At 58.8% G+C, this 277,421-nt stretch overlaps 6 protein-coding genes and 2 long non-coding RNA genes across 29 annotated transcripts in view; 4 read left to right on the top strand and 4 right to left on the bottom strand.

The window, feature by feature from the left end:
• The first annotated feature begins 29,639 nt into the window (after positions 1-29,639).
• LFNG (LFNG O-fucosylpeptide 3-beta-N-acetylglucosaminyltransferase) lies at positions 29,640-38,125 on the top strand. Of its 2 annotated transcripts, none has more exons than XM_042971775.1 (8): positions 29,640-30,151; positions 34,757-34,805; positions 35,292-35,391; positions 35,489-35,642; positions 35,761-35,846; positions 36,314-36,476; positions 36,916-37,001; positions 37,214-38,125. In XM_042971775.1, the coding sequence occupies exons 1-8, from the start codon at positions 29,711-29,713 to the stop codon at positions 37,278-37,280; spliced, it is 1,146 nt and encodes a 381-aa protein (XP_042827709.1). In that variant the 5' UTR covers positions 29,640-29,710; the 3' UTR covers positions 37,281-38,125. The 2 variants fall into 2 exon arrangements, with proteins under 2 accessions (XP_042827709.1, XP_042827708.1); XM_042971774.1 differs by having other exon boundaries at positions 29,643-30,151; positions 36,311-36,476.
• A 9,629-nt stretch (positions 38,126-47,754) lies between these two features.
• TTYH3 (tweety family member 3) lies at positions 47,755-76,809 on the bottom strand. 2 transcript variants are annotated; one of them, XM_042971622.1, is made up of 14 exons: positions 76,554-76,809; positions 62,457-62,626; positions 62,209-62,320; positions 61,849-62,069; positions 61,484-61,579; positions 60,266-60,338; positions 59,905-59,980; positions 57,759-57,814; positions 57,018-57,110; positions 54,863-54,955; positions 52,681-52,817; positions 50,767-50,940; positions 50,175-50,250; positions 47,755-47,985 (listed from the first exon to the last, which is right to left on the bottom strand). In XM_042971622.1, the coding sequence occupies exons 1-14, from the start codon at positions 76,674-76,676 to the stop codon at positions 47,911-47,913; spliced, it is 1,575 nt and encodes a 524-aa protein (XP_042827556.1). In that variant the 5' UTR covers positions 76,677-76,809; the 3' UTR covers positions 47,755-47,910. The 2 variants fall into 2 exon arrangements, with proteins under 2 accessions (XP_042827556.1, XP_042827554.1); XM_042971620.1 differs by lacking the exon at positions 47,755-47,985 and adding an exon at positions 48,010-49,504.
• Positions 76,810-79,378: 2,569 nt separating this feature from the next.
• On the top strand, positions 79,379-111,749 carry LOC107180818. Its single transcript, XR_006212722.1, has 3 exons — positions 79,379-80,575; positions 99,417-99,560; positions 111,590-111,749. It is a non-coding gene; the product is annotated as an uncharacterized LOC107180818 (long non-coding RNA).
• Positions 94,130-136,001, bottom strand: IQCE (IQ motif containing E). Of its 12 annotated transcripts, none has more exons than XR_006212720.1 (24): positions 135,745-136,001; positions 130,201-130,248; positions 128,813-128,858; positions 125,584-125,712; positions 124,664-124,798; positions 123,738-123,808; positions 119,881-119,994; positions 119,706-119,756; positions 116,432-116,502; positions 115,419-115,491; positions 115,166-115,215; positions 113,566-113,729; positions 112,171-112,226; positions 110,823-111,022; positions 108,798-108,902; positions 107,388-107,478; positions 105,892-106,062; positions 102,345-102,368; positions 99,671-99,772; positions 99,129-99,250; positions 98,125-98,228; positions 97,113-97,211; positions 95,220-95,987; positions 94,130-94,881 (listed from the first exon to the last, which is right to left on the bottom strand). XR_006212720.1 is itself a non-coding variant. In XM_042972562.1 (24 exons), the coding sequence occupies exons 5-24, from the start codon at positions 125,645-125,647 to the stop codon at positions 95,875-95,877; spliced, it is 1,980 nt and encodes a 659-aa protein (XP_042828496.1). In that variant the 5' UTR covers positions 125,648-125,712; positions 128,813-128,858; positions 130,201-130,248; positions 135,419-135,618; positions 135,745-136,001; the 3' UTR covers positions 94,130-95,874. The 12 variants fall into 12 exon arrangements, 11 of the variants coding, with proteins under 11 accessions (XP_042828496.1, XP_042828490.1, XP_042828489.1 ...); XM_042972562.1 differs by adding an exon at positions 135,419-135,618 and having other exon boundaries at positions 94,130-95,987; XM_042972556.1 differs by having other exon boundaries at positions 94,130-95,987; positions 119,881-119,979.
• On the top strand, positions 135,847-158,678 carry BRAT1 (BRCA1 associated ATM activator 1). 9 transcript variants are annotated; one of them, XR_006212717.1, is made up of 15 exons: positions 138,917-139,229; positions 139,688-139,831; positions 147,240-147,394; positions 149,705-149,852; positions 150,322-150,694; positions 150,958-151,077; positions 152,136-152,227; positions 152,918-153,036; positions 153,110-153,296; positions 153,503-153,576; positions 154,208-154,310; positions 154,417-154,515; positions 154,706-154,881; positions 155,194-156,011; positions 157,294-158,678. XR_006212717.1 is itself a non-coding variant. In XM_042972552.1 (14 exons), the coding sequence occupies exons 2-14, from the start codon at positions 139,705-139,707 to the stop codon at positions 155,890-155,892; spliced, it is 2,472 nt and encodes an 823-aa protein (XP_042828486.1). In that variant the 5' UTR covers positions 135,847-135,913; positions 139,688-139,704; the 3' UTR covers positions 155,893-156,102. The 9 variants fall into 9 exon arrangements, 8 of the variants coding, with proteins under 8 accessions (XP_042828486.1, XP_042828485.1, XP_042828488.1 ...); XM_042972552.1 differs by lacking the exons at positions 138,917-139,229; positions 157,294-158,678 and adding an exon at positions 135,847-135,913 and having other exon boundaries at positions 155,194-156,102; XM_042972551.1 differs by lacking the exons at positions 138,917-139,229; positions 157,294-158,678 and adding an exon at positions 138,611-138,910 and having other exon boundaries at positions 155,194-156,102.
• Positions 158,679-178,286: 19,608 nt separating this feature from the next.
• On the top strand, positions 178,287-185,160 carry AMZ1 (archaelysin family metallopeptidase 1). The gene is made up of 6 exons (XM_042972068.1): positions 178,287-178,590; positions 179,702-179,869; positions 181,739-181,867; positions 182,136-182,305; positions 182,716-182,892; positions 184,433-185,160. The coding sequence occupies exons 1-6, from the start codon at positions 178,287-178,289 to the stop codon at positions 184,964-184,966; spliced, it is 1,482 nt and encodes a 493-aa protein (XP_042828002.1). The 3' UTR covers positions 184,967-185,160.
• On the bottom strand, positions 184,675-186,068 carry LOC122234696. Its single transcript, XR_006212603.1, has 3 exons — positions 185,985-186,068; positions 185,147-185,400; positions 184,675-184,944 (listed from the first exon to the last, which is right to left on the bottom strand). It is a non-coding gene; the product is annotated as an uncharacterized LOC122234696 (long non-coding RNA).
• Positions 186,069-195,298: 9,230 nt separating this feature from the next.
• GNA12 (G protein subunit alpha 12) overlaps positions 195,299-277,421 on the bottom strand; it is a 108,341-nt gene continuing 26,218 nt past the window's right edge. The window contains exons 2-4 of the mRNA XM_042971082.1: positions 259,437-259,652; positions 198,643-198,693; positions 195,299-197,355 (exon numbers count right to left, since the gene is read on the bottom strand). Coding sequence (XP_042827016.1) covers positions 196,786-197,355; positions 198,643-198,693; positions 259,437-259,652 — 837 coding nt within the window. The 3' untranslated portion in view covers positions 195,299-196,785. The remainder of the gene's footprint in view (positions 197,356-198,642; positions 198,694-259,436; positions 259,653-277,421) is intronic.

Genomic DNA, 277,421 nt, shown 5'->3' on the forward strand with positions numbered 1-277,421 from the left:
GCCGGGCAGGGGCTGGGGGCCGGCCGTGCGGGGCGGCGCGGGGGGGGGGGGGCATCTGGCCCGGAGGGGGTGCTGTGATGATTTCTCCAGATGGGCGCTGGGCCCCGCCGCCCCGCAGCCCGGAATCGAGGGAGGGAGAGCCAGGAATCCGATTAGATGAGAAAGCGGCCGCGTGGGGTGACAGGGCTGGGCCGCAGGTAGCCTCAAGGTGGGGGGTGCAGGAGCCGCCAGGGCCCCGCGGCCCTCGCCCAGCAGAGTCGGGGACAACCAGGGGAGCACGGGACACCGGGTGTGGGTTCAAGCCCCCGCTTTGCACAGAGGGGGCCTGGTCATGCTGCCGTGTGGCCTGGAGTCGTGGTCCCCCGTGGGTGGGGATGATGCTGGGGGAGGGGCCCAGACCCCACAGCTCTCCCCTTCCCTCATCCCCAGACGTTGACAGAGCATCCGCTTCGTGGCCTTGTGGGCGGCAAGACAGTCACGTATTGCAGCGGGAGAGACGGGTAATAAATAGCTCAGCAAGTACATGGAACCTTCTAGGTGATGGTATGTGCTAGGACGCAAACAATAGGACAGTGGCACAGAGCTGGCCGGGCCTGTTTGGTAGCACTGACCACCAGCTGAAATGGGTTTGCAAGATTCAGGGCATAAAAGAAAATCTCAATAATTTTTATACCGGTCGCTTTTTTTTTTTTAATGTTTATTTATTTTTGAGAGACAGTGCGAGCGGGGGAGGGGCAGAGAGAGAGGGAGACAGAATCCGAAGCAGCTCCAGGCCCCGAGCTGTCGGCACAGAGCCCGACGCGGGGCTCGAACTCACGGACCACGGGATCATGACCTGAGCCGAAGTCGGACGCTCAACCGACTGAGCCCCCCAGGTGCCCCTATACTGATCACTTGTTGAAGGAAAATGTTTTTGGATACAGTGGGTTAAATAAAATATATTAAAATTAGAGGTTTCTGGCCGGCTCAGTCAGTTGGGCATCCGACTTCGGCTCAGGTCATGATCTCACGGTTCGTGGGTTCGAGCCCCACCTTGGGCTCTGCGCTGACAGTGCGGAGCCTGCTCGGGAGTCTCTCTCTCCCTCTCTCCCTGCCCCTCCCCTGCTTGTGCTGTCTCTCTCAAAATAAATAAATAAACTTTTAAAAAATATTAAATTTCCACCTGTCTTAAAAACTGTGTTTTCAACTGGCCACTAGAAAACATCAAGTTACGTTTGTGGCTGGCGTTCTGTTTCTACAGAACAGTAAAGAACGGAGGTGGTAGGAGGGGAGTCGTGGGGACACTGGGGCCATGGCTGGGAGGGGGCTCTCAGGGGAGGTGACCGCTGCCCTGAGACCTCATGTTGAAAAAGACCTGGCCCAGGAGACCGAGGAGGAATGAGCCAGGCAGAAGGAAGTGTCTGCAAATGTCCTGAGGTAGCAAGCAGCTAGGAGGCCGGCGGGGCCGGAGCGTGGGAGGGCAGGGCAGGGGCGTTGTGAGGCGAGATTGTGGAGGTGACTGAGGCCACATCTGTGGGAGGGACAGACGTGTGAAGATCCTTCGGTGTCCCCCCAGGGCAGGACCAGCTGGTAGGGAATGAGTTGCTCCGGGTCTGCCCCCACCCTGGGACCCTCTCAGGTGGGCCCCTGCCACCCTCTCCCCCAGACACCAGGCTGGGTCCCCACAACCGCTACACGCCCCCTCCCGCTCAGGCTGACCCCTGCTGGCTTCCAGCGCTCCCGCCAAGACTCGGGAAAGGCCCAGGGGAGCCGCCAGCTCCCGAAATAACCTCACACCAGTTCCAGGACATCTGCGGAGGGGCGGAGTGCTGGAACCCAGGGCTGGGAGAGCCCTCGCGGGGTGAGGGCTGGGAGCAGGGACAGGGAGAGGGGGACAGGGACGCCCAGGGACACCCCCAGGCCAGGCGGGTCTCCCGGGGGGGGGGGGATGCACCCCTGAGTGGAGGTCTGGAAGGTGGGGCCCGGGTGGAGGATCGGGGCCGACACGGACCCCCTCTGGGGCCCTCCGAGGTCTGCACGGCCTGTCTCCTCGCCCCCCACCTTCCCAGACGGGAAACGGGTGCACAGAGGCCGAGCACTTGTCTGAGGGCCCCGGCACACGAGTGGCAGGCCAGGCGCCTTTCCCTCTGTGTTCTTCGCACACTCGGTCACTCCCTCCCAGCTGGCCAGCAGGCTGACAGAATGTTCTCCCCCTGCCCTGGGTCCCCAGAGGGCCGGGACTGTCCTCTGATCCATGTGGCTAGCGGTGGCCGAGCCTGTGGAATTTCCCCAGCCTGAGGAGCGGTGGGGGCCGGGGAGAGCCATGCGGGGGTGGGGTGGGGAGACTGAGGCAGAGAGGGGCTGCCTGGGGAGCCCGGCCCTCCCCGACCCGGGGCCCAGCCTGGGATTCTGGGAAGAGGCACTGAGGGGTGGTCCTTGGAGATTAAACGGTCTCTCCTACAAGACCCCCCGCCCCGGGTCCACGTGACCACCCTTCCATCCGACACACATCTGGACGCTGGCTGTGTGCTGGTGGCCAGACGGCCACAGTGGGCCAGGGAACAATCTAGAGGGAAGACCAAGGCCATCTGAGCAGAGGGGAGGTGGGCAGCCACGGACTGGCCAGAGTCGGCGTGGTCAGGGCCAGGACTGTCCCCACGGGGGCTGGGGAGCCGCCAGCCCACGACCCCTTCCCAGAGAAGAGAGGTCCCCCCTACTGGGAACCTCGGCGGGCGTTCAGTGACCCACGGCAGCTGTCCCCCACCCCACCCCCCCACGAGGGCTGTTTGTCTTGTGATGGTGGAAATTTTCTATCATGTTTCTCAGGATAGAAAATAAAAGCAAAGAAAAAAAGGGCCTTCCTCAAGGAAGTGAGGGTCAAGGTCAAGAAGGGGTCGGCCTAAGGTGCCCAAGGCAGCCGTGGCACATGGGAGGGCAGGCTGGGCTCACATCAGGCACCCCGCTGTGCCCCGGGGGGATGGGGGAGCTGTCCCGGCAGAGGCTGGGTGGCAGAAGAGAGCCCGCGGGACCTCGGGGGGCAGGAGGTGGCCCAGTGGAGCGGAAGGTGGGGGTGCCGGCAGGGAGCGGGCAGGAGCTTTCAGGGGAACTGGTCTCCCCGGTGAAAGGCTGCAGGAGACCCCCGAGGAGGCCCAGGCTCAGCCTTGGGGGGGCCCCAGGGCAAGCAGGGGGCAAAGAGTGGGCGGGAGGAAGTAGAGACCCTCTTCCTACCAAGCCCTGGACCCCCCCATCCCCGCCCCCTCCCCACCCCGGACGGGCTAGGGCCAGCTCGCCAGCTCACTGCAGCCACCAGGGCCACCAGGGCCACCGTGGCCACTCTCACCCCTGAGCCCTCACTGCTGCGGCCACTTCCCCGGGGCTGGGACGGACACGAGATTCTTTCAAAAACATTTCCTTTGCAAAATAATCCTTCGAAATATGTTTTTGGAAACAGACTCCTGATCTGAACAGGAAGAAGTTAATTACAGTCCCTCCCCAGAGGGGCGCGGGGGAGGAAGCCTCGTGGTCAGAAACATGAGCGAGGGCCAGGGCGGACGCCCCCTCACACCCGGCCAGGCTCCCCCTTCCCCGCGATGACCCGTTGTCCCCGCCCCCACCCCACCTCCAAAGGCCCGAGCTCCTCAGCCCACAGAGGGGGAAACAAAGCCCCGGGTGGGGGGGGGGGGTAGGGACCTGGCTGAGGTCGGCAGTTCGAGGCCGGCCCAGCCGGGTGGAGCCCCTCGTCCGCGTGGTGTGGGTAAGCACGTGCATGCAGGCGTGCGCGAGCCGTGTGCTGCCGTCGAGGTGGGCGGAAGGAGGCTCGCAGGGCCTGTGGTGTTGGCTCGGCTGCCGGGGTCTCTGACTTCCCCACCTGCCAGGACGCCTTCCCAGGTGCAGAGGCCCTGGTTGGACTAGGACCACGGGAGGCAGAAGATGGGGTTCCCTTCGGCACACTGCCCTGAACCCCGCCCCCGGGGCACCCTCCAAACAAGGCTCACCTGGGTCCCCGTGGGCCTAGACTGTCTCTGGGTGTCTCTGGATGTCTCTGTCCCTCCCAGTTAGTTGTGACGCTCGGGTTCTGGGCTGTGCGTCTTACGGGTACTAAGTGGTTATCTTGGAAGCCGGGGTGTCTAAACTCCCGTCCAGCCTGGGGCGTCTGGTCTTCCCGCCCGGCCTACAGCCCCAGGGTTCGTCCGAGTGTAAATCTGCGGAACGCGCCCTAGGCCCCTCCTCACCGTCTGTCCGTCCCACGTCCCTCCGTCCATCTGTGCTGTGTCCTATCGCCGTCGTACTAAATCACCTTGGACTTAGTGGCTTCAAACAGCACAACGTACCGTCTTACGGCCCTGTGGGTCAGAGATGGGTCTCACGGGCTAAACTCAAGGCGTGACCAGGGTTCCTCGTGGAGGTTCTGGGGGAGAAACGGTTTCCTTGCTTTTTCCAGCTTCTAGAAGCCTCCGGCATCCTCAGCTGGAGGTCAGCTGCCCGGCGCAGGGTCGCAAGAGCTCTCCCCCGATCTGGTGGCCTGCCGGCTTCACTTCCCCCCTCACGCCTGTGACGGCATCGTGGGGGGGGGGCGCAGGGGGGGCAGCCACAGGACCCCGGTAATCTCTCCCTCTCTGGCTTCACTTATCCACTTCTTCAGTGTCCCTTTGACCACGGAAGGTGGCAGTCACAGGTTCCAGGGATGAGCCCCTGGACATCTCTGGGGGGCTCCGTCCTGCCTGCCGCATCCCCCTTCCGTGCGTCTGTCCGTGTCCTCGTGCATTTCTCTGGCCGTCGGCGCACCTGCGCGTTATTTCCCCATCTGTCCGGTCAGCGGCCGGCCAGGGAGCAGCCCTCTCTCTGTCCATCTTCCCATCCGCCGGCCTGGCTTCCCTCTTTCCTTTCCATCCGCAGCCATCCTTCCAAGTCGTCCGTCCGTCCACTCACACGCCCGTCTTCCGTCTGTCTGTCCGTAAGGGGCAGGACGCTAAGTGGGGAAGATCGGAGAGTCGTGGCAGGTGTGGGGGGCACAGGCCGGGGCCCGGCTCGGTCTTCGTCTCCCTCACGACTCCTTCCTGAGACCTCTAGCTGTCCCCGCCCCCGAGACCGGTGGCTTCCCGGGTCCCGAGCGGGGCTCTCCGAGTTCAGGGGGGCGCAGCCCACCCTCCGGGTCTCTGGCCCTGACCCCGTGGAGCCTGGAGGTGTTTGTTCAGTGGGATCAGACCCGGCGTCGGCCCCAGGGGCCGCGGACGGAGCCACACTGCCCAACGGACAGACGGATGCAGGGATGCAGGGGTGGGGGGTGGGGGGTGGGGGCCACCCCCACCCGCGTTCCCTCCTTGCCCCTCCTGAGCTCAGCGCCCGGGGCGAGCCCTGGATTCCAGGAGAGGCTGTGGGAAAGGCCCCTCGCGGACCCCTCGCCGGCTTCAGGGCATCTTGTGGGGGAGCGTTGGTCGCTCAGAGCTTGGGGAGAGGGCCCTGGACCGAGCCCAGGATGATTCGATGAGGAAAAAATGCCCCCACGAGGACTATCTCGCCGCAGCTGCTGAGACAAGCCTGCTTATCCCAGCCTCACCCCCCGTGCCCCCCCAGCGGGGCGAGCACGGGGACTCCAGGCTCTTCCGCCCTCGCGGGGGCCCCAGACTAGAGGCCGGGACCCTTGGGGCACTCACACCCCCTCTCTGTGAGTCTCACTGTCTCTCACTGTCTCCTACCCTCACTGTCTCTGTCCCTCTCTGTCTCTGTGTCTCCCTATCTCTGTGTCTCACTGTGTCTCACTGCCTCTGTCCCTCTCTTTCTCTGTCCCTCACTGTCTCTGTCCCTCTCTGTCTCTGTCCCTCACTGTCTCTGTCCCTCACTGTCTCTGTCTCTGTCCCTCTCTGTCTCTGTCCCTCACTGTCTCTGTCCCTCACTGTCTCTGTCTCTGTCTTTGTCCCTCATTATCTCCATCCCTCACTGTCTCTGTGTCTCACTGTCTCTGTGTCTCACTATGTCTGTCCCTCACTGTCTCTGTCCCTCTCTCTCTCTGTGTCTCACTGTCTCTGTGTCTGTCTCTGTGTCTCACTATGTCTGTCTCTCACTGCCTCTGTGCCTCTCTGTCTCTGTCTCTCACTATCTCTGTCCCTCTCTGTGTCCCTCACTGTCTCTGTGTCTGTCTCTGTGTCTCACTGTCTCTGTGCCTCTCTGTCTCTGTCCCTCACTGTCTCTGTCCCTCACTATCTCTGTCCCTCACTATCTCTGTCCCTCACTGTCTCTGTCTCTGTCTCTGTCCCTCTCTGTCCCTCATTATCTCCATCCCTCACTGTCTCTGTCTCTCACTGTCTCTGTCCTTCTCTTTCTCTGTCTCTCACTATCTCTGTCCCTCACTGTCTCTGTCTCTCACTGTCTCTGTCCCTCACTATCTCTGTCCCTCACTATCTCTGTCCCTCACTGTCTATGTCTCTGTCCCTCTCTGTCCCTCATTATCTCCATCCCTCACTGTCTCTGTCCCTCACTGTCTCTGTGTCTCACTATGTCTGTCTCTCACTGTCTCTGTGCCTTTCTGTCTCTGTCTCTCACTGTCTCTGTCCCTCTCTGTGTCCCTCACTGTCTCTGTGTCTGTCTCTGTGCCTCTCTGTCTCTGTCCCTCACTGTCTCTGTCCCTCTCTGTCCCTCATTATCTCCATCCCTCACTGTCTCTGTCCCTCACTGTCTCTGTGTCTCACTATGTCTGTCTCTCACTGTCTCTGTGCCTTTCTGTCTCTGTCTCTCACTGTCTCTGTCCCTCTCTGTGTCCCTCACTGTCTCTGTGTCTGTCTCTGTGCCTCTCTGTCTCTGTCCCTCACTGTCTCTGTCCCTCTCTGTCCCTCATTATCTCCATCCCTCACTGTCTCTGTCCCTCACTGTCTCTGTCCCTCTCTGTGTCTCACTGTCTGTCCCTCACTGTCTTCATCACTCACTGCCTCTATGTCTGTATCTTTATCTCTGCTCCCTACACTCACTCTCTGACCACATCTCACCTCTCGGGGCCTCACGGGCACAGAGGCCCCGCCCCGTAGTCCGACAACCCAGGATTCTACCCTCGTGCCCCCCCACCCCACCGCCTGTCCTCAGGGACCTCTTCTCCAGGATGGCATCCTAGTGGCCGCTGGGAGTGACCTCAGTGCAGGCAGTGACCCCTGCGGGTGCCCCCCAGGACCTGCATTTCCCCCTCCGCCTGCCTGGGTGTTGAGGTGTGGCCAGCCTGGGGTCTTAGAACAGGATGCCATGTGGTCAGGGCCTGTGACTCAGCATTGCTCAGAGTTCACGGCCAGCACTCAGTGTGTGTGTGTGTGTGTGTGTGCGTGTGTGCGTGTGGACAGGTGGGGGTGTGTGTGTCTGTGGACAGGCCGGGTGTGCGTGGATGGGGGCGGGTGTGGGTGAGTGGGTGTGTGGACATGTGCACGGGGGGATGGGTGTACGCTCAGCTGGGCTGAGACAGATGCTTCGTGTCCCCTGGCCCCAGCAGAGCAGTGGCGGTCACCTGTGCCCAAAACCCGCCCCCACCCACCGGCGGGCCCAGTGCCCCACAGGCTGCCCACGTGGCCTCCCGCGGCACAGGCCAGAGAGGCCGCCGCGGGCCCCTGGCGCGTGGCCTCTGGGAGGTGGGCAGGAAGGGGTGCGGCTGCCTCGTGGGCCAGGGCCGCTGGGGGGGCAGGAAGGGAGGCGGGCTGTGCCGCGGGCGTCCCGGAGGTCACCGGGAGCCGGGCGGGCAGGGTGGACGGCCGCTCGAGAGCCCTGCCCCCTGCCACCCGCCCCCGACCCGCCTCTGGCGACTCTCGGGGCCGAGGTGACGCCCGCTCCCCCGGCCTTCCCTGTGGCCTCCTCCAGACCCGTCCGCCCCTGCGTCTGAGACCTCGCCGGGCCTACGCTGGTCACGTCGCTGAGGTGTCCTGCTCCCCTGCTCCAGCAGAACCCCCGCCGGCATGATCGGACCCCCGACTCCGGGGCCCTGTGTGCGCGAGCCTGGGCCTCAGCCCGAAGCCCTTCGCCAGGGACGGGCTCTCCCATCTCCTCCCCTGCCGGGCCTCCCGCAGCCCTGGGCCCAGATGCCAGGCTTCTTTCCACGTGCTGACGAGCCAGAGAGTCGCAGCGTGCGCCTGGACCCCCCTCCCCGCCCCTGGTGCAGGGCCCGGGGTCCCTCACCTGCCGGCTGCTGCTCACCCGTGGGACGCACGCACCGTGCAGTCAGCAGGGGCCCCGGGAGCAGTTGTTTGGTGAGGAAGGGGAGTGGCACACAGCCCCGTGTCCAGGCTGGCCCCCTGGGGCTCCCAGGAGAGCAGCGTGGCCCCTCCCCACTCGCCCCCGCACCTGTGAGGCCGGTGGGGCCCCGGGGCTAGTGGACGGGGTGGCGGCGGGTCTCCTCTGCCCATTTGGGGCGCTTTCCAGGTGGGGGCTGTGGACGGGGGTTGGGGTCCGGAAAAGCAGGGAGGCTGATGGGTGGGGGCAGGGAGCGTGGCAGGCCCGCTCTGTCCCCAAGCCGTTCCCTCTCAGCCCCCTGCCCGCCATACGCACACACGCACGCGTGTGCACACGCCGGGCACACACCTCCCACTGTAAATAGTGGGGCTGGGCTGGGAGTAAGCCACCCCGGGGCAGTGATGGGCCCTCACCGGCTTCTTCCCCCCCAACACCCGCCCGCTCAGCCACCAGCACCGGGTTGCCCTGCGGGTGGCCCGCAGCGTGGGCCCACCGGGACCTGGGCCTTTCAGTCCAGGCGGTGGGTTGGATCCTGGATTTCCAAGGCCGCCCCCACTTCCGCTGTCTGGTTTATGCTCAGATAGACCCGCCCCAGTCCCAATTCTGTTTTGTGGTAGGGGGCGCCAAGGCCCAAAGAGCCACGCTAGCTCCGGGGGGGAGGGGGTGGGGGGGTTGTGGCTGGCAGGCAGGACCAGGGCACAGGCCAAGCTTCCCTCCCGTCCGCTCAGGCTCTGTCCAGGGTGGGGGCTGCGTCCTTCTGTCCATTGTTCCTAGCCACAGCGGAGGGGAGGGGCTGAGGGAGGGGGGAGGGAGGAGCAGGGGTGGGGAGGGGAGCGCCGGACCTGTTCACAAGCGTCTTCCCAGCCTCCACCCCTCCTTACCTCCCCAGGCCCTTCCCAGGCGGAAAATTCAATTAGTTTCGAGCAACTGCTTTGCTGAAGAGCCAGAGAGAGGGGTGATGAGGGGACGGGACGGGGGTCCGCCTGGCGGCCGGGGTGCGCGCTGGGGGGAGGGGAGGCCAACAGCCCGCTTGTCTCTGCGGGTGTCTGCCGAGCCCCTGTGCCTGTGTGACTTAGTGTGTGATTTTGGGTCCCAGGGTCCTTGCGTGCCCGCGTCTGCCCCCTGCACACAGACGGCCCTCATAGCCCTCAGCACCCCCACGTGCGCACTGGCATTCGCCGTAACTGCCAGCCAGGCCCTGGGCTCTGGCGAGTGGATGCCCGGTTGTGGGACGGGGGTGCACACGGGGCGGGGCGGGGGGGGTGGCAACCTCCTTGCAAATTGCACACACAGGGTGTGCTGTGGCGCTTAGCTTCCCGGACTGGGTGCCACCCCCTTGGTTCCACACTGGCTCCTTGTCTGGTCCCCATACACTCTAGCCTTCTGGCCACAGGGCCTTTGCCCATGCCATCCCCCCAGGCCTGCAAGCTTCCCCTCAAAGAACCTCATCCCAGCGTGCGTCTGCCCTTGTTTTTCATTCTCCTTTCATCCCTGGGCTTCGAGGCATGCAGCCAAAAGTCTCCCGCTGTGAGGAAATGGGGTAGCCCTGTCTGGACCAGTCTCTGTCCCTGTGCCCGGAGTGGTGCTCAATAAGTAGATATTGGTCGAGTGAATGAAGTGCCAGGCCCACACAGAAGTTTAGAAAACGGGTCCTGCGGTAGACACACACTTCTTTTCCTAGCAGACTCCTATGCACCCTGCCGTGGCCCGGCTTCCGGCACCCCCTCCTCCAGGACGTCCAGAGTGCTCTGAGGATCATTGGGAACAAAGGCCCTGAGCCTGGGGTATCTGTGCTTTCTTCTGGGACCCAATGTGCCCTGTCTCCGGCCCGTGGTCTGCCATCATCCCCCCCAGTTAGCCTGACCCGGTGAGTGCAAGACCCCTCCTTCCTGCTGTCATCACTCAGGACCCGCTCAGGGCCCGTGGGAGAAGATCCGATCATCTGCTTCTTCGTGGAGGGCTCCCATGGCCCATGCCACCCAGGGTGCAGGCTGGGGCAGGGGTGCCCATCTGACCCAGTCCTTTGTCCTGGCACCCCGGCTCCACACTGCCCAGCTGGCCTTCCCCCACCTCCCCGGGGTCTCCCTCTCACTTCACTCCCCAATTCCAGGGGCTCTCTGAGGTCATGAGGAGTTGAGGGGCACCCCCCTGAGCCCACACACAGTGGGCACCCGGGACACAGACCCACAGGGCGGCCGGGTTGGGGGGAAAGGAGGCCGCTGCCTGAGTGTGTCCCCAGTTTATCCAAGTCCCCAGACGCCAGCAGGGACGGCCCCTGCTTTCCTGAGGGGCCCCTCCCAGCAGGTAGAGGGTGGGGAGGGGGCTCCCAGGGCCCGCTAGGGAAGGAAGGAGGTTTGAGAAGGCCAGATGCGGGGAGGGGCCCCTGTGCAGAGGAATGTGGGCCAGCCCCTCCTCCTTCCCCAGGAGGGACAGAGGCAGATGGCAGCTGGGGGGTTGAGGACAAGGGGGAGGCCCAGCCGGCCCAGCCTGAGGCTCCGAAGGGCGCCTGTGGCCCCTCCTCGGTAGCCGTGGGGGCACATCCTTCTCAAGTTCCTGGCCCCCCGGCCCGCACCAGCTGTGTGCAGCTGGGGCCTCACCCTGAGGAAACCCAACACTGGCAGAGGGGGTGGGGGTGGGGGCCAGGGCGCCAGCCTGCTCCCCGACCACTGTGCGTGGGCTCCCCCCACCGCCACTTGTGGCCTGCCGGGCGGCTCATCAGTAAGGAGGCTGGAGTGTGAGCACCGCGCCTGGGGCCTGGCGGGTGACATCATCCCGGAGAAGGCTGGAGGACGCGGTGTCAAGGGGTGGGTGCCCGTGAGGGGCCGCTTTTCCCTGGGTCACCCTCCACTGGCCAGGCTCTGGCAGCTCCCTTCTCCCGTGGGAGCCTCCCGCTCCTCCCAGAAGGGACAGGGCTGAGCCCAGGGACCTGTGCTCAGGACGAGGGACTGAGCTTTGGAGATGCAGCCACGTGGCCGATGCCTTGCGGAGCAGGCCGGATGCCCACCTCGGGGTCCGCCTTCCCCCCAGCATCCCCCCCCACCCGAGGCCCTCCACGCCCTCCAGTGCCCAGGCCGCCGGCTGCCTCCACCCCCTGGGTTCTGCCCAGAGGAGCCCAGAGGGTAGAGCCATGCGGGGAGGGGGCTTCCAGATGGCTGGAATCCCGCGTCATCAGGGCTTAGACACCTGCCCAGCCTCTTCCCGCCCTCCCCTCTGCCTGCCCAGGCGCTTCTGCACATCTCAGCTTTCCAGGGGCCTTGCTTCCCTGGCCAGAGTCTGAGCCTCCTGCTCTGGGGTGGGGAGGGGCGCCGTGTCCTCACCCCGTCCCTGGCAGGCGTTCCCCACCCCCAAGCACACACAGGCCCCAAAGGCCAGGCCCCTTGCTGGCCCTGCGTCCAGCCGAGGGCTAACCTGACAGATGACCGTGGCATATCTTCTGGGCACATCTTCTAGGCCGGAGCACTGTGGAAGGAGCCGGGCAGGCACGGCACCCCAGGGGGAGGGCCAGGGAGATCGGAGGCGAGGCCTCGGCGTGGCCCCGGGCCCCGCCTCAGGTGGTCACGCAGCCAGGGGACAGGTCACTTCTGGGGCTCGGAGTGGAAGGCCCAGGCAGAGCCGGCAGGAGGGGTCAGCACGGCAGTGGGGGTGGCCCCCGGCGCTAGGCCCAGGCTCCCGTCCCCCACCATGCGGGACAGAGGCGGCCACTCTGGCCCACCGCCCCACGCTGTGGCCCTCGAGCCTGGCTTGGACCAGCACGGCCACGTGGACCCTGTGGCCTCGAGCACCTACAGCTCTCCCCTCGACCCCGGGGCCCCAATATCTCCCCGTCCAGTGGGTGTCTGGCTGGGCAACTCTCAGCCCCTCTCAGGCAGTGGGGGAATGCAGGGAGGAAGGTGGGGGCTCATTCCTGTCCCGGTGGCACCTGCCCGCCCGCCTGCCCGCCGGTCCCGCCCGCCCATTGGGCCCCTCCTCCTCCGCTGCGTCTTTTCAGGGTCCGACAGGCCTTTTCAGGGCTGACGGATGGCAGGTCTGGATTTCCATGTCAATGGGCCGGGCGCTGCCTGGTAAGCTGGTTAACAAGCCCCCAGCCCCACTGGGGAGGCTGTGCCGGTGTTAACACAGGCCCCTTTCTCCCAAGGCTCCGCGGCCTCGCGGTTGCCATGGCGCCCTGCGTGGCCTTTCGGGCCACGGCTAATCCTTTCTCTGGCGCTGTCATCCTGGCTGTCCCACCCCCAGGCTGGTCGCCGGTACTCAGCCTTGCCCAACAAGGCTGGTTTCTCCACCGGGGTCAGGGGAGGCCGTAAATCCAGCCCCCTGCCCCGGCCCTTTGTCCCTGGCATTGTCCCCAAGTCCCCAGCCCCCCCCCCCCCTCCGGGGACTCCGGTGGCGGGAAGGGAGCCTCTGCCAAGTGGTCAGCTCCTGTCCTCTGGAGGAGGGGGTCCTGTCCTCGGCTTGTCTGTCCACCCTCGAACCCGAGGTCCTCGGCCCCCTTCTTTCCCTGCTCCTTGACCTCCGGCCTTGGCCTCTGAGCCATTCCAGGGATGTGCCTGTTCCTGCCTCAGTGCCTTTGCTCTAGCTGTTTGCGCTCTTGTCTGGAACGTTCTTCCCCAGACATCACCCCAGCTGACTCCCTTCAAATCTCCACTAGAACGTCACCTTCCCCATGAGGCCACAGGCCCCACATGTCCCACTCCTGTCCCGGCTCTGTTTTCCCCGTAGCCTAGTGCCTTCTAGCCCACCTCGAGGACCCCGTGTGCGGCCCTCCTTCCGTGCAGGCGGCCGGCTCTTCCGGGGGTGCCTCCGGCCTGGGGCAGGCGGTGGGCACTCTGCTTGAGAGGAGGGCAGCTCTCAGCTCAGAGCAGGGGCAGCTGAGCCCCAAGGACACACGGCATCGAGAGGTGGAGGAGGCCCCAAGTCTGGGCTGGTCTGACTTCACGCTCGAGGTTGTCACGGAGCCCGGAATCCCACCACAGAGACCGCCTTTCCTCTGTCCTCGGGAGCCAGGATGTCAGTGTTCAGGAATCCCAGGATTCAGTTAGCCCGGCCTCCAGTCCCAGGTGTGGCTCCTGCCCACTTGCATACATCCAGCTATGGGGAGCTCACCACCTGGGGGGTGCCGAGTGGGAGGAAGAGCCCAGTCCTGGGCTCCGGCTCAGACGGCAGGGAAGCTTGGCTCGAACGGACCTTGTCTGGGGCTCCTGGCCTTGGGGCGAGCATGCCTTGAAACGGGCACATGGGGGGGCCTGGCCTGTCTCTCCTCCCCGTTCGTGCAGAGATGCCGGTGTTTCCTTGCTCTTTGGGGTCGTGAATCCCATGAGGCAGGAAGGCCGGGCACCGTCTCCATTTTACAGCTGAGAAAACTCTTAGGAGCACCGGCTGGAGCCCCCTAGGGGGAGGCAGGGCCTCACTTCTGACCCTGAGACCTCCCCCAGGTCGTCCGGCAAAGCGGCCTCTCACCGAGGGACCGACAGCTTCCTGAGCCTCAGCGCACCCACTGGGGTGGACATGGAGGGTGTCTGCGGGCCGGTGACCCAGCCCTGGCCTGCCTGCTCCCACCACCGGGCTCTCGGCCCCCGAGGGCCGTGGGGGCTGCCTGGGGGCTGGCCACCCAGCTTCCGGCCCCACGCGGGCCCCCGGCAGCCCCGAAGGTGGGAGCCGCCCCGAGCAGGCCTGAGCCATGCCAGAGGTGAGGGTGCCGGCCGGGCAAGGCCCCCGTAAAGGCAGGCCAAAGCTCCGAGGGTATGCAGATCACGAGGGCTGCAGGGGGAGAGGCCGGCCGGGGAGGGGGGTGCTGACAGCCTCCAGGCGGGGGGGGGAGCGGGGGGCGGAGAACCCGTCAGCCTCGGTGTCCTCATCTGTCACAGGGACTGAGGAGGGGAGCCCTGCCTCACAGGGCTGCGGGGGCCCCACAGCGCAGGGAGGGATGTTGGGGGCCCTGGACAAGGAGGGGAAGAGGCGGGGGGTGGGGGGAGGACCTCTCCGCCATGCGCGTGGGCGAGAGCGGGATTCCAGAGCTCCCTGGGGAGGCCCGGGAAGCTCCAACCTTGCAGCTGCCATTGGTCAGGGACCGTGGCCGCCCCCACCCTGCGCATGCTGCCCCCACTCCTCCCGGGGGCCCTCCGCGGACACGTCGTGAGGGTCGGGCACCTCTTGCCATACGGGAGGCATCACGGCCCAGAGGGGACAAGAGACTTGCTCACCGCCATGTGGCGAGAACCCGCGACCGCGGGAATGAATGAGGGCCCGGGGGGGGGGGGGCGCGGGGGGGGCGCCGTGTGAGCGGCCTGTGGCTCGGGCCGCCTCCTCTGAGCAGGACGGCACCGACGGAGGGCAAGGCCCGGGCGGGGGCAGGCCTTGCCGCTGACCCGGCCGCCGCGCTGGGGGACAGAGGCCGGCTGCAGCGCCCCCCACGCTCAAGTCCGGGCTCGGTGGAGGCTGGCACGGGCCCCTCGGGGGGCACGCGGGTCTGCAGCTGTGTGGGCGCCCAGGCCCCGAGCGGTGCCGGTCGGCGCGAGTCAGGGCAGGCCTGCCCACCCGGGAGCAGGCTCAGCTCCGCGCCTGCAGGAGCCGGAGGCCCCCCGCCCGCCACCCTGCCTTCCTGTGTCTCCTGACCCCCAGCCTCGGCCCCCACCCCGGCAGCTCCTTGGCACCCAATGGATCTGGCGAGCCTTCGTTCTGAGGTCTTGCCCTCTCTGGCCTCAGTTTCCCAAGCGGCATCCTGCAGGTCCGGGCAACCCCCTCAGGGCGTGGCTCGCGGGCCCGGAGAGACACCCCATCAGGAGTGCGGGCGTGGTGGTCTCGCGAGAGAATCAGGGTCGGGGAGCCACGTCTCCGGAATGAGGCGGATCTGGGCTCAAGCTTCGGCTCATGGTCCGAAAACATTTCCTGAACGTAAGTCCCTGCCTGGGCCCAGCGGTCCGGTGCTGAACCAGACAAGGTCGGGGCGCCGAGGTGCACGGTGCAGCAGGAAGGGGCGGCGGTGACGGTGACCGTGGCAACAGCAGCCACCTGTTCCCGCAGTCCCGCTCTGCTCCAGGCCGTGTGCGGCAGCTCCTGTGGTGCTCACGACACCTGCTGAGCGGCCCTTCTTCTTCTTCTTCTTTTTTGAAGTGTATTTATTTTTGAGAGACAGCATGGCCACGAGTGGGAGAGGGAGACAGAGGATCCCAAGCAGGTGCCACACTGTCATGGAGGGAGTCCACTGTGGACTGAAACCCACACGCCGTGAGATCGTGACCCGAGCCGAAATCGAGAATCGGCTGCTGAACCGACTGAGCCACCCGGGAACCCCAGAGCGGGCCTTCTAATTATTCCGTTTCACAGTTGAACAAACTGAGGCACAGACAGGTCATGTGACTCACGTGAGGTCAGCCAGCTAATAATCAGCAGAGCCGAGCGTTAAACCCCTTGTGGCTGGCTCCAATAGACAGATAAAGAAGCTAAGTCACCTTGAGCAGAGCACGTAGCCCCTCCCAGCCTCAGTTTCCCCAACTACCTGGCCTGAGGCAAACCGAGGGCAGGTCTGACACAGCTGGCAGTGGGATGCGGCGGGCAGAGCATCCGAGCGTGCGCTGTGGGGCCGCCACTGCGTCCAGCCTCGCTTTTCGTTCCCGCAAAGCGGGGTCTCGATCCCGACCCCCCGCGAAAAACCCGGCAGCTGAGGGGGGCAGGCCCTTCACTGGGGGAGTGTTTCCAGCACTCATCTGGTCAGCTGCAGTCTACCCGCTCGCCTGAGCCAGCGGACTCCAGGCGGGCCCCGCACCCTTTAACCAGAGCAGGATATGAGCTGCGGAGCTGGCCTGGGGGGCGGGCCCGGGGGTCCTGGGAAGGGGCTGAGGGGAGGTCACCGCGGACACACCCAGGCGGCCCAGCCCCCTGAGCGATGCACGCGATGGCGTCAGAGTCGGCCGGGCCCGGCCACAGCCAGACAGCCAACCCCACCTGCCCGCCGTCCTCGCCGGTGGCCCCTGGGGAGCGACCCTCCCTCCGGCTCCACAGCGGCGAGGACGGGAGGAGGCAGAGGAACCGGCTGTGCGGGACACCTGAGCCCGATGACCAGGCCTCCCAGGGGGCGGCCGCCCGGGGGGCTGGGAGGCAGAGACGTGGCCCGTTCCCACCGCCTACCCCCCTGAGGGCCCGGGAGGAAGCAGGTCAGCAGGTGGTTGGCCAGCTGGGGCCTGGGTCTGCCCCAGCCCGCTTTTGCTGGGCAGGGGAGACCAGGCCAGGCGCCTTCTGGCCTCAGTTTCTGAATCTGTGACCAGGGATGCTGCCCCTCCCCCCGGGGGCCCCTGGGAGTAGGGCGGATGTGCGGGACCGTCACTCCACTTCACACACAGGCAGCTGAGACCCGGGGCAGGGCTCACCGGAGGCAGCCGTGCTCCCAGCTCCGCTGCTGTGGGGCCGGTGCTCTGGGTCTGCCAGCCCCCCTCCCCGGCTGAGGTCACAGCCAGGCTTCCATATAGCATAAAAGATGCGATGGGGGGCACCTGGGCGGCTCAGTCGATCGAGCATCCGACTTCGGCTCAGGTCACGATCTCGCGGTTCGTGGGTTCGAGCCCCGCGTCGGGCTCTGTGCTGACAGCTCGCAGCCTGGAGCCCGCTTGGGATTCTGTGTCTCCCCCTCTATCTGCCCCTTCCCTGCTCACACTCTGTGTCTGTCTCTTAATAATAAATAAACGTTTTAAAAAAAAAAGATGCGTTGGAAGGTGAGTTGAGCCTGTGTCTTGGCACAGGTGATTGCCAGGTGGAAAGCGCCTTCCGGTCCTTGGGGCAATCGCAGGGGGGCAAGTACTGGGCCTTGCTGGCCCAGGGCCTGGTGGCCACCTGCCCGATGCTCATGCCCAGACCTGAGGGCTGAGACAGAAATGCGCTACTCGTGAGAAGGCCCAGCAGAGCCCTGGGTGTTGAGGGGTTCCTCGACCCCCATCCTTGTGCCGGGCACGTGGCCAGGGGCACGGAGACAGGCCGCCTGGCTGTCTGTGCGTCCCGTGTGGAGGTGGGGACCGCAGGCTGCACTCTGGTGGGCAGGCCCCGTGGCGCCCACTCTCAAAGCGGCCCCCCCGCCCCCACCATCAACAGGCTCTCTGCCCCTGCTCACTCACACGTGTCAGGCGTGCCCCCCACGGCCCGAGGCTGCTCCCATCGAGGCAGAGGTGCCGGCCTGGCAGTGAGGGAAGGTGCAGCCTCCCGGACCCCTGGCATCACTGGGGTGAATGGTGCCCCCCCAAAAAGGTTCAAGTCCTACCCCCCAGAAGGTGCTAAGGGGCCTTAATTGGAGAAAGGGTCTTTGCAGGTGTAATTAAGTGAAGGGTCCTGACGTGGGTCGTCCTGGGTTTAGGGTGGGCCCTAAATCCAATGGCGGGTGCCCTTCTAAGGAGAGAGGAGGACACAGAGGCACCGAGGGAAGGCAGCCTCGGGAAGGTGAAGGTGGAGGTCAGCGCGGTGCAGCCGCGAGCCGGGGACGGCCTGTGGCAGCCGGCAACCGCCAGAAGCTGGGAGAGGGGCCTGGGGCAGGCTCGGGGGCTCCGGCGGGGACACCCTGCCCGCACCTGCATTCGGACTTCGGGCCCCCAGAAGTGGAAGACGGTAAGTGTCTGTTTTCAGGCAAGTGTGCGGTAATTTGTGACAGCACCCCAGGACACCAATGTGAGCGCGGGGAGGGGGGTCTGAAAAGGCTCGTCTCCCAAACCTGGGTGGGTGGGAGAGGAGCAGGGGGCCTGGGACAGGGGCCCAGTCGGGGGACCGCGTGTGCAAGTCCCCCCCCCCCCCAGCAACCTGCACGGATGTGAGTCCCACAGACCCCTGCCGGACTCGGGTCCACAGCCCATTGGTCCAGGCGGAGACCAGCTTCCTGGCCCCACAGGACTGGCCGGGAGCACCTCCTGCAGCCCAGTCACAGACGCCTCCCGTGGCCACCTTCCCAGCCCCCGATCCCTCCCACGCCACTTTCCTGCAGACCGGTCCCCTTGATAGGGAACCTTCTTCCTTCTCCTCTCTCTGCAAGTTTCAGCTCCTCCAGGAAGGATAGCCCACAGTGGCCGGCCCAGCCCTCAGCCATCCACCCCAGGCAGGCCCTGCCTAATGTGACTTCCCTCTGAGATCTGATCCAACCCCATGCAGCTCTGGCCCATGGGACGAGCCGCAGACGAATGTCCCATGAGGGACGAGCTAGTGGGCAGGGAGCCTCCGTCGACCCCAGTGCCTTTGCACCTGCTGTTTCCTTTGGCTGTCGGCCCACACGTTGCCTCCTCCATCCCCTCCTTGACTGTCGGGCCCAGGCATGTTCTGTTGTCAGCTCAATTTCCACCCCCTTCCTTTATTTTACCGTGCTGATCCTGACGGGAGCTACGTGTGTTTGCTTTCCCTCTCTGCTGGTCCCCAGAATACCAGGAGCTCAGAGGGTAAGCCTGGGCCTGTCTTGCTCCCGTTCTGTCTCTAACGTAGGGCCGGGAGTGTCCATACGCTGCCAGCTACGTGAACGGGAGGGTTTGGTGGCCGCCCAGAGCGACTCTGAAGCCAGGGTGACCTGGGGACTCGTCCCCAGCGTGAGCCCTCCAGCTGTCTACCCAATACCCGCCTCTTACAACCTCAGTGTGGGCTGCTCCTGGGCCGCTAACCTCTCTCTTTGTATCTGAAGGGGTCGCCAGGCCTGGCCCAACCTGGAGGATGCACTGGCCTCAATTCCCCCCCACGCCCAGAGTCGCTGCCCAGACAGAAGGATGTTCCGGAGTCAGTGGTCCGGGAAGGGTTTGTGGCTGCCGCGGTCACAAGGGCCCTGAATGAGGAGGGGGCTTCCCCAGCGTCCCGCCACACGTCTCCAGGGCCAGCTGTGTGCCCCGAAGCACACCCGGCCCTCTCGGGAGCCCCGGCCACTCCGTAGGGCAGTGGGGAGAACGCAGGGAGTACGTCTCTCGGGGAATCGGCGGGTCAGCCCGGGGGTGTCGGATCACACCACCAAGGGAGCCTCGTCTCAGCACCCCTGGGTGCCTCGCTCAGGCCCAGCTAGGGCAGCGGCAGAGGTCAGGGAAGGCCCTGGGGGAACAGCCGGGGGAGGGTCGGGAGGGACGCTGGGGGAAGCTGACTCAGCCTCCACAGACCCCGCTTCTCCGGCAGCGCCTTCCTGGTGGGGCCAACCTTCCGTCCGAAGTTGCCGCCGCCGGCCAGCGGGACAGGAAGCTCGTGGCGGGGCCGCACCCTGGCCCGCTGGCCCCCGCCCGGCGCTCCGGCCTGGCCTCGGCCTCCCACCTTGGCCCGGCTGCCTCCCTGGGGAACGAGGCTGAGGCCAGCCCCGCTGCACCCCCCTCCCCCCCAGGTCTGCAGCTGTGCCGGACGGAAGGAGCCTGCTCGGGCCGCGGGCGCCTGCTCTGGGCGTGTGTGCACGCGGTCACACGCGTCCTCTGCTCGCACGTGCAGCACCTCACCCCCACACGCGGGCTCACCTGCACGTGTGGAGATGTGCACACGTCCGCACGCGCGAGGACTTGTGTCTGGGGCACCGAGAGAGAGCGCAGAGCCGGGCACGACGGCCCCGCCAAGCAGGTGCTCGGGGCCGCAGCCGGGGAAGGTGAGGGTGATGGAGAGGGGGCGCGCTCAGGCCCCGGGGTGCGGGCCTCCCAGCCTCCCACAGTCCTCCTCACTCCTGCACTGGCGTCTCCAGGGAGGGAACGCGAGAGCTTACAGCCAGCACCTGGACTTGGTGGCCCCCCACTTCAGATCACATCAGCAGGGACCGGCCTGTGGCTTTGTCAGCGGAGGACAGCCTTGCAATCCGAGCTGGGGGGGCGCCGGGGGAGGACTTTGCCGAAGGGAGCAGAAGAGGCTGAAGAGAGCCTCAAGAGGGGTGGGGAGGGGCCCGGGGCATGTGCCCGTGTGCAGATGGTGCACTGACCAAGGATGGACGCCTGAAATTCGGCCCACGCTCTGCTCGCCGGACTCCAAAAAAGGAGCACCTTCCCTCAGGCGGCGCACGGGGGTCCGGCAGGGTTCAGAGGACCCAGCGTGGACACGTCGCAGGCTGCCCGGCCGGAGTCCAGGCTTCCCCGAGACCCCAGGTGGACAGCTAGCTGCGCGTGCTCCTTCCCGCGGGATGCCCGGTCGGCCCCCAGGCCCGAGGTGCGTCCCTGTCTGGCCCAGAACGCCTCGGTTCCCACGCCGTCACAATGGCCACACAACGGGGCCCCCAGGGACGGAACTTAATCTCGGGCTATTGAAGACCTGCAAGCCATGGCCCCTGTCCCCAGCCCGCAGACGCCGCGCCCGGGACATCTGATCCACCGCCACCCTCTCCTCAAAGGGGGACACTGTCTCCCCAGGGCCCCCCGCCCCCCCCCGGCATGGACAGGAGGGAAACTGGGTCACCGGGATAGAGTGACAGCAGTGGCCGGCCGGGATGGGACTGGAGGATGCTCCTGGCCCGCAGACCTGCCCCAGGGCACCCAGCCCTGGGGGGGGGGGGGGGGGGCGGGACCGGCCTGAGAGCCGCACCCTCGAGGGCCTGGAGTTTGGGCCGAGAGCTGAGGCGACAAACTGCCTGCCTAAGACCTGCTCGTTGTGTAGGGACAGAGCTGAGACTGGGGACCCTCCCTTCCCCCACCCAGAGAGGGGCCCATAGGCCACCCTGCACCCCCCTCCACCCCCGGAGCAGGCCAGCCGGCCACCCGCTCCTCCACCCGAGAACGCCCGGCTGCCGCTTGGTTTCCTGGCCCTCGAAGAGCTTTCTGGAGCAGCCAGGAAGAGTCAGGCCTGGCCAGGAGCTACTTCTGGGAGCAGAGACCCAGGTCTTCTGTGTGTGAGGTGCGCTCACCGTCTGCAGCCGGCCTCTGAGCGGAGCACCGCACCCGCCCTAGACTCCGAGTGGGGGCCATGGGGGCCGTGAGCTCAGCCCCGCAGGACTGCGGGAGCCCCACAGGAGGCTGGAGCCCACAGATTCTTGCTCTCAGGGGAAGCTGGAGACACGGGCTCACCGCTGCGTGGCCTTGGGCAGGACCCTGTCTTCCCATCTGTCCAATGGCCCTAGCTCCTTCTTGCCCCTTTGTACGTCTAGCAAATTCTTAGCTCTTTGTGGTTGCCACCGTCCCAGAGCACTCTCTGGGTGCCAGAATGTGTGCCGGGGGCTGGAAGGGACCCAGGAATGGAAAAGAGGGGAGGGACCCAGGAAAACTTCTCCAAGGAGGTGGCCGCTGACTGGGGAGGCGGGCATGGAGGGACTGAGCCCAGCGGGTAAGCCGGGAGCAGCAGAGGAAGTCGGAGGCCTGCAGGGGCAGGGCCGGCCCTCCAGAGTGGGGAGCAGGGAGACAGGGATCCCGTTTCTAGGATTTGGGGGCCAGCCCTCAGGTCCACGCAAGACCACAGTGCCCGCTTCTCACTCGGAGCCGGCAGCTCTGGGCAAGGAACTGCCCGGGAATAATGTCCACCTCCCACCTCGGGCGGCCGGGGAGTCTGTGGCCAGGAGAGGGGCGTGGGCTTCAAGAGGGTCCAGAGGGCAGGCTGGCGTCAGCCTGTGAACCTTGGTGCCACGCAGAGTCAGCTGCCTGGAAAGAGAAAGGGGCCGCCGGGCCCGGACCAGGCCTGCCGTCAGGAAGCGGCCGTCCCGAAGGACCCGGCTTGCCCGGGGTACACCTGCCCTGCCCGCTCCCGCGGCTTCCGCTGGCAGTGGGGGCATCTGTGGCCTCGGCCGCATTTGCCGCCGTGGCGAGCCCGGAGCCAGGTCTTCCCGGAAGGGCACTTGGGGGTCCGCTGGGCCCCGCCTCTTGGCTCATCAGCACCCGCCCGCGCGTGTTTCAGAACCGGGGTGCGGGCACCGGGGCAGACAACCACCACCCCACCCCTGTGTGACCCAGGCCAGCTCACTTCCCTCCCTGAGCCTCGGCTTCCTCAATTGCAAAATGAGAGCTGAGACACGCCCTGCTAAGCCTGTCGCCCCGGGGCCCCCCTTCCCTCCACTTTCCTGCCCCCCCCCACCCCTCCCCGCAGTGGGCAGAGCAGGCCGAGGTACCCTCTCGCCGGGGCCCGGATGGCACCGAGGGGCACAGCTTCGGGGCTGTGGGAGGGGGCTGGCAGCGTTTGTCCCGCAGGGCAGGATCTGTGGAGGGGTGGGGGGGCCAGCCCGGGGCCGGGAGGAGGGGGGCCAGGGAGCCTAACCTGGCAGGCCCTCCGGCAATTCTGTCTGCTGCTTCTGTCAATACGAGCCTTCCTGTTTTGGAGATTAAACCTTGGCTGAGCAAACAGCCTTCAGGGGGGCCCCTCCCCGCCACCTTCCCAAACCCAGCCCGGCCGGAGGCTGCAAGCACCTGGAGGCCGTTGGGGGCCACGGGGTCCGGGGCCCCGCTCTGCCGCCCCTGCCCTCGCCGAGCCTTGGCCCGTGGCCCAGGCGGCCCGGCCCGGCCCCAGCCCCCCACTGACCTCCGTGGAGGCCACCCGCAGGAGCCCCCTGTGTCATCCTTCCGCTGCCGGGCTGGCGCACTGTCCCGGCAGCCCTGCCCGCCGCATCCTCTGCCCTCACATGACCTTGGCAGGAAGTGGGGAGCAAACTGCTTGCCGGGGCCTCCCCGCCAGGCTCACGCATACCTGTCAGGGACCCCAGGGGTGGCCGGGAGCCACCCTGAGTGCCCCACGGAGGCTCCTGCCTGGGGAGAGGCCGGCCATGCGGATGGCGATTCCTCCAGTTGGACCATTCTTTGCCGGGGGCCCGGCTTGCACATCGTAGGGCATTCAGCAGCACCTCCGGCTTTTACCGACTGGATGCACCGGCCGTGCATTACCCCCGGGCGTGGCATCCAAAAATGTCTCCGGGCATTGCCAAACGCCCCAAATGTCCCCTGGGCTGGTCCCTGCGGACCGTGTGTATACAAAGCAGCCAGGGCTGCAGAGAGAGGCCTGGCCTTCCCTCTGATGCGGGCCTCAGCCCTGTCCCATCCTCCTTGCCTCTCCCACCCCCTTGCACCAGGGCCCACCTACCTCTGAGGAGCTGGCCCTGCTCTCCTGAAAAAATCCTCCTGTTGCCAGAGCCTCTCAGGACAGGGAGCAGGGAGGGCAAAGGCCTGGCCGCAAGGGCATGAGGCCTGGAGGGACAGACGGCCTGGGGCTGACTCCTCTTGCCCGGGCTCCCCCTCCTCCTGCAATGCAACTCGAACCACATCCCTTTTGCTGGCAGACCTTCTGTGGTTCCCCATTGCCTCCCAGGCCTGACCCTGACCCTGACCCCTGACCCAGGACCGGCCGGCTCCTGCTCAGCTCTCCAGCTTCACGTCCCTCTGCTCATCGACTCAGACCCCCGCTGAGCTGTGTGACCCCCCCCCACCTCTAGGCAGCACCCCTTCCCGCCTCCCCCCCCACCTCTGGGCAGCACCCCTTCCCGCCTCCCCCCCCACCTCTGGGCAGCACCCCTTCCTGCCTTCCCACCCTCCCCCCCACCCAAACCTTCGCCAGTCACCACCTTCTCCTAGAAGCCTTGCCTGATGCTCACTACCCCCGGCCCTGGCACACAGTGGATTATCCCTCGCCTGGGCTCCGGGCACACTTGGGCTTGACCCGTCTCCCGGCCCTGACCGCCATCTCTCTGCTGGGAGGACGTCTGAGAGCCTGGCAGATCCGCCCACGAGAGTGTGAGCTCCCTGAGGCCAGGAGCTGCGTCTGACTCACCTCCTAAACCACCCGGAGCCACGCAGAGCCAGGGGTGGAGAGAGTGCCGGGGATCCCGTCGAATGGTTGGGTGAGTGGACAGATGGACGGTCAGACGGGTGGACGAATGGGTGCCGTGGTGGTGGCTTGTCTTTTTGTGGGTGTGGTTGCCGCTCCTGGGCACATAACCTCCCCCTCCCGTCACTTCCAGGGCCGCCTAAAATAGTGATCAATGCCATATCCTTCTCCACCCCTGGGAGTGAGGGGCTCACTCAACTCGACTCCTGTCGCAGAGGAGGAACCTGAGGTCAGGGAGTTACAGAGATAAGGTCGGGGTCATGAAGTGGGGGCGGGGGCGCCCTTTGAGGCAAGACTCCGATCCCTACCGCCTCCATCCGGCCAGGAGCCCCTCCTTCCACTGCCCCCAGGGTCTGGTCCCATTGACGTGGGCACCAGGTCATGACTGGGGCGAGGGGTCATGCCTGGGGCCTGGCAGGCACGGGGACAACCACTCCCCACCCCGTGGCCACAGCACAAGCTAGCCATTCTTGGCAAGACAAAGGCTGGCTGGGGCAAAGTGGTTCTGGTGTCTCCCTGGTGGGTGTCTGGCCGCTGTAGGACGTCAGTAATGTGTCCTCACGGCCGGGGCTCTGCTCCTGGGGGCTGCAAATCAGATTAGCCCAGTCTGGCCCCAGCGCAGAGCCACCAGGGAGAGGTGCAGCTGCCAGGCCTGGGCCCGTCTCCCTTCTGGTGTTCGAAGCCCTGCCCCACGGCGGAGAGACTCGTCCCCGACTGGCTGTGGGGTCGGAGGCGTGCCTCTTCTCCTCTCTGCACCGCCCATGTCCAATCTGCAAGACCAACCGCTTGAGTGAGACCCTCCCAGCGTAGGTGGGCACACGGTGTATGGTCACCGAGAACTACGGGCATCAGCCCCTGCCAGCCCCCTGCCACCCTCCACAGCTCTGCCCTCAGGCCCCGGTGCCAGCTCACAGTTCAGTGGGCAGCCACGCCGGGCCTCCCTCCTTCCCCTGAAACCCACATTCCCCGGGGCTGGGTGCTTGGGGGACAGGAGCAGGGGCCCTCCCTTGAGCCTCTGCATGTCCGTATATCTACATGTATCCATCCCTCCACCCAGTCAGTCCACCCATGCATGCGTCCGTCTATCCATCTGCCCATCCATCCATGTATCATCCAATGGATGTTTCTAAGGTACCTAAGATGCACCACGTACCCTTCTAAGCACTGAGGACGACAGCTACGAATGACACAGTGTTTCTGCCCTCTGGTAGCCCACATCCGGCACCTTCCCAGTCATCCCCACGACCTCTCTCTGCCTTTTTGCCTTTCCGTCCATCTGTCTCTCCTTTCCCTTCCTCATCTGTCCAGCCAGTGTTTGTTTACTGAGCACCCGCTTTGTGGCAGGCACTGCTGAGGAACTCAGCATGGCCCCTGACCTCCCAGGCTAGCTGGGGAGGCAGGCAGGGAAACGGGCAGTTATTATCTCATGGAGTCAGGACCAGGACGGGGCAGGTGCCACAGGGGCTGAGGGAGGACTACCTGGGAGAGGTGGCACCCGGCTGGCCTTGAAGGGTGTCCCCTGAAGCCTTACTCAGCCACCTAGGCCAAGTCACCGGGCCACTGTGACCACTCCAGGCCCCAGAGTTCAGGCCAGTGGGCCATGTCGCCAGGGCTCATTGTTTCTCTACGCCTGCAGAGTACCAGCCAAGGGTGGGCGGGGAAGGGAAGGCACCGGCCATATCCCTATTACAAAGTCAAGTGAAATCCCGAGATCTGCAGAGGGAGGGAACTGGCCCAAGACCACACAAAGCGAGGCCTGGGGGTGAGGGGTTCCGGGCAGGGCGGGCGTGCGGGCGGGCCGGGCCAGGCTGGTCTGGGGGCTCTATTCACAGCTGTAGACTGTTCATTCTTCCCGTGGGGGCAGCGCCCACCCCAGCTGCAGTAATGGGAATCAGCTGCTGCTGCCCGCTGTGCCCCCTCCCTCCTGCCGTGGAGCCGGCTGCACCGGGCTCCGGAGCCAACCCTCCCCTCCTGCCAGCGGGACTCCCTGTCCAGAAGCTTCTGGGCTGGGGCTTCTGTGACCGTGCCACTCATTGCCTGCTAGGGGCACCTTGGCATCCAGAAGGTTCCCTTCTTGCCAGTTATCCTCTGATGCCCTCACGGCAGCGCGGGGGCAGCGTCCTCACGTCTGCCCGTCCAGGAGCCCCAACTCCATCTTCCTGCCACCAGCTCACGGTGGGGTTGGGACAGGGCCTTCCCTGTTGCAGTGACACGCAGCCTGCCTGCCTCGGATGACTTCCTGCGAGCTAACGGGGCCACCCGCTATGTCTCCTGGATCTTCCCAGGAAAGAAACAATCCAGGGGAAGCCGGCCCCAAGGACCCCGGGAGCCTGTGGAGAAGGGGTTTCCAGTAGCTGGTGGGACAGACCCCCATCCACGGGAGGCCCCGGGCTGAGCCCCAGCAGAGAAAGGAGGCTGAGTTCAGGTGGGGACACAATACTGCCTCTGAGCCTGATGTGGGGGCAGAGTAGAGCCCCGCGGGGCTCTGTGGTCAGGTGGGCCCGCTTTCCGAGGCCACCGCTCTAAATTTCAGGGGCGGCTCTGAGGTCATTCAGCCACGTGGCTGCCCGGGGCCCCAGGCTGGCGGAGACACCACGCTGAGTGGAGGTCTGCTGCCCAGGAGGCACACAGACCCAACGTCCCCAGGCAAGAGAGCCAGGCTGCTTGCTTGTCTGACCTTCCGCCCGGAAGCACCTTATAAAACGGAGGGTAGCGTTATCCTCATGTTATGGGTGGGGAAACTGAGGTTCAGAGAAGGAACATCCCGGGTCCAGGTCTAAAGCTGAGAAGGGGCCCCTGTGGGTTTGCAAGGCCAGCAGTCTGGCTCCAGAAGGCAACCCCCACCCCCGGGGTGAGTTTGTGCCTGTGCCCAGAGCAGAGCCCTGGTCCAGCCTCCACTCCCAGGCCCCTCCCCCCGGGACCTTAACGCCCCAAGGGGCTTCCCGGCAACCTGGTCAGCACCCCCATCCCTTCTCAAGCTCCCCATTTCCTGCCCTCAGCCCAGCACCCCCACTTCCCCTGCGGCTGTTTGGCTCAGTGGGTCCCTGGTAGGAGCCCGTGGGCCTAGGTCAGGGGCAGGGAGGGGCGCACCTCAGGCTGGGGAAGGGGCGGGGGCAGCTGAGCGGGCCACCCCCCTACAGTTTTTAGACCTCAAGGAGTCACCACGAAATTCCATTCTCCTGACAGCAAAGAAACTGAATCACTCTTGCCAAAGCCCACGGCCCCCACAAGAATGCTATAAGGCTTTGTCCTGCTGTTCCCAGACGGCAGCCGCACCCGGGGGCCCCCCACGCCCCAGCCTGGCTGCGGAGAGGCGCAGGAAACTCCCTCTAGCCCCTGCCAGGCTGGACCAGCTCCTCTCAGTAACCGCGTCTCCTGCCCACCCCCCCGCGTCCTTGCCTTCTGTACAATGGGTACACTGCTCCTGCTGTCTGGTGTGTCCCAGGGCACCAGTCGGAGAAAGCAGGGGTGCTCTGGGGTGCGGGCAGGCAGTGCTATCTCCTCGGCGGGGGGCCACAGGACCTTGTCTGGTGGGAGTATGGGCTGACGTGGCCGTGTGCTGTTCTCTCTCTTCTCTTGCAGAACACTCAGCATCTAGTGGGTATCGCTAAGTATAGAAGCCACTGACCTGAATCCCGGGCACGGCTCACGCAAAGATGTGAGGGCTCAGTGGTGCTTGGGCTGTTGGGGAATGGGGAGGATTGCAGGGTGCGGCAAGAAACGGGGCTGGGAATGAGTTCCCAGGGGAGTAGACAGCAGACCAGGATTTGAACTCAGAGGCAATGGGGAGCCGTGGAAGATTCTGATCCATTTGGGGGGGCGGGGAGGGGGAGGGCTAGATCTGTCTGGTCACTGAGTAGAGAATACATAGAGCAGGTAGGGAAGGGAGACCAGGGTGGAGACTGCCCAAGACTTCCTGAGGAGAGATGAGGGGAGTGGAGGGGGCTCCTTCTGAAAATAGCCCAGATATGGGGTCCGTGGGAGTTGGTGGTGAGGCAAGGGCACAGGCACTTCAGACCTGAGGCTGGGCTGGGCTGCGGCTCAGCTGACTGTTTGGGGGCAGCCCATGCAGCCATAGGGCCTTTTCCTCCCCTGCCCACCCGGCCTCTCGGCTGCCTAGAGGCTCCGAGGCTGGGCTCCGGCTGATGGGGGCGGGGTTTATGGCAGGAGGTGACACCACGGGAGACTTGTCACTTGGGCACAGCCAGCACCATCTGCTCAGGCAACTGTCTGCCTGAGGTGGCGCCTGCTAATTACCTGGGGGGGGCGGGGGCAGGAAGAGGCCTGGGAACCACTATCTCACTATCTCCCATCACACGCCATGACACGGGGGCTAGGGCTAGGGCCCCAGAGCTCTGGGAGCAAATGGGCCACAGCCCCCCGGGGGCATTTACCCAGCAAATCCTTAGCGAGCACCCACTGCGCTCCAGGCCTCTTGGCGACACTCAGGCGGAGGAAGAGGCACGGGCACCCACAGCGCCACCGCAGGCAGGGGGCTAAGCTCTGCGGAAGTAACTGGCCAGCGGGCAGAGTGAGCTGTGACCCGAGCGGGCAGGGGCTGTGGCCCCGGTGGTCGCAGAGGGCCTCCTGAGGAGGGGGTGCCAGAGCCGAGGAGGGACGGGACGGGAAGGAGGCGCAGCCAAGCGGAGAGCCGCCCCCAGCTGAGCTTCCGGAAGATGCTGAGGGCAGAGAACTCGGACCCAGCTCCCGCGCCAGGGGGCCCCTCGGCCACTTCCGGGCCCCTCGCCCCTCGCCGTCAGCCCGGGCTGCTGGCGCGCATTCCTGCCGCCCCTGCTCGCGCGGTGGGCCGGCCCGACCCGTGGGAAGGCCTGGGGGCGGGGGCCGCCGTGTGCCGGGGGAGGCGGGGCGGGGGCACAGCTGGGCCACATCTGGCCGGATCGGAGAGGGACCAAATGGGACAAAAAGCAGCCTTTCATCCCGCGAGGGGAGGGGCGACCTCAGTTCCTTCTCGCCACAGGGCGCCTGGAGGATTTGGGGAACATCCCCACCACCCCCGCCGTCGGGCTGGGACTTGAGGAAATTACCTCGGGTTGGGGGGGGGGGGCGCGGTGGAGCTGAAGGTGGAATTTGATACAGGTGCTTTCTCGCTGCAACCTCGTGGCCCTACCTGCGGCTCGGGCGGCTAAGCCCCTCCTCGGTACTAATAACCGCTGCCCGGGGCAGAGAGGACTTAGACCTTAGTCCGCCCGCACGCCGCCCCACGTTCTCGGCACGCAGCACCCCAAGCGCAGGACGCCGGGCTCGGGGAGGGGCAGCGCCCAGCGAGGAAGTCCGGACGGCTCCGGCGGGACTACCGAGCCCGAAGCCCCCGTGCCAGAACCCCGGTCACCGCGCTGAGGGCGCGCCCTTCCGCGTGCCAGACGCCCCGTGCAGCCCCCGCCGGCGCTGGCCAGCCTGCTTTCCCCTTCGGGGCCACCGGGGCGGGCCCGGCCCCAAGCCCCACGCCCCTCGGCTGCCCGCGGGGGACGACCCGGGCGGGGCGGGGCGTGCACGTGCTCACAAGGGGCGGGGGCGGCGGCGCCCGGCGGGCCTTTCCCAGACCCCCGCCGCGGCCCCACGTGGGCGCTGAGCGTCTCGGGGGGCGACCGGCGCGAGGTCCCGCCCCGGGGCCCGGGAGCCAGTGAGCGCGCGGCGGGGGGCGGGGCCTCGGGGGCCACGCCCCCCGGAGGGCGGAGTCCGGCGGGGAGGTTTAAGAGCGTGGGGCGCGGGCAGTGGACAGCCCAACGCGCCGCGGGACCCGGGATCCTGCGCGTCGGTCCGCGGGGCGGGGCAGGGCAGGGCGCACCGGGCAGGGCGCGCCGGGGGCCGCCACCCCACCATGCTCAAGCGCTGCGGCCGACGCCTGCTGCTGGCGCTGGCGGGCGCGCTGCTCGCCTGCCTGCTGGTGCTCACGGCGGACCCGCCCCCGCCCCCGGTGCCCGCCGAGCGCGGCCGGCGAGCGCTGCGCAGCCTGGCGGGCCCCGCGGGGGCGGCCCCGGCTCGCGGGCTGGAGGCGGCGGCGGCGGCGGCGGCGGCTCCCGCTGCGCTCGCCCGCGAGGTGCACAGTCTGTCCGAGTACTTCAGCCTGCTGACCCGCGCGCGCAGAGACGCGGGCCCGCCGCCCGGGGGCGCCCCCCGCCCCGCCGACGGCCACCCGCCGCCCCCAGCGGAGCCGCTGGCGCCCCACGACGTCTTCATCGCGGTCAAGACCACCAGAAAGTTTCACCGCGCGCGCCTCGACCTGCTGCTGGAGACCTGGATCTCGCGCCACAAGCAGATGGTGAGCCCCCCACGCCTGGGAGGGGTAGGGGTGCCGTCTTGCGCAGCTGGTGGCAGTATCCGAAGGGCGCCAGGCTGCACTCTGTCCAGCCACCTGGAGTATCTGGGGTGGTGACACCAACCCGTCCCTTTCCAGACCAGTCTCCTTGATGGGGTCACTCTCCCCATAGAGTTGTGGAAGCGTCAGATGGGGACGCTACTCCATCCGACTTCCAGAGTCTTGGATGGTATGCGTTGACCCTACACCAGCTGCCAGTGCTTGGGGTTTGGTGCCCTGCGATGCTTCTTACGCCCTTCTCCTCCCCAAACTTTGGAGCGCATTAGTAAGGTGCTGTTGTCTCCACACCACCCCAAGGCAGATTCTGAGTGGGGCATCCGCCCTGGGCTCAGACCCTTCCCTGGAGAGGACGACGCTTTCGTTAGTGATGGGGTCAGGGTTAGAACCACCCCTGGCGCCCCGCATAGGGCTGGGAGAGTCTTTGCTGTGGAATGAAGACAAGTCTTTGCTAAAGATGATCTGCGTTTGGGGTGGGTGTGAGTGAGTCCTGGAGAATGTATCTGGAAAGAGAGCACCGGGTTTTGGGGGCCTGTGCGGAGACCCTCTCCCCACAGCGTAGGAATCTTTGGAGCCCGGAACCTTGTGCTTTACTGCACCCTAGTTGAGCACCAGCTTCCTCCACACATAATAAAGACACACCCCACTTTGAAAATCTCCCTCGGGGCTGCAGCAGGACGGTTGGGTTGGGGCGGGACGGGGCAGTGCGGGCCCTGCCGGAGGGCGGGAGGGGCAGCGGGGGAACGCCCCTGGGCTGGGAGATTCAAGGGACTAAGTGGGCATTTGGGGTAAAGTTGAGGGACCCTTGCCTGGGACGAGGGCTCAGAGAAGACCCCACACCTGTTCCTCCCTGTTGGAACCTCAAGGCCTGGGATCTTCTGGGGTGGCTGAGCCCTGTTCGGGGACAGGGTTCTGGTGAGGTCGTGATGGGGGCCGGGGTGGGGGGAAGGGTCCTCTCTGGTCCCAGCGTGGCGAGGGGGGCCCTGGGAGTCCCGTGGCAGCCTCCTGGGAAAGCAGCATCCCCTTTCCCAGGGGCTCAGCGGGCCGGCGGGAGGGGGCGGCGGGGGCCGCGGGTTTTGTTTGGCCGCCGGGCCGTTAGGATTCCCAGCGCCCGGCGGCTCTCACGCCGGCCGCTTGGGCAAGGTAACAAAGCCCCTTTCTCCAGCGGAGAAAGGCACCCGGCCTCTTGTGTGCAGCTATGCGCTCCATGGGAACCGCCACTGGCGCGCTGGCCACTCAGGTTGCCTGGCGATGAGGGGGCCTGCGGGCCCCCCCATCCCTGACTGACAGCCCTTGTGGGACACCATCCCTGAGCCAGGCACCCTACCCCCAGGACTCGGCCTTCCTGCCGTGTGACCTTTGGCAGCATTCGGCCCCCTCTGGCCCGCCCCCGGGTTCTGAGCTCTGCTCGTCTTGGACTTTGGGGGCTTTCTCCAGCAGAGGGGATGTGGTCAGGGGGGTCTCAGGTACCAGTCCCAGCGGGGGTGATCTTGGGCAAGGCCCAGGGCCTTTGTGACCCTCAGTCTCCTCATCTCTGAAATGGGGCAACCATCGTCCTTCCAGTATGGTGTTGTGAAAGAGGGCGGCCAAACCTGGAGGCGGAGGGAATGAGCCCAGCAGGTCCTCAGGAATCGGGGCGGGGGGCGGCATCACTGCCCTGGGCCCTGACGTCCCTCTTTAAGGGCCGCTCAGTTTCCTCTTTGACGGCTGACCCCAACCAGGAGAGGCTGAATCTGCCCCCTCCCACCCCCCGCCCCGGCATCAGTTCTTGTGGCACAGCGAGCGAGAGTTCCTCACCTCCCCCTGTGGGGGAGGGGGGTCCTCGAAACCGTCACAGCTGAGGGTCCTCCTCTCCCAGTCCTGTGCATGGTGATTCAGACCCACTTTGATGTGGAACACCCGAAGAAGTCAGGGCTTTGGTGGCGGAAACCCCGAAAGGCTGTGCAAGCTGAGAGTGGGCATCTGACTCACATGGAGGGTTGGGAGACTTCCTGGAGGAGGTGCCATTTGAGCTAGACTGAGAGCACAAGCATGGGGTATGTGTAAAACACTTCCCGCAATTGGAGTGATAGTGGGGGGTTGGGGGGGGATGGCGGTCAGCAGGGACCACACTACCACAGTCCCTGAAGTCCAGGACGAGGGGCTGGACCTTTGGCCCCCACGTTCCTCCCCCACCCCTCCGAGGAGTGGGCCAGGCTGCCGCGGCTGCCACCACAGCGGCCACAATTGCTGGGGGAGAGCTTGGCATCCTGTGTTTCTTTGAATCGCAGCTCCAGGAACAATGCCGCTTCCTGTGGGTGTCCCCCCCGCCCGCGCTGGGCCAGCCCTGCCGCCCCTGCTGCCCCCCTCTTCCTCCTTCAGCCCCATCGTAGGGAAGTGGGGAGGTGGCCCGGAGGGGGGTGGTCTCAGTCCCTGGGAGGCACTTTGGGCTAGATTAGCACCACCTCTGCCCCCTGGGTGTGACCACAGGCTGGAGGCTGCCCCTCTCTGGTCCTCAGTTTCCCCACTGTCCACCCAGGTAGTACAGTGTCTACCTCTCAGGGCCGTTATGGAGACCAAAGAAAGGAGTCAGTCTCCGTGCTTTGCTCTGGGTACATACGTGTGAGCTCTCGTTATGCCCATTTGACAGAGGGGGAAACTGAGGCTCTGAGCCACCAGGCAGCCTGTCCGTGGCTTTCTCTGCTGGTTGCTCTGATGCTGGGAGACCGGAGGCCTGGCACCCTCACACCCCCCACAGCCCCACCCTTCCCCGAACTCCTCTTCAGGCCGCCCGCCTTGCTCTCCCCGAAGCTGAACAAAGGTGACTTTAATCTCCGTAGCCTTGGGCTGGGTTTTTAGGGCACCACCAAAGCGCGGGAGAACAGGCCTCGCTTGATCTCATTAAGAAAGCATTTTCCTTTTAATCCAGCGACGGCAGTGCGCGTCTGCACTGGCCGGCCTGGGCCTCCCACAGCATTCCTGGGCTGAGATGCTGGGGAGTGGGTGGGGGGCTGGGTGCGAGTCTGTGCGTGCGGGCCGCCTTGGGGTGCCTGCAGGGCCCTGGAAGGAGGGGGTGCGTGCGTGGAGAGGACATACCTGGGGCCTGCCCCTTCTCCAGCTCTAAGCCGGTGCTCAGCAGCTCATGGCCTCACCTGAGTGTGTGCCCGGGTCTGGGGTCAGGCTGGGCAAGGGGCTGGAGCCATCCAAAAGAGGGTGGGGACCCCAGGTGGGACCCCCGGTTCCTGGGTGTCTGCTGTGCTCCGAGCCTCCGCATGCCAGAGCCTCCCTAGGACCCATAAAAGGAAACTGAGGTCTGGTGGGCACGGAGGTGGGGGGTCTCCCGCCGCCTGTGCTCAGAGCCCACCCCCCCACCCCCCCCCACTTCGGCCACGGGCCCCAGGCTTTGCACTCAGCCATGCCCGGGTGCGCTGGGCGGCACGCGCTGGGCGGGCCAGGCAGAGGAAGGAACATTCCTCCCCGTGTGCTGACGGGCCCAGGCGGGTGCCGGCAGCTCCTGGCCCCGCCCCGCTGCCCGCCCCCTTCCTCGGAGCGCTCCTGGCAGGGGTGGCCCAGTGCTGGCACAGGTGGAGCCTTGATGTGGCCTTGGGCAAGGCCCGTCTGCCAGCCTGGATTTCCTTGCCGGGGCTGCGGCGGGGGGGGGGGGGGGGGGGCACATAGTGGGGAGGAGGGGAGCTGCTGGGGGTACTGCTCTGTGGGCTGGGGCACAGGCGGTTTCCTGCCTCAACCCTGCTGACCGTCGGAGTCTCCAGAGAACAGCGGTGGCTTCTTTGGCTCAGAGAAGGTGACCTGCCCGGCCAGTCACACCGCTCGGGGCGAGAGGGGCCAGGCTTCAAGGCCCGGCCCAGAGGACCGCAGTGCTGTGGCCGCACCCCTGCCCGTCGGACCTCTCGCCCAGCCCGGCCCAGTTAAACAGGCCAGCTGTATGGTAATGGGCAGCACGGCCACTCCCGCTTAACGCGGCCGAGTTAAGGCCAGCCCGGCGCCCCTCGCCGCGCGGCCCAGGACAAAGCTGGCGGACAATGCCTGGTGATTCATCCTCCCTCCGGGCCCTTTGTCCGCCAGGGCTTGGCGGCCGTCCAGCAGAGGCCTTTGTCCCTGACTGATTGAGACTTGGCTTCCCGAAGCCGACCTCCTCCGCCTGTCCCCCCACCACGGCCCTCTACCCCCTCCCACAGGCTAGGCACTGTGTCAATAAGGGTGTGTGCCCCGCCAGGTGTGTGGGGTGGGCGGGGAGCCGGTTACCTGGTGGGTGGGCGGGGCGCCCCACCTGGCTCGTGCCGGCACAGCCGCTGGGTGACCTTGGGCCCAGCTGTCGACGGGGATGGGGGGTGTGTGTGCACGAGTCCCAGCCCTCCTTCTACTTAGGATGGGCACTTGAGACCCACTCCGTGCACCTGGGGAAACTGAGGCCCACAGAAGGGCGGAGAGTGGGTGTGGCTGAGCTCTAGCTGCTGAAGCCCCACGGTGCCCAGCCCTGGACGCCCCCCACAGTGGCCCCGGGGGCGGAGGAGACACAGAACTGCCTATTCAAGACCACGTTTCTCCTTCCAGACGTTTATTTTCACCGACGGGGAGGATGAAGCCCTGGCCAGGCGCACCGGTGAGCCCCGGGCTTGGGGGGGAGGCGTGGGGGGCTCCACGCCTGGGAGGAACGCTTCCCTCCCCTCCGGAGAGGTCACCGAGGCCACGGGCCAGGGAGGGCAGTTTACTCAACTGGTTTGCTCAAGGCTCCGCCCTGCCACTCGGGGGGCCCCCCCCCACCCAATTCTCATGCAAATGAGGCCCTTTCAGCTCCCGGGGCCCTTTGAGCTGATGTGGCGGCAACAGGTGGCCGGTGCTGGGAAAAAGCCGCCTGAATGGGCAGGGGCGGGATCGGGTTGTCCCGGAGGGGGTGGGGCTGGGGGGGGGGGCGGGCGTGATCTCCAGGCCTTGAGCCTTGTGCGGGGCGGAGGGAGGGGGCCGCTGCAAGGTACAGCTTGAACCCGGGGCGCCCTGGGACAGTCACCCACTCTGTCCCTCTCTGCTGTGGCCGCCATCCTCCCCGAGCCAGCTCGGACCCGCTTACAGCCCCCTGCCTTGTTCACAGGCAACGTGGTGAACACCAACTGCTCGGCTGCCCACAGCCGCCAGGCCCTGTCCTGCAAGATGGCCGTGGAGTTTGACCACTTCATGGAATCCGGGAGGAAGTGAGTGTTGGCCCCGGTCCCTCAGGTGCCTGCTCCGGAGGTCCTCCCCCCGGCGATGCTCTCTCTTCCTCTCTCTACCGGCCCTGCTTCTCTCCAGGTGGTTTTGTCACGTGGATGATGACAACTACGTCAACGTCAGGGCTTTGCTGCGGCTGCTGGCCAGCTACCCGCACACCCAGGACGTTTACATTGGCAAGCCCAGTCTGGACAGGCCCATCCAGGCCACCGAGAGGGTCAGCGAGAACACGATGGTGAGCGTTCCCCACCCCCCTGCCCCCCACGCACGCCTGAGCGGAGTGGGGAGGAGGCCAGAGGTGTCCCTGTGGCCTGGGGTGAGGGTCTCACGGTCCCCTGCGTTCCCTCCTGCAGCGTCCCGTCCACTTCTGGTTTGCCACCGGTGGGGCTGGCTTCTGCATCAGCCGGGGGCTGGCCCTGAAGATGAGCCCGTGGGCCAGGTGGGTGCCCTGGGACACAGGTGAGGCCGCCCTCGGTCCCAAAGACCCCCCCCTGGCTTGGTTTGGTTCACCTTCCCAGCTGCGGGTGCCCCAACCTGACGGGCGCAGGCAGGCCGCGTCACGTGCCCCACCACCGGTCCCCTCCCGCCTGCCAGGCACGAGGGCCGGTGTGAGCACCGGCCCCAGGCACCGTCGGGCGGGACTCCTTTCCGCACCCAGTCGCCCCCGGACTCAGAATTGTCAGGCTGGCGCAGAGGAGGGTGCCGGGCTGGCACGCGAGCCTGTGAGCAACGCAGACGGGGTCTGTACCCTGCTCCACAGGGGCGTGTCCCCCTCCCCTTGGGGCTGGCTCCTTCCTTCTGTGCTGGGTGCTGCCCCGCAGGATCCTGCCGGGCTCCCGGTGGGCGGCTGGCTCCCGCCTCGCCTCAGCTCGTCCCCTCTCGTCCTCTCCTCCCTTTCTGCAGCAGGGGCCACTTCATGAACACGGCCGAGCGCATCCGCTTGCCGGACGACTGCACCATCGGCTACATCGTGGAGGCCCTCCTGGGGGTGCCCCTCATCCGCAGCGGGCTCTTCCACTCCCACCTGGAGAACCTGCAGCAGGTGCCGGCCTCGGAGCTCCACGAGCAGGTGCGCCGCCCGCCGCCCGGCCACGAGCGAAGGGGCAAGCGGGCAGGGGACGGAAGCGGGGGGAGGAGGGAGCGCCGGGTGGAGGAGCCATGGTACATAGGGAAGCCGGGGAGGGCCGCCGCTGGGATACCCAGACCCCCCACCGGCGGGACCCCGCTCACATCCCGTGCGACACCCCCACTCTGTGCCGTCTGGGGCTTTTCCTGCACCAGCAGACGACTCTGCTGGCTCTCGCCGAAGCCCCCGCCCTGGACCTCACTCCCGGCTTGTGCAGAGCAGGTGGGGTGGTTGCAGCCTGACTCACAGACCTTCCTTCTTGGTCCGGGGGAGGCCGGAAGGCGAGGCTGTCCTGGCGCTCCGAACCGAAACGGCCCCGGCTGTGGACAAAGCCGGGGGCGCGGGGGCCGCTCCCGGCTTCACTCTGCCCCTCCCCCCACAGGTGACCCTCAGCTACGGCATGTTTGAAAATAAGCGGAACGCCATCCACGTGAAGGGGCCCTTCTCCGTGGAGGCCGACCCGTCCAGGTGAGGAAACTGAGGCCCAGAGAGAGAGCTGGTGACCGACGTAGGGTCCCCTAGGGGTCTGCCAGCGCGGGTGTGGTTGAGCGGCTTGACTCCCAAGAGGGCGCCCCGACGCCCTGCTCATGCCGCGGGGCCCCTCCTGGTGCCGCGGCTCGGAAGATGGGCGCTCGGCACGCCCTCCCCGCACGGACCGGCCCCCTGCTCTGTCCCCACAGGTTCCGCTCCATCCACTGCCACCTGTACCCAGACACGCCCTGGTGTCCTCACACCAGCATCTTCTAGCCACCACGGCTGAGACCCCGTCCTCGGGCGCCCCTGGTATCCAAAGGGCCCGGGGACCCGTGTTGTGCCGCCCTGGCCTTGGCGTTCAAGGCTCCCCGGGGCTGTGCCTACGTCTGTGTGTGTGCCGTGCGCCGGTCCGTGGAGCAGACTGCTGGGCGGTCCTGTTCTGCCAGGGAGCGGGCAAAAGGGCCACTTGTCTGCGTTCCCACGCGCCTCGGGTCAGCGGGCTCGAGCCCCATCCCGGAAGCACGTGCCTGCATCGGAGGTGGCTCCGAGGGCAGTTTTCTTACCATCTCGGAGTCTTAGGGCAACACGGGGATTGGGGGCTGCTCTGCGTGGACGTGCAGGCTCTGTGCTGGGGCACCTGCGCCCTGAGATCCTGGCCCCTCCTCGGAGCCCCCGGGACAACTGCGTGTTGCTCAGTGCAGGGAAGCCGGGTTCTGTAGGGGGCGTCCCGAGCCCCCTTCTCCCACTGAGCTCTGGCCCGGGCACCGGGAAGCAGAGAAACGGCACCTGCCTCCAGCCACTCCCATTAAGCCCCTAGTGGCCGTGTGGCTAGGGGAACAGTGGCTCCCCTCCCGGCCGTCCTGGGTGGGGAGTCTCTCCAGCCCTCTCTGGTGTCTTCTCTTTGTCTCTTCCCACGATGGGGAGACAGAGCTGAGCATTTTATCTCCTCTTTGAAGCAGAGAGAAAGTCGCCCATAGTGGGTGTGTCTGTAAATATTGTGACAGTATTTTTTTACTGTGCTTGTTCCTCATAAGGGGGTGGGTAAAAAGTAGGGTGTTTTGTCATTTTTTTTTGGGGGGGGGCAGGTGTTATTTTATCTTTTCTGTGGATCAGAAAAACCAGAAGCCAAACGTGAGATATCTTTGTCGTTAAAGCTGATGGAAATGTCTAACACTGCACGTATTTATATGTCCCGGGCTCTGGACTCTCCTCCCCCACCTCGTGCATAGTACCTGTCTCCCGCAGGCCCAGCTTGGTGCACCTGGCCCGTGGGATGGGTTTTGTCTTCTGTTTTTCCTTCTGCAAAGACATAGGTAGGAAAGCGACAGATAATGGGAAAGTTCTCAGGGAATTGAAGGGTGGTTGCTATGGTGACGTCCTTTGCTGTGAATAAAAGTGCTCTTTGGGGCAACCCCAGGGGCTCCTGGTTTTCCTGGAAGTTGGGCCTGAGGTGCAGGTCTGTCTGAGGTGGCTCCAGGGGACTGGGGGCTCAGGTACTCATGTGGGGGAGGTGGAAAGAAGGGAATCTGAACAGCTCCTTGCAGGTGCCTGAGAGGCGTGGCCAGCCCTGGGCCCCGTGGATGTGGTGGTGGGGGCGGTGGGGGGGTGGTGGCTGGGTCCACAGGTCTCATCCAGAGGAGCAGCCCTAAGGCTTTGCAACTGCAGCCTGTGTTGGCCGGGCTCTAGGGGCTGCAGGGAGCCCAGCCCTCCCTGCACGAGGGCTGGGGGCTTGTTGTGGCCCAGCTCAGACCTCCTTATCTGGCTTCATCCCCATCACAAACCCAGAGGCCACGTCCTTGTCCCATTTTGCAGATGGGCGAACTAAGGCTCAGAGCCAGTGACAGCCAAGGTTAGGTAACTGAACTGGGCCGGCAGGGTGGTAGAGACCTCAAACTCAGAGGCCTGGTGGGCCTTGGATCCCGGCCTCCCCTTGTGCCGGGCACCCCACACTCGATAATCTGGGAGCTGGGCCCCCGTGCCACCCGGACAGGCTGCAGGAGGCTGGGCCAGGATGTCCCCGGACCTTGTTTCCTACAACGACCAGCTCCCCGATGACCACTGCCCTTTCTTCCTCAAATCCAGTGGAGGGGGGCAGGAGTGGGCAGGGGCTGGTCCAGCCTCAGCTGCAGCTTCCCTCCCCAGTCCCCAGCAGCCTGGGGACGCCCTTGCGCCCTGTTCCTCTTGCTGAGCCCCAGCTGCCTCCGCCCCTCGACTCCAGGTTCCCAGACTTCCATGCTCCCCACTCTGCTCCAAGCTTCGCCTTCTCAACATATCAGAATAAAAAGCGTTTGCAAAGTGCTTCCTTTCCCCACCCCTGACCTCCCGGGGGCGGATGCCAGTCCTGTCCCCCCTGGACACATGCCCACATACACAGCACCCCCAAATGGAGGGGGTGGCCAGGGATGTCCCCGTTTCTCACAACCCCCTTGCTGGTGGCTACTCTGGCCTGGAGGCGACTGGCCGGGGCCTGACCCCACCTTGCCCTGGCATTGGGGATCAGCCTCCCCTGAGCTGGTGGGGCCCTCGGGCATGGGTGTGTCCGTGCAGCCGCTGCGGGGGCAGGCGGAGCCTGCCACAGAGCTGGTCCAGGCCCTCCCTGAGCCTTGGCCTTCATCTGAGACCGGGGAGCCCCCGTGCTCTGGGTCTGGGAGGTGGCGCAGAGGGCACGGCCCGGGCCTTCCCTCTTCTCGGGGAGAAGCTGAGGGAGGAGGAAGTTCTTGCTCCCCAGAAGGGGAAGCGGGTCTGGGAGGGGGCCTTACAGGAACCGGCAGCCTGATTTCTTCCACGTGCTGCCCTCCTGGGTGTGGGGAAGGGGCCTTCCCCCAAGGAAGGAGTCAGGGAGCGGAGGATAACCTGAGCAGGGTGGCCTGCCTGGCCGGGCTAGTTACCCCCCCTCCCCCGCACCTCCCCCGCACCTCCTGAAGTGCCCGTCATTTGTGGGCTTTCAGAATCCGAAGTAAAACTGCCACCCCCGTGCTCCCCACCCCCACCCCCTCCGGCTTCCGCGCTTCTGCGCTGCCAGGCGGCAAGCCCTGAGCCGGGTCTGGGAGGAGCCGAGAGGGGTGCGGGTGGGGCCCCTCCCTGCTCAGTTTAAACAAACTTCCCTTCACCTGGGGCCATCACGGCCAACTTCCCAAAGAGACGCGTGAGAGCTGTGGTCAGGTGCTGGAGACGGAAGGCCTTGCAGAGGTGCGGTGGGGAGAGCAGGCAGGCAGGCGGTCTGGGTCTCGCACGGCCTGGGCAGAGGTGCGGAGGCAGGACTGATCAGGATGCCTGGAACCTGGGAGGGAGGATGGCAGGGGGCTGGGTCTCCACGGCCCTTCCCCATGCCCTTCCCCACGCCCCTGCAGGCCACCGGGGCTCGCCCTGAGGCTCCCTTCCTTGCTGGCAGCTTCGGCCAGTCCCGCCCTCTCTGGGCCTGGGGTGGGTGGGGGGCAGGTGGGGGGCAGAGGGGAATGACCAGAGCCAGCCCCGTTCTTTGTCAGACCTGCCAGTCTTGCCGCTGCCTCAGGCCCATCCGCCCACCCCCAGCCCCGGCCTTGCCAAGCCCTTTCTGAGCCCAGGGCAGGACACAGACACTTGGTACATCACTAGGAGGGACCCAGGGACCTGGGGCAGCTCCTGTCTCACCCCTGGAGGTGGTCCAGTTTACGTGAGGGTACTGAGTGGGGAGTGCAGAGCTGTGGCTGCCCCCCACCCCCGGGGCACATGCCCCTTAGCAGCCCTGCCCAGGCTTCTGGGACCCCCCCCCCCCAAATCTGTGTGCAACCCACCTCAGTCCCTGGGTGCCAGCTGGTGGTGAGCGCTGGGGGTTTCTCTCCCTGCCCAAATTGACCTTTCCCAGGACCCACCAGCATCCCGGTGCACAGCCCCGTTCTGGCCCTTAGAGGCTCACAGCACGAACCTGACCGTTGTTACTGATATCTGGTTCACGTAATGGTGTAAGGTCAAGAAGCAAGCTTAAGCAGCTGCTGCAGGTCACTCCTGCTGCCGTCCTGTCCCCTGGGTCCGACACGGGGCTGGCCACCGCATGTCCTCGTGGCTCGTCCCGGTGGGACCTGTGGGCCCTCCACTCAGCAGGGCCCCAGGGAGCCCCAGACAAGCAGCGGGCCGTGAGGGGAAATTGCTGGGAACGCAGAATGTCCCGGCTCCCGCCCTACGGCTCGGGTCCCCCGAGGGCCCGGCGCCCCCTGCTGGGCGTCTGCCTCACTCCTGGAGATGCTCTCCCCACTTAGACCCTTCTGCATCACGGGATCAGGACCCCTGCTGTCCCCGCCCTCTGTGGGTGTCTCCTCGTTCCTGGAAATGTGGGCTCCTGGCTCACAGGCTAGCTCTCCTGTCCTGGCTCCTGCGTCCACTCCTGGTTACTTCCGTGTCCGTGATCCTTCCCACGCCCTTGGCCTCCCCTCCCCCTGCGTCCCCACTGCATGGTCACTCACTCCCCAGACCGTGCCTGCCCCACGACCGCACTCTGCCTCCACCTGCTGCCTGTCCCTCTGCTCAGTCCCTCCGGCCCTCCCGAACCCCCCAGCCCCCTCACACCTCACAGGCTTGTCCCCTCCTGGCTGGACCCTGTGAACTCACCTTCACCTCCCTTGGCTTCTTGTTTTCACACCCTCTCCCAGCCAGGCCTCCAGCGGCCACCCTCCTGCAGCCTGTCCCCCCGCACCTGGGCAGCTCCCCGAACTCTGGGGAGTCTCACCCTGAGTTCCAGATGGAGCCTTGGCTCCCTGGGAAGCCCCCTGCCCCGACTTCGCCCCTGCCTGCTCTCCGGCTCTCCTACTTCTCCCCCTCCCCGGCCCCCAACCACTTCCTCCAGCCTCCCTCCTTCATGAGACCCACCCCACCCGGCCCCCAACACTGCCCACACCGCCACTCTGACCTCGGGGCCAGCAGGGGGCTCCACTGTGACCTAGGCCCCACCCTTCTTGGGGACTCAGGAACACCACTCCACCGATGCACACCGGCCCCTCTTCCCCCACTGCAGCCAAGCCCCGTGCCAGGCTTCCAACGCGCTCTTACCTTAAAACATCCTAATCTTCAAACACGCGCACTCCTCCGGGCCACGCCCCCCACGCGTGCGCCTCTGGGCCACGCCCCCTCCAGCCGGGGCACCGTTTCCTGCTTTGCAGCTAAACTCCAGGAGTCGCTTCTTGCTGTCCCGAGTCCTCTCCCATGCTCTCCCGAGCCAGCTGTCAGGCTTCATCGCACTGGTTCTTGTCCAAGACTCCAGTGGTGTCCAGCTTCCTGAGTCCACCGGACTCAGTCACCTTCCAGTGCCCACGGACCCCGTCATCGGCAGCGTGTGACGTGGTCCCTCATCTCTCCTTGACACTGTCTTCGTGTGGCTCCCACGACACTCTCTGTCCCGGGCTCCTCCTGCCCGGCTGGTTGTTCCTCCCCGCTCCCAGACCCCGAACAGGGGTCCTGCTGTCTCCTCTTCCGCACCCACTCCCTGGGGGATGTCATCCAGACTCCTGGCTTTAAACACAGTATCCAAGCCAAAGACTCCAACTGGTCATCGCCGCCCAGTGCTCTCTCCCGATTCCCAGACTCACTGTTCCACCACCTCCCCCCACCTCCCCGGGTGCCTGCTCCCTCCCCGGCCCCCCCACCTCAGTGTGTGATAACACATCCCCGGGGACCCACCGCAGCTCAACCCAAGCCCCACACCCACACACAGGGTGCCAGGAAGTGCTGCTTGTGCTCCTTCCAGAACCGAGTCCTGTCTCACCCCTCCTCAGCTGGACATCCTCCCACCCCCACCCCCACCCCGGCCTGCCCTCGGCTCTGGCCTGCAATGTTGCCACAGCCTCCTAGCTGCTCTCCTGCTTCTGCCCTAGGCCCCATCCTGACTCAGCAGCCAGGGCCATCCCGTTAAGACAAATGTTCCGTGGCGTCAGTCTGCTCAGGTTCTCCGTGGCTTCCCCCCCCCCCCCCAGAGTCCACCTCCAAGTCCTTATGAGACCCACAGGCCCTCTGCCATCTTCCCAGCTTTGCTTCGTATCAGACCACTCTCCTTTGCCGCTCCACTGCAGTCACCCTCACCTCCTTGCGTGAACACACCAGGCATGTATCTGCCTCAGGACCTTTGCACTGGCTATTCACCCGCCCAGAGCCCTCTTTCCCCAGATATCCTCAACACTGGCTTCCCCTGGTCGGCGGAATGGTAGACCCCAAAGATGTCACATCTCAATCTCCGTAACCTATGAATATGCTACCTTCACGGCAAAGGGGACTTCGTAGATGTGAGTAAATTAAGAACCTCGAGACAGAGAGATGATTATCCTGGATTATCCAGGTGGCTCCAGTGCAATCACAGGTCCTTCTTTTTAAGAGGGAGGCAAGGAGGGTCAGGGTCAGACCGGGATCGGAAGCATCCTACACTGCTGGCTTTGAAGATGGAGGGGCCATGACCCAAGGAAGGTGGCCGCTTCTAGAACTAGGCTACCACTTTGCCCTCCCTGACATGCAGACAGGGAAAGTGAGGTCCAAGTAGGGCAGGAAGTGCCTGGACGCTTTCCCTCATGGGACTCTCTTGCCTTTTGGGTTCCTTGCCCCCACGTCCCCAGTTCTCCCTCCTTACCACACGGCACCCTGGAGGCCTCAGCTGTCTCCTCCACTGCCCTGGGTGCTCTGCGTCCCCTCTTCAGAGCTGACCAGTTCCGGGTGCCCTTCCCTAGGAGCCAGTCAAATCGGAGGCTGCCGGACCAGCCCCGCCCCCCAGGTGCTCCCAGCAATGCCAGGAGAGCCTGGTGTGTTCCACTGGGCCTTTGCAGGTCCCTCGCCCACCTGTGCCCCAAGCACGGGAGACATGCTTTCCTGGCCAAGAGGTGCGTCCCCCAGTTCCACGGGACACTGAGGCCCCCTGTGAGGTGGGTGCTATTACCTTTAGGGGAGGAAAGTGAGCTCACCAGCAGCCCTCCCACGTTCCCTGCCGGATTATGTGGCACCTTCCAGTGTCCATTTCTCAGCCGAGAACAAGAATGATGGTAACTTTAAATACAAAGCAGCCAGTCCTCTTCCCAGCAAAACGAGCTTGTTTGGGAGGCGGAGGAACCAAGCTCAACACCACACACCTGAACCACAGACCCGGCTGAGAACAAGCTGCGTCGCGGGCTTATATATAGGGAAGGGGGACCGTGCGCGTTGTGGGGGGAGGCTGTTCGGGACAGGAGCCAATTGGAGGAGAGCGGGATGGCGGCCTCTCATTGGCTGAGAAGTATGGCTTCTCATTGGCTGGGCTGTTGCTGGACGAGGAGAAACCACCTCTGCGTGTCTCGTTCGTTTGGTTGGGTTGGTCGGCAGCAGTGGCCAGGGGGGCAGGGGCAGGGGCAGGGTCAGGGGCACACACCAGGGCTCCTTTCCTCCTTTTCCCACCACCATCCCACCCACCTGAGAGGAAGGACTCGGGCGAGGCCCGTGGCTGGAGATGCCCCCAGGGGAAGTGCCCTGAGCCCCATCTCCGTGGGGCTCAGGAAATGCTCCTCCAAGGGGACCCACCGTTGCTCCCACCTGGCCCCCCTCCAACACCCCTGCCCTGGGCCAGGCCTGTCACCTCTCCAGGTGGCCGGAGGGGCCTCCACACAGGCGTCCCGTCCCCCTGGGCTGCTCCAGTGCACGTCCAGACTGCAGAGTGTGGCTTTTAAGGTGTCAAGACCACCGTTTGTGCCCATCTCATGAAGCCCCACCTGGGTGGGCTCCCCGGCCACGACTGGGCCTCCCCCACCCCCTGGGGGTCTTTTGGCTCCCAGCATGTGACCACACTGCCCACAAACTCCGGCAGGAGCCCAATCAACTCAGGAAGAGAGGCTTGTTTTTTAAAACGTGTTTATTTTAAAACATGAAACCCAAGCTGAATAGAAACCACAGAAATTACATTGACGAGATTTTTAGTTATTTGCCAAGAAAAATAAAGCCCCCAAAGAAATAAAAATCAAACCCCAAACCCAGTTAAAAAAACCAAAACCAAAAATAAAAATAAAAAACACAGCGACAGCACATACAGCCTTGGCCCTATGGAGGTCGGAGGAAGATTCTGGAGGAAGATGCCGAATGGTTCAGGCCTCAGTTCCCCCTTCCCGCTCAGGGCACTAATCACACTGGGGAGAGGGTGCAGGGCCAGGAGAGGGGCCGGGAGGGTCGGAGTCTTAACAAAATCGTATCGAATGACAGGTTATATGTAACAAAGTGGCACAGACGCAACCATCACAGCTAAATAGAACGTCCCTGCCCACCCCCTGCCTGCCCCCCAGCTGCGCCCCAGGGAGGCCCCCCACCCGCCTGGGGCTGGGCAGGGGTCCCGGGTAGGGAGGGGATGGTACCTGGGCTGGAATTGCATAGTGAGATGGGGTGGGTGACGTGGCAGGGGACCCAGGGGCAGTGGATGCTGGCACGGGGAGTCCCATCAGCCAGGTGTCCCGGTCGGACCCTGCCTCCCACTTGCCCAGCCTGTCCGGGGCCTGGGAGCCAGCTGGACCCTGCTGGGGGGGGGGGGGGGAAGGGGCGCTTCAAGGCCCCGGGGGAACCCTCCCTCCCACCTACTACCCACTTTGTCAAGGGCCTGTGGGAAGCGAGGCCCAGTGGTGCAGGGTTGGGAAGGGATGTGGAGAAGTCACTGGGATGGGGGTGAGGAAGGGGACCCTGAACACTTGGAACGAAAGGAACCCGATGGTAGGACTTGCTCCCCTCCAGAGACTGAGGCTTGGGTGTGAGCCCCTCGGGATCACTCCTTTTCCTTTCTCCAACTCGGCGAGTAGAAGAACGTGAGGACGTCACAGACGGGGCAGGCACTCACGCACACGACGCACGGAGGGTACTCCCAGGACAGCCGCGGTCCACAGCCTGTCCGGGCAGCACCCGCCTCTCATGCTATGTACATTCACATTGCGGGCGGCCTCCCAGGGCCGCGGTCAGCCGACTGTGCTTCTGAGCAGCGGTGGAGAGCGGCGGCACCCGGGTGGGGCCGCCGGGGACTCCTCCCGACCCCGGGCCCGGAACGCTCTCGGCACCGGTGGAGCCCGGAGGAAAAGCTGGGCGGGTGTGCGGCGGGCGCCCAGAACAACGGCTGGGCCGGGCCCGGGGCACACCGTGCCCTGCGGTGAGGTTTGCCCATGCCCACGGGCTCAGACGCCAGGACCACCTGGGGCACCCCAGTGTCTGCCTGCTCACTTCCCTCCCTCCCCGGGTCAGGGGTTTGCCCCAGGGGCGGGGCAGATGTGGCCTGGCCTCCAGCCCACCTGCCCTTTTGGTCCCGGACACCAGCACAGAGAGAGGATGGTGGAGGAAGGGCAGGCAGCCCGTCCCCGGGCCTGTCCCGGGGCAGGGCATCGTCCCCGCTCTGGAAGGAAGAGCCCACATGTCTGTAAGCTGCTTGGCCAGCTGCCCACCTCCCACCGCAGGCCCCTGGCCCGGGCCCTCACACGTGCCTGTCGGTGGTACTCTGCTGCCCCTGGCTTGACACGCAGGCCAGAGCCTCTCCGTTTCAGGCTGGCTAGGCCAAGACCGGGACTGGCGGGGGACTTCCCATCCTGATTTGGGGGTGGCCTACCCTCCACGGCAGGAAACACGGCAAACATTGTACACTAAAGCCAAAGCACCTTAGGGAAGCCTTGTTCCCACTTCACAGGTAGGGAGACTGAGGCCGCAGGGACCTCGGTCCTACAGCCTAAGGGTTCGTTCCCTAGGACACAGTCATCCTGGGGCAGCACCTGCCCAGGGACGGCTCTCGAGGCTCCTGGGCTGCCCGTCAGTCTACAGCCCTTTCCCCAGCAGCACCCCGAGAAGAAACGGCTACTCCAGCTTGACTCCCAGCCGGCCGGCTTAGGCCTCATCTCTGGCCCGGACTCAGGGTGACACTTGCTGGCTCTGGATCGGCCAGGGGTGCCCGCGGAGGCTGGGTGAGGTTAGTGGTTAGTCCCAAGAGGGGCAGCAGGGGCCGAGGGCACGTTCACAGCCAGCTCGGGTCCAGCCCCACGGCCCGGCACGGGACACCGCGCCTGTCCTAGACAGAGAGGGAACCGAGAAGGGAGGGCTGCCCGGCCCGCGGTCCGCCTGCCCTAGGGTGACAAAGGTGGTTAGTGCAAAAACGAACCAGACAAGCTGCCAAGTCTTGGGGTGGGGGAGGGGGTTTGGCACCAAGAAGGTGGCCGGCACTGAGTGTGCGGCCGGGGCTCAGCGCGGCACCTGCCGTCCTCCCGCCGCCGTGGGGGGCTGGGCCCTGCGGGCAGGGTGGGCGCTGTGGGAGAGAGCAGTGCTGGGCCGGAGGCAGAGGAGGCTTCTGGCAGCGACAAGAGGGGCCTGTGTTCAGGTGGAGAGAAAAGGAAGAGCCACGGGGGCGCCCCGGGGGCTCTCCGCACAGGAGCCCGGCGGGCAGGTGCGAGCCTAGGCCCCTCCAGGTGCCAGGCACGGTGGGGGCGCCGCGCAGCCTGTGGACAGAAGCCTCGGGAGCACAGAGCTGCGGGAGGGGAGGGGCAGGCTGGGGTGTGAGCCGGAGAACGCGGCGTCCACAGGGTCGGCGTGCTGCAGGGCAGGTGGCAGGGACACAGCACCGGGGCCGGCCCAGGGAAGGGCTCTGCAAACGCAGGTCCTCAGAGGCGGACAGGCGTGGGGGGCGAGGGCCCCGCGTTGGTGGCATCGCTCACAGGCATCCAGGCGCGTGGCCCGAGGAGAGGGCGCGGGCCCGGAGTTCCTCATCTCCATGCCCCTGCGAGGAGGGGAGGGGAGGGGAGGGGAGAGGGGGGGAGGGGAGGGGAGGGAAGGGGGGCCGCAAAGGGGCCGGCAGCGGGCCTGGCGTGCGTGCGGAGGGTCCGGCGAGTGGTCGCGGGTGGAAGCGGCAGTGCTGGCACGGGGAGGGCGGGGCGATTGGCACGCGGGTGGGCGGGCGGGTGGCCGGCCGGGCGGTCTAGAGGCCGCTGCCGCTGGAGTCGGGGCGAGGCTGGCTGGTGGCGAGGTATTTGGCTCTCATGCTGGAGGTGTACTGGAGGGAGACAAGGGGAAGAGGGGGTCAGCAGGGCAGCGGACGCAGCCACGCGAGGGCCTTGGCGAGGTGAGCCAGTAGCAACCCGAGGGCGGGACAGGAGGGCGGTGGCCCGGCTGACGGAGCCCCGGTGGAGGGGCTCGGGAGGGGCTCGGGAGTGGCCGGCGGGCTCCACGAGCGGAGGCCAGCCCCCACGCCCCAGGCTCCCCTCCCGGGCACGGGAGCGCACTCAGTCGAGGTTGCCTTCCAGGGCTGGGCTGAGGGGACACGTGGAGACTCCTGCCCCAGCGGGAGACCATCATGCAAGGGTGGAGTCAGGCTTTGAGAGCGGGTCAGGCCCTGGGAAGGAGGAGGCCCCACGGCCACTCTGCCCCATCGCCCCAGGAAAGGAGGCCCCGAATGTCACATGGGCTGTGGGGCTGCGGGCTCCTCCCAGCTCCTAGACGCAGGGACAGAGGCGCCTGGAGGGAGGGCACGGACGGCGTGTCTTGGCCGCCGCTCGTCCAACCTGAAGCGTGTGTGTGTGTGTGTGTGTGTGTGTGTGTGTGCGTGCACGTGCGTGGGGGTCGCTCACGATGAGCACACACACAGGAGGCGTGTACTGCGGCCAGGCAGGGTGCAAAGGGCCACAAGCCCAAGGGGACGCGGACGAAGGCCAGGCCAAGTGCCAAGGGTTGCCGGGGTCAGGGAGCCTGCGCAGGCTGACCCCACGGCCCTGCGCTGACCCCTCCCGAGTCCCCAGATGGGGAGGGACGATGCTCCCTGGTCCCTAGAGCCCTCCTGGCACTCCAGGTGGGGAAGAAGGCGAGAGTGCCGGGCGGCTGGCCAGGACACAGCATCAGGGGGAGGAGCAGTGGGCACCAGGGAGCCGTGTCATCCCCCGGGCAAGCGGCAGGGGAGGGGGACGGCACCCCAGAGCCCTGAAGGTGCCCAAGCAGGCCCGCGCAGACGTGTGGGCACGGCCGGGGACAGCTTGCGCGCTTGCCTGCATGCGCCTGTGTGCACTTCTGAACATGCACAGCGGCACCCCAAGGGCACCCCGGGGTGCCACCTCACCCGTGTTCTGCCTCCCTGAGCCCAGGCGCCAGGCGCAGGCACACCCAGGTGCCTGGTAGATGGTCTCCTTGCTGGGAGGTGACAAGAGGGGCCGGGGCCATCTGCAGCTGGGCCGGGGGCAGGGAGGGGGCTCACTGCCCCTGAGGTGAGGGTCACGGGCCGGAGGCCGGCACGAGGTCTCTGGTTGGGCTGGGGGCTCACGAGCTCACAGGCTTGTAAGGACCCGGAGCTGGCCCGGCAGCTGCTGAGCTGCGACGGCCCTGGGGCACGTCACGTGGGCCCAGGGTCCGCGCTGGTGAGGGGGTAGCAGTGAGCCGACAGCATGAGGCGGAGAGAGGCGCAGTGGGCAGGCGGTGCAGGGCAGGGCACCTGGGGCGGGTCAGTACCTGTCACTCTGAGGGCACGGCCACCACAGCGTTCGGGCACTATCCGTGGGCTTAAACTGCCAGCCTGCCAGATAGCGCTAGGAGGGCCCGGGGCGGGAGGGGTGCAGGAGAGAGAGAGAGAGAGGGCGGCCTCAACGCCGGGGTGTAGGCCCTGCCCGCAGCAGGCTGTGGGGGGCCAGAGCACGGTGCCGATGACGAGGGCTACCTGGCCCGCGAGCCCACACGGCCCCGGTCCGGGTCGAGGGCGCCCCGGCGGCTGCAGGGCAGGACGGGGCCACCGCACACGTGCCCACCTCTGAAGGCGGGTGGCCTTCGGCCTCTCTGGCCCTGTCCTCTGCAGCCCACCTCGTCCAACAAGGCCACCGGGGCCCGTCAGTCTGCAACTTCCTTCTCTTAGGTGCCAAACCACCCTGTCCCCTCTTTTCTGTCTCAGCGAGGCCAGAGGGGACAGCGGCTGGAAGCGCCAGAGGCTGAGTCTCGGGCCGAGCTCAGGGAGTCAACGGAGGAAATGAAAGGAAGCGGGCCCGCGTGAGAAAGGAGAAGCCAGGGCCCCTCAGGGTCGAGCTGGCCCGCCAGGCGGCTGGGGCTCAGGGTACCTTCAAGGCCAGCTTGTGGGCCCACCCGGCCCGCCTCCTCCAGCCCCGGCACTGGAGGCTCCTCGCCACCCCGCCGGGCCCGCACTGCCCGCGAGAGCGACATGACCGCCAAGGCAGCCGCGCAGCACCCCCGCCCCGGCCTGAGACTTACTGAGGGCGGCGGGGACTCGCGTCCGATGAGGGGCGTGTTCTCACAGCGGGGGTTCTGGAAGTTGGCATTCTGGCTCCTGCGGTGGTGAGGGGAGAGGGGCTGTGAGCGGCCGCCGGCCGAGCAGAGACCCTTCTAGAGCCAGGCAGACTCTGTGCCCACCTACCTGTGCCCGGCCCTCTCCAGCCCTGTGCGTTCTCGCCACCCTGCACGCGGCCCCCGGCAAGGGCCTGAGGCGCCCGTGACCCTGGCACAGTAACCCAGGGCTCGACCCAAGGCTGCCTCGGCCCGGCCAGAGCCCACCCGGATGCCCGCCCACCACGCGGCCGGCCCCGGGCTGTCGGCCACGGCATCCCCGCACCCTTCGCACACAGCCTCCACCTAACCGAGTAGCCTCATCGTGGCCGCGAGCCTGGTGTGCCTGGGCGACCCCGCCCAGAGCCCGGGCAGCGCCCAGGGAGGCCCCTTCTGACTGCCCGGCCGGCCCCTGCTCCGGCCCTCCCAGCTTCTCCCGCAGCGGGGCACACGGAGCTCCGCACGGCCTGCGCCCCCGTCCCCGCCTACCCACCCCCGTCCGGCTCCCGGCGCAACTCACATGTACTCGGTGACCGGGGCGTTGCTGACGGTGTGGGCCGCAGCTGGGATGCTGGTCTCGCTGCCGTAGCTGCTCCCGCAGCTGTACAGGCTGGGCATGTGCACGCGGTAGAGGCTGTCGTGTGCCTGCCTGGGCCCCGGGGCCGCCTCCTCCTCCCCATCTTCGTCGGGGCCTCTGCAGGGAAGGACACCCGGCGCGGGTTCAGACCCGGACCCGAGGTGGCCAGCCGCCAGGCCCGTGTGGGGTCGGCTCGGATGCAGACACACCTCGTTCCGACCCCGGCTTGGTCAGGTATGGACTACGGGACCGTGGGCAGGTCACCCTGGCTTCATCCTCTGAGACGGGGGCGCCGAGGGCCCCGCGCCTCAGCCCGTACACCCGGATGCGGTCTGCCTATGAGCACGAGGGGCCACGGTCCCTCCCGCGGGGCAGAGAGTGGGGTGCCCGGAAGTGGGGGTGGCCTCTCTTGGCCCTGCAGGTCTCTGCCCGCATCTCTGGGTGGCCTGAGCCCACGGGGACTGTGCGTCCCCGGGAGGCCTGAGCCCAGCCCTCTTGCTCTGCTGCATGTTTCCTACCCACTGTGCCCAGGGAGCTGTAAGGCGAGGCGGGGCGAGGCGGGGCGAGGCGGGGCGGGGCGAGGTGAGGCAAGGCGGGCGGCCGGGGCCAGGCCTCTGGCGCACCCGCAGGCCCAGCGCGTCCTGTAGGCTCCCAGACTGGACTCGAGCCGGGGCTGCCTGGTGGTGTTGGCCTAGGTCAGCCAGGCCTGCGCTCCTGTCCCGCCTCCTGCCCACCAGCCGGGTGACCGCGAGCGTACGGCGTCCTCTCTGACCCCTTGCAGCCAGAGGAGCAGGACAGTGGTAGCAGCTGGCGAATGTGTCCATTCCCAGCCGTGCCCGGGGCTAAGCCCTTACACGTAGCGGTTCCTCTAGTGCCTACCCGACCCCGAGAGGCGGGCTCTTTACAACCCGCGTTTACAGTCAGGGCGCTGGGGGCCCAGAGTGCTCAAGTGACTTGCCCGGGGTCATCCTATAAGCAAAGGCAGAACCGGGATTTGGATCCACGGAATGTGATTCCAGGTCTGTCTCTCAGCCACTTCCCTACAGCTGCCACCTCTGTCACCACTGCCACCGCCACCACCACCACCACCATCACCACCCCCGTTGTCCCCACCACCACCATCGTCACCAACACCACTACTGGCAGGATCACCACAGAAAACAACAGAGTAGAAATCCAGACAGAGGGAAGAGATCTGAGCTAAGCTGCCTGTCCTCTGAGCCAGGCCACCAAGAAGCAGCCACGGCCCAAGTAAGTGGGAAGGGAGGCGGGGAGGCTGGGCGATGAAGTGTGGGGCCCAGGCAAGGCGATGGGCCCGGTTCCTCCGGAGACCACTCAAGCTACTACTGATCAGGGAGACTAAGGCAGGGGCTCCCGGGAACCCCACTTCAAAGACAAGAGCGTCACGGCCCCGTGGGGAGCAGCGGCCATCCCGGTCGCCCGGCTAAACGGGCCACGGAGGCCGTGGCCACCTGGGGCCTTCCCTCGTAGAAGCTCCGAGTCCCCACGGCCAACCAGCTGCTCTTTCCACACGCGAGCCCCGCACATCTACGCCCCGGGGCGGGGAGACGGACAAGACGCCCCGAGGCCAGCCGGTCAGAGGCGGGGAAGGGTGCAGGGCACGGAGCCAGCAGCGGCAGCAAGGACGCCCCGGCTCTCCCCGCCTGCTCTGGACTCGCACGTCTCCCGGGCCGGGAGCTCCTCTCTACTCTCAGAGCACCGCGGAGGCTTGCAGAGTGTCCGCAGCAGAGGGGGCGTTTGCTCCTGTCTCCGGGCGCCAGAACACGGGTGTCCAGAGGCGCGTCCCTAAAACACCCTGCACGCGGGATGGCCTGAGGCCAGCTCTGAGCCCCTCACCTTTTCTGCTGCCAGGTGTGTGGCACACTGCAGACAATGGAGCTGAACATGAGGGCTGTGACGAAGGAGAAGAGGGCCAGGTAGATGAGGCCCTCGACGCCGTCATAGCAGAAGCCCGTCAGGGCCTGCACGTAGTCCTGAGGCCAGACGGCCCGGCAACAGCAAGGCCACACGGACCGGGAGGGAGACAGGGAGGGCGGGCTGAGCCGGGACGCGCCAGAGCCTCGGCCCGGCACGCGGCAGCCCGGACCGCCCTGGACTTCACCACCCTCCGGTGAGCTCCCGTTCTCCTGAGGCCCCACACCCCCGGCTGCTCCCGTCTGTTCCCCTGACCCGCAAGCTACTACCCGCTGTTCCCGCTGCCCTTCCAGGTGCTCCCTCCTGCCCCCAGATGCTCCCTCCTGCTTCATACCCCCAGCTGCTCCCTCCTGCCCCCCAGCTGCTCCCTCCTGCCCCCAGCTGCTCCCTCCTGACCCCAGCTGCTCCCTAACCCCAGCTGCTCCCTCCTGCCCCCAGCTGCTCCCTCCTGCCCCCAGCTGCTCCTTCCTGCTCCATATCCCCAGCTGCTCCCTCCTGCCCCCAGCTGCTCCTTCCTGCCCCCAGCTGCTTCTTCCTGCTTCATAACCCCAGCTGCTCCCTCCTGCCCCCCAGCTGCTCCCTCCTGCCCCCCAGCTGCTCCCTCCTGCCCCCAGATGCTCCCTCCTGCCCCCCAGCTGCTCCCTCCTGCCCCCAGCTGCTCCCTCCTGCACCCAGCTGCTCCCTCCTGCTCCATAACCCCAGCTGCTCCCTCCTGCCCCCAGCTGCTCCCTCCTGCCCCCAACTGCTCCCTAACCCCAGCTGCTCCCTCCTGCCCCCAGCTGCTCCCTCCTGCTCCATAACCCCAGCTGCTCCCTCCTGCCCCCAGCTGCTCCCTCCTGCCCCCAACTGCTCCCTAACCCCAGCTGCTCCCTCCTGCACCCAGCTGCTCCCTCCTGCTCCATAACCCCAGCTGCTCCCTCCTGCCCCCAGCTGCTCCCTCCTGCCCCCAACTGCTCCCTAACCCCAGCTGCTCCCTCCTGCCCCCAGCTGCTCCCTCCTGCCCCCAGCTGCTCCCTCCTGCCCCCAGCTGCTCCCTCCTGCCCCCAACTGCTCCCTAACCCCAGCTGCTCCCTCCTGCCCCCAGCTGCTCCCTCCTGCCCCCAGCTGCTCCCTCCTGCCCCCCAGCTGCTCCCTCCTGCCCCGCTGCTCCCTTCTGCCCCCAGCTGCTCCCTAACCCCAGCTGCTCCCTCCTGCCCCCAGCTGCTCCCTCCTGCCCCCAGCTGCTCCCTCCTGCCCCCCAGCTGCTCCCTCCTGCCCCCCAGCTGCTCCCTCCTGCCCCCAGCTGCTCCCTCCTGCCCCCAGCTGCTCCCTCCTGCCCCCAGCTGCTCCCTCCTGCCCCCCCAGCTGCTCCCTCCTGCCCCCAGCTGCTCCCTCCTGCCCCCAGCTGCTCCCTCCTGCCCCCAGCTGCTCCCTCCTGCCCCCAGCTGCTCCCTCCTGCCCCCAGCTGCTCCCTCCTGACCCCCAGCTGCTCCCTCCTGACCCCAGCTGCTCCCTCCTGCCCCCAGCTGCTCCCTAACCCCAGCTGCTCCCTCCTGCCCCCAGCTGCTCCCTCCTGCCCCCAGCTGCTCCCTCCTGCCCCCCAGCTGCTCCTTCCTGCTCCATATCCCCAGCTGCTCCCTCCTGCCCCCAGCTGCTCCTTCCTGCCCCCAGCTGCTTCTTCCTGCTTCATAACCCCAGCTGCTCCCTCCTGCCCCCCAGCTGCTCCCTGCTGCTCCATAACCCCAGCTGCTCCCTTCTGCCCCCCAGCTGCTCCCTCCTGCCCCCAGCTGCTCCCTCCTGCCCCCCAGCTGCTCCCTCCTGCCCCCCAGCTGCTCCCTGCTGCTCCATAACCCCAGCTGCTCCCTCCTGCCCCCCAGCTGCTCCCTCCTGCTCCATAACCCCAGCTGCTCCCTCCTGCCCCCAGCTGCTCCCTCCTGCCCCCAGCTGCTCCCTCCTGCCCCCAGCTGCTCCCTAACCCCAGCTGCTCCCTCCTGCCCCCAGCTGCTCCCTCCTGCCCCCAGCTGCTCCTTCCTGCTCCCTAACCCCAGCTGCTCCCTCCTATCCCCCCATCCCCCCCACCCCCGTTGTGGCCCCCGGGGGGCCTGCCCCCCAGGCCGGCCCTCACCAGGTGCAGGCTGCGACAGTCCACCAGGGCGGTGAGGTGCTGCAGATTCCCCTCTGTGCCGTTCAGCACCTCCTGGACACGGAGCAGGGGGTCCTGGGGGGACACGTGCCACACAAGGTCAGCACCAGTCAGGAGGACAGGCCCTTGGGAGCCCCCATGTATCTGTCCACCCACACCCGTGGTCTTGGAACAGGCGCTGAGGACCCCGGGCTTCTAGAAACAATGACCCGAGTCTGTGCCCTGGCCTCAGGGGGACTGTTGAGGATTCGAGTGGAGTGGGGAAAGTAGGACCCACCGATGCCTGTCAAAACAGGAGAGGCGGCAAACACCCACGTGTCTTCTGACGGGGGTCTGGTTCTTTTACAAATCTCAGTTTACAGAACGGCGAAACGGAAAGTGTTCATGGCATTTTAAACGACAAAACGTCATCCGAACCCTCTGTACAGAACGAGCCGGATCCTGTAGCGTGTGTGTGCATGTCTGTGCGTGCACGCGTGTGTCTGTGTGTTACGCGGGCACCTCCAGCCACATCTCCGTGGAGAGATGACCTCACAGACACATTTCAGGGTCGACAGCAACTCCTCTAGATCGACCACTGGACCTGGCACTGCCTTTTTCTTTTTTAATGTTTATTTATTTTTGAGCCAGAGACAGAGCGCGAGCAGGGGAGGGGCAGAGAGAGGGACATAGAATCTGAAACAGGCTCCGGGCTCCCAGCTGTCAGCACAGAGCCCGACACGGGGCTTGAACTCACAATCTGCGAGATCATGACCTGAGCCAAAGTCAGACGCTCAACCGACTGAGCCACCCTGGCGCCCCCCAGCACTGCCTTTTATAACACATGCGAGGAACGCTCTGTGAGTCGGAAACGGATTTCAGGATGACAAAACTCACTATTTATTAGGGGCTGAATTGTGTCCCCGCTCCCCAAATTCACGTTGCATATGTGTTACTAACCCTCAATACCTCAAAACGCGTATTTGGAGACGGAGCCTTTAAGGAGGTAGTTAGGGTAAGCAGAGGTCACGAGGGTGGGCCCCAATCCACTAAGACTGACGTCTTTGTAAGAGGTCGGGGCACAGACACGCGCAGAGGGACGCGGGCGTGAGGACGCGAGAACGTGGTGTCGATACGCCATGGAGAGAGGCCTCAGGAGGTCGCAGCCCTGCCCGTGCCCTGGCCCGTGCCCCTGACCTCCAGCCTCCAGAAGTGTCGGGAAATCCGTCTCTGCTGCCTAAGCCCCCGGCGTGCGGTCTGTTCTGGCGGCCCCGGCACAAGGACGTACCTACCTATCGGCTCAATTGCGAAACACCCAGGGGACGCCCCGGCTATACCAGAAATAGGAAGTAACTTTAAAATGCGTGCGCTCTTTTAACTTAAATTTCGTGAGTTTACTACAGAAGATCCAGCTGGTCACACAAAAAAGGCTGAGAGCCGAGCCGTGCCCACTCTGCAGTGGTGCGCACGGGCCGGGCAGGGTTCCCACGGGCTGACCGGCACCTTCGGGGAGCCTGGGATTTGCCAGGAGCTTGGTAGCAAAGGTGTGGGGTGAAGTGCTCAGGCCCCAGAACATCAGCCCTCCAATTCCCGGAACACCCCTACGGGCTGGGGGGTGGACCTTCCTTTGTTCCCACATCTGTCCCTATTTTCCTTACTATTCCTTATTTCTTTTAACTCAAACAGCATGTATTACTTTAAAAATAAAAAAACAGAGGGGCGCCTGGGGGGCTCAGTCAGTCGAGCGTCCGACTTCGGCTCAGGTCATGATCTCACGGCTCGTGGGTTGGAGCCCCGCGTCGGGCTCTGTGCTGACGGCTCGGAGCCTGGAGTCCGCCTCGGATTCTGTGACTCCCTCTCTCTCTCTCTGCCCCTCCCCTGCGCGCGCGCGCTCTTTCTCTCTTTCTCAAAAATAAACAAACGTCGAGAAATACGTATACACGTACATACGTTAAAAAGAAGTAAGAAACAGACCTGTTTTTAAAAGCCTCCCACAATTGTCCAGGGAGATGAAGGGTAGACGCAGGGAAGAAGGGAGGGCACCGCCGGGAAGGGTGTGGAAGAGGCAGGGACCTCCGCAGGAGCCCGGCAGGGGGCACTGCCCCTCGCGGCATCTAGCCCTCTAGCTGGCCAGCTGGCCCGCCGCCCACCCACTCACCTTGGTGGCCGGGTACTCCCGGGGGACGGTCTTCAGTAGCTCGGCCACGACGCCCTGCATCTCCACCAGCGCCTTGTGGCTGCCAGACAGCTTCTGCTCCACAGATAGGCAGCTGACGGGCAGGGGCAGGGGCAGCCCGTCTCTCCCACCCCAGGGCCGCCCCCCCCGACACGGGTCTGCCAGGCCCGCTGCCCCGGGCCTGCGCCAGCCCGTGGGCACTCTGCTCCGTGGGCCCGCGGGACACCCCTCCCTGGCTCCCCGCGAGCCTGCCCACGTACGCAGAGATGAGACAGATCACCAAAAACATGGTGTCTCTGAAACAGGTGGTTTTCGGGACCCCAGAGGGCCAGGCAGTCACGTGGAGTGCCAGGCAGGGGGCCGAAGGGTTCCCCTCCAAACTCCACCCTGACGACACCTGTCCCGTCATTCCAGAGGTGGGCACGGGACCCCTCCCGCAGGGCGACGCTTGCCTTCGCTCTGCAGGGCCACCCAGGGGAACCCAAGAAACGAAAGGAATCCCAGGTATTTCGGGGCGGTAGGCCGTCCACCCCAAAAGGCTTGCGCCGAGGGCATCAGGGCGCTGACCCCAGGGGCAGTTAGTGATGTCAGCGTGGCCTTCATCCGGCTGCTCCTCGGGTCCCAGGGTCCACTCACGTCTGGGAGGGGTTGGGGGCCGTGGGGCTCAGGGCCCGTGTGGCCCCCTCCCGCCCGCACCGGGGCAGGAGCACGCCCGGCACTCACCTGCTGGAAGGGGTTGGAGGCACGGGGCGAGCAGGCCAAGTAGTATTGCAAGATGTCTGCGGAGAGAGGTCGGGTGGCCGAGTGAGGCCGGCCGCCTGCGTGTGCCTTGTGTGCCTACGTGCGCGCGCCCGTGCGTGCGTGTGTCTGCGCGGGGTGCCTGGGTGCGTTCGAGCACACGTGAGAGGGGATGTGGCCTCCGAGAGCCCGGGGCCGGTGCCCAGACCCTCCGCCCCGGGCAGTGTCCCTGCAGCACGCACAGCGGTCTCTTGGGTGCAGCCCTTGTCCCTCCCCTCCCTCTGGAGCAGCAGACAGGGCACCGGAGGTAGGCAAGGGGTCAGAAGACGCCCGGGGATGCATCTGCTCGGGGGTCACTTGGGCAGAGTAATAGTTCTTAGGCCAGAGCATCGCCCGAAAGAGGAGGTGACACAGCCCATACGTTGCAGCCTGGAGCACCCAGGACTCGGGGGGCCTGGCTGTCTCATCGCCCTTCAAACAGGTGTCGATTCAGCGTCCGATGTCCGAAGGTGGGGATTCACTTACGGTTCGGATGCAAAAAACCCTAGGAGACCTGAGCCTGGCTGCGGCTGAGGGAGGAGCCCTGGACTCTGCCTGCCCCCGCGCCCCCCACAACGCTCTCTGGCCCCTCAGGACCCTTCCCTGAAGCAGTGGACACTGGCTTTGGAGTTCCAGGTGCCTCCCTTCTGGGGTCCCTCCGGGGCCCAGTGCAAGATGGGGAGGGACCAGGAGCACGGGCTTAGGCGCAGGGCTGGCCGCAGTCTGGGGCAGCTTCCCACGGGGCTCCTACGCTTGACTCCTCGGGCCTGGGCTCCCACCAAGCTTAAGTGAAAACCCGCTTCACGTGGGCCACCTGGCTCTGCCTGGCCCGCGAGGGGCGGCCTGTGGCTCGCAGGCAGGAGCCTGTACTCATGTGAGGCCGGGGGCTGCTCGCACTTGCCAATGGCCCCAGAGCCCTGAGCAGCGAGGACCCGAAAGGCTGATGGCACCGGGGCCAGGGACAGCGGTGGTAACAGCTGTCACCAGTCCTGCCAGCTCTCAGCTGGGCACATCCACCCTCCCCCGCTGCGGGGCTCCTCTGGCTTAGATGGAAACGGTCCCTTCAACCAAATAAGCTAAAAACCTGACCACAGGCTCCTCTCTGTGGCTTTCTCGGGCAAGAAGGAAAAGACAGTCCCGTGAGGGCCAGTGTTTCAAGGCCACGCAGAACTCCTATCCCTGGGGGGACGGTCCCTCGACTCTTCTCCCAAGGAGCACACGGCATTCACAGCAAGGGCAAACAAGGAGCTTAGCACCGTCCAGCTCTGGCCGTGCCCGAGCCCAGTCCCACATGCACCTGCCTCCTGAGATGGGTCAACACGCACCCAGCCCCAGACACGCTCTCTGCCCCCAGCTCAGTCCGTGGCTCCTGTGAGGACAGCTGCTCAGGCAGAGAACAGGGCATCAGTTCCTCCCTCCCTACATCCTGCTTCTTCAGAAGCCCCATCACGCTCCCTCACGGCACGTCCCCATTCACCTCTCGCCCCGCTGGCTCAAGGCACCTGCCCCCTGCCTGGAGAACTTCAACAACCTCCCTGCCTTCCGTGTTGCTCCCACAGCCCAAAGAAACTTTGAAAAAGAAACTGAATCATGGGCCATGTCTTTCCCAGGCTTCCCACCTCCAACGGACTCCCGAGAATTAAGCCCAAGTTCCTTTCCTCGACCTGTCCCTGCTGGCCTCCCCACCCTCTCCTCTCACAGTGGATCTATTTTCTGCCTTACAAACACATTGGGTTTGTCTCTGCCCCGGTGCCTTTGCACGAGACACACAGCCTTCCCTGGCTCAATTTAAATGCTACCTCTTTGGTAGGCCACACTGTCTGCTCTGAAGTAGCCTGTCGTCACTTGCTGCACCCTTGTCACCCACCTCCACCGTCACCCCTCCCGTCATCTGGCCTCACACAGCACCTGTCCTCATTCTCAGAGCCCCCCACCCCCCGCCACTCACAGGTGTTCCTGTTCACTCACTAGCTTCCCGATGTGTGTGGGTCCTGCCTCCCCTAGACCAAGGACCCATGAGGGAGACGATGCCTTGTCCTCGCTCAGTTGGGTCTCCCCAGCCTGGCCGCTGGGGTGCCAGCTTCAGACTCACCCCCACTCAGCACGGAGTGTTCCTCCACCATCCTGGTCACGTAGGTGTCGGGGTCCACACAGAAGTCGCTGGAGCCCTGGGACGGGTGCAGGCAAGGCAGATGGGGTGACCAGGCTAAGCCCCCCCAGCCTTCAGCTCTCAGGGATACAGCCTGACTCCCAGGTTCACTTTTAGCTCCAGAAGGTAAAATAGGGATGTGGGGAGGCACTGACTTGCTGTGTGCCCATGGGAAGGTCCCCACTCCTCGCGGAACCTCGATACCCCAGGGTAGGGCGGGAAGGGAGAAGAGTATGACTTTCCCCAGCCCCCCCTCATGCTGAGGCCCAGCACAGAGGGATCACGCTTCCCCTCCGCCACTCACCACGGACACGGCCAGCTCCAAACCCAGTGCGCCCCAGCTGATGACCAGGGCCAGGACCCCCAGCAGGCAGACCCTTGGGGCAAAGGACGCCAATCAGCGACCCCCAGGCTGCTGGGGTGGCTGCAGGCCAGAGGGCCGGGTCCCCAGGGAACATCTGGGGGGGGGTCTGCCCTCACGGGGGCTGTGGCTGCTCCGTGGTCTGGCCTTAGCCAGAGCCACCTGAAGACTGGGCACAGATGCGTCTCCCTCCCACCTGGGGCGGGCTGGGGTGGGGCTCAGGGGAGGGCCAGGAAGGAAGGTCTCCCTGCTTCCCCTCCCGCCAGCAGGCGACGCGTCCCAGCCCTCACCCTGCTCTCCACAGCGTGGCCGGAGGGGCCCGTTAGCCTGGGCCAGACCCACGGGGCTCACACCTGCCTCGCCCAAGGCCCAGCCTCACCTGCCTCCCCGGTCCCTGCGGTCCATGCACTCAGGCCTCCCTGCTGCTGCTCACACCCCTCGCCGCAGGCCCACGTGCTGGTGGTCGGACGTCCAGTCCCCTCCCTGCCAGGGCTCCTCGCGGAGCACGCGTGCCACAGACTGGCCTGCCCGCCTGCACGTCCCCCCACCCCCACCTGCTCTCCTCTCCTCCACAGCAGCGCCCCCCCCCCGCCCCCGCCGCCCCGGACACAAGGCGCTACAGGGGCCCGCCTGTTCACTGGTCTCTCCCCGTGCCCGGCCCGGGGAGGGCGCAGGACACGGCTGTTCAACTGTTCAGTGAGGAAGCGACAGCTGTTACCCGCAGACAGCTAGCACTGTCGCGTCCTTCGGAGGACAAGACAGAGTTATCAGTGCCAAAAAGCCACCGGCCCAAGGTGGCCAGGTGAGTGGGCGGCACAGCAGGGCGACGAGCCCAGACTGCCTCCAGGCCGGGGACGTGGCCAGCTTGACTTTCCGGTGTCCCCGTGACTTGGTGACCTGACAGGTCTTCAGGTGTCTGGGTTACGATACGCAGGCTCAGTGGGGAGGGAGCCCAGCAGGAACCAAGGACGGACAGGGCAAATGTGCCCACCACAGGGGCACGGGTCAAGGGCCCCAGGAGAACTGCCGGAGCGGGCTTCCGTGGTGGGAAACCCGTGGCCAGACCCACAGATGGGGGTGGGGAGGGAAGGGCCGCCTCAGGGAAGAAGGTGCTGCGGGCGCCTCACCCCTGCCCTCCGCCCCTCCACCCCACAGACTCACCCGACGAGAATGCCCTTGGAGCTGCGGATGAGGCCGACCAGCGCCAGCAGGCAGATGGCCACGTCGAGCAGCAGTAAGCCCAAGTAGCCCAGCCACCTGTGGGCACACGGTGGGTGTGGGTGCGCGTGGGGCGCAGGGACGGGGGCGTTGCTCGGGGGGCCTGGCAGAGCTGAGGGAACGGCCTGGGGCCCAGAGGGGCATCCGCAGGCAGCTCCGGGATATGGGGCTGGCATCAGTTCTGGTAAAAAGTCCCGGGGAACACGGCGGCCCCACCCGTAACAACTCAGACACCGGGCCGTGGAGGGTGACTAGCACCCAGGCACTAGGGGCCAGGCGGGGCGGACAGAAAAGAGGGCCAGCCGCACCTGTACCAGTCGTAGAGATCCACCTGCTCGGCCAGCACCTCCAGGGACACAGCCGGGTTCCTCCAGAAGGGGATGGCCGCGGTGTGGCCCAGCAGCGTCTCGAGAAGGCCCTGCAGCCGCTGGACTGCGCGCAGGGGCTCTGGGCGCGCGGCCAGCTGCCGCTCCAGGCTCTGCAGGCTGGGCTCTGCCGTGCGGTTCAACGCGGCCGCGGTGTCCCACACCTGCGCCGGGCCGGGGGGCCGGTGAGCCCGGGCGCAGACCCGCTCCCGGCGCGCTCCGCGCACACGCCCACCCCTCGGGCACGCACGCAGACACGGGGCGCAGGCACAGAGCCCCCCTCCCCGTCGGACGGCCACTCACGCGGTCCTGGACCCCTGCCACCGTGCGGTTGGCGTGGCGGAGCGAGTAGGTGGCCCGATGGATGCCGTCGCTGGTCTCCCCGTTGCCGTAGAACCCCACGGCGATGCCGGCGCTGGGACGGGGCGGGGCTCTTGAGGGCGCGGCCGGGCCCCTCGCTGGCCCGCCCCGGCCCCGCCCCTCCCGGTCAGGCCCCGCCTCCATCGGGCCGCCCCCCCCCCCCCCCCAGCCCGGCCCCGCCCCGCGCTCACCTGCAGACCAGCGTGGCGATGATGACGCACCAGGCGGTGCAGCAGCAGTCGGCGTCCAGGTGCTCCTCGCTCTTGCGCCGCCGGCAGCACAGCCAGAAAGAGTAGAAGAGCAGGAAGAGGAGGTCCAGGGCGAGGCAGGCCAGCGCGGCGGCCCCCAGCAGCAGCAGCGCCTGGGGGAGGCCGGGAGGCGGCGCTGGAGGTGCGGACGCCGGCACCCGGGCTCGCTCCCACCCGCCCGTCCTCCAGCTCGGGGGACGGAGGCTCCCAACACTCGAGTGACCCCCGTCCTTAGCCCTGTCCGGGACCCAAGCCACATTCGGAGAAGCCAGACGGGCACGGCCATGGGGTCCTCCCAGGCCCTGTGCCCCTCCCTGCGGGGGCCCCTCACCTCCTGGGCCCCAGGGCCCAAGGCAGGACATAGGACAGGTCCAAACAGGGGTCCCTGACCAAGTCCAGTAAGGAGGTGCTGGGTGGGCAGGGGCCCCTGGGAAGGGCCAGCACAGCTGCTGATGGCCATGTCGCCGAGGAAGGCCCCTCATCTCCCAGAGCCTCGGTCTTCTCTTTCGTAAAAGGGGGCAGTGCTCTCCCCAGAAGAGGCTGGCGGAGGGTCTCGGTGAAGGCCCGCAAGAGACTGAGTCGGACCTGGCCACCTTTGCAAGCCCCTGGGGCCGGGGCAGCCTGAGGGGCCCAGAATTATCCAGCCATGTCCGGGAGTCACCAGGGGAGGAGGAAGTGCCCCCTCGGGCCCTCTCCCGGCACCGAGGTCAGCATCCCCCACGGGAAGCAGGGACACATGCCGTAGGCCCAGCGCTGTCTCCCCTGGGTGCCACACTCGTCATTCTACCTGGCCCAGCGCCCCCCCTCCCATTTTACTGGTAAAGAAACCGGCTTCAGAGAAGATACGGAGGAAGGACCGGCGTCATGGCACCTCTGGGGCCTCAGCACACGTCCCTTGTTGGGGTGGGAGTCGTGGCCTGTTAGCGCTGTAGGCCGGGCCTGACCACGTGCACCTCATGGGGGGGGGGGGGACAAGTAAGTCCCACACAGAAGGTTCACTGCACACTGGCTCTCAGTCCACACTGGAAGTGCCATAGAGACGCTGGGCCCCGGGGGGGCCTGGAAACACCCTCCCTCCCCAGGCCTGAACGCTGGGGTGCTGCTGGGGGAGAATGCCCACCTGCCCCCGTCAGGGCCCCCTTGGGAAGAGAGGCTGAGCCGCAGACGCCCTGGCGCCCAGCGGCTGTCTCCCTGCCCTCGCAGGAGCCCGCTGGCCCCGAAGGTCTCCCACCAGGCTCACCATCCCTGGCCACCCCCACACCTGGGGGGGGCCCCTCCCGCCTGACCAGGGAGGCACCGAGCAGCCACACTTCAGAGCAACACCGGGGCCCAGGGAGCCAGGAGCTGTTTGGAGGCTGGGCCTCGGGCCTCCCCCACGAGGCACAGGAGGGAGGCACCATCCAGGGGCAGACCGGGGTGACGCCATGAAGCTGGAGTCACAGGCCGCGGCCTTGCCCTACCGGGGCGCCACGGGCGTTGGGGGCTGGCACCCTCCGGTGCTCCTCCAGGCTGAGGGTGCCTACCATCTCTGCCCTGGCAGGACGGCCCGTTGGGTCCCAACCGCTCCTGCTCACAAGCTGCGGGTGGGAGGGAAGCAGGCCCTCGGGGGGCCGGTACCAGGGCCACCTCGTCAGCCGCGCTCAAGTCACAGAGGGTGTTCCCAAGACCCGGGCTGCGGCCAGGGGCGTCCGGGCAGGAATCAGGGCATGTCGCAGGCCGGGGGCCGCCACGGAGGGGGCTCACCTTAAGGGTCCTGGAACCCGGCACCGCCCTCGACCCGCCCCACCCCGCCCTGCGTGTCAATACACATCCCAGTGCTTGCAACAGCACTCTTCCGGGCTCCCCGGGTCTGCCCTCACAGGCACAGGCCGGACATTGGCCCCGGTGCCACAGGCCCTGCCCATCCTCTCCTCACAGGCAAAGGGCAGAACACAGCACCACCCCGGGACCTCTGTGCTTCCATAACAAAGGCCACCCTCCAGCCCCTGTCACCGGTCCTGCCTGCAGGTTCCTCCCCTCCCCCAAACCCCCAGAGGCCCACCACACCCCCACCTGGAAGCCTTCACCCAGAATGAGCCCCTGCCCATCCCCATCCTGTGCAGATGGTCCCCCTGGAGGCCACCCTCTGCTCTGACTGACCTCCCTTGGCCTTGGCTGGAGTAGCCCCACCCATCCCACGGTGCCACCTCCTCTCCTGCCTGATTCCCCCCTTCCCCAATTGGACACAATCTAGGAAAGCCCAGGACATGGATGGCTCGGTGCTGGTGTTTAAATACATGCACCAACACACATTCTCTTGAGGAACCCCTGCCCCGAGGCAGGGCAGTTGGGACCAGGGCGGGCAGAACCCAAACAGGCCCCCAGCTAGGGGCCCTGAGCCCACCCAGCCTGGCCAAGGGGACATCACGACTCATCAAAGTGCTCACAGGCCCAGATCGCTGCCTCAGTGGTGCAGGGACCACCCACTCCCGTTTGCCAGATGAGAAACCCAAGGTAAGATCCGCACTGCCGGCCAATCGGGGGGGGGGGGGGGGGGGGGGGGGGAGGGAGGGGGGAGGGGGAGGGGGCCCTAGCGCCTGGGGGGAGCCTGGGGGCAGGGGGAGGCATGCCAGGGCCCCAGGGTGCCTGGAGCTGCTGGACCCCAGCTGGGCCACGGAGGCCAGAAAGAGCTGGACAGGTGGGAGCACCCGGGCCGCCTCCCTGGCGGGGGCCGTCCTTGTCCAGAAGGTCAGGGAAGAGCAGCATGGGCAGAGGCCACCACAGGCTGAGTCTGGAAGGTGCTGTGCCCCTGTGGGCGGGAGTCACGCTGTACCTTTCTTGGGTGTCCTCCTACGGCTTTGATTTGGTTTGTTTTGTTTGTTGTTGTGTGTCTTTTTTGGGTTTTTTTTTTTTTTTTTTTAAAAACCACCAAGTTGTACCAACGTTGTAATTAAAACAGAACCAGAATCCTGTTAGTCGCTCCTTTCAGCTGAGCGTGGGAGGCCCCTGGTCTGAGCCCGGCTCTGCCACCACGTAAGAGGCCCCGTGCGGTCTCCGGTCAGGCCCTGCTGCTCTCCGCACCCCATTTCTGCCTTTGTGCAGTGTGTGAGCCTTCCCCAACCCCCCTGTGGGAGCGGGGTCCCCGGCAGCCGTGCCAGACCCCTCTCAGTTGATGACTGGGTCACATGGGCCCCGGGAGGCCGAGAACCTGGACCGAGGTGCGAGGGAGGCGTGTTCTGCCCTTCCCCCACAGCCACCCTGAAACCGCTGCCCAAGCGGGACAGCCCAGGGAGCCAAAGCAGCAAGGTTCAAATGCTGCCCAGCCTGGCTCAGAGATGTGACCTTGAGTCAGGGACCACACCCCCATGCCTCAGTTTCCCCACCTATAAAGTGGAGATGGGTGCGTCGCTGTCCTGACCGGGTGACTGAGGACTACACAAGCGAATCCCTGTAAACGCTCAGAAGAGCATCCCCGTGGGGGTCCCCCAGGAAAGGTGAGGGTCCCCAGGGGTTGCTACCCCCAGGGCTCTCTCTGTCACCACACAGCCTGGTGGGCTGGGGGCAGAGAGTGGGCACCTTGGCTGCTGGGGGGGGGGGGCGGTGTTCCAGGGCTGCTCACGCACAAGGTGAGCACGTACACGTCTGTGCCCCTACGCGCACACGCACAAGCACGTCCTCGTGCACACCCACGCCTACACCCGTATATTCACACACATGCTCGCCCACGTGCACATGAAGGTGTCACCCTGTGATCACAGCAGCCCGTGGCTGGAAGCTCCCAGGGGCCGTGGGCAGGGGAGGGCGTCCCAAGCACCTGGCTGCTTGAGCAGACTGGGAAGCAGGGAAGGCAGCCAGCCAGCCAGGGGCAGCCTCGCACACAGGTAGGGCCGCCTGCCTGGGGGCGGAGGATGCTCCCGTCCCATCCCTGCCTCTCGCAGGGCAGGGGCTAGGGGAGGACCACTCACTGCCCCAGGAACCCCAGGGCCAGGCTTGATGGTGATCGTGTGTCCTGGGTACCAAAGGGGTGAGTTACTTTCCAGAAGCTTCTCTGGAGGCAATGGCAGACAGAAGCACGGGTGCCCACCTCACTCCCACCTCACCCCTGTAACCCTACATGCTGGGAGCCAGGCATCCAAGGTTCCACCTCATCCCTCCTGGTCTGTCTGCCCGGCTCCAGGAAGCCTCCTTCCTATGAGGAAGGGACCCTATTTCTACCATCTCTGTGCTGGGTCTGTCTGCCCACACCTCCCCCAGGAAGGCAAGGCCTTGCTGAGCTCATCGATTTAGCTGGGGCAGTGCCCCCTCTGGCACTGAGGCCTGGCACACAGTGGGTGTGCAGAAACGTGGCCCCCCGGCTCCCCACCCCAAGGTCTGAGAAGCTGGGGAGCTCTCTCTCTGGCAGGACATCAGGCTACGGGGCCTGTACCACAGCAGCTTCCCACAGCCCCCATGGAAGGTGCCAGCACCCTCCCGGTTCACACAGGAGGGCACCGGAGCTGGGCAGGGCGCAGCCCATCACGGTGAACATGCAGAGCCCGTCGCCATCTGGGTGCACGAGCCAGGCATGGGGGTGCCTGGCGTGCCCTCTGCCCCCGCCTCCCGATGCCAGATTCCAGGGGACAGCCCCGCCCCCCCCCCCCCCCCCCCCCCGCGCCCGCTGCGTGGGCTGCCGTCCCCTTCACCGCCCCGGGGTCCATTCTCCATTCAGAAAGAGAATGGGAAATGCCTGATCAGCATCTGGGCTCCGACCAAATGGAATTTTCCGTCTGTGATGGAAGTGATGTCAGCAGTCGGTCAGGCGAGGCGAGATGCTTGGGCCCGTGTCCTGACCGTTGGCCACAGTGCTGGCTGCCAGCCACCTGAGGCGCTAAGAACGCACCGGGCTCCGTGCGGGCGCCCGCAGTGAGGCCTCGGCGGGGCCCACCCCCCGCTCCTGGCCCCACGGCTCACCTCATCTCTCGGCCCCGGACCACCCCCTCCTTCTCGAGGCCCCTGCAGCCCTGGCCTGTGCCCACACACTCTCTTCCATGCCTCATGGTCCCCCAAAGCCCCTATCCGCTCTGGAAATACCCGATGAGCCAGAGCTTGGAGTCTAAAGCTTTTCCCTGTCCCCGTTCAGGCCCCGGCCCAGGGAGGAGGCCTGCTGAGGGACCCAGGACCCCAGCCGTCCTCCATGTGAGCCCAAGCTCCCTGCACAGGGCGGGGCGGGGGCGGGGGTCCCTGGCTCAGCCCCAGGCTTGCCGGCAGTCGGAGTACAGGGGGCCCCAAGCCAGCCCCGTAAGGGGAGGGCCCACAGCGTGCCACGAAGCCTTACGGAAGAGCTTTGCAGCAGGAGGCTTGGCCCCGTCCAGAGACAGAGACCACGGTGTGAGGGCTCGAGGCTCCAGCGTCCCACCACGGCCAGTCAGCGCACGGGCACGTGCACCCCACCCCTGCGCGACGCCGGGCTCAGTTTCAGCACAGGCCACGCTGATGCGCCCGAGGCCACCCGGCCAGGGTGGCCACACGGGACCCTGGGACGGCCCATCCGTGCACCCGCTGCACCCAGGAGCACACCGCACGTGCAGCACAGGTCAGAACCCCCGACGGACCGTCTCCTCGGAGACGCGGCCCCACAGGGGGGCCTCCGTGCCCTCAGCAACTGCCCCTGAGCGCCGCCTACACGCTCAACCCCTCTGTGGGCCACCACAGCCTTCAGCCAGGCTGGGGAGCCCCTGCCCCGCCGGAGTCCCTCACGGGGGCTCCGAAGCTGCCCACCCCAACCCCAGCCCCAAAGGCCACAGCGGCACACCCCCTGGGCCAGCCTCCTGGCAGAAGTCACGGACACCCAGGCCCCGGCGCTCACGGGCGAGGAGGACGTGGGGGCCAGACGTCCAGGGCCGACGCCGCTATTCTCGGGGCATCGGGGACTTCCGCCCGGTCACACGGCAGGAGGTGCGGGGCCAGGCCCCCAGGCCCAGCTGCCGTAACTGAGGTCCCGCCACTGCCCGTGGCGTGAGGCCCACGGCCTGCGGAGGTGGGCGTCCCTGGAGAAGGCCATCCCATCCCTGGCAGGCCTGTCCCTTCAGCTCGTCCTCACCCCTCCCTGCACCAGCCGTCCCTTCGAGGCAGCTCCACCAGCTTTCAAGGGCGAGGCTCCAAACAGAAGGCGAGTCCAAATTCCTCCAGGGGCCTGGGCCCTCCCTGCCCTGCACCCCACCATCCTTGAGGTGGTCACACCTGCCTCACTGGAGCGGGGAGGCCCGAGTCACTACACGAAGGGCCCCTCGGCCCAGGGCCAGCCCGAGACGGAGGCACATCAGCACCAGGCCTGACACGGGGGCCACGGGGCACGCGTCTCCGGGACCCCAGCAGCGCACACCCGGAGCCTCGGAAGACTGGGGGGCGTGACGACAGGTGTCAGAGGGCGCCAGCAGGGCACCGTGAGAGGAGGGCACGTTCCCAGAGAGGGATGGCCCGGGGGGAAGGCCCGGCACGAGGTCCAGGCTGCACACCCGTGTCCCGAGGGGCTCTGGAGGGTGGGGTGGGGGCAGGCAGGACCCTCCACCGCTTCCCAATGGGGAAGTCCCACCCCAGCCCCAGAACTGCCGAGGGTCTTTCTCCACAGGAAGAGACCAGGTCGGGTCTTCCAGGAGGCTGGCGGGATCCCAACCCCCAAAGCACCATCTGGGAACCCACATGCGTCTCGGCCGGAGCCCTGGGCCTGGACTGAGGGCTGGGCCGCTGTCGAAGCTCCTGTGCCCGGGGCCCCTCACTGGGAAGGGCTCACGCCGCACGGCGCTGCCCGCTCCCCTGGGGCTGGCTCTTGGCCTCGGCACCCACCCAGCCTCACACTGGGCTTCGCGGGTCCCCAGACCACCTGGGAAAGGGGTGGCACCCACCTTCCAGGCCGGGGGCCTGAGGCCAGAAGGGACGCTGGAGCCCCACACACTTAAGTACAGAGGAAGCGGGGGTCTGAGCCCACACGGGCCTCCTGAGGAAAGCTCCGGAAAAGGCCCCCTCACCCCCCGGGCCAGGCTGAGCGGGTGCCGAGGGCCCTGGCCGTGGAGCAGAGTTGGGCGCCTGGCTGGCTGTTCGGCCCACAGCCCCCCACCCCTCTAACACACTTGGCTGCGGCTCCCACATGCCGACCAGAAATTAAAAACAGATTTTCCACTGAGCTGGGCTTGGGTTTCACGAATTCCATGACGGTGAGCTCGTGGCCATCCTGGAGAAAGCACAGCCAGCGGCCGGCCGAGCAGGAGCCCAGGAGGGGCCCGGCTGTCAGTCCAAGTCCTCCCACCGGAGGTCTGAGACCCAGAGCACCAGGCCGCACATGGACACACACCGGCTGCAGGCTGATGCCCTCACGGCGTGTGCACCCTACTCGCCCTTGCCCTCCAGGAACCAGCGGGACGGAGGCCTGGCGAGGCTGGACTTGGGCTCAAGGCCCCGGGACGAGCTCTGGTGGCTCACCCCCCAAGGCAGCCCCCACCCCGCCGCCCTCCGGGTCTGGGGGCCAGCCCGCTGTCCTGCTGCCCACGCCACACCCGCTCGCGGAGGGAACGGACCCCGGAGGACACGGCACAGGAGCTGCCCTCCCCGCGGCGAGGGTGTCTATCCGGCCCCAGTGCCCTAACGCATTTCCCAGCACGGCGCCCAGAACAGCCCTCCGCTCTTCCCCAGGCTTGACCGCACACACCTCTCCACTGGCCACCCCTAGGGACCCAGGCCACAGGCCTCGGATGCAGCCAGGAGCCAGCCGACGGGCCCGGTCACATCATCGGGCCAGCCGGAGCCCTGTCCCAGGACTCAAGGCGGGATGTGGCCCGGGGAGGGCAGCCTAACCAGCCTCCAGGACCGGGCTGGACGAGACACCACAACTTCTGCGGTGACCCTCACGACAGTCGGGAGCCCAGCTGGAGTGCACGCGGCCGGAGCGGGCGGCACCCCAGGCCGGGACCCTCCTCGGAGCGAGAAGGAAGCGGTCGCTCAGGTTTTGGGCAGGCCGGCCTCGCCCCACGCCCTCAGCCAATACAGGAGAGGCCAGACCACAGTGGGTGCCTGTGGTACAAAACAGAGCCCTCTCTGAGACCCCTACGTCTCGTAGCCCACCCGCCCCTCCTGTGGGGACCCAGGCCTCAGCCAGGCTCCTCTGGGGAGCAGAAGCAGCACGCCGACTGAGGCCCGCGGGAGGGCCACACGTGCAGGCCGGTGGGTGTGCGTGAGCCCGACCCAGGCCTCGGGCAGGGGGCAGGGGACAGGGAGGCTCCGGAGGGGCCCCGCACATCCCCCCTCCCACAGCCCACCCGGCCACAGCCTGGGTCCTCCGCCCGGTTCTGCGGGCACACCCCACACCCGGGCCCCTCCTCTGCAGCCCCCATCCTGCGCCTGCTATTGGCCTGGAGGCCTGGCCTTGACCGAGGCCCGCCAGAGCCCTCACAGCCCCCTCCACGGCCCGAAGCATCCTCGCTGCCTCAGCACGTCTGCTGTGTGGCCCCCAGGGGTCCTGCTGGACAGGCAGCAGACCCCATTCTGGGCACGTGCCGTCCCACCTCGGGCAGGGACCCCAGCTCAGGGGTACCCTCTGGAAAGCAGCCCCCTGTTCTGGGCAACGGTGCCCAGTGTGTGCCCATCAGACCCTCCCCAAGAGCACGAGGAGCCCCTCAGAGCCATGGGAGAGCCATGTGTGTGTCCTGGCCCAGCGCCAAGCTGAGGGCAGACCCCAGGAGGCAGGCACGGGCACAGCCAGGTCCTGCCACACCCACCACCAGCCCTGTCACATGCCCCAATTCCTGTGGGGCCACAGGGGGCCACTTCCCATATCTGTGACCCGGTCCCTGGGCTGCAGATTCCGTTCCTCCCGTGCAGCCAAAGCAGAACTGCCCGTGGGGGGGAGAGGACCCGGTCCCCACACCCGCTGAGCTTCCCTGAACCAGGCCCCGCTAGGGGACCAGGGAGCCTCTGCACGGGGACTGTGTCCACCGAAGGGGAGTACCGCGCTGGAGCAGGAGCCTGCCCACATTTCCAGCCCACCGATGCTGGCCGGCCAGTGGCCTCAAATTCTGCTTCTAGAGCAGTGACAATGCCCACCCCCGAGGGCCACTGTGTGGCTGCCCGGGGAAATGTTTATGAGCCTCTCTGGTACAGCGGCTGTGGCCTGGGGTGAGAGCCACAGCACACCCTGCCCAGAGCCTGACCAAGACCCCCTGGCCAGGGCCGGAAAGGCCGATGTCCCTTCCTGCATATCCTCTGGGCAGAGGAGTAGAGTGTCGGGGACACGGCTCGTCACCACATCCACAGACCCTTGAAAACCAGGGGCCGCCGAAAGGCAGAACAATGGGGCCTGGTGACAGAGACCCCACACCAATGCCAAGCAGGGGATGTGCCAGGTTTCCCATTAACCACCCCCATGACCGCCGCAGTGTAGACCTCGTGGCCGAGGCAACCAGAGGCTTCACCCTGCCCCCCGTCGGAAAGGAAAGAGCCGGTCGATCCGTCCCAGCAGGCACTTCCCTGTTCACCCACCACCACGTCCCCCAAATGCAGCTCATCGGCTCTTTCCGTGCAGGGGGTACTCTAGAAGCTCCCGCCCACTCCTCAGTGATCTTTGTCACGTTCGGTACGTTTCTGTCACTTGCACCCCAGCATCCCGACTGTTACCATGGGACGCTGGCCACACATCAAGAACCCAGGGCCAACAACATTGTCCAAAAGTCGGTGACAATAAGGGCGTGCGGCGTGATTCTGGTTCCGAGTGACGCGCACCCCGCGGGTCTGCGTGCGGGGATGAAATCCAGCCAGAGGCGCTTTTTGGTTTTTTCTTCATGCTTTTTCCTATTTTCCAAATGTTCCGCCAACATCTGTTATTTTTGTAGATGAGAAGCCAGGCGATCACCCCAGGTTTTAATCTGCCGATCAGTGATGGAAGGAAGATGACAACGGGGCCCGGGGGCTCGGCCGGGGGCCCACAAGACCCGGGGGCTCGGCCAACACCAGCCTGCAGTCAGGTACTCGGCAGACCTTTCTTGAGTCATAGCTTTTAGCCAAGGCGCTGCGGTCTTAGCTAGGAGACCCCTGGGCCCTGACAGTCATACAACCTAGACCTCAAACGCCCTCTAAGGGGCCACCCAGTCAGGGTTCACACATCTCCGAGCACAGAGGCAGCACATTCAGACCAGAAGGACTCCCTTATTTTGGGCTGAGGCTCGGGCTTCTCTCTGTCTCAGGGCCTTTGCATGTGCCGTTCCAGCGGCCAGGAACCGTCTCCGCCAAGGTCTGTGCATGGCTACCTCTGTCCTATCTTTAGGGTCTCGAATGAACCATCCCAGCACTCAGGGTTCAAACAAGAAACAGGCCTCACAGGCTACGCAAGCCTGAGCCAAATGCTACCATCTGACCGGAAGAGAAGCCAGTGTGCCCGCTTAATGCCAGGTTCCAGGCAAGTCCCAGCCCTCCGGGAGTTCGCAGCCTGGCTGGCGCCCTTCGTGGCAGGCCGGGAAGCACCTCTTCCAGGAAGACTTCCCTGACCACTGCGCTCCTGCAGGCCCCGTCCGGACACCTCACAGCTTCCCGCCGCCCTGAACTAGCAGAGATAATGAACAAAGAGAGTGAATTCGGCCTCGGCCTCCGGGCACGGCGGTGTGAAAAGGCTTGGCAGGGGAGTCATTAGGGTGGGTAGGGATGGATGGGGCACACTCCCCAAGGGGCAGCCCAGAGAGGGAGATGATCCCCCCCAAAGTCACACAGATAGGAAGCAACAGAGCTGGGGCCCAGGCCCCTATTCTCCAGCCTGAAAAGGCTGTGGGACCCCTGCCCGAAGCCAGGGCAGGCCCTACCATCACCCCAGAGCACGTCAGGCCCCCAGACATTGGGCCCAGCCCGCCAGCTCAGCAGTGCGACCCCCAGAGTCTCCTCCTTTCTCTGGGCCTGCGATCCTCCGGGCAGCTCCCCTAAAATGACAGTCCCCACCCATCCAGCTGCCCCTTGTGTGGGGAACTCTGGGCCCAGCCCCAGGGGAGTCAGACCAGCAGCCCCTCCTGGCAGGCAGGTGTGGGGTGGAGTAGCACAGAGCAAACTCCAGAAGCTTCTCTGCCTCCTTCCAGTCCCCGTCCACCCACAGACCCCATCTGTCCCCACAGACCCCACTGGCACCCTCCCTATGATCTGTCCATCCGGCAAACAGCCCGGGCCCCCAAGAGATGCATCAATGGCCAGGGAGCCCCTCCCCTCAGAATGGAGGCCTCGGGAACATGGAAACCCGAGACCTTCCGCCCCAAGAGAAATGCCAGCCCTGCTCCTGCAGGGGCTCCAAAGCCCCAGGTAGGGCTGGCCAGGGCTCTGGCAGCCCTCGGAAGTGCCCCGCATCTGCTCCTGACCCCTGCAGGGGGCCAGCAGACGGGGGCCCAGGAGGCTGACTCTGGCTCCCACCACCTCGTCATCATGTGACTCTGAGCCACTTCCCTCTCTGAGCCTCGGTTTGCTAATCTGTACAAGGGAGGCAATCATCCTCATTTCCCGGTCTGTGAGAGAAAGGACCAGTGACGGACAGCCCTGCACAGTGCCCCAAAACAGGGCCGGGCCATGGGGGTTTCCAGCGGGTTTCACCAGGGCACCCGGCAGTGGAAGGCGGGGGCCGGAAACGGCAAAGGACAAAGCCTGGTCTCCTCACACCATACATGTCCCCTACTCCCCCGACCCAGGCCCCACTCGTCCCCTGGACAGTCCAGGAGGCAGAAGCCCTCCTCCCACGCTGGGCCCAGGCCACATGGGGGTGGGGGCATCGCCAGACCCTGCAGCTCAGGCAGAAGCCGGCCAAGAGGGGGCGCCTGGGGCAAGAGGACGAGGGGACCCCCGCCCGCTAGCTGCCCCCTCCACAGCCAGGAATACTAAACCAGGGGAGGCAGGAAGGGGCCCTAGGCCACGGGGTCCACGCTGACCCACTGCCCAGCCACCCAGGAAGGGAGCTCTGTCTGCTGCCACCGAGCACGAAGCAAAAGCACGGGGCCTCTGCATCCCCCACTGTGGCCCCGCAGAAGTGCGCCAGCCCGGATTTCAGGATGTGGCACTGAAGGATCAGAGAGGTCCAGTGTTCACCCAAAAGCACCAACCCCGGGAGGGCAGGGGCAGGACGCATGTCCGGGTCTGGCTCATTCTACTAGCCCCCAGCCAGGAGCGGAGGTGGCAGGGGATGGAGACAGGCTGGTTTCCACGCCGTGAATTATTCAGTGGCTAATTCTGCTCTGCAGAGAGGAGGCAGGAGAGTGAGTCAGAGCCCTCCCACAGCGGAGGAGGGGGCAGTGCTCACAGAAGCTGGGGGCACACACCCGCAGGGGCACAGGGCCCCGCAGGAGGTCGGGCTGAGCCAGGGGGGCCGGCCCCCGCTCTGGAGACCTCCACAGGCTGCAGACGTCGGGCCCTCACTCACACCCCACGATGTGTCCCGAGAGCCCCAGGGGGCAAGGGGCCACAGCCAGTCCAACCGAGGGTGGTGGGATGGCAGGTGCAGCCTGCAGGCAAGCTCTGCGCGGGTCCAGCTGCCCCAGGCGCCCCAGGGGCAGTCCAGGAGCTTCCGAACCGATAACTGGCAGAGAACTTCCTAAAGTAAAGCACGGTTCCTGGCCGGGGACAGCCAGGGGCCTGATGTGACGGAGCCGTGACACGTGGAAGCCCCTGGGGAGCAGAGAAGGGTGCTGCTCCCACACCGGTCGGCACCCCACGGCTGGGCTTCTGAAACGTGGGCGTTGAGTTTTATAAAAACCTTGCTGTCTCTGGGCATGCCTGGACCAATCCCCGGCCCCCTTTCTAATCTGCTTAGAAGCAGATCAGCAGGCCCAAGGTGACCACTGAGGCCGGGAGTGGTGGGCTGCCCCGCAGAGCTGAGAGGCCTGCGGTGCCCTCGCTCTCTGCTTCTGGTCTCATTCTCTAGCTGAGGGTGCCCACAGGAGACAGTTCTACACAGGCCAGGTGCGATAATATCCACGGAATACCGGACTCCCAGGCCATCTTGACAAGGAACGCTGTTCCACTCCACCCGGGGCTCTGCAATGACCACTGGAGAGAACCCCAGAGGAGTTCCGGGTGACCAGGCATCCGGGTCATGGGGCTTCTGGAATCCGGATCCCCAAGCAGGAAGGAAATGCCCACGGCCCAGTCCCCTGCCCTGCACTCAAATGACAGTGGATCAGTACTGGGGGTGGTGCTTGGGCTTGGCATGACCCGAGGACTAGGGTTCTACCGGGAGAGGCTGATCCCTTGGGGCTGCAGACCTCCACTGCCCCCCATTCTGCCCAGGCTCAGCCCCTTTCCAGCCTCCCAGACTGAGGCCCACCTTGAGTGTCTGTGGCCAGGCCTCCCTCCCTCAGGGGCAGCCGGGTCTCCAGGCAGTCCAGGTGTCACCACAGCACACACCGCACTGTGTGCATCCCACAGCCTGGCCACCCGACAGGGAGTCACTGCCGGCCAGAGAGGGCTGGCATCTGCCCAGCTCACTCACCTACCAAAATCTTGGCAGTGAGTGGGATTCCCCAGCTGGGGGTGAGGGGGCGAGGAATCCCGCCCTCCTGGCTGGACCCAGAGCTCTCAGGTATGGGCTTGGGATCCTCTGGGTAGGGGGCTCTGCAGGGCCACAGTTCAGGGCTGCCCCAGGAGATGGACAAGGGCCTGGGTTGGAGCTGACAGCTGGCAGAGGGGGCTCCAGGGAGAAACGCGTGAAGGCTCCACATGACCCTAAAAAGGTGGGCCTAAGCGACACCAGGGGAAAAAGCTAGAATCTGCAGGAGGGCCGCGGACCCTCCATGCAGGATGGGGGTCTTTAGACGCTCAAGGAGGGGAGCCCCCAGGACGCAGAGGGGAGACCCTAGAGAAGAAAGGGGCTGTGACTCACGAAAAGGTGGAGGCCGTGACCCTCGAGGAGGACGGGGGCAGCGACCCTCGGGGAGGGAGACATCCCCCCCCCCCAAGCCAGACCCTCGATGGGCGGTTCGGGAATCTTCAGATCTTCGAAAGGACGGGACCCTGACCCTCGGCATGGAGGGGCCGTGACCCAGGGCCCTGACCCTCGACCCAGGGGGGCCGCCTCACCTGCTGGTAGTCGGTATCCTCGGGCCGGAACTGGCTGCTGGTGGTCTCCCAGCTCAGGTCGAAGTGGGGCAGCCGGTGCAGGAGGTTCACCCACCAGGGCGCCGCGTAGCTGACCCCGGCCATGGCGGGCCGGCTGCCTCGGGCGCGCCGCCGCGGGGCTCCCTCGTTGGCCCGTGGGGCGCGGGGTTCAGGGGCCGGCTAACCCCCGCCCGGCCGCCCGCATCGCCCGCTCGCTCCTGGGCCCGGCCCGGCCCGGCTCGGCCCGGCTCGGCTGCGCTCGGCTCTGCTCGGCCGCCCGCGCCCGCCGCCTCTTTGTTCGCCGCCGCCGCCGCCGCCGCCTCCGCGCGCCCCCCGCCCGCGGCCCGACGCCCCGCCCCCGCGCCGCCATTGGCCCACAGCCCGCCGCCCCCGCCCCGGTAGCCGGCCCCGCCCCCTGCCGCCATTGGTCCGTAGCTCGCCGGCCCCGCCCCCACCCGCCCGTCCGCCGTCCTTGGCCCTCTGGCCCCGCCCATCCGCGCGCTCCCGCCCGCCGGCCCCGCCCCCGCGCCGCCATTGGCACGCGGGACGAGGCTCCGCCCAGCAGGGCCCCCTTCCCGCGCCGAAGGGCGCCGGGCGGTGGTGTCTCCACCAGCGGGTCGTGGCGGGGGCCAAAACCCTGTCCTCACGTCCACACGTCTGGCCGCCCTTCCCCCGGGCGCTCGCTCGTGGGCTCGACCGTTGCACGTTCCTTGAGCTTCTGTGGCGGTCGGCCTGGAGGAGCTGGGCTGGCCTCCCCTGCACGCAGCCCGAGTCTGTCTGTGAAATGAAGATGATGTGGACTCAGAGCCTGGTGTGGTCACCCACAGCTGTGTGATCTTGGACAAGTTACTCACCCTCTCTGTTCATCAGTGTCCTCGTCCGTGAAAGGGAAGTAGAGTGAATTGAAAGTGCTAAGGACAGCAAAGTGCAACCCAGTATGTGCTTGTGAGGGGATGGGCAGGTAGATCCCGTCCCTGCCTGGCCACTCCTTTGGGGAAGCTTGTGTCTTTTATGACAAAGACAGTGCTCCGTCCTGGCCTCCTTGAGCCTGGAAATTAAGGCAACTGCCACGGAGGGCCCAGCGTGGACTTTGGAGTCTCCTAGCCACATTTCCTAATAGGCATTATCATGCTGTATTAAAGTGGAGGTGGGAACCCCAAGAACAGAGGAGGCTGGAAATGCTGTAAGTGCATGGCAGACTCGCCCCTCTCTGCACCCTAGGGCACAAGGTGCATCCTCTTGGCTCCGGCTTGTCAGCACCCTGGGGCGTTATTTCTGGACTCCTTGCGTTCTGAGAGAGAGGTTCCTACGCCTGGGATTCTGCCGTCTGCTATGCTCTGTGGGCAGACAGGCCCCTTCTGGCAGGCTGGGCTGGGCTTTTGTGGACAGGGACAGCTCTGGGCAGTGGCTTCCCAAGAGGCCTGTCCATCTGTTCACCTGATTGCCCTGACTCGTCTGTTTTCTTGTAATAAGGCTGGGTGGCTCACTCAGCCTCCTGCAAAGGCCTGTGGGCACAGGAGAGGCCTTTTGGAAACTGGTTTCCACCCTTGGGATAATTTACATACCACCCAGTTGGAGAATAATGGTGGGGCAGGAAGAGAGAGGTCACATTCTCCATCCCTAAAGGGCATAGTTTTCTGGTTCCTGTCACTGGCAGTGGGACACACAGTCACAGATGCCCTGCTTCCCCCCGACTCCCATGCCCCGGCACCGGGGTGGCAGGCCCACCAGGGTCCCATGTAGATGCATGGGGACTATCAGCTCTTTTCCAGGTTTCCAGAAGCCTCGAAATATTGTGCATTTTCCTCCAATAAGGCCAGAAAGCCTGACTCAAACATAAAATGACAACTCAGCTGTACTGAGTTGACTTGTGTCCCCCTCAAAAGATATGTCCGTGTTCTAACTCCTGGTGCTTGTATGATTTTATCTGGAAACAGGGTCATTGCAAATGTGATCAGGTGAAGAGGAAGTCATCCTAGATTATGGAGGGGCCCCAATCCAATGATAGTGTATCTTCATAAGAAGAGAGAATTTGGATACGTCGACTAGGAGACAGACACAGGGGAAAACAACATATGAAGACGGATGCATAGATGGAGGTGATGTGTCTACAGCCAAGGAACCTGAGGGTCACCAGAGCCACCAGCAGCCGGGAGAGAGAGGTGGATTAGAGTCTCCCTCAGACCCTCAGAAGGGATCGACCCTGCGGACCGCTTGAGCTGAGACTTGGATTTCCAGAACTGAGAGATGGTAACTGCCTGTTGTTCAGGCTGCCTGGTTTGTGGTGCTGTGTTACAGCAGCCGCAAGAAACCTATACATCAGGCCGTTCAGAGCTTCTGGTGGGCAGGCGTTCTCGGCCTCTGATTGGCATGCAACGGCAAGGGAGGTCATCACTGATTAATGCTTGCAACACAGTGTGGTCTGTGAAACCTTTTCCTAAGGTGGTGGGGGCGGTCCCTGGAGAAAGAATACTAAAGGGGTCCAGGGTGGAGAAAAGGAGGGACCCATAACATATGGTCCTGGAAAAGCACTGCCAGAGCCCCAAACTTACTGCTCCTGGGGGCCTGGGTATTGGAGAGAAAATCCCCCTGGTACTGAAGGGCATCCAGGAAACAACACTTTCTTGTGGCCTGGGGGGGGAGGGTGCACAGGAAGGATCCAGGGGCTCTGGAGTCTGACACTTGCTCCTGTCCCTGATACGTAAACTGGGGTTCCTGCTGCCCAGTCCCTAGAAAGGCAAGGGGTAAAGGGAGAACACTGGGTAGAGGGGGAGGGGCACAAGGAAGCCCTGTCCCCACCCCACCCTCCGGGTGACTGGTGGCACTGGCTGGACCTATGGTGGTTTTTCCTGTCCTGAATGACTGTGGCCAGACTCTGGCCCCACTCTACAGATGCAGAAACTGAGGCCGAGCTCTCACCATTGCTCTGGAGGCATGGGAATCACCACAGAACCAGGGAACCAAGATTCAGTCTTGTACTGTTGGCCACCGACCGAATGGCCTGAAATAGGGCACTAGTGGTCCAAGAAGTCAAAGAGGTCTCAGTCGGCCGTGCTGGCCCCTGACCAGGGCGCCCAGGAACACACTCCAGTGACTCAGCGGTGACTCAGGAGGAGGCAGCAGATGCGGAAACCGCTAGTCCTCTGCCAGCTAGGGAAGCAGCCCCGGGCGGTGATAAGCAGCTGGGGCATCCGAGCCCCTCTATCCGGGAGGACCCAGAGTCGGGAACCCAGAAGGCCTCCGCACAGCCGTTCTGTGAAGGCAGGAAGGACAGCCTGGCGGTCCCCAGCTGGGCAGCCCTGAGCCACGAGCCCCCGGAGCAACCCGCCCCACCAGGTGCCCACATCACAGAGGGGGTGGGAGGGGGTGCTTCGAGGCTCAGAAATGAGGACACTTGTTCCTAATCCACACAGTCAGACGGCAGACATATGGGCCTCGGTTTCCTGTATGTGAAATGGGGCTAAAACCAGCCCCACCACCTGGGGAGGTTGCGTGGTGGAGGCCACGCGTGGAAAGCGCAGCGTGAGTCCATCTTCCGGGCGCGCTCCATTCACGCTCCGCCCCCGCTCCACGCTCCGCCCCCGCTCCACGCTCCGCCCCCCGCGCCGGGCGCGCTCCGTTCACGTTGTGTGCGTGGAAGCCATTGTCGGGCTTACCCACGACTGCTCCGCCTCGAAGGCCGGATTTTTTTCTATCCTGTGTTTCTGAGTCAGGTTTTGCACGCGGTCTCCGATGCTCTGTGAGCCTCAGCCTCTCACGGTGAGAAGTCTATGAAATGACGGGACGCAGTCGCACCGACAGCCAGGAGGCGGGAACCGCCCGAGGGTCCTTCAGTGGCTGAACGACAGGTGGTACGGCCACGCCAGGGGCGTTAGCCAGCCGCGGAAAGGAACGCAGCCCCGGCTCACGCTGCCACGTGGATGGACGTCGAAAACGTGACACCGAGTGACGGAAGCCAGACACAAAGGGCCACACCTCATGTGCTACCGTTTATTAGACCCACAGTAAGTAAACCCATCGGAACAGAAAGTGGATTAGTGGTTGCCAGGGGCTGGGGTTGGGGGCGGGGTAGGAGGAAGAATGGGGAGTGACTGATGAATGGGTCTGGGGTTTCTGATCAGGGTGGTGGAAATATTTCGGAAATGATAGAGGTGATGGTCGCACAACATCGTGAGTGTACCACATGCCTCTGAATCGTTCGCTTAAAAACGGTCAGAATAGTTACGTGTATCTTACCACACACACCAACACACGCACACACACAAAATAGGATTACAATTCTCTCTCCACCCTCCCTCCCTCCCTCCCTCCCTCCCTTCCTTCCTTCCTTCCTTCCTTCTTTCCTTCCTTCCGGTGAAGTACAGTTTGTGAGTGGAGGACAAGGACAAGAAACCTGCTTGGAAGCATCTGGAACGGAGTGGGAGGGCAAGCCAGGCCAGGAACTCCCCAGGATCTGTGTCCCAGGCCAGGAAGGTGGCTGGGTTGAGCCTCCTGAAAGGCCGTCCCAAGACCTGTGGGCGCCAGGAGAAAGGCCAGGCAGGGCCAGCCTCCCAGATGCTGGGGCGGAAGCCAGAACAATGGCATCCCCTGCGTTTGGACCCCTTCCAAAGAGGTTCACGTTTTCCACGGAGAGAGCACTCACCACAACTGGAAGGGAGAAGAGAAAGCCAGAGGCCGGGTTTCCCAGCTGTGATGTGTGCTGTGCCGCCAGCCCACCGCCCGCTCCCCACAGACACCTGGCTCGTGGGTCCTGGCCGCGGGAAAGCCTCAGGAGCCCTGCTTTCAGGTTGGCCCGGTGGCGTTGGCCGTGTGGCTTGGAGGCTGGGAGAGATGCCATCCAGCAAGCTCCCCGAGAGGTCCACAGGGCGAGCCAAACACTGACCCAGCCAGACTGACCACGTGAGCACCCCTCGCTTGTCTGGAACCACCTCGCTGGCAGCCTTGCCTGTCCAGAGAGCCCCTGGAACCAATAAGTCAGCAGGGATGGGCCGTGGCAGCCGGGGATCCCGCCCCAAGTCCCAGCCTGCAAGCCTCGTCTCGCTCAGAGCCTCCTTACTCCTTGCCTGACACGCGGCACTGACAGGGCTGGTGTCCGGGCCCCAGGGCTCACATGAGAGGAGCCTGGAAAGCAATCACGGACACTCTCCTCCCCGGGCGGGGCCCCTCAGCCCTGCCCGTCTGCCCAGCGATGTGTCACCTGGCGAGCGTTGTGCAGAGAGAGTGTCGCGGGACCCAGGGCTCATGCCAGGCTTCTCCCGCCAACTACGAGCCCTTGGGAAAGTCGTGTCACCTACGGGGGCTTTATGCTCGCCAAGCCCTGCTTCCCCATTTTACAGCTGGGAAAACTGAGGCTCCGTGCCACAACCCCGGCACATCAGAAAGCGGGAAGCTGTGTCCGGTAGCTCTCCTCGTGGCAGGAAAGAGACTGTGCACAAGCACAAGTGTTAGCACGAACACACCCGACCTGAGCCAGACGGCCGATCTTCGCAGCTCACGAGAGAACTGTGGCTCCTTCATTTCACAGACAAGGAATCTAAAACCCAGAAGATGAAACCGCTCGCCCTGAGTCCCGAGCCAGGGAGCTGGAGACAGTGTCGCCCTCGTGGCAGGCACCACGGGGCCACTGTGTGGTGAACAAGTCATCCTGGCCGAAATTGAGGTCCAGCCTTTGCCTTCGGCTTCGGGGAGATCTGCATCATGTCCGATAGACGTGTCTTTGTTTAGTGCGGGGACCAGTCACATCAGAAAGTCCAGCCACGTGATTTAGGTTGGGGGCTTTGGACCACGCCGCATCAGTCCACCTGGTAACCATGTCGGCAATGGACCGACCAATCAAGCCTACATCGTGGAACCGAAAAAAACTGGGCACCGGGGCTGGGGTGGGTGCCCCTGCTTGGCAACACTCTGTGCATTTTGTCACACGTCAGTGCCGGAGGGCCACGCGTCCTGAGCGCAACAGAAACTTTCCCCGTGGACCACCCCCATCCCCACCCCGGGCTGCCGTCTCCTGTGACGTATCTGCTTTCGTGACTTCCGTGAGTTCTCCTAGCCGGTTTTGGAATCTCCGCGTGGTTTGCGGAACTCTCCCACCTTGCAACTGGTGAAGTGAGGCGTGAGACCGTCTCGGGGCCGATGCCGACTCCCCTTTCACACTTGGGTCTTGCTAATCCCCACACGAGACAGATGACCACCATCCCCGCGTCAGGAGGGAAAAAGGCTCAGAGGGTTAGGTATAGACGCAAGGTGTAAACCCCTGTCTCTCAAAATTTCTGGTTTGATTCTCTCTGCCGTGCAACCCCCCCAAATAACGTATTTTTAAAAGACCAACGGGTGACGCATTTGTTGCTGAATAGTTAACCTCCCCCAAAACTCAGTGGCTTAAGACCACCTATGCCGTATCTGTTCGTGGCTCTGGGGCTGAGCAGCGTGGGCTCAGCTGGGTGGTCCTTTGGTGGCTGGCAGGGTTGTACATGTACCTGCGGTCACACGGCAGACCCACTGGGCCATCTGGACAGTCTCAGATGGCTGGTGCTCGGTGCTGAGCCGGGGCCACACTCAGCTGAGTTGGGTCGGCTTCTTCCCCAGTGGGAAAGAGAGCTTTTAAGCCCTGAAGCGTGAACACTTGCCTGCTCGTGTCCCATTTAATAATGGGTCCCATTGGCCAAAGCCAGTCATGGCCAAGCACAGAGACAATGGGCAGGACTGAACAAGGCACGGACACAGGGGAGTGTAGGCACGGGCTGGGGCTACGTCAGTCAAGATTGAGCGGACTTCCAAAAGGGGAAGAGATTCTTAAAGTCCTGTGCAGTCCCTTCCTCCCTGACAGGCGCAGAGGAGGAAATGGATGTGAGCAGCTGGGATGAGAGGGTCTGAGAGGGTTCTTCCCCACAGCTCGGGAACCTCGCCTCTGTCTCCAGGAGCAGCGGGAAGGGGACTCTGGCTTGGTCTCTGGCTTCAAGCTGGTGACGAAGGCTGGCCGGGCAGCTGTTGGAAGGATGGACTGTCAATCACACTGTCCCTGTGCTTGGGGAGAGAAGGCTCCTTTCTCGGACCTTGGACCTTCGGAAGCAGGCCAGCAAGTGTGGGGAGGGATCACGGCCTCTCGCCGGGGGCTGTGGGAGAGGCAGGCTCTCCCTGCCCCCTCCTGAGCCCTGCCAGCTGCTCCCAGGCTTGGGCTGTCTGGTGACACCGTTCCCCTTCCAAGAGCTGAGACCCTTCAGCCGGGCAGCCTTCCAAGCCTCAGTCTCCCCGTCTGCAAACAGAGGACGATCTTGCTTCCCTCCCTGGGCGGGTGCCAGGGTTACGCTAGAAAGGGGATGTTCACAGCTGAAACCCAGCTTCCTTCCCTCACTGTAAGCTGTTTCCCCATGCGATGTGCCCAAGTGCCTTTGGGGGCCTGTCACTCACCCCCCAGCCACTCCGACTGTGCTTTGCCTGAGTAGAGGCCAGCCACTGCATCCCCACGTGGGAGTCCTAGGGGCCCAGGTTCAAAGTGGGGTCAGACAGTTCTCATTCCCTCACACACTGTTTCCCTGGCCGGGGTGGGGCCCAGGGAGTCAGGGTCTCCCTCCCCAGGGTGGGCCGCCTCTTCTGGGAAGCCCTGGAAGGAAATGTTAGCCCCACAGGGCTGGTGGAAGGAAATGTCTCCAGCAGGCTGCCAGGAACGTGGGGCAGACAGGGAGGGCTGTGCTCATGGCCTGAGCTTCTCCTCCCCGCCCCCGTCTGTGTGAAGGACGCTGACCGTGCCAACCCCCCACTGTCCCTGTCCTCCTCATCTCTCCCGGAGGCTCAGGGAGGCAGGGGTCGGGGCAGGAGCAAGGTGGAGGCTTCTGGAACTGTGGCCAAGATGATGGCATTATCAGGGTTGGGCCCTTGACGGGTGCTCTGTGCATGTTTCTGGAACAGACGTCATCATGCTCTCCAGGAGCTGCCCAGGCTGGCACAGGCCTGCTCCGGCCACGTGCTCACAGTCACCCAGAGACATGGCTCCGGTCACTCCCAAACTGAGGGTCAGTTCACCCCGGGTCACTGGCCAGGATGGTCTGGCTAGATCCCTCGGCCTGGATTTTGTTGCCTGCGGGCCCAGGAACCCTTTCCTCCCCAGATATCCCAGCTGCTCAGCAGCACGGACAGGGGGCGGTGGGTGGGTGGGCAGCCCCACTGGGCTCACCTCCCTGCCTGGCCTCACTTTCTGCTCTCGGATTCTGTGTCTCCCTCCCTCTGCCCTTCCCCCACTCACCGAGATCAGTAAGGAGGGAATGTGCTGGAAATGTGTCCCAGTCTGAGGCCGCTCCCCGCCTGGCACACGTGGGATGCCCAGCCCTCTCCTGTCTTTGGGGGTGGCTAAGAGGGACTGGCTTTATCTGGTGGGCACTGAGGGGGACAGCCTTCACAGAGTTCCTCACCAGCCCCTGAATCATCGGCAGCCCTCCCAGCTGCCAGGGATCCTTCACCTTCTGAAAGGCAAATTGGACCTGGCATCCTGCTGCCAGCAGCCCTTCCCTGCTCCCACGGTTCCCAGGGTTCCCGGGGTGAGGGCCAAACTCCTCCGCAGAACGTGCAGTTCCCCCCTCCCTGCCCCCTGCCCCAGCCACAGCCCCTGCTTCCGCCCCAACCTGCCGGCCCCAGCCACGCTGGACCACTTCTGGCTCCAGGGGGAGGGCCAAGGGTTCCCTAGGCAGGAAGCCCCCCGTTCCCTCCTCCGGAGGCGAGGGCCGCGTGTTCCTGCTCCCCCCCGACCCCGCCCACTGCCTGGTCTGCACTTTGTGCTGCTGGGCCTCTCGCCTGGACCCTCGCCAGCCTGATAGGGAGGTCTGCCCGCCTGGGTCCTGGCACCCTGGCGGGTGGGTGTTTGGTGGGTGAAGGAGTTTACTCCAGTCTGCGTGGCGCCCGGCCTAGCCGACAGACTTGCAAACAGATCAAATAAACCTTGATCCTTGAAGGTCCACGGTGCCTTCCTCTCTCAGTGCCTGGCACACAGCAGACGTGCAGCAAATACTAAAGCAGGCGGGATGAACTCAGTTCGTGAGAGCACAGAGAAAGGAGGGGCTGACCCCAGGGAGCGTCTCAGCAGGGCCAGGCGGGCAGGCCTGGGGGACGGGACACTGCTGGCGGGAAACGGCTTGTGTAAGGCGGTCAGCTGGATGGGGGGAAGGGCATGCTCTGGGCAGGCTGTGCGCGTGCGTCTAGAGGGGAGGGCAGGGGTCAGGGCCAGAGGTGGGGGGGGGGTGTGCCAAGCTGGGGCATGGAGGGAATCCAAGTGAGTCTCTTGGGGAGAGAAGGTGTGTGTTTACACTGGCTTTTAACCGAGGATCACAGGGCAGCATGGGGAGGACGGGCCACGGTGCCTGACGTTGGATTCATAGAGCCGGGATGGAGACGAGGAACAGGACGGATGAGTGCTGGCCTCCCCTGGATCTGTCCTTCTCTTCCCCCCTTAGCAACGGAACTTGCCGTTTTTATTGCGTCTAAGACCACCGAGAATAGATTAATGTTTCCCAAGCTCCTTGGCAGCTGGGTAGGCTAGTGAACACCTTCTGACCAATGGAATACCAGTGGAAGTGTCCTCAAGTGAGGGGACACCCCCTTCCTCCTTCCTTCCCGTGGCTCGAGTTTGTGTTACGGCCGGAGCCCGAGCAGCCTTTTTGGGCCGTGAAGCCTTGTGTTTGGGAGTGTGAAGCAGTGAGAAGAGTGTGGGTCTTTGAAAATCATGCAGCCGCCATCTCTCACCTGCCCTGTTTCCCTGGGGGCTTTGGAAACTTCGAAAGTGTTTGGGTTACTGATATTTTGGGTGTTCTCAGTCTCCAGCCGGATCTAAAGCCAATGAATGGAAGGATGGAGGGGAGGTCTCAGGTTCTGAGGACTCTCCTGAGTCTTAGCGGGGACAGGGCAGTGAGAAGAGAGAGCCAAGGCCGCCTCCGAGGTCCTGTGGGAAGCGGCGGAATACTTCACTCTGCATGCGTTGGGCCCCTTCCGTGTCTGCTGCGAGGATGTACAGGTGAATGGCCTGCTCTGTGCGGGCGGCTCACGGTCCGGCGGGACAGACGCGCGCCAGAAGGGCTCTGCTGGAGGAAGGGAAGCCCCTCGCCCAGGAGTTGCTAAGCGCTTCTCGTGTTCATTCCGCACAGTTATTGAGCACCTCCTGTGCACCAGATGCCGTGTTAGGTCTTGGGAGCGGCAGTGAGCCTTGCGAACACAGTCTGGAACCAAGGGAGTCTGACAGGGGAGTCACACGGCCATCAAATGATCTCAGCGTTGAGTGACAGGGCAGTGGAAGTGGCCGAGTGCCACAGTGCCACACAGGGTGAATCCTGTGCCGTGAGGGTATCATGCCAGGGGCCAAAGGAGGACCGAGGGCTCTCTCGGAGCAAAGCCACTTCCCCAGCGAATCTCCCGCTTGTTCCTGGCTGCCCCTGACCTTGGCCGTGGCTGACGGCGGGTACCCCTGGCCGAATCGAGTCTGGGCCCACAGGACAAGGGGGCAAGGCCACGCAGGTCCAACTGAGATGGTGGCTTGAGCTGTCACGGGCAGGGACGGACATGGGGAGGAGAGGACAGACGTGGGCCATCTTTAGGAGGTGAAAGCCTCAGGGGGTTTTGTTGATACTTTGGAGATGGTGATAGGGGAGAGGGAGAGGCTCAGAGGGCACCCCCTCCAGGCTTCTGGCCTGTGTGTGGACGGAAGGGGGGGGTCCCCAAGGGTGTGCCTGCATGGGAGGAGAGATCTGTGTTCTTTACAAAGATTTTTTTAAACTTTTTTAGCCTTGATTTATTTTTGAAAGAGAGCACGAGTGGGGGAGGAACAGAGAGAGAGGGAGACATAGAATCCGAAGCAGGCTTCAGGCTCCTCCCAGAGCCCCACGTGGGGCTGGAACTCATGAGCCACAAGTTCGTGACCTGAGCTGAAGTCAGACGCTGAACTGACCGAGCCACCCAGGTGCCCCGCTTTTACAAAGATTTTTGAATTGGGGTAGACTATATATAACAAAGAATTTATCATCTTAACCATTTTCAAACGCCCGGTTCGGGGACATCAAGCACATTCACCCTGTTGTGCGGTCACCACCACCGCCGTCTGGTTCCAGAACATTCCATCTCCCCACAGGAGACTCTCTCCCCATCGCACGCTAACCCTCATCCCCTCCCAGCCGGGGCACCGCCCCCCAGCCGTGTTTGTGTTCCCGTCCCTGCCTCGTTTCGGTGAGCACGATGTCCTCCAGAGGCGCCCGTGTGCTAGCGTGTGTCAGGGCTCCCCTCCTCCGTCAGGTTGGAGAGGAGCCCGCTGTGTGCGTAGACCGCGACTCCTTTACCTGACAACAGACACCTGGCTCCTTCCGCCTTCTGCGTTGCGGGCGCTGCTGCTGTGGATGTGAGTGTGCAGACACCTCGTGCCCTGTGTCCCTGGGTTGAATTCTTTGCTGGATCCCGTGGTGGTTCTGTTTACCTACTTGAGGCGCCGCCAGACCGCTCTCCAGAGCAGCGAAACCACCTTACGTTCCCACCGGCCGTGCACACGGGCTCCCGTCCCTCCACGTCCTCACCTGTCACCTGTGGCTTTGATTTCTTTTTGTAGTGGCCATCCCAGTGGGGGCGGGGTTGATGAGCGTCATTTTGGGCAAGCTGAGGTGGATGTCTTGGGGACGTCCCCAGGGCGCCAAGGAGGGGGTGACTGGGTGGCCGGGGAGGTACGGGTGCTGTCATCCACGCAGTAGGAAAGATGAAGGCTGTGGTGTGTGTGGGCTTGTGGGAGCAGAGGACAGGGTTTCCCAGAGGTCTGCAGAGCAGGGATGTGGGGTTTCAGGGCAGCCGAGGAAGGGGAGGGGGTCAGCAGTGTCACCTGCTGTAGAAACACCCGTGGGGTGAAGACAGGGACTGAGGCTGGAGCAGAGAGCCTCCTCTCAGTACCCAACAGGGGGAGGGAAGGTCAGACCCATGACAGAGAAGTCAAAATTCCACCAGCAGTAACCAAATAAGGACAGGGGTGCAATCGTTGGCCACAAACTAAAGCGCGGAAGATTCTGGAAGCATACACGCAGAGCTTACCCCTACCCCAGGCCTCCGGAAGCAAAGAAGGAAGTCCACAGAATTCTGCGAGACTTTGTCGGGGCCTCTCCCGATTTGTAAAGAACTCACTATGGGGGTAAATGGAGAGGGGGCAGTGAGAGAAATATTCCAGAATGTTCCGGGGGGCCCTGAGACCTGTCCCCCCCCCCCCCGCCCCCGCCACAGCTACAGGATGCACTTTCCTGGAGCCCTGAGTGCCCTGCTGGGGGACAGTCAGAAAACCTCCAAGTGGCTCTGGGCAGAGGAACGGCGTCAGATGCGGGATGAGCCCGAGAGCGGCCTCAACCCTACACTGCAGCTCGAGGACACCCACCCATGATATTTACCGAGTACCGACAGCGGCTGTTTCTAGGGAGAAGGTCTGTGGACGATGTGTCGTGTTTGATGTGAAGGGAGTGGCCAGAGAGCCGGCGGGAGGCAGAGGTGGGCAGGACCCGGGCGGGGCGGCGGGGGCCGGACAGCTCCCGTGTAAGAGGAGGATTTCCCCCAGACGCACCCTAGGGGAGAGAGGACTCTGCCCTCCACCTCAGCGCTCACAGGGTGTCCCATCCCACTGCGCTCTCGGTGACGACAGCCTGGTGCGAAAGCAGCTTGAACGCCAGCGGCTGAGGCCGCCGGACCCGGCCAGGTGAAAGGATCCCTCCATTTATCTGATGTCACTCCTGCTTGGGCACCGCTGCAGGAGGAGAGCCTCCCACCGCGAACACCGGGGGGGTCCCTGTGAACCGGCCTTCAGAAAATCACTTCGCACACATAGCCGTGGCCACGCCGTGCGGAGAGGGACCCCCGCGGCCGGGCAGAGGCCGGCACCCCTGGAGACCGGCGTGTTCATGTGAGTCCTCGGCGCTCGGGAACAAAGACCGCATATCCCATTCGGATCTTGACACGGCCAAGGACTCTCAAACAGCTGGGGCCCAAGTGAGGAGGATGTGCGTTGGAGAAGTGCGTCAAGCGGCTCACACGGAGTGGTGTAGACGCCGGTGGGAGCTCGTGGAACCCGCGAGCGGCATACGTGACCCTAATTACGTGTGTATGGTCCACTAACGAACCACTTACCGAGGAGCCGAGATCGGACGATCCCATCCACCCCTGTCAGAAGTCCCTATTTTCACATTGGTCACACGTTTTCCATTTTGGGGTCTTCTCCATGGAAACCACATAGCTTAGCATGGCTTGAGTTTACGGTGTGCGTGTACGTGTGCGTGAGCTTTTGTGTCTTTGGGTGTGTGTTCGTATGTGCAAGTACGTATTTCACGTGAGCGTGCGTTTGTGCGTTTGCCTGCGTTCGTATGAGAGCATGTTTGTGCGTGTGTGTGCACGCACGTGCATGTCTGTCCGCGTGTGTCTGCCTGTGGGTACACAGCACGTCCGGGGTGGGGGGACGGCTGGCTGGGGGTTCTGCACAGTAGCCCCGGGCCTGGTGGCTGACTGTGGGGTGAGGACGATGAAGAGAGACGGGCCCAGGCCCAGGTTTCTGGCTCGGAAAACCGAGACGGCATTGCTGGATCGCTGGACGGGGGGCAGGTTAGGGGGCAAAGGTCACTGAAAGCCGGGCCAAGCTGAGCTTGAGGCCTCTGAGACACGTAGGTACAGACGTCCGTGTCGGTATTTGGGGAGTGTGGGCATTGGGGACGGAGCCCTGGGGATGCCCGCGTCTAACAGACAGACAAACAGGGGTGGTGCCCAGCCTGGTTACAGGCTGGGGGGGGGGGGCGGGCAGGAGAAATACCGTGTGAGGGAGGGACCAGATGCGGGGGTAGGGCCATCGCACCAGTGCTGCCAAGGGGGAGAGCCCTTGGCGCTGAACTGGGCCTAGACGGAGGGCGGGGACGAGGCCACCATCAGCAGGGGCGGCCGCGCCGGGGCCCCGACCCCAGCCACCCCCCTTCCGGGCTTTTATTCTTTCTGAGCCGCCGGCCGGGAAGGGGAGGGCTGAGGAAGCAAGCGGCCAGGCTGGGAGCCTGAATGGCAGCCCCGGGGGCCTTGGCACAGATCGCACCCTCTCCTTTGAATCCCAGGCTGTTCTGGGGCTTAATTAACGGTGAGCTCCGGGGCACCCCGCTCCCTATTCAGAAAGGACTCCATGGAAACTCCAGAGGCTCTTCAGGCAGGCTCTGGCTAATGGGGCCGCCCCTCTGCGCTGTCCGCAGCCCGGCTGGGTTCCCAGGATGTGAGTGGAAGGCGCTGGCCAAAGGCCATTGGCTGGTACCCGAGCCCGGAACGTGGAGCGGTTCCTCCTCGTCGTTCGTGCCCTCAGCCCAGTAGCAGGTGCTAAAAGGAACCGGGGATTCGGATTCTGACATTTTTTTCCATATTCCCTGGTGACTTTTGAAGAATCTCGTCAAGAAAATCATCTTGGCAAGGGCCTGCGGGTAACTCTCAGTTAAGAGTCTATAAGGAGGCCCACGTGCTCCTTGCGGGCCAGGCTGGGCACTACTTTCAAATTCCCGAGGGTCACAAACCAACCAGTGGCAGAACAGGGAGCGGGGCGTGTGCACGTGTGTATCTCTGTGCCTGCTCACGGATTCACATGTCTGTCTACCCCTGCTGGCCGGGGCCCGAGGCCGGGCCGTACTCCGTTCCCTTGCCAGCTCCAGCTAAGGAACTCCCCGGGAGGGTCTCCCCCGGAGGCTGCTCTCTGCGGGTGGACCCCAGCCTCTCCGAGGACACGCAGGGGCAGGCGTGTGGCCGGGGAAGGTGTCTGATGCGCTCTGCTCTCTGCCGTCACAGACTCCTTAAGGCCCAAGCGGCTCCTGCACAAAGCGTGAAGCCTTCCAGACAAGCCGTTTGCCCAGACACGTGGTGATGGGGCACGAGGTGGGCTCGGGCAAGGCCAGAGCCGGCCAACGAGCCCCTGGAGGGGCTCCGGGCAGATTCCAGCAGGATCTAAGGGCCTGGCAAGCAGCCGCACGCAAGCAAAATCTTGGGGAAGATTTATTCCCCAGACATCAGCTGTCTTCTGCCGCCGGGTTCGTGGATTCCTGTCAAAGATTCCTTCCCTGCTCCTAAAGCAAAAGCCGAGTAGAATTTGGGGAAACACCCCCAGATGAAAACACATTTTCAGTTCCTTTTTAATTTTTAATGTTTTTATTTTTGAGAGCGAGTGCAAGCACAGGAGCAGGGGAAGAGCAGCTAGAGAATCTCAAGCAGGCTCCTCGATCCCAGTGGGACCGTGACCTGCACCAAAATCCAGAGTCGGACGCTCAAGCGACCGAGCCACCCAGGCGCCCCTCACGTCTTCGTTTCTTGACGCTCGAGTCCTCTTGGGCCAGCAAGGAGAAGGGAGGAGGGGAGGCGGGAGAGGAGGGAGCCGCGGGCGGGCGGCAGGGCCTCTTCCCTCCGGCTGGCCCTCTGCACCCCAGCCGGTGCGAAGCAGAGGCCCAGCGGCCCCGGAAAGTGAGGTTTCTGAAGCACACAGCCTGGGCTACAGCGTCGCACCCCTGGGGGCAATTCAAAGTGACAGGATTTACTCGGCAAACAAGACAAATACCCTGCGAGACAGCTGTTCTTTGCAGCGCAGGGTGAAAACCTCATCCCTTCCGAAGACTCCTGTATAAACGACGCATAAAGTTACAACCATCTAAATACACGTGCCGAAGGCCAGTGGGTCCACCGCTTCCTCCCCTGAGCCACCTGCTGGTTTCACGTTTTAACTCCCAGGTGGGACTTCTCGTTTTTAAGGACGCTTAGCCGGCGGGGAAGTGGGGCTAGCGGGCCCTTGGGAACGTGGCAAGGTGGGACCCTGGAGGGGCAGCCCGCCGGACCTCCGGTCCTCAGAGAATCTCTGAGCCACGTGACAGCAGGTGCTCCTGCCGGAGCCACAGCAGGGCTGTCATTTAAGCTCAGTTTAAATTGTGTTCGGATCTCGAAGGGTAGCGGGCTTTCTGCAGAGGGTATTTATTTCTCGAAATCAGAGACAAAGGCGTGCTGTGCTCACCCTGGCAGACGAGCTAGGCCGGTCTCCCTTTTCCTAACGCTGTGGGTATTTTTGCCAGGACGGAGGTTTCTGGTCTGTCTGAAGGGCCAAGAGCACTTGTCAGGACGACAGTGGACGTTCATGGGACAGGGCACAGCCAGCACGTGCCGTCGGGGCCATGGGTCTGTCTCTCAGAGTCCCTCCCTCACACAGAGAGGAGCGAGCAAACAAAACCCCCTAAAAACCCCATCGAGGGGCGCCCGGGTGTCTCAGACAGTGAAGCTCCCGACTCTTGGTTTTGGCTCCGGTCGTGATCTCCTGGTTCGTGGGATCGAGCCCCGCATCAGGCTCTGTGCCGATGGTGTGGAAGCTGCTTGGGATTCTCTCTCCCCCCTCCTCTCTGCTCCTCCCCCACCTGTGCCCTCTCTGCCTCTCTCAAAATAAACTTAAAAAAAGCCATTGAGCTGCCCAGTCAGCGACCTCCCCACTGGGAGGCCTGCGGGGCTCCTGGTCTTGGCGGTCTCCCTCTCCGGACCCTCGCCTGTCCACCCTGGCGGGGACCTCCCGGCCCGCACTCCTCCTGGGCCCCTGGGCACGGAGACCCGCAGCTGAGCTCCCTGGAAGCCGCCTGCCACTCGGCTCGCCCCTCGGCACAGCCCTCACGCGTCTGTCTGGGCAGCCGCCCGGTCCCGCCCCGTGCTGTTCCCACTAGCACTGCCCTCCCTGCCCTCTTTCTCCCCGGAGCGTGCCTGCTGGGTGGGTGCGAACCGAGGGCCGCCGGGGGCCGTGACACTGCCCGGACTCCTCTGTCGTCATCACCCGGCACCTTCAGGAATGCCACAGGACAGCCTGTCCCCGGCTCCCGGGCTGGGGTCTCTCCGGCATCCCGGGCGGCAGGAGCAGCATCTCCGTGGCCAGGCCGGGTCAGCCCCCGTGCGTCCCGGTGGGGGACGGCGCCGCTTCGGGAGGGAGGGGCCGGGGGGGGGGGGTGGCGGCAGCCCGGAAGCCTCGCCTCCCCGCGGTCAGGAGGCCCGGCTGTGGCAGCACCGGGTCAGCTGGGTCAGGGCCGGGAGATGCGGCTTCCGCTTCTGCACTGTGAGGGTGGCCGGGGTGGGGGCAGGGCACATTTCTCTGTCAGCCCCCAGCCGGTGTGCGGGTGCTGTGGTGACAACCAGGGCGCGGCGAGCCGCACGTGCCCCGGACTCCCCACGGGAGGGCACGGACCTGTGCCTTTGGGGCGCTTGATGCCTGAGGTCGCAGTGCCTGTCTCCTTTCTGCTGGATCCCTTTCCCCTCCCCTGCCTCCCTGGAGTGGGCCCCGAGGCCCCATGTGGGCAGCGGCCCCCAGCTGAGCAGGCACCGGGAGTCGGCGCTCCAGGCCCTTCTGGCTCTGCAGGCGGGGAAACCCAGCCCCACGGCCAGGCCCCACAAGCAGGCTGCTGCCTGGGGTTCTCCTCGGCGCCTGCAGGGCCACAGGGCCACAGGGCCACAGGGCAGGCCATCCGCCAGAGGGCGTGCACACTGGACTCTGGCTGAACTCACGGTGGCCTAGAGGTGCATCAGTGACCGAGGCGGCTTCGAGAATGTTTGCTTTTAATCAACAATGCTGCCCCGAAGGCACACAGGCGGACGCGTGTACATATTTACGGTTCTTGGGGTCGTCTCCTTGGAAAACACAAGCACACAGACCGATCTTGCCTTCGTGGCCCTGCCCGCTGGCCAGGCCCCTCCGGTCACGGCACACAGGCCAGCCCGGACGCCACGCGGGGCCTTGTTCTCCAGGGCCCGAATGACGAGTGGGTGGAAATGCCCGTTGTTTGAGTGATGGGTGGGAGGAGCCTCGCCCCAGGAGCGGGCAGGCCCCCAGCGCTCGCCCAGCCCCTACAGACCCTTGGCTCCGAGCCTGGGACCCAGGGGAGGGTGGTCGGGTCACTGGGGAACAGACCCCACGCGTGAAACAAGCCAGGGGCGGCAACAGATTCGGTCCAGTTACCAGTCGGTCCAGTGGGAAAGACGAGAAACAAGAAAATGGACTTCGCAGCCCACAGACCAAACCAACAAAAGACTAGCTTTCTGGCTGGGCTTTTTTTTCTCAAGCTGTTGTGTGGACGGAGCCTGACCGGGTGGTCCCGGCGGCTCGGGGTGGACGACCACGGACGGGCTCTAGCTGGTTGTGGCGCCAGAAGCTTCCTGGCCACGGTGAGGAGGGCCGAGGGTTTCCCCAAAGAAGAATACATCCTACTCCCCAAGGTTTGACCTCAGAAGGGCTCCAGCCGGCACACTCCGTCCAGGCAAGAGTGAGCTTCCTCACGCAGCTGTGTGGCCTGTGGACCTGTGGAGAGTTGGACGCCTGGCCTGGGGACACGGGGCTCTTAAGACGCCCTTGACGTCCCCCCGCACCACAAGCCTGAGGCTCTTCTCGTTCCCATCAACAAAGGCTGACCTTGCAGACAAAGGGGGGGCTCTTTGTTTGTGTGGCGCAGGCTGGGCGGGAGCCGGGGCCCGCACGCAGCAAGGGCCCGGGGCACCCCCGTCACCTGCGGCCCGCGGGTGAGCCCAGCACCCCTGCCCTGCCCGGGGCCTGGGGACAGCTGAGCCGCTGCACTTCTCAAAGGCAAACCTGATGGTACTTCCTGGTTAGGGTTTGGTGCCTCTTAAGGCTTGGCCTACCCAGTGACAGGGTCTCGCCAGACTCCTTCCTGGGCACAGCACCTCTTGGGCACAGGGCCCCGGCGGTGGGGACGGTGGTGGGGGAAGGTCTGCGTGGAGAGGGGCAGGAGGAGGAGCCTGAGGAACACGAGCCCCTCTCGGGGCCCCGATGTCCTCGTGTCTCACGAGGCTTGGAGACGCCGTATCCTGCCACAGGGGTTCCAGAAAGTACTTCGCCTCCTGGCCGGGTGGAGATCAGAGCACGTGGCGCCAGAGAAGGCGGTGGCGGGAGAGGAACAGGGTGCCGTCAGCGCGGCTCCAGACGAGGCGGGCGCTCCCAGCTCACGGCCGGAGGCCAGGAAGCGGCTGCCGAGACCGCGTCTTTGCAGGGCCCCCGGCTGGCCCGTCCCGGGCAGAAGCGTCTGTCCGTCTGACACCGAAAACTGCGCCGCCGGCCCTTCCCGGAGACGAGATCAACCCAACAGGCGACCAGACCAACGGAAGAGGAGCACCGACCAGGCTGCTGAGGTGCGTGCGGAGCACGGAGCTCTTTGCCAACGAGGTAAAATACTCTGCGGTCGTAACTGTGGTCCCCACGTCCTCTAGGACACGCTTCGTCCTCCAAACCCCGAGCTTCCCTGCAGGGCCGTCGCCGCGTGAGGGGCAGGCCCGGAGCCTAGGGCGGGGAGGCGGCCTTCCTCGGGGCCACAGCCGGGGCCACCACGATCTCGTCGGAGTCGTCAGAGCTGCCGTCATCCGCGGGTCCCGGTCCCGAGGGAGAGGACGGCCCTGCAAGGAACCGGAGCGGGGTTGTCACCGCAGCTGCTCGGGGCCGGGGCGCGCCCCGGCCGCCAGTCTGGGACACTTGGCACAGCGCCTGCTCCCTGCCGGGCGGGAACGACCTTCGGCGTCCAGCGTCACACGGCCACAAACCACCTCAGCCTCCGAGCTCAGCTCTGGACACCCCGGCCGTTGCCAAAAGGCAGACACCCGCAAAAGGTGAGGCTGGCCGACAGCGAGCAAGCTGGAGCACGACTGGGGGGCCTCTGAGGGCCGCCCCCACCGTGGCGCCCCCAGCCCGCGGCCTGGGCGGGAGCTGCGACCCAGCGCTGGCGAGGCTGGCGGCCAGCTGCGTGCGTAAGAGCCCGCTTCCTGGTGGCACGTCCACCTGGGGAGACGGGCACGTGGCGCCCGGTGGCCCCTCCCCCACACTCTTCACTCACAGCAGCCTTCCAGAATCCCGTTTGTGCTGGAAGGGGGCGCCAGCTGCAGACAGCCTGCGCCCGAGGGGCCTGAGGAGGGGCCTGACGCGGGCGAGGGATGGGAGGGAGGCCCGCACTCTGCCCGGTGAGGGGCAAGGGGACGGCCGGTCGCTGGTCGCCGGTGGCCGGTCGGGGAGAAAGCGGGAAGGAAGCCAGGCTCGGCCGCACCGAGGCGTGTGACTGCACAGCTGGCCTCTGGCGCTTTCCAGAGAACATCTGAGAGGAGAGCCTCAGGACGCTCAAACATCCGTTTCCAAGGTTATCTTCAAAAACACGGTCACGATCGGACCAAACAGGGCCGCACGGCCCTGCCGGGAACTGAGGGCCGCGTGTGCGGTAACGCCCCTCGGCGGGAGACGACACCGTCCGCAGGAGGAGGGGCTTCAGGGGGCCGGGGGTTCTCAACGGCCCGCCCGGCTCCGCGTCTTCCAGGGCATCCCGGTGCTGCTGCCCTTGGCTCTTGACACGCGGGGCCTGTGGGGCACCAGCGTTCGACGTCCGCGAGCCCCGACAGCCCGGGCTGAGCGACTGCAAGGGACGCAGCCCGCTCTCCCATGTGGTGACTTCCCGGGCGGACACGGTGGGAAGCCCTTGGCTCCTCAGGACATTCTCCGAGACCCAGCCCCCCAAAGGCCGCGTCGCCCCCACTCACCGCAGCGGGGCTGCAGGGCTGCTGGATGCCCCGGAGCCTCGTCCTCGGCCGCCGGCCCCTCCGCGGTCTCCCCGCCGCTCCCCTCGCTGTCCTCTTGACCTGAAACGACACGCAGACCAGAAGTGCCGGCCCTGCACGCGGCCGGCGTGGGACACGGGCAGGACTCGTCCCCTCCCCCCGTCTTTCCACCCCAACACCCGGGTTTTGTTCTCCTTTGCTGAGGTTTCCTGACACGAAGCCCCGCTCCCTGCCTGTCCTCAGACTCCATCTTTGTGACCTACGAGCTCAGGACAGAAAAGTCGCTGGAAACGTTCCCACGTGAGTGCCACGTGGTGACCACGTACGGCCCTCACTAACAGGACCTCAAGACTGCGTTTCTTGCTCCGGTGACCGTCCCAAACCTCCCAGCACCGCCGCTTTGCTCATCAGCAGCATCATAGTACGAGTGCGAGCAAGTCACAGCAGAGGAAGGGGGAGGGGAGGCCGGAATCGCGGGGCCTGAAAGCAACGTCCAGGCTCTCGCCGGGCGTCCGCCTCACATGCGAGGAGACGGGCCCTGCCCGGGACCCCACGTCCGCCGCCGGGCAGAGCTGACCGGGCCTCACTGCTGGGGTGCGGCGCCCCTGTCAGTCCCAGGGATCTCTGCACTGTCTGGGGGCCTTGATGAGGCCGAAAAGCAGATACACGCAAAGCTTAACTTAAAACCAACAAACAGGAAAAGCATGGGTCCAAAGGAGGGAAACCACCAGCTCCGGTTAGAGCCAAGGATAAAAACCAAAGACACACGAGCCATGAAGCTCCAACTCTGTAGCCCGCAGGTGCCCGGAAGCCACCGTCCCTGACCCCGGGGCCGCCTCCAGATCCAGGATCTCCCCGATGCAGCCTCCCTGCTGGTAGGCGGTCACAGTGGACAAGCCCCCACACGGGCCCACACACCCCATGCTTCCGGGCAGTGGCAGCTCTTTGCTGGAAGCTCAGAGGGCCGGGGAAATTGAAACTGAAGTGATGTTACCAGGAGAAGGGGCCGGGCAGGGTGGCGAGGAGAGCTGGCTGTGTGTGGCCGGAGCGGGCTGCCTCCTTCTGGGGGCTGCGGTGACGGCTCTCTGACTGGCGGCGCTGCAAGAGAGAGGCCAGCCGCGTGGACTTCACGGAACGCCCCCGTGGGCTGAGGCCCACGGCGGGGCTCACGGATGTGCGGGAGGCCGGCAGGGCTGGTGCACGGCCAGGGTCAGGGCCAGACGCCTTCCTTTCCCACCGTCTCCCGTGCCTTTCCGTCCCAGCGGACACGGTCACCGGCCGTGGTGGCCGTGCCGCGATGGACCCTGACCCGCGTGGAGCCCCCGGCCGTCTCCGTTCACGGGGAACCAGAACCATGAGATTCGGGCTCCACCTGGCTCTCCTGTGGCAGAGAGGAACCAAAACCAACACCGGAGAGGAAGGGCAGAGTGAGGAGGGGCAGAGAGCCTGAGCCCTGCAGCAGAACAGCCCCAGCCCCCTCCTGAGGGACACTCCCCCGCCTCGGTGCAGAACCCCCCCCTCGCCCCACAACAGCTAGGAGGGGCTGTGACTTTCTGCAGCCGGTGCCCCCGCGGGTCTGGCGCCACAGTGCCACTGAGAAGGAGAGAAGGAGCGCTGCCCTGGGGGGGTTCTGACGACGCCCGCGCCTTCCTGAATGCTGGGGTTACGTCACATTTTCTTCTAACAAGGACGATGCGTTAGGATGAGCCGACCAGCCTACAAAGTGGCGGGTACCAGAACCCCACGGTGTCTGGCCCCTTCTCCCGGTTTCCCCCACCCGGGGGGGCCGTTCCGGGAAGGCCAGAACTCACGGGTTACCCCAACTGCACAGGCAGGAGGAACTCCTCACGGGGTGTTTCTGTTCGGGTGACAAACCAAGGTCCCAGCTCCTACTCCCCGTGCCCGGGCACCACCTGGACGGGCAGCTCCCCGCACCGTGTCTGTGGCCGGCGTTTCCCAGGGATACAGAACAGAGTTGGGCCCGCCGGTTGGACTTACCTGCGCCTGACCCGTGCCAGGTGCGCCCGGAGGACGGACTGGATGGCGGTGATGGCCTCCTCCTGTCCCGGGCTGCCCTGGGCCTGGGCGGTGGGGCTTGGAACACGTGGTGACGGAGGGTCCTGCGGCAAAATGACAGTGAGCGTGGCAGGGGCCCCCGCCTGGCCCTCAGAGAGCCAGGTGCGAGCATGGCCCCGTTCGGGGTGGCTCGTCTGGGTACTGTGTGCTTAGCACTTCCTGACTCTCAGACTCTGGAGATTCTTAAAACGGATGTCTTTGTTTTCACAGAGTAGGACGACGCATATCTTTACTGCGTTAAGATTATACCTTAATCGTGAGATGGACGTGTACCTAGTACGTAGGCACCAGACGTTACATCCACCTGGAGCCTGCCTGGCCCGATGCGCCCCGCGACGGACAGTAAGGTGCAAGGTAGGACACCGCGACCAGAAGATGCCGTGCTGCCTCGGTGGGTGAGGCACCAGACGCGGAGACGGGGAGAGGGCGGCTAGCGGGCCGCTGTGTCCGGCCCCGGGGCTTACCTGTCTGGGCGGGCTGGGGGGTTCTGAAGCACACGCCTGGCTTGACAACAGCTTCACCCGCGCTAGATGTCCCCTGAACGCTGCCTGAAGCACCATAGCCGCCTGGCAGGGAACGGGGAGAGAGGGAAGTAGACGTTAATTCCCCTGCAAGGTGGCAGCTGCGGAGGAAGGGGGATCCAGAGGGAGAAGCCCTAGCAGCAGAGAAGTGACTTCTCTCGCTATTGCGTAACCACGGCCTCTCCGTCACTCACCTAGCGTCTCCCCCAGGGAGAAACAGACCCATCGTCTGGGCAGAGAGAGGCACAGTCGCCCGATCTCGCGGGAAATCACATCATCTGTTAGATGCTAATAAACTTAGCTGCCAGTGTGTGTCCATATTTTACAGTAGTTAGGTTTCCACGTTGGGTAGTCTGTGCCACACCACATGCTTTCCGTACACATCTTCCAAAAGCGGGCAGGGCAGGGGCGCCTGGGTGGCTCTGTCGGTTGAGCGTCCGACTTCAGCTCAGCTCATGACACGGTGTGTGAGTTTGAGCCCCACGTCGGGCTCACTGCTGTCAGCACAGAGCCTGCTTGGGATCCTCTGTCTCCTTCTCTCTACCCCTCCCCCACCCGTGTTTTCGTTCTCTCTCAAAAACAAGCAAGCATGAAGAAAACACAAAATCAAGCAGGGTAGAGCACGATCTCATACTGCTGCAAAGGAATTATTTATCCTTTGAACTTAAATAATTTCTTCAGACGCACATGTGGACGCTCTGCTGAGTTCTGCAGTCAGGGTCGTGGGTCTTGGGGGCAGCAGCCACCAGCCCTGGGTGAAAACGTCACAGCGTGACAAAGGATTTCGGCTATCACGGCATTTTAGGGGAACAACACGCTTAGTACGTTGAGTCCTGACACATCGTGTGTTTAGATACCTAGAGGCTTCCAGAATCAGTCACACACACAAAAAAACCCTAACACCTTTGCTCTGTCCCTATGGAGGGCAAGGTAAAGCAGACGTCCTGAACTAGGGTTAAGAAACAGGCCCCACAAAGGGCACCTGGGGGGGCTCAGTGGGTTAAGCGTCCGACTTCGACTCAGGTCATGATCTCGAGGTTCGTGAGTTTGAGCCCCGCAACGGGCTCTGTGCTGCCAGCTGGGAGCCTGGAACCTGCTTCGGATTGTGTTTCCCTCTCTCTCTGCCCCTCCCCCACTTGCAATGACACTCTCTCAAAAGTAAACAAGCATTAAAAAAAAAAAAACAGGTCCAACAAAGTGCGGTAAGGGGACCTTCATTAAGGCAAAATCAAACAGGCAAACGCACATGTAGACCGACCCAGGGGGCTCGCTACACGCGGACAACAGGGACCTAGGGCTCCTTACGGGCGACACGGGCTGAGGGTGCTGGCTGCTGACTTACACCAACCACAGCTTGGCCGCACCGCACCTGCCTGGAGAGGCGAGGACGCTCGGGCCTGGGGCGGCACCGAAGACCTCAGTGGAGCACGACGGCACGGGCCGGCCGGCCGGTAGACGCGCTCCAGGGTCCCTGGAGGAGTCCCAAGCTCACCCATTCACCCACTCATTGCACAGATTTGCCGAATGCCTACCATATGGCAGGCTGCGTCCTGGGAACTATGGACATAGTGGCCCAAAGGCAGAGTCAGCCTTTGCCTCCGCGGAACCTCCACTGCAGTGTGAGACAAGCAGTTTACGAAGAAGTAAGCTACCAAAATATCAAACAGGGATAAGAGCCACAAGGAGAAATAAAGCAGGACACGAGGCCGGAGTGATGGCTGGCACGGGGTATTCAGAGAGGGTGTCATTGAGGAGGTAATGTTTCGATACGGACCTGTGTCAAGCGAGGGGGCAAAATGTGCAAGTATCTGGAGGAAGAGCCTTCTAGGCAGAGGGGCAGCAAGTGCAAAGGCCCTGTGGCAGGAATATGCTGGTGTTTTCGAGGAGTGTTAAGCCTCCAGACTGGCTAAAGAAGAATCAGCAGGGCTGGAGGGGTCGCCAGGGCATGTGGCATGGAGGGTGTTCGGGCAACAGCTTTGGAATTTGCTCCAAGTTTAGAGCAGGTCTTATGCGGTGGTGGGTGTTATTTAACAAGTAAGACATGTCACCCCGGAGGCTGCGTGGGGAACAGGCTCGTGGGGAAGGCAACAGCAGCAGCAAGGGGCCGTGCGGGTCCCAGACTCCGTCAGTCCCGGCACCTCCCGGCCCGCGTCCCGCCGCTCACACACACCTGGTCTCCTCCCGGGCAGGTTGTGCTCCTTTGCACACCCGTCTTCTGCCTGGAGCCCTTCCTCCCAGCCTGGGAGCCCTCACATTCCCCAGACCCCACGGCACACCTGGACACGAGCCCTAAACCACACCTGCCACCTTGACCTGCGACGACCCATCTGCTGTTTGAGTCAACATCTTTTTTGAGTCCCGAGGGCCCGCCAGGTTGCCTGACTCCGAACTGATGACCGAGAAAAGTGTGTTGAAAGAAGGAATGATTGAATGAACGAACGAATGAATGAATTTGAAGGTGTGAAGCTACCCAAATATTCATGTGATGTTGATATCACTTGGGGCTGGTCTGATTTCACGAAACCAAGTGCCCGTGACGCTTCCTGGGACATCCCACTGGGACTTTGCTCCGGTGCAGAAATACATATTTTGAAACGGGTGAAATAAATTTGCTTACCTCGTCCAGGACGGCCTTTTTTTTCTGAAATAAAGAGATAAATCATGAATTAACACAAGGATGAATTTTTCACAGGAGTATTCATTTCCTGATCCTGCCCCTGCCCCAGCCCCAGCCGCCATGGGTGGAAGACCAGGGCACGCCCCTCACAGAGAGCCCCCTCCTTGCCACCCACACCCCAGGAGGCTCCGTGCATCTCTGTTCCTCCTCGGCCTGGCCGACAGTGCTGAGGGGCCAGCAGCCATAACTAGACGGCCGGCTTTCTCAGGGCGGGTCACGGTTAAAGACGAGACACCTTGGTGTCGCCTGCGACTCTTGGCCAGCCCGTGGCAGCGAGCTCTGTGAGACAGCGTCTCACGAGCATCAACACGTGTGCGTGTCTTCGGCTCCAGGTGGGGAAGCCCCTCCCCACGGCTGGAGCTGTCTTGACACGGGTGCCCTCTCCGGGTGGTCACACAGGGGCTGGGCACTGCCTGCCGGAGAAATTACAAAGGGGACCCCGTCCACGGGTCTGGGTCACTGGCCCCCAAATCTGATCCGTCGTGAGAAGCATCCAGGGACTTGAGAAAAATCAGCTACACCCAAGACAGGCTGATCCAGAGTCAGCACAGATGAGACCCACGAATACGTATTTTTATAGCCCAGGTCCTTCCAGGGTGGGAACCCCAGGATGATACATGTGCCTGTGGCGGACCGTGGCCACCGTCGATAAAACGTGCATTAACCAGCTCGTTTTCAGTATTAATCAGAGTGCACAGCCCACAGCTGTTACAGAAAAGGATTTATCCCTTGACAGATGGAGGGAAATGGAGTATGAGGATCAGCAGAGTGGGGAGAGAGAGAGAAAGAAAGAAAGGGGGGAGGGAGGGAGGGAGGGAGGGAGGGAGGAAGGAAAAAAACACGTTTGATAACAGTAGTGGTCGAGACCGGCAAAGAAAATCTCAAGCAGCAGACGAGGACGGGAAAGTACTGGCAGGGACACGGGGTGGGGAGTGAGGACGTCTCACGTGAAGCCTGGAGAGAGCAAAGTGGAGGCGTGGGACTGTGCCGTGACACACGGAGACGATGGAATCGTGTTGCCCGCGGAAACGGCCTCTGACTCAGGAGACGTGCCGGTCCGCGGCCGGCCGCAGGCCCTGGCCAGGGCAGCCTGCGGCTCACCCCAAAGCTCGCGGGGCACCTGGGTGGCTCGATGGGTTAAGCGTCCGACTCTTGATCTCGGGTCGTGATCTCACTGTTCGTGGGATCGAGCCCCACGTCGGGCTCTGCGCTGACAGTGTGGAGCCTGCTGGGGATTCTCTCTCCCTCTGTCTGTGCCCCTTCCCCACTCTCTCTCTCAAAATGATAAACTTGAGAAAAAAGCTTAGCTGGGTGTGGGGCACAACCACACTGGCTGGGAGGGCTCCAGGCGAGTCCAGGGCCTTCCTGCTCACGGCCTCAGACACCCTTGAACCCCAGCGTGAGCCGGAGACGTGCAGACCAAGCGGACCCCAGAGGGAGGTCCCAGGACTCTGGTTTCCGACCGAGTGGCCTTTCAAATGCTTTGTTCCTACATGTCGGTACGCGCATTTCCGTTTATTCTGAGTTCTTTTAAAGCAGAATCCTCAAGGAAGGAAGGATTTAACTCATGAGTCTCGAAGCCGGCCGTGCCCCAGCTCCTGGGGGGGCGAGCAGGGGGAGGAAGCCAGTGCCTGGTGGGTGGGAGCAGGGAGCGAGGTGGACACGGCAGGTGCCTCGGAAACGGCGAGCTCCATCCGGTCTGGGGTGAGGAGGACCGGGAGCCCGAGACGCCTCCTTGTGCCAGAAAGCGAGGGTGTGCCAGCAAGACCAGAGGCACGACGGACGGAGCCAGACGGAGCACTCCCACTGACCGAACGTGGGACGGGCTGAACGCTACCAAGAGTAACAGTAATTCCTCTTAGACGCAGTGATGCCGCCGCCCCGCAGAGCGTGGGGGGAGGAATTCTGGCCGCCGCAGCCGCCACCACACAGTTCCCTGTCCTGCCATCAGTGCTTACCTAGTACTCGGAGGACAGCAAAGCCTTGACCCTGCCTTAACAGAAGGCCCCGGGGCTGTGCTCTGCGGACCAGCTGATCAGGAAAACTGCTTTACGGAAGAGTGCCGGCCACTAAGCAGGGGGGGATCTGAAGTCATCCCGCAACCGTGCGAAACGAAGGGCTGAGCTAAGGCGCGTAAGGCTGCTGGAGCCACCGGTGAAAGGCACGTCACGGGTTCATCAGCGGGGAAAGGCGTTTCTTTACAGCGGCAAACGCCGGCAGCCGCACCACCCAGTGCCTGCGGCTAGATGTGGCGGGACCGCCCGGTGTCACCTGTGGGAAGGGAGACCGTGCGCCCGGAACCACCTGGGGGGTGCTCTGGCCAAAAATGTTCAACCTGAAGCGAGTCAAGCCTGTGGACCTAACCTGCCCCTTCCAGGAAATAGAGGGGACCGACAACAAGTGAAGGGGCATCCTGGGACACCTGGAGAGGTCTGAATATGGAGGCCACGCCAGGTGACGTCAGAGTCACTGCTGCGTCCCTGGGGCATCTGACGGCACGTGCTGCGGTCCGCTAGGACATGTCCTGGTGCTTACACGATGCAAGCCGGACCCTCGTAACGTCTGAGCCTCACGTCCACGTGGCGCTGGGGAGGAATGGTCGGAATAGAAAGCAAACGTGCCTGCGTGTCGACTACGGGCGGGTCGGGTTGGTGGCAAGAATTCCTGGAATGCCCGAAAGTCTTCCAGCCCTTCTAAATGTCCTGTGAGTTTTCGTGATGCAAGTTTGGAAGAAACAGCAACTTAAAAAGCCCTCCTGGCAGCCTTCTGATATTCAGGCAAGGAGGGGCCTCACCGGGGTTTGTTGGTTCCCTCGGGAGAAAGCACCCTGCCGTGTTCTACAAAACCAAAAACCGGGGAGCTCTCTCGGGGCGTGCCATGCGGCTGGCGCAAAGAGACGGCCCCCTCGTCCCAGGAGCTTAGGAGAGGGCCCCAGTCTCCCCCCGCCCCCCACGGCCATGAGACGGCGCCATGAGACGGGGGGCTCCCTGGGCCCCTCGCCCCACTCTCCCCAAGCACAAAGGCGCTCGGCAGATACACAGCCCCTGCCTCCCTCCTCCCTCCGGCTGAGACGCACGCGCTCGGAGGCAGGTTTTTCAGTCACAGTAAAATGGCCCACAGCCCAAGCTGCTTCCTCCCAGGCGGCCGCAGAAAAGGGGCTCCTCCGGGGGTTTCAATTCCAGTTGTTTCCGAGATGGATCCGCTTCACTGTGGATCCCATGCTCCGGCCCGTGCTCAGAGGGACGGGGCGGTGATTCCAGAATGCGGCCGCCGTGTGCACCGGGTCACTTCCTTCCCCGCAGGACCCGCTCCCTCCACCGTGGGGCCAGGTGCTGGTGCCTCCCTCACCCCCGGAGACATTGTCCTCATCTGTATCCACGCTGTCCCTCCCGCACGTTGCCACATGCCAGCTGCACACAGCACAGAGCCCGCGCGTCGAAGGGGCCCCAGGGGCACAGACCACGGCAGGGCCTTCGTGGGCTCTCACCTGGTGTCTGTATACCCTCCACCGGCTCTGCAGGATCCTGGCTGCCGTGTCTCTTCGCCCCTCGGAGCAGGTGGAGGGGGGCCGGGAGAAGCCCTCCTCGCTTGTATCTGGCTCAGAGTCCTGCTGAGAGGGCCTGCTGGTGGGAAGGGAAGGTCGGGGTTCTTCCGGGGTCTGCAGGAAATTCAAGGTGCAAAGGATGATTAAGCCGGGCAGGGAGGACGGGGATCAGGTAAGGCGGCACGATACAGGCAAAGCTTGTCAGAACGGGCTTTCAGTTTAGAGGAAAAATCCGTAGCCACACGTCCAGCCTTGTGACATCTTTCATGTCTGCAGAAACGTGTTGCTAATAAACAGATTTCAGGTAGGTCTTCATCCACCCCCCTAAACCTGGGGCGGGGGCAGTGCTCCCCTGGGGAGCTCCCCTGGGAGGCGGCCCCTTCAACCTAGGCCGCACTTCCTGAGCTCAGTAACACGTGTGCGTTACCGCCAGGTTCACCGGCTTTTCCTTTCCTTGGTTTTCTGGCCTAAGACACTGACAGCAACGGGACTCTGATTCAAGGAAACCGATTTCTCGATTTCTCGCTTGGTTTTGGAGACGAAAAGAATTGCTGCTTTGATCATTGAAATAAACCTGGTATCTGCCACACTGCAGGGTCCGGATTCATGGTCTGCAATAAAAATCAACATACTGGCCTGTTCTCACCGATGGAGACACCCATTGCTGGAGAATGCTCTCGCAGAGGCTGGAACTTAAAAACTGAAACTGCCCTGGGTCCAAGGCGCCCGGCCCGCCGTGCAAGCACCAGTGCCCCCGAGCCCGTCGGCCACTGTCACCAGCGCCTCCCGGCTAGCCCGGGTCCTCCTGCTACCTCACCTCAGGGGGGCTTGTCTCCTTGCCCAGTCCTAACGCACCCCACATCTCTGCTCTCCTGGGGCCAGATAGTGTGACCTGTCCCTGCCTGTGCTGCTTACACGTACCTCTGACCTCCAACCTGCCATTTGCCTCACACACCTTCGACACCTGGACATGTGTGACATTTGGTGGCAGGCACCTGGCACCCCCCCCCCCCCCCCCCCCCCACCAGCCCTGCGTCAGGCCTGCTCTCTGTCTTAGCCTGAAGCTCACACTAAACACGCAGGGCTGGGGACAGGATGTCCTCACCAGATATCCCTCCTTCCCCTGTAGGGCCTCCTCATACTCCTCACCTGCTAACAGACAACCCTTCGGTGTATGTGAAATCTGGGAAGGACTTCACTCGTCAGCTTAGCTAAGACTCGGATGCTAGTTCAAAAAGTCACTTAACTGACGGTTAATTAGTTCAGAACTCTGGACTCAACACACACAATTTATGGAAGTCAGTGGTGACGATAAAAGGGAAGTGGATGGCCAACGTCGGAGCCAGGAAAATCCTGGGGACAGAGACAGCAGAGCCGTCACGCGTCCGCCCAGAGCCCCACCATGCCCGGACAGGAAGCTGGGCCCAGCTGAGCCATACCTCCGGGGTCATTTCCACGGGGTCGTCTTTTTCTTCTCTCTTAATTTCTCCCAGTTCTTGAAACTTCTTGGTAAGTGTTTGAATTTCCTCTCTAACGTGGGAGGGAAAAGACGCCATCTTACTGGTCATCGTGCTGTGACACGTGTCTGTGTGACAGCAGCGATGGCCACCTGTGGAGCTGGCAAGGCCACCTGTCCCAGGGCGACATGGGGTCTCTGGCTACCACCCTTCCTACACCTCGGGCCGGTCCGGTGCACAGGACTGCGCTCTGCGGTCTGTGGGTCACCTAGATCTGGGGCCCAGAGAGGGCGGGGATAGAGGACGTCTGGGGCCAACAGCACTTCTGGAACATGGTAAGAGTTCTGAGGCCACGAGGGACAAATGGGCAGGAATTATGTGTTGTTTTAATTTCTTTATTTTAAATGGGTTTAGGGCGGGGAATCCCAGGCAGGCTCTGAGCCGTCAGCACGGAGCCCGACGCGGGGCTCAAACTCACAAACCGTGAGATCGTGACCTGAGCTGGTCAGACGCTCAGCCGACTGAGCCACCCAGGCGCCTCCTATTGGGGGCTTTTAACAATGTGACTGGAGGAAAATACGATGTGCGCCTTCACTACGGGTGTCTGAGGCCAAGCAAGAACAACTCTTCCCCGTGTACCTGCCCTTTCCGGTCTCCTTTGATCCCGCCTAGTCAGTTCTCCTGCAAAATATTTTCGTTCATTCCAGTAGTCTGTGTCTTACTTATTATTCTGAGTGCTAGGTATTTCTGCTCAGGGTTCTCACCTACGTTTGGGGGGGCATTTTTTATTGAGGTGAATTTCGTACAACCTAAAATTCACCGTGGCCAAGTCTGCGATGAAGCGGGTTTGAGCACATCCGCAGCATGGTGCCGCCGCGGCTAAGAATGCTCCCACCACCCGCGCCCGTCGGCAGCCCGCGTGCCACGAGGTCCGTCCCTGCTGTCGCACGTGTCAGAACCCACTCCTTTGTATTCTTTCCTACAGACGTACTTGTTTGCTATCTATTCCTCAGAGACGGGCTTTGGGGCTGTTTCCGCTTTCTGGAGACTGTGAGTAGTGACCCTGCAGGAGCAGGAGGCTCTGTCCTGGGAGCCCTGATGGGGCGACCCCCCACGGTGGCCGCACCGCAGTGAAAGGTGCGTGCCGAGGACCGGGCGTCACGCCAGGGAGGCAAACGCCGGCCTGATCGCGAAGAGCCCTTCCCCGGAGTCGGGATTTTTCCTCCGAAGGAAAGGAAGAGCCACTGCAAGATGTCAGGGCGCGGGGTGTGGGGATCGGGCTGGGGTTGTAGAAGAGCCACTCAGAGAGCCGCGCTGAGGAAAGGCAGGAGCAAAGGCAGGAAACGCTGGGAGTCGTGTGACCTCCACAGCCTCCGCCTCTGGTGCGCTCACCTCAGAGCCTCCTCTCTTCCTCTTCTCTCCTCCTCCCCTTCCCTCGCGCCCTCCAGCTCCTTCTGCAAGGTGGCGTTTGTCTGTAGCAGCTGTCTCACTTCCAAGCTGAACACACAGAAGCAGAGACGTTTCAGCGTCACAGGAACACCGATTCTCACCCAGCGGGAAGGGCTTTCAGAAAACATCGCGCAGCCTGACCTCCGTCCCCGTGACGGTGGATGGACGGCAGGGGCACTCGCTCATAGCTACACAGAGCCAGGAACAGACCCGAGAGGCCCGCCGGCCCGGTGGTGGTTCATCCAGGGTATTTACTGGGCGCCTGCTGTGTGCCAGCGGCTGTTACGTGCCCGGGATACCGAGGCGAGCACCATCACACGAGCCGCGGGCCCTGCTCGCGCGGGCCTCGCTGTCTCAGGGAGACGGGCGTTATCCCAACAGTCACCCAATCGGGTATGTCACCCCTATCTGAGAGGACTGCTGAGGGTCCTGCCCGCGCCACACGGGGCTGCCGCCTGAACCGGGGCCCTGAGGACGAGGGGGGTTACCCCGTCACCTCCAACGAAACCGCTGCCCGATGGGCTTTCCTGGGCCCCACAGGTGGCACGTGGCTCCAAGACAAGACCCTTGCCTGACCTCAGCTCCACTGGTTCCAAGGTTCGTTTAATCTCCACGGGAATCCGAGACACCCTGACTGTTTAGCAGAGCCTCTGTCACATAGTAAGGGCTCAGCAAGCAGAAGCTATTATCATGCCGTGTGACGGCTGAAGAGAAAATCGCAGATGTTATTTATCTTTCAAGATGACTAGCCCCATTTTTGAAACCTCTCATGAAACACTAATTTTTACAAAGGACCTGCCAATTGGCATAGATGCGCTTGGATTGGAGAACAAGGGGAGTGTGAAGGGGTTTTCCTCTGCCATAAACAGGCACCAGAGAACTTAGCTTAGGGAGGCCTTCTCAGACCTAAACATGCCCACGATCACCAGGGGGCGTCGCCAGACACAGAGTCAGATTCAGGAGATCTGGGTCTGACAAGGTTCTGCGTCTCCAACCAGCCCCCAGGTGGGTGGGGCCGAGTGCCGCATCCCTAACCAGCCCCCAGGTGGGCGGGGCCGAGGTTCTGCATCTCTAACCAGCTCCCAGGTGGGCGGGGCCGAGGTTCTACATCTCTAACCAGCTCCTAGGTGGGCGGGGTCAAGGTTCTACATCTCTAACCAGCTCCCAGGTGGGTGGGGCCGAGTGCTGCATCTCTAACCAGCTCCCAGGTGGGCGGGGCCAAGGTTCTACATCTCTAACCAGCTCCGAGGTAGGCGAAGCCAAGTGCTGCATCTCTAACCAGCTTCCCAGGTGGGCGGGGCCAAGGTTCTGCATCGCTAACCAGCTCCCAGGTGATGCTGAGGCTGCTGGTTGCCCAGGCCACACTCTGAGAGAAAACCCTCATCTCAGAAGATGCACGGGTTTGGCTTACTCATAACACAACTTTGACCAGAGAAGCCACTAGCGGACAGCGGAGGAGACAGGAACATTTTTAGGAGGCTACAACTCAAGACACTAGAGAACCAACAGCGAATAAGCAAACTCTGCAGGCTTTTCCTTTCAAACTCTCAGGGTCACACTGAACGCTTCACAGCATGTCTGTCTTATTTGGTACTTAGACGAGATCCCTTAAACATACCGCTGATTCTAAACCTTAAAGAAAATCTAACTGATGGCCTATCTACCTCACAAATCAATGAAAGATTATTCTCTAGTGAAGAATTTGGGAATGGCTCTGGAATGGAGTCAAGAGATTTGAATGACACCTCCCCTTCCTTCAGTAACGTAATGTGGTCAATTGCTATCTTGTTTGTACCACTGAAGTGGCTCTTATCTCACAAACAAGATACAGGACTTTTCAAGCACACGAAACCAGGCCAGCAGTTACTACGAGGAGCTGAGCGTGTCTCCCGAGTGTGCCAGCACGGCTGGACTCCCGCCGCGACCCCCTTCCAGGGCGGAAGGTGCTGGCCGAGCCTTGCAACCTACTCTTTCTCCTGAAGCTGCGTCTGCAGCGCGTCCCGCTCGCCTCTCAGGCTCCGCACCGTCCCCCGGAGACGCTCGCTCTCCTGGTGCCGGTCACATCTCGGCTGCCGGGGCACGGTGGAGCTGGACGCAGACTGCACCGGGGCGCTTGACTTGACCTCTTCTGAAGCCTGTGATGTGGGGCTTTCCATCGAACTTATTTTCTGGGGGCAACAAAGGCATTTGTTAGATTTTCTTTCTCATTTCCCTTTACGGTTGTGAAACCCAAGGAAGAGCGTGACCAATGGAAACTGGTCCCAGGCGCGGGTGTGGGCCAAGCTCTGCGTGTGACCTCACAAGCCGGGATGGCACCACGTCACCGGAGCCCGGTGGGGAGGTGAAGAGCACCCTACCCGCAGGGCCCGGCCTGGCACGGTGGGGGCAAGGCACCGTTAACAAGACGGAACGGAGGGCACATGGGAGGCGAGCTCATACGCTTTTCTTTGGGCTCATTGACCCTACCATTTCTTTAGGATTTCTGAAATTTTCAGCCTCTGTGCTTTTAATCTCACATGATAGCCCGGTTTTGCCAGCTGAGAGGGACTGACTGAGCGGCCCCAGCTCCCCGGTGATGGTGGGTGTCTCAGCCGAGAAAGCACCACCCCCTGGGCTTCCGCACCACCTCTGGGTGACCTTCTTTCCTAACGAGCTTTCTTCTCAAAATACCCACAGTGCATAAAACTCAGGTTTTCTGCTGTGTAGATCTGTAGTTACTTGATGCTTCCTTCTAGGTTTACTCCGCTCAGCCAAACCAGGGGACAGCCCTCACCGTTTTACCAGACCAGGCAGCAGACGCGGGCCCTTCTGACCCACTCCAAACAAGCGGACTGAGTACTGACCACAGGAGTGAAATCAAATCTGCAAACCCACGACAGGTATGAGGAAGTATTAATCTCCCCAACTTTCTGATGATAAACAGAGTTTTCCGACTCAAGTATTCAGGCCGCCTGGTTTCTGGAAGGCCCTAGGACGACTCAGATATTCAGGCCGCCTGGGTTTCTGGAAGGCCCTAGGACCACCTGCCTCCATCCCTGGTGACACAAGGAGTCCAAAACCGTGGGCCGTGTGACCGTGGCTTTGCCACCTGTGACACCAGGGACAGGAACGACACGACCCGTGGGTCTCGTCCAGACCTGCACGGAGTCTGCTCATTCCCGTCTGCATCGCGTGCCATGCGGGGGACAGCCACCATGCATGTGCTGAGAGCATTCTGTGAGCAAAGGGCTCATCTGCGTCCCCACTTTACAGGGCGCCGGCTCCTGGCGCTCGGGCGGGTCCTCAAGGACGGGCAGCTGAGAGGCGCACCACTCACTTTTTCCAGCTCGGCGATCCGTCTCAGCAGCCGGGGCTTACTCCACTCCGTGTAACCTGATGGAAGCAATGGCTTTGAGAGGTGAACTTGGCACAGCCATCCCGGTGGCCCCGTCAGCCCCGACCGCCCACCTCTAGCACAGCCTGTGAGTGTCCCCTTCCGCCGCGCGGCGCCTGGCAGATTCGTGCAGGAAGGGTGCCTCCCAATGAGGGGGTCCGTGCCCACACTGTGGAGCTGGCCGTGCCGATGGCCTCCTAAGACCTCAGTGTGACATCCACACCTGATCGTGCGTGCCGGTCCGAGACAGAACTTCTCAAGGCCACACACGAGTCCGCGCTGGATCCTCTGCCTTCCTCCCTCCTCCCGGCGCTTCCTTCCCCGGCGCTCTGAGCTCCGTCACCGCCACCGCCACCGCTGACCCTCTGCACCCTGCTGCGTCGCACCAGGGGCTGGACCCCAGGCCCTACTCTGCTCTCCTCACTCACTGGGGCGCTCAGTCCCAGCCCGGCCCTCTGCTGTTGCCCCCCACGTGGGCATCTCCTGCTGAGGCCTCTGCCCTGAACTCCCGGATGCACCCACCTCCACTTGGACGCCTTTTGCACACCGCAGACTTGACACGTCCCCATCCCCAGACCTGCTCCTGTCTCCGTCACCTCCACCTCACAAGGACACCCTGTCCTTCCAGCAGCTCAGATAAGAGCTCGGGAAGCCGGCTCCTCCCTTCTCTGAGGCATCCGGAACCTGGCCACCTGTCATCCCTGTGGTGCCACCGTGCCCGGGGCCGCCAGCAGCCCCCATGGGGACGCCACAGAAGCCCTGGTCTTCCCGCCCTCTCTTCTGCACACGGTCCATTCAGCACTTCTCACCTCTGCCCCAGCCCCCAGGGCCCGGGTGTGGCCTTCACAGCCTGGCCCCACGACTTCCTTCCGCCATCATCGCCACCACCCTCCCACTGCCTACGTATGCTGGGCACACTGGCCGTGGGCATGGCTGTCCCCGAAGACCCTACTCACAGGTGCACGCCACTGCCCCCGACACCTGCTGTCCTTCCTGTTTCGCTCCGTGGCACTTCCTGCCACCAGACCCATGACTGACCTGCTGGCTTCTCCCTCCCAGTACGATGTGGCCTCCACGAGGGATGTCTGCTTTTGTCTAGTGCCCTCCCCAACTACCTGCAAGGGTGCTTGGCTCACAGCAGGTGCTCCTTAGATCTCAGAGTCAATTTTGGTGTTGCCCAGAAGTACGCATCTGCATTTCTGGCAACTGAAATAGGGGCGTGGGGTTGAGCGGGAGGGTCAGACTCTCCCGCGTTTCGCCACCTGCGTCCTTCCTCAAAGAACCCGAGACACGGCCTCTCCTCGAGCGCCCTTCCGCGGGTGGCTCCCGGGCCAGTACCCTTCGTGGTGGAGACGGTGGGGGAGTTGCTCAGCACGCGGTCCAGGTCTTCCTTCAGGCTTTGGTTCTCCTCCGTGAGCTCCTGGACGCTCCGGGACAAGCTCAGGAGGGCGCTGCTCACTTTCTTCGGCCTCTTGACGCCCAGTCTCTTCTCCCCCGGAGACCTGGGAACAGCAAAGCCAAGGGCTAGGTTTGGGTTTCTAAACCGGCTGGATAAATGCCTTCAAGGGGGGCAGCCACACGGCACCTGTGGGTGCCTGTCTGTGGCTCAGAGTGCTCTCTGCAGATATCTGCAGTGGAACAGGGAACCCTGACACTTAACTACAAGGAAGCAAAGTGCTGTCCCCCAAACAGAAATCTGTGCTCATCCGTCAACCTGCAGAACAAAATACTGTATTCGATACTAGTAATATATTTTAAATCGTATCACGAAAACGTTTGTGGGAACTCACGTTCTCTCTAGTTACCTAAATAGCCGTACAATAGCTTGATTTGCCTCTTATCCTACAAAGTCTAAAATACGGTCGGTCCTCATTGTTCAGATTCCGTATTTGCAAATTTGCATTCTTGCTAACACTTACCGTGTGACCCCTTCACAGTACAGGGCCACGGGCTGGGTGGTGGACAGCCTGAGGGACAAGTTCCCGGTGGCGGGGGGTGGGGGGCAGGAGTGGGAGGCAGGGGCGGGGGGGGTTGGGGGGGACAGGCACCCGGCTTGGCTTTCACTGCCACCCTCGGGCTGTCCACAGGCGGCACCTTCACAGCCTGTTTGAGTACATGCTTTTCACACCTGGGTGCTTTCGTTGGTGGGTCCAGGGTTTAAAGCAGTCCCCTTCACAGCGCTCAGGGGCTGCCCCATGTTCCTGCCGGGGCTCGGGAGAAGGCCGATGGGCCTCGTGAGGAAGCCCGTGTGTGAGGTGCTGGCTGACACGCGAATGCACAGACACGCTAGCGGAAACAGGTTGTGTGCTGACCAGTGGGTGACGGTCCTGCGGCCCAAGGCACCCGCTGCAGGAGCCTACGCGGCACGCGCCCCGGGGGCGACGGCTTAGCAGATGCGCCCATTCCGTGTCTGCGGACGCTTTGCGGGGCTCGCCTGCTTCAAAGAGCAAAGCAGCGGCTGTCCTGTATGGAGAAAGTCTGCCAACCCCGAAAAGAAGGAAGGGAAGGCCGTGCCTGGCTCAGGGCGAATGCCTGATTTGAGTTCGCAGCTCAGTGCCGAGGCAGTGATGTGGCCAAATCTGTGAAAAGGGAATCTTCGAGACGGGGAACCCCTGATGTCTCTAATAAACTTCTTGGGGGGAGATGGACTTGTACTTGGCATTAAACGCCTTCTTAATAAGGAAGCCCTGCTTGGAACAACAGCGTTTTCTAATTCTAAGCTGGAGGCTGTTACATAGCAGGAATTAAGGACTCAGAGCATGGGGAGGTGAACATGCGGTTAGGAGCCAGCACGTGGCTGTGCGTCACCGTCCCAGATGGAAACCGTTAACAGACTGATGCAGGTGCGTGCACTGCTCCAAAGAGAAGGGCAGTGCACGCAGTTCCCTGCGCTTTCGGGACCAAACATGAAACACGCTTCCCGAGGAGATGATCATACTTCTTTCCCGCGGTCTCGGAGCTCGCCAAGAGAGTCTGGAGACGATGAATCTGCAAACGCCAAATTAAAATACGTTACGGTACAAAACGAGCACGAAGGAGAACGTGCTCTGAAAAAGTTGTGATCGGGCTCCTGATTTCTGCCTACGTTGCTGGGATTCACGTTCAAGCTGAGACGGAACGGAAGCGCAGGGTGCCAGGCGTGGCGGGCGACCGCCCAGGTCACGGACTTCCCCTCCCCGAAGGGCACGCACCTCCTCGTAGTACGTCTCCATGGCGATTCTCATCTCCTCCAAGTTAGTGGTCTTCATATCAGTCTGCAGTTTGCTAGAAACCCAGTTCACAGTTAGTAGGGCAGCGCCGGCCCCCCCGAAGGGCAAGAGCGCCTCCCAGGACGTGAGCGGAGGAAGGGCTTGGCAGAAGAGAAGCGGGCTGGGCGCAGACCCACGGAGAGTCCTCACGGCCACGGGCCCCCTTCTGTGCAGAAGCAGACTCCCTAAAGCTATTCCTCACTAAGGGGGGGGCTGTCGTGGAAGAAGCGGGGTCCCCGTGAAGCCTGGGGCGAGGACAGCCGCCTCTGGGGGCGGTGGGAGGCTCCTTCTGTGAGCAAGGAGCGTCACCCCCGACCCGTATTGCCAGCACCCCCCACTCAGCATCCAACAGACCTCAGATAAAAAGCTCTAGCAAATCAAGGTGCGGAGTTCAGGGTGCCGAAATACAGAAGAAATCAGCAAATAACACAGATTTTTACAGGGGACGATTTCAGCAGAGGAACAGAGAAGGGACGCAGGGAGAGAAAGCGGAAGGGGACTCGGGCGCCACCAGGCAGGACTCTGCTCCGCACGGCACCACCGGGACCACACGGGACCAGGGCAGGCCGCTGGGGTGCCGGCGCCCACGGGCCCACAGGGAGATGGCACGCGGCCCACACCAGACCGAGGACAGAGAGCAGGGCTCAGATGCAACGGGAACAGGAAAAGATGAGAGGGAGACGCCGTTCGGGTGATGTTTGAAGAGGCAGCTAACACTTCCTTTCGTAGTTTTGGCGCAAAGAGGATGCTGGGACAAGGGACGTGGGACGGAGGGTGGCGGGTGGGGACTGGGGGTGCAGTCCCAGCAGACGGAGCAGACACCGCCGCCGGGTGCGAGGGGAGGCGAGCGGGCACGCGGGCTGGCTGCAGCCAGCCCCGCCAGGGCCCGGCCGAGGAGACCCTGCGCAGCCCGCTCCCCCCCGGCCCACCCCCTGCCCGCCCGCGCGTGCCCGTACTTGATCGTGTTGTCCTTCTCCTTGCACTGCTGCTCCAGCCTCAGAATCCTCTGCTTTAGCCCGTTAACGACCTGCCAGTCGAACACGCGCACGTCAAGTCGACTGCTTCCGCAGTCCACGAGCTCCCCCTCCCTCCTGTCCCCAGGCTGGGCTAGGCGTCCCCTGCCCGCTGATCCTGCCCCACTTGGTCGCCGGCTTCTCCCGTAGTCCCTAGCGCAGCAAAGAAAGGGCCCGACTGTCCGGCTCTCGGCGCCGGGCGGGGCGGGGGCAGGGTGGGACAGGTGCAGAGCCTCCCCCCCAACCCCCACGTTCCACACTAGGAACGCACGGATGCACCGCCATCACCAGATTCAAAGGACAACTGTGTCCACGGTATCCCCTTGGGAGTGAGCAGAGCCGACCCCCCACGACCCTGAGCTTCACTCTGGGGCACGGAAGACCGCGTGCGTCTCGTTGTTCCTTCTCTCTGCCAACCCGTCACTGTGGGAGACAGCACGCTTGCGCTCCTGAAAGAATATCCCCTTCTTTCTTTCTGGCTACCCAAACGCCTTTCCGGTTGGATTTTAAACTAATTTTCAATTATGTTTGGTAATACATGAATACATCTTCTTGGGGAAAAATGAGAACATGTATCAGACTATGGCCCTTGACCTTAACCCCCCTCACCGAATACTGTCATCAAGCGAATTTGTGTCCTCTAGACCTTGTGTCGTGCATGTGTACCCACTGACATTACAGCATCCTACCGCACAGGCGGCCACGTGGTTTTCTCATGGTCCTGGTGGACCATCCCTGTGGGGCCGCACCCCTACGTGACTCCTGCCCGATACAGTCATACAGTGTGGACACCCATTCCTCGATCGATGAGGCTTAAATTGCTATTTACGACCAAGACTTCAGTAGAAATCACCCTTCTTATGCATACGTGCAGACGTTTCTTGAAGGGCGATGCTCACCAGCCCAGTGCTCACCAGTCCAGTGCTCACCGGCACCTTGCTCACCAGCACAGCGTTCAGTCATAGGACACGGCAACTCCGAAGGGCGATTTGGCAGCGGGTGTTAAGGTGGAAACTGCACACACCCAAGGATCTAGAATTTCTACTTTCAGTCAACTTTAATTTTAAAAAAGCCGGGGCGCCGGGGTTGGCTCAGTCAGTGGAGCATCCGACTCTCGACATCAGCTCTGGTCGTGATTCCGAGGTCGTGGGATTGAGCCCGGGGTTGGGCTCTGTGCTCAGCACAGAGCCTGCTTGGGATTCTCTCTCTCTGTCTCTCTCCCTCTGCTCCTCCCCCACTCACGCTCTCTCTCAAAAAGACCGAGAAAACCCACAGCATCAGAACAGAAATGCAGAGCCCTTTCTCTAAAAGTATGCATTATTTACAAAATTCTAAATCCTCAATCACGCAGCCATTTCTGAACATAGCTGTACTCATTTATATTCTTAATTTTTTTTTTCTTCTGAAAATGTTTCCATGTGGCATCATTCAAATTGTAATGGCTTCTCCTCAATGTTCCCCCCCCCAAATCGGGCAGCTATAAATTTCCTTGTGTAAAAGGGTTTTTACACTGGAGTTTTTCCCTGAGACACGCCCGAAAGAGAGCAGTACCCGGCAAACGGAAAGCACAACTTCACGGCCATTCCTCTGCTCGGTCACGCCAACCTAAAACACGGTGTCTCAGCTCTGAGCATGCCCGGTGTTCTCAGTCCTGCTGACGCTGGTTTTGATCATTTGTGTTTATTCTGCTGGTTTAAGGCATCAGGTTTTACTCAGGGTAGCTTAAGACGTCTTTTCTCCAGTATTAACTACCGGAGGAACAGTGGGGACCAAGGCATGGTGCTTGTAGATTCACTATAAACCCAACCTGGGCAAATCTCTCTCTCTTTAAAAAAAAAAAAAAAAAAAAATTTAATGTTTATTTATTTTTGAGAGAGAGACAGAGAGTGAGTGGGGAGGGGCAGAGAGAGAGGGAGACACAGAATCTGAAGCAGGATCCAGGCTCCGAGCTGTCAGCATAGAGCCCGACACGGGGCTCAAACCCACAAACTGCGAGATCATGACCTGAGCCGAAGTCGGATGCTTAACCGACTGAGCCATCCAGGCGCACCATGGCCAAATCTCTTAACCTCAGTTTCCTGAGTTTCAAAGTGGGGATCGAGGGGCACCTGGGCGGCTCAGTCAGTTAAGCGTCTGACTTTGGTTCAGATCACGGTCTCGTGGTTCCTGGGTTCCAGCCCTGTATTGGGGTCTCTGCTGTCAGCACAGCGCCTGCTTTGGATCCTCTGTCTCCCTGTCTCTCTGTCCCTCTCCCGCTCACACTCTGTCTCGCCTTCTCTCAAAAATAAGTAAACGTTAAAAACAATTTTTTAAAAATAGGGATTGAGTCCCTATCACAAAATCCAATGAGATTATGCTCAACTGTTCGCTGTCTAGGAGTTGCTGTTAAGCTGAAAACGATTTTCTTGTGGAAACACTCCGATCTGTGCTCACGCCCTGAAAGTACTTCCTTCGTGCGTCCTGGGAACGGGGCCGGTGTTAACCACCTGTACAGAGCCGACTGCACGCTTTCCGTACAGGTCCGCATGGATTCTGTGTGTCGCACTGGTCAGCGTCCTCCCTGCTCCCCCATCATGTTGACTCAGTTTCCCCTGTAGTCCCACGGGGCTTTGTTGCAAATGTTGCATCATCACACCCGAAAGTCACATTGTTAATGTTATTTGATTCCTTGGGCTCAGTGCTCTCAGAATTGGATGCCTTCCAGGTCTGTCTGCATCTCACTCTTCTCGAGAAGTGTGCTTCCTTGACTCAGCAGGTTTCTTGTGGTCCTTCTTCTCCGCCGCCGCAGCCCTCATCACGGAATGGCGCCGGTGCCGTCACCTTGCTTCACTCGCTGTGCTGTGTGTTACGCGGCCCCGTGGCAGAGCTGGTGTGTGTGTTAAAGTGTTAAAGGCTTTATCCTATCCCGCTTTGTTTCCTCAGCGTCTCTAGTTCAGTGTGGTGGCAGGGGACGTCACCACCGCGACCGCTGTCCTCTGCTGTGCACCTTCTGCCCTGCGCGGCCTCTCGGTCTCCCCTCACGCCCCCAGCAGCGCCCGCAGCGTCTTGTCGTGAGCTCTCCGGCTCCTGGGCGGTGCTTTAGGGGCTCCTGGGCCCTGGCTCCCTGTCACCCCTCTTGCATGACTGCATTAGAGGAAAGGCGTCCCTCAACTCTGGGCTGTTTTGAAATTCAGACTTCGGCGGGAAGGTTATCGGTCCTGCTGGAGTCGGTACTCACCCAGCCAGCATCGGGCCTTTTCTCTGCCAGAGTCCGAACAAAATCCGGGTCCTGCGGCAAGCAGACGGAGAGATGAAGACACTGGCGGGCGGCCTCTCCCCCCTGCAGCCCGAAGAGCGGAGCCTGCGCCTCCCCTGCCGCGGCCGGGCGCCACCGCTGCGGGGCCGCGACTTACTCGGGACGGGTCCAAGAGCTGCTGTATCTGCCGGTCCTTCCTGCTGTTTTCCTCCTCCAGGCGCCGCAGCCTTGTTCTCATGAGGTCCACGTCACTTTTCTGCACGTGCAGGGACTGAGAGGAGACAGAACCACACAAACACACACACACACACACACTCGTGCACACGCGCACCCCAACACCCAGGTGAAACACAAGTCGGAGCAGAACTCGCGAGGCGGCCCGGTTCCCGGTCAGGGCGCGTGCGTGGCGCTGGGGGGGAAGGAGGCACCTGGTGCCTGGGAACCAGGGGGGATGCCGTCAGGTGCAGGACCACCCGACGAGAGTAGGAACGCCCCCTCCCTAAAGGCAGCCCCACGCAGGCACGCCGCTCTCTCCCACGCCCACCTGAGGGAGCCCACACGTGTCACAGCACGTGTCACCAAAACTCATCCGAGGCTAACGTCCACTTAAAACTCTTGGCCTCAGCTCGGGCTTGGGAGGTCAGATGGGGGCCCCTGCCAGTTGTTACCAGTCTGCGGTGAACGGAGGGAAAAAGCCTGAGCAGCTGATTTTTCACGGGACTAAAGTGATTCAATTCCACAACCGCCCTCTTTAGAAAACTCTCCTCCCTCCTACTTTGGGCTTCTGTCGTCCTTTTAGGAAATGGTGATGGTAGGGGATTTTTAATTTTTGTTTTCCACGTCCTCACTTGCAAAGGCCTTCTCCCAGGGCATGAAACCGCGAGGCCTGAAGAACACGAGGTTCAGACGTGCCCACAGCCCTCACGGGGACAGCCAGGGCACTCAACCAGCTTCCGGCATCAGCCTGCATCCGAACTAGCCAGTTAACCTGGAAACACCCTTCTCCCTCCAGGACTCATGAGGCGTAGAAGAGAGACAGTGCCCGAACGAACCCAGCCCCCACCACTGGCAAGCGGACTCCCAGTGTGCACTGCAGAGAGAGAGGCCGGACAGGTCAGCTGCAGGCCTGCCACTGGCCGGACCGCCATAGCGGTCCCTGAGACGAGGGGACCCTGGCACTCAGTGAGTGTTTAATGAATAGGTCAGTTCGTGCACAGCCATCGGGAAGGAGAAGAAATCTAATAATGGGAATTCTGCTTCCGGAAACGGGGTACACTCAGTGTTCCCTACTCCTGCAGCCGTGGATACTGTATATAAGACAGACGTAAGAAGGCTCAGAAGGGTGGACAGAAGACAGACTAGGCTGGGGCTCAGGACCCAAGCAGGGACTGCAGGGCCCCCCAGTTCTCCTGCTGCCTCACGTGTTCTAGACAGGAGTGCTGGGGAAGCCAACAGCCTGGACAAGCCCACGGGCACAGACAGGAAAGGGGCAGCCTGGCCAGGCAGAGAAGGCACGGGTGATAACCGCCCCACCCTCAGGCAAACACAGCAGAACCTGCAGGCCTCACCCCTGCCAGCGAAGGCTGAGCCGGGAGCCAAGCCCCCCACCCCTGCCAGGCTGTAGTGAGGCACCCTGCCTCCTTGCAGGGGGGAGGGGGGTGGGGGGGAGGCCTGCTAGAGCATCAGGACTCTCACTGTCCAGGGGTAATGAGGCCACATACACAAAATAAAGTGGAAGACTTAAATCCTAACCTACCAATAATTACATTAAATATAAATGACCCAAACAAACCAACTAGGAGACAGGAAGTGGCAACGTAGATTAAAAGACACGCCCAACTACATGTTGTCTACAAGAACCTCATTTTAACATAATGTGAAAGGAGGTCAAAAGTAAAAGGATGGAAAGAGAGATGCCAGCGAAGCATTAACCAACAAAGGCAGGAGCAGCCATGTTAGCATCAGACAAAGCAGAATTCGGAGAACAGAAACGACACGGCGACTCTACAGGCCAATCCACAGACAAGACAAGCGACCATAAATGCGCCCTCGTCAACGAAAGAGGTAAGACGTGTGACTAAAGAGGAGGCAGAGCTCCCCCCACAGTATCACATACTGCATCAGTCCACATAGAGAACATTACCAGGATGCCAGAATTCTAGAGATGGGGAGAAAAGCCAGTGGCCGCCAGGAGTCAGGGATGGGGAATGGGGTGGGAGGCAGGTGCGACCACCAAGGGGCAGCTGGAGGGACAGCATGCCCAGTGGCGTGGGGCAGCATGCGTGCAGGGACACGGGTGCACACACGCGGCAACACGGCACGGAACCGGACACGTGCACCAAGTCCACGTCTGCGGCCTGGCTTTGACACAGCGTGGACTGCCGGGGGAGACGGGTGCGGGGGGGCCTCTGTGCCATCCCCGCCACTCCCTGGGATGTTCTGCACTCGTGGCCTCTTGCGGGGTGCCGGCCGTGGCACAGAGTACTCCCTGGGGCCCTGCGCCGATGGGCGCACCCGCGTCGCGACTGTGAAACCGTTCCTGTATTATCCCCATTTTTCAACAGGAAACTGAGGCACCACTCGCCACAGAAAAACAACTCTGAAGCTCAGAGTCCTGGAAGTGAAATTCTCCTCCCCCTGCGTTTAGAAGCCTAGACTGATTTTTCCCATAAGTCCGTGACGGGAAGTTTGAATAAAGTCAGTATCATTTTACCCAGAGACCACTTCCAGCTCCAGAAGATTCCTTTCAAGACTGCTACTGCAGTGATTATTCGGAGTTCCAAATGAGGGCTCTCCCCACAACAACTCTGACACACAGCTGTCCTCAGGACAGGGAGTGCGATGCTTCAGCAGCACCTTCACTGCTGGGCAGCTCCCATGGGGGAGCAGTCTCTGGACGGCCCCTGACATCGGTGCATCTTGTCTGGGCCGCCACAGAAGGGCTGCGTCTCACGCACGGGGGCCCAGAGCGGGGGCTCCTCGGGTAAGATGGCTCGAAGACTCCTCGCCGTGGCCGTGCCCCTGGGCGTGCTGGCCGCCCACGCCCCACCTAACCTCTGGTGCCCAGACGGGCCATGGCCCTCCGGATGCGGAGGAAGTGAACCCTGGCCGCTTGTCCAGGGGCACAAGTATGCACGTGGATGCTAAGAGCGGGGTGGCAGCAGTGGTTCCGTCGAAGGCGATGAGGGTGGCGATAATTTATTCCAGTGCAATTTACACCATAAGGAGTAGGAGGTAGCACGGGGCAGCAAAAAGAGCCTCGGCCTTGGGAGGCAGGTGGCCTTGGGGGAAGTCCTCATTCTGCTACTGGTTGACCTGGGACAGGCTACTACCTGGTCTGAATCTCGAGGTCATCACCGGCTAAGAGCCGTAAGCTCCCTCAGACTCCCGTAGAGACCCATTGAGCTAGGGAGTGGGGACCGTCTGGTTACCACCGAAGAGTCCACACGTGGAAGGCTACTGATAACGATGACGCCAGTGGCCTCATCTGACGCCAGATCTCCGTGCAGAGGGCCTGTGGTATCAATCCCGTCTTTCCCATTTTCCGTGCCGTGCTGCTGAAGCAGAGCACACGTGGAATCTCAACAGTGGAGGCCTCTCCTGCAGCAGGCTCTAGGTGGGTCTCCCAGCTTCCAAGGCACGGGGCCAGGGTTTAAACTCAGGTGCTCCTCGAGGCGCCCGGGGGCTCAGTAGGTTAAGCGTGCAACTCTTGATTTTAGCTCACGTCACAATCTTGAGGTTTGTGAGTTTGAGCCCCAAGTCGGGCTCCGTGCTGACGGTGCGGAGCCTGCTTGGGATTCTCTCTCTCCCTCTCTCTGTCCCTCCCCCATCGCACGTGCGCATGTTCTCTCTCTAAAAGTAAATAAACTTAAAACAAAACAAAACTCGGGCGTCCCTGCAAAGCTCATGTTCTTTCCATATGGACACATCTCGGCACTGATCCTGACTTTCCCACCCGTGGTTACGGAAGGCTCTTGTGGTCTAAAACCAACAAAGGACGGACAGAAATACTACCTTCTTCAGCTCAATGATCTCGTCGTACATGTCTTCCTTCTCTCTGTAGACAGGGGTCCCGGGAACGTGACCTGGAGGGGGACACGCAAACGTCTGAAAAGATCATCTGAAGAGTAGACGGAATTCTTGGCTGTGCCTTAAGAAAATCCCGGACGTTTGATAAAAAAGAAGACCAAAGCATTTCACCGGTTTAGCTGGACCGTGATCATTCCCGGAACATAAGGAAACCAACACCGACAGTGAGTAGAAGGGTGAAGCAGGAGAGAACGGAAAGGTGTGAACACAGGGCTTGCCTGCAGGAAAAGGAAAGAAGGGGGACAGAAGGAGAAGGGATACATTTAGATTCTAAATCGCAAACAAAACAAAAAGACAAAGACAGACAAACGGCAGCCCTTCTAGCGCTGACAGAGTGAGGCAGAGAAGCAGACTCGGGTCTCCGTAATGCACCTGATAGACTGAGACTCTACAACATTTAAGCCCAAAGTAGAACTCGGAGCCAGCAGGAAGGGGTCGGCAGGGGGTCAGGGTGACAGGGGCTCACCACGATCCCTGTGGAGGCCCACGAGGACAGCCATGAGAGCCGGGGAGGAGACATGGGGAGAGACCAGACAGAAGGACGGAGACAGGACAACAGACCCAGGCTTTCTGGTGAGATTTAGGGTTTTCACTATGTGCAACTGTTATTTCTAGTACTGTCCATCCGATAAATCTCAGCAAGCCTCCGAGTTACAGGGGCAGGCCCGACTGGAGCCTGGGGACACGTCACTGTCACGTTAGGAGGGCAGAGCGGACTTGCGGGGTCCCCGTCCTCTCTCCACGGTCTCGTAGGGACACAGCCAATACAGGAAGCCCAAAATCTCACTTTGTCAAAGGACAGATCCCGAGCTTTCCCTTACTTGTGGCCTCGTCACCGTCAACATGCTCACCATTGCTGGCAGAACGCCTGAGATTGGACCTCTTCACTCTTAAGGCTGCTCTCAGATAGTCGGGAGTAGTGCTGGGGGGGCTGGCCCATGCCTGCTCCAAGGTCAGGTCTGACTTCAGGGGCTGGGTCAGACTTCCTGCTTTGAACGTGCATGGATTTAATATGACAGGTAAGACAAACAACGGAAGGTTTTGCCTCTACTAATCAATGCTCATGGGCTGAAGAAAGCTTAAGACAACCAGCAGATGGTGGCCATCAGTGGGATGCTGATAAAATTTTTTGGCTGTCAAAAAATAAAGCCCAGATCCGGAGCGTTTGTCTATTTCCACGGTATAAATAGTCCTATGATGTCCAATTTCAGGCGGCCAGCGTGACATCGACCGGCTCACCAAATTCTTAAAAATTTAACAACTGGCTCTTGCGAGTGGGTGGGAGCTGGGCCAGCAGTGCTGGGACGTCACAAGACTCCAAGGATAGCGTGTCACACCCGCAAACCGTCAGAAACCACACTTACGTAAAGATTACGTAAGGATTATGAGGCTCAACGTCTTTGAGAAGTTGAAAAGCAACGTCATACAAATAAGTCCTATTACGAACTCGATCTTTAAAAAAATTTTTTTTTTAACGTTTATTTATTTTTGAGATAGAGAGAGAGACAGAGCATGAACGGGGGAGGAGCAGAGAGAGAGGGAGACACAGAATCGGAAGCAGGCTCCAGGCTCTGAGCCGTCAGCCCAGAGCCCGACGCGGGGCTCGAACTCACGGACCGTGAGATCGTGACCTGGACTGAAGTCGGACACTTAACCGACTGAGCCACCCAGGCGCCCCACGAACTCGATCTTAAATCACCACCCGCCACTCGTCAAACCCTCCTCTGGAGCGGGAAGGGCCTCTCTGTCGGACCAACCACGTCCCGCATACCTGGCTTCGAGCTTCCCAGCCACAGCTTCTGTGGGGTTAAGGACATTCTGTTACCAAGAGGCATGCTTGCTGCTGTCCTCAGAGATCTCCAGGATGCCACTTTCCTCGGTTTAGAGTGATAAGGTGACTCTAAAAAGCCAATACATAGTTTCAGAGGGGCAAGGTATCGATGCCTCTCAACATTTGTGCTTTAGTGACACAAAAATGGTACCAGAACATTCATAAGAACATTCCGACAAAAGTAAAAAACACAGCGTATGGTTATATACTACATATTATATAGCTATATCACATAGTTATATATATATATGTAGTATATACATACTTATGTTTGTTTTTGGAATTTTATTATAAAGACATAACATAAAAGGAAATTTATCTAAAAATCCAGTCATAATTCTACCAGTATTTGATGTTCTCAGATACAGGTGTATTACAGTCACAGAACAGTGAACACACAATTTTGTCCTTTGCGCTTAACAGTATAAATATTTTTCACTTTGCTACCTAGGGACACAAGTAATACTATCTAGAACTTACTATGTAAAACAAAAAATGTAGAAGAAATGAGAAAAAAATTACCTTTCTGGGCATTTTTGATGATGTTATTCATACAAGGGAAACATGTTAAAGTTACTTTTTAATCTGGGATTCCATCTCTTTCATTATGTAAAATCGGACACATTTATGCAGTAACTCAGTTGTTCATAAACCATGTTTATAAGTAGCAAAGAAATTCCTGTCTATGGTAAGTCCTGAAAAACCTAAAAAAAATCTCTAAGTTTTCTCCATGGCTTCAAAATTTAGGGGAGATTTCTCATTATAATTTGGGACGAGAGAACAGACTCGTTAGACGTGGACGCATTTTCCCTCAGCGGGACCACGGCGCCCCGGCTTGGGGGCATGCTTGAAGGCCTCCCCAACCCCGTCCATTTAAGTGCTCACTTATAAAGTAAGCTGGCCGTCAGGGGCAAGCTCCACCAGTAACATTTCCCTCCCTGGCCCACGTGAGCTATCAGCGACCGGTAAGGATCCCTCAGGAAACACGCACGCACGTGGACAAAAGTGGGAAGGCAGAAGGAAACAGGAGTCGGGAGATACGAGATACTTGGGCGAGCGGGGCTGTGAGCAGCAGAGCCCTGGGCCCCGGAATCCAGTCGGGCCTTAAAGAACAACACTGGCTAAGTGAACAGGACACGTGGTTGCCGCTGTCCCGGCCCAGGAAACCAGACAGAAGCACACCTGCTGGGCTGGTGTCCCAAAGGCCGCTACAGGAGTGGGCATCTGAGCGGAGATGGCTCACCCGGTGTGAGAGGGCTGAGCCAGCCCAGGGAAGGGGGGCGCCGGGGTGCTGGGGAGAGGACCCTGAAGATCGGGGGGTGGAAAAAGGCTCTGAGGACCAGGGCTGGGCCATACGGGACTCCCAGCGTGGGCTGCGGGGAGAAAGCACGGGGGAGAGCAGGGTGCTGAAGTTCAGCACCCCTCGACTTCTGGATACTTCTGGGGCTTTCACCGTTCTAAGTTATGTGAAGCACGACTCTGACGTTTACAGAAATCAAGATACAAACAATTGGACGATTACTATTTGAAACACTTGAAACGCTGATATTCAGTAAAAACAATTAAAGATGTTCTAACATTTACCTTGTAACCGAAGAGAACTTAAAACAAAATGGTTCTAAAACAAGAAGGTTTAAAACACACACACCCGCCCTTCACATCAATTCTCAATTCCTCCATGGAAGGAGAGGAAGGACATCAAAACCCCAAACTGATAGATTCTTTCTTCCTTTTTTATTTTTTGGAGGGAGTGCGCGAGCACGGAGGGCAGGGAGGTCCGCCGGGATTTAAGCTCTCTCGGAAAGGCGTTCCTAAGCATCAAATTCACACGTGGTTCTCTGTGCACTAGAGCAGTGTCGGAACGGCCCGGACGAAGAGAGGCCTGGCTGGCCGTCTGGACTAAAACCCCATCTGCCACGACTGAACGCTTGTGCCCCCCCAGTCGTACGCTGAACGCTAACGTGAACCCTAACGTGCTGGTGTCGGGGTGAGGCCTGGGGGAGATGATTAGGTCACGATTAGGTCCCAGAGCTCCCTCACCCCTTCCCCCACGTGAGGTACAACCAGGCCGCGGCCGCCCACAACCTGGAAGACGCCTCATCGCAGCCACCGTGCGGACGCCCACCCGAGTCTTGGACTTGGGCCTCCAGGACTGTCAGAAGTAAATGGCTGTTATTCAGAAGTTGCCCGGCCTTCCGCCAGCTGTCGGGGCAGAGCAACACCCATCCCCGCAACATCGTCCCTAGCAGGCGGCCACCCACGTGACCACGGCCAAGGATGGTGTCTCCCCGCAGAGGATGGGGAACACAGAACCTGCCCACAGATGCCGCAGGGCAAGCCCACCGGGAAACCACTACACCCGCTCAGCACGGCGTCCACAGCAGCTCTGACTCAATCCCGAGGGGATGAGGCCTTCTGGCCGAGGCAGCGTTCGGAAGACACAAGCGGGTTCAGAGGGCGGGGAAAGAACCCAAGAGGCCAGAGCACTGCGTCTGCAGGAGGCTCCTGGGACAGCGGCCCCTGGGAGCTTCAGCCCCCTGCTGGGCCTCCTCCCACGGGGGCCATGGGGGAAGGCAGGGACCCCAAGAGTGCCGGCTCCCGAGACCCCACCACAAGGGCCACGGGGGAAGGTGGGGACCCCGAGAGTGCCGGCTCCCGAGACCCCACCACAAGGGCCACAGGGAAGGCGGGGACCCCGAGAGTGCCGGCTCCCAAGACCCCAACACAAGGGCCACGGGGGAAGGCGGGGACCCCAGAGTGCCAGCTCCCGAGACCCCACCACAAGGGCCACAGGGAAGGTGGAGGCCCCAGAGTGCCAGCTCCCGAGACCCCAACACAAGGGCCACGGGGGAAGGCGGGGACCCCAGAGTGCCAGCTCCCGAGACCCCACCACAAGGGCCACAGGGAAGGTGGAGGCCCCAGAGTGCCGGCTCCCGAGACCCCACCACAAAGGCCACAGGGAAGGCGGGGACCCCGAGAGTGCCGGCTCCCGAGACCCCAACACAAAATGGAGCCAAGTGGTGGGAGTGTCACTTCTTGATAACCCCACGTGTTTGAAGAAGACATTCTTGATCTTTCTCCCAAGACATCAGGGAAGGACAGCTTCTAAAACCCTTTCTCTGGGTTAAAGTGCAGAAATTGGAGGGATGAAGGGCCTGGTCATACTTACTCAGTGATGTGGGTGGAGGTTTGTGGAAACTTTTCCTCTCTGCTTTCTGAAAGAAAAGAAACGATGTAAAGCACGTTGAGCCTTCTCGAGGAGCCCGATGGCCCCAAAAGTGAAGCACAGGCATGTTCAGGACGGGTCAGAGCAGGTGCAAGGGCAGCGAGAGAAGAGGTTAACTCAGCAGAGACATGAGTGAAGGCTGACCCCAGGAAGAAACACACAGCACAGCGAGGTGACCCCGGAAAACGTGATCCGTGCGGTGTTCTGGCTGCACTGGGTTCCCGGGAGCTCTCGGGACACTACCTAGAAGCACACTGAAGATGCCACGCGGACAACTATCTTCGGCCCCCCTGACTGTCCTCAGGCCAGCGCCTGCAGCACCAAGGTGTGACCGTCCACCAGGATGGACTCGGCAGGAATACGGCAAGTACAAACCCCACTGGGGAGGGACGGTCCCGCACGGGAGGGGCCCTGTCGGAACACCGTCTCCCAGGGCAACCCTGATGCCAAGTGCAGAACTGGGCCCTGCCGTGTGCCCAGGAAAAGGAAAAACCTCATCGGCTTCCTCTTGGACAGAGAATCCCTCCTCCCTCCCTTCCAGCAGAAACCACGAGCCCTGCCATCTGAATTTTCCCTGGACACGAGCTGGATCCCTCCTCCTCCGGGGAGCATCTCGGGTCCACGGCCTCAGTGGTGTTGAGGGAACACCCCCTAATCTGCAGAGGTCCCTCACTGCAGACAACGGGCGCGTGATGTTCCCCTTCGAGTGCACAGAGCCGAGGTGGAACGGAGACCTACTGGTGCCACATGCCCTCAGAGCCATGCGCTGAGGCTCATCTGTGACTCTGCCTGCTGGACACGTGCCTTGTGCTCTTTTTTTGTGACCGCGAAGCCGGCAGGCTGCATGTTCTACCCAGCACGGCTCCCCAGACAAACCCAGACCGGCCAGGCTGGGGGCTGCTCTGCCTTGGGACCCCTGCTGGCCACTCTCCCTTCAGGCCACTCCTGGCATCCAGGGGACCCTGGGGCCATCGTGCCAGGACATCACACACCGCCAGAGCCGCGGCTGCCAAAGCGAATCCCTTCTCCAGCCTAGAGCCCTCTCCCCCCTTCATGTTACACCAAAACCAGAAGCAGGATAAGAGCTTAGAATGTGCCTCAAATATACTCTACTCACAACTAACACCCGGATACAAGTTTTAAAATTATAATCACGGTTACCTATACCAACCAAGGGCTCAAAACTCCTCAAGTGCAGAGTAGCCCCTAGAGTGTGTTTTCCGGCTCTAAACGTCACGTTTGCGGGGAAAGAGCCGGGGGCGTGTTTGGGTAACGTGTAGGGGCCAGATAACCAGCAGTGGGACAAGCGGCTGTGCCCCGATCACACTCACCGTCTCAAAGTCAGAGTCAAAGGTAATTGCGGACAGACTGTCATCTCCCTGGAAGAAGAGATGGAAACAGTGAAATTTTAGGGAACCTGCCTGGCCCCCCACGGTCACAAGTACAAAGTGAAAACAGCCCATCCACGGCTGCTGAGACAGTGACTCAAGAAACCCACTCCGAGTTAGCTCAGAACATGCAAAGTGGGCAGCGGCCAGCCCGCTCGGTTGCAGCCCAAAGAACGGTGGCGGACGTGACACAAAGCTCCACCCACTCGGGCTGCTCCACGTCTGTCCATCTAGCGGCACCACATCCAAGGATCCGCTATGTACTGTCGATAAAGAAACGGTTTTGGAGAAAAGGAACGTGTCTCACATCGTTTAAATGCTCTCTTATTCATCTTCACATCAAGGCACAAGGGACCTGGGACTGGATCCTGACAAGAACAAGTCAAAGTCATTTAAAAACACAACGCGCATTAATACATGCCTTATTTGGCCGTAGAAACCTTCCTGCCCGGCCGTGGAGGGTAGAGGAAAACCTGTACCACCTAATTTCAGTACGAGGATGTCATTTCCCAAGAGAAGACTGTTTCTGTGCTAACTCACTTACTCAGTTTTAAATCCTAAAAAAAGGGAAAGGAGGAACACACATAAACCCGTAAATCCCCTCTGATCGCCGTGCTGTTGATTCGCGGTGCGGTTGCCAGGAGTTAGGAACTGACACCCGTCCTGGGAGCCGAGAAGCCTGTGTCTGCTGGTGAGCGTGTCTCAGCAAGCCGTGTGGGTGCGGCTGAACCCACACGGTGTCGTCGTGGGACTTTGCTGCCTTCTGAAAAGCACAAGTACGGACTAAGCCATATGGCCATAGTATCAGTACCTTAAGGAACAATTCTTTCAGCAGATGTTCCACTGGAAACATATGGCCGTGCCAGAAGGGTGCGGGGTGGGTAAGGTGTCGCTGTCGGGACGGGGCAGCCCTCCAGCCCAGCGATCTTAAACACAGGGTCCGGACTAAAGGTGTGGCGTGACCTGATGTGGGACGGGGGGAAGGTCGTGTGCCCCAAATAAACAGAATCTTTCATCGGCCACTGACGGATTTTCTGCGGCATTTCACAAGTGATGTTTTAAGGCACGACTAGCACGTGACGATCACAGAGCGTCTTCCTTGAGCACAGCGTGTGAAAATGACGCCCAACGTTTAGGAAGGGAAGGCAGCAGGTTCAACGTGCAGATCCCGTGCCAGATCTGGGGAGACACGGTGGCGACCGCGCCCTGGCATCGCAAAGGACACGCCTGCCGACGGCGGGTGTGGACCCGCTGGAAACCGCACAGAGGAGGAGCGACGACTTTCTCTGTGGACGCCGGTCATCATTACTTGTTTAATGGCCTGAAGGCTCAACAGGGAAACGAGGCTACCGTGTGGCGGACAAAACCAAGGGATCTGTCTCCCACAGGTGCGCTCACCCACCACGCCTTCCCCCCCCCCCCCCCCCCCCCCCCCCCGCGGATCCTCCCCACCTTCCCTCCCTCTGCCCGCCAGTCAGGCTGCAGCAGACAGACCAGGGGCTGCGTTAAAGACAATGAACGCGTTGATGTCTCTGAGCACAGTCTGAGCTGCCGCACCCGTTCCCTGGGCGTCGGGAGCCCGGGGCGGCCGCGGGGCAGGCGGGCGGAGAGCCCGACGGGGCCCAGAGCAGCATCGTGCCTCCCCGCTGGCTGTGTGACGTTGGCCACACCACTGACCCTGTGCATCCCAGCTTCCTCAACAAAGGAGAACACGTTCCTCTACCGGATTTTCAAAAGCACTAGAAGTATATGTGTACTAAGCAGACACTGGGAAAAAAGAGCGGGTCTCGAAGGAGACGGGGGAGCCTGCGGGGATTCAGTACACGGTGTCAGCGAAAAAGGAATACAATACGTTCCCTAGGAGTGGTCTTCCAGAATGATGGGGTGAGGAGCTCGGACGACTGTCTCCTCAACAGACAGCCGTTTAATACAGAAAGTCATCAAACAAACAATCATTTGGGTTTCTGGAAACTGGCCTAAGGGCAGAGAGCAACGGAGGAGATTCACTCAAGAAAATCTACTAAATCTGGGAGAGAACAGTCCGGGGCATCCCTTGCCCCCCCACCCCCAGCCGTGTCCCACGGGAACTCCTCCAGGGAGATAGGCTCTAGGTGGGTGCAGGCAAGACAGTGGTGAGCGGTGGGGGAGATTCCCTGCGCCCAGAAGGAGGGTGTAAGCCCTACCCCAGGAGCAGCCGACTAGGAATTCTAGGTCCCCAGCTTGCTCGCGGGGCAGAGGTTCCGCTCAGGGAGGGTCAGGCCCCCACCTCCCCGCACCACAACAGGACTGTCACTCGAGGAGGCCGTCCCTGCTGTTGGCCCCGGGCGGTAGCACGGGGGCCTGGCTGTATTTGTAGTGCATGGTGGAGGATCCCAATGGCTCCCCGATTCCGATGCCAAGTTGAAGACAACGGGGACGTGGTGGGGAGCCATGACAGGGGCCTCCTAGCTCTGTGACGGCAGCAGCAGGAAGCCCGTCTGAAGAACAACCAGAAGCTTAACAGAGCCCAGAAGAGCCTTCCTGGGGTCACAGTCGACCTCGAGGGTCAGGGAGGCTGCCTCCAAGTGCTAGACCGCGCGCACGTGGCCGTGGGCTTGAGGAGGGCTTGGAAACACTCCCCACACACCTAGACCAACCCTGGCTGAGGGGCCTTAGCACAACCTCGAAGCAAACACTGGCTGCACAAGAAACCACCCGGCCACAAGAGCCGCTCCCAGGAGCCAGGCCTACAGGTACAATATCTGGAGGTCCGGAGGGCACGTGCGCGTCTAAGGCTGCCCGTGCAGGGGAGACGGAGAGGGGCAACCCAAGCTCTAGTCCCTGGCTGCGGGTGGGCAAAACCGTAAAGTTGCGCACTGTGACAGCAGCCTCCAAGCCACACGCACACAGATGCACACATGCACGCACGCACACGCACACACTGACAGGCCAAGGGGCTTAGCCACAGCCGTTGATCAAAAAATGGCTTCTGTTGACCCAAGGGTGACCCCTAGGTAGTGAAGTTAAGAGAGATGCAAACAAGACAAAACCTGCAGGGAACCAGAGGCTGCACAGCGCGGGCAGAAGGACCTCAGAGTCCAGCTAAGTCACTCACCAAACACGGACCACCAAGCAAACACCAAGCCCATGGGGAGGAGGGGTGGCGACCCAGGGTCGCTGTCACATTCCATCTAAATGTCTAGCTTCCGACAGGAAACCACGAGATACCCAGAGAAACAGGAAAGTGTGAGCGTTAGAAGCGGGAAAGAGCAGAAATAGAAACTTCTGAAGGAGCCCGGATGAGGGACTTAGCAAAGACTTCAGAGCAGCCATTATAAATATGTTCAAGCCGTGGTGCTGTGAGGCTGCAGGATGATCTGGGAGGCAGGAGAGCACAGGAGATTGTGAGCAAAAGGTCGGGGGCAGGGCTGGGGGGAGAGGAGACCTGAGGTCTGGGCCAGGGGGCTAATAAAGCACGCGACATAGAACCTTACACATAGTAAATGTCTAATAAATGCTCTTCTTGTCTCGTTCTAGAAACTGTGAGCCTTTTTACGAATGTTGGCCCTTAAATCACCAGTGGCCCCACTCAGCCTCTACGTCACCCCCGTGGCTCTGTACTGCGGTCAGCGGAGCCGCTTACGGCCGCCGCACAGTGAGGCCCCTGGCACACAGTAAGCGCTCTGCGAAAGTTCACGAGCAAGCCTAGAGGCAGCTCTATTCCAAGGGACTTGAGAGAATGGACAGCCTGGACAGGGCCTGCTCTCAAGAGGTTCTTGTCTAACTGAGCACAGATGCAAGCTAGCAGAAAAGCCGCACGTTAGCCTGGACCAAGGGCGTCTCCTAGACGTGGAGAGAGCTTTGCAACAGTTTCTCCTTGAGACCAAGGCAACATGGCTTAACTTGTTCTGTGTCCTCAGAGCCTCACACGTAAGGGGCTTAGCAAATGTTTATGTGCGTAAGGATGTTTATAGTAGCACTGTTTCTAATAGCTGAACAGCGAAAACAAAAGAGTAAAGAGCAGGGAAATGGGTGAATACAACAAGGGCATCCACAGGTTAGACTTTTTCATACCATGCTCGTGAAAACGTGCGGCTGTGGGAAAACGCTAACAACAAATTAAACAGTAAAGGTTACAAAACGAGTCAAATACGCTCTCAACTTTTTTCAAAGGTGCGTGGAAAAAGCATTGCAAAAAGATTGGAAGGAAATCCGCCAGATACTGACCAGGTCTTGTGCAGGTAAACGGACTTTCTAAGTTTTCTCTAACGGTCATGAGTTTTACAATCACGACATAAAACGTCACTTTCTAAAGATGAAGGAGCCTTAGCGGTAACTGAGTCGCGTGTAGGTGGGCGGGCCTCCCAGATGAGGCAAGACTCGCTGCCTTGAGGGACAAGTTCAGTCGCTCCCAGGGGCCAGCAGCACTGAGCCTGGGCCCTCGCTGTCCAGCCCGGCTGAGTGCTGCCCTCTCAGTGAGAAGGAAGCAAAGTGAGCAAATTTCCCTCTGTCTGGAGCCCTCCCAAGGCTTCTCACCCCGCCTGCAGTAAAATCCACGCTCCCTGCATGGCCTGCACGGCTCCCGTGGCCAGGCGGGTGCCCACCTTCCATGCACACCCCTTTCCCCCAGGAGGTCCCAGCAAGCTTTCGTGCAGGCGCTGCGCCACACCCCACTCTCCCCTCTCAGGACCTTAGTCCATGCTGGTACATGCTTAGTACATGCTGCTGCCCCACGGCTCTCAGGTCTTTACCAGCCTGTCTCCTTCTCGTCCTCATCCAGGGCGTCCTCAGAGCGGCTGCTCCGGGCACCCCGTCTAAAGCAGCCCTCTGCAACACCTCCATCACATGGGGCCTGTTTTATTTTCTGCACAGCTCACTCTCTGAAGTGATCTTGACGCTCTGTTTCCTGCCTTCTTCTCCCCCAACGGGAATGCCACTTACCCACGTGGATGCCTCCCCTCCAGCGGGTAGTGGGCGCACCCAAAACACTTGGAAAAGGCACGAGCGGACAGCACGTTTGCCCTCACCCAAAGGAGTAAACCTGGGGACGCCTCCCCCGGGGAAGCCTTCTCCCATCAGCGCCGGGCAGGGCACTGTTGTCGGGGCCGGGGGGGTTTTCCCCCTGCACACCCAGGCCGGCCGCTGCCCCCCGCCCCGGAGGCACGGGTGGGCCAGCACTTACACAGTAAGCTCCGTCGCCCCGCGGACCGCGGTAGCAGGCTCGGCACGGGCCGGGGCCTCGAAAGAGGGCGCGGCGTCCGGGAGGGCTTCCTGGAAGCGGCGGCCTGTGCACGGGCTGGCGGGGTCTAGGGGCGGCTGGAGGCTGGGTGAGGGGCGGCGACGCCCGGCCGGCTGCACGCGGGCGGGGGCCCAAGGGTCGGTCTTATGCGGTAACAATAATGGCAGCTGTCACCCGGCGGCCTCCGGCCGTGTGCCCCTTCCTCCGGACCGCGCCTGGCCCCGAGAGCCGGCGAGCTGGAGGGAGCGAGGAGGCCCGCCCGCGCTTACCGTCTCCGAGGCCGGATCCGCGGTGCCCAGTGACATGGCTGCGGCGCCGCCCGGCCGCCCCTCGGCGCTGCGGGCGCGATTGTCCGGCTGTGCGGCTCCGCCGGCGGCCCAGCTGCCCGCAGCCTCCGGACCTCCCTGCCCGCGCGCCTGCCGCGACCCCGCTGCCATGGTAACCGCGCCGCCCGCACAGCCCCGGATGTGGCCGGCGCCCGAGAACCCGGCCGACCTTGCGCGTGCGCCGGGAAGCCCGAGGGCCGACCCGCAGCGCGCCCAGAGGGGCGAGGCTCAGAGCCCCGCGGGGCTGAAGCCCCGGGAACGCGCTTAACGGTTCCCGGAGTGCGTCCCCCGCCTTCTCTCGTGGAGGCTCCGCGACAAGCCTGTGCGCCAGTCACAGAGCAGGATGCTGCTGTTTACTAGGTTAACGCTAAAAGGGACAAGGAGCTTGTGCAGGCTGCTAGTTCTGGACACCCGGCGTTCAGAAAATTATCCTCCCTGATCTCTATCTTAAGCTCCAGGGTTCTGATGTAGTAGCCCCACGACAATAAAAATACTGCGTTTGCGCTGCAACTCAGTGGGCATCATGAAGATCTTTAGGAACACTGGCTCCAGAGTTTATTGAAATTATTAGCAAGTATGCTTTTTCTTGCTCCTTTATACAGGTGTCCAAGGGCACCTACTCTGTCCCCTCACCCTGCTTTCTTTTTCCAGCCACCTGACCTCTATCATCTACAAGAGCGTTCCATGTCCAGAATGTAAGCTCTCTGGGGCAGGGGCTTGGTTTTGTTCACGGCCTTTTTTCCATCCCTTGGAACAGGGGCTGGCACAGAGCAGGTGCTCACTATGTATGTGGTGTCCGGGGAGTCCTTATAACTTTTCTGTGCTGCTGTTTCCACAAATGTTGATAAATGGGTTGTTGTGAGAATCAACTGAGTCGATATCTGTAAAGTGCTTAGAGAACAGTTGCCCCTTCCAGAATGAGTGCAGTGTGACACTTCTCTTGGTGGGGTGAACAGATGAATGAGTCCTCACCCACTGTAGCGTGTTGTAGCCGAAATGCTGGCAGATTATTACTGGTCTAGTTCTGGCACCAACATGTAGTACAGGTTCATGGCTCTCTTCTCGTCAGTGTCCTCACTTGTACACAAAGGGGGTGTGGCCCCCCACCGGCACAGAGAACCTGAACTGGTTCAGAGGCTGTCTCCCCAGCAGCACGAGAAACTGAACTGCTTATCTTAACAACTTCCATTTATTTCCTCGAGGTATTGCCCACATGGAGGACAAAAGCTTTTGCTACCTTAACTACCTATACCCCTGTACCCCCCGCTCCACTCCTGGAGCTCCACAGTCCCCCTGCCCTTCCTGATTCTGTTTTTCACTTACCTCCTCTCATTTAGTTACAGAGACAGTACATGTCCACGGCTTTTTATCTGCTGTTCTGAATTCGGAAAACTTTTGAAAGCCTTTCAGAATTCATTGGTTGGCAAAACTGTTCTGACCTGAACTCATTTGTTGACAAAAGTCTGAGCTGAGACTATTTATGGTTGTTTATTCCACCTGGAGTGTATATTAATGTGACCGCGGAACTTTTAACACATTATACGGTGTACTGCATCAAACCCTGCTGGGATTGTAATCTCACACACTGTACATGCACCACATAGGTTCTCTTTAAGTGTGAACAATTATGAATTCTGACCCATGTGTCCCCAGAAGTTTCAGGCAAGAAATTGTGGGCCTGTATAATCTGGTATTCAGCTCTGGAGTCAGAATGCCTAGGTTCAGATGTCAGCCGTGCCAGCCCACTGGCTATAAGACCTTAGGAGTTCGCCTCTATGCACCTCAGTTTCCTCATCTGGGCGGATGGTGACAGTACCCACCCTCCTGAGGTTAGGGCAGAATCATGCGAGCTTATTTTTTTTTTTTTAGTGGGTGCATTTAATTTTGTTTTTTTAAATTTACTTTCAAATTAGCATATAGTGCAACAATGATTTCAGGAGTAGATTCCTCAGTGCCCCTTACCCACTTAGCCCATTCTCCCTCCCACAACCCCTCCGGTAACCCTCTGTTCTCCATATTTAAGAGTCTCTTGTTTTGTCCCCCTCCCTGTTTTTATATTATTTTTGCTTCCTCTCTTATGTTCATCTGTCCTGTGTCTTAAAGTCCTCATATGAATGAAGTCATATATTTGTCTTTCTCTCGCTGACTACTTTCGCTTAGTATAATACCCTCTAGTTCCATCCACGTAGTTGCACATGGCAATATTTCATTCTTTCTGATTGCCAAGTAATACCCCATTGTTTGTGTGTGTGTATATATATGGCACATCTTCTTTATCCATTCATCCGTGGATGATCATTTGGGCTCTTTCCATCCGAGCTTATATTAAGTGAAGCACTGAGCACAGTGCTACTGTTAAGATGCTGTTCCCCAACAACTGCTCGATCGTGCAAATAGGAGTATCCCCTTTTTTACAATGAGGAATCACAATTCGGGGAAAACTGTGTAGTTCAAACCTTTTCACCCAAGTGCTTCTAAGGGGCGGGGTGTCCGAAGTGATTACCCATAGAAGTCGATGTTTTTAAAATTCCTTTTTATTTCAGTACCCGTAGGAATTTTGCTCTCTATATTCTAACACATACCTGGTGTTTCCCCCCAAATCGTGCTGAAACACTGACGCTAAGAGAAGATGAAACTGGGTTTTATCCACTGGCTTTGAGAACCTCTGGCACACAGCTAATGGGCCCTGAGGGCTCAGTTGTGAGGCCAAAGGACACTGTCTTCGCCTTAAGGATGAGGATGCCCCTTCCGGCACCTGCACGCCTCCTGCACGCCCAGACAGAGTATCCAGGCGGGCGAGGCCACGCCTCTTCCGGCCATAGCCTCGCTCCTTCCGCCGGAAGTCCCGCCTTCTGGCGCGATGCCCGCCGGGCGCTAGGGCGCGTACCACCGAGCGTTCCTGCGAAGGTGATGGGTCGGGGGTCACCGGATTGGCGCCGGCCTGTCTGAGGGCTTCTGAGCTTGAGGTCTTTTCTCCCGGGGCTCCCGGGTGGCCTTTCGGGGACTTTCACGCTCTCCCCGGCCGCCGACTCTGCGGGCGCCCCCTCCAGATCCGGCAAGTGGCGCGGCCCGGGGCGGGGCCTGAGGCGGACGGAGGGACGCGGAGCTGGTGAGGGGCGTTACCGGGGAGGGGTGGCGGACCCGGCGGAGTCGGGAAGAGGGGCTGGGGACCCTGGAGCATCCTGGGGCCAGCCGGGCCGCGGCCGCCGCCTCGTGCTCCCTCCGGGCCCTTCGGGAGGCCGGTGACCGGCGCGGCAGCGGGGTCCGCAGGGAGGGCTCCCTTCTCAGGGACCTAGCCTCACCGGGGACGGACAGACAGACCCACTTCCGGCTGCGACCGAGCCCCTGACCGCCCCCAGCTCCCGAGAGAACCCTCCCTGACCGCATGACCGCCGGGCTCCCCGTCCCCTCCCAGACGGGACACGCAGGTGCACACCCCGGCCCGGGAGAGACGGACCCGGGACGGAGCGCCTTCCTCTCTGCACACTGCTGGCTGCGGGGGTGTCGGTTACAGACTCGCTGACCCCGGGAGAGAGAGACGCTCTTCCCCTGTCCGCGCGGCTAGCGCCAGGAGGCACGCACCCCAGACTGGCCCACGGGCAGTTTGGGTGAGCATCCAGCCGTTCCCCTCCCACCAGAGTCCAGGGTTGGCAGACTCAGCACCTGAGACCTCGTGGTTTACACCAGACTCCTTTCCAACCAGGGCGGCCAGAACTCAGGGCCCCTGCCTGCTCTGGAACACCTCCCAGTACCACCCTGGCAGCTCCCTCGGAGGATTGTGGTCCTGCAGCGCCTGGCCTGCTGTGAAAGTTCTGGGGCCTGAGCGGACACCGGGGCTGCCTGTGATTAGGGTGGGCGGGACCTGGCCCTGACCTTTTCTTTGCAGGACTCTCCAGCCTTATCATGGACCCAGAGTGCTCCCAACTCCTCCCGGCTCTCTGTTCCGTTCTGGCAGACCCCAGGCAGCCCGTGACAGATGACACCTGTTTGGAGAAGCTGCTGGACTGGTTTAAAACCATCACTGAAGCCGGTAAGGTGGAGGGTGCTGCTGTTGTCTTTTTGCCTAGAGGCCAGATGGTGCATGGGACTCCCCTGTCCAGGGGAAGGGGTGTCCATCTGGCTCCCTTCCTTCCCATCCTGGGGATTCCACCTGGCTGGTTGGGAATACGTCCAGGTGAAGCTTGAGTGAATGAGCAGGAGAACTTGATCTTGACGTTGTTAGGCTGCTTCCAGCCCTGATTCAGGCCTCCTCTTGTCCATTTCACGCTAGAGGGCTGCAGAGGGCATAGACAAACTTACTTTGTTCTCATTGCACTTACTTGTTTGAAGAAATCTTTTCTTATTATGAAATGAATACGTATGCTTTAAACCTTGAGCAACACAAAGCCGTCAAGAGGCAAATTAAACCACCGGCAACTTGGTTAATTTCCTTCCAGCCTTTTTTCCTGACGTCATACAGCTGTATTTTTCTGTTTTCTTTTTTTAATTTTTTAATGTTTATTTTTGAGAGAGAGCAAGTGGGAGAGGGGCAGAGAGAGGGAGACACAGGGTCAGAAGCAGGTGCCAGGCTCTGAGCTGTCAGCACAGAGCCTGACGTGGGGCTTGAACCCGTGAACCTCGAGATCATGACCTGAGCTGAAGGCGGATGCTAACTGACTGAGACACGCAGGTGCCCCCAGCTGCATTTTTCTTATAAAAATGAAGTCACACTGTAAATACAATTCAGTGTCGTGCTTTTTCTCTGTTAACCATTGCAGAGGGCATTTTCTCTGTGGAACACGTTGATTTTATTGACCATGTGGCATTCCCTGTGTGCATGGACCATAATGGGTATAATCACACCACTGCTGTTAGGTGGTTGTGTTTCTCAGGCTCCTTATCATAAATAATGCCGTAATGGCTTCTTCGCATGCACGTCTTTTCACGCAGATGTTTGATCTCTTGGCTGGTCATTGCCTTAGAGTAGATCCCACACCATTAATTTCTATTTGTTACTTTGGTTTATCCTGCACTTTTACTCTCTTTTGAGTTGAATATCTAAGCCTTTCTTGTTTTTTAATATATGCACCTGAGGCTACACACTTTTCTGAAGGCATCATTTTAGCTGCGTCCTTCAAAATTACTTTTGCTGTAATTTATTTCCAAATATTTAATACTTTGTACTGAGATATTTATTCTTCATGCACAAATCATTTAAAAGGGTAATTTTTTAGATTTACAATATGGACTTTTTTCAGTGTTTTTATTATTGATTTCTAATTTATTTCATTGGACTTAGAAAATATTTATGTTTTGATTCCTTTGTATGGAGGCTTTTATCACGGCAGAGTACAGTTTTCCCAGACGTTCTGTAGATTTCCGTATATGCTGCTGTTTCTGGTATTTGTAGAGTCCTCAGTTGTGACCTTGTTTGTAGTCAGAGTTTGCAAGTTACTTTTAGACAGGTTTCTTTATTTGTTATTAAAAAATTTTTTTTTTTTTTAGAGAGAGAGCACAAGTGGGGGAGAGGGAGAAAGAGAATCTTAAGCAGGATCCACACTCAGCGAGGGAGCCCAATGTGGGGCTCAACCCCACAACCCCGGGATCGTGACCTGAGTGGGACGCTCAACTGACTGAGCCCCTGGACAGGTTTCTTTGAGATACAATTTACGTACCATGGAATTGACTCAACGTGTGTAATTGATTGGTTTTTAGTGAAATCACGCACGGGGCGGTGCACTCATTGCCATGGTGTAATTCTGCAGCATTGTCGTCTCCTTAAGAGAAACTTGGTGCCCAGTAGCAGTTCACTTGCCCCCCCCCCCCCCCCCCGCCCTGGCCCCCCGGCCTGTGTTCTGTGGTCCTTGTTGCTCCACACGATCAGAGAACTGGCCCCACGCTGGCTCCTTAGTCACGTCTACGTTCAAGCCTGCTGTCTTCCTGCCAATCGGTATGCTTGCTTGTTTCCGGACAGAGGTGAAGACCCTACCCTGAGATGGTGGGTTCAACCATTTGTCTTTGACGTCTGTTTTTCCCTTTGCACACTGTGAAGTTAGCCTAGGTACGCGCAGCCTTAGTCTGTTCCCCCTTTGACCAATGACTTTTTCCCTGAAGCACCGATAATGCTTTTCGTTTCAAAGTCAGGTTTGTCCGATGTTCTCTTGCCGCGGCAACTCTTCGAAAGCGGGAACTGGCAGCACCTGCGACGCCGTAAGCCCATCCTTTGTGTGCCGCTTCCTTGCTTCTCGTAAGCACCATGCTGCCGGCCTGGTTCTTAACTGAAGATGAGCAGCTCTTTTAACAGACAGTCTGCTTCGTTTGTTTAGCTTATTGTTACGTTGGGACTATCTTCTCTCGTATTTTTCATTAATTACGAGGCCTTGTCTTTGTTTCTTTTTTCCTCCTTTTTTCCTCTCCATTGGATTAATAAAGCTTTCGTTTTTAAGTTTTTCTTTTTTTGGTTTGGAAGTTATGCATTCCACTTTTGTTCGTTTGCAGTTACCTCCCCCACAAACTGGATGTAAAAAGTCAAAAGTTAACTAGAATCTCCATCTTCTGTTCCAACAACACAAGGATTTCAGGGCACTTGAATGCCAGCCAAGCACAAGCCTCTTTTTTATTGTTGTCTGGTATTCTGATTCCACCTTGTTGTAACCCCTGTCAAAAGTTATTTATTTAAAATTTTTACAGTTGGTGCTTTTTTTCTGATATTCTAAAGCATATACATTTTATTTATTTTTTAAAATTTAAATCCAAGTTAGTTAACATATAGCGTAATAATAATTTCAGGAATAGAATTTACTGATTCATCAGTTACATACAACACCCAGTGCTTATCCCAGCAAGGGTCCTCCGTAATGTCCTTCTCCCATTTAGCCCATCACCTACCCACCTCCCCTCCAGCAACCCTCAGTTTGTTCTCTATATTTAAGAACTTCTTGTAGTTTGTTTCCGTCTTTGTTTTTATATTATTTTTACTTCCCTTTCCTAACGTTCATCTGGTTTGTATCTTAAATTCCACATGTGTAGGACCATATGGTATTTATCTTTCTCTGACTTAATTTGCTTAGCATAATACACTCTAGTTCTATCCACGTTGTTGCAAATGGCAAGATTTCATTCTTTTTGATCGCTGCCGAGTAATATTCCACTGTATGTATAAACCACATCTTCTCTATCCATTCATCAGTCGACGCACATTTGGGCTTTTTCCATACGGTTCTTGTCAATAGCACTGCTATAAACATGGGTACCTTTGCCCCTTTGAATCAGCACTCCTGTATCCTTTGGATAAATACCTAGTAATGCCATTGCTGGGTCATAGGGTAGTTCTGTTTTTAATTTTTTGAGGAACCTCCACACTGTTTTCCAGAGTGGCTGCACCAGTTTGCATTCCCACCAACGGTGCAAGAGGGTTCCCATTTTCCACATCATCGTCAGCATCTGTTGTTTCCTGAGTTGTTAATTTTAGCCATTCTGACAGGTGTGAGGTGGTATCTCATTGTGGTTTTGATTTGTATTTCCCTGATGATGAGTAATGTTGAGCATTTTTTCATGTGTTGGTTGGCCATCTGGATGTCTTCTTTGGAGAAGTGTCTATTCATGTCTTTTGCCCATTTCTTCACCAGATTATTTGTTTTTTGGGTGTTGAGTTTGATAAGTTCTTTTTCGATTTTGGATAGTAACCCTTTATCTGATACGTCATTTGCAAATATCTTCTCCCATTCTGTCGGTTCCTGCCTTTTAGTTTTGCTGATTGTTTCCTTTGCTGTGCAGAAGCTCTTTATCTTGATGAGGTCCCAGTAGTTCATTTTGTTTTTGTTTCCCTTGCCTCCGGAGACGTGTTGAGTAAGAAGTTGCTATGGCTGAGGTCGGAGAGGTTGTTGCCTGTGTTCTCCTCGAGGATTCTGATGGCTTCCTGTCTTCTGTTCAGGTCTTCTACCCATTTTCAGTTTGTGTCTCGTGTGGTCCACGTTCTTTCTTCTGTATGTCGCTGTCCAGTTTTCCCAGCACCATTTGCTGAAGAGACTTTTTTCCACTGGATACTCTTTCCTGCTTTGTCAAAGATAAGTTAGCCATATGTTTGTGGGTCCATTTCTGGGTTCTCTATTCTGTTCCATTTCTCTGTGTGTCTGTTTTTGTGCCAGTACCATACTGTCTTGATGCTTACAGCTTTGTAACACAGATTGAAGTCCAGAATTGTGATGCCTCCAGCTTTGGTTTTCTTTTTCGGGATTGCTTTGGCTATTTGGGGTCTTTTCTGTTTCCATACAAATTTTAGAATTGTTTGTTCTAGCTTTGAGAAGAATGCTAGTGTTATTTTGATAGGGATTGCATTGAATATGTAGGTTGCTTTGGGTAGTATTTACATTTTAACAATATTGTTCTTATCCATGAGTATGGGATGTTTTTCCATTGTTTTGTGTCTTCCTCAGTTTCTTTCATAGGCTTTTTGTAGTTTTTGGTGTATAGATTTTTCATCTCTTAGGTTATTCCTAGGTATTTTATGGGTTTTGGTGCAATTGTAAATGGGATCGATTCTTGATTTCTTTCTGCTCCTTCATTATTGGTGTATAGAAATACCACCGATTTCTGTGCATTCGTTTTATATTCTGCGACTTTGCTGAATTCATGGATCAGTTCTAGCCGTTTTTAGGTGGAAACTTTTGGGCTTTCCGTATAGGGTATCATGTTGTCTGCAAAGAGTGAAAGTCTGACTTCCTCCTGGCCGATTTGGATGCCTTTTATTTCTTTGTGTTGTCTGATTGCTGAGGCTAGGACTTCCAACACTGTGTTGAATAACTGTGGTGAGAGTGGACATCCGTGTCGTGTTCCTGACCTTAGTGGGAAGGCTCTCCATTTTTCCTCATTGAGGATGATGTTAGTGGTGGGTGTTTCGTATATGACCTTTATGATCTGGAGGTATGATTCTTCGATCCCTATTTTCTTGAGGGTTTTTATGAAAAAGGATGCTGTAATTTGTCAAAAGCTTTTCCTGCATCTGTTGAGAGGATCATGTGGTTCTTATCCTTTCTTTTACTAATGTGATGTGTCACATTGATTGGTTTGCAGATATTGAACCAGCCCTGCATTCCAGGAATAAATCCTACTTGATCATGATGAATAATTCTTTTAATGTATTGTTGGATCCGGTTTGCTAGTATCTTGTTGAGAATTTTTGCATCTATATTCATCAGGGAAATTGGTCTGTAGTTCTCCTTTTTAGTAGGGTCTTTGGTTTTGGAATCAAAGTAATGCTGGCTTCATAGAATGAGTTTGGAAGTTTCCCTTCCATTTCTATTTTTGGAACAGCTTCAAGAGAATAGGTGTTAACTCTTCTTTAAGCGTTTGGTAGAATTCCCCTGGGAAGCCATCCGGCCCTGGACTCTTGTCTGTTGGGGGATTTTTGATTATTGATTCAATTTCTTTACTGGTTATGGGTCTGTTCAAATTTTCTATTTCTTCCTGTTTCTAGGTAGTGTATATGTTTCTAGGAATTTGTCCAATTTGTCCAGATTGCCCAGTTTGTTGGCGTATAATTGTTCATAGTATTCTCTTATTACTGTTTTTATTTCTGCTGTGTTGGTTGTGATCTCTCCTCTTTCATTCATGATTTTATTTATTTGGGTCCTTTCCTTTTTCTTTTTGATCAATCTGGCTAGGGGTTTTTATCCATTTTGTCAATTCTTTCAAAGAGCCAGCTCCTGGTTTCATCAGTCCGTTCTGTTTTTGTTTTGTTTTGTTTCGTTTTTTATTTCTGTATCATTGATTTCTGCTCTAATTATTTCCCTTCTTTCTTTTGCTGGTTTGGGCTTTGTTTGTACCTCTTTTTCTAGCTCTTTTATTTATTTATTTATTTTTTTTTTTAAATTTTTTTTTTAAACGTTTTTTTATTTATTTTTGAGACAGGGAGAGACAGCATGAACAGGGGAGGGTCAGAGAGAGGGAGACACAGAATCGGAAACAGACTCCAGGCTCCGAGCTGCCAGCACAGAGCCCGACGCGGGGCTCAAACTCACGGACCGCGAGATCATGACCTGAGCCGAAGTCGGCCGCTCAACCGACTGAGCCACCCAGGCGCCCCTCTAGCTCTTTTATATGTAAGGTCATGTTGTGTCTTTGAGACCTTTCTTCCTTCTTTAGGAAGGCCTGGATTGCTATATACTACCCTCTTATGACCGCGTTTGCCGCATCCCAAAGGTTTTGGGCTGTCGTGTTTTCATTTTCATTGGCTTCCATGTAATTTTTAATTTCCTCTTTAATTTCTTGTTTAACCCATTCATTCGTTAGTAGGATGTTCGTTAGTCTCCAAGTATTCATGGTCTTTCCAAATTTTTTCTTGTGGTTGATCTCGAGTTTCACAGCACTGTGGTCTGAAAATAGGCAAGGTATGATCTCGATCTTTTTTTACTTAAGGGCTGATTTGTGTCCCAGTATGTGATCTATTCTGGAGAACATTCCATGTGCACTGGAGAAGAATGTATATTCTGCTGCTTTAGGATGAAATGTTCTGAATATATCTGTGAAGTCCATCTGGTCCAGTGTGTCATTCAAAGCCATTGTTCCCTTGTTGATTTTCTGTTTAGATGATCTGTCCTTTGCTGGAAGTGGGGTGTTGAAGTCCCCTGCTGTTACGGTACTATTATCAACAAGTTTCTTTATGTTTGTGATTAATTGATTTACATATTTGGGTGCTTCGTGTTGTAAATATTCACAGTTGTTAGATCTTCTTGGTGGATAGACTCCTTCATTACAATATGATGCCCTTCATTTCTTGTTGCGTGTTTATTGTGAAATCTGGGTTGTCTGATATGAGTATGGCTACTCCAGCTTTCTTTTGACCATTAGCATGATAGATGGTTCTCCATCCCCTTTAAATCGGCGCTTTTTAGATTTGCCCACGTGTTTACTGGTTTCTGTGATTCGTGCTTCTCTAATCTTCACGCTGTTCTCTTTCATTCTTACTGAATCACATTCTCTGGTAGTTATTTCAGCCAGGGCCTCCCAACCGGAAACTGCCCGCCTTTGCCCCACAGTTCCCTTTCCCCGTCTCGGCGCTTCTGGACAGCAGCGTGGCCGAGTAGACGTCTCAGATGTCTTCGTTGTCCTTCCTCACATTGAGTGCTCTTGGTTTAAGAAAAAAGTATCCATTCGAGAGGTAGAGACGGTCTTCTGCTTTAACTTGCATTCCTTTTTGTAATCAGCAAGATAGATCGCCTTCGGGTTTGCTGGTCCTCGCCCCTCCCCTGTGTCCGAGGTGACGGCCGTCTGGTCTGTGCCCTCTCGCCGCGTTGAAGCGCCGACTCCTTTGTTGCGGTCATTGCAAATACTTTAGCCCAGTGCGATTATTAAATCCGGCCGCGGGAGAGGAGGTCTGGGGGTCGCCCGAAGAACCGGCCTCGAGGGAGAGTTGATCACTGGGCCTCAGTGACACTCTGCCCGGCCGGGCCCGCCTGCAGGGTCCAGCCTGCTGTTGTTACAGGAGAACCCCTGCCTGCTGGGGCTGCTCTGCCACGTGCTGAAGCCCCAGGACCTGAGTCCCAGAGTCCTCGCCTTCTCGCTCCGCCTCGCGGGCATGCTTGCAGCCCAGGAAGATTGCTTCCAGTACCTTCAGGTGAGCCTGGGCCCTCCCACCGAGAGGCCCGCCGGGAAGTACACGGCTTTCTTCTGCAGGCGCACAGAGCAGCGGCGGCTGTCGTGACCCTTGGGTCTCTGAGACGTGGCTTGCCCCGTGTTTTGACGTGCACCACGGGATTTTTTTCCTGAGCGTAATCCTTCTTTGAAAAACTGACCGGGAATGACGGGGTGAAGGGGTAGAGTTTTTGAAGTAACACAGAGCTGGGGTTGACTCAGCTCTGACACCTGCCCTCCGAGCCTCAGTGTCTTCCTGTGACGGAAGGAGAGCTGTGCGTGTCATGTAGACCGTCACGAGGCTTAACCGAGAGCATCTGTCCAGCACTTAGTCCTGTGGGACGGATGAATGAGGGCCTAGTGAGGATTTCTACTGAGTAATAAGGCAGGGGGCTTGGAGAGCCGCCCCCCCCCCCCCCCCGCCCCAGCTGTGCGTCCAACAGCTCTTCACAGTCCCGGGTGGGCACAGTGGGGTTTGTGAGGCGATGCCTGCCATACGCCTGTCTGGCCCTGTGCCGGCACCCCTGGCTCCTCGGAGCCTCACGGCTCACCTGAAGGCTCACCAGCTTCCTGTGGCGCAGTGTGTGAAGGGCCCCGGGGAGGCCATGCCGGGATGGAGTCGCTCGAAGAGGGGACAGTAGCGGGGAGGGATGTGTCCTCTCAGTAACTCTGGGTGCCGTTCTCGGACGCTGCTCACTTGGGCGATGTGGTCTCCCGAGAGGCACAGCCCGGCACCGACCGGCCCGCCGTGGGACCCACCACAGTGTTCCGGGGCGCGCCTCTGCTGTTCTCGTGGGATCGTACGGTAACCCTCACGTGCCCGCAGAGCTTGAAGCTTAGACAGCTCTTCAGGGTTTGCGAGGTCACTTTCATTTCATCCGAGGAGCCCTGGCCAGTCAGCAGATCAGCACCCTTTATCTCTATTTCCTAGACAAGGGAATGCCGGGGGGCTTAGTGCGAGAACCCCACAGAAGGGGCAGAACTCACACTAGACCCTAGAGAGTCTGCTGCTGGCTGTAAGCAGGGACGAGGGGCCCAGGCCGGGTGCGGGCTCTCAGTCGGCAGCGAAAGGCTGCCCTCCTGTCTGCTGGGCCCGCAGCACTGGGCTGGCCTCCTGTCCCTTTGTCAGCTGCCCCTTCACAGCCCCACGGGCTCCTGGTCAGCCAGCTGCTCAGCGGGGGCCAGCGTCTAGGCGGGGAACCTACAGACCGACGATGCATGGAAGGGGGTGGCAGAGTCTTTGTGCCGCCCGTTGGCTACGATCTACCCTGGGGAGGGGCTGTACCTGTAGGAGGGTCCCCCTTGGGTGACCGCAGGTCCGCCGTCAGTGGCGCCCCTCTGGGGCCCGCGGCCATCATAGAATTAGACTCTTAGCCTTAGGGGATTGGAATCTGTCTCTGAGTCTTGTCCCTTATCCTGGAGTCTGAGGTGATTGGACGGTTCCTGTACCTTGAGGGTCGGCCATCGTTGAGCAGGACGCCCTGTGGCCCAGGCAGGGCGCAGGCCTTGACCACATTTCTTCTGCGGGGGTAGGAGAGGCTCAGAGTGAATAACTGCTCCAGCGAACAGCTCTGTTCGTAAGAGGCAGCATCAGGCTTCCGTTGTGTCGTGTGGAAACCCAGGAGTGAACGAGGATGTGATGCCCGTGGTAGGAAGTGTAGGACGGTGTGTGATTGTACCGTACGTGTCCCTAAGCCAGTGGAGCTTGAGTGGGGAGTTAGCCACTGCCGGCTTGCGGGGGTGGGTGTCAGCTTTGTGGGGGCAGTGGGCTCGCAGCTGGGTTGTAAAGGTTTGAACAGGTGCAGGGAGCGGGGCCTGACGCAGGTGTGCGGGGCATCGGGGTGGGGGGACACCTGGAGGAGGGTGGCCGCCTTGGTGGACCCACATGCCAAGCTCAGGAGTTCGGTGGTCTGTGGAGACCGTTGAGACTCCGTGAGCACAATGTCACGGTCACAGGTGGACGTTTGGAGATGGAGCTCGCGGTTCTGTTTTCAGGGCGAGGATTTCTGAAGTAAACCGACAGGAGTGATGGACCTTTGTTTACAACCCCGTTCTGCCCCAAAAGCTGTGTCCTGCAAGGCAGACCTGGCATTGCCGGGGCTGGTGTGGCTGTGCCGGTGGCCACTGCCACTTCCCGGAGGCACGGCTGCCTGGGGGCTTTTCGTGTGGCAGTGATTGAGAGAGCTTCCCCGAGGAAGTGCCTCGACCAGCCCTGAATGGTAGAAAAGCCACCTCTGAAGTGCCCGTCTCCCGGGAACCCGCCCAGGTCACCGCTTCCTTCTCCGCTTCCCAGCAGGGGGAGTTGCTGCCCAGGCTCTTTGGGGAGGCAGGACCCCTCGGAGGCGCCGCCTGGACCGCCCCCAGCGTGCGCAGCGGCTGGATCCAGGGCCTGCGCTCCCTGGCGCGTCACCCCAGTGCCCTGTGCTTCCTGGCCGACTGCGGTGAGTGCCCTGCCCGGTCCGCTTCCTGCCTGTGGCCTGGCCGCGCCTCTGCGGCCCCAGGGAGATCATTGCAATGTGCTGGGCCTCGTCTCTTCTGTGAAAGCAGCTGTGCTATCGCGGGGCTGTTGTGAGGAGCGTGTGAGGTAGCCGGGTGGCAGGGGGCGGGGGCAGAGAAGGGGCGGTTAGAGGCCCTTCGAGGTCGCTGCATCGTGCTTCAGCTCGGAGGTCAGACCCAGCAGGTCGGGTGGTTTTGAGACTCATTAGAATCAAAAGCTTCCTTCCAAGGGTCTGGAAATCTCCATTCCTGTTCCTCTGCCTCTGAGCAGAGGGGAGGCGGGGCCCTCGCGGTGCCTCCTGGGGCTTGCGGCGTTCGTGCTGTTTCCCTGAGGCTCTGAAGTTAAAGCCGCTTTGGATTCTGTTCCAGCTGAACCCCGTTTTCTTCTCTCCCTGCCCCTGTCCCCAACCCCAGGTGCCGTTGACACCATCTTCTCCCTGCAGGGAGATTCCAGCCTGTTTGTGGCCTCGGCAGCTGGGCAGCTCCTGGTGCACGTCCTGGGCTTGTCTCTGCAAGGTCCAGCTGAGGGACACCCTGGCCTGCAGACTGGTGATTGGCCAGTGTGTGCCCAGAAGATAGCGAGTCACATTGAGGAGTCCCTGCGCTCCGCAGCCACCCCGCAGATCACACAGGCTCTAAACGTGCTGACCACCGCTTTCGGGCACTGCCACAACCCTTGGACGCAAGTCCTGTGGGTGCGGCTGAGTCCCCTTGTGGCCTCTCTGCTCGAGAAAGACCCCGTCCCCGCTGCACACTCGCTCGTGGATCTCCTCCTCAGCGTGGCCCGGTCAGTCCCCTGGGGTGCAGCTGGGAGTGGGCAGGAGTTAGGGGCGCTCGTTTCCCTTGGGAAGCCTTAGAGTGGCTGTTACACCTGGGGCCACCGCCGGCGGCAGAGGGAATGCCAGAGGGGGTCTGAAAGCCCGCACACCTAGAAAGGCTCCGTCTCAGCTGGGCGTGCGTGGCCCCGGGGCTGTGGCAGTCCCACTGGACACTGCACGGGCTTTGTGGGACAGGACAGAGAAGTAACTTCCTTTCTGGGGTTCTCTGCAGTTCTCCGGTGCTGAGTTCATCCAGCTGTGGCCTGTGGGAGACTTTAGCACAGACTCTGAGCCATCTGAGCCCCACCCAAGCAGGGCCGTTGGCTTTGGGGATCCTGAAACTGCAGGAGTGGTAAGGATTGGGGTTTATTTTGCGCAAGGACTGGCAGAGAGAGGTCTCAGCCCCTGCCTGGGGGCTGGGGGGCTTTCAGGGAGCTTCTGAAACTAGAGAAGAGTCAGAGGTGGCCGTCGGCAGTGTGGCCTGGTGGGATTTCAGTTACTACAGCGGCATTGCCGTATGCTGTGGCTTCCTGCACGCTGTAGCGACAGAATAACTACTTCAGACACGAGCTTTAGAGGCTCCCCGGAGATAGAGCAGACTCTCTGAGCTGCTCTGCTCAGAGCAGGGATAGGTTCGTACCCAGGGTCCGCTCTCTCCGCCGCCCCCTGCTTCCCTCCCTTCCCCAGCGGCCTTAGCTTGTAGATCCTGGGCCGCCATGGTGTGCATGTCGCTGGGGCCCTGGGACAGTAGGGGGGACCCGGTAGGCAGGAGCGGCTGGCCAGCTTCCTGCAGGTAAGGGAAGGATGCCTGGGTCCAGAGATGGGAAGAACGAGGAGGTCATTGCAGGGTTGTGGGCAGATGAGAGGTGGTCGTGTCGGCCCAGGTTGGGGGTGAAAGTCACCACAGGACCCACTTGCCAGAGGGGCTGTGTGTCTGACGTGGGCCTGGCTCTGAACTCCAGGCTCTCCGGGTATTCATGAGGAGGTAGTGGCTGAAAGGGGAGGACCGGGCAGCCCCCGGGGCAGAGTTGTGTGCTGGCTGAGTCCCCCACCCCACCCTGAGCCCGAGGACTTGGGAGACAGAGCAGCAGGGACTCTCCCGGGAGGTGGGGCCTCCTGTCCCTTGGTCCTGAGCGGGCACTGTCCCCTGGAGCACGTGTGATGAGGCCTTCCTTCCTAGGGCTGTTCCTGGGGCCTGGGGAGGTGCTCCTGTGGGGTCCCACGTTGGTGGCCTGCATACCGGTGGCCTGAGTGCCGGTCACAGTGCTTGAAAAGAAGCTGTTTCTCAAGGGAGCGTCCAGAGTCCCGGCACTGGCGTCTTTGCCCCAGACTTGCTGGGGATGTTAGAGGGGTAGTAGCCACCTCACCCCAGGGTCGGGAAGCGGCACTCACCGTGTCCTCTGTGCTCAGTCCACAGGCGTTGAGGGCCCAGGCCTTTGCTGTCCTCCTCCAGCCCCTGACCTGTGTCCTTGAAGCCACCGCTCAGGCCCCCGGACTCCTAGGTATGCTGCTTCCTGAGGGCGGGCGGGTGCAGGAGGGCAGCCCCCGAGGGTCCTGGGCACGTCCTTGGTGTGGGGGCAGGCGGCTCGCTGCCCCCACTGACTGTGCAAGTGGTGGAGGGGAGCCTGTTGTCACACGCGTGGCTGCTGCTCCTCTCGTGTCCCTACCCTGGAATTAGCGGGGCAGCCTCGCCCCCCACGGGCGTCATCTCACGTGGCCCCAGAACAGCTGGGTGGTTATGCGGGCCTGCACCACATGCTGGTTCCCGACCCAGGACAGGCACACGCTGGCATCTCGACTGGGCGCATCTAGACTCTGTGACCGGGGCAGGGCGACCGCCCCTGCTGTACTTGTCTTGCTTCAGCCACACAGTGTGTTGAGGCCTAGCGAAGGGGACCCAGGGGTGCCTGGTGGCCCCGTGCCGAGCGCAGAGACGAATGTCCTGAGCAGTGGGATCGGTCCGAGAACGGGCTGTGGGCAGAGCTGGGCTCTACGGCTCAGGCGCCCGGCAGACAGGCTCAGAGCCCAGGTCTGGCCAGCCCGTGTCACCCTGGGCACGTCACCCGCCTGGAAGCTGTGGTCCTGGTCTTCAGCGTGGGGTGACGGCCACAGGGCCGTGGCCGGCAGCCAGGCCTGCAGTGGCCACACGGGAGGCGCCGCTGATGGAGAGCCGCTTCTGGCTTGGCTTCCAGACTCGTTGGACGGTACCGGGGGCGCTTCGGTGACGGTGGACACGCTCCTCCCCTCCAAGGCGGCCTGTGTGGGTCTCCTGTGCCGGACGCTGGCCCACCTGGAGCTGCTGCAGCCACTGGTAAGTGTGGCCCCGGCCTGCGTCCGCGGCAGCAGCGGGACCCGGGCCTGCACTGACCTGCCCTCTCTCCCAGCCCCAGCGCCCCTCACCCTGGCCTCAGGCGCCCCTGCTTGGCGCCACGGTGACGATACTGCGGCTCTGCAGTGGTTCGGCGACCCCCGCCTCTGACGCGGGGGGCCACCTCTGTGCGTTCCTGGTGGGCTGTGTGCGGGTCCAGCGAGCGGCCCTCGATTTCCTGGGGACGCTGTCTCAGGGGACAGGTGAGCAAGAGGGTCCCCCCCGCCCCCCACCGGGCCCCACTTGCCTGCCGCTAGCTGCACCTGGGGCTGCCGTCCTCTGTGTCTTCTCTAGGGCACAGCGGGTTCAGCTGGCCGGTGGGTTCTTTCCCCTGCTCTCCTTGGGTTGACACACTCTGCTGGGGAGGCCCCTGGAAGGGAAGGTCGGGTGCTTCATCTGTCTGTTTCAGGTCCCCGAGAGCTGGTGACACAGGTGTTCGCTGTCCTTCTGGAATATCTCACAAGCCCAGACTCCAGCCCCACGGTACAGGCACAGGGTGTGGCGGGGAGGGCTGGGAGGGGGAGGAGCGTGGGGAGGAGGGGGAAGCGCGTGGGGAGAACCTCTGCAGGCCGCTCGGGACAGGGCTTTCTGTGGGGCCAGAGTCGCTCCTTAAAGTGAGTTTGGAGGGGCGGGCAGCGGCACGGGGACTGTCCGGGGCTGGTGAGGACCATGGGCCATGGAAAGCAGAGAATTCTCTGTGACGGAAGGACTCTAGAGCCGGGCAGCCCTGCACTTGGGATCTAAACTCCATCAGTTAGAGACTGGGCCAGTTAGAGACTGGGACAAGAGGCCCGGTGGGTTCCTGGGCCTCTGAGGAGAGGGGGCCTTGGAGAGTTTCTGGGTCTTGGTGCGGAAACCCTGTGTCCCCGGTAGTGGGGCATCCTGCTGAGAGCTGCCACGTCCTGTCTCGTGACCCAGGATGCCCGTTCAGCCGCTGCCCGGTGCTTCTGCCTTGGAAAAATGAAACGCAGTGCTTCCTTCTTCCTGAGCCTGGGGTCCCTCCTTGTACCCCTGAGCAGGGGAAGGAGCACAGCGGGGGCAGATGGGGGCAGGTAGGCAGGCCAGCTCGCCCCTCACCGGTCCTGGCCCTGCAGCCCTGCTTTCCCTGCTCCAGGTTCTGAAGAAGGCCTTCCAGGCCACGTTCCGGTGGCTCCAGAGTTCACCTGAGACCCCTGGCTGCAGTGATTTGGATCCCCACGCCCAGCTGTTCCTAAGAGGTAGCCTGGCCCTGCCCGGGGATGCCGGAGCGGGTCATGGGTGTGGGGCAGCCCGGGGCAAGGCGGGTCTGGCCTGGGCCGCCCTGAGCTGCCCCTCCCGCTGCAGATCTTCTCCCCGTGCTGCCTAAGCGCCTGTGCAGCCCCTGCTGGGAGGTGAGGGACTCTGGCCTCGAGTTCCTGACCCAGATGATCGGACGCTGGGGAGGTGAGTGTAGGGCGCTCAGGGGTGGCTGCGGGAGGGCGGGCTCGGCCTGAGCACACTGGTTGTTTCCTGTTGGCTTTGGGAACCCAACCGCCTAAGCTGCCCTTGGGGAAGGAAGGAAGGAAGGAAGGAAGGAAGGAAGGTACAAGTTCAGCCTTTGGTCACAGCTGGTCGTGGTCGCTTGGACCCCTAGGGCAGGCCGGCTTCAGACATGCACTCCTCGCTTCCGAGGTGCCCGAGCTCACCGAGCAGCTCCTGCGAGACCCTGAGAGTTACGTCCGTGCGAGTGCAGTGGCCGCCATGGGACAGCTCTCCAGCCAGGGGCTGCGCGTCACCCCCGCCAGCCCCGAACACCCAGGGGGCCAGCAGGTAGGAGGTGGTGGGTCCCGAGGCCGGGTAGTTCACGTCCGGCTGTTGTCTTCACCCCCAGGGTCCAGTGGGTCGCCACCCAGTCACGGGTGGTCTGGGGCCAGGGGCCAGTCGGCCGCATCGCCTGAATCTCTGGCTCTGCTTCTAAGTACCCCTGTCACTCGGGCGTGGTCACCTCCCTCTTCAATACGTGAGCGAATGGAGGGCCGCGGGGGAAAAGCAGCACTAGCCCCCAGACGCGCCGGAGGTGCTCGTCAGCAGGAGCTCTGGCTTCTGCGCTCCCCTCCCACCGTCTCTCGCTCTGTCCTTCAGAAGAGCCTGCTCGCGGAGCTCCTACACATCCTGTCCACAGACTCGGAGGGATTCCCCCGGAGGGCTGTCATGCACGTCTTCACCCAGTGGCTGAGGGACGGGCACGCCGACGTGGCGAGGGACACGGAACGGTTTGTGGCCAGGGTGCTCCAGGTGGCGAGCCAGGATCTGGACTGGGAGGTCCGGGCTCAGGGCCTTGAGCTGGCACTGGTGTTCCTGGAGCAGACGCTGGGCCGACCCAGCTCCCACTGTCCCTATGCCGTGACCCCGCCCGTGGCGGCCCCGCCGAGCCCACTGGCCCAGGCCCTGCGGCCACTCTGCCGAGTGCAGCTCTTCGAGTTTGCCTTTCGTGCCTTGTTTGACTGTGACCGACCCGTGGCTCAGAAGTCCTGTGACCTTCTCCTCTTCCTGAGGGCCCAGACTGCTTCCTACAGCGGCCCGCAGGGGTCCGGGAGTGTCCCTGAGGTGGCCTCTGTGGAGGCCGCCCTGCAGAGGTGGCAGGCAGGTGATCAGGGCCAGCCACTGGGGTACCTGGAGCCCGAGGTCGTGGTGGCTGTGCTGAGGTCTATGGACCTGGAGGGCCTTCGGGGCGCATTGGCCGAGAGCAGCGACCGCGTAGAAAAGAGCCCTCGGTCGCTCCTGCAGGACATGCTGGCCACGGTGGGCGCTCTGGGGGAGGACGAGGCGGACTGCTACTGAGGCAGCCCAGCAGCAGCCTCCCCGGGCCTCCCCTTACGGCCCTTCTTCGCGACCCTGTCACCCAGAGAGCTCTAGCCTGGCCTGGCTGCACGAGGGACCTCTTGGGAGGCCAGGACCAGGTGAGACCAGCAAGGCTGAAGAGTCCCTTTTGATGTACTATTAAAGAAGAGGCTTATTTTTTACTCAAAATAAATGGCGTTTGGTCCCGCCGCTGAGCCGGCCTGTGTTTGGAGGCTGCCCCGGGGTAGGTGCGAGTGCCAGACCCAGGGGGCTTTGGAGAAGCGACTGAGGAGGGATTTCTTGGCCAGACAGGCGTGTGCTTCATGGGAGTACGTGTTGGGGGTCTCCACTTGGACCCCACTGTGCCCCAGGGGTGCCCGGGCGTCAGAGAGACAATGGCTTGGGCAGGAGAGCATTCAGCCCTGGGTCCCGGCCCCTCGTGATAGTGACCCCGGGTCGGATCGAGGCCAGGTTCCCAGCCTCTGAACCCCCGAGATCACTGTCAGGTTGTAGTGATTCAGAGTCTGCTGTCTCTACTGAGCAGGCAGGGAGAGCTGCCGGTGGCGACACCAGGCCAGTACCCAGGGGGCCACACGGCTGCACCAGTCCTAGCTCTGCCGTCTCTGGGCTGGGTGACCCTGGGCTCGTCACTTCCTCTTAGAACCTGTTTTGTCATCTGTAAGATAGAGATTCTCCCGTTGGCCTCCCAGTGGTAAGTGTCCTGGTGTTCTACAGCAGCCGGCGTGGTCAAAGAAGACATTGCAGGTGGAATTTAGAAATATTTCCGACGAAATAAAAGTGAAAATACAGCTTATCAAGGTTTGTGGGATGAAGCAGTGCTCAGCCCTCTGAGTTTACAGCATCGAATGCAGAGATTAGGAAAGAGGGAACATCTAAAATCAAGAGGTTTCTACTTAGGTGATTAGAAGAAGAAGATCCAATTAAGTCTAAAGCAGGAAAATAAAAATTAGAACCAAAATCAGTTAAAATTGAGAATGAAGTCAAAAGAAAAAATCATCCAAACCAAAAACTGATTATTTGAAGAGATCAATAAAATTGATAAGCCTCCAGCCAGTCTGACTTAAAGAGAGGGGATACAAATCACTAATAGCAGCAATGAAAAGGCCCCTCACTGCAGGTCCCATGGAAATTGAAAAAATAAAGGAATAGTGAAGGAATACTGTGAACAGCTTTGGGCCCACAGGTTGGGTGACCTAGATGAGACCAATTCCTTGAAAGAAACAAGTTGCCAAAAGTCACACAAGAAGAAATAAATAAGCCTTTAGTTAAGGAAATGAAGTCAGTAATTCGTCACTTTCCCAGACAGCACCAGGCCCAGATGCGTGCGCTGGTGAACTCTACCAGACACTTGAAGAAGTCCTTCCCTGCCATCTCTTCCAGAGGGCGGAGCAGAGGGAACGCTTCCTGCTAGTTCTACGAGGCCAGCATCACCCTGACACCCAGACCAGACATATTCCAAGAAAACGCTAGAGACCAATGTCTCATGAACATAGATGGTAGGCGGCGTCAAAATGTGAGCAAATCGAACCCAACAACGTAGAAGACGAGTTGTGCACCACAAGCAGTGGGATTCGTCCCAGGCGCGCAAGGCCGGCTCAGCATTTGGACGTCCGTTCGCGCAAGCCGTCGCACCCACAGGCCAATGGAGAAAAATCCCATGCTCGTGTCGACAGGTGCAGGAAAAGCATTTGGTAAAACTTGTCACACCCAGTGTTCACCCCAGAGGTGAAGGCCTCACGGCCTCTGGAAAGCCTGTGCCCTTCAGAGACACTGGTGGAGGGAGAGAAACGTGTGTGGACGGCAGGGCGACCTGTTCTGGGCAGTTCCGCGGAGAGCAGCCGGTGCTGTCTTGGGCAGACTTTACATTCATGGTTCAGCCCTGATGGATTCCACCTTTCCCCTCCTTAACTGAGGGGCACTGGCCAGGTCCTGGCCCCACCACTACAGGCCGCTGCACCCCGGGTGGGTCCTGGGATCCCACTGGGTTATAGATGGGCTCCACCAGGCTGTTGAGAGCTGACAGAGACATGGTGTGTCGTTCACCAAGAAGGTGGTTGACGTGTTAGCTTCTTGCTTTACTCCATGTTCTTGACCTGCTGTGTCCCCGCGGTTCTGTGGATCGGCCTGCTCTCCCCCTGCTCTGCCCACGTCCTTCCCCTGGCTTCACACAGCACCCTCCCGCTGACAAGCTCAGGACTTCTGCCCAGACTTCTCTCTGAGTCCTGAACCTGCACGTCCACTGCCAGTGGGTCGGCTGTGTCGTGATGGGGCAAGGACACTGCACTTGTGACATCGTGACGCTTCGTTGCGTCCACTGCCTGTCTTGTGGGCTCCTGCAGCCAGTTTTTAATGGGTTTCCTTCCACCCACCTTCCCTGCCTCCAGTCTGTTCTCTTTGCCTGCCAGAGTGATCTGTCTAAACCTGGTCATTGTCCCTTCCCTGCCTAGAAGCTGCCGTGGCTCCCCATTGCCAGCAGGCTGCACACCAGAGCCTTTGGCGCCCATCAGCCTGTCCAGCACAATGTCTTGCAAAGCCCTACCTTATTCCACACCCTCTAACGTCACCAACAGGAGGCTCTAAGGGTCACCTGGCCGTGGCTAGGTCTCAGGGCCCTCCGTCCGTTTCCGCTTCGGCAGGCGGTCTGCAGCAGGGCCCACGAGCCTGCATCTTGACACCGCAGGAGAGTCTGGTGATACGAATAGCAGTTTTGGTTAGTCTTTTTGTTTGTTTTTAATGTTTATTTTTGAAAGAGAGAGAACATGAGCGGGGGAGGGTCAGAGGGAGAAAGGGAGACACAGAATCCGAAGCAGGCCCCGGGCTCTGAGCTGTCGGCACAGAGCCCGACAGGGGGCTCGAACTCACGAGGTGTGAGATCATGACCTGAGCCGAAGTCTGACGCTCAACCGACTGAGCCCCCCAGGCGCCCCAGTTTTGGTTAGTCTTAAGATGCCGTATCTCGGAATACACGGATGCCAAGCGTAGACTCTGATCTGGCAGTTACTTTCTTGCAGCTGTTGTCCACGGAGCACGTCCCACTGTTCCCTGCCTTCCGTGGCCAAGCGGTCACTGTCAGCCTCGTTGCTGTTGCTGGAGGTAACCCATCTTTCCTCTCTGGCTGCTCTTAAAATTTCTCTCCTCCAGTTTTCTGCAATTTTACTATCGTGTGTAGGTGAGGTTTTTTTTTTTTTTTCCTTGGGACTCACTGGGATTGTTGAATCTGATTTTTTTTCCCATCAGTTCTGGCAGGTTCTCAGCCCCTGTCCTTTCAGACTTTCAGATACGGTCCTTGATCTTGACTCCGTCTCACTCTGTCACTTACCCTAGAGCTCCAGCAAATACCAGATCTCACGGTTTCCTTCACATATCCTGTGTTGTATTGGTTTCTCTATGTTCCATTCTGTCTGCTTTTTGAAAATTCGTCGTTTTATATAGCTTCCTGCTGTGTGCTGATATTTTCAAGCTTTTGCTTCTTCAAACGCAGCAAGCTTAGTTGTTTTATAGCCTGTGTCTGCGGTAACACTAGCCACTGATCACGCACCTCCAGACGTCCTGGCCGAAACTCCTACAAGCTCGTTCATTGCCCACGGAGTGGTGCCCTGCACGCATTTCTCTCCTGGCAGCTCCCTCCAAGAGGTGAAATGGGACCTGGGCCCCTTGTTCTGGTGCCTTCTGCCCATCAGCCCATGGCTCCTAAGGCTCCTGTGGCTTTGGGTCCATGCCAGGCATGCACATGAGAGCATGAAGGGTCAAACAGGAGGATTGTACAGGTGGGGCCCGGAAGGCACATGTTATTATGCATGTTCCGTGGTCGGGGCTTCAGTCATCTGGAGTCATGTGGCCGAGCCCAACAATGCGGGACTTGGGATTGTAGGAAGGCTGAGGGTGAAGGGACCAGCCAGCCGCCATCTTCCACGATGTTAACAGTTCCGGCACCCAAGCCTGTCCGGGTGCCTGTGGCATATCGCTTCTGCCTGTTCTTGGTCATTCACTGTGCTGGTCACTGGCTCTCGAACACTTGTATGTGGGGATTCTTGGAGGCCGAGGATGAAAGGGAGCTCTCCTAGGGAGGAGTTCGGTGGGGACCCCCCTCAACCCAAGTTCCCTGGTTGAACCAGGGAGCCTCACCCAGGTGATGCGTCCCTGGCCTTGAATCGGTGCTCTGACTTCTCAGGAAATTTCTCGTTTTGAGACTGTGTCGCTTAGCACCATGCCACTCTTGTCTCTGCTTCCCTGGGGTTTGCAGCAGGATAGAGGGGCCGGCCTAGTTCAGATTCATTCCTAAGGAGTGCAGCTCTTTAGATTTTCAGCTGAAGCTGAGGTGGGTCCTCTGTGATACACCCGACTGTGGTCAGAACTGGCCCTGACTCCTGCCCTCTGATCCCCATGCGGCCACCCAACAGGTATTGGCGGGTATTGACAAATGCCGGCTGAACAAAAGGATGCCAGCCAATCGAAATGGACATTGGCTGGTACGTCCAATCAAAGTGCAACAGCTGACCGTCAGCACTGTTGCTGGGCAGATTTCTCTTCCCGGTGGGAGCAGGCTAGCTTATCTGGGCCGCCCATCTCACTTCAGACAAGGAGAGGTGCGGGACAGTGTACTTATCACTCTCTGTAGGAGCACGGAAGTGCTGACCAGCCATCCCAGAGGGGCCTTGCTCAGGGAGGGAGGGCAGATACCCCACAGGGCAGGAGCTCTGAACCACAGTCCTCACTGGACAGACTGAGATCTCTCACCAACTGTGACCCACTAACATGCACTTACCCAGGAAGTGAAACGTCTCCAAACGGGGGTCCACGGGGAGAAAAGCAGAGCGTGGAAGCTCTGATCCCGCCAGGTTCTGTGGCCATGTCCCCTGCTGCAGCAGCCACGGGTCACCCACCCTCGGGCCTGTAAGCTGGGACCGATAACGCTGCCCTCTGTGTGCTGTGGGCTCCTGGAACAGAGATGGGCCCCATACTGTGTCTCCATCCCTAGGTTCCAGTGGGGTGCTGGCACACAGTAGGTCTGTGTGGAGCCTGCACACCCCGGGTGAGCTTCTGGGCGCTCAGCACCTGCTGGCCGCGTGAGATTGGATGACTATTGGCCAGGGCCCTGGGAAGAGGGCGTATCAGCTTCTGCTCTGTAACAGATCGTCTCAGGCCAGTGACTTCACACAACAGCGTTTCACAGCGTCTAAAGTCTGGGGGTGCCGGCAGCCAGGCAGTGCTGCTTCTCTGGGCTTGCTGTCCTGCATCTGGGGTCAGCAAGTGAGTTGGCTGGGGGCTTGCTGTTCTAGGGTGGTCTCCACTGGGATGGCACAGGCCCCCTTTGTTCTCTCACCCTCTAGAAGGCCGGCCCTGGCTCACCTTCCTGCTGCCGCCACAGGCCAAGAGAACAGGCAGAAGCCCACACCTCCCTCGGGCCTGAGACCAGAACTGGCATGGTGTCACATCTGTCACCTTTTCTCTTTTTCTTTTGAGACACAGAGTGAGCACGAGCAGGGGAGGGGCAGAGGGAGATCCCCAAGCAGACTCCTCGCCCAGCGCAGAGCCCCCCACGGGGCTCGATCCCACAACCATGATGACATCATGACCTGGGCTGAAATTAAGGGTCGGACGCTTAGCCAACTGAGCCCCCCAGGCGCCTCACTTGTGCCACCTCCTATTGGCCAACGCAAGTCATGAGACAGGCTCAGATTCGAGGATGGGCTCCAGGCTTCGCCTCTTGACAGGAGATTCTACAAAGCGCACGGGTGGTTCGGAGGGGGGTGGGGAATTGGGGTTTGCAGTTGCTCTTCCACAGAGGGGGCCCCAGAACACTCGCCCTGTGGGGCCAGGCTCCGGGAGGGTGGGAGGCTGGGCCTTGGTGCCCAGGGAGCTACTGAGCTGCCTAGGATGGGCCTTCAGCAGGCCAGTGGGGACGACGGTCCGGTCTCAGGACACGGCCCGCGAGCCCTTGGTGAGCCAGGCCCCTGCCTGAGGCAGCCAGCATGGAAGGTTTGTTGAATGACCGAACGCCCTAAGTCAGCTCTGGTAGCACGTTCCAAGAGGAAGTCCTGAACCTCCTCCTCAGGGTGCAAGCCCCACTCGGGACGGAGGCTCACGGGAGCACACCCTCCGTGCCTGCCTGGAGCCCGAGGGCGCAGACCTCGAGCCTCGTCCCCTCCATGGAGACTGTCTTCGCTGCACTTGTCTGTTCCCGGCAGAGCCGAGATGTGTCGCCATGGAAACTGCTTGGCAAACACGCCGGCGGGCAGAGGCGGCCAACAGCAGCCCGGGCGCCTGTTGCAGCGAGGGTGGCGGGGATGGCAGGAGAGAGCGCGCACGCCTGGCTCTGTGTGTGTGACCCGTGAGTGGCGGGGGGGAGCGAGGGCTCCGGGCAGCGGGCGGGGAGGGCCCTGGGCCCCGGCGGGCACCGTGCGTGTGTGCGAATGCAGGCGGGCGTGTCCACGTGGGGGTGCTCGGGGTACTAGGCACGGGCGGGGTGTGTGCAGGGACGGGGTTTCCACACTGCCATGTGGTGCGTGGCATCACAGCCACCCCGGCCGGGCGCTCGCTAGGAGCTGAACATCGCGCTGGACACTGACGGGAGCGAGACAGAGGTGGCCGCAGCTCCCCAGCCCGTAGCGTCTTTCCGGGCGGAAGACAGCCGCTGCCCAGGTGAGTGCGCGTGAGGAGGGCTTGTGGGGAGAAGTAGTTGTTGGGTGTGAGAGCTAAGTGCGGAGCAGGTGTCTCCCAGCAGACGGGGGCGGACGGGGGCGCAGACGGGTGGACAGGGGCGGATGGGGGGCAGACGGGGGCGCATGGGGGTGCGGACGGGGGCGGGCGGGGGCGTGCAGTGGAAGGCACTGGAGCCGGGAGCGGGAGGAAAGGAGGCAGGCAGGAGCAGGTGCAGAGGACAGCCGGGATGGCGGCCAGAGCTCGTGCCCTGCATGGGGTGGGGGCTCCAGCCCCACTGGGGGAACCCCGTTGAGGGGTGCAGTGTGCCTTCTAGGCAAAGGGACGCCAGAGGTAGAAGGAGGGTGTGTGTCTGGGACAGACAGGCCAGGGGTGGGCTGGCAGCTGCTGAGTGTGGCACAGGGTGGGCGAAGTGGCCCACGGCCTCACGGGCTGCAGGGGGAAGGCTGGGCTTTAAGAACAAGGGGGGTCCTTGAAAAGCTTCTGTGGGGCGCATGGCTTCGTCCGGCTCTGGGTGTGTGGCTGGGAAGAGGCCACAGGGCGGCTGGGTGCTCGCCTAAAGGTGAGGTGACCGCGGCCCTGGGGCTGCCGCACCAGGAATCCCCCCCCCCCCCCCCCGCCCAGTATACGCTCCATTCTCTGCACTGGGACGGGCCGAACCCCACAGCTCCTTGGGCCTCCAGCTCCTGCGGGCTCCCGCACCCTCCAGGGTGGGCTGGGTGTGCAGCCCACCCGGCGGACCCGTCTAGAAGACCCCAGCTGCAGTGGGGCTTCCCGGACACCTCCAGCAGCCCGCACCCCACCCTTGGCCGCCTGTGGGCTCTGGGGCTGGGTTGCAGGTGTGGATGCAGCAGGGGTGCCCCAGCCTAGGAAGCAGGGAGGGCCCTGCAGTGTAACCGCCTCGCCCCACAGCCCTCCCTGCTCGGGGGCGGGAGAGGCAGACCTGATGGGTCAGGAAGGCCCTGTGACACCGGCTCACTGCGTCCCCCGAGGCTTAGTCGTGCCAGGCTAATTCTGGCCCCGCCTGGGACTCTCCCCCAGCCACCTTCCCAGACTGACCCCATCCTCTTGTGCCTCCTTGGAGAAGCTTCTGGACCATGGGTTCCGAGGACTCGAACCGGCCACAAAGCCGGGACCCCTCAGGTAGGCCTCCCACAGGCCTGCCCAGAGCTGCCCACACACCTGGGGTCTGCCCCCACTGGACTCTGGGCCTCCCCGGGTCCCCCCCCATAGGGCAAGCGGGGCCAGGCACACACCCGACAGTAGGGTGCAGGAAGGGCCGGCAGGTCCTCTCTGGGAGTGAGGACGTCCCAGATCCTGATGGTGTGGCCTCGGTGGGCCCCCCGGCGAATCACCAAACCCTAAACCTTTGGGATACCATGTCCGCCAAAGATGAGTGGTCCATGAGCGTGGGCTGCCTTGGGGTCTCTGGAGCGCCGTCAGCCCTCGTGACCACCCGAACTTGGACATCCGGAGGGAAGCAGCCCCTCTGTCCGGAGCCACCCACTGTCATGGCTAAGCACGGGGCAGGCTCGGTCCCAGAACCACCCCCGCCCCGCCGCCCTGCTCTGGGCCCCCGAGAGTGGGCTGTGCCCGCCACTGCTGGGGTCCGGGTGCGGGGCTGTGGCTACCTGGAGCCCAGGTGGGCCACCTCCAGAGTCTGCATGTTGCCAGGGCACATGGGCTGCTTCCCCAGGAGAGGGCGTGCGTGCCGTCTGGTCCCCTGACCTCACAAGACCAGGAGAGGAGGGGGGTGTGCCAGAGAGAGACAAGACACAGGGCGGTCCTCCCGGGCTCCTGGGACCCCCATTCGTGGGGAGGGGCCCCTGCCCCCAGCAGCAGAGGCAGGGCCCTCGGTGTGGGGGGGGGCGGGGCGGTGACTGAGCTGAGCCCCTCCCCTGGGCCCCAGCCAGACCAGCTGTTCTCTGGGGTGAATACTGATCAGGAGCGCAGAGGGCGGACCCTTCTGGCAACCCAGCCTTGCTCTGCCCTGCCCCCCGTCCTGCCTCTCATGCCAGGGTCTTCTGTGCCCCCCCATGCCCGAGAGGGCCCTCAGCCCCAGACAGGAGATGAGGGGATGGGGGTCCCTGGGTGCGCAGCGCCAGCCGGTACAGGGTGGGCATCCGGTCAGGCGGTTCCAGGTCCTCGCTTTCCCCCCATCCCTCTGGCGAGACACAGAGCAGCTCCAGGAGCATCATTGAGACAGGAGGCCTGGGGAAACTGAGGCACGGGCAGGGAGCCCTGAGCCCCAGGGGAGGCCTTGAATCTATGTCCCTGCCCAAATCGAGCAGCCCCCACTGCCTGGGCCTGGGCTCAGGCCTCCCACCTGGACGTCACCTGCCTCCCCCTACTGCTCCCAGGTGACCTAGTAAGAGACGCGAGAGCCCCTGCCTGGGCCATCGGCCCCCTCGCCTTTGTTACAAGGGCCTTGACCACCCCCCACCCCCCCCCGACGTAACCCTGCTTCCCCTCTTGAGCCCTTGACCCCCGCCCGTTCTGCCTTCCAGGTCTGTGTTCACACCGTCCCTCTGGCTGGCAGGACCCGCTTCTCTGCCCCGGGCCCCCTTGTCCATGCCACGTGTGGCCCCTCCCTCCATCCTGTCTCCCCTGGTCTGCTGCCAGTGGACAGAAGGAGAGCACAGAGAGGCCTAGCATCCTGTCCCCGTGGCCCAGCACGGGGCACACAGCAGGTGTCTGAGCATCTGCTGAATGAATGTTGTAAGGGCCTCCCGAGTGCTGAGGAGTACCGTGTAGCTTTCGAATGCTGACAAGCAACCCCAGGAAACGCGGGAGGCGCGGGGGTTCGAGAACAGCAGCGATTGAGTCTCCCAACTCTGGAGGCCAGAAATCCGAATCAAAGTGCCACAGGGCCATGCTCTCTCCAGAGGCTCTAGGGGAGGGTCCTTCTGGCCTCTTCCAGCTCCTGGTGGCCACACCTGCCGTCTCAACTTCCGAGGTCACCTGGCCTCCTCCTGTGTCTTCTACTCTTCTCCCACTTTTAAGGACACGTGCCAATGGATTTAGGGCCACTCGGATCCAGGATGATCTCATCTTGAGGCTTTTTACCTTAATTACATCTTCAAAGACCTTTATTCCCAATAAGGTCCCATCCTGAGGCCGCAGGTGGGCCGCTATTCAAGCCACTCCCAGGAAACACGTGCGGTGAGGTGAGGGAGCGTCCCCAGACCACACGGCTGTTACCCCAGATCTGCCCAGGCCGGAGGACGGCAGTGAGCACGGAGGTGGGGACGGTACCCTTTGACCGTCTGGCTGAAAAGACAGGGGACCCCACGTCAGTGTCCATTTCTAGAATTGGCTCTAACGAGGTGACTTCACAGGAGAGGTCTGGACTCCGAGACGAATGTGTCCCAGCGTGCAGGGGTGGGGCGGTGGCCCGAAGCGTCAGCCGGCCCGGGGCTGGATGTCAGCAGGCTGCCTCTGTGTTCTGGGGGGCCCGGCACTCGGTACCCCCCGCCCCACGCGGAGTGAGGATCCTTCCGAATGAGCTGGTCCTCCCTCACCTGGATTTCCAGTTGGCCGCACTCACTGGGCAGCTGGAAGGAGGCAGTATCCTAGTGCGGCTGCCCGGCCGAGGGGCGGCTGGGGCGGCGGGTATCCAGGGGGAGTTCCTCGGGTCCCCGGTTCTCTGACCACCCCCCCCCCCCCAGTGAGAATCACAAATGCCCGCGGCTCTGTGTGTCAGAGTGTGGCGCCGTGAGCCAGGATGTATTGGTAGAGGTTTGTGCTGAGGGGGAGAAAATGGGATGTCTGTGCGGCAAAGATGTACGGAAATGAGATTAGCACAGATTATATGTAAACTAGCAAGGAAACCGGGGGAGAAGACAGAACGTCCCAAAGCAGGTGAATCACCCACGAATCAAAACACAACACAGAGAAGGTGGGGACGCGCTTTCTGGCTGTTGGCGGGGAGGTGCCACGTGACACAGCCGCCCGCAGGACAGAACGTGGGGTGTGAGCCCCCAAACGTACCTGGAGGACGTCTGACCTCTCGGCGGCTGGATGACAGGGTTTTCTGTTTTTCTCGATCTCCTACAATGGACAGTTGTTGCCACGTCATCTCTTAAGGTTTAGAGGGAAAATTCCCTTGCTTTGTTGGGGACCACGATGACACATCCCTCAGCCATCCGTGGGGGCACTTGCTTCTCCGGAACGAGGCCGGGCAGACAGGGGTGGGCGGGCGGCCTGGGAGGCTGGCGGCCCAGAGCAGAGGCGACACTTGGCTCAAAGGGGCCCCTTATCATAAAGGTTTCCAGAGGGGAAAAGGGCAGCTTGGGGACAAATTGGGGCCGGAACAATAATGCCGGCCTTCAGACAGGGGCTCCTCTCTGCCCTAGGAACCTCTCTCGCCTCGTGGGCGTGGCCGGGGCCGGGGCCACAGCTGGCTCTGGGCAGGTGGCTGTGGGGACCCAGCAGGAGCCGTCATGACCTAGACTCGGGAGAAAAGGTGGCCCTTACTCAGGGAGCCCTTCCCTCCCTCTGGCCGGCTCCCCTTGCCCACCAGACCCAGACGGGACCCTTGGGGAGGGGACAGAGACCTCACGGCAGTGGTCAGCTGGGCAGGCCTCCACGGACGAGCGCCTCTCCTCCCAAAAGTGTGGTGCGGAAGCTTCTCCCCCAACCGGAGGGGCCAGGAGGCGGGAGAGTGACCTCTGGGAGCCTGGGGTGCCTGTTCCCCACCTGTTCACTGTGCCTTCTGGGTCCTAACCCAGAGCCCGGTGCAGGGTCAGGACTCAGAATAGAGGCTGGCTGGCTCCCACAGATGGGAGCACGGATTGTGCTGCTTGCCCAGTTTACCCTGCGTGGAGAGCTCCCCATGATGCTCCCCGTGGTTCCCCCCATAGTTCCCCCTGGGGTGCTCCCCGTGGAGCTCCCTGTGGTGCTCCCTGTGGCTCTCTCCGTGGTGCTGCCCGTGGATCCCAGGGGGGGCCAGCCCACAAATGGGCACACGACCACACTCAGGTCTGGGAAGTCAGTGCACGGCAGGAGGGAGGCCTGATAACCCGGGGCTGGGGGGCTGGGGCTGGGCAGCCAGTGGTGGGGTCCTGGCGCACCAGCCGTGTGGGGGCTCAGGAGGCCCCGACGCCAGAAGGGAACCTCCTGTGGGCCTCTCCCAGACCCCATTCTAGAACATTCTTCTGCACTCCTCAGCTACCGCCGTCGCCTGTTTCTCCCGTCACACCACATATCCCGAGAGAACAGTAGCCACCCTCCCATCCGCCCGCCTGCCAGTTACCCCTCGACACTCACCATGTGACTTTGCCGGCTACTCTATAGGACAGCTTCGTCCCCAGGAGACCCCAGAAACCTCCTGAAAGCCCAGTCCGAAGGCCTCCTCCCCATCCTGCCCCTTCCGCATGCCCTTCCTCTCCGGGCCACCACAGCGCTACCCTGCCCCTCCACAGTGCCTCCCTGGCCCTTCCCGGACACGTGGCGGGGGCGCCCGGCTCACAGCGACACTGAGGGTTGGGGTGCTGGGGTCCAGGTGCTCTCTGCCGGGAGGCCACGCCAGGTGACTGGGAGGGGACCAGGTGACTCCGGCCAGAACAAGGCCCAGTTCCCTTGGGGGTGGGCAGCCTGGGGAGCTTCCGTGGTACACGCCCCCGTTCTGGGGCTATCTTAGGGCACCCAGCCCGACACTTCCTGGCCGGGCGGCCTGAGAGCAGCTGAGGGTCGACCCAGTAACATGGCCCCCAAAACACGGGTCGTGTCGGTGCCAACGGCATCTGGAGGCAACTTCCAGCCCCGGCTCAGAGGTGGTGGGGACACGTCTGAGGGAACGAGTGACCTCAGCTGGACACTAACGAGAGAGCCCGAGAAGATGACACTCTCTCATTTGACCGCACGACGTGTGTTTCCATCCAGCAAATACGGACACCTGCTGTTTTCCAGGCACTGTTTTCAGGCGCCAGGGACAGAGCCATCAGGTCCCTGCACACGGGTTTATGACACACGATGAGGGAAGGGCAAGGGAACCAGGGTTCAGCCTCCCACAGTCGTGTGACGCAAGTCGGGCGAGGAGGGGAGAGCGTGAGGGGTCCCTGCATGGGGGGGGGGTCAGATCTCTAGGGCCACCCGAGCAGCAGAGGGGGTGGGGGGCCATGTGGGGAGAACGTTCCAGATGAGAAAACAGAGGCTCAGGAGGAAGCAGCACCACAGTGGCCACGCCAGGCGGCATCTGTTGCCACGTGAACATGATCTGGTGCGTCTTTGGAGCCACACGGACCTCCGTTTCTGTCTTGGGGACCACTTCCGGGCTCCCGAGCCTCCGTTTTCCCATCTGTAGGATGGGACGACAGTACTTCCTTCCCCCCCTGGGTTGGCATAAGCATTACATGAGGTGACTGCACAATCCAGCCCCTGGTCTGGCACCTGAGGGCCCACGCCCCCGGGTGGACGTTCAGCGTGTCTCGTCCCCCGCAGGGGCTGCACATGCGGAGGTTCAAATGACCGTCCCAGTGGCCCCATCCGACCAGCACTCGGCAGGTGACATAACCCCCACGCCCTGCCCTATGCAGACCGGGTCCCCGGCCTCTCCGTCCCGCAGGTGAGGAGAGAGTTCGGTCCGGCAGCCCCAGCAGGGAGTCCAGACGTTTGACCACTGGCTCTGTGCTCGGGTGGCCGCCAGTCCCGCACACGGTCCTTACACCTCGCTGGCCTTTTTGGAAGTCTTTATTACAGAATCCTCCAGAGAGGACCCATCCTCCGTCAAAGCTCTTGGGGGGCGGGTGGTGGAAGTCCCCTAAGGCCCACTCAGGGCCGGCCCTGCCGCGTGTCCAGACCACCCCCCCTTCTGCGCCCGAGTCCCGGGGCCGGGCTTGGAAGGGGAGCTGTGTCGGGGGTGCAGGAAGGGCTACGGAGCCTGTGACCTGAGCTGTATTCTCTATCAGGAGTGGGGACAACTTGGGGCGCCTGGGTGGCTCGGTCGGTTAACCGTCCGAATTCGGCTCAGGTCGTGATCTCGCGCGGTTTGTGAGTTCGAGCCCCGCGTCGGGCTCTGTGCTGACAGCTCAGAGCCCGGAGCCTGCTTCGGATCCTGTGTCCCCCGCCCCCCGCCGTCCGTCCGTCCCCCCGCTGCACTCTCTCTGTTTCAAAAATAAACATTAAGTAAATTAAAAAAAAAAAAGAGTGGGGACCACTCAGGACAGGGTTCTGTGCCACTTTGGGTCCCCATGCTGAGCTACAGAAGAGAAGGCAGACGAGACCGTTAGCAGTGGCCCGACAAGTGTGCGGAAAAGGGCAGAGGCCGGCGAGCCCCGCCTGCCGCGTCTCCTGAAGGCTTCTCTGCAGCCCAGCAGGGTGACGGGGCTCGGGGGAGGCCCGGCGAGGCTGGGGCAAGGACGATCCGGCGACGGCTGAGGGACCTCTCCTCCAGCTTCGCGGGGGCCGCCTGCCCGGTGGGGACGGCCCGTGGCCGTGGCCTCCCGGGAGCTGCGCGCCGCAAACCAGTTCCCCGGGGAGGACGCGTGGCAACTGCTCGGGCCGTGGTGGCCGGACTGGCGGGACCACAGCGCCGAGGATGCCGTTCTCCCGGGGAGCAGCGGGGCCCCCGCCGCCCTCCCTTTCGTCTCCCTTTCGTCTCCCGGGGCGCCGGCCACCCACATTCTCCCGGGACTCGAGGGGTCCCAGCGCCCCCACTCCCGACCGAGCGCCCTGAGCCGGGAGCCGGGCGCCGGGGCCCGGCCGCTCGGGGTTGACGCGAGCCCGGCTCTGCCGCCTGGGCCGGTCGCCTCCCCTGCCCACGCCTCGGTTTTCCGTCCATAAAATGCGCGCAAAAAGAAGCGTTACCTGTCAGGCTCGTGAAGAGGTCGGCAAGAGAGAATAAAGGCCGAGCATCCAGGGAACCGCTCCCCGCCCCCCCAGAAAAGTCCTGAAGGCTCGTTAGGTCCCTCCAGGCGGACCTGCCGCGTGAAGGGGAAGCTCCTGGGGCCGCGGCGACGGAACTGGCCTGCCCGAGAGCGCCGGCCGCCCCACCTGGGCCCCACCTGGGCCCCACCTGGGCCCCACCTGGCCCGCCGCCTCACCTCCCTCACCTGTGCCGCTCCTCCCCCGCCGCCCCCGGGTATTTCTGGGAGCGCGGGCGTCCCACGCGTGCTCGGCAGAACTCGGCGGCAGGTCGGTGGCCGTGCCCGGGAGTCGTTCGCCGCTGCCAGCCTCCCGCTCCCTGGTGGCCCCCGCGGAGGGTAAGACGGCGGCGAGGCGGGGGGGGGGGGGCGGGTGCGTGTGTGGTGCCCGCGGCGGGAGCGGCTTCCTCCCGGCCCGGCCCGGCCCGGCCCCCGGTCCCACCTCGGTCCCGGCCCCCGTGCTGACGTCATGCTGGGACCTCCTTGATTTTCGTGGCCCACGACAAGTGCCCACGCTGCCCTCGGCCGGCTGCGTGCGCCGGCTCCCGAGGGCGCGGGGCTGCGAGGTAGGGGGGCGGCGCTTAGGGGGCACGGAGGCGCGGTGGGGAGGCCGGGACGCGGGGACCGGGAGGGGACCGCCGGGCCGGGTGGCCGGGAGCCCAGGGTGCAGTGTCGGGTGGGAATGCCCCGGCCGCGCTGCGGCGCCGGTCGGGTCGCGCAAGCCCGGAGGACGCCGCGGTGGCGGGCGCGCTCCCGCTCGGCAGGGGGTGGAGGGGGTGGGGAGGGGGGGAACCAAAGGTCCCCCGGGCCAGGAGCGGGGGTGTGGGCGCAGCGCTCCCGGAGGGCCTGGTGCAGGTCGTACTCCGTGCTCCGCGCCAGCCCCGCAGAGGGGACGCCCTGCCGCGCGGCGGGTCTGGGGAGGGAAGGGGCCGGGAGACCCTTCCCGGCCTTCCGCGCCCCGCGGCAGGGTGGCCCGGACTCTGGGCCGCCCGCCGTCACCGGTGCAAGCAAACATGCAACGGGAAGGCGGGGTCGAGGGTGGAAAGGGAGCGCGCCGGCCCGGAGAACCTCCCCTCCTCCGGGAGGACCGCGCTCCTGCTCCTCGGGCGGGGCGGGGCTGGTGGAGAAGGAGGCTGGCCGGCTGCGCACACCCGGGAGACGAGGCAGCGCGTTCAGAGGAGAGAAGGGGGGAGGGGAGGGTTACTTAGAGACGCCAAACTTAAGCGTGCGGCCCGGATCCGGGCGGGGGGGCGGGGACCCCCGCCTGCCTGGGTCACGCGAAGGGAAGGGGGTCTGGAGTCCAAGTTAGGGCTCCGGCGAGGGCCAATGTAACAGGAAGCCGGGCGCAGACACAGCTACCCCCTCCCGCCCCCCCCCCCAGCTAAGCCCTGCCCCCACCCCCACCCCGCAAACCCAAGCCTGAGAAGCGGGAGCCGACCCCTGACACGTGTCTCTGCGGGCCGCTCCGCCTGCGCTGAAGGTTGGGGCCCGCAGCTCGTGCAGCTGCCGGAGGTTTTGCAAAGCGCCCTCAGAATGACAAGAATCAGAGCGTGCTTTCTTGCCCGGAGACGGGGCGTCTGTCCAGGCAGACGCGGGAGCAGGTGCCGGGACCCTGGGGTTGGGCAGCCTGCCCTCCCTCCCCGGCCGTGAGCCTGCCCTTCCGGCTGGCAGACCTACCCCCCCACCCGCGGGAGGAATTGGCTTGTACCAGGCCCTTTCCCAGCCTCTGGGCGACACTGACGCCAGGCGAGGGGGTCATTGGGCGCCCCGGTGGTGGGGGAAGCGGCCTGAAAGGTCGGGCAAGGCCTCAGTGCTAACAGCCTTTGGGAGGGGACGGGTCCCACCCTGTGTCTACGGTCCCACCCCCCTCTGCTTCGGGAACTGTCGGTGCCTAAGAGTTCGGGCTGCATCTCGAGGGCTGGCTTTGAACCCAGAGCTGGCCGCCGTCCAGCCGTGTGGCCCCATCGGACACCTCACAGGCCAGTGCGGCTCGGATGGGACCCTGTGGGGGAGGGAGGGGCTTCCCCCAGGGACCCAGGAAGGTGGATGCGGCCACACGGGGGTCTCGAGAGGAAATGCTGTCTGGGCAGACGTGTGTCCGCGTCCGGGCCCCGCAGAGACTTAAACACCCTCGCACCCCAGCTGGAGCCGGGCCGGGCCGGTGTGGCCCTGTCTCCCAGGCTCTTTGGGCCCCGGGTGGCTGCTGGGCCAGGGGCCCTGCTCAGGGCAGGGCACGTGGGGCTCTGCTGACTGTCCCTGGACCCGTATCCCCCGTGGGTGCTCTGAGCACCACGGTGGGTGTGACGTGTCTCAGGCAGGAGGAATCAGAGAAAACTGGTTCTCAAAGTGTATCCTGGGGCCCTATGGGGAACCCATGAGGTTAAGATTGTTCTCACAATAACACTGTTGACCTGTGATTTGCTGTTTCCTCGAGTAGGTGGCTTTTCCAGAGACCACATGACGGTGTGGGTGTGTGTAGGGGCGTGTGGGGGTAGGGTGGGGTGGGCTGTGGGTGTGTGTGGGAGGGGGGGTTGGGGGTATGGGGTGTGAGGGTTTGTACTGGGGTGTGTGTGTGTTGGGTGTGTGGGGGGTTGTATGGGAGGGTGTGGGGGGAGTAGGGGTGTAGGTGTGGGGGGTTTGTACTGGGGGTGTGGTGTGTGGGGGGGGGTGTAGGGGTGTGGGGGGTTGTATGGGAGGGTGTGGGTGTGGGGGGGGTGTAGGGGTGGGGGGTGGGTGTGGGGGGGTTGTATGGGAGGGTGTGTGTGTGGGGGGGTGTAGGGGTGTGGGTATGGTGTGTGTGGGGGATGTAGGGGTGTGGGGGGTGGAATGGGGGGTTTTATGGGAGGGTATGGGTGTGTGTGGGGGGGTGTAGGGGTGTGGGGGTGGGTGTGTGGGGGGGGTGTAGGGGTGTGGGGGTGGGTGTGGGGGGGTGTAGGGGTGGGGGGGTTTGTACTGGGGTGTGTGTGTGTTGGGTGTGTGGGGGGTTGTATGGGAGGGTGTGGGTGTGGGGGGGTGTAGGGGTGGGGGGGTGGGTGTAGGGGTGTTGTATGGGAGGGTGTGTGTGTGGGGGGTGTGCGGGGGTTTTACGGGAGTGTGGGTGTGGGGGGTTTGTCCCTGGGTAGTGGTGTGGTGTGTGGGGGGGGGATGTAGGGGTGTGGGGGGTGTATGGAGGAGTTTTTTGGGAGGATGTGGGTTTGTGGGGGGGTGTAAGGGTATAGGGGTTTGTATTGGAGGGTGTGGGGGGTGCTATGGGGGGGTTGTATGGGAGGGTGTGTGGGGGTGTGTTGGCGTGTGTTTGTGGGGGGTTTGTCCCTGGATAGTGGTGTGATTGTGTGGGGGGATGTAGGGGTGTGGAGGGTGGTATGAGGGGTTTTTACGGGAGGGTGTGGGTGCGGGGGTGTGTAGGGGTGTTGCGGGTGGGTGTGGGGTGGTTGTATGGGAGGGTGTGTGTGGGGGAGAGTGGGGGGTGGGTGTGTGGGGGTTTTACGGGAGGGTGTGGGTGCGGGGGGGTGTAGGGGTGTGGGGGGTGGGTGTGGGGGTTTGTTATGGGGTTGTGTTGTGAGTGGGGGCATAGGTGTGGGTGTGGGGTTTGTAACGGGGTTGTGTTGTGGGTGGGGGCGTAGAGGTGTGGGTGTGGAGGGTTGTATGGGGGCAGGATTCTGTCCTCGTGTCGCACGCGTCTGAGTTTTAACTTCAGGCCTGGGGCGCCTTGAGAGCTGTGCCGACGTGAGCGAAAGCTCCCGGGGCCCCTGCCGCCCTTCTGGTGCAGGGGCCACGGGGGTGAGCCTGCACGGGCTGCGCCCCGGGCCCCCCCAGCCTCCTTGGGAAACAGTGGCCGTGTGTCCCAGTCCTCTGGCCCCCGGGGCCCTCGTGTGCCGCGTGACTGGGTTCTCTTGGGTTGGCGAGGGGAGCCCGAGGTTCCCGGTCCCACGTGGGAAGGAGTGGCAGGGCCCTGGAATTTCTGGCACAGAGAGGCGGGCTGGGGGCGTGTCGGCTCGAGGCCCTGAGGAGTCGACGGGTGACACGGTGACACGGGAGCGACGCTGCCGGAGGCCCCTTTGAGGGCGGAGGAGGCCCTGTGGATGAGGCCCAGAGCGAGGGGCGGTGTACCCGAGGTCAGGAGCGCCTCCTCTGAGTCCGTGTAGCTGTGTGTCCCTGGGCAGGTGGCTTCCCCTCTCTGAGCCCGTGTCCTTGGCTCCTGGGATGGGTGAAGGCCGGCAGCCGTGGGTTCAGACGAGGTGTTGGGTCAAAAGCGATCTTGGGTTTGCGGGACTGAGGCGCTGGGGGGCAGGGGAGCGGGCGTGGGGGGCGGGTGTTGACCGGGGCCGGTGGGGGCTACCCGTGAAGGCCGTGACACAGACCTTCCCGCGCGTCCCGAACCCGTTTCTAGGCAGCTCTCAGCCTGGTGAGCCCGATGCGGCTGGGCCGCTCAGGGGACCGTCTGGGGGTGGCTGCTGGCGGGAAAGCCTCTTGCTCAAGCTGGGGGCGCCGCGCGCGGGTCTGGGGGAGCCGAGGGCGCAGACGCAGAGCCACGGGAGCCCCGCCCAGAAATAGGCCGCGAGGTGCCCACGGGGTCAGGTGCTCAGGGCGGCAGCCGGGCGGGACCCGGCGGTTCTCCTCCCCCCGCTACGTGCAGCCGTGCTCTGGGTGAGGCGGGCAGCTGCCGCCAGGCCCGCCGGGCCGGGGGGGACACTGCGGCACGACGGGGTGGAAGGGCAGAGGGCCAAGTTGATCGCGGAGCCGGGGCTGGCATTGAGGGCGCTCCCGAGTCAAGGTTCCCTGAATGGCTCTCTGCCCCCGGGAGCCTGGACCGCCAGGAGCTCACAGCCCGCTCTGAAGGCTGGACGCCTGGCCTCTGGGACGAGACGGGTGGTACGCACACGGGCCCCCCGGCCCCCCCTCGGGATGAGGCCAGAGTTGTAGACACAGCCTTCCCTGTGCTGCGTGATGTGGCCGGTCTTCCCGCCCCCACTCCCGCCATGCTGTCTCCTCACTGCCCCTGAAGCCACCCACGGGTCCTTTGCACCTGCTTCTCTGCTTGGGACACTCGCCCCAGACCTTCCAGGCTGCTCGGACCTCACCATGTCAGGGTTAGGGTTAGGGTTAGGATTAGCCTTTTCTTCCAGGCCCTTGATCCCCTTCTCACACTGTGTAGACAGTATGTACTTTTATTTTTATCGCCTCTTATTGTCTGTTACACATTTCTAGAATCGAAGCTCCCTAAGGTCAGAGACCTGTGCCTGTTTAGTCCAGGGGGGTCGGCCAAGCACCACGGATGAGCAGGTGCTCGGGGACTGCCGAGGGAACGAGGGAGCCAAGGACAGAAGGAACTTGCCGGTGTATGTGTCCCTCCCGGGCCCCATTCGGAAGTGCAGATGTTCTCTCCTGGGTCCCTGTGGTGCACAGGGTCTGTCCTCGCTAGGTCCTCCACACGTTTTCTGGCCTCTTGGAGAACCTGCCCCCCTCCCGCCGTGGCCCCGTCCCCCCCAAGAGTTGGCCCATGGGTTTGCATCGGATGTTTTTTCCCCCTACAGCCCAGGCCCCATTCTTCATCCTGGTGCAAACTCCCGGTGTTGCCCGGGTCTGGTGGTGCGGACTGGGGCCTGGACAGGGGCTCCTGAGAGGCGGGGCTCCGCGTGATGGGGACCGGGCCCAGAGCCCGACGTGAGGCTCGATCCCGCGACCCCGGGACCACGACCTGAGCCCAAGTCGAGAGTCAGACGCTCAACCGAATGAGCGACCCAGGAGCCCCCACCTTTGGTGGTTTTTATTTGCTGCTGACTAGTTAGAACGTCAGCGGCTGTTGGGGTTGTAAGTTGTCATGACCTTTCTGGAAAGCGGGTGGGCGGTGCAGATCGGGACCCCCTTAACCACCCCCACGTGGTATCTTTTCTTCTGGGCATCTGTCCTGGGGAAAGAGAAACTCAGACTTTGGTAGGAAGATGTTCATCATGGTGTTTTTGGGAAGCCGTTAAAAACGGCATTTTTACAATAGAATGTGTAAGGATTTGGGAAGATGCTGGTAATATACTAAGTCTGGAGGAGGTGGGATTGCACCGCACCGGCAGCTTAGATTTGTGAGAAGGATGTGCAGAAAGGAAAGCCTAGAGCTCTCTGCGGGCATTCAGGCCCAGCCCCCACCCTCCCTCGTAACTCTGGGGAATATATCTGTGTATACATCCGCCTGTGTGTACGTAATTTCCTCTGGAAAAACTCGATATAATTTTCCAGAGGAAAACGTATGGATGACGGAATTTGGATGCATGTATATGTACGTGCGCATGTATATTTAAATTTTGTTTTTTTAACGTTTATTTATTTTTGAGACAGAGAGAGACAGAGCATGAGCAGGGGAGGGGCAGAGAGAGAGGGAGACACAGAATCCGAAGCAGGCTCCAGGCTCTGAGCCGTCAGCACAGAGCCCGACGCGGGGCTTGAACTCTCGGACTGTGAGATCGTGACCTGAGCCGAAGTCGGACGCTTAACCGACTGAGACACTCAGGCGCCCCTGCGCATGTGTATTTACACGGGTGCGCGCGCGCGCACACACACACACACACACACACACACACACACACACACACACACACACACGTATGTGTCCGTGTGAGCGCTCGGAACTTTTACGTTTCAACTCGGGGTCAGCTGCAGGGAGTGGGGCTCAGGTCCTCACTCTGCCCGCGGTGCTGTGTTTGCAGCTAGGACCCCCACCCCTCGGCCGGGCCGGTCTCTCCTCGCCCCGCCCCACCCCCACCCCACCCCCACCCTGAAGAGCAGGCTTGGCTCTAAATGAAGACGCTACCATCCGCTGTTCTTCTGGTTCGCCTTGTTCTCTGTTACTTGTGTGCCTTTTCTCCGGCTTCTGGCTTCTTTCCTCGTGACCTCCCTGCTCTACTCATCTGCTGGTGGTGGCCTAGCTTTTTGGGGTGCGTATGGTGGCCGAGGGGGCGTCGTCTCTGAGGGGCACGGACCTCTTAGTCTTCCCTGTAATGCGGAAGGAAAACTCCACTTTGTGAACTGACTTTGTCCGGTTCTCTGGACCCGTCTGTCCCCCACCCCCCCCCCCCAGGCGTGTCCTCTCCCGCCGGTCTGTCCCAGCCCTCAAAGCGCTCTTTGTTGCACGGTCACATCTCCCTATTTATAGCCTTCTGTGGTTGGCACGTGTGCTGGGAACCTTCTGGATCTGGGGGCTGCCTGTCTCCCACGTGCTCTCGCCTGCTTCCAGCTGGCCTGGCGAGTCAGGGGTCTGGTGCTCGTCCTCAGGCAGGCGGGGCCCCGCGAGGAGGGCTTATAGGTGGGACAAGGAGGCGCTGTGGGGCCCCTGGCGATGGGCTGCACTTGGCCATCACAAAAGGACAGGAACAGCTGGTTGCCTTCTTGGGGGTGCCCCCTCGGGCTTTGCAGGGGCTCCCACAACAGTGGCATAGCTGTCCTTCCCGGGTGCCCCCTCCCATCTGAGGGCGAGTCCGTGGGAGTGGGCACTGGGGCTCCATGGAAACAAGCTCCCCACTGGGGGTGGGGGTGTAGGACCCTTCCCTGAGCTGGGCGCTGGTGCCTGTGCAGCGGCCAGAGAAAACGCCCTTCTGCTCCTCCTGCCTCAGAGACCGGGCCCCTGTTCTCAGTGTGCGTATCCCCCTCCCCAGGGCGCTGCCAGGCCTGGAGGCGTCCGAGCCACCCCCTGTGGTCACCGAGGAGGCCCGACACCGGGAGGGGCCCTTGGCTCAGCGTCCGGCTGTGGGGAGCCTTCGGCGGTTCTGATCGGCCCGCAGGAAGGCTCCGGAAGAGATCGTGGCTGTCCCCCGTGGGGTTCATGGGCAACAGCGGGGGCTCCCCGGAGCGGCCGGGCCCGCCATGCTGCAGTGCAGGCCGGCCCAGGAGTTCAGCTTCGGCCCGCGGGCCCTGAAGGAGGCGCTGGTGTCCAGCGACCCGGCCCTGCGGCGTCTCTACGCGTCTGCCTTCACCCCTGCGGAGAGGCTGTTCCTGGCCGAGGCCTACAACCCCCAGAGGACCCTCTTCTGCACGCTGCTCATCCACACGGCCTTCGACTGGCTCCTCAGCCGTCCCGAGGCCCCCGAGGACTTCCAGACCTTCCACGCCTCCCTGCCGCCCCGGAGGCAGAGCCCTGCCCGGAAGCACATCTACCTGCAGCCCATCGGTACGAGGTGGGGGGCCGCGTACCCTGGGGCGCCGGGCCCGCAGCGGGTGGGCATCGTGGGGCCAGCCGCGCCCCGCTGGGGAGCCGGAGTCTGAGTCTCGCACAAGGCAGGGTGTCTGGGCTCCGGGCCGGGCGGGGAGGCCCCCGCTGGGACCCGGCTCTCCGCCCGCCCGGCTCAGACACCGCTCCGGAAGCCGGGGGCCGTGGGGCCTTTGCGGCCGCGTCACCCCTCCCCTGTTGCGCGTGGGGTGTGCCGCCCCAGGCGCTGTGCCGGGGGCCGTCCAGAGACTGCGTTCCTCCCAGCCCTGACCTGCCCCGGACGCCGAGCTGGCCATGGGCACAGGTGGGGTTTGAACTCAGGCCTAGTTGAGCCCGAGGCCGTGCTGGGGAGGCCGGTCGGGCCTGGCGAGGGTAAGGGTTCTCCGCGAGGCCTGCTGGGCCAGGGCTGGGGCGGACGAGGGGCCTGGCCGGCTGTCCGCGCGGTGAGGGCCGAGAGGGTGGCGCCTGGCTTTGCGGAGGACCACCAGGCCCGAGCAGAGCTGAGGGGGCCAGAGGCCTGCGGCCACCCTCGTTCTCCAACCCCTTGCGGCCCGTCGGCCGCCCCTGGCTCGAGCTGTGTCCGGCAAACAGCGCCCAAGCCGTCCGCTTCGTTCTGTCCCCTGCCGGCAGCTCACCGGCGCTTGCGAGGCCCTCACGAGCAGACGCGTGGGCGCTTGTTAATGTGCGTTTTGGGGCCTGAGGCGGCCTGGGGCTCTGCCTTGCCAGCCAGCTGCCCGCCCCGGGGCTGTCCTCCTGCAGCAGTCTGGTGCGGCTGCCCCGGGGGCGTCTCGCCCGCACGCCTCCCGTGTCCCGCTCTGCTCCTGCCATCCGGCCAGCCTCAGCCTCGGGGACTCTGGGCGCCGGCCGGGCCCCCCCTGCCCCTCCCTGAGGGGCTCCCCACCTTCCAGACCCCTCTCATCGGCGCGTTGCCCTTTCTTGCGGCTTTCTCCTTTCCGTGAAGGCGGGTCCACGGTGGCCTCCCGCGCCCGGTGGCCGCCGCGGCCGGCGGGGGGGGGGGGGGGGGGGGGGCGCAGGTGGGGGCGGGGCGGCTGACGGGCCGTCCCGCCCCCAGATCTGAGCGAGGGCCCGGCGGGTGGCGCTCTGCTGGAGTACCTGCGCGACTGCACGGAGGCCTTCTTCCTGGGCTTGCAGGTCCGGTGCCTGCCCTCGGTGGCGGCCGCGTCCATACACTGCTCCTCACGTCCCAGCCAGGACTCCGACAGGCTCCAGCTCCACACGGGTGGGTGATGGGCGCGGGGGGGGGGGGGGGAGGGCGCGGGCCCTTTCCACGAGGCAGAAGGCGGGAGGAAGGAATCCTTGCCCCGTTTCTTTGCGGGGGGAGGACCTCTATTCCCCAGGCTTTTGAAGAGCAAGGCTAAAACCAGCCTCCTTCCCCGTCTGGAGGCCAGACGACCCTCCCAGCGTGCGCTGGGGACCCCAGGGCATGACGGGTGGGGGAGGCAAGCCCTTCTCGGGCGCCTGCCGCCTTGTAAGGCACCCCTCTAGACTTTTGTCCTGCACGTGTCCAGCCCCCCCCAGCCCCCAGGTCACTGGCAGCTGGAGAGCGGCCGGGTCGCGGGGCACAGATGGGCCTTAGGCGCTCTGATGTGCGGGGCACCCGGACTCCGGTCGAGGGAGGCCCCAGGAGTGGACTGGGCACTTTGGATGGCGCTGGGGCTGGAGGGCCCCCGTGGCCCAGCCGTGGCTGGCGGAAACCCCTCCGGCCCCTCCTCCAGCCCCACGCAGGGCCCCCCTGCTCCCCCTCTGTGCCTTTTCTCTCCTTGGGCTGTGAAGCCCGTACGTCGAGTTCCTAATTTTAGTTCTCCCCTTTCCATTTCTGCCGTTTCTGGTGGGTTCTCTCTCAAATGGCAATCTATATTTTTTTAACGTTTCTTATTTTTATTTTTTGAGACAACAGGTGCACACCAGTGGGGGAGGGGCAGAGAGAGGGGGACAGGGGATGTGAAGCGGGCTCTACACTGACAGGCTGCCCACGCCGAGCCCCACGCGGGGCTCGAACTCACGAACCGTGAGATCATGACCTGAGCCGACGTCAGGCGCTCAACCGAGGGAGCCACCCAGGTGCCCCCAGCAGTGTCACTTCTTAAAAATACCAGTTTCCCGCTAAGATTTAAGTTCAGTGTCGACAGCCACAAACACAGGTGCTTTCCGGTTCCGCCGTCTGGCGCGTGCTGGTGGCCAACTCGTGGTCTTTCCGTTCTTTCTGTCTTGGTGTTTTTTCTCGTTAGCTGGACACACTACTTGGAAACTTAGTTTACCTCTTTGGAGATCTAGTGGCCTGGGGTGATGTGATTCGTGCTGGGTTCGTGCCGGGGGCGGGGCTCTGCTTTTCCTCTGCCAGGCCCCTGTGGGTACACAGCTTTTCTGGGCCGTCCGTGGTCCTGGGAGCGGGGTCTGCCACCCTCCCTCATCTCTGAAGGGGCTCAGTCTCAGCTAGTCTGCTTCAGTTCTCTCCCTGGATCTAAGTTGTCATCAGGTTTCGGGTTTTTGTTTTTTTTTAAAATCCTGTTTACCGAGGCATAATTCACATGCACTGACATTCTCTGTTTTGCGTGTAATGGTCCCGTGAGCCTGGACGAGCACCCCCGTGACCCAGTTGCCGTTGTCATCAGACGTAGAAGAGCTTGCTTTGCCTCCCAAGACGCGCTTGGTCCCCTGTGGCCAACTCCGCTCCCACCTTGGATGCTTTAAGAAGCCGTGTTTTGTATTTCACTCAGCTTATCTGGTTTATCTTCGGCGGGAGGGCTGGTCTCCATCCCCAACGCGTGTGACAGGAGCTGCTGGCACTGAGGTTTCAGGGTTGACAGGGAGGTCTTGGCTGGGACAGGTGTCCTTCTAACGGTAGCATGTCCCTTTCTGTGTCCCAGGCTGCAGGTGTGTCACTCTGAGACCCTCTCCTGGCCATGGACCTTCCTGGCCCTGCCTTTGTCCCCTGCCTTCAGGACACTGTCCTGCTGCAGGCGTGGTCCCCGAGCCCCGTGTCTCTGTCCACCCACCACAGCACCTTCAGACCTCTCTGACCCTCTGCCTCTTCTTTCTGGGGACCCTCATGATTGCACTGAGCCCTGTGGCTCCTCTGTCCCCACAGACGGGATCCTGTCTTTCCTGAAGAGCAGCAAGCCGGGCGACGCGCTGTGTGTGCTGGGCCTCACGCTGTCTGACCTGTACCCCTGCGAGGCCTGGAGCTTCACGTTCGGCAAGTTCCTGCCAGGGCACGGTGAGCCCCCGCCCCGGCAGCCCCCGCCCCGGGTCCTTGCCTCGGCCGAGCTTGCGGGGCCCGTCCCGGGGAAGACGATGCGCGCACGCGGACAGAAACCGCTGCCCCCGAACGTGCGGCCGTGCCCTTCCTGCTCAGCCCTGGGCTGCTGCCGGGGGGCCGGCCTGCAGGAGCCGTGCGTCCTGAGGGGTGGGGTGGGGGGGGGCTCTGCTCCTGCGCCCCCCGGGTGAGGTGACCCGCGAGCCCGTGTGTCTCCACCTCTCCCCAGAAGTGGGCGTTTGCAGCTTTGCCCGTTTCTCGGGGGAGCTCCTGCAGCCGGGGCCTGGCGCCTCGGAGGCAGCCCCGGTCCAGGCGGCAGCCGACGGCCCTGAGACACCAGTGCAGGACCCGGGCCAGACACTGTGCTTCAGCGCCCTGGGGCTGGCCCAGTGCTGCAAGGTGGGCCTGGAGGCCAGGGTGCGGGGGTCACCGCACAGGCGGAGGGAGGAAGTGGGCAGAAGCACTGGGGGCTCTGGCCAGTTCGGGGAATGTGCCAAGGATGTGCGATCAGACACGGGGGTGTGAGCAGGCAGCCGCTGAGTCCCCTGTCCCGCCCTCACCGGGACGACCCTGCTTCCCTGTAGAGAGCGTAGGAACCAAGGCCGAGCTGCCAAGACCTTTGCCTAAGGTCACTCGGCTGGGCAGCGGCAGAGATTTGAACCGGTGTCTGATGCCCCTGTGCCCTGTGCAGTCAGGACCGGGACGCGGAGGGCTGATGGACCGCTTCCCGGTGGCCTTAGGCCCCTCTGGGGCTGCCTGGGGCGTCCCGGGGATCGGCTGCGAGGTCAGTGGCGGGCCTTCCCCCGCAGGTCACCTGCCACGAGCTCTGTCACCTGCTGGGCCTGGGGAGCTGCCGCTGGCTGGGCTGCATCATGCAGGGGGCGCTCAGCCTGGAGGAGGCCCTGCGGCGACCCCTGGACCTCTGTCCCATCTGTCTGCGGAAGCTGCAGCACGTCCTGGGCTTCAAGCTCATCGACAGGTACAAGGTGAGCGGCTCTGAGGGGGGGCCCCGGGACAGGGACCGCAGCAGGCCAGCGCCTGGTCTGGGGGCCCGCGCGAGAGTCCGAGAGCAGAGGACAGTTGGGTCCCGGGTGTGAGAGCCCCAGGGGAGCAGACAGACCCGCGTGCCTGCCGGTAGGCACCTTCCTGCTCTGCTGGGCAGCGTGTGGCGCCCGACCCTGGCCCGTGGCGCGCACCCAGCAACGGTGGCCGTGGCCGTCGGGGCGCAGGGGGGACAAGGGGTGGACGGCTCCTCTCAGGCAAGGATGGTAAATACCAGCTCTGAACGGTGGGTGGGTGCTGGGCGCGCCCACCCACGCCACCCCTGCGTCGGCCGGGGCCGCCGGCTCCGGTGGTTGGGGTCCGTGCGGGGGGAGACCCGAGCGGGCCTGGCAGGGGGCAGCCACGCTCCGGACTCGGTCCTGTCCTGCCCTGCCGGGTTTGGGGCGAGCCGCGGGCGCTGCTGCCCTCTGCTGTCGGCTGGAGGAGCTGCCGGGGGCGCGGCGCGGGCCCTGTGGGCGGAGCCTCCGCGGCGGGAAGCCCGCTCGGCGGACTCCAACTTGATTCTGAGTTCAGCCTCCAGAGGCCGGTGGTGTTTATCAAGGCCTCTCCACCGAAGAGCTTTGGCCTAATTTGAAAACCAAAGTTTTAAGCCAGAAGCTGTTTGCGGTTCTGGGAAAAACCCCGGAGGCAGGCAGCCCGGGCCGCGACGGGGTGGCTGGGGGGGGAGGGGGGTGCAAACGCTCCGGGGAGGTGGGGGGGGGGGTGTGCTTCTTGGCCAGGCAGCCCCTGGACGGGGAGGGCCTGCTTGTGTCACAGGCTCCCAGGGGTGCTGCGGCTCGGGGACCCCGTTTTGGAGGACCCCCCAAGCTGCCCCCAGGACGTGGCCTGCCCGCCTGGAGCGGGGAGCCCACAGGCAGCCCCGCTGAGGGTCCTCACGGCGGTGGGGTGGGGCGAGCGTGCTGCCGGGGCGGCGACGGCCAGGCGAAGGGAGACTCGGCTCTGGCGGTAGCTGGGTGCTCGGCACACGCGTCCTTCCGGGGCTTGGTCTTTGGGCACAACCTTCCGCCCCGGAGCTGCTGTGCCTCTGGGTGGCGCCTCCCCTGCGAGTTGGTGGAGGAGGACGGGGCCGCGGGGACAGCTCCTGGGGACTCTCTGGGAGGTGACCTGGGGGTGGGAGAGGGGCCGGCCGGGAGCGCTCTGTGCCGGTGCACGCCTGCTGGGGACAGAGGCGTGGTCTGTGGTGGTGGTGTCTCCCGTCCTAGTACACGGCGGGCGGGGGGGGGGGGGGTGGCGCGCGTCCGCCAGCGCGGAAGCCAGGGTACAACGAAGTGGAAACGGACAAGGTGAGGAGTTTTGGGTATTTATTGGTGTGAAGGCAGCCTGAGGTCAAGTGCACACTCGGTAGAATTTAAGTGCCCCGGAGCTGGCCCCACACGGCGCCTGGCGGGCACGGGGGCCGGCAGCGTGTGGACGAGGTAAGGGACGGGGCCCAGGACACCCAGCCCGTGTCTCTCTCCCTCACAGAGACTTTACGCCTGGACTCGAGCCGGGTCGCGGCCCGACGTGGATGCAGGGGCGCCGTCCGCCTCGGACGAGACTCCGCCCTGCAGCGCCGACTCGGGCCTGAGCTGCGACAGCGGGTCGGAGCCCCCGACCCCCGACACGTGGAGCCACACCTTCTCCGCGGGCCCCGAGCCGGAGCCCGAGGAGGGGCTGGGCTCCCCGGCCGTCCCGGACGGCCCGCCTGGGTGCGGCCCCGCCGTGGACGCCATCAGGGAGCACGGACGGTGGCTGGAGCGCTGCATCCGGGCCCTGGAGCGGGAGGTGACGGAGGAGGAGGTGGCGCAGGTGGACGGCGCCGTGGCGGCCCTGGCGGGGTGGGAGATGTTCACGGGGCGGCTCCCGGCCCCCAGGCAGGACCCGCGCTGCGGCCGAGACGGCTCGGGGCTGCGCCGGGTCCTGGGCGACACGTTCTCCTCGCTGAGGAGGAAGCTGAGCGCGCGCAAGCCGTCCAAGGCGGGCTCGTCCCCCGGCCGCTGGCGGGAGGAGGGCAATTAGACGGGGGCCCACAGCCCGGCGCTGTCGGCCCGGCGTCCTGCCCCCTCACCCCGGCCCCTGCGGAGGGTCCTCGGGCCCAGCCCGGACGGCGGCTGGCGGCTTCCTGGGGCCCCACCCCTGTGCCCATCTCCCCACCGCCACCCCCCACTCACCCCCAGAGTGGGGCCTTCTCACACTCACGGCTTTCCTGTCCTCAGGCCTTCACGCTGTGTCCCCGACACCACCTCTGCCTGCCGTCACCCTTGGTGTTCTGACACAAGGGGCCCGGGGTGTTGACAACTCGTTCCAACAAGTGTTGAGGCCGTGGGGGGCCGGCTGCCCGGGGGTCAACTGTCCCTGCTTACTTCTGTCAGACTTTGCTTCCCGCCTCTGAAATCCTTCCGTGTGCTCCCATGTTGGCCGGTGCCGGCTTCACTAGCAGGGGGCCCCTGGGCCTGCGGGGAGAGAAACCTCTGGTTGCAACAGCCGAGGAGCATGGTCACCTGGAAGCAGGCAAGCAAGGGGGTGGCTCTGAAACGGGGGGGGCTAACAAAAACTGTAAAAAACGAAACACAGTGCAGGTTGCAGAGTATTCGCCCCCCCGCCCCGCCCCGCCCCGCCCCAAGCAAACAGGGTGGAAGGTTCCTTGTAATCGGACACCAGGCTGGGCTGTGGGATCCCAGACCCCAAAAGGCCCGGCATAGATATGGCCCCAGGCCTGGGTTGTGGCTTCTGGGAGGCATCGCTGGGACCTGGAGGGAACTGACGGAAAGCGGGGAGAAGACGAACAGCCAGGGGGGCAGAGGGGGGCCCAGGACCTGAGGGAGACCAGTGCGGGGCTGTTGCTGTGAGCACGCCCCCCCCAACTTTAGTGCCTTAAAGCCCCAGCCCTCTGCTTAGAGCTCAGGACTTTGCAGTGGGGACAGAGCCTGGGGGAGTCCCGGCAGGTCCCTGGGCCTGGCTGCGGAGTCTGCCGGGAGGCCCCCAGAGCATCACCCTCACTGTACCCCAGCTCCTGGGGAGGGGCCCTGGGTCCTACCTCTGAAGGGTGGTGGCAAGGTCCGGAAGACCATGGGGGATGGCGGCATCACCTTCTCCGCGTATGACCTAGCTTCCCGTTCCCTTCGGTCTTCTGCCAAAGGTCTGTCTCCAGACCGATGGACTCGGGGAGCTGGGGGCCTCAGGGGCTCAGCATGTGCCCTGGGGGTGACGGCTGCGGGCGGGAACGTGGGAAGAATAAAACCTGGAGGCACAGAGACCAGAGGTTCCTTCCTACATCAAGTACCACTGCCGAGGGGGGTGGAGAGCAGTTGGGGACGGTCCCCAGGGGAGGCGGCTCCGGCGGAGGTCGTAATGAACGCCATCTGCTCGGGCAGAGTCGCGGGTCACAAGCCCTGGCGCGGCCGAGCACCTCACCCGAGCTGACCCGCAGGAGCTACACATCAGGCTTCTGAGAAGGCAGGGCCTGGGCTGTTTTTTGTTGTTGTTTCTTTTAAATAAACACAGAAAGTGGACTGTACTGCCTGGAAGGTCCGTATCAGTCCCAGGTCCCCGTGAGTCCCCAACGTCCCCGCAGGCCCAGGCCAAGAGCGAGAAGGGAGCTAAAAATACTCTGGGGTCACGACATCATCTGCGTCGTGGTTCCTGTGTGAGACGGGGCCAGGAACGCTTCCCGCACCTTCCGAAGCAGCATTAACACGTCAAAACTGTTCTAATGAGGCTGGAGGAAAGGCCTGGCCGTTTCTGGGCCTCTCTGCCCGAGTGCCTGCCACCCACATGCTGCCAGGGTCCGAGAGAGGACTTGGGGGCCTGTTCGTAGGTTCTCCTGGGACGGCTGGTTCAGACCTTTCTGGGAAGAACAAAATTTCCAGAAGGGCTTAAAAATAACCCCAAACATGCCATGGCTTAGCCAAGCAGCTAATGTTAAAGCTGAGTCCAAATTTAGATCCCATCAAGTTCAAGAGAGGCCACACCCTTCCAGGGGTGCGTGCGCCCACATCCAAGGTCCGAGCATAGAGCCCCAACAGACTGGGGGGTGGGGTCGGCTAGAGTCAAATCCACCTGGGAAAGGACCCGCCAACCTTCCTACAAATAAACTGTGCAATCGAACGAGTCCTCCCAAGCCCCAGGGACTTTCTTACCTCCATCCCCCTCGATTCTGGACAACCCTGGCAAGAATGCTGTCCTCCTCCGGAGACCTGGGCTTGGGGGTCGGCCGGAGACTGCAAGGCTGCAGACCTTCTGTATTCTGGCTCTTTCCTAGGAGCACACAGGTGAGTCCGAAGGGCGGGGTGGGGGTCAGCAGCCGCAGCACATCGGGCTGACTCCCTGGAGGTCTGGGCAGCGGCCTGGGTAGGTGACCAACACTCTGGGGTGAGTCGTCCCCAGCTGAACGGGAGCGTCCCCGGGAAAGCCAGGAGGGTCCGGGCCTCACCAGGCAGCTCCCAAACTGGAGCTGGAAACCCTTCCGGGCCGGGCCTCAGAGGTCACCTCTGCCGGGAGAGGCCCAACCAAGCCCGGAGACTCCTGATCACGGTGGGGCGGCTACCCAGGTACAGGCAACCGGGTTCGAGGACGCCCAGGGAAAGAGCAAACTTCCAGCCCTCAGAGAGCCCGGCAGAGAAGGCGGACCCTCAGGGTCAGCTGGAGCACAGCTCACGCAGCCACCCGATCCCAGCACAGCACGCAGCACCCTGATGCAGGAGCCGGGATAACCCAGGTTTAGGTTTGAACTCGCTAGTGGCTACAGACGCAAAGGGAAACAAACCTGTCAGGGCTCTGTTTAAAACAATTTCCAAGAAAGGTCCTGGGGTCACTAGCGTTCCGTCCAGCCCCAGCTATCCTGCCTGGTGATGACCAGGGAGACCCTCGACTCACGGCCGGGGCCACACGCCTGCCACGGGCACGGTCCCGGGGGGATCCGTGACGCCGCCTCTGCTGGGACCCCGGGCGCCCCCCAAATTCCCTGGAAACGCCGTCGGCCGGGTTCCACGTGAGGGACTCCACGGGGCTGCTGCCCACGCATCTCCACCGGGACCCTTTTGTGGCCGTCCGTCACCTGTCCCCGGGGGCTCCTGCCACGCTGACTGCTCCTGCTTCTCGGGCCCTGTCCCCTCCCTCCGGCCACCTCCTTGGCTGGCCACGGCCGACACGGCTTCCTCCCGGGTGCCCGGGACATGCTTCACGGCACTGCTCCCCCATGTCTGTGAGTCCGAGTAAGGGGTGTCTCACTGGCCTGAGGTCAGCGGGGCCGGCCACGGAGCTGTGCGTTGCCCGCCAGCTCAAAGCCGCCGCAGCACAAGCGGGCACACGCTCACCGGCCGCCACAGCTGGCCGACAAAGCAGAGGGCTCCCGGGGCGCTTGATTCCGTCTGAGGCCGACATCACTTTGATTTCCCACCTTCAGCCTTGCAGCCACAGAAGCTGACCTCCTGGTTCTCGCCACACCGGGTCAGAGTAAGAGGTGTCAGCTGGACTGTTCGTGACCTTTCCTCGTGGACGCGGCCTCCCACCAGGGGCCCGTCGGTGGGAGTGCTGCCTTCGTCCCTCGGCCTGCCCGTGGGGACGCTCCTGGGAGCTGCACGTGACAGGCGAGTCACGGAAGCCGGGGGGCCAGAGCTGGGACGCACAGGGTCGCAGGAAGAGAGCGAAAGCACCGTGTGGGGTCCTGAGCCTGCAGAAAGGAGCCGCCTAATGTCAAAGGCAGGAGCACACCATCCTCTGTCCACTTGGCCTAAGTGTGCAAGCAGGAAAAATACAGGGAGGGACACACGGGCCTCAGCCATGTTCTACCTGCATCCCTTGGGAGTGACCTGGGTGCTCCCCCCGAACACCCCACTGGAGACACTGCACCAAAGGTGGGACAGTGGCATCCTGGCTGGCATGCGGCAGCCCTAGTGGGACCGGAGGCGGAGGCCCCACAGCGCTACCTCTCGTTCACTCTGCCCTCGGGCCTGCCCTCCCCTGCTCCGGCTTCTCCCTGCAGGGCTCGGGAGGTGGGGCTCTGTCTGTCGGTCCGGCACCAGCTTGTCATGGGTCCCGAGCCCTGCAGCCCATGGCCTTGTCCCCAGGAGCCCTCTCTCGATGGCACCAAATTCGTCCAGATTACATCCGCTCCAGTCACAACCAGATTAAACTGCTTGATGGGCACTGTTTGTATTTTTTTTTAAAAGATTTTATATTTAAGCAGTCTCCTTGCCCAGCGTGGGCCTGGAACTCCCAACCCCCAAGTCAAGAGTCGTGTTCTCGACTAAGCCAGCCGGGTGCCATCATTCCTATTTTTAAAAGCCCCGAAGCCAAGGGGAAACATACAACCTGAACGTAGGCATCTCTGTGCCGAGGCTCCGGACAACTGTGCCATGCGGGGAAAATTCCACGTAGTTCAAATTTTCTGAACCACTTCTATGTTACGTTACTGTTCTCGAATAAATAAATGCTGTCAACCTGAATGAAGAAAAGGCCTTGCGGGCAGAGGGTGAAGTCCACCTGACACCCACCCTTGGAATCCAGGAGCCGTGCCCTCCTGCTAGGAGGCGGGAGGCCCGCCCGGCCGTGAGGGCGGCAGGTGCACACGGCCCTGGGTGTCCGAGGGGCTCTGGCCCTCGCCCACGTGGGCAGGCCTGGAGGGTCTGGTCCCCTTGGCCACACACACGCCCTCGAGGAACCTCTACGTTCGTAATATCCCTGCCGGCGGGGTTTAAAAATCCGACTTACCAAACCGACTCAGTTCCTAAATGCACAGTACCTGTTTCCAAGCTTTCTGGGGTCAAGGTTGATGCTTTATGAAATCACAGAATGAAAACAAAAGGCTAGTTTCGTTTTTTGGGGTGGGGGGTGGGGTCATTATTTCTATTCGCACTAATGTGACCCACATCGCCTTTTCTGCCTGGACACCAGAGGTTCAATGTGGTCACCCAGCTGCCCACTCACCTCCCATCCAGGCAGCAAGTGTGCCCGTGGAAGGGCAGGGGTGAAGATGGCGGTGTGCCGTGGGGGGAGCCCCGGCCGTACGAGGCGTTCCTGCCAGGGGAGCCAGCACCCCGCAGGACCAAGGGCCAGCGGGGACAGGCCGGGGTTACGGAGGCGAAGGACGGGCACGAGACAGGCACGCTTCATCCACAGCAAAACCACAAGGGGGCCCAGGGTTCTGGAAAGTACAGTTTGGCCCAGGTGGCCTGTGGATGCCCCGCTAAACACGCACTGCAGGTTCCCCGGCCACACGGCCCCCTCCATCCTAAACAGGTCACACGCGGTGGCCGCAGGAGCTGGCGGTGGTGGGGGGGGGGTAGGATGCAACATGCCAGGAAAACAAACGTCATTCGAGGCAAACGTGAACACACTCAGAAAAGCCACATAACGCTGAACGTGCTACGCCCACCACCGGAGCCGCACAGGGCGTTTTCACACCTCACGGTAAGGATTTTAACCCGGTACACGTCTTCACAGACGGAGGCCTGTCCCAGGACCTCCGTGGGCAGGCTTGGCGTGGCCCTCTCACGGCGGTGCCCGTGACGGAGCCCGTGGCTGTCATCCTGGGGCTTCCTTCAGTGTGTAACGACCCCGGAAGGGCTCAGAGCTGGTGTCTTCAAGCGAAAGCTGCAGCGAGAATGTCACGGCAGCCCAGGCCTCCTGTAGCGTCCTCTGCGCTGGCTCAGCGGCGGGAGCGGCCGCAGCAAGGGGGCCACGCGGGAGACACTGGTAGGGCGCTCGCGGGGCACAGGGTCAACCATGGGGCGGCTGGCCACGTAACGCTGTACTGTGTCACGGGACAATCTGCCAATCTGAACAAGGTCCAAAGGTATTCGCGAAGGTTCTAGAGACGGACAGCCTCCAGAGAGCCGTTTTAAATTTCTTTGTAAGCGGGCTCGGTTGAGAGTCCAATAAGATCTCAACCCCGAACAGGACAGATGATGGAGAACACGGCCAAAGCTGCCACTGACTGCCCGTGGGAGGTCCCCCCCGCCATGCCTCCACCTGCCACCCACAGACCGGCCAGCGAGACCTCCACCCACCTGCTGCAGGCGGGTCCGGGAAAGGTGTGCGGCTCCCCCAGGCGTCCCCCTGACGGCGTGGCCCAGTCGGGGAGCCCCAGAGAACCTCGGGCTGGTCTGAAGGCTCCCAGTGACCGAGAGCTTCCTGTCGACGGCTGGCACCGACCTGTTTCCCAGGGCACCGTGACGGGTGGTGCTGTGGGGATTTCCGCAGGGGTCACTTCCTGGATGGAGCGGGGGGCACAGCCGGGTGTATGTGCCACCCCCAAGTGGTCCCGGACCATCGGTGGCAGGACAGACGGTCTCTCGCCGGGGCTTCAGGACAGAGACTATAGGTCACAAAGCAGGGTCTGCCCGCACCCCCTCTGTCCCTCTTTCTTCCTGCCGGTCACTCTGACGTCAGCCGGGAGAGGCAAACCGCCTGCACTGGTGCCAGAAAGTGCCAGAACTGGGCTCGGAGGGCGCGTTCCCATCTGAGGGGGTCAAGGTCTTCATCGCCCTGCAGTTGACTTGAGCACCACCTTACAAGACGACACGGGGGCCGTGTGGACCCAGGCCCTCGGAGGAAACACATCAGCTTTCACAAACAAAACGTCAAGTGAATTCACGGTTAATGACAAGGTGACCCGGCTAGAGAAGGGAGGCCCTCCGATCGCTGTGGCTCGGGGTCGCCCCGTGGCACGGCTGGTCCCTCCTCACCTGCGGGGTGGTACTCGCTTATCCACGGGCCTGAGAGGAAACTCGGGCTCCTTCAGACACCCCAGGGCAGCTGCTCTAGTGTTTCACTTGGGTTTACGTTACACGCACATAAAAAAGAAAACCCTCTGAAAAGAAACAACTACGTCTATAACCGACTTGAAAATAACCTCATTTTCTGGTTGAGCTGCGTTCATTGAGAGCCAGGTGTGAAGTCTACAGGTCCCTGCTAAGACTCCCACGATGACATTTTAGGACGTTCTGCTGAAAACTGGGAAGATCCAAGGGGGAGGAGCCGCCGCAGGTCAGGGTCAGACCCGAGAACACCCCTCCCCGTCCTAGCTGTCCCCTACTCCCATCGGCTAGGACAGCCCACTGCCCTCTGTGGTCTCTTTCTGGGCGGGAACCCCAGGGCCTGAGTGCCACCCCATTCCCACCCCCCAACCCAACGGACACCAATCTCTGGGAAGGTCCACCTGCCGGGATATTTGAGAAGCTGTCTGTTCCTGATCTGGGATTACAGCCTTGGGAAAGCTCAGCCCTCCCGGAACCAGTTCAGCAATCTTGGACTAGGGAAAGCCCCGAGCTTGCAAAACGCAGCTCTAACAGCCCCGGGGGCTTCGGGTGCGGCTGCCAGGCGAGGTCACCATGGTCAGGGCTGGGCAGGCGCCTCCAAGGAGCCGCGTGGGTGTGAAGCAGAGGGAAGCGGGCGACAGAAGGGCCCCTGGGAGTAACCTGTTACTGTCTCTAGCACGTTTCCACCTGGAGAGGACAGCAAGGGGCGGAGATCACACCCACCTGTTCTAACACACCCTACTGAGCTTACCAGTCTCCGAGCTTCGAGAGCCCTGAAGTCCTTCCCCAGCAGAAGACGGCGAGAGACAGCTCCTTCCTCGGGGGACCCGACGGCTTTCTCGTCAGGGCCCGGCACCGCCTCAGGAACGGCCCCACACGGGGGCTGTCGGCACCCCCAAGCTGTGGACCCGGCACCGCCTCCCGACTGGGACCGGCGGGACCGGCAGCCCTGATGCCCAGAGAAACATGGCACCACACACACGAGCCCCACGGATCGTTCCAGAAGGAGGCTGCCGAGCGCACGTGACGTACCTCGTGGAGAAGACGGGCCGCAGGGCGGGGGAGGTTGTCCACCGCGGGAAAGGCGCAGCCACCGTCGCTCTCCAGAGAAGCCCGCCCACTGCCGTGGCTTCCTCTAGAGGTGGGCTGCTGGTCACAGCGAGGTTAGCCGCACGGGGACACAGGACACAGCCCAGGAGAAGGCCTCCAGTGCGGCTGATCTATCCGGTGGCTCGGAGCCCCGGATGCACGGGAGATGGCCAGGAGCTCGGGACTCTGCACAGACGGGGTCCCTGCCGGGCAGGCCCCACGGGGAGGGCTGGGTCGGGGCTTCTGACCGTGGCGCCAGCGCGGAGAATCACTGCTTCCTCCCCGGTTACAAGGGTTGACACTGGGACGGAAAGAGCTTGGCCCACCGCCGCGGGTGACTAACCACGTGGCAGGCTCCCAGCCAGCATTTCGGCAGAGGGGCTCCCACCCTCCGGCGTAACCGGGTGCTGTGGTGCCTACCCAGGCCACGGCCGCTGGACAGCACCCGGTTCCTCCTTCCGGAGGACAGTCCTGTGACAAAGCGTGCCCACGACTGGGCATCACTCATCACGCCGGCGGGAGGTTTCTTCATTCTGTGGCTGGGACCAGAACCGTGGGGGTCGTGGCCGCGGAACCAACACCCTCCTGCCCGTCCCCCTGGCGCCCTCTGGTTACAGGGCTCAGGCCGCGCCAAGCGTCCACCTCTAGGTGGTCCTGGGGTTCTCAGACAGGCACTCAGGGCCTCACTCACACCATGTGAGGTCCCTGCGCGCACACACACACACGTCTCTGTGCACAAGCCACTTTGGTTGGCTTTGAAGTTGTGTCTTGGAAATAAAAGCCGCTTATCAAATAATGAAACTTCAAGTACAATTAGCCTTGGCGTTGCTGCGCTCTGGGCTCTGCATGCGGAGGACAGCCTTAACGAACGCCCGGAGGGCGAAGGTGGTCGTCCTCACACCAGACCCTCCGGCCCAGGCTAACGGGGCCACGCGTGAATGCGAGCCGTTGCCCAGCTGTCCCTGTCCCGTAGGCACGTGCATCAGGGGAGTCCCGGCCAGCCCGGTCGGCCTGGCCTCGGGACGCCCAAGTGAGGCAGTCATGACCGTAACTAATCATTGTGTTTTGAGATGATTTTGGATCTTGGATTTATTTGTCTTTTTCCCAGAAGTAACTAAAGTTACAAGAACAGGAACACTAGACATCTCTATAAATTACATAGGTTAGAACACATTATCTTTTAAGACCCTTTCTCTACAGACAGAGGAGTGTTTCAGGGAAAAACCTACACGTGTCCTTCTAGGTAAACAGCGTAACCACGAAGAAAAGACCTTATTTTGAGGAAGTTTATTGTTACATTTTTGCAATAACAGAATGAGGCACGACTATCTCCTGCTTCTCCAACAACTCAATAAAAAAGACAATAATCAAGGATAACAGTGTAATTAAAAAAATACAAAAGCCGAAGGTTTTGGAGACAAAAACGACTAGTCTATGTGTAGGAAAGCCGTGAATGGTTTTAGTTGAGCCTTGCAAATAGTTTCTTCTCCGATCCCCCTAGAAGCCCTGAACTTGGAACCGGGGCCTTTAGAGACCTCCCCACGTGCCTCGAGGTCAGCAAGAGCGGAAGCCTGGGCCCGGGAAGACATGGGAGGCTGGGGCCCTGCGGGTCAGGGACCCAGGCCTGGCGCCCTCCCTGACTTCCAGGCAGCTCTGCACAGCCCCACCCCCTGCGCTTCCGGTCAGCCGGGTAAAGGGGCGGGAGCACCCTGTGCACGCCCAGCTGGTGCCAGGGGCCGGGGTGGCTCCCACACTGGCGAGCAGCCGCTGGGGAGGTCCCCCAGTGACGGGCGAGGAGAGCCCACCACACTGGGAACCGGGCGGTGGGTCCCTGCAGCCACGTGAAAGGACCCCAGACCTCCCCGGGGAGCCTGCCAAGACTGCTCCTTTTCCTTTAAGCCACGGTCATCGGCACTGACCCTGGGTCACATCCTTCAGTTCATGAGGAGCCCCAGGAAGCAGTGCAAAAACAGCAATTTTTTTTTCCAGCCAAAAAAGTCACAAACCCTAACAAACATGGACACAAAGCCTTGAGCACCGAGAGAGAGAGAGAGAGAGAGAGAGAGAGAGAGAGGGAGAGAGAGGGAGAGAGAGGGAGAGAGAGGGAGAGAGAGGGAGAGAGAGGGAGAGAGAGGGAGAGAGAGGGAGAGAGAGGGAGAGAGAGGGAGAGAGAGGGAGAGAGAGGGAGAGAGAGGGAGAGAGAGAGAGAGAGGGAGGGAGGGAGGGAGGGAGGGAGGGAGAGAGGGAGGGAGGGAGGGAGAGAGGGAGAGAGGGAGGGAGAGAGGGAGGGAGGGAGGGAGAGGGGGAGGGAGAGAGAGAGAGAGAGAGAGAGGGAGGGAGAGAGGGAGAGGGGGAGGGAGAGAGGGAGAGGGGGAGGGAGAGAGGGAGAGGGGGAGGGAGAGAGAGAGAGAGAGAGAGAGAGAGAGAGGGAGGGAGAGAGGGAGAGGGGGAGGGAGAGAGGGAGAGGGGGAGGGAGAGAGGGAGAGGGGGAGGGAGAGGGAGGGAGAGGGAGGGAGAGGGAGGGAGAGGGAGGGAGAGGGGGAGAGAGACAGAGGGAGTTTCCCGTGGTCTCCTCACTGAGAACACTGATGACAAGGACGAGTCAGGAGCAGGTCCTGCTGTCCTTCCTCCTGGGTCAGCACAGGCCACAAGATCGCCGGAAACGAGCCAGGATTGACGCAAAAGGGACACAGCATCGGGAGCAGGGCAGCCCCGGGACGGGGGCCTTACGGGTGCTACTCAGCCACAGTGACCGTCTGGTGCCAGTCAGAGGAAGCTTCCTGTTTCCTTCTAAATACTAGGAAAAGTCCTGACACACCAGACGTTTCTATCAGAGGAATGCACAGCGGGACCAGCTTGGGACGCAGTGTATCTGACAGCCAGCGGGAGACACTGGTGCAAAGGTGAGTGGGTAGGGGCACGGCGGGGGGGGTGGGGTGGGGAGGAGATCTGCCATGTCCAAGCTCGCGGGCCTGGACAGACCTCCCTGGCTTCTCCCGGAAGAGAGCCACGTCCGGTAGTGATCACTTGTGACACGTGCGCATCGACGAGGAGACCCTGGTGAGCGTGAAGGTCCGAGCGGAGCCGGGAGCAGGTCCCGGCCCAAAGGCATCGAGGTGGCAGCAGTTGGCAGAAACTCGGACTCCGGCTCCAGAGTCTGGGCTTCCTGAAAGGTCAGCAGGTGGACTCACCAGGCAGCCGTGGCGTTCACGCAGGCTCCTCCAGGAATCCTACCGGTGTTCAGGAGTCCCGAGGGGAGCAGGAAGCGCTCTCCCACCTTCCGAGGGAAGGGAGCCTGGGTGCGGCCGCGTGCAGGTATCGGAAGGTGACCGGAGGACAGAGGTCACGGGCAGAGCAGGGCGGGGCGGATCACCAGCACCGGCCGTGTGGCGTTAAGGCGAGCCCGCTCCCACCCTCCAACGCGGGGCCCCCGGCCTCAGCTAGGGTGCCTGGACCAGGGTCCCTCGAGCCGGCACCGGGGTTTTAAAAGGCAACGTGCTCGCTCTAGGAGGGGGCGCGGAGACCCCCGATGTCCCGCAAACCGCCGTCAGGCAAAGCTCTCGGGTTAGCGTCTCTCGCGGAAGACCGGCGGGGGAGAGAGAAGAGCCACCTGCGAGGCCGGCCGGTTCGTGTCCTGGTCATTCCCGAGCGTGCGCGGCGTGTGCACGCCCCACCCCCTCCCCGCGCACACGCACAGAGTCCTCATGAAACTGCGTCAGGACGGGAATACGGCTTCTGTGGAGAGAGAGGGAGCGGTGTTACCAGGTGTCAGGAACTGAGGGCAGGGTGACGCCCTGGATTCTCAGTAGTTTGACTACGCCCCGGCTTCAGTAGCTAACGTCCGAGTGTCCGTGGCCCCGGGCCTGGAGCGTGGCGGCGTGGCGGGCGCGGCGGCACAGATCCGGGAGGCCCACCCCGGGCCCAGGGAGGTCTGGCCGGTGGCCGCGGAGGCGGCGGCGGAAGGCGGCGGGGGGCGGGGGGCGCCCTCGCTCACTGCAGCATGATGTCCTTCAGGTTCTCCTGCAGGATGGTGTCCTTCACGGCGTGAAACACAAAGCGGATGTTCTCCGTGTCTATGGCGGTGGTGAAGTGGTGAAACAGGGGCTTGGTGCGGTTGCGTCTCTTGCGGTCGAAGCACTGGACCAGGTAGCGCTGGACGTCCTCCAGCCTGTGGGGGTCGCCCTTGAAGTCCGGGAAGTGCTTCTTGATGCTGACGGTCTTGACCTTCTCCACCAGGAGGTCCGTCTTGTTGAGGAAAAGGATTATGGAGACGTTGAAGAAGAGTTTGTTGTTGACTATGGTCTCGAAGATGCTCATGGCCTCCAGCAGCCGGTTGGTGCGCCTGTCCTCCATGAGCACCTGGTCGTACTCGCTGGACGACACCATGAACAGGATGGACGTGATGCCGTCGAAGCACTGGAACCACTTCTGGCGCTGGGACCTCTGGCCGCCCACGTCCACCATCTTAAAAGGGATTTTTTTAATGACAAAGTCGTGTTCCACAATGCCCTTGGTGGCTTTCCGCGCCAGCAGGATGTCCTGCTTGCTGGGAAAGTAATTCTGTAAAACACGGGAGAAGGGAGAGGTTTAGCAGGAGAGACAGAACGCGAGGACCCGAGGGCCAGAAGAGCCCCGGGGACTTCCGTGAGAACTTGAACCAGGCACCAGAGTGACTTTCGGCGGTAGGATCAACGTTGGCCACGGCAAGGGAAGCGAAGGCATCAAGCGGCTTGTCTCCCGTGAGCGGAGGCTCCCGGCCCGAGGCAGGTGACCGGAATCCTCCCCGTCAGCTGCAGCCGACAATCCCCCCCGTGCTCGTGCCCACGGGAAACCGACCGCAGCTTCGGTTTCTGCCCCACAACCACCTTCCGACTGCTGACTTCCAGAGCGTACGCGTTCCCAGACCTTACCGCCAACCGATTTAATCTAGGTTTCGCGATGCTGTTCAGATCTCGCCCGCGATATATTTAATATGTTATTCTCGGAAGTCTTTAGCAAGCACGGTGACTCTCCGGTCACCGCAATGCGGCACCGCTGAACCCTCCAGCGACCGCACAAGCACTGAGGCGGCGGCCCGGCCAGAGACCAAACAGGGCCGCCGAGGCCTCTCAGTCCGGAGACCGGCTCACAGGGTGCGGGGGACAGAGGGGCGTCTTCGGTAGCATCGCCGGGAGGGGACAGCAAAGCCGCACGTGGGGCAGCCGCAGGAGGAACGATCCAACGACCTCACAAATAAACGGCGACAAGGAAAGACGAGGAAGAAACCTTCACAGACACTGGAGTGACGTGGCCCTCCTGTGAAGGACGGGCCTTATGAGGACGCGGACTCAAACCGCTAAAGCAAGCGGCGCCCACGGGAACACACGACGACACCCGGGCAGGTCTCAGCGCTCACCGGCCATCGGCTGAGATTACGGAACGCTGCCAATGCCTTGGGAGCAGTGGCGGCACTGTGGTTAGGACTTCCGGAGCCCTATTCCGATGAGATGGCTTCCTGGGAGGTGCGGGGGCCTGGGGGCGCATCGCACGATTTGTGTTTATGTACGTCTGAGGCTCCCCTGATAAAAAGTTAAAGGAAACCCTCCGTTTTACTGAAGAACTGCCACGCCCCTTGTGGCGAGCAGAGCGAAGGATTTCTTACAGAAATCTAGCAGGGAGCACGGTCCGCAGGCGGGAACGTGAGCGTGTCCTCCACCGGCAGGGGGAGTGCTCACTGCCACGCGCTCGCTGGCCGTCGGCCCTGACACCGAGCGCGGATCTAAGAGCCCGGCAGTCCCGCTCGTCACGGGGCTCACCACGTGCTCCCCAACTCTGGGTCGCAGGTTCTCGGGTGGGGACTGTACTCACCAGCTGGCCGATCCGGTCCAAGTTATCCAGAAAGTACTTCACGGATTCACCCTGTCGCGGAGGAAGAACACACACGAGTCAGCACGGTTGCGAACCCCGATTTGGCAACTAGACGGTCAAGACAGAGTCACATGAGCGTTACTTCCCCTGTACGAATAGGAAGGCGGAGAGACCCCGAGTGCACGGGCGTCTTTACACATTCAAAACATAACTGAACTTAAATGCGGTTTCTCTCGCCGAGACCCCAACATTCAAATTCAGACTGTTTTCAAATCACTCCCGCGGGACTCTGGGGACGGGCGGCGTGCTGGCCCCTCTGACCAGCCAATCCCTTCCTTGCCACAGGCGAACACTGGATGCTCCAGAGCCAGAGCCTAAGTTCCCGGGAGCAGTCTGTGCTGACAGAGGTGGCCTGAGGCACCCCAGACGTCTTCAGACAGGGTGACTCTTGAAGAGAACAGGGGCGGCACAAAATGCTTTCCAGCTTCCGGAAAGAGGCCTAAAACTCCACTGCTGCTCGCCACGCTCGTACGACCTGACGCACAGCCTAGGATGAGGAGGACCTTCAGTCTGGATGTCCGGGAAGGAGCGGGGACCCCTTCACTCCCCTGGACGTGCTGCGGACCGGAGGCCAGCGCAGACAGATGGACACCGTTCTCCAGCTCCCGGCACACCCTGGGGCCTCCCATGCTCTGTTTCAGAAGTGTTTAGAGGCCGTGCCGAGCAGAGGAAGGGCAGTTTTCCCCCAGGAAGCGGGATGTAGGAAATGCATCACATCCCATACACTCGAGGGGCATGGCTTTCCACGGGCTTCGGCTACAGCCTCCCCACGGTGGACAGGCCACCAGGACGGTGCTGGGTCACACACGCTCCCTCACACGGGCCCGGGGAGGGTCACCTGGGGAAGCCCAGCTCAGCCTACGTTCTGCAGAGGCGTGTGAAAGTGGATGGCCACACCCACGCAGCAGGTGGCCGATCTAGGAAAGACCACCAGAAAGGCTGGCACCACGGCTTGAGCCTGTGACTTTATGGAAGAGAGAAAAGAAAGAAGACGAAAATGACAGGAGCAGCCAGCTCCTGATCTGAGCCTCTCCCCACTGTCTCCCCAGGGAGGGCACCGAGGACTCAGTTTCCTTTAGGGGGAACCAGCCTTCCCGTTGCACAGCAGCGGCCTCTCGGAGAATGCAGAAGAGTGAGTGCTGTAAGGGGACGGGAGCACGCGTTACACACAGCACACAGGTTAGGGTCAGCATTCGCAGTTTTCCTCCTCAGGTTAGGGTGTGGCCGGACCGCAGTCTGCTCTCTGCTCTAGGGACATATACACCTGGAGCTCCAGGAAGGAGACTCACTCCCCGACACCCCGGCCTCAGGCCTCTGTCCCCCGTCGACTCCAGCCTGGGTGTGGGGACAGCTGTCACCGCAGTGTGGGGTGGCCGGTCCGCACATCCCACCGCCTCCCCTGCGGGACGGGAAGCAGCTGGTCAGTGAAGGGGCCGCGGCCACAGACCGCAAACCCACCTGATTCATGACCGCTCCTTCGTTCACCCCAAACCCGTGTGTCTTACCCCCGCTGCCCCCCGACTCAGGGTTGCCGAAGGTGCAAGGAGAGCCTATGAAGACTCAGGACCGTGTCTGCACCTGCCTGCCACCGTGACTTTGCACCGGGAGTGGGGGTCCTGGGGTGGTTGGGCAGAGGGTCACGGCAATGCAGATGTCCCGGCCAACATCCTGTCGTCGCAGCACAACAAATGTCCTGGGGAGACCCTGGGACATAGGTGATCAGCCCGACGGCACAGGAGGGAAAGGAAGAGGCCCCAGGGGACACAAGAATGGGTCAGTATATTTAAAACCTGAGAAGGTGTGTCTCCCACGTCTAGGTGGAGAAATCGCCCGTGAGCTTGAACTCAGGGCCACCCCACCTGCACTCCAACGTTAAGGGACGCGGACCATCACCGCTTCTCCCTCTGCCGCGTGCCTCCCTCCTCCTACTCCTTCCAAGACGCAAGGTGTATCTGGGGCTCTGCCGCTCCGCAGGGTCGGGCACCCGCACGCTTTCGGGGGAGGGCCGCATGCGAGAGGGGGAGTCGGGGTCAGCTGGACCCGCCTCGTCTCAGTGGGGGCTGGAGGGTCCACAGAGCTCTGTCGGGGGCCGGGAAGCCAGCAGGGAACGGGAGAATCGGCTCGTTCGAACCGGCAAGGAGCCACTCCGCCAGGCTGAGCGGGAGCCCAGGTGTGGACCCCGGGGTTTTACCGGCAGAGACTGACGTGTGGGCCACGGGACTCGACACGCAGGCCACAGAACAGTCGTCTGCACGGGCCTCGCGGCTCCCAGAGCACCAGCTCAGGAAGACGCCCAGGTTTAAATTCTGACAGATTTCCAACACTGTGGAGAAGCAGTCAGGCCTTCGGAGAAGTGGCACGCGGTGGGAGCGGAGGTGCTACCGTGGACTTAGCCGCTCAGAACCTCAGACTGTGCCCCCCACCCACCATTCGTATGCAGAAATCTACGCCCCAGTGTCAAGGTGTCGGGCGGTGGGGTTTCGTGGGTGCGTTGGTCCCGGTGCGTGGTCAGGGTGGAGCCCCTGGAGCACATGCTCCTGCCTTGTGGGGACACATGAGAAGATGCCGTCCACGAACCGGGGGAGGGGGGAGGGGATCTCACCACATACCGAATCTGCTGGTGCCTTGATCTTGGGCTTTCCAGCCTCTGGATTATTTCTCACAGACCCAAGGCTACGTATACTTGCTACCAAAGCCTAGACGGGCACAGACGATGCCTTTACAAAAAGAGAGCATCACGCGAGGCAAAACGGTGCTGGGGTCCTCTCGACGGCCGCTGCAGTAACACGGTCAGGCAAGAAAAGAACACGACAACTTACGGGCTTTCCGTAACTCTTCGTGGTCTGCAAATCTGAGTCCCTTCGTTAGTGACGGCACGGATTCACGGATTCGATACAACAACATAAATTAGTTGTGCTCAGAGGCAACCAGGCATACACCTGACATCAGCCTGCCTTCCTGACCCAACTCCCAGCAAAATGTGCATTAAAAAAGTTTTTTTTAAATCTCACAGAGAGAGCGAGAGAGAATGAGCAGGGAAGAGAGAGAGAGAGTATGAGCAGGGGAGAGGAGCAGAGGGAGGGAGAGAGTATGAGCAGGGGAGAGGCGCAGAAGGAGGGAGTATGAGCAGGGGAGAGGGGCAGAGGGAGAGAGAGTATGAGCAGGGGAGAGGGGCAGAGGGAGAGAGAGTATGAGCAGGGGAGAGGGGCAGAGGGAGGGACAGAGTATGAGCAGGGGAGAGGGGCAGAGGGAGGGAGAGAGTATGAGCAGGGGAGAGGGGCAGAGGGAGGGACAGAGTATGAGCAGGGGAGAGGGGCAGAGGGGCAGAGGGAGGGACAGAGTATGAGCAGGGGAGAGGGGTGGAGGAAGAGAGAGTATGAGCAGGGGAGAGGGGCAGAGGGAGGGAGTATGAGCAGGGGAGAGGGGCAGAGGGAGGGAGAGAGTAGGAGCAGGGGAGAGGGGCAGAGGGAGGGACAGAGTATGAGCAGGGGAGAGGGGCAGAGGGAGAGAGGGTATGAGCAGGGGAGAGGGGCAGAGGGAGGGAGAGAGTATGAGCAGGGGAGAGAGAGAGAGAGAGTATGAGCAGGGGAGAGGGGCAGAGGGAGAGAGTATGAGCGGGGAGAGGGGCAGAGGGAGGGACAGAGTATGAGCAGGGGAGAGGGGCAGAGGGAGGGAGAGAGTATGAGCAGGGGAGAGAGAGAGAGAGAGAGTATGAGCAAGGGAGAGGGGCAGAGGGAGAGAGAGTATGAGCGGGGAGAGGGGCAGAGGGAGGGACAGAGTATGAGCAGGGGAGAGGGGCAAGGGAGGGAGAGATAATCCCCAGGCGGCTCCACACTCAGCACAGAGCCCAACTCGGGGCTGCATCCCACAACCCTGGGATCACCACCTGAGCCAAAGTCGAGAGGTGGACGCTCAACCAACCGAACCACCCGGGCGCCCCGAAATGTGCACTTTTATTAGCAGCCGCTGGACGAGTCTGGGGGGCGGTGCTGGTGATCGAGCGGGCAGAGGGGGCGATCAGTGTCAAGGAACCGCGCTGGGACACTCGCATCCACGCCGCAGACAGGCGGATGTGGCCGGAAAAGTGCGCAGGCCTGGGCGCGTCACCCTCGCAGAGAGAAGGATCATTTTCGGCAGATGGACGGTCTCCTGCACCGTCTTCCCTGGGAGCACCCATCACCCACACCGGCCGCACGAGAACCCCATGTAGCGGGCTCACCACTGCCTCAAAGCTTCTGTTGGCATCATCAGACCCAGACCCAGCCTCCTGCACCCCTGCCTGCCTGCGCTCTGGCGGTCCCCGTCGGCTGGCCCCACCCGCCCGCCTCAATCTGGCCCCACCCGCCTCAATCGGCTAAGTCAAGATCTCCAGAGAACGGACTCAGCTCTTTCAACACAAGATCAGTATTCCAGGTTGACTGGTCACACCTGTTTCTCTGCCAGCAACGTGACCCACACCCTTCCACTGGAGGTACTTCCTGAGGTGGAGGTGAGTGCATGGAGGGGGTTCCCTGGGGCTGGGGCGTGAGAAAGGACAAAGGAGGTGTGAGGTGGGTGGAGGAAGAAAAACACAGATCTTCACTTGGGGCGAGTGGCTTTTTAGTCTGAAATCCTGTCTGGGCGCTCGTAAGCCCCTCCTATAGTTCCGGAACCAGGGAAGCTGGTTTTTAGGTTCTAACAGGGGATCGACTGTGCTGGGAGATCCAGGACTTGACAACGGTGAGCCAGACGACCCGGAGATTAGTTTACTCATTTAAACATAACAAATTACAAAGACACAATTTTTTTTAATGTCTATTTTTCAGAGAAAGTGAGTGAGCAGGGGAGGGGCAGAGAGGGGGAGAGAAATTCCCAGGCAGGTTCAACACGGTCAGCACAGAGCCTGATGTGGGGCTCGACCTCGTGAACCACAAGATCGTGACCTTAGTCGAGATCAAGAGTCGGACACTTAACCTACTGAGCCACCCAGGTGCCTCCAGATTACAAGGACAAATTTTAAAACTGCTGTATGTTAAAAACAACAAGTTATTTCAAGGGTCAGATTTTCATTTCCATTACTTAACAAATATCCAATTTAAGTCTTAACTTTGGCTTAATAGAGATGCTGACCAAACAACATGTGTGAATAGAGGGTTTTTACAAATACTTAAAAAAAACATGAATTCCCCAAAGGAAACGTCATCTTGAATTCTGGCTTTGCTAACTAAGTTGAATGCCTGTGACGCTTCACCGGGGTCTTGTGAGAGTAAATGATCTCACAGCCGTGAGAGCATTCTGGACAAAGATAAAACCCCATATTCCTACGCGTCGTCAAAACAGAGGTTCTCCCATTTTAATCTGGGTGCCTAGGACCTGTCTGTTGCTAATTTATGATCCTACTGTATCAGGGAAAAGATTCACCGTGGCGCTGGCACAGCATCGAAAGCCTGGGAAGACCGCAAACGTCCACGGACAGGAGGCTGGTCGGGTAACGCAGGCGACCTCCACAGGGGGTCGGACACGGCTGTGGGGGGTGGAAGGTGGTCCACGGCTGGTGAGAAGAGGTGCAAGACACCAAGTACGATGTGTCTCCTTGCGTGTGAGGAATGGTGCGGAAATTGAAACACTGACTATTTGCTCATATTTAAAAAAGGAAATGTAGCAAGAGAAACCAGCAACAGATAGAAACGATGAGGTACGGGGAGGGGGGAACAGGGCAGGAGCGGGACGTCTCAATGCATTCTGGCTTTGGAACCATGTGGAGATCTTACATAATTAAAAACGAAATTTATTTAAAAAATCCACCCCTCAGAATGGAAACCAAACTAAGACACATGAGCCTAACAGTATGTCGGGTGCGGGCAGGGCCCCTGGACTCCGGCGGCCTCGCCCTTCTGCCCCAGCACGAGCAGGTGCACGGGAAGCCGGCCCAAGGCGCGCCCATGCTGGCGGTCCTGCTCGGCCACCCGGCCGTGCCAAGGCTGGCGTCCCATATCCAGGCTCTGAGTCCCTCACCCCGGTTCCCGGGGACAGCTGCTCCTTCCCAGCTGTGACTAAGGCCCCAGGGAAAGGCCCAGGGTGGCGCTCTAATATGCCAGGCCCCTCTGAGATTTGTCTTTTTCTTCAGCTCAGGTAAAAGTAACGTAACAGAAAACTAACCACTTTAAAGTGTATATAGGGGCGCCTGGGTGGTTCAGTCGGTAGAGCACGTGACTCTTGACGTCAGGGTCGTGAGTTCAAGCCCCACACTGGCTGTAGAGATTACTTAAATAAATGTAATAAAATCTTTAAAAAATAAAGCATACGTAACACGGTGGCATGTAGCACGTTCAAGGTGACATACAACCACCACCTCTACCTTGTTGGAAAACACTGTCATCACCCCCAAAGGCAATCGCGCCCACCAGTGGTTACCCCCCACTCCCGGACAACCACCCATCAGCTCTCTGTCTCTCTGGGTTTGCCAATCTGGGGTATTTCGCAGCAACGGTCTGACCTACTCCACTGGGCATCGTGTTTCACCGTCATGGCGGGGTGAGCACTCTGTTCCTTTCTACGGCTGGATAGCGCCCCCCTGCGTGGACCCTCACAGTGTTTATCCGCTGGTCAGCTGATGGGCATCTGGGCTGCTTCCAGCGTCTGGCTGCTGCTGTGACCGTTCTCGTACAAGTTTCCATTCGAATGCCGGTCTCTGGTCCTTTGGGGCAGACATTCCACCTAGCAGTGGAGTTTCTGGGTCACATGGCAACTATGTTTAATTTTTTTAAAATTTTTTAAATGCTTATTTATTTTTAAGAGAGAGAGAGAGAGAGAGAGAGAGAGAGAGAGAGAGACAGAATGCGAGCAGGGGAGGGGCAGAGAGAGAGGGAGACACAGAATCCGAAGCAGGCTCCAGGCTCCGAACCCACGGACCGTGAGATCATGACCTGAGCCGAAGTCGGACGCTTAACCGACTAAGCCACCCAGGCGCCCCATGTGTTTAATTTTTTGAGGAATCACCCAAGTGTGTTCCTCACCGGCCGCACGGTTTGCACCTGTATCAGCAAAGGTAAGAAGGTTCCCCATCGTCAGGACACTTGTTTTCCAGGTGTTTAATTGCAGCCGCCGCACCTCACTGTGATCTTGTGTGGGATCCAAGGCGGTCTGTGCATAATGAACAGCTGTCAGGCTCATTCCTCAAACGGTTCTGGAAGTTGAGTAGCACGGGTTACAGACCCAGCCTTGGAAACGACAGATCTAATCCTTCATTTGTGTCACAGGGACCACCACAGAAAAATGAGCTAGAAAGAAACCAGGGCATGATTTTAGATCTTCTTTTTCTCCATACGAGAAAGCACGCACACCATGGGGTGAGGGAGGGGCAGGTGGGGGGGCAGAGAGGGGAGGGACGGGTGTGGGGGGGGCTTGGCCAGTTCTTAGAGGTTCCAGATGCAGAGTCACACCCTCCTGCTCTGGCACTTAAGGAACCTGCAAGTTGTCACTCCAGTCCCCACACAAGCTGAACAAGCTGAAAACCAACGACTCTTTTTAGAGCCACACGAGACTGGATGTTCAAGGGTTGCTGCCCCCCAATCTGGAGAGGCAGGTGAATATGAGGGACAGGAACGTGGCTGGAGCCAGCAATGCATCCAGCTTTCAACGGAAAATGACAATGTCCGCTCTATAAAAGGCAAAAATCACAGTCTGAAGAGACTGAGCAAGCCCTGGAGCCAGACTCAGATGTGGCAGAGGGTCTGCGATTAACACATCAGGAATTTAAAACAATTATGATTAATATGCTAAGCACTCTGATGGAAAAAGTAGACGACGTGAAAGAACATATGGGAAATTTAAGCAGGGAGATGGAAACTCCATGGATCAAATGGAAGTACCAAAAGGAAATCACAAAGCACATTAGAAAATATTTTCGGTGGTGCCCGGGTGGCTCAGTCGGTCAAGCATCCGAGTCTTGGTTTCAGCTCAGGTCACGATCTCATGGTTTGTCAGTTCAAGCCCCACATCAGGTTCCATGCTGACAGTGTAGAGCCTGCTGGGATTCTCTGTCTCCCCACTCTCTCTGCCCTTCTCCTGGCTTGCTCTCTCTCTCTCACAATAAATAAATGAAGTTAAAAAAATTTTTTAAAAATATTTTGGGATGTATTTAATGTATTATCTAGGGAAGAGATCTGTAGCTCTAAATGCCTATGTCAACAATGTATGTATGATACGTATTGAATCACTACATTGTATATGTGAAATACAACACTTTCACTCTACTGCAATTAAAATTTAAAAATAAATGTTTATATTAGAAAAGAAAATGGATCCAAAATCATTGACTGAAGTTCCTTCTCAAAGGGCCTAAAAAGGAAGAGTAAAGAAAACCCCAGGTGAGTAGAGGGAAGGAAATAAAGACCGCATATCACCGAAACAGAAAATGGACAAACAACAAAAAAATTAACAGGGCCAAAAGTGTCTTCCGAAAGGCCCACGAAAGGGGTAACGTCCTAGCCAGAGTGATCCAGCAAGAAAAAGGGAAATTGCTAGTACCGGCAATTAAAGAGTCGTCACACTATGGATCCTACAGACGTTAAAAAAATATGGAGAGGACATTCTGAACAACTTGATGCTACCAAACTGGATTTCTTAGAAGAAATGGACAAAATGTTTTAAAGATTTAATTTACTAACAGTGAAAATCTGAACAAACCTATATTTACTTAAAAAAAACCAAAAAGCACCTGAATTTATTATAAAAAAAGTTCCCCCAAAGGAAACCTGCCGTCAACATTCATGAACAGGTTCTGTGTGGACAGTTTCCATTTCTCTGGGTAAGTGCTCAGGAGTGAGATTGCTGGGTCACATGGTTAAGTACAAATTTAGTGTTCAGAAGAAACTCCCAGACTATAATCCAGGACAGCAGCATCATCCACATTCCTGCCGGCCATGCGGAGGGGACCTGGCTTCTCTGTATCCTGGCCAGCCTTTGCTATGGGTGCTGTATTTTCCTTTCTTTCCTTTCCTTTTTTTAAAAGTAGGCTTCAAACCCAACACAGGGCTTGAACTCATGACCCCAAGATCAAGATCTGAGCTGAGATCAAGAGTTGAAGACTGAGCCGCCCGGGCACCGGTGGCCGCTGGTCTTCTTTGCTAACTTCTAACACGTATCTCAACATGGTTTTGCGTTTCCCTTAATCTGCAAAGACCCAATGGCCAGTGATGTCGACCACCTCCCATGTACTTACCTGCCATGTGCACATCCTCTTGGGGGAAATCTCTTCAGATCTTTTGCCCATTTTCTAGTTGGACTGTTTTATTACCATTGAGTCTCAAGAATTCTTTATGTTTTTTTGAGATGAGTCCTTTGATAGATGTGTGGTTGGCAATATTTTCTGTCTGCGGCCTCTTAAGAGGGTCTTTTGCAGAGCAAGTTTTAATTTTGATGAAGTCAAAATTGACGTTTTTTCAAAAATGATTTTTTTCTTTTATGGGTTTTGCTTTTGGGGTCTTATCTAAGAATACTTCATCCAGCCTTAGGTCCCAGAGTTTCTATCATGTCACCTTCTCAAAATTCTATATCTCTCATTTAAATCTACATGCCGGTCTAAGTTGTACGTAAGGTTGTGAGATTCAGGTCACGGTTCTTTTTCTTTCTTTTCCAGTCTACGGCTATCCAATTGCTTCAGCAGCATACGTGGAAGGCTGGCCTTCCTTTACTGAACCGGTTTTGCATCTCTGCATACTTGTGCGGAGCTAACCTCTGGGTCTGTCCCACTGACCTGTGTCTGTCCCTCTGTCGATATCACTGTCTTGATTAATGCGGCTGCATCTAAGGTCTCGACATGAGACACTGATAACTTGTACTTTATTCTTCATTTTCTAAATGGTTTGGGCTATTCTTGTGCCTCTCCAAATTTTGGAAGGATCATATTTATATTTACAAAAGGTCTGGCGGACATTTTAGCAGGAACTCTGTGTTTAGTAGGAACAGAAACCTGTATATACATTTGGGGAGAACTCACACTCTTCTATGTTGAGCCTCCTAATCCAGGAGCTCCAACCAAATCTCCATCTGTTCAGACCCTCTGATTTTTTTAATGAGCGTCCTGTCATTTTTAATCATACAAGTCCCATCCCATCTACGTTATGCTAAATTTACATGAAAGTATTTCCCCCTTTTTTGTGAGCAATTGTTAACAGTAATGGCACATTTGTTTGCCTGTGTTCATTGCTAGTATACAGAAATAAAATTGACTTTTGTATTTATTGAGCTTGTATCCTGTCGACTTGCTTAATTTACTTAGTTCTGTGACTTTTTGGGTGGGTTCCTTTACATTAAAAAAAAATTTTTTTTTTAACGTTTATTTATTTTTGAGACAGAGAGAGACAGAGCATGAATGGGGGAGGGGCAGAGAGAGAGGGAGACACAGAATCGGAAGCAGGCTCCAGGCTCTGAGCCATCAGCCCAGAGCCGGACGCGGGGCTTGAACTCACGGACCGCGAGATCGTGACCTGAGCTGAAGTCGGAGGCTTAACCGACTGAGCCACCCAGGCGCCCCTCTGTTTCGGTTCCTTTGCATTTTATATGTCATCTGCCAATAGGAACTTAGTTCTGACTTATATGCCCCTATTCTTTCTTATATTTCCTGCCTTATTCCAATAGCTGAAACAGACGTTCATTATTTTTCAAATATTTACTTTTTTTGGGGAAAAGAAAAGTGGGGGAGGGGCAGAGTGAGGGGGACAGAGGATCCAAAGTGGGCTCTGCAATGACAGGGTGATAGAAGTGAGCCCGACGTGGGGCTTGAACTCACGAACTGCGAGATCACGACCTGAGCCAAAGTTGGACGCTGAACTCACTGAGCCACCCAGGTGCCCCATGAAACAGACTTTTATAAAAATGTTTAAAACCTCTTCTTTGGAAAACGCAGAGCACCAGGACAAAAGAACCTACATAATTGGAGAGATATGCCATGTTCATCAATTTTAGGAGCCTCAATAATGTTAAGATGCCAGTTCTCCCAGATTGACCTACGGATGCCGTATAATGCCAACCAAAGTCCCAGCAGCCTTTTTTTTTTTTTTTTTTTTTGGTAGAAAATAACAAGCTCATTTTAAAAACAGTTTTAAAAAGTGACCTCGAATAAATCGATTTTATAAAAGGAAAGCATTTTTTCGATGCCTGATTTCCAGACTTTCTTTGAAAGAGGGGACTGGTGCGAGAAAAGGCAGACAACTGAGCAGAAACCAGAGTCTGGGCGCAGGACCTCACAGAGACGGCCAAGTGCATTTCGACAGTTGTCAATGGAGAAACGGGCATTGTTTCAAAAAATGGTGCCGGAGACACTGGTGATCTGTACGGGGGACAAAAGGGACATAGACCCTTGCCCATATCATACACGAAAATTAAAGTGTGTCCACAGACCTAAATGTGAAAGCGAAAACTAAAACCACAGACTTGAAAAAAACACAGGTGAAAATCTTTGTAATCTGGGGTTAGGAAAAGAGGTCTGTGCTGGCAGGATTTGAAGATGGGCCTCAGTGACTTGTGTCCGTGTACAATCTCCTTCTCTGGAGTACGGGAGGGGCCCGTGGAGAGCAAGAGACAGCACACCTTCACTGGGCTACTCTGAGCCGATCAAGAGAGATGATCCGGGGTGGGCCTGACCTAATCTGGTGAGCCTTTTCAAAGAAGCGTCATGTTGTAAGAGGAGGGGCCCCATGGCAGGGAACCTAGGGCAGCCCTTGGAAGCTGGCCAGAAACCCACAAAACAACAGAGATCTCTGTCACACAACTGCAAGGAAATGAACTCTGCCAATGACAGGCAGCTGGCAAGGGACATTAGGTGAGACCACAGGCCCACCGACACCTTGATCTCAGCCTGATGAGATCCTGAGAGCAGATGACCCAGTGAGGTCCAGACACCAGGACTCCTGACCTGCCCCTGCTGTGAGACAGCGCATTTGTGTGGTTGCTTTAACTTCCTCCATTGTACCAGGTACCTGCAACACAACCGTTCACCGCGGAAGAAAAGGCCACCTTCACTGTGTGTCCTCAGCTCCAATAGCGTCTTGACCCTTAGGTACCAAATGCTTGTTGGTGAATGAAGATACGGATTTTTTTCTTTTTTTTTAATGTCTATTTTTGAGAGAGGGAGAGAGCAGGGGAGGGGCAGAGGATCTGAAGCGGGCTCTGCACTGGCAGTGGAGAGCCCGATGTGGGGCTTGAACTCACTAACTGTGAGATTGTGACCTGAGCTGAAGTTGGATGCTTAACCGACTGAGCCTCCCAGGTGCCCCAGATACCATTTTTTCAAAGCAGACCCTTCTAGTGCTAGCCTAGGCATTATTTCCTCTGATAACTCAGCGGATTGCTGGCTTGAGTTTGCTGTCGAGGACCTGTCTAGAAAAACTTGCCCCCGCATCAGAATGGCAGATAATAAGGAATTCTTCCTCCTCCTTATAACGGAGCTGCTCGAGTCACATAATACAGGACTAAAAACCCAGTGAGTGTCTGAAAAATCTCCTGCTATGGCATTAGTCACTAGCTAACTCACAACAAAGGGGATGAGTCAGAGTCTGTTTCTTCAGGTTCGTTACGGAAAGCCCCTGTGCTTTCACTGCCTTACTCAAATAAAACCAGGGAAGCCTCTCCCCGGGACACAACACCTCCCAAACTATCAATATTTACCGTATTAGAGAACTGAAGTAATTTAGAAATACAGTTATAACAGGCATGTATCTAGGCAGCCACCAGAACGATGATATCATCACACACCATGTGGCCTCTGGAAAACTCCAGTGTCCGCTCTCGAGTAAATAACAGTGCAAAAGGCAAATGGCGTCTCAGTCTTATTCTGAAAACAGTGTCGGTCTTGAGGAGCCCTCGACAGGACCTCAGGGATCCCCAGACCACACTTGGGGAAGCACTGCCCGAGAGGACACTGAACGTGAGCCAGAATGCTCCTGGCGGCAGGATCATCAAAGCCGAGGCTGGAAAAACCCAGTCAACCCTGACTTCACCGGATAAATAAATGGCAGCATATTCTGGAACCGCACAGGAGAATGAACAAGAGGGAACCATTACCATGTGCATCAATACGATGAATCACAAAATAAATCGGTGAATGAAAAAAACAAGCGGCAGTACAATATTTACACTATTCTTGACTTACATGATGTTTAAAAACTGGAAAAATTAAACACAACAACAGTTACAGTAGCTAACACGCATACAAAGTTTACTAGGTGCCCCGTGCGATCTAAGTGCTTTACACATATTAACTCAGTTAATCCTCAAAATGATGCTTGAGGCCCGTATTACGGTCATCCCCACTTTACGGATAAAACTGAGGCAAAGAACGGCTCAGGGATACATGGGTGGTAAAACTACAAATAAAAAGAACGTTAGCCGACATCAGAAGGGCGGCTACGGCTGGGCGGGGGGTGTATCCAGGAGCAGGAGAGCCGACAGTGGGTGACACATTACCACTGATGCCCCCCGCTTTTTTAAAAATTCTTTTTCAGCATTTATTTCATTTTTGAGAGACTGAGAAAGACAGAGTGTGAGCACAGGAGGAGCAGAGAGAGAGGGAGACACAGAATCCGAAGCAGCTCCAGGCCCTGAGCTGCCAGCACAGAGCCCGACGTGGGGCTCCAACCCAGGAACCGTGAGATCATGACCCGAGCCGAAGTCGGACGCGCCCCGCCGCCGATGCTCTTGATCTGCACGGTGGGGGTGTGTGCAGATGCGTCCCCTACTACTGTTGACCGTGTGTCCATGTTTCCTGCGCAGGTACAGGACTGGGACAGAGACACAGCGAAGGCGGTACGGACCACGCTCACGGCCGGCGGCCTCTAGTTCGGGAAGTGCACAGCCCGCACGCGGCACTGGCCCTGCCGGCCTGGCTTTCAGAGCCCGGGATGGAGGCTGCTCCCTGCCGCTGGCAGCCTGGTCCCGGGGCTACGAACACAAAAAAACGACACAAACACTCAACAAAGCAGAGGAACACCTAGCACCTGAAGGCTGGGGAACTGGAGTCGAACAGAGAGGCGTCTGTTAGTGCTGGACGACCGTGCGCCCTGTCCTTCCCTTCCACCCCTGTCCGGGGAACAGGTGGGAGAGGTTGAGAGAGGACTAGATAGGTAGAAGATGGTGAATTATCGAGGACTTCCAAGTGGGAGAGAGATCGCTTTTGCCAAACCAGTTACGCAGGCTCACTTCTACGTAGCGATGTACCTGTGGGCCCATGTCACATGTTCCTTCTGTGCCCGCGTCAGCCCTGGAACACCCAGGTGGCGCTCAGCCCCCTTCCCCTCTGGGCCGTCAATGCTGCTGCTCTCTGGACCCAGGGGGTGAGCATGCCAGAGCCCACGGTGCCCTTCCAACCGCCCAGACCACGTTCTCCTCACTGCTGGGCACAGCCCCCCGCCCAACCCGGCACGCAGGACCCCTGGGGCCCCGCCCCCCGGCAACGCACCCACAGCCCCCCCTCTGCACACAGGATCCCTGGGGCCCTGCCCCCCCAACGCACCACAGCCCCCAAGGTGCTCAGTACCTTTGGGCACGCCCCCCGCCTCAATGCACCCGTGGCCACCTTCCCCCCACCCCACTGCATGCAGGACCCCCAGGCACACATAGCGCCACGTGCTAGACCAGCTAAGTTCCCCCGATGCCAGATGCCACACTGGAGCTGGTGACGGAGCTGGCGCAGGCCCGTCCTTGCACGTCACACAAGCCCGTGGCTGTCCCTTTAAGCCTCCCCCACACCCCTCGCCCCTCCTCACACCGCACCAGCAGCTCATCCAGGGAGCTAAGTTTAGCTCCCTCCACTTCCAGTCTTGCCCCCAGGGACAGCCTGTGCTGGTGGGGCCCGCAAGGCTCTCTGAAGCCACCAGAGGCTTGCTTCGTAGCACGGAGGGCCTGACCTGGATCAGCGGTCCACTCCCCGGAGGGGGGGGATCCTGCACACAGAGGTTTTTGGGGAAGGGGGACGGCACCCCTCTGACCGGACTCTTCCTCGCCCCAGCACAGTCTGGCCTCACGGTCGGGACAAGGGTGGCCCCGTCAGTCCCCCACGGTCCGTGACTCATCTGGGGACAGCTTGTTGTTTTGGGCCCAAAACAAGAACCTTTAAACGGAGCCACGCACCTCACCGATCGGCTCCCTCTGCCACCTGGACCGCAGGTCGGGGTCCTTCGGAGAAAGCCTGTGTGCACCTGAGCTGACGGGACGTCCCCTCCACTCGGGACCAGAACCTGACCCGGAGCCGTCTCCAGGCCGGGTCAGACGCACACAGAGCAGGCCCTCAAACGGGAGCTATGGTCTCCCTGAAGCCAGGCCTCTGGCCACACACGGTCCTAAGGATGTCGGACAGAATCTGGGACAGGATCTGAGGGACTACAGAGGGAAAACGCAGGCAGCGCTTGTAAGCCGGCGTGACCCAGGCCGCGTGGCAAGAGCTCCCCTGCAGCCACTGGAGCGGCCCGCATCCTCTTCCGGAACCAGTACCGGCTAACCCAGGTGATCTCTACGGACAGAAACAACACCCGCTCCACAGCGGACTTGCTTCCAAAACCAGCCTCTCACCCGACACTCAGTGTATCTTCACTTGATTTGCAGTTTGGCAACTAGCGATTGTCCTGTCATGTATGTGTGTACACACACACGCACACACGCGCACACACACACACACACACTTGAATGTGATAAAAAACAAACAAAAAACCAATCTCAGGAACAGTTACCAGCACAGGCTACTGGAAACCAAAAAGACGATCAGCGTTGTTGTGATACAAGGCGGACACACAGCCGGTACATGTTTCGCATTCACACCTTCGCACGCGCCTTCCGATCTCGGGACAGCGCTGCTTCCGACCCTGCTCCCAGCCGCGTTTCCCCACCAGTCATACCGACAAACGCCAGAGCCCGGACCAAGGCGGCCCGTCCGGCTGCCCAGCAGTCCGGCCACGGCGGAGCTGACCACGGCCCGAGCCCCGTCCCGCACCCCAAGGGCCGCCTCTCCCGTCAGTCCCCTCGCACGGGGCTTGGCAGGCGGAGAAATCTGTGAACGTGCCCCCAATACCGACCCAAGACGCCAAAAGCTCTGGCTCTGGGGCTGAGGAGGCTGACAGGTTTCATTTCCAGGAGGAGTTAGACGGGCCGAGCAGGCGCCCGGCCAGGTGCCCCACCGGCGCCGGATGGAGGATCACAAGTGGGGTGTGCGGCCGGCTCACAGAGGCTGCTCCCTCGGCCGGATGACGGCACCGAACCGGCCCTGCGGTGCCAGGCGCTGCGCCACTCGCTTGCCGCGCATTATCTCACTTAATGCAAACGCAGTTGTCCCCATTCTCCTGCTGGAAGAAACCAAAGCTCACAGGTTCACTTGCCCAAGTGGTCGAAACCGCCGCTCAGCTCAGAAGGCCGAGCTCTTAAGCCACACGCAGGGCCCTGACCAGAGACCGCGAGCCAAGCTCTGTATTTAAGAGTTAAGTCCCAACGTGCTTGCGAAAAATGAAATTAAAAAATCGGAACAAGGACAGTAGTCTCATTCGTCATATGACCTGACTGTCAAGGAGACAGGGCTCAGAGCAGCCAGACGACGAGGGGACAGACCATCTGGACCGGGCAGCACTCTGAGGCCAACCGCCTCCCCCTGGACGGCGGAGGGGAGCCGGGGCCAAGGGGTCAGGGTGCCCTTCGGCGGGATGTTTGCCGGCCTCCCCACCCCCTCGGCTCAACAAAGCCCGCCTCGGGCTCAACAAAAGGCAAAGAGGAGTGCTCAAAAGCAGCCTTCCTCCTGCCAAAGCCTGACTCATCGGCCGTGCTCCAGCTTGGCTCTCCGAGCGAAAGGCCGGCTCTGCTCGTGGAGCCAACCAGAGCCGGGGCTGGCCCGGAGGAGAGGGAAGCAGGGCAGGAGGCCAAAGGCAGGGACGCCCCAGACGCTCGGGCCGGCGAGCCAGGGATCTGGCTCCTCATAAAGGGCCCTTGTGCGTTAGGCCCGGGCCGCCAGGCCCTGTAGGCCTGGGGTCCGGGGGCTCTGGGGCCGCTGGAGCACTGACTCGGCACCCACGCTCCACACGAACTCTGACCCTGTCCCACGAGAGACCAGACAGCTCTGAGGAGACGGACCACCGCCTCCGAAAGCCTCTCTCCTTCCAGAATCGCTGGAAAAGTCTCCGCTGACAACATTTGCAGGATTTCACGAGGCCCCACCTCCACCACCAAAAGCCCAACACAACACAGCGTGGCAGAAATGCCAAAGGTAATTCCCCGGAGGAACGGACGCCCCACAGCGCGAGAGCCGAGCTGGGGGAGACCCGGATGGAATTCCTTGGCTGCGGCAGGCACGTCGGCACGCACCGCATCTGGCAGGGACCGGGCCGGGCTCCGGCACAGGGAGCCCACCAAGGGTTTCTTCCCTCGGCCGTGCCAGCCGTCTGAGTCAATGCTTCGCCTGGAAAAGCTCCCCGAACTCCCTCACCCTGGCCACAGTGCAGTTCTGTCCGCCGGGATGGAGTTCTGACACCCGTGCGTGAACTTGATTTTCGACTCTGCATGGCCCTATGATCTAAAGCTGGCTCGGGGCGCCTGGGTGGCTCAGTCGGTTAAGCATCCGACTTCGACTCAGGTCGTGATCTCATGGTTCATGGGTTTGAGCCCCGTGTTGGGCCCTGTGCTGACAAGCTCGGAGCCTGGAGCCTGTTTCCGGTTCTGTGTCTCCCTCTGTCTCTGCCCCTCCCCGACTCGTGCTCTGTCTCACTCTCTCTCTCAAAAAAGTTAAAATAAATAAATAAATAAATAAATAAATAAATAAATAAATAAATAAAGCTAGCTGAAAACAAACAGGAAGTATTCCGAAGTCTGAAATACCTGGAGAGAGCCATACGAAGATTTACATTTTCCAGATAAGCACCATAAAGAATATTCTGGAAATGGCAACCACTGGTGTCTTATTTACTACTGGATTGTGCCACAGTACTTAAAATTCTGGAACCCTCACTAACTGCTCTTAAATTTAACTTAAAAAAAAAATCACGTTAGTAAACCTTGAGAGAGAGGGAGGGAGAGAGAGAGAGAGAGAGGAGAGGGAGCTCTACCTTAAAAGAAAAGATGACCTTGTAAAACACACCAGGCTGAGCGAAATGATCTTTCTTTTGTTTCTGGTTTGTCACTAAGGGAGATAAATCAAAACAAAAAGAGCCTGTCAAAACGATCTGTAAAACATTCAGGTCAAGGCAAAAGATGAAAGTTTATGTAATTACTTTTGTGAAACTGATCTGCTAAGCAATACAGAGATCAGACCTCAGTCGGTAACTAAAGGTTCTGATCGATTCCCTTTTTTTTCCTCTGCGGTGGAATATAGGCTGTGAACTAGCTGTGCCTTCAAGAACCAGGGCGAGAACTGGGACCTCACCAGCCAAGTGCCACCTACCAGAGCGTTCTCTTCACGGAACGCCCACGGATGCGCATAAACCCCAATTCAGGCTACTTTTGGGGGACCTCCTTAGAACAACAACGGGGGTTTGCTCAGGAACAGGGCCAGGGGAAACGTAAGCCACCCACAGCCTGAGCGCCTCCTGGACAAAGGGGACATTTGAAAGGTGTCAATAAAGTGCTTCTCCAAGCAACATGTTTTCCACCTCAAACGGAGAATTTTGCTTGACAGTTCCAAAAACATGTTTTTAAACCCAGTAAATAAAAGAGGGAATTGTAGGGATATTTCACCAAATCTCGCTTCACACATATTTTATCACATTCTGCACTGGAACTAGTACACGAAGTTCCTTTTAGGAACATTCACTGAGAAGACAAAATATAGATTTATTAAAGAAAAAAAGATGTACTAAAAAAAAAAAAAAAAAAAAAAAAAAAAAAGGATCCCCTGCTCCAAACCAGAAAGCTGTTCCTGGTGATCAGCCTGAGTGGAGGCTGAGGTGAGCATTGGCGGCCGGCAGGGGTGGGGGGCGGGGAGGCCTTAAGGGGAAACTTGTCTGTCTGGTTCTCTGCTGCTGATCCCGAGTTCCACTGGGTTTCCTTGGAAAGGCTAACTCACACCTTGCTCTCACTCAAAGGATCATCAAATTCACCCTCTTCAAGAGATCCTGAATTCTTACCTACGGTCAGATACGAAGGGGGAAAAAAATTAAATACTGCTTATTGTAAAATATCACATCCAGGGGCGCCTGGGTGGCTCAGGCAGTTGAGCTTTCGACTTCGGCTCAGGTCATGATCTCACGGTTCGGGAGTTTGAGCCCCTGGTCGGGCTCCGTGCTGACAGCTCGGAGCCCGGAGCCTGCTTCCGATTCTGCGTCTCCCTCTCTCTCTGCCCCTCCCCTCCCCACACTCCGCCTCTCTCAAAAATAAATAAACATTAAAAAAAATGAAAAAAAAAATCACATCCAAAGAGCAAACTTCAGTTCTCTTGTAGGCAGGCACCTTTCACACCGGTTTTCTTTTAAAAAGCTGCAAAACAACGTCCACAGCAGCACCACGCTTAACAGCCCAACGGGCGAAAATTGCCCAAATGCTCATCACACGATGGGTGAGGAGACAAGACGTGGTTCATCCACAGAACACTAGGCAGTGATCAAAGTGAAGACAGTGCTGGCCCAGACTGCAGTGCGAGTGAACCTCAGACGCTTCCTGTGGAATGAAAGAAGCCAGACACCAAGGCCACGTACTGCGTGACTCCATTTCTAGGAAATAACCGGAAAACCTACAGAAGCAGGAGGAGGAAGAGGGGCTGCCTGGGGCCGAGGACTGGGGTTGGGCACGCACGGGCACGGGAGGCCTTACTGGGACGACGGGAGGGCCCTAAAACTGGTTCGCGGTGGCCACCGCGCAACTTGGCGAATTCACTACAAGTCGCCGAAAAGTACCGCTTAGAAGAAGCTGCCCCGAGAGAAAAAAGTTTCCATAAAACCAAGTTATTTACTCAAGAATGCTCCTGGGTTGCTCACACTGAGAATTAATCATCTCCGTTTAATAACTCCTAAGTAGTTCAGGTCTATTTCAGGAGCTGTTTCAGACGCTCAGAATTTTCACGGCGGGTAAAGCTCCAATTATAGCTGCTTATGGGGCGGTTTTCATCTTTATTAAACCACCATCATTTAACAAAACAGCAGCAGGAAGTTCAACAGACCCCGGGCACCAATTAAAAGGATCCCAAGTTAATAACCCTACAGGCTTCGGCAAGTTCCCCTCACAGGGCCACGCCCGGCCCTCGTCTGAGCCGGGCACACAGGGACAGCAGGTGGGAGGAGCTCGGGGACACTGCGGGCTCCCCGTGCTGACAGGGAGTTCTGGCCTCTTAGAAGCCCCGAGAAAAGCAAGGCAGAAGCCAGTTTTTTGGTTCGGTGTAGCTTCTCATCTGGGGGTTCATTTGCAAAGTGCATCGTCTCCAACGGCACCCACCGCACCGAGGAGCGCCGGGGCGGCGGGGGCGGGGGGGGGTGGGAGCCAACCACAAGCCATCCTCGTGCAGGACGGGCGTGGACACGCACTGCCAGGCGAGCTGTGTGGTTTGCAGGTCCTTCTCATTATTTACCACCAAAATCCTTTCTCACGTGAGGCTAAAAGTCTATCCTCTTTTAGGTATTGGGGGGAAAACGCCCTCTTTACCACACGTCCTTATGAAAGAAGGGGGCAAATCATTAGCTTTGTAATTCACTAAAAACGTTGCGGCACCTGCTGGAGCTACATCCGGACGCGTGTGTCTTACAAGGTTGAGGTAGAGAGATGGGAAGGATTAAAAAAAAGAAAAAAAGCATTCAGAAAACAAACGTAGGACAAAGAGTGAGAAAGAAGGCAGGGCAGGGAGGGGGAGAGGTGAAGGGAGGGACCTGTTCGGCAAAGGAGCCCTGGCCAGGCCGACTGCAGTTCTCGCAACGCCTCCCGAGACTTTTCTACAAGTTGGAAATGATCTGAAAACAGGAGTTTAAAAAGCTCATAATGGGAGACGCTTCGCACTTGTGAAGAAGACGGCACAGATGCTACCCGAGGACGGTGGGTGACAAGACTTGAAAAAGCCGGCCCAGCAGATGCCTACTCGGAGGTGTCGAGAAATTCCTTCACAGATATGAAGGGGGGACGGTGCCCCCTCTGCAGAAGGGCTGCCTCAGGGACTCCCCATAGAACACATCGCGTCTGCGTACGCATACTCAACGGTCCTACAAAGATGCCCTGGGAGGAGTGCAGGGCTCTGTGCCTTTTCTAGAAGTCTCCGGAGGCTGCTGCGCCAGGATCTCCTCCGGTTTAGTATTCACGGAGATGTGCGTCTTCTGTTCCTGGGGATCAGCTGACCAGCTTTCGGTCGAGATTCTGTGTGAAGCGTATCTGTTCGATTATTTGAAACCTCCGAACCAAGGTGGAGCTCAGCTTGTCCTCAGAATCCAGGCTTCTCTAGGTCTCGTCTGGGTAGCAAGGGTTACTTTGTTTCTAACATATAAATTAATTATTTCCTCTACCACAGCTTAAGGATCCACAATCATACTTTCACTTGACTTAATGCTACAGTGTTTCCTCTCATTCAAATATTTTGCTAAAATCTTAACTTAAAAACATTCATAAGACTTCAATTCTAATATTCTTAGCAGAGGGAAAGAAACCAAAACCATTTCTAACCCAGCGCCAAGCGGCTGGTTTAATCAAGGCCACGGTCCTCCTCCGAGCCGGGGCTGCACCAGAACACGTTTGCATTTCCAGGCTTCTCTGCAAGCGGAGGGGAGCTGAATACTGGCACCCCCCCCCCCCCAGCAGTTTTCGCCCCAGCTGGGTGCTACGCAGCGTCTGGAGGGCCTCCGGTCCCCCCAGCATGTGCCAGGGGATCCTGAAGGGAATGCAGAGATTAATTTCAGCTGGACTTGCTCTTCTCAATCCTCTTAGCGCAAGAAGGCCTTGGAGACTTAAGGAAGCATTCGTTATTTAAAATGCTTCTGTTGGGGCGCCTGGGTGGCTCAGTCGGTTGAGCATCCGGCTTTGGCGCAGGTCGTGATCTCGCGGTTCGTGGGTTCCAGCCCCGCGTCGGGCTCTGTGCTGACAGCTCAGAGCCTGAAGCCTCCTTCAGATTCTGTGTCTCCCTCTCTCTCTGCCCCTCCCCTGCTCATGCTCTGTCTCCATCTCTCAAGAGTAAATCAACTTAAAAAAACAAATGCCTCTGCTGAGGCTGGGTGCACAAAGTGTTGAGGTGGGCCTACTGCATTCTGTATACAAAATAACCATCTGTATCCTGAGGAAAATGAGGACCCTTCCTGAAGGGAAAGGGCGCACAATCCCCGGGACCCCAACTAACTTTCCCCCAGATTTTCACCCTTGACGTTTATAATCACTTTTGTTGAAGGTAAGGGGAGAGTCACAATTTGGTCAACAAGAGGAGGTTCTGTCGAATGAATGGGCAGGGGGTAGCGGGGACCCTCTAAATCTGAGAACTCACTTGTGAATGTTGGGACCCAAAGATTCAATTAAAGGTGGGGAAAATCAGCGACAACCAGCAGGCAGGCCCGTATCCTGTGTGTCTCCCCTGCAAAGTATTGTTCGCTCTGACTACCACACGCACCTACTTTTTTTTTTATAATTGTGAAAAATTTACCATCGCAAAGATTTTTAAGGGTACAGTTCAGCAGGGTTAAGTGTAGTCACATAGTCATGAAACGATCTCCAGAATTTTTTCATCTTGAAAATGTGCAAGTTGAACTATTACACAGCCGCTGCCCGGCCCCCCAGGGAGCACGATCCCACTTTCTGGCTTGAAGCCACCCGAGACACCGCACGTAAGTGTAGTTACACCACACTGGTCTCTGTGCCCGGCTTACCTGACCTGACGTAATGTCTTCAGGGTTCACCCGTGCTGTAGCGTGGGGACGGCGATTCCTTCCTTTCGAAGGCGGAGTCCTACTCCGCTGTGTGCAGACAGCACGTTTATTTATCCATCCGTCTGTGGGCACTGGGCGGTCTCCACCTCTTGGCTACTGGGGACCACGCAGCCGTGAACACGGGTGTGCGAGCACCTGTCTGTGCCCCAGGGCTCGGCTCTCTTCCACTTAAGTGGAGATCGCTGGATCCCGTGCTAATTGTTTACGTTTTCTGAGACGCCTCTTTTCCGGTAGCAGCTGCGCTGTTTTACAACCTCCAACAGGGCACCAGGTCTCCATTTCTTCGCGTCCTCGCCCACACGTGTTGTCGGCTGGCTTTGTGACAGCGGCCATCCTGCGAGGTGCGAGGGGGTATCTCCACGTGGTTCTGATTTCTAGGTCTGTGAGCATTACCGATGCTGAGCACCTTTTCCCACAGTGTTGACCGCTTTCGTGTATCATCTTGGGAGCCAGATTTATTTGGATCCTTTGTCCTTTTTTCAACAGGGTGATTTTCTTGTTGCTGAGTTGTAGGAGTGTTTATTTTTTTTTATTTAAAAAAAAAATTTTTTTTTTTTTACGTTTATTTATTTTTGAGACAGAGAGACAGAGCACGAATGGGGGAGGGGCAGAGAGAGAGGGAGACACAGAATCGGAAGCAGGCTCCAGGCTCCGAGCCATCAGCCCAGAGCCCGACGCGGGGCTCGAACCCACGGACCGCGAGATCGTGACCTGGGCTGAACTCGGACGCTCAACCGACTGAGCCACCCAGGCGCCCCTGTAGGAGTGTTTAAAAACCACATTCGGGATATAACTCCTCATCGGATATAGGACTTGCAAACATTTTCTCCCATTCCACAGGCTGCCTTTTCATTCTCTTGGCCGTGGGTCCTCTGATGACAAGGATGTAGTTCTCTTCCTGTATGCTTTCAGGGTCCTAGTCACAAAATCACCGCCAAGTCCGGGGTCATGAAGCTTTTCCCCCGGCTTTCTTCTAAGGGTTGTACAGTCCTGAGTCTTAGGGTGAGGGTAGGCCTGGAGCCCATCTGGAGCTAAGTTTCGTATGCGGTGTAAGGGCCTGCATTAAAAAAACAGCTCTAATAATAGCATTCCACTGAACACAGGTATAAAACTTTTCTGCGTGACCCTGTCAATAGCCGTTTGGGATATTTCCAGCGTTTTGCTGTTGTTCCCCATGATGACACAAATATCCTTTACAGAAGCCCCTCACAGACATGAGAGGCAATACTTGGCAGTTTCCGAGGAGCAAAAATTAACTTTTGACTGGCTTGCTTCAAATTTTGCATTTTACCCCTTCACGTTGTATATGACAACCCTTACTTTGGAATCCTCAGGACCAGACAGATGTATTTTGGAACTCAGAAATTTTCACATTTGGGGAAGTAATATGGTACCGTTACAGGATATCCCCAGTTGGGAACAATGGGTATATACGTATACCCTAATATACATAATATGTCCACAATATAGGGTATATTATAGGGAACTTATAATCAAATATGCTAATACGTGTGTAGTAACACACAGATATAAGTAACACACACACACACATACACACACACACACACACACACACACACACACACACACACACACACGAATATTTAAGACCAGTGGGGAGGTAGGCTCCTGAGGGCGGCTCAAAATGGAAATATCTGCGAGTCTCCTGAGATCTGCCCTTAAAAATCATGGATAGAAGACACAGGGAAAAAAAGATAAGAATCACACCAAATGTAAATAGTGATCATTCCTTTCCTCTTCCACAACTGTTACAATGCAATTATAAAAAAATAAAAAAAAAATTTCCTTCATTTATAAAACTAGCTAGCCAATGAATACATTGTCAGGGTACAAAAACATTACAACGCAGCTGAAGGAGGGTCACATTCGTCCCACAACAGTTATCCACGTCTATCACTCAGGCCCATACTCTTCCAGACCTTTGTCTCTATTCAGGGCACAGATGTCGGGGTAGAAACTTAAAGTTTCAGGACTGGTTTGCCTTTACATGAACGGAATCAAACGCTGCGTATCATTTTTCAAGTCGGATTCTACCAGGTCTCAGAGTTACGCGGAGCTTCGTCCCTCCTCACAACCACCCCGGATTCTCGAGTATGACGTGTTACAGAGGGCTACCCGTGGATGTTTACATACTTACAATTTCTGCTACCACCACCGCCGCCACGGGAACCGTCCGCACACACGCGGCTTCTGGAACACTGTGTCTGTTAGCGGTGTTCCTACAGACAGAACTGCCGGGCCAGAGTATACACGTGTGCATTTCTAAGAGCTCTGGCAAATGGCCTCGCCGAAGGGTTCTACCAATATATACCCCAACGAACAAAGGCGGAAGGTATCTATTTTCCCATGGCCTCACCACACTGGATATTAGCAGCAATGCAATTTCCTTTTCTTCTTCTCCCCCCCCCCCCCCCCCCCCCCCCCCGTGTGATGGGTGAAAAGTGGTATTTGTTACTTTTTACGTCCGAGTTTTGTCCTGATCACTGGGGGCGTGAGCATTAGGCACTTTTTCATCCTTGTAGAAAAGCCAAAAACTTTATAAGAAGAAGTCATGACAAAAACAGATCATGATAACATGCAGAGATGAGATGAGATTCAACATCAACCACAGATCGGCTTAGCATTTTGAGGAGAATGAACTATGTGGCGGACATTAGTACACTGCACAGACAGCCACACCTAAAATGGAGGAGTTTACTCAAGTTCACTGCCATATTCTACACAGGAAAGCCATTTGCCCCAGTTTGCTCCAGAGAGCCCCATTTCAAGCTTAGTGCCCTGGTAAAATTATTAGCAGTCCCCCGCCCCCCCAAATGCCCTGATTGGTGTCATCAAGTTACACAAACTGCACATTTACACACACTGTGGCTCAACAGGCACGGGGCCCAGCAGGTCCCCTGGAACTGGCATCACGTGTCACTGCGAGACCTCACCAAGTACTGACAGCTAACGGGATCGTGTGTCCGCAACTCCGTTTTTCCAGCAGGATTATTACAAGTCAGAGTTATGGCAGCCATAATTTGTTCCCTGGCTGTTGAGTGCTTCCACGCCAAGCTATCAGGCAGCATTTTGGCAGTGTTTTAAGACTGTGTGAACGCTGGGGCGCCCAGGTGGCTCAGTCGGTTAAGTGTCCGACTTTGGCTCAGGTCATGATCTCACAGCTCATGAGTTCGAGCCCCGTGTCGGGCTCTGTGCTGACAGCTCAGAGCCTGGAGCCTGCTTCGGATTCCGTGTCTCCCTCTCTCTCTGACCCTAACCTACATGCATTCTGTCTCTGTCTCTCTCAAAAATAAACAAACGTGAAAAAAAAAAAATAAAAAAAAAAGACCGTATGAACGTGGACCTTGTAAGCACTTGTCTCCGGTATTTCCTGCCACGGCAAATGCACAAGGAATACGATTAGGGAATCAAGTGATTAAAATCAAAGGAAAGAGCCTGAGGTACAGCGCTCAGAACCCTCAGCACGTACCCTGCATTTCATTCAGCCTTCCAGACAAGCGAACACCGACATCCCGTGCGTCTGAAGTTGCAAAGGGACAACCAAGTCCATGGTAGGCTGGGGGTAAACTACACTGCACGAGGTAGGCACACTGCTGGATGACCTATTTCTCTATCCCTCCCTTATCCTGTCATCTCCTCTAATAAAATTTTTCTGCCTTCTACGTTTGGGAGACATGGTCTGCCTCTCCTTTCCATAAAAGGCCAAAAAAAAAAAAAAGCCCAGATAATTAAGTTTTTCTAACGGTGCCAATAGGACTTCTGTGCACTGTCCACTCCAAGGACACAGTCCTATGGCAGTCGTCATGACATCAGTCCAGGAGGAGAACCAAGCAGCTAGCTCGGTAAACACTCTACAGGCTAATCCTGCTGGCACGTTTTACACAGCAGACGGAAACTCGGAAAGTGCTAAATAAATCTCAGTCTTCAAACAATTACACTTAAACATCCTATTTAAGTCACAGAGCACAATGCAGCTGCCTTCGGGGACGTTATCAGGATCAATCCAGTGTAGGGAGGAGACGGTGGCGGAGTGGGGCACTCGGAGGCCTCAGAAGACCCTGGCCCTGCGGTAAAGGGAAGGAACTTCCGGAATGGCAGCGGAGACTAAGAAGATTGCTTTTCCCTGGGAGCTCTTTAGGAAAGCTGGTCTTTTCCTTCCCCTCTCAACCGTCAAGGCAGGCAGATCCCAGGCCTCGTGAAAGTGAACACGTAAACAAAGACAGTGACATTCAAAAAAGCCTCTGTTCAATGAGTTACTTTCACAGGGCAGCAGGAATTAAGAGCATTATCTTTTTGTGAAAGAAAGAGCTTGAGGCCTAATTGGCATGTGCGAAAGGACACATACTCAAGGGGACAATCTGATAACCTGTGACGGGCACGTCCCTGGGGGACCAGAGCGGCAAATCAAGGAAGGTACGTCCACCCCCCCAAGGTCTCCGCGTGTCCCCTTTCTCCTGCGCTCTCTTCCTGTCCCCGGCCAACACCGATCCGCTTCTGTCACTCTCACTCTACGTTTCTGGAGTTTTACATAAATAAACCATACAGCGTGGACTGTGTGGCTCCCTCGCGCGGCACAATCCTGCTCACGTTTGTCCACGCGGTTGTCCTCGTCAGTACTCTGCTCCCTTCGCCGCGGAGGGGTAGTCCCCTAGATGGATATGCCTGAATTGGTCACCAGTCATCCGTCGAGGGACAAGTTAGCAGTCGGCAGCTACGACAAATAAAGCTTCTCCGAACACCCGTGTGCAAGTCTTTGGCGGGACACGTATTTGCATTTCTGTTCGACAAATACCCAGGAGGAGAGTGGCTAGCTCACAGAGGCCGACTTTTAATGACGCGCCATACGCTTTTCCAAGGCAGGAGTTCCAGGCGACACTGCCACCAGACCCCCCCCACCCCCCCACGTCACCACTCTGTCGGCTCAGCCCTCCCAAGTGTAGCCTCTAGGAGGGTGCAGGGACCCCTTGCTGAGGTTTCCATTTCCATTTAGGTACAGACGACGTACGGACCGAATCTTTCATGCACTTGATCCACCATTTTCGCCCCTTCACGTCTTTTGCTCATTAAAAAATTTGGGGTAAGTAACGTGTTCTCTTATTACTGAGTTTTATGAGTTCTTGGGGTGCCTGGGTGGCCGAGTCAGTTAAGCGTCCGACTTCGGCTCAGGTCATTATCTTATGGTTTGGGTTCAAACCCCGGCATCGGGTCTGCGCTGATAGCTGGGAGCCTGGAGCCTGCTTCGGATTCTGTGTCTCCCTCTCTCTGCCCCTCCCCTACTCACGCCCCTCCCCCCCCTCAAAAATGAATAAACATTAAACAAAAAAGAGTTCTTTATATATTCTAGATACAAATCCTTTTACATAATCGCAAATATTTAATTTTCATTCTCGTAGAGGTGTCTTTCAAAATTTTAATGTTTGGACCTTGATTTAAGTAAGTAAAAAAAAAAATAAAATTTAAATTCTGGATTCTCTCTTACATCTCACGGAGCCATTTGTCTGTCATTATGCCAATCCTATGCTGTCTTGTTTTTTTTTTAATTATTTATTCTTGAGCGAGAGACAGAGCACAAATATGAGCAGGGGAGCAGCAGAGAGAGAAAGAGACACAGAATCCGAAGCAGCCTCCAGGCTCCAAGCTGTCAGCACAGAGCCCGATGTGAAGCTCGAACTCACAGACCGTGAGATCATGACCTGAGCCGAAGTCGGATGCTTAACTGACCGAGCCACCCAGGGGCCCCAAACGCTGTCTTAATTACTACAGATTTATAGTAAGTCCTGAAATCAGGTAGTGGTGTATTCTTTGTTATTCTTTTACAAAGTTGTTGTGGCTACTCTTGATTCTTTGCATTTCCATATACGTTTCAGAATCAAATAGTCAATTTCTACAAAAAGCCTGCTAGGATTCTGACAGGGATTCTATTTAACCTTTAGATCAATTAGGGGAGAACAGACATATTGACGTATTGAGTCTTCTGACTCCTGTACATGGTATATCCTTCTGTTTATTTAGGTCTTCTATTTACCTAGCATTCACACATCTATTTCTTTAGGTCTCAACTATGTTTTTGTTTTCAGTAAATTTCAAGATTTTGCACATCTTTTATTACATTTAACCCCAAGTAGTCAGATTTTTGATGCTATTGTAAAGGCTATGTTTATGCCAATTTGTGATTATTCACTGCTAATACGTTAAAATACAATTTTTTTAAAAGACTGAAATTGAGAAGAAGGTACGGTTTGCCCTTACACCTGGTGCCCCCAAACACCCACAATCTCCCTGATCAACATCATTCACGAGAATGGACCTTTTATTTTTAAACCAAGGATGAACCTACACCGACACATGATCACCCAAAGTCCATGGTTTACCTTCGGGCTCACTTTCGGTGGTGCACCTTGTATGTGTTGGGACAGAAGTCTAATAACATCTTTCTATAATATAACTGCACACGGAACATTTCTACCGTTTTAGGAAATCCTTGTGCCTATCTACTCATCGCCCTTACCACGTGCCAGCTGCGATGTTTATCGTTTCCTATTTCCGCCTCTTCCAGAATGTCACATGTTCGCAACCCTGCAGTACGGAGCCTTTCCACACGGTTTCTTTCACTTAGCAGTATGTATCTAAGGTGCCTCATGTCTGCTCATGGCTCCACAGCTCATTTCTTTTATTAAAAAACGTTCTTTTTGTGCCCACTGTGGGGACAGGGTGTGCCCAGCTCGCCTTGGACACCAGGCACTTTTCCTCCCTTCTTCTCTCCTCAAAGGCTCCAAAGCTCCTTTCTTGTTCGAGTTGAAGAATACTGCACTGTCTGGATGGACTAGAGGTTAGTAATTCATTCACCTACTGAAAGACATCTTAGTTGTTACACTTAGTTGTAAGTTTTGGCAGTTACAAATAAAGCTGCTATAAATATCCACGTTATTTTTATTTATTTTATTTTGTTTTTGTGCGAATATATGTTTCGATTCCTTTGGGTAAATGCCTCAGAGCAGGACTACTGAGTCATATGCTCAGAGCATGTTTAACTTTGTAAGAAGCACCACGGTGGCCTCCAGAGTGGCTGTGCCATCTCGCATTCCCACCAGCCATGTTTGACAATTCCCGTTGTTATACACCCTTGAGCATCCTTCCATGTGTCTATTTGCCATCTGTGTATCTTTCCTGGTGTGGTGTCTGTTAAGGTCTTCAGCCCACCTTTTAATCAGGTTGTTTTTTTATTACTGAGTTTCAAGAGTTCTTTGTATTAAGGATACCATACCTTTAACAGATCCTGCAAATATTTTCAAAAAAATTTTTTAATGTTTATTTTTGAGAGAGCGAGCGCACGTGCATGAGTCGGGGAAGGGAAGAGGGAGAAAGGGACAGAGGATCTAAACCAGGCTCTGTGCGGACAGCCTGATGCGGGGCTTGAACTCAGGAACCGTGAGATTACAACCTGATCTGAAGTCAGACACTTAACCAACTGACCCTCCGGGCACCCCATCTGTTTCTCTGTTCGTCTGTCAAGGCCACACTGTCTTGATTAACGTGGCTTTACAGTGAGTCTTAAAGTTGGGTAGCATCACTCCTCCAAATGTGTCTTTCCCCTTCGATAGTGTGCTGGCTGTTCTGGGTCTCTTGCCTCTCCATAGAGACATTAGAATCAGTTTGTCAATATCCATAAAATAATGTGCTGGGATTTTGACTGAGATCGAATTGAATCTATAGATCAAACTGGGAGAAAGTAACATCTTGAAAATATTAAGGCTTCCTATCCACAGACACGGAATATGATTTAGCTCTTAAATTCTGTTCACCTAAACTTTGCAGTTTTCCTCATATAGATCTTGTACATATTTTGTAATTAGAATTATACCTTAGTATTTTACTCTAAGGGTGTTAACGTAAATTAAATTGTTTTAAATGTAAGCCACTTGTTCCATTATTGGCACATGTGAAAGCAACTGACTTTTGCATATTAACCTTGCATCTAGCAACCATGCTATCATAGCTTAGTAGTTCCAGATTTTTTTTTTTTTTTTGGTTAATTCTTTTGGATTTTCTACATAGGTGATCACGTCATCTGCAAACAAAGACAGTTTTAGGTCTTCTTCCCTAGTATGTATACTTTTTACCTCCCTTCCTTGCCTACTGCAACAGCATGGACTTACAGTATGATGTTGGTAAGGAGTGGTGAAGGGGTCCCCATGCCTCATCCTTGATCTTTATGGGAAAGCTTCGTTTGTCACCATGAAGTGTGCTACTAGCTGTAGGTTCTTTTGAAAGATAGTCCTTATCAAGTTGAAAAAGTTCCCTTCTATTCCTAGTTTAATGAGGGGTTTATTATTATTATTATTATTATTATTATTATTATTATGAATGAGTATTGATTTTGCCAGATCTCTTTTCTGTAGCTATTTACAGGATCAGTTAATTTTTATTTTTTTAGTCTGTTGACATGGTAGATTACATTAATTGACTTTTGAATGGTGAATTGGCCTTGCACACTTGGTATAAATCCCACTTGGTCAGCTTTTTATACTTTTTCTGGATTTGCTTTGCTATTTTGTTGAAGATGTTTGCATTTATATTCATGAGAGATATTGTTCTCTAGTTTTCTTTTCTTGGAATGTTTTTGGTTTTGGTATTAGAGTAATGCTGGCCTAATGAAATGAATTATGAAGTATTCCCTCTGCTTCTATCCTCTCAAAGACATTGTGGAGAACTGCTAACTTTCCTCCTTAAAGGTTTGGCAGAATTCACCAGTCAACCCATCTGGGCCTGGTGCTTTTGGTTTGGAAAGGTTATTGACTCAATTTCTTTAATAGATATAAGCCTATTCATATCATCTATCTCTTCTTGTGCTAGTTTTGGCAGATTTTATTTTTCAAGAAATTGGTTCATTTTATCTAGGTTATCAAATTTGTGGAAATAAGAGTCGTTTGCAGTATTCTTTTATTATCTATTCAATTTCCATGGGATCTGTAGTGATGTCCCCTCTTTCATTTATTTTATTTATTTATTTTCCTAAACATTTATTTGTTTTTGAGAGACAGAGAGACACAGAGCACAAGTGGGGGAGGAATAGAGAAAGAGGGAGACACAGAATCCAAAGCAGGCTCCAGGCTCTGAGATGTCAGCACAGAGCCTAATGCAGGGCTCAAACTCAAAGACTGTGAGGCCATGATCTGAGCCAAAGTCAGACACCCAACAGACTGAGCCACCCAGGTGCCCCATTTCTGATATTAGTAACTTGTGTCTTCTTTTTTCTTACATGGCCTGGTTAGAACATTATCAATTTTACTGACCTTTTCAAAAAACCAGCTTTTCGTTTTGTGATTTTGTCTATTGACTTCCTGATTTCATTGATTTTTGCTGTAATTATTTTCTTCTGATCACTTTGGACTTATTTTGCTTTTCTTTTTCCAGTTTAAGGTTGAAATTTAGAGTATTGATTTTACATCTTTCTTCTTTTCTAATATATGCATCTGATGCTATAAATTTCCCTATAAGCACTGCTTTTGCTGCATCTCACACATTTTGTTTTCATTTCGTTCAAAATTTTAAAAAATTTACCTTGAAATTTCTTCTTTGACTCATGTGTTATGTAGAAGCATGTTATTTAATCTCCAAATATTTTGAGATTTCCCAGCTATTTTTCTGTTATTGACTTCTAGTTTAATTCCACTGGGCTCTGACGGCAGACATTATATGATTTCTGTTCTTTTAAACTTGCAAAAGTGTGTTTTATGGTCCAGAATGCAGTCTATCTTGATTAATATTCCATGTGAGAAGAAAGTGAATTCTTGAGAAGTATGTGAATTCTGCTGTTTTGGATGAGGTAGTCTACAGATGTCCGTGGTAGCTAGTTGATTGACAGGGTTAAGTTCAACGGTGTCCTTACCGATTTTCTGCTGGCTGGATCGGTCCATTTCTGAGAAGGCGTGCTGAAGTCTTCAACTATGATAACAGATTTATCATCTATCTCTCCTTGCAGTTTTGCCAGTTTTTGTCTCTCGTGGTTTGATGCTATGCTGTTAGGTGCATCATGGTAAGAATTATGGAAAACCGACACTTTTATCAAAATGTAATGCTTTTCTTTCCTGGAAACTTTCTTTACTTTGAGGTCTGCTCTGTCGAAATTAATACAGCTATTCCTGCTTTCTTTTGACTAGTGTTGGCATGGTGAATTTTTCTCCATCTATTTACTTTTTTTAAAGAGAGCATGAGCAGCGGAGGGAGGGAGAGAAGCTTGAAGCAGGCTCCGTGCTGGGCATGAATCCCATGACCTTGAGATCATGAGCTGAGCTGAAATCAAGAGCCGGATGCTTAACTAACTGAGCCACCTAGGTGCCCCATTCATCTATTTACTTTTAATCACCACGTGTCTGTATATTTAAAGTGGGTTTTGAGGCACCTGGGTAGCTCAGTCGGTTAAGCATCCGACTTGAGCTCAGGTCATGATCCCACGGTTTGTGGGTTCGAGCCCCATATAAGGCTCTGTACTGACAGCTCAGAGCCTGGAGTGTGCTTTGGATTCTGTGTTGCCCTCCCTCTCTGCCTTCCCCTGCTCACACTCTATCTCTCTCTCAAAAATAAATAAATGTTAAAAAAAATTTTTTTTAAAAAGTAGTTTTTTAGGGGTGGGTAGACTGTAGTTGGGTTGTGTTTTTGATTCACTCTGACAATCTCTTTTAATTGGTTTAACTGGCACTTAGGGCACTAACATTCAGAGTTATCATCGATACAGATGGATTAATATCTACTGTACTTGTTACTATTTTTTACAATTTACCTCCGTTCAGCATTCCTAGGTTTGTCTACCACTCTTTTTCTGCCTTTTGTATATAATTGGGGTTTTTTCCTTCAATTTTTGTTGTAGTAAAATATACATAAAATTAACCATCTTTACCATTTTTAAGGATATGGTTCAGGAGTATTAAATACATTCATCATGTCATGCAACCATCACCACTATTCTCAATAACTTTTAATCTTATAAAGCAGAAACCCTAGGTCCATTAAACAACAACTCCCCATTCTTCCTGCTCCCAGTCCTGGAAACCAGCATTTCCTTTGTGACTCTGTGACTGTGAACACTGTTAAGTATCCCGTACAAATAGAATCATACGGTGCTTCTCTTCTTGTCAATTCGCTAATTTCACTTGGCACAGTATCCTCAAGGTACGTCCATGCTATAGCATGTGACAGGGCTTCCTTCCTTTCCCAGGCTCAGTAATATTCCACTGTATGTTTATGCTGCATTTTGCGTACTCACTTGTCCTTGACAGACACCCCGGCTGTTTTCATGTTGCAGCTATTGTGAATGATGCTGCTACAAACACAGGTGTGCCAGTATCTCTTCAAGACCCTGCTCTTAATTCTTCTTTGTACACCCAGAAGTGGATTTGCTGGATCATCCAGTAACCCTATTATTTTTAACTTTTTGTTTTGTTTTGTTTTTACTACTGTTTATGCACTTTTTTTTGAGAGAGACAGAATGCAAGCGGGAGAGGGGCAGAGAGACAGAGGGAGACACAGAATCCAAAGCAGGCTCCAGGCTCTGAGCTGTCAGCACAGAGTCTGACGCGGGGCTCCAACTCATGAGTTGTGAGATCATGACCTGAGTCAGATGCTTAACCAAGTGAGCCACCCAGGCACCCCCAGTAATCCTATTTTTAATATTTTGATGAATTATCATACTGTTTCCCACAGCAGCCACACCATTTAATATCCCAACATCAGCATTGCACAGGATCCTGATTTCTCCACATCCTTGCCAGAAGTTGTTCTTTTCTGTTATTTTTATTGTGGTGATCCTAGTGGGCAGGAAACATTATTCCATTGTGGTTTTGATTCACCCTTCTGTAATAATCAGTGGTGTTGAGCATCTTCTTATGCTTATTGACTATCTCCTCTGGAGAAAAGTCTATTCAAGTCTAATGTCCACTTTTGAACTGGATAGCTTTTTTGTTGTTCAGTTTTGAGAATTCTCAGTACAGTCTGAATATTAACCTCTCATCACATACCTAACTTGCAAATATTTTCTCCCATTCTCTGGGCAGCTCTCTTACTCGGCCGATTAGTGTCTTCTGATGTGCAAAATTTAAAATTTTTCACGTAGAATCGAATTTGTCTGTGTTTTTCTTTTGCTGCCTCTATCTTTGGTGTCCTATCCAAGAAATGACTTCCAAATCCCATGTCATGAAGTTTTGCCCTATGTTTTCTTCAAAGTTTTATAGTGTTAGGTCTTACATTCAGGCCTAAGATACACTTTGAGTTAACTTTTGTATACAGTGTTAGATAATGGTCCAACTTTACTCTTTTACATGTGGGTTTCCAGTTTTCCCAGTACCATTGGTTGAAAAGACCATTCTGTCCCTGATGAGTGTTCCTGGCACCCTTCTCAAAACTCATTTGAATGCAGCACAAGGATTTAATTCTGGGTTTTCTATTGTATTCCATTGATCGATGTGTCTGTCTTTATGCAAGTACCACACTATTTTGGTTACTGTGGTTTTATAGTAAGTTGTGAAATCAGGAAGGGAGTACTCCACTTTATTCTTCTTTTCCAAGATTGTTTTAGCTATTTGGGGTCCCTTGAGATTTCACAGGAGTTTCATAAGGAGAATTTCTCTTTTATTATTTACTTATTTATTTATTATTTCTTATTTTAAGTAAGCTCCGTGCCCAACATAGGGCTTGAACTCACGACCTGAGATTGAGATGTATGCTATACTAACCCAGCCAGCCAGGCACCCCCTCTTTTTTTATTATTAATAGAAAAAAGATCATTAAGATTTTGACAGGGATTGCACTGAAACTGTAGTTCGCTTTGGGTAGTACTGACATTTTAAAATATTAAATTTTCTAATACATGGACATGAGATGTGTTTCCATTTATTTATATCTTCTTTAATTTCTTTCAGCACTGTTTTGCAGTCACATGTCTTTTACTTCCTTGGTTAATTCCAAGTAAATTTTTTTTTGATGCTACTGTAAATGGAATTATTTTCATAATTTCCTTTTCAGATCATTCACTATTAGTGTATAAAAATGCAAATGATTTCTGCACGCTTTGTATCTTGCTACTTTGCTGAGTTAACATTAATTAGTTCAAACAAAATTTTTGTGGAATCGTTAGGGTTTTCCTCCTATAAAATCGTATTATCTACGAGCAGAGATGACTTTACTTCTTCCTTTCCCATTTGGAGGCTTCTGTTTCTTTTCCTTGGCTACCGCTCTGGCTAGAACTTCTGGTATTTCACTGACTAGGACGGTGCTCGAAGGTGGCCTTGTCTTGTTGGTCTTAGAGGAAAACCTTTCAAGTCTCTCACCACTTAGGATGCTGTTAGATTTAATTATGTGGAAGTAATTTCCATTTATTCGTAGTGTTGACTGTGTTTATCAGAGGGTATTGAATTCTGTCAAATGTTTTTTCTGCATCAAGAATATCATGTGTTCTTTTCTCCTTCGCTCTGTTAATGTGGTATGTTACAATTACCGACTTGCATGTGTTGGGACCATGCTTGCATTGTCAAAATAAATTGCACTTGGTCGTGGTGTACAGTCCTTCTAATAGGCTGCTGAATTTGGTTTATTAGTATTTTGTTGAAGATTTCTACATTTGTGTTTATAAGGGATACTGGTCTGTAGTTTTTTTTTTTTTTTTTAAGTTGTTTCTCAACGTTTATTTATTTTTGAGAGAGAGAGTGAGCGAGGAAGCACGAGCAGGGGAGGGGCAGAGAGAGACAGAGGGAGACACAGAATCTGAAGCAGGCTCCGGGCTCCCGGGTGTCAGCACAGAGTCCGACGTGGGGCTCAAACCCACGAACCATGAGATCATGAGCTGAGCTAAAGTCGGACGCTCAACCGACTGAGCCACCCAGGTGCCCCTGGTCTGTAGTTTTCTTATAGTCTTTGGCTTCAGTATCAGGGTCATGATGGCCTCATGGAGTGAGTTAGGAAGTACTCCCCTCCCCTTCCCTGAAATTTTTGGAAAAGTTTTAGAAGCACTGGTATCATTTGGGGGGGGGGGGGGGGAGAGAGAGAGAGAGAGAGCAAGAGCACACACACAAAGTGAGTGGGGGGAGGGGCAGAGAGAGAGTCCCAAACGGAGCCCAATGTGGGGCTCAATCCCATGAACCACAAGATCATGACTTGAGCTGCAATCAGGAGGCAGACGCTCCACTGACTGAGCCCCCTGGGCGCTCTGGCATTAGTTCTTTGTAAAATGTTCGGTAGAATTCACCATGGGAGGCCATAAGGCATCAGGACCAGGGCTATTCTCTGCCACATTTCTCGTTACTGCTTCAACATCCTTACCAGGTCCATTTAGATTTCCCATTTCTACATAATTTAGTCTTGGTAGGTTGTGTGTTTCTAGGAGTTTGTCTCATTTCATCCAGGTATCAAAGTTGTTGGTGTACAACTGTCTCTCTTACAATCCTTTCTATTTCTGTAGAATCAGTAATAAGTCCCCATTTTCATTTCTGATTTCAGAACCTGAATCTTCTTTTTGTCTTCGTCCATCTAGCTAAAAGTTTGTTGATGTGTTGATCTTCTGAAGAACCAACTTTGCTTTTACTGATTTTCTTTATTGTCTTTCTATTCTCTATTTCATTTACCTCTTCTCTAATCTTTTACTTCTCCCCTTCTGCTAACTAGCTTTGGATTTAGTTCATTCTTCTATTTCCTCCGGTTGTAAAATTAGGTTGATTTGAGGTCTTTGTTTTTTAATGTCAGCATTTATAGCCAAAAATTTCCCCTTTAGCACACTGTTTTTACTGAGCTCTGGAAGTCTTGGTATGTTGTTTTTGTTTTCATTCATTTCTAAGTATTTTAGGATTTCCCATGTGACTTCTTCTTTGATCCATTGGTTTAGAGTGCATTGTTTAATAGCTACAGATTTACGAATTTTCCAGTTTCACTTCTATTACTGATTTCTAACTTCATCCTGTGGTGACTGGAGAAGGTAATTTGTAGGATATATTTTTTTATGTTAAAAAAAGTTTTTTTAATGTCTATTTATTTTTGAGAGAGAGGGAGACAGAGAATGAGCAGGGGAGGTGAAGAGAGAGAGGGGGACACAGAGGCGAAGCAGGCTCCAGGCTCTGAGTTGTCACCACAGAGCCAAACGTGGGGCTCAAACTCATGAACTGTGAGATCATGACCTGAGCTAAAGTCAGATGCTTATTAATCAACTGAGTCCCCCAGGTGCCCTGATGTTTTTTTTAAATGCTATTTATTTTAGAGAGAGAGCGCGCGTGAGCAGAAGAGGGGCAGAGAGAGAGGGGGCCAGAGGATGCAAAGCGGGCTCTGTGCTAACAGAAGACAGCCTGATGTGGGGCTCAAAGCCGAAGTTGGCCACTTAACTGACTGGGCCACCCAGATGTCCCTGTATGATGTATCTTTTTAAAACTACTGAGACTTAGGGGCAGCTCAATTGGTTGAGCGTCCGACTTCGGTTCAGGTCACGATCTCGCGGTCTGAGGGTTTGAGCCCCGCGTCGGGCTCTGTGCTGACGGCTCAGAGCCTGAAGCCTGCTTCGGATTCTGTGTCTCCCTCTCTTTCAGCCCCTCCCCCACTTGTGCTCAGTCTCTCAAAAACAAATAAATGTAAAAAAAATGTTTCTAAGTCTTTTTTGTGGGTTATCAGTATAGCCATCTTACTCTCTTCTGCTAACTATCTACACGGAATGTTATCCTTTTCCAACCTTTCGCTTCTAATCTACCCGTGCCTTTGGGTTTAAGGTGAGTCTCTTGCAGACAGGAGATAGTTGGACCATTTCACCCATCTGCCAGTCTCTGTCGATTGATGGGAGTTTAATCAACGTAGACTTAAAATAATTACTGGTAAGAACATCCCTACTGTCACTTTGCGATTTGTTTTCTATACACCTTGGAGTTTTTGTTCATTTCCTGCATTACTATCTTTAGTGTTTAGTTGTGTTTAGTTGAAAGTAGTCAAACGTTTCTTGCTTTCTCATTTCTCTCTGTGTATAAAAGAGAATGAACTACCGATAATGTAACAACATAGATCAATCTCACAGTCCTTATGTCGAGCAAGTAAGCCAGATTTAAGGGCACAAAATAAATTATTCCAGTTAAATGAACTTCAAAAACAGGTCAAAGACTCATCTATAGTGCTAAAAATCTACACAGTGGTATCACCTGGGAAGAAGCAGGAGGAACTTTCTGAGCTGCTGAAAATGTTTTTTTTTTTTTTAATTTTTTTTAACGTTTATTTATTTTTGAGACAGAGCATGAACGGGGGAGGGTCAGAGAGAGAGGAAGACACAGAATCTGAAACAGGCTCTAGGCTCTGAGCGGTCAGCACAGAGCCCGACGCGGGGCTCGAAATCACGGACCGTGAGATCATGACCTGAGCCGAAGTCGGACGCTTAACCGACTGAGCCACCCAGGCGCCCCTGCTGAAAATGTTTTTTATCTTAGTCTAGGTGGTGGTTATAGGAATATATATGCCCAGGTAAAATTCACTGAGGTGTATACACTTAAGATTTCTTCATTTTATGTATGTAACTTATTTTTCAGTTAGTAAGAAAATGAGATACCTCTCCACACGGTCCACAGAGTAACTACACGAAAAGGACAAATACCACGCGAGGAGGTGGAGTGGCTGAGCTTGAACTCTGCTGATGGAGCAGAAATGGATACAAACGCTGTGAAAGGGCTCGTAAGACGGGATACGTGCCCATCCTCTGTCCGATTCCGGATACTCCTGGCAGAGATGCTGACGTCTCTTCATCAAGACACGTGCTCGGATATTCACAGTGACACGTTCCGTACAAATCCCGATGCCCATCAACAGGAGAGTGTATATTAAGTGTGCTACCTTCACATACTGGAACACCATACACTACTGAGAATGGGGGATGCACAACCACCTGCCACGACATGAAGCCACCTCACGAAACACGATGCTAAAGGAGACAAGACAGTTACAAAAGAGGAAATACTCTGTGATGCCACATATGGTGAGTACTCCTCTGTGCCGTCAGAGGTCGGCACTGGTTACATCTGGAGAGTGGGAGGTAGCGACCCAAGAAAAGGGGTCCTGGGGTACCGGTAATTTTGTATCCTGATTTGTGCTAATCACACCGATGTGTTCAGTTTGTGGCAACTAAATGAGTTAACACATACATACTTCTTTTTTATATGTAACACAACTGCACAGATGTGTGTATGCAAACGCGCATGCACATATACACGTGTGTAACAAAATCTCCAATAAAAATATTTAAAAAATGAAACAGGGAAAAGTAACAGGCAGTGGTAGGTGAGACTGTGATGTTAGTCAAGAAAGTCAGGGAAGGAACACCCGCGTGGCTCAGTCAGCTAACCGTCTGTCTTGATTTCAGCTCAGGTCGTGATCGCATGATTCATGAGCCCAAGCCCTGCATCAGGCTCTGTGCTGACGGCGTGGAGCCTGCTTGGTATTCATTCTCATTCATTCTCATTCATTCTCTCTCTCTCTCTCTCTCTCTCTCTCTCTCTCTCCCACTGACGTCCGTTTACTGACGTCCCTCTCTCAAGCTGGTGGGTAACATACTTGCCTTAGAGAATTTCAGCTCTTCACCGTATTACAAATTGCGTACATTTTTAGATTAAAGCTTCTCAACAGATGATACACGCATATGGTACAAAATTCACAAAAAGGAGGTGCGTACAGGAAACAGGTGCCCCAGCTACTCCGGTCTCTCCACGGGCAACCACCGTAACTTGCTTCCTGGGCCTTCAGGTCTTATTCTAATAGGCTTGCACGAGTTATCCCCTTTCTGCCTTTTCTTGATCTCACCGCCTGGTTTTGGGTTAAATACCACGACAGAGGTTGGCTGGGAGGAGCTATCAGCCAGCCAGAACAGTCCCGGGAGACTAGGATCTAAGTAAGAAGTTCTGGACAAAAAAGAGCAGGTCGGCAATAACAGAGAAGGAAAGATCACCTGGGAATCGAGCCTGGTTCCCGCTCCCGTCGTGGCAGAACTCAGGAGGACTGCGGTGCCCCGTGGGGCCCGTGCCTAAGAAGGAGCTGGGAGGCGAGGGAGCTGGGAGGCGAAGCTCTCCACCAGCACCACTGACAAGTGCAGCAGAAAAGCAAGACCCAACGCCCTGTATCCACCCAAACAGCTTCTTCTCGAGGGGTAGGGACCTTAGCGAAGGGCACCAACCACCAAATCCTGTCTGTGAATCAAGAGGAAGGTACCAGGCTTTCATGTCAGGAGGGGAAGGGGCCTCAGGCCAGTCAGCCCGGGCTGGGCATCAGAAACACCAGAAGGGGCTTTGCACAGGGAGATCGCAGCTCAGTTTTCTAGTGCAACACCGCATTTGCAGGTGGGGCAACCATGGCTTTCACGGGACTCATTCACATGCCCTCCCTGGGATTCCTGTTGGGGACGGGTCTTTTCAAGAAAGACAGCAGTAACACTCTAACACCCCCACTTCTGTGGGAACTTCAAAAATCTAAAACAGCACTAAACGAACACACGCAGACGCACACACACGCAAGGTTATAACACACACACACCCTACCACTCCACGCTTATGCGATCGGGATTGTGGTAAGGATCTTGTGCCATTCACATACTTCCCAAACCACATAGTTTGGATACGTGCCCTCCTTTACCTGGGGCTTAGGCTTTGAGAGTGTGTCCACAGGCACGGGCTCCCCGAAGAGCACACCTGTGAGACGGGTCGGACGAACTTCCCCTCGCTGATAAAGAACGAGGGCCCTGAGGCAGGTGGAAGTCAGTGGCCAGGAAGAGGCCAGGAAGAGACCAGGCCTCTGGCTTCCCCTCTGTGCCCACCCCCCGCAAAGCACCTTCCTTCGGCCGCCCTCTGCGTCCCTATCCCGGACAACTCCCCTGGGGCGGCACCGGCTCACCGCCGGCCCTCCCCCGGCTACAGCATCGTCTGCAGTTCTGCAGCGGCCATGACACCAGCAAAGGGAAGGAACGCGTCATCCGTGAACTCAAGCTGGGCGCACAAGGCTGTTCATCCCGTAAAGAAGCTAAAGAGAAGAGGCCTGACAGGGGCGACTCAGGGACAGCGTGAAAGAGGAGAGGAAGGCGGCCGATGACGAGCAAGCTCAGCAAGCTGACAACAGGCCTGGGTCAGACACCAGTACCCACGACTCCCACCGGGAGCGAAACTAGGTGGGAGAAGAGGGGGCCGTGGGGCACTCAGTACTTCAGGATCACGGGCTGCTGTGGAGTCACCGACCTCCTGTGCTCAGGCCAAACCAGGACTGACGCCAGCGCTCCAAGGACAGTCACCTTTGGCAGGAGACGTGACCTGTCCCATTAGACCGCTTGGGAAATACGAGCGCAGAGACAGGCTCTGGAGAATTCGCTGAAATGCCCCAGAATGATGCAAAACACCCACGCAGGGGACCTCGGCCACACCGAGCTCCTTCTGTATCGAATATCGTTGACGGGATGGGATCAGAGCCTCATTAAACAAGCTCCAACCAGAACTGGCCACCCCGGGGTACTGTGTCCACAGCACCCTGTTCCCATCACCAGCCTGGTCTTCAGAAAGTTCAGTGACGCTGGGTCACAGACAGCATATGCCAACCTGGGAAGGAAAATCCCCTACGGTTTCAAGGACCAAAGCACCGTTCCCCTTAGCATGGGTTTCTGTAACATGACGGCAGAGGAGGGGCCAAAACGCAGAGATTCCTGGTCCTGTGGCTCCTCGGGGCTGAGAGCCTCCCGGAGCCCCCCTACCGGTGATATGGCGGCGCTCCGCCTTGCCTACGCCTGATTCGCCGGGCACACGCGAACCTTGGTCCCTCCATTCTCTCACTGAATTCTGCTTTTCTCAACATTCATGGGGCTGGGATCTCCTTTAAAATAACAATTTTGGGGGTGCCTGGGTGACTCGGTCGAGAGTCCAACTTCAGCTCAGGTCATGATCTCAGGGTTGGTGAGTTCGAGCCCCGCGTCAGGCTGTGTGCTGACAGCTCAGAGCCTGCAGCCTGGTTCGGATTCTGTGTCTCCCTCTCTGTGTGCCCCTCCCCTGCTCACACTCTGTCTCTCTCTGTCACAAAAATAAACGTTAAAAAAAATTAAACAACAATTTTAAGCCTCCTAATACTCTGGGTTCAGAATTCCTGGAACGGGGAGGAGGACAATCCTATCTTCATTAGAAAGGCGTCCTCTAACACGTAAAAGTGTCACACATCTGGCCACGCAGCCAAACACATAAAACTTGTCTTCTTGTACCAATGAAGACGCACGGAGGGCTGAGGGGAGCAGAGGAAGAGGCTGGTTAACCGCCTCTGGGAAAGGAAGCAGGAAGAGGGATCGAGGACGGGGACGCTGCTCTGGACTGAGCATGCGTGCCCCCAGCCCTAACCCCCAGCATGCTGGGCCGGGAGGCGGGGCCTTTGGGGAGTGACCGGCTTTACAGGACGCCCTGGGGGGGGGGGCCCATATGGGATTAGTGGCCTCCCTCCAGAGAGGAAGGGGAGAGTCCGGAGCGTGCTCTCTGGGGGTGCGGGGAGGAGGCAGGGAGGAGGGCCCTCCCAGTCTCCTGACCTAGTTACTAAATGGTCGGCCGCCCACACCCACAAGGAATCAGTGAGGAGAGGCTCATACACCAACTAGCCGTTCCCAAGACTCGCTGGGATACACCTGCTCAGTCGTTAATACTGATGCTAGAAAGGCTTAGTGACTCACCAAAGAAAAGGCATGTTTTACCACCATCTAAGAGAAAAAAGGAAGAAAGAAAAAAGGCATAACAAGTGAATAAATCCGCCATTTCATTTGGCTTTAATGCAAAAGTCTCAGCATTTCCCTAGGGACGGCCAGAACAGAGCGATCTTCCCTTTCTCTAGATGCCTCCTTCACTGGACGCAGTCTCTTTTTCGGTCTGATGACCACTTACCCGTCGTATCAGCCCAACAGCACCCTCCTTCCTCCCATGCCCTTTTACCCTGCCTTTCCTTAGAGACCCGCTTGGTTAAGGTCTAACGTTCTCTAGGACACTGACCGACAGTCACGCTCAATTGGACCTTCACGCACAGGGGGAAGCAGGTGCCTACTTCGGGCATCTGAACCCCGGCGCTCGGGGAAGCCCATGGCCCAACGCTGGTACAGAAGAAATTCTACATCGGCAAACTAGTTCAGCGGACAGACACCGCCCACCAGGCCTGGTGCCGGGTGTTTCCACGTCTCCCGTAAAAGGAGGCGGACTGCCCGTTGGACAGCTGAGGGACTGAAGCTCCCACAAAACGCAGCCAGATGGGCCTGAGTCCAGGGCTCCTCCCCGTCCTCAGGCTCACTGAGCAGTCGCTCGAGGGGACCACGTGTCACAAATTCTGGGCAAAGCAGGTGGCGGTGAGGAGGGGAGGTGACACTACCATCCTTTGAAAGGTTCAGATTAATAGCACATTTTAGCTAACCACAATTATTCAAACCTTAAAGATTTAGCAAATTGTTTTCTGTGGACGTTAATTTTTACAATTCATTTAAAAATGTTTTCATGGTTTTTTCCTGATTTTTTATAAAAATAATTCTGCCATGACTAAAAATAATCTTTGAAACCCACATTTTTTGCAATTATAGACACATACAAAATTAAAAAGGTAACAGGTGGAGTAGGTCAGTGGATGGATGAGGTTTTTGTTTTCTACGCATTAATATGTATACATATACAGTATTAAGTGTGTGCGTATATACTTTTTCTTATATATATGTATGCCAATATATATATATATCCACACACACACTGCCTTTTTTTTTTTTAAGTTTATTTATTTATTTTGAGAGAGACAAAGAGAGTGCCAGTGGGGCAGGGGGGAGGGCAGAGAGGGGGATGAATCCCAAGCGGGCTCCACTCGGCCATCACGCAGCCCCGCAGAACCTGATGCGGGGCTTGAACGCAACGAAATGCAAGATCATGACCGTGACCTGAGCCAAAATCAAGAGGTAGATGCTCAGCCAACTGGGCCACCCAGGTGCCCCTATATGTACTATGTCCTGCTTCTTGATCTGTTCACTGTGTGTCACAGACGTCCTCACGGGTCAACGAACGTGGCTGTCTCTCAGCTTCTCTAGGAGCTGTCCGGCATCTGACCCGCGCCAGCTTCGAATCTGGTCAGCCAATCCCCACTGGAGAGTACTGAGGTTTTAGCTTTTATGAGCAACACATTCAACGTTCTTTACAAACAGTCTCTGCACATTCGTCTAATTAGATTTTCCCTTTCAAATTCATATCGTTATTACTGTAAGCTATTGCATAATATGAAACAAGTGTGTCAGAGAGAAACGTATAACCGCTCTGATAAAGCAGCCACCACTGAGGTCAACAGGGAACCGTGAACAGCAGCGCCCTCGTCAAACGTCCACTGTGACGTGTAAAATTCACCACCGTCCTGACGCCGTGATGGTATTTCTTAACTTCTCCTGGTAGTTTTATCCCCTGCGTATGTACTCAACAACGTGGCTGAATTTTTACGCACTCACGCGGTACTCCTGCTCCCACGTCCGCCTCCTCTGGCAAGACGCCGCCATACTTGTTGATGGGAGCTGTCCTCTGCCCGTTTTCACTGCAGTGCTCGGAATCACACACCGTTTACTCACTCATTTTACTGCTGACGAGCATTTGGATTGTTTCCAGTTGTGAGTAACGTTGCCATGCACACTGACACACACACCTTTCTATACGGCCAGGGTTGGGACGACGGAGCCACAGAGAATACACATCTTAAACCTGAGTAAGTAACACCCATCTGCTTTTCTAACCTGGGTGTACGATTTAAATGACCACCAGCAGCAGCGTTTATGGAAGTTCCCGTTCCTCTAGTCCTGCCAATTCCCGCAACTGTCAAATGTTTTAATTTGGCAAATCTGCTGAGTGTGGAAGATCATTTCATTGTCCCAGAAACGTCCGTTAAGCCTCTAACCCATTTTTTCTATTGACCTGCCTATTTCTTGTGGATTTGTGGAAGTTCTTTAAACATTCTGGACACTTTTCCTTTGTCGGTTGTAGATGATGAGTGTGTTCTCCACTCTCACAGCTGGTGGGGTCTCTGGATGAGCACAAGTTCTTCATTTGATGGCAGGCAGATTCTGGACCTTTCCTTTTGCACTGGTGCTCCTATCACTCAAATCCTCCCCTATACCAAGACCATACTGATAGTTCTGGACTACGTCCTAAAGAATACTGGAGCGTTTCGTACTTAGGTCCCCAATCCACTTGAAACTGGGTGGGTTCAGGGTCCAATTTCATGGTTCGCCGTGGGGTGCCACCAATTTACTTACCTTGTTCTGCTGCGTCACTCAATCCCCCACTGTATCGGTTATTAAAGGTTTTCCTTTTCTCTGTAGGGGTCCAGATGGTAACTATTTAAGGCTTCGCGAACCCACAGTGTCACCTCTACTGCCTGTTGTGTTTTTCCTAAGCCTTCAAAAATGTAAAACACATTCTTAGCTGGGGGTCCAAACAAAACCAAGCCACATGAGAGGCCGCAGGCCACACTTTGCTGACCTCTCAGAAGAGCAAGCCCTCCTACTTCATTTTCCTTCAAAAGTCGCTTGACATCATTCGTCTTCAGAGGAATGTAAATCAAAACCACAATGAGAGAAACAGAAGAAAGTTGGAAGGCTTACACTTCCTAACTTCCAAACTTACTACAAAGCTACGGTAATCAAAATAGCGTGTGACTGACAAGAGGGTACACACACAGACCAAGAGGACCGAATGGAGAATCTGGAAATAAACCCAACGTGTATGACCAACGGATTTTCACCCAGGGTGCCAAGACCACTCAGTGGGGAGAGAACACAGGTCCAACAAATGGGGCTAGAATGACCGAACGTCCACCTGCCTCACTCCACTGACAAAAGTTAACTCAAAAACGGATCGACCACCGAAACGTAACAGGACAAGCTAAACGTAAGAAGGAAACAAAGGGGCAAATCTTTCAGGCTTGCATCTGGCAATGAATTCTTAGATTCGATACCAAAAGCATGACCAACAAAAGAAAAAAATAGGTAACTGGTCTTCATTTTTTTTAACGTTTACTTTTGAGAGATCGAACGTGAGTGGGGGGAGGGGCAGAGGATCCGAAGCGGGACCTGAGCTGTCAGCACAGAGCCCGACGGGGGCTCAACCTCACGAACTGTGAGATCACGACCTGAGGCGAAGTCGGGTGCTGAACCGACTGAGCCCCCCGGCGCCCCTCCTCCTCATTCCTACTTACGTCTCAAACCCTCCCTCTGGAATCACTTCCGTTTTGCTTCAAGTGGAGTCTTCAGGGTTCCTTCAGTATTTGTGGATGATAAACTTTCTCTGCCTCAAGAGGTCTCCATTCTGCCCTTAACCGTACACAGTCCTAGAGTAGTGGTTCTACCCTCCCAGACTCCACCGCAGAGCGTCATTCGCTCTTTGTGGCTTCTGCTGTAGCATCTGGGAAGAAAGCTGCCCAACCGTCCCTCCTTTTAAATTACACCTGCTGCGGACTCACGGGCCTCCCGACTGTGATCGGGTGTTTTTCTCTTCAGTGACTGTGTCTGCTCCAGCCTTCTTTCTGGAACTCGTGCCTGCACGCTCGTCAGACCTTCTCCCACCACACCCCATGCCCCCTCAACCCGCTTACGTGTTCTCCCCATTTCCGTCTTTTGTCCTACATGCTTGAAATCTGCTTCCCTTATTTCTTCTTCTTTATTAACATTCTCTTTTATTGGGTTCACGCTACTGCCTAACACATCCACAGAGTTTCAAATTTGGTTTTGTATTTTTCAATTCAGTAAGTTCTAGTTTATTCTTTTGAAATATGTTAAGTCACTTTTGGCGTGCCTGGGTAACTCAGCTGGTTAATGTCCGACTTCGGCTCAGGTCACGATCTCGTGGCTCACGGGTTCGAGCCCCGTGTCGGGCCCTGTGCTGACAGCTCAGAGTCCAGAGCCTGCTTTGGATTCTGTGTCTCCCTCTCTCTGCCCCTCCTCTGCTCATGCTCTGTCTCTCAAAGATAAATAAACATTTTTAAAAAATGTTAAGTTGCTTTTAATAGTTTCCAGTTTTTTTCTTAAAGAGATTTTCTAACATCTATTTTTTTAAACACACTAAGATCAGCTGTTCTAAAATCTGTGTCTGGTAAGTCCACTACCTAAACACTACGGGTCAGATTCTGCTGTCCTTTCTTCTGATTCTAGATATTATGCTTTGCTTCCTTGTGGCTCTGGCTATCCCAACCCCATCCTTAAAAACATCATTTCTGGGGAGTCTCCAGGCTTCAGGCCTAAAGAGTCTTTTCCAGAGAGGTTTCCGCTTGCTTCTATCAGGCACTCAGGCACACCATCTGGTGTCTCACTGTGAGGTAAATTCACAGCAAGGGGGTTTCTCAGACGGCTCTTACGATGCGGAGAACCAAGCCCCCAGGTAGCCTGTCTACGGTGGGTTTCCTTGTGCCTCCTCCAAGCCAGGCCCTGGCTCGGCAGCCAGGCAGTGCTCTCCACTCCCCCCCCCGTGTCTGGGGGCCCACTTGCGGCTCACTCAGGGGCCTCAGCTCACTACAGAGGCACTTCGGATCAGAGTCGTCAACTTTGGCAATCTTAAAGGTCGACCTCCTTTTGAGACCCTGAAAACTTAGGAAACATCGTGGTTCGGGTTCACATCACCGAACGTCTCAGGGACACGGCTGCCGGGGCTGCGCCTACCTCCCCGGGTCTCACCCTCAGGTGTGGCCTGGTGCGTCCTCGCCGCCTCCCCCGTCCGCACTTAGAGGCTTTCCCACGGTGGTTTTCCAACACTAGAGTTCTAAGTTCCCTTTGGCAGGAGTCTCTGGGTAAGTGGTTCCACTGTAATTAGAAGCCGGAAATCTTATAGTTACTGCTGGAGAGTGACTCACGTCACACCCCTGCCACCTCTGTGTATCAGTACCTCCCTCCCGGGACCCCAATCAGACCAGGGTATTGGCCGCCACAGTCACGACCAGTCCGGCGGACGAGTGCGGACGTCGCTGTTGCTTTAATTGGCAGTCCCACGGTTAGCAGCAAGGATGGTGACTTTCCATCCTTCGTGGATTCGTCACGTACGATTCACGAGAACGTCTCAAGTTGCAGTTGTCTATACCCTCTTCACAGGGGGGAGAAACACCTTTGTCACACGCTGCAATTTTTTCCCCAATTTGTCGTCTCCCTTTTAACTTTCTTTAGGCTGACGTCTGCCGTACAGAAGTTAAAAACATACATTCAAATACATTATCCTCTCCCTTGGGGTTCCTGGCCTTGTCATCGCACACAACGAACAACAGTCCGTCATTAATTCTACCCCCGTCACGCCCCAGAGACATTGCAGGTTCGCGGCCAGATCACCGCAGTAAGGCGAGGGTCAGAGTAAAGCCAGTCAAATGAATTTTTTGGTTTCCCACTGTGCCTAAAAACTGTGTTTACGCGGGAGTGTATTAAGTGTGCGACGCCATCAGGTCTAGGAAAACAAGATATGAGCCTGCAGCGGGCTGTAACCTTTCTGCCGGTGGAAGGTTTTTCTGGAGGCCGCCGGCTGCTGACCGTCAGGGTGGAGGTTGCCGGAGGCTGGGGTGGTTCTGGCAAGTTCTGAGGTGAGACGACCAAGTCTGCTGTGCTGACTCTTTCCCGAAAGGCCTCTCCGTAGCGTGCGAGGCTGTTCGAGAGCATCGTACCCACGGGAGAACTTCCTTGACGCCTGGGGTCCAGCCGCTCACCCTCCTGTGGCTTTAGCGACTCGGTTTACGCGCCGTTCTCAACCCTTTGGGGTCATTTCGACCGTCCGCGCGGCGCCTTCACCAGGAGTGGGTTCCAGCTCCAGAAACCTCCTCACTTGCTCACCCGGAAGGAGCGCGGCCTCGTCTGGTGAAGCGTGAGATGGAAGCCGTCCGGCCCCCCCCGCAGGCTCCACCTCTGGTTCTGCGGTTTCCACGGACCTTCAACGTGTCAAGGAAGCGGTATGTGCGAAGCGCAGTAAAACGAGGTGTGCCTGTAGGAGGTCCGTTTCCACCCGGACCACCGTGGCTCCAGCTCACAAACCCTCCAGAGGCAGAACTTTACAGCACATTATTCACGGGGATCTACGTTAAAATGCTTAACACTTCATTTTTTCGTCCCCCGAAGGAGTAGATTTTAGAGGTCTGTGAGTACATAACACTATTCATGATTAATGAAACGGGGGGAAGAAAGGCCGACATCATGAGCAGGAACACGTAAGTTCTCACCGGCCCGCGATCCAAGAATAGCATAACTTGGCTTCCTGCTTCTGTGTCCTCAGGCAAGAGCCACCCAGAGGAAAACTCGGTGCGCCCGCCCCCACGGTGCTCGGATCGGGACCCAGACAGGCCCTCAAAGGCTTGGGCTACACGGAGTTCTCTGCGTTCTAATCCCGGCCAGGCCGCTCGTTAGCCGTGTTACTGCAGATACATTTCTTCAACTCCCAAGCCTCACACCCTCTCAGTATCGAATAGGAGGATTTGGTTAGAGAAATTCTCAAGTCCTCTGACTTCAATGGTTTTAAGAAGGCTGAGTTTTCTCCTACGAATCACACTATGAAAGTTAACTTAGTTAGAAAGGTGACTGACACACACACACACACATACACGGTACCAAACCAGGATGAGGAAAGTAACCTCTGGTCGTCCAGCACGTGAAAGAGAACTCCACTGTCTGTAGAAATTATTCACTAGTTTCTAACACTTCTGAGCTATTCTTTTAAGATAAAAAACGACGCACATACCTCTGTATCTGTGCATGTGTATTTAGCTCTATTTGCAATTAGACAAAAGCGTGGGGCCTCCAGACTGGGGAGTACTGCTCAGAAATAAACAGGCAGGTCGCCTGGGGGCTCAGTAGGTTGAGCGTCCTGACTCCTCCCGACTCTTAATTTCGGCTCGGGTCATGATCGCAGGGTTCATGGGATCGAGGCCCACGTCAGGCTCTGTGCGGACGGCCCGGAGCCTGCTTGGGATTCTCTCTCTCTCTCCCTCCCCCACATGCACACTTTCTCTACAAAAAAAAAAAGAGAAGGAATAATCAGGCATACTACTGATAAACGATAAACGCAGCTGGCTGGCTGGCTCTCAAGGGCATCATCAGCCTCAAAAGTGCACACGTTGTACGACTGCATTTGTGCAATCTGGTGCACGGCAGGGGTGAGGGCCGCCGGAGGCACGGCTGGCGTGTGACTGCACCAGGGACGTCTCTGGGTGACGGAGGAGCTCCGGGTCAGTGTCCTGACCCCAGGGCCGATTACACGAATCCACACGCGTAACAGTGTGACACACGCAGGCACACACACTGCACCAACGGCAACTGTGTTGTTTTCTTCTTATGCCGGAGTCGCGTCTGTTGGGGGAAAATGGGTGAAGGATGTACTATCGCTGCAACTTCCTGTGAATTTATGATTTTTTCAGAATAAAAAGTTAAAAAAAAAAGCATTAGGGAAAACAAGCACCCGATAAGAGACTAATAGAAACCAACAGAAACTCGTTCCCACAGGAAGACAAGAAGTGAAGGGCATCACTAGCAACTCACACAAGGTAACGGTCAATGGCTGATAAACATACGGAACGAACTGACGGTCATGGAGCTCTTTTCACTGATCCACTGGTAACATGTAAGAAGAACGAAGCGAGCGCGTGGAGAGCAGGAAGAGAGCGGCTGGGGCTGGGAGCCCACGCTGCACTGCAGGGGGAGGCACGGCCAGTGGGAGCGCGCAGGGGGGCGGTGCACCGACCGCAGTTCTCACTCAGCAAAGCCCGGGTCAACAGTGACCGAGCAGAGCTCTGCTGGTCCCCCTGCAGCACAGGAGGGCTGGCCTGGCGCTTTCCCGGGGTGGGGGTGGGGGGTGGGGGGGGACGTGCGGGCCTGTGAACTGCTGTGGCCTGCCCTCCTCTGCTCCAGATCTTTGCTCCCGCCCTCCTGCTCTCGAAACCTGAAGGAAATGAAGGGTGACCGAGCTTCCCAGAAAGACTGGGACGTGCGGTCTGACCCGTGTCTCCTGGTAGAGCCACCTCTGGTCACAGACACCGTGAGCACAGGGTTTACTTCCGTGGCTCCAGGGGCCGGTTCCAGACACACAGGCGGCCCAGGAGCCACTCGCAAAGAAGAGAAACGGACTCTCCGACAGCCTCGTTTTAAAATACAAAGTAAGGGGCGCCCAAGTGGCTCAGTCGCTTAAGTGTCTGACTCCTGATTTCAGCTCAGATCATGATCTCAGTTTGTGAGTTCGGGCTCTGTGTCAGGCTCTGCACTGACCGTGTGGAGTCTGCTTGAGGTTCTCTCTCTGTCTCTCCCCTGCTCTCTCTCTCTCCAAATAAATTAAAAGAATATTAAAGTATCAGGCTCCATATCAGCCACAGGGCTGACGCCTAGGGAATCCTTAAGCTTGGATGGGCAGTGAGACCAGAGGACCTCCAAATTCCTCTTCAGTTCTAAGACATACAGCCCTGACCACTTATCCCCTCCACCAAGATCATCCTGATTTGAGCCACAGCCCTGTCACCTAGATTACTGCAAAAGCCTCTAAGCAGGCCTCCTTGTTTCTATGACGGAAAGGGCCGCCAGAGCGATCCTGTTGAGATGTACATCAAATCACACCACACCTCCCCCCCGAAGCCCAAGTCCTTCCAAGTGGCCCCTCATCACGCCCCCGTCCCCTCTCACCCCACCCGCTCACGTGGCTCTGGAACACAAAGCGTGACCCTGCCCCAGGGCCTTTGCACCGGTTAGTCTCCTGGCTAGAACACATCCCCCTCCCCCGGACAACCACAAGACCTGCTTTCCCACCTCCCTCAGGGCTTTCTCAAATGCCACTCAGGGAAGCTACCTCAGTTAGGGCTCCAAGCCCAGCTACGGAGGCTTTAACAGTGTGGCCCAGGGTGTCCCCACTGTGCCCCGTGCCGCTTCCACTGTGGGTGTGCGCTGACCACCCAGGTTCTGGGCACCGGTCAGCAGCCTGAGCGAAGGAGGACAGGCTGGGGCAGACGTGGCCAGTCATTTTAAGAGCAAGACTGAGAAGTGAGTCCCAGGGCTACATTCAACCAGAGAGAGCGCGGAAGACGTAGCCTGGCTCTGCGGACACGTTCTCAACTCGACTCCCGTGACAGAAGGGAACGCGACTGGGGAAGAACCAGGAATATGCTAACCGCCGCCCTGTTTACCCAGGTAGCCCCCCCATTCTCTATCCCAGCTCCCTGCTCGTTCTCCTCTAACACACACAGCACACGTGCCCGGGCAGGCGGGGGCACGCACGACCGTCTCTTCTTATCAGGAAGTCAGCTCCACGCGGTGCCTGTTTGCTGCTATTTCCCGGGGACACACGGTGGCCGCTCCACAAACGCTTGCTGAGCGAACGCGCTCCACACAATTAGAAAGGACACACGAGCCTCAAAGCCCGGCCGTGAGGTATCTCCAGCAGCCCGTATACTCGGAGGAGCCACCACATCACGTGCTCTCCCGACGGTCTCCTCGCTCAACACGGGGGCCAAAGGAACTTACGGACCCGACTCTCCCTCGCGGGGGCCCCGCACGGAGCACCGACCCCCACCCCCATCGTGTGAGAGGCGGAAAGGTCCCGACGGGCCTCTGGCACCGGCAGCCGTGCGTCTCCGTCAGGAACTCCGGGCCGCTGAGGGCCCGCACGCAGCAGGGGACTCCGCTCCCGCCACACTCACGAGCACGTCGCCCTGCTCCCCCGGCCCTCCCCCCGTCGCCGTCTGGGGCGCACGTCCGGGCAAGGAGCCCCGCGGAAGGTCACCGCGAGGGCCCGGACACAGGCCCTCGCCGCCCTCCCTGGACTGGCCGTCCTGCCACTTGTGACACGAGGGGAGAAGATGGCCCCGTCCGGGGCTTCCTGCCACGTGCAGCCAGAGGTCACGGAGGAGCGGACACCCAGGAGCACTGAGCCTCTGCCAACAGCGGGAGACCCGCATCCCCAAAGCAGAAAGGTTGTCCGGAACGCCCCAAGTTGCACCGCAAGGAGCATCAGGCGCTGAAGGCTCTGTGCTCGCCCACCTGCTGGGGGCCCCCCGTCCCCCTCTGGCCTGACACCTCCCGGGACAGCTCTTTAAAGAAGCACGACCACAGGGCATCTCGAGAGCAGAGCGAAGAGGAAAAGGCCAAAGGATTCCGGGGACGTCGGGTGGGCCGGGCGGAGCGCAGGCAGACCGGCCACGGAGCCTTCAGAGACCGGCGGCGAGCGCCGTGTTCCCCCCAGACGGCCCGCGGACGCGACCTGTCGTTTCCCAGGCACGCCGCCACCCCAGGCCTCGCTCACCGGCCAGCCACCAGGGAGCCGCCAAGCCGTGAGGGCACAGGTCCTCCCTAGCAGGAAGGGCTGGCTGCAGGGGGCCGCGCCCATCACGGCCGGGCCCCTGGTCTCCGGCGCGCTCGAAGCCACGGAAGTTACTGCGGCCACAAGGCGCCTCGTCCTCCGTTTGGCCTGGCTCTCTGCCGTCTCAGAGGCTTCCTGAGAAAGCTCGCGAACGTGAACCAGGGCGTCCGGCCTTTTTGAAAGGGGGCCGGTCCGATCTTTTCTGAGATGGAGGAAGGGGCACGCGGCCTAACCGATGTTTGCCACAGGAGGCAGAGGAGGACGTGGGGCCCTACTCTCCCAGGGCCCGACGGAGGGGCGTTCCCAGCCCGAGGGCTCGCGAGCCGCGTCTCTACAGCCCTTCCACGGCTCTCGCGCCCGTGGGGTGAGGGCCGGGCAGGGCAGGCGACGAGGCAGGGCCGACACGGATCATGGCCGTGCAGGAAGTCAAGCCCTGGGGGCCACAGAAGGTGAGCACGACACGTGTGGGTTTTCCGTCAGGCGCCAGGCTGCCGCGTCCAGAGATTCTCTTGATGGCGTAAAGTATAAAATCATAAATCATGAGCCAGTAGGTAGTATAAAGTTACCCGAGGCCACAGGTCATTTCCCTGTTAAACTGTCACACTCGGAGGACTGTCAGGGGGCAGCACCCGCACACGCCCGTGACCAACAGCTGTCCTGTCCATCTGCAATTCAGCCGGTGCACTCAGCCTCTCTGAGCTCCTCTGCTGAGGTCAGGAAGACTCGATTCCTTTAAACGTGACGGGGGGAAAATAAGTCTCTGTACTAAGCAGAAGCCTTTCATTTCCAGGAATCAAGAAACCCGGGGCCGTCAGCGTAAACGTGCTCCTCTGAGCGGAGCCTTCGATTCCGTCTTCAAAGCAGGAGACAGACAGACGACATCGTCAAGCCAACACACCGTCCCACCCCTTTGAAAGAGGAACGGAAAGGATGCACCGAGTGTCCACGGTCGACGTGAATCGTCCTGTGTGCGTGCCACACGTCCGCCCGCGCGGCCTCCCCGCCATCTGCACGGATGCTGGGCTCACAATCGGACGACGGGAGGTCACGTGGAGACTCGGGACTGTCCGGTCCTCTGAGCGCGAGACGGTGCGCCTGACCTAGGGTCACACCAAGCCGTTTCCGGAGCTGCTGGGCCACAGTCTCGAGAGCACACTGGCTGCCTTCAGGCAGGCAGGTCGGCACCCGGTGAGCCCCTGGCTGCTCACACGGGTCAGGGTCGGGGGAGCTGGTGATGAACACGAGGTAGACTACATAACGAGCAGTCGTGCAGAAGCAAACGCCCCAGCAGCGGTAAATCCGAAGAGGTGGGACCGAGTGTCAGAACCACTGGTGCTCGGGCCGCGGTTCTCAGTCTGTCACCGGGCCTTCCGAGGGAGCCCAGCAGCCGGCCTCCGCCTGCCCACCACCGAGCCACTTCTGGAAACCCGAGAGCGGCTGCAAGCACACAGCGGTTCTGCGGCTCATGGGGGTCCTGCGCTGCTCCGCACCGCCCCTCGTTCCCGGGCCGGAACGGGGTGGACAGGGCACCCAGGCCAGACCGGCGGCCTCCCCCCACCACCGAGCCCAGGCTCCTCCCTGCTCCCGCAGTGGCTACGCTGGTGAGACCCTGTTGTGTCGCCTCCGCCTCGTGACCACAGGGGAGGCGAACCGGCCTGAGCAGGAGAAGGGGGACGGTGCCAAGGAAGGCCCAGAGGGGTTCCCCGGTGGCCTCACGGTCCTGCACGTCTGCTGAATGCCCTCCCCCCCCACCCGGCTGCCCCTCACTCCCATCTTCACACAGCTCCCCCATGAACACCTCCCCTCATCCCTCCCTGCCCGGCTGGAAGTGCCTATTTTCTCCGTTTAGGCCTAACGTAGCCTGTATCTTCCTCAATTATATTTCTTGGCACATTTCACTGCAATTATTTGTTTGTAAGTGTGTCTGTCTCACCAGCTTTCAGAACAAATGGGACTCGACCTCAGCACAGCGCCCGGCACGCAGAGAGGGCTAAGTGAGCGCCCGCCTGCCACATGGCCCAGCAAGGACCACGATGTGCAAACTCACGGTCACTATCGGGGCGGAACTTGTACACAAAGGACAACGTGCCCACCTCCGCTGTACTGTAGTAATGAACGAGACCCTAATTTCAAAGGTATCACAGAAAGCAGGTAAGTGGTGAATACATTATCCATATTCTATATTACAGGCATGTGAATTAGCACGTAAATCACAAAATTCATTTAAAGACCCAAAACTGTCTTTAGCTAGCACAAGGTCACAGGCAGAGACGATACTTACATTCGTCTACCTACGAGGAAACCTCTGGTGTGCCTTGCTACGTCTCAGAAGCGCTGTGAAAGGTAAGATCTAACGTAGTGCGGTTGTGCGCTTTGTTTCTGAGCTGCAGAGCTTATCAAATTCCGCGTGTGACTGGCAGTCGGCCTCAGGGACCACACAGAAGGGCCAGGCGGCCTCCTCTTTGGAGCGGGAAGAGCCCCGGCCTGCACACCCACCCTGCTCTCCGCCGAGGAGGACGGGCCCTCACACGGCCGTCACCAGACTAGGCCTTTCTCCTCCCTCTCCCTGGACTGGCAAGTAAACCCAGAGGGCAGAGGGGACAGGAACAGTCTAACACCTGGTGGACAGCAATTCTCAAAGCAGCTGGGTCTCTCCAGTGAGAGACTGTCAAGGGCCTGTCACCTGGGGAGGAAAAAAGAAAAAAAAAAAAAAAAAAAGAAAACCAAGTTGATGAAGCATCACCCTGGAAAGGATGTGACACTTAAGAAAGGTCCCCAGAGGAGAGACAGCAAGGTCGGACTGCAGATGGGGAAGGGAAGGGCCTGGTCATGCTGCACGGAGATGCTTCTGTTCCCCATGGCGGGCCCTGCCTGCACGCCTCGGCAATAATGACCACGAAGGCCTACTGTCCCCCATTTCAATCAGATGCTCTGATTTTTAACTTATTTTTTAACTTTAGGGGGGCAGGGGGAAGGGAGAAAATGCCAAGCAGGCTCCAAGTTCAGTGTGGGGCCCGACGCAGGGCTCAATCCCGTGACCGTGGCATCATGACGGGAGCTGAAATCAAGACTCAGATGCTCACCCGACGAAGCTACCCAGTTGCCCTACTAATTTTTATAAAAAGAAACACACAGAAAAGTACAAAGTAGAAGAATAACAAATATTGGGTGGCTCAGTCGGTTAAGCAGCCGACTCCTGATTTCAGCTCAGGTCACAATCTCACAGTGTGTGGGTTTGAGCCCCGTGTCGGGCTCTATGTTCACTGTTTGGAGCCTGCTTTGGATCCTCTGTCTCCCTCTCTCTGCCCCGCCTCCGTGCCGTCTCTGTCAAATAAATAAATGTTTAAAAAAACTGAAGGAAAAACCCAAACACACACCTGGGGCGCCTGGGTGGCTCAGTTGGTGGGGCAACCGGCTTGGGCTCAGGTCATGATCCCACGGTTCGTGAGTCTGAGCCCCGCGGTGGAGTCCGTGCCATCAGCACAGAGCCCGCTTCGGTTCGATCCTCTCTCTCTGTCCCTCCCCCGCTCGTGCTCTCTCTCCCGCTCAGAAACAGACAAACGAACGAACGAATAACAAATACGTCCCTACCACCCAGTGAACCAAACCCAGGGGCAGCTGCTCCCGGTTACGGCGGCCGTGAAGCCTACAGGACTGCCGGGAACAGTACGCCTCTCGGGCACTGCGTCTTCGGGGAGCCCGGCTGCTGGGCTCACAAGACGGAAACAGGCCAGTACCCACCTTGCACCAGTTTCACCTGACCCCACGCCGAGGTGAGGCCTAGACTAAAGGCTCTCGGGGACAGGCTATTGTTGGCCTTATGACTGCCATACCCCAGCCTATCACACCCGTGGCCAGCACAGAAGGTGCTCCTTAAGCGTTGGATGAATGAATGGAGTTAGAAAGACGCAGACTGGCTTCTGAGGCCCAAGTCGCTCGCAGGGATTACTACGAAGACGGGCTGTGGAAGCCATAACCTCTGCGGCGTATTTCCACGTCCTTCCCTGCACGAGGCCTCGACCTCAGCTGGGAGGCCCCTAGCTCGACATGACTGCCCCCCACATGACTGTGGAACAAGGCAGACAGGAGTCTGGCAAAACCACCCCCACACCACCCTCCCTGACGGAAGGCTGACCAAGCGAGAGCTCTGAGTAATCGGCCGTGGATGCCTACATGTGCCTCTCTGGTCAGTTCTCGACGGGTAGTAGCGATTCCACGTCCTTTACAGGGACAAAGACTCAAACCCCAGTGTTACACAGAGATGCTGTGTTCCCCAGCCGTTCCGGATGTTCCTGCCCCTTAGAAGATTAAGATTTCTTTCTGTGACGACTGCATCTCCCAGTTCTGTCGACTGTTCCACCGTAATTTTTGTTCTTTTTTTTTTTTTTAATTTTTTTTTTAACCTTTATTTTTGAGACAGAGAGAGACAGAGCATGAATGGGGGAGGGTCAGCGAGAGAGAGGGAGACACAGAATCTGAAACCGGCTCCAGGCTCTGAGCCGTCAGCACAGAGCCTGACGCGGGACTTGAACTCACGGACCGCGAGACCATGACCTGAGCCGAAGTCGGCCGCTTAACCGACTGAGCCACCCAGGTGCCCCTCCACCGTAATTCTTGAAGTTAACTTGAAAAAGCATGTCAAGGTGAGAAATGTCCCCGGTTGGATCCAGCGATGGGTATTAAGGCGAGTGGGCAAAAGCTTCAGGGGCAACAGGACACCTGCATCGCCTCAAAGCAACCCCCCCCCCGCCGCCCCCCGCCCGTGTATATGACAGTACCCGGGAGCTTGACAGCTGAGAAACCCAGCAGCCACGGCCTTCACTGAGCCACGAAGGCTCGTGTCGCTACGAGGGGGCACACCATCGCTTCCGCAGTTTTCTGGCCAAAAACGAATAATCTCGTCCTAACAAGGAGGAAATACCAGACAGACCCAAGTAGGGACATTCCACAAAATAACTGATCGGTGCTCTTTGATAGTGTCAAGGTCACAGAAACCAAGGAAAGACGGAGGACCGCCACTGACGGGGGACTGTCACTGACTGCAGACTAAGGCAATGTGGGGTCCTGAGCCGGATCCTGGCACACAGGGAAGTCCCCAGTGGAAAACACTGCAACCGGAAAAAGGTCTGTTGTTTCATTCACGATATGGAACCAACACGAGTCTTCCGGTCACGGCGGCCGTGCTACGGCTGTGGGACAGGTCGGCCTTAGGGGCGACGGGGTGAACAGCATATGGAAACTGAACGGAAAAAACGACCAGGCAGGCCGCATAAATACATGACAAAAATACAAATAACTCATTAGAAAAAAGCGGCAAGAGCACCAAAGGCATATCCCAGAAGGCACACAGCCGATAAGCATCATCAGGGGAATTTCAATGACACCACGAGAAGCTACTATCACAATTTTAAAGCCAGGTAACGCTAGTATCAGCGAGGACGAGAGCTAACGGGGACCCTTTTCTGCTGCTGGCAGACGTGTTACAGGGACGACCACCCTGGAACATGACCTGCTGCATCTGGTCCATTTGGAGGCATAGGCGTCCGCGGACTGGGCAGCCCTCCTCACCCGGTACGTGTCGCAAGGAAACCCCCGAACACATGCGTCTGGAGACACACAAGAGAGACCACAGCAGTTCTGTGTGGAGTGGCAAAACACGGAAAACAGTTCCCAAGCACAGCTTTGAGAGAACGGACGGATCCTGTTTATTCCCGCTGTGGACAGACGGCCGCAGAGAAAATGAAGGAACCACAGCCACACCAGCAACGCGAATGAATTCCGAAATCGCAAGTCACAGGAGAGCATATTCACTATGAAACCATTTATATAAACTTTGAAAGTAGACAAGACGCTTTAAAAATACATCTTGTAGCAAAACTGTCAAGAAAGGGACTGATGGTTCAAAACGTGGGGTCCCAGCTCACAGGGGCAAAGGGAGTGAGAGTCACAGGTGCTTCTGGCCCCCCGGGGTGTGGACGGACGGACGGACGGCGGGCACAGCTGCTCCTGTTACAGGGAAGTCTGAAGCCCTGTCTAGAGCGAATGAAGGGTCGTTAGGGAAAAGCCAAACGCAAACAGGCGTGTCTTCAATGAATCTAAATGACAAAGACGACCAGGCATGTTTCAAAACTTTTGGACATTAAAACGGAAGGAAAGAACCCAAAGAAAGCAAGTGGACGGTTCGGATTAGCAACCAACGAGCTGATCTGGAAGGAGACGGTCACCACCTGCCAGCCAGGAGCTGCACCGTACGAGCCGGAAAGCGGTTTCAAGGAGACGGTAACTTCCCACCATGAACAAGGCCTGAACATTCTAAGCCCCGAGAGTTACACGGAGCTTTAACAGTACGTTGTACTCCTTGTACTTACTTAGCCAGAATGAATGAAAATTGCCCCTGCTGAACCATTTAGATAGCTTCATTTGCCTCCAGCGTGTTTGCTGTTGGTGGTGTTGAATATTAGGATGTACAGCGATTTGCAGCTTGCCTGTACTTTGACAGTTTTTAAGGAACTTCTGAAGGCCAAGACCGGTCATGAAAATCACGATCGTGTAGCCTGGGGGAGGGCTCACTCACCAGCTGGAACTCGCTCCTCCGGCTAAAAGCCTCCCTGATGCCGGAGTCCCTCCAGAGAGCGCTCAGGGCGGGGACGTACAGCTGGAAGGTGGCAGGCTCCACGGGCAGCCCCGCCTTGTTCTCAAAGGCCAGGAGAAACATGCCGTGCTTCTCATTTTCCGAATGCTGCCACGGGATGCCCAGCTTGTCTCGCGCATCCACGAGGACCCTTGAGCCCTAGGAGATAAAGGAGACAGAGAGGGTTTAATTACACTCCCAAGGCCGCACCACGACAGAGAGCCGCGGCACAGGCCTTGACCGTCACGCGGCAGCAAACTCACAGGCTATCAACCAGGGTCTGTGTCCTGCTTCGTTTGGTCAAGTCACCCGTGTCTCAACTCGCTGAAACCTGGCAGCTCCTCGACACCAGGAGGACACGACGGTCTGAAAGCCTGGAGCGAATGGGCGAGCCACCAACCGGTGGCCAGTAACCACCAGACGGGACAAAACCGAGATGCACAAGCCGAGCGGCCTGCCCCCCCCGAAACAGGGGCCCGTGGGCACATCCTGGATTGAATGCCGCCACTGTTAGTGATGAGGAGAGGCTGTTTTTCATTATTTGGCTTAGTTCCTCACTGTTAGAAGTAGAGTATTCTTGGCCCCTTTCTTACCTCACAGACAGGTTAAGAAAGGGGATGGAGAAACAGCCTCAACCCAGGTAGGTGTCCAGTCTGCGGGGGACACTGTCCTGGGGATAACGGCCCCACTGGGCAGTAACGAGGTCCAGTTCATCATTCTCACCCCAGTGCTTCCAAATTAGCAACACCGTATGGAAGCAAGTTTCTGAGTTCTTCTGAGGGGACCCAATGAACGCTCTCTGGCACCGTGAATCCTGCGGGGGGGGGGGGGGGGGGGTCAAAGACCAGCGGGGGGCCTGTCTGGAAAAGCCTTCACAGGCTCAGGGTGGTCTGGTGGGGCCTGGAACGACAGGGGGCAGTAACTCGTCTCCTGGCACAGAGAACACCAGGACCTCACTGCTACTGGGCACTTGTTTTAAAAAAACAATCAGGGCACCTGGGAGGCTTAGTCGGTTGAGCTCAGGTCACTATCTTGCCATTGACGAGTTCGAGCCCCGCATCAGGCTCTGTGCTGACAGCTCGGAGCCTGGAGCCTGCCTCGGATTCTGTGTCTCCCACTGTCTCTCCTCCACCCCTCCCCTGCTCATGCTCTGTCTCAAAAATAAATAAACATTAAAAAATAATAATAGTAACGGCTTTATAGGATATATGTCACATACAATCCCCCCATTTAAACTGTACAACTCAGTGGAAGTTTCACGTCCAACAACTTGGGTCAGAGCGGATTCATTCATCATCGATTGTGCCTTCCTTGTATCCCTGCTGTAGCATGTGTGGTGCCTACAACTTTCGTTTCTGCATTGAAACACTGAGCCGAATGGTAACGGGGACCAAAAAGAGTAGTGCAATTTGTCCTCCAGGTCTAGACCAGGACTGTCTGGTGACCGATGTTCCTGCGAGTTCCCTCCTCGGGGCCCACACTCGTCTGCCATCCGTAACCAGGCCCATTTCTACTGATCCACAAACACATGTCCAAGGCTCACAGGCACCATGGGTAAACAGGTTTATGAAGCAGAGTCTGATCTGTAGAAACTCGGAATCTAGCTAGGGAAACAGACCTACGAATTAAAACAATTGATAACCATTCACCATAAAAATACTCAGAAAACTAGGAATAGAGGAGAACTTCCTTAACTTTGAGAAGACTCACAAAAACTGACAGCTAATGTCATAATTAACAGTGAAGGACTGAATCCTTTTCTCTAAAATCAGGAACAAGAGAAGGCGCCCACTTGTGGAGGTGCCAATGAATACAGTACCGGTAGTTCTAGCCAGTAATGGCAAGGTGAAGACATACAAGGTACAGGGATCAGCAAGAGGGAAAAATAAAACTGAGTCTATTTGCAGATAAAATGAAATGATGGTCTATGTGGAAAATTCCAAGGAATCTACCAAAAAAACTTCCTCGTGAATTCATTCAGCAAGGTCACCGGATGTAAAATTAACCTATAGAAATCAACTGTCTTTCTACTTACTAGCAATGAACGTGTGGAAACTGTAATTTAAAATGCCGTATCAACAATCACTAAGAAAGTAGAAATCGTATAAAATATGTCCAGGACCTGTATGTTGAAAACTACAAAATGTTGACGAAAGAAACCAAAGTGAACCTAACAAATGGAGAGACATACCATGTTCATGGATTGGGAGTTTGAAAATAGTAAATATTCTCTCTAAATTGATATACAAGTCTAACACAATTTCTATAAATCCCAGCAAGATCTTTTAGGGGCACAAATATGGATATATGAGTGTTGTATATAGATGTGTGTGTGTGTGTGTGTGTGTGTGTGTGTGTGTGTCGTGTATGTGTGTGTGTGCGTGTGTGTGTGTGTGTGTATAGCTATCCTAAAATTTTTGGGAAGGTACTAGATTAGCTGCAACAATTTAGAAAAAGAAACTCAGTGAAAGGAATCACTCAATTTCAACACTTACTATATAGCTATGGTAATCAAGATTGTGCGGTACTGGTGACAGGACAGGAACAGACACAAAGATCAACTGAACATAACTGAGAACCCAGAGATGGCCCCACATAAGTGTGGCCCACTGAGTTTTATAAAGATCCAATTACAGAGAGGGAGAACGGCCTTTTCAACAAATGGTGCGGGAGTAACTGGGCATCCACAGGCAAAGGAAAAAAGAACCCTGACCTCCAACCTCACATTTTATACAGAATCCACTCAAAAGGCAAAACTAGAACATAGGAGAAAATCTTCCGGATCTACAGCTCGGTGAATAGTTCCTAGGTGACACAATGCATAATTTATAAAAGAAAACACCAAGAAACTGGACTTCATCAAAATTAAAACTGTGCTCTGCAGAAGACTCTCTGAAGAGGCTGAAAGATGTTCTATGGACTAGGAGGCAATACCCACCACACATCCAACAAAGGACGTGAGTCTAGAATTTATACAGAACACTCAAAACTCAACAGTTAGAAACACAATCCAGTTAGGAAATGGGCAGAAGACATGATGAGACGTTTCGCCAGGGAGCACACACAGAGAGCACGCAAGCAGGTGAGAGATCAGATGTTCAAGGCCACCAGCCATCAGGGCAAAGCAGGTTAAGACCAGAGAAGGTACCGTTACACAGTATTCAAACAGCTGAAACGAACAAACAAAACCAGTGACAACACCAGAGGGTGGTGAGGGCGCAGAGATATTTAATCTCTCATACATTGTTGATGGGATCTGAGGCGGCACAGCCACTCTGGAAACCGTTTTCCGGTTTCTTAAAAAATTAAACCTGTATTTATCAAACAATCCAGCCATCTCACTCCTGGGCACTGACCTCAGAGAAATGAGAATTTACGTCCGCACAGAAACATGTGCAAGAATGTTCACAGCAGCTTTATTCATAACAGCCTAGAGTTGGAAACAGCCCCAAAGTCCTTCAATAGACAAATGGTCACACGCTGTGGGGCCCCCGTACCAGGAAAAAGGACATGGCAGTAAAAGGGAATGAGCACTTGATTCATGGAACAACCTGGACGGGGCTCAAAAAAAAATTATGCTGAGTAAAAAAAAAGCCAGTCTCAGAAGATCACATGCTATGTGATTCTGTGTACAGACTATTCTTGAAGTGACAAAATTATAAAGACAGAACACAAATTAGTGGCTGCCAGGGACTGGGAACGGCAGAGGAAGCAGGACGGGGGCGGGGGGGACGGTCCCAGGGTAGCTGGAGATCTACACACACACCCACACCCACACACAGTAACAATGTCAATTTCCTGATCGTGATAGTGCACTGGAGTTCTAGAAAATGTAACCACTGGGGAAAACCGTGATACCTCTCCCCTGCTATCTTTGCAAGTGCCTGGGAACCTAGAATTATCTCAAAATATATTTTTATTTTATTATTTTTTAAGTTTATTATTTATTTTTGAGAGAGCGAGCACGAGCGGGGGAGGGGCAGGGCGAGAGGGAGAGAGAATCCCAAGCAGGCTTTGCGCTGCCAGCATGGAGCCCGACCGGGGTGGGGGGGCGGGGGGGGCTCGATCTCGCGAACTGTGAGATCATGACCTGAGCTGAAATCCAGAGTCAGACACTTAACCAACTGAGCCACCCAAGCGCCCCCAAAACGTTTTTTCAAAAGCTAACTAGCAGCCATGACAGTAAATGTTCCGATTTCGTGGTGTGGAAAAGTAAGGTTTACCAGGGGAGGGGGAGGAGGGTGGAGATCAGCAGGAAAATGAGATGGATGGGTCTCAGCAGAGCCTGAAGCGCAGGTTAACTTCAACCTGGCACCAACGGACTAGAACCCACCCAGAGGAAAACAGGACTTGAATAAATCCTCAGCTCTCCTTCCTCTGGGTTCCAACCACCCCATTCCTCCCTCTGGGTCCTTCCCGTCTCCCCATTTTCTGACAACGTCACACCAAGCTCCCGCCTGCCCAAAAGGACAGTCTCGAAAAGCTTCAAGAACCCAAGAGAACAAAGATGTTTCACATTCTCCACATTACGCGGGACAAGAAATATCTGAGAACAGAGAAGGCAGAGGAGACCTCTCTGGTGAGGTTCTTGGCACAGGGTCACAGCACCCTTGTGGAAACCAGACAAAGGCTCCCACCGTCCTCGCACACAAGGCCCCTCTTCCGGCAGAGGGTCTGGGTCGGGATTTGAGCCCTCCCCCAGGCCCAGCCCCAGCCCCAGGACAGGTGACCAACCCAACTACCTCTCCTGAAAATCCAGCCCGCTCAAGTTCAACTCAGGAAACGAGGTCTGACACACAGTGCCCTTCTGACACATCAAAAAGTCTGGCTTGACAAGGAGCACATCCTCACTCACACGGTAAACTGAACCTCTGCTCCCGGGGGGTTTCATTTTCATGTGTCGGAGATGAAGGCAAGGAATCAAAACGGACTTGGAGGCCCGAGCGATCGTTTCCAAGACTGCTTTCAACACTGCACCAACCAGGCCTTGCCTAATTACTGGGGTGAACACAAGTTTGGCTTAAAACACCCTGGTCTATCCAAAAGCAGCCTGTGTTCCCACCACACACTACCACCCAGGCAAGCTTGGACACGGTCCAAATGAACTTCACCCAGACACGAAGAAAAGGCTCCTTATTTCTCTCTCTTTAAAAACCCAGGGAAAGTGAGAAAACTGCTGACGAACTTTGAATTACTCTGGTTAGCTAGAGTCATTTTCTGTATCGACGTCTCTACATATGGAGGAGAAAAGTACCGAGAAAAGAGAGGTCTCTTTGCCTTTTAAGTTTGTCCCAGCGAAGAACCATTCTCTGCCACCTTTATTCTGAACACCCAAAATGGAGATCACGGAGAGGTTTCCCCTTTGGGACATCTGCCTAAAATCGGGGCCCACTTTTTCTTCCTTTTTAGACAGAGTATCAAGTCTTGGGAATGTTCTGCCTACTGTGCTTTTGCAGAACGGATCGTTACAGGTGTCACCACCATTGTTTGGAGCTGCAGTGCTTCCAAGACACCAGAATATAGGAGGCAGGCTGCAATTAGCACCTTGCCTCATTTTTTTCCCACCAGAGACCTACTTCCTGAAACGCAAAGCCGAGAAAATCCTAAAATCCATATGTACTCAGTAAGAAAAAGAGGAGAAGTGAAGGGAGAAGGCAGTCTGCTTGTGTCATTCATCGTTCTCTCAGTAACAATGTTACCCAAGTATTCACTTTTTGATAACCATACATTTTATTCAGTTACCTAAGGCGAACAGTTAAAAGTCTGAAGCTGTTTGGTGACTTCATCTCAATACTATGTAACACTTCAAACTGCTCAAAGCACAGTTTTAAGACGACTTCTAAATCCAGCCACTGAAACTTCTGGTCAAAGAACAGAGTCCCGGTCTGCTGGGGATGTACAACTGGGTGGGGGGGGGGGGTTCAGCTTTATTGGATGGAGACCCAAGACGGCAAATCCTGTCATCTCATTTCAAACTACGTGTGCTGAGTTTAGTCCCCAATCAAAGCGAATCTTTTCGGCTACTTCTCACTCCTCACTAAGCTCTTCCCACAGCAAATTCCAGAGCCCAGACACGCCTAAAACGCTGGCAGATCAAACGAGCTGTTCCTGCAGAAGGAAGGCCGCAGGTGCGCGAGGAACCCGGCGAGGCCCGAAGGTGCTCCCCACCAGCAACAGCCCATCTCCTCGGAAAGCGGCTGCTGCTTTTTTTGAAACCCACCAGGGCCGGGTTGTGCGCCTTTGGCCACCGTCCAAATAAAAGAAACGCTGCCAGAAATGTAAACAGGATACACTTCAACTGCACGAGTCCAGCAAGGAGGGGCCGAGGGCTCCTCGCAGACTCTCTCTGGAATGAAGGGGAGGAGAGCTCCTAAGTCAGAGGTCAGAGCAGCCGCGAGGGAGGGACGGGGAGCACCGGTACTTCCGGGGCAGACACGACAGCACCCCCCTCGTCCAGCCCCCGCCCCCACGGTGCCCCCCCCCCCCCCCCGTGCGCGTGCGCTTTGGGAACAAACGCACTAACAGACGTTCCTCCCACCCGCAGAGCTCGCCCTTCAGGCAGAGACAGGCACCAGGGAAGGGGTCAAGAGCCAAAGAGGTGGTAAGCGTGGCACCTGCCCGAGGGCCTTCTAGAGGGAGAAGCGGCACAGAGGCAGGAGAAGGCTCGTGCGTGTGGAGGATTTACTCGCAGAAGCAGGAAACCAGGAAAGGTCCGGAAGGAGCGGCTGCGGCAGGTGCAATGGGCGGGGCGGGTGCAGGTTCAGGTGCAGGGGGGCGGTCGGAAGGCCACCCCCAAGGAAGAGGGGAGCAGCCCCCAAACGCGGAGGGCCGCAACCACACCACCAAGCAGCTCTCCACGTGGAGTCCAGAGGAGGGTCTGGCTCGGCCCGGGGGGTGGGGTGGGGGGGGGGGCCTGGGTAAGCGGAAGGCAAACTAGATTTAACGGGACGGGAAACCCGAGGCAACGCTTCCAGGAAACGGAACGGTCAGAGAAACCCTGGGTTGAGGCAAATGCAAACTGTCGTCTGGAGGGTTCTCCGGCACCCGGGGAAGGCTGGTGCTCCTGGAAGCTAAAAAACACATCCAGAAACAAACAAGGAATTCAGCATCAGCTCAGAATTCCTCACATCTCCTCCGGTGGAATGTGAGGCCACCGCCTCATCTCACAGCTCAAGAGCCAGCAGGCCGGGGACTTGTGAGGTCACCTCCCAGAGCCACACAGAGGGCAGTCTCTCCTCTTCCTGTTCAAGGTGGAGGCCCCAAGCCTGGAACCCACTTGGACTAAACATTCACTAAACGTTACACGGACAAGCTCTAGCACCAGGGGGAGCAGAGCCTTCCTGGTCAAGTACAGAAAATAAGAAAGCAATCCGAGAATACTACTAAATATGATTCCAAGGGGGAAAACGTCCCACAAACACCACAAACAGGTAACACGGCTTAATGCACTAATTCGGTGCTTTCACAATTCAAATTTCAGTGCAGTACAAAATTCAGCATGAAACAACGTAGCAGGCTTTTAAACAACTCAATAGAACATAACGGTAAATAACTTATAAATGATAACAGCAAGTGTTTCATGGAAATTCTGTTTTAGTTAAAGGAAGATCTGTATATATGCAGGGCACCTGGGTGGCTAGTTGGCTGAGTATTTGCCGTGTGACCAACACTGTGTTAAGTGCTCAACACCCATTCAGCTCCTTCCGCTTTTTAACCCTGTGAGGGGAAGAGTTACTATGCCCATTTTACAGATGAGAAAAACTGAAGCTCCATCACAGCCAGTGAAGTGTGATTCTGTGATTCTAAAGCTGGTGTCTTCTATCTATATTCTTTATGTCTACGCGTCTATCAGGGGAATGAGGGAAGGAAGACAGGCAGGAGGCAGATGTTCACACAGCTGGCAGCAGGCCCCAAGACTACGCCTGAACTGACCTTTGGGGACCTGACATTGGCTGGTATTCTCTAGAAGATTAAAAAAAAAAACCCAGTAATTAAAATCTACAAGTATGGGATATGCTTATGCCTGGCTCAGTTACACAGAAGTTAGTGAGTTCAGATGGTACCTTAATCTTCAAAGAGTAAAAACCTTTCATTCATGCGAACTACCTTAGCAGCACAGAATTCGAACATTCGACCGCTTTCTGTCCAAGAGAGACACCCTGAGCCACCATGGCCACTGAACGGTACAAGAGTGGCCAGTCTGAATTGAGGTGTTATAAATACATATCAGATTTCAAAGACTTAGCATGAAAAATATACATAAATATCTTTTACTTTTTAATTCTGTTTACATGTTGAAGTAACATTTTGATATCTTGGGTTATCAAAATGTATTAATTTTCTTCCATTTACCTCTCTTAATGTGGCTAAGTCAAAGTATGAATTTGCGGCTCATGGTACATTTCTGTTGGACTGAATTGCTATACATTTCTTAAAATGGAATTTGTTTCTTTCTGATCATAAAAATATTTTTAGTGCAGAAAGGAGAGGGAGGAAACATAGAAATGTATTAAGAAGAAAATGAAATCCTTGGGGTACGCTGGGTGGCTCAGTCGGTTGAGCGACGGACTTCAGCTCAGGTCACGATCTCACATTTCGTGAGTTCGAGTCCCACGTCGGGCTCTGTTCTGACAGCTCGGAGCCTGGAGCCTGCTTCGGATTCTGTGTCTCCCTTATCTCTCTGCCCCTAACCCACTCGCATTCTGTCTCTGTCTCTCTCAAAAATAAACATTAAAAAAAGTTTAAAAAAAGAAAATGAAATCCTCAAGAATACTACTATTTAGAAATGACTGTTGTTAATGTAGAGTGTTACCAGTCTCATTCTTTACAGACATTCCCTTTGTGTGTATAAACAGTTTAGAAATCTTCAACATTTCTAGCAGTATCTCAAACATTTCCCTGTGTCATTAACTATTTCAAAACTTCAGGATTTGTAACTGCTGCGTGGTAATCCAACATATGGGATGGGCTATAATTAGACTGATCCCCTGTTGCTGAACATCTGAGCGGCTTCCAGAGCATGGCAAGCGTGAACCGCAATATGCCAGGAGCTGGCCGGTCGGGCAACATCCACACACATCTCACTATTCTCCCGTGACAGATTCCTCTAAGTCGCATTATGGGACTCCTGGGTCAAAAAGTATGCACAGTTATTTCTGAGGCTTTTGATAAACATTACTGAACTTCTCTCCAGAACGGCTGTGCCAATGTAATCATTTATATCTGGTAATTTTTCATTTTCCTAAAATTGACTCTTTTTTTAAATTGGTCTCTTTGGTTTTTCTAAAATTATCCTCCAATGATATGTAACCAGTCCCATCTTTAAATCATGGCGGCAAGGTAATCACAGTAATTAGCAACTGTGAAAATGAAGCAAATTTAGGACACACACATATACACACTGACAACCCAAAGTCAGAAAGAAACAGAAAACTAACAGACATTTCGCTCTTCTACTTCTAATATATTTTTATATAAGCATTCTCTTTCCTCTAAGTCCTAATGATAAAACATGAATAAACCAAATAAATCAAATAACCAATGAAAATGAATTAAAAATAGATAAAGTAATAGAGTAATTGTTAGTAAAAATGCTTGGTTTTCTCAAGTCCTTTGCTTCCAATCAGAACAAAGATGTGTCGGTCCTTCCAGTAAAGCAGCTCGAACCAAAGCAGACAGAAGATGTAAACGTGTTAGCCTGAATTCCTAGAAGGTTCCCCATCAGGAGACCTTGAATTTGACGGGAGAATTAACATCACTTCTTATCTGCAGGGACAGAAGTCCCTCGAAACAGTGCGGCATTGAGATGAAGCGTAAGAGGAGAAAACTCGCTCGGACGACACACAGGCGTGCGACTGCTCTCACTCCCTCTGAAACCATCCGATGGGAAGGTGGAGGCTGGCGACAAGACTAACCGGAGAAAAGTTAAAAGCCGGCAAACTTGCTATTGCAGAAAATAAACAGCACCCCAGAGGCATCTGCACATGTCAGTAAGTCCACCTTCGGCGTGAGGCTCACACCGAACTGTTAAGACACCGCAGCCTTTCAAGTCAAGTCTCAGGCATAAATACAGGCGGGCGTGACAGGGCAGGAGAGGTGGTGCTGGGCTCCCTAGAAGGAGCTGTGGAACGTCACACACCCGGCGTCCTGGCCCCACGGAGGAGCCACAAGCCCTGTCATTACTTGCGCCGTCCCCTTCCTTGTGGGACTCCAGCTGCTCTAGGAGGCACCGCTGTTTGGGCGTCCTGCCTCGTGGACTGGACCAAGAATAGTGCCGATGGCGGAAAACCGTAGCTTGCGAGAGGGCCCGGCCCTGACCCTTGGGATTCTCTCTCTCCCTCTCTCTCTGCCCCTCCCCTGTTCTCACTTTCTCTCTCTCAAAATAAATAAACTCGAAAAAGACAGACAAAAAAACCACCAAGGAAGCGAGTTCATGGCAGTTCCTGCTCAAGCCGTACAAGAGCCTCCCTCCCCGGCACAAGAGCCCAGGTCCTGGAAGGGGCCCAGAAGGTGCCACGTGACCTGACCCTGTAGTCTGTCCGACCTCACTTCCTCCTCCTCCTCCTCCTCCTCTCCCCTCCCTGCTGGCTTCAGTACCGTCACATGGCTTTGCTGCTTCTGCCTCTGGGCCTTTGCACTCCTGAATCCTGATGGCTGAAACCCTTTTGGCCTAGATAGCTCTAGACTGCCTTAGATAACACACTCCCTCAGCTCCTTTGATTCTACATTCAAAGATCAGCAAGGCCTTCCCTGGGCCATCTTATCCACGGCTGAGACCTTCTCCCCCCCCCCCCCCCCCGCCCCTCCACCCCCCACAAGCCCACCTCTCCCGTCCCTTCCCCGCTTTCTGGCTCTCTTTAGCACTTCCCACTAGCTGGCTAATGGACCCTACGGTTAATCATTCATCTTGTGGATTATCTCTCTCCTCCCCAGTGGACAGCAAGGCCCCTGAGGGTGGGACCCTTGGTCTGTTCAGTCCCATATTCCCGGGGCCTGGCACACAGCGGGTGGTCTACTTGCTGAAAGAATAAATGCCTGGATTTCAGGTTCCTCATCTGCTAGACAAGGATAACGTTCCTTTCTAGACCCAAGGCTGCAGCACGGATACTGCAGGGGGCAGATATCTGTACACTAACAAGTAGATCTGTCTCGTACCCAGAGTGATCAGATAGTACACCAACCAAGTATCACCAATCATTTCAATTTACTTCTCACTGGAAACCTTACCACACGAGGAATCATCACGCAGACTAATAAGTTAATACTGGCTCATGTATTACTTGAGAGTAATTTAGTTGTATAACGGGTCTGGAAATTCCTCTAAAAACTATCTCCCTTCCGTATGTCAGAGATAAGAAGCCCGATTACAGGAAAAGTTCAACCGAAGAGACAGCTTAATTTACCGTAGCGAGTAGATTAAAACTGCAGTGCGATCGAGTTTAAATCAAAGAGATGCCCCACATCTGTGTCTCGCTTCTTTCCAGTATACAAATGCTTTTGTGATCAGTAAGATACAAATAAATCTTTATTTGAAAGCATAACGAACAGTCTCCCAGCGTTGTACCCACTCCCGACAGCAGACCCACCCGCAGTCCCTGGCAAGACGGCAGCAACAAAAGGGAAGGTGTATCCCCCTCAGCAGGGGTACCGAGGCCAGCAGCTCGGCCTTTCCAGACGGTACGTGCAGACGATCTGAAGAAATGAAGTCTTCTGATGGTGACGTGAGGAGACTTCATCGAACAGCAAAAGGAGATTAGAATGCGGGAGAAAACGCAGACGCCCCGGGCCCAAATCCCTGGGCGGCAAGGCCGGATCCAGACAGGAAGCCTCAGCTCCAGGCAGGGACCGGTGCCCCGGGTGGGCGCCTTGCAGTGAGCCTTCCGCACCAGGCCCGCAGCCCGGGCCTCGGGGTGCAGCCGCTTTCTCCACGGCCCAGGGAGCCCCGAGGCAGCCAAAGGCATTAGGGTGTGTAAGAGGGACGGGGAGAATACACTTGTGGCTTATTACTCAGATGGGCTGTTAAAGTACCTTCTACCAAATGTTTGTCTACCGTACAGACTTCTTAAAAAATCACTGGAGAAGAGGGGCACTCGGGTGGCTCAGTCGGTTGAGGGTCTGACTTCGGCTCAGGTCACGTTCTCAGGATTCGTGTGTTCAAGCCCCGCGTCGGGCCCCGTGCTGACAGCTCAGAGCCTGGAGCCTGCTTCCGATTCTGTGTCTCCCACTCTCTCTCTGGCCCTCCCTGCTCACGCTCTGTCTGGCTCCGTCTCAAAAGTAAATAAACATTAAAAACAATTTTTAAAAATCTTTGGAGAAGAAGCCTCGCAGTAAAATCAGTGTAGCTGTAAGTACGCTGCCCACGCTCAGCAGTTTGCAAACTAGTAAAACTGAAATGAGAAGGATTTCCAGTGCATCCGAGCTCCCCCGCAAGCAAGCCCTGGCGGGGTTTGCAGGCAGCACTGGGCGCCGTGAGCTGGGGGCAAGGGCTCCCTCCCGGGGGGCGCTGACCCTTTACACACAGTCCGGCAGGCGGCACCAACACCAAGGTCCACTTCTGCAAAAGCACCTTCCGTAAGGGACCAGGTGAAAGTCACAAATTGTTTCCATATAAAACCACAAAAACAAAGAAAAGACGACATTTAGAGCAGAAAGCATTCGTTATTTAGAAGCTGGAGGGAACCTCCCGCAGCTTCCTCCCACTGCAACCCTGCAGCCATGGGGGAGGGAGTCAAAAAGGTCTTCAAGTGTTAGAAACCTGCAGACTGAGTTAATCCCTGGGTTACTAATTCTATGAAAAAACTATTTTTAGTTTTCAAGTAAGTAAGAATAATTCCTTAAGGACACACATCTGCTTTTCTTCAAAATTACGATAACTCCCTCGGGCAGTGTTTTCCTTCGCTTTCTTTTTCTTTTAAAGCTACTGAGACACTAACACAGTCTTTAGACCTCAGCTAAAACGTGGCGACTTCACGCTCTGGTTCGGACACGGCCACTTGAACCCCCCAATGTTTATGGTGAACTTCAAAGTCCATCTAGATAACTGGGGTGGGGGGGGGGGGGAAGCACAGAACAAGACCAACAACCCACCACAAAACCTGTACTTTTAAGGACAAAATTGGTCAACAGAGGACATTTACTCAGCATTTACAGACGGACTTAAGGACACACACACGTGGCTCTTACGGACTCCATCCCCCTCGCAGCTGAAAATTTTGACTCCCCCAAAACTTGACTGCTAACAGCCTACTGTTGACCGGAAGCCTTAGGGAGAACATGAGCAGCCAATTAACATATATTTTGCAAGTTCTATGTATTTTATACTGTATTCTTACAATGCAGTGAGCTGTAGAAAAGAAAATATTGAGAAAATCATAAAGAAAGGAAGACACATTTACAGTGCTCTATTTATAAAAACAACAACAAAAAACCCCAGATCCACGTATAAATGGACCCGTGCTGCCTAAACCCGTGTTATTCAAGGGTCAACTGCACGCACACAAAATCGAAAGAACGCAGTGACTTTTAAAATGTAATTACTTCAGGGGGGGCCTGGGTGGCTCAATTGGTTAAGCGTGTGACTCTGACTTTGGCTCAGGTCATGATCTTAAGGTTTGTGAGTTTGAGCCCCTGACAGGGCAGAGCCGGCTTTGGATCCTCTGTCCCTCTCTCTTTGCCCCACCCCCTCTCTATCTCAAAAATAAACATTCAAAAAACTAAAACAGTTTCAAAAGTGTAAATTTTTTTTACTGATTTTTTACTGATAAAAATTATTTTATCAGCTTTGATAAAATAGAATGTTCTTTCTCAGCAGGATGGTTCTTTTACTTTTTAAATTATTTAACAAGTAGACAAGGACAAATGCTCAGAGTACACACGTCATCAGGGGCCCGGCGGGGGCCGCATGCTGGAGTGGCCCCACCGTCCCTGCGAGTGAAGCATGAAGCATGACTCGTGCCAAGAGACCTACTGTACCTGCTGCCGGCTGTGACAAAGACGCCGGGGAAGACAGGACAGCATGCAAGGAGAGCGCGAAGAGGGAAAGGCAGCCAGGCCTGGAAGGCGGGGTGGAGCAGGATGCGAGGGAAAACCCGAGAAAATGCAGGCGGCAGGCCCTGTGAAGCAGGCGGCAGGCCCTGTGAAGCGTAGGAGCAAAAGTGGAAAATCAGGAGGCACCGGCATTAGTCACGAGGCTGGAACTGGACGGCCCTGTCCACAGGGCCGCCAGACAAGCTGGGAGCAGGGACCAGAAGGGACCAGGAAGGACATGGAATGCAGTCACGAGGCTGGAATCGGACGGCCCCGTCCGCAGGGCCGCCAGACAAGCCGGGAGCAGGGACCAGAAGGGACCAGGAAGGACCAGGAAGGACATGGAACGCTGCCCTGGGCTGTGGGCTGCACACGGTGTGTCCGTCTGTACGTGGGCCTCTGTCTCTCTGAATCCACTAACCTGAACTCAAGACGACTGAAGACCCACCCTCTCAACTTCGTCCGGCTCCCAGATCAAGTCAGGGTCACAGCACAAGGCTCTCGGGGGATTTCCTGGGCAAAGTCTCTCCTCGAGAGTCACCTTCTCAGTGAGGCCTGACCCGACCACTGTATTTAAAGCCACGGCCCCACTGCTGAACTTTTGAGTTCCTTTTCCTGCTTTCTACACGGCACAGAGTTCCAGCGCTGGAAGGCGTCTAGAGGGTGCTCTGCCGAATCACCCCCCAGACAGCAATTCCTTACAAACACCCGCTTTCTAGCCTTACATGCTTATCAGTCTATGTTGGATGCTTTAGAAAAAGGGCTCTCCAAGTTATCCCGCGAACCCCAAAAGCACCTTCCTGTGCTCTCCCCAGCCCACCTGCCCCTGCTCCCCCTCACCCCTCCATGCGCGAGCCCACTAGGGCACACGCTCCTCATCACGGTACCCGGATGCATCTACACTGTGTTCCTAGTGCTGAACTCACAGTCACATGGGTGACAAGGAATCATCTCTGTCCTTCGGGCCAATGAAGGTCATCCATCGGTCGCCGGGTGCCAGCCCATGGCAGGTACCCAGACTACCGCAGAGACGAGACACACGGGCCCCTGGCCTCTGGAAGCTTCTGTGTGAGGGAAGGGGGACACAAATCGCAGGTGGACAGACACAGATGTCACCGCAGCCCAGACCCGGGACCGTGCCCTACAGGCAATGACGGGTCTATGGGGTGGAGGGTGGAGGGGGCCGCGGTCAACAGGGGCATCGGGGAAGGCCGCTAAGGTGCCAAGCTGACCTCGAGGACAGGAAGGAGCTGGCCACGCGGTAAAAGCTTGCCTAGTGGGAGGGAAGCAAGGCCCTGAGCTTCGTGGAAGGGCTGGAGCATGGCAGGTTGGGGGGGAGGGGAGTGGGAGAGCTCGGCGCGGGGCATGTGGAGTTTTCCTGGACTATGGTTTGAAAACAGTGCAAACCTTGAACACACTACAAGCCGTGACGCAGGACGCGAAGAAGCAGAGTGTTAGTGTCATGTCACCACACGATCTTAGAAGCTGGCCAACGTGGATTTAGAGCTGGCCCAGCTGGGAGCTTGGCGTTATCAGTTTATCCACATGCACGGAGGTGCGTTGAGACTTTTCCACGTACGGTCGAGATGACAACAGAACGGGGAGGCCCTCGTCCCACGGCAACAGATGTGGGGGGGCGCAGAGGCTCAGGGGACGGGGTCCTTGCCTTTGCCAGCAAGCTGAGAGCTCAGGCACCCCCTGTACCCCGAGGGGCCCTGAGACTCTGCATTCTTCAGAGCCGACCTTCCGTAAGCAGCCTGGAGCTCAGCCTGAGTCTGAGGAAAACACAAACCTCGAGGCACCAAGGGTGGGTGTGAACAGCACTATCACAGGATCCAAGAATAGGAGGAACGTTATTCCCCACGCCACCCCAGTCCGAGCACCACCCGGAACAGAGGGACCGCTGTCCTGCCTGCAGAGCAGAAATGGGGAGCGGCAGGGACCCCCAGTCCCACCGTAGAACCACATCAACCCACTCCTGTCAGGTGAGGCAGAGGCTGGAAGCCTGAGGCTTGCAGGCCAAACCCATCCTGTGTTCTGACCTTGTCTGGCCTGTGAGCTAAGAACAGTTCTTAGAGACCGGTGTTTGCATTGAATTTGATGACAGGAACACTAACTTTGAACCCCAATTAAACGCAATGGTATTCCTCCCAAAGAATTCTAGTCTCCTCGAGAGGACGCATGTATTACAAAAAACTGTACTCAATATGATAATTCTCATTGTTATATTTTGAATTTTATCTATGAAAAATTAGTAGAGGGGCGCCTGGGTGGCTCAACTGGTTGAGCGTCCGACTTCGGCTCAGGTCACGATCTCGCGGTTTGTGGGTTCGAGCCCCGCGTGGGGCTCTGTGCTGACAGCTCGGAGCCTGGAGCCTGCTTCGGATTCCGTGTCGCCCTCTCTCTCTGTCCTCCCCCGCTCACATTCTGCCTCTCTCAAAAATAAGTATTAAAAAACATTGCAGAAATTCAGTTTCTTTTTTATTACACGGGTATCTACATAGTACCTTCTATATGGACTCCTGGCCCACAAAACCTAAAATACTTACCGTCTGGCCTTCACAGAGCTTTGCCGACTCCTACGACTTTTGCTTCTTGCCCCCAAGGCGAGCTTCTCTGATGCTGAGAACCCTCAGGAACAGCTGACCAGGGTCCTCTCTCTGCAGACCAGTACTTCTCAGTCCTGGCTGCTGTGAAAGTGACCTGGGGGAGTTTTTGTTTTGTTTTGTTTTGGAAAGATGCATGAGCGGGGTGGGGGACAGGCAGAGGCAGAGAGAGAAAACCTTAAGCAGGCTCCATGCTGAGCATGCTGTGGGGCTCGATCCCACAGCCCTGGGATCATGACAGGACCCAAAATCAAGAGTCAGACACTCAGCCCAGAGCCACCCCGGCGCCCCACAGCTGGGGGACTTTGAACCCTCCTGACGCCCGGGCTGCACTCTAGACCTAAGCACCGGAATCTCTGGGGGTGGAGCCTCAGCCGGGCACTTCCGGAGCCACCTCAAGGGACCACCAGCCTGACCGCTGCGGACCCCAACTAGGAGAGGAAACAGGCTTGCAGGGAAAGAAAGAACGATTTCATGTACTCCTAGTCTAGGTCGTAACTATCTTTGAATGATTTCTCCTTCTATTAATGTTTTCTCTTCTATTTATGATGCTCTGACATCCTAGGGGCCCTGTAATCCTGGAGACTGCTCCTCCCAGGGACAGCCAACTCCCTTTCTAGGCGAAACAACCAACACAGATCCCGGGAGGCAGGACCCCTCTGCCCTAATCACCCAGGGCCGGCCCTAGACAAGCAGGGACCACCCCCACAGCCAGGAGCCCACCTGACTCCTTGCCGCCCCCTTTGCCCTGCCCACTCCTTCCCACCACCAAGGCTCCTAGCCACACTCCTTTCCTTCTGTCCGCCTGTCTCCCGACTGACTCTGGCGCCTCCCTGGGTGGCCCCACACGGCGGGCCGTGCCCCTTCTCTGAAGACCTGTCCACGCGAGCCTCTTCCCTCATGAGCATGGCCATCTCTGCGCCTGCGTGTCCTGCCATTCCTGATTAGAACAAATCCTGGGTGCGTCTCCTGTGGCCCCTACGGCTGTACTCAACCAAGCCCCAACACCGCGTCTACTCAAACCATACCCGGCGAGCGTTTCACTCACCTGAAACAAAGAACACAGTTTTCCCGCTCATCTGATAGCTTTGCTAGTAAGACTTTCCACGAGAAGCGGTATTTGACCAACACTCGGTCAGGCTGCAAACTGCACGTACGAGTCCATGTCTAAGTTCATGCTCTGGAGACACCGTGCTCACGGTGTATGGCGGACGTGGATGAGGACGCAGAGTGCACCACCGTCGGCCGCAGGGGGACGGAAAACCGGCTCACGACAAGTTAGGAGGGAAGGGACTAC

This window comes from Panthera tigris, chromosome E3 (assembly GCF_018350195.1).
Source record: "Panthera tigris isolate Pti1 chromosome E3, P.tigris_Pti1_mat1.1, whole genome shotgun sequence".
NCBI classification, from domain to species: domain Eukaryota; kingdom Metazoa; phylum Chordata; class Mammalia; order Carnivora; family Felidae; genus Panthera; species Panthera tigris.

Excerpts from the sequence above, each read along its gene's own strand:
- LFNG (XM_042971774.1), top strand. The coding sequence starts at position 29,711 with ATGCTCAAGCGCTGCGGCCGACGCCTGCTGCTGGCGCTGGCGGGCGCG. Across the intron at positions 35,643-35,760 it reads GGGTCAGCGAGAACACGATG|CGTCCCGTCCACTTCTGGTT; the intron begins GTGAGCGTTCCC and ends TCCCTCCTGCAG. Across the intron at positions 37,002-37,213 it reads GTGGAGGCCGACCCGTCCAG|GTTCCGCTCCATCCACTGCC; the intron begins GTGAGGAAACTG and ends CTGTCCCCACAG.
- TTYH3 (XM_042971620.1), bottom strand. The coding sequence starts at position 76,676 with ATGGCCGGGGTCAGCTACGCGGCGCCCTGGTGGGTGAACCTCCTGCAC. Across the intron at positions 62,627-76,553 it reads AGGATACCGACTACCAGCAG|GCGCTGCTGCTGCTGGGGGC; the intron begins GTGAGGCGGCCC and ends GGCCTCCCCCAG. Across the intron at positions 60,339-61,483 it reads TCCAAGGGCATTCTCGTCGG|GGTCTGCCTGCTGGGGGTCC; the intron begins GTGAGTCTGTGG and ends CTTTGCCCCAAG.
- BRAT1 (XM_042972547.1), top strand. The coding sequence starts at position 139,187 with ATGACCGCCGGGCTCCCCGTCCCCTCCCAGACGGGACACGCAG. Across the intron at positions 152,228-152,917 it reads TCAGGCCCCCGGACTCCTAG|ACTCGTTGGACGGTACCGGG; the intron begins GTATGCTGCTTC and ends CTTGGCTTCCAG. Across the intron at positions 154,516-154,705 it reads GATGATCGGACGCTGGGGAG|GGCAGGCCGGCTTCAGACAT; the intron begins GTGAGTGTAGGG and ends TTGGACCCCTAG.
- IQCE (XM_042972555.1), bottom strand. The coding sequence starts at position 135,912 with ATGGCAGCGGGGTCGCGGCAGGCGCGCGGGCAGGGAGGTCCGGAGGCT. Across the intron at positions 125,713-128,812 it reads ACCTCCACCCACATCACTGA|AGTCACCTTATCACTCTAAA; the intron begins GTAAGTATGACC and ends TTGGCTTTTTAG. Across the intron at positions 111,023-112,170 it reads GGATCGCCGAGCTGGAAAAA|AAAATAAGTTCGATGGAAAG; the intron begins GTGAGTGGTGCG and ends TGTTGCCCCCAG.
- AMZ1 (XM_042972068.1), top strand. The coding sequence starts at position 178,287 with ATGCTGCAGTGCAGGCCGGCCCAGGAGTTCAGCTTCGGCCCGCGGGCC. Across the intron at positions 178,591-179,701 it reads CATCTACCTGCAGCCCATCG|ATCTGAGCGAGGGCCCGGCG; the intron begins GTACGAGGTGGG and ends TCCCGCCCCCAG. Across the intron at positions 181,868-182,135 it reads CAAGTTCCTGCCAGGGCACG|AAGTGGGCGTTTGCAGCTTT; the intron begins GTGAGCCCCCGC and ends ACCTCTCCCCAG.